At 56.5% G+C, this 282780-nt stretch overlaps 1 protein-coding gene and 1 pseudogene across 9 annotated transcripts; both read right to left on the reverse strand.

Moving 5' to 3' along the window:
- Nucleotides 1-5829: 5829 nt before the first annotated feature.
- On the reverse strand, nt 5830-242808 carry ZMIZ1 (zinc finger MIZ-type containing 1). 9 transcript variants are annotated; one of them, XM_087431981.1, is made up of 25 exons: nt 242645-242808; nt 195568-195687; nt 176681-176782; nt 154424-154501; nt 117991-118099; nt 111848-111961; nt 104333-104438; nt 42981-43125; nt 32391-32505; nt 31209-31426; nt 29963-30161; nt 28716-28988; nt 25667-25849; nt 24626-24703; nt 23765-23939; nt 23058-23199; nt 21240-21450; nt 19669-19774; nt 18527-18687; nt 17354-17421; nt 16975-17043; nt 16266-16510; nt 14780-14946; nt 11033-11290; nt 5830-9521 (listed from the first exon to the last, which is right to left on the reverse strand). In XM_087431981.1, exons 5-25 carry the CDS (start codon nt 118048-118050, stop codon nt 9414-9416), a joined length of 3201 nt encoding a protein of 1066 aa, XP_087288107.1. In that variant the 5' UTR covers nt 118051-118099; nt 154424-154501; nt 176681-176782; nt 195568-195687; nt 242645-242808; the 3' UTR covers nt 5830-9413. The 9 variants fall into 9 exon arrangements, with proteins under 9 accessions (XP_087288107.1, XP_087288104.1, XP_087288105.1 ...); XM_087431978.1 differs by having other exon boundaries at nt 28716-29006; XM_087431979.1 differs by lacking the exon at nt 195568-195687 and having other exon boundaries at nt 28716-29006.
- LOC147916805 (uncharacterized) lies at nt 227658-229282 on the reverse strand (annotated as a pseudogene).
- Nucleotides 242809-282780: the final 39972 nt, after the last annotated feature.

Genomic DNA, 282780 nt, shown 5'->3' on the forward strand with positions numbered 1-282780 from the left:
GGGGAGGTATAATACTCCCAAGTGCCTGGAAGATTAGGAGAATCAAATATGACTGGATGACAGAAGTCTCTATCACAATGGATCTGAAGAGAACAAGACGGAGGCAAAGAGACAAGTTAGGAAGCTGTGAAGTTGTCCAGCGGAGAACTGATGGTGCTCTTGAATTATGGTAACAGCATTAGAGATGGAGAGAAGACATCAGATTAAAGAGATATTTACAGAGTCAAGTCATTGAAACTTGGTTCTTAAGGTCATAGGAGGGATTGAGCTGCATAGGGAGAAACTGCAGACTGAGAAAAGGGTGCAAGACTAACATTTAGAGACCACAAGAACAAAGAGCTGCTGTCTTAGGTGGGGGTCTCCAGAAGCAGAGCCTGAGATGAGGATTCTTGTGAAGTTGACTTATTGAGGGATTGCTATTCAGAAACAACTTGGAAGATGGAGAGGGAAGCAGGGTGGGGCTACCCTTGGCTTTTTCACAGAGCAAGGGCTTTGGAGTGTAAACCACACCACAGAGTAGTCTTCCCTTGGGGAAGAGGGCCAGCATTTTATACTCTGTGCCAGTCATTGTTTATGGGCTAACTTCCCAGATGAGGAAGCTCTTGTCACCTCAGGCCATGCTCTAGAGAAAGGGGGCTGTGAACTGTTAAGAGCCAACACTAAAAACAGCTGGGGGATGGATGCTTCAGCCCAGCAGAATGGATTTTGGCAGAGTACCACATTGTCTGCTACAGTTCACCCCTTGCACTGCTCAGATCCACTTGTTTCTCACATTAAGTTTATTCCATTTGCCTGCTGATAGACATAGAGTGGTCATTGGTTTGGGATGTATAATGCAACCTGAAGGATAGCATCCCATCCTCAGAGGGTGTCATCTTCAAGCTGGTACCTCAGCTGTGTCTTTAAGAAGCCATTCCACCATGTATCAGGTCTGCAGCTTTTGCATGGTGCAACATGTAGTAGGACGGTGGAACCTATAATCGGGTACGCACTGCCACACTGCCTTTTCTGTAACTGGGATCTCTTGGTCTGCATTGATGTTGTATGAGATCCATGTCAGTGAATCAGACACTCTGTGAGCTCTCAGATAGTGGTGGCGGCCTAAGGCTCCATAGGAAGGAGAGGCAAACCCATACCTAGAGTATGCATCAATCCTGGTCAGGGTGAAATCACCATCCTTCTCATGATAGAAGAGTTCTTACATAATAAACTTGCCGTCAAGTGGCTGGTTGGTCTCCTCCTGGGATGTTATTGTGTCAGGGGCTCAGTTTTGGTCTCTGTTGATGACACTGGACGTTCAGCAGTGACAGTAGCTTGATCAGCCTTGGTGAGAGGGAGCCCCGGCTGTTGGGCTCATGCGTCAATTTATCACTGTCTCCATGATACTCTGTTCATGAGCGCATATTGTACAAACACTAGATGGAGGGCGAGGGGTGAGGACAGAGACTGGCTGACATCCACTGGCTGAGTCACCCTGCCGACTAGGTTGTTTAGGGCCTCTTCTGCAGTGGACGTTCTTTGGTGTACGTTACAATGTGCTGCATGGATCCCCACACTCTTTGCCCACTCCCATAGGTCTATCCACATGCCTCTCCTAGTCCTCCCTGATCGAATAGTCCAATCGTGCTCTTTTAGGCCTCTGACCAACTAACTAAGCCATTTGCCACTATCCACAAGTACGTGTATAACCTTTCCTCAGGTTACTTCTCTCTCCGTGAAAAGTAGATGACCAGGCACTACCCAAATCTCTGGCTATTGGGAGGTTTCCCTCTCACCACAGTCTTTCAGCCCCTTGAGGGGGGCTAGTGCAGGCTCAGTCTCCTTGTGGCTTGCACCCACCTACCAAGTTGCCTCATCTGTGAAGCAAGCTCTGGAATTTTCTTCTCTGTCAGCTGGTTATAAAAAACCCTCCATGTTGCAATAGATATTTGCCAAGGGGGAGGTGTTTGCGCCACCATCCCCATCTCAAGTCTTGGGATCTCACTCCTTCCCTGCTAGCAGCCTGCTTTTGGTATAGAAGATCTGCCTTTTCTGCAGTTCTGCCGTTCTTACAATGAAGTCTTCACCTGATCTTCACTCTGTCTGCCCTCCAGCTACAGAAGTTAAGTGTTTCAGTGCTTCCTGCCAAGAGGTTTCCTTGGACTCACATTTTGCTTTAAATCACCAATTAAGAGATCTGAGACTGTAATTTCCTTTTCTCAAAGAATCAGTGACACTTAGCAGTAGCCTCTCAATTCCATAGTCTTAATAGCTATTCTTTCCTCCTACCTCTCAAATGCCAGAGACATTGCACCAGCTGGCGCAGCCCCCTCACCTGTGTGCCATCCCAGTTCACCACAGGTGAAAGTCATCGCAGATAGCCCATCACTATCACTAGTGATGGGTCCTCATTCCCATCGGGTCCGTGATTGGCCTCCAGCATCCTATCCTCAAAGGCTGCCTCCCAGGCCCACTGCTGGCACCTGCTGTCTTAGGTCTGGTTCCCTAGGAGCAGAGCCTGAGACAGGCCTTCAGATTCCTGTGATTTATTGAGGGAGTGCTCTCAGGAGAAACTTATAAGGGAGGGAATGAGGCAGAAGAGAGAAGGGGAAAGAGTAGAGCAAGCGTGTGGCCTCAGATAAAGTCTAGACCTAACCTGATCCACAGGGAAGATTCTGGAACACTAGGCCACACTGCAGCAAAGAGCTTGTCCTTTGATTGCTTTTAGCACTCAGTCTTTGGCTGTGCGCCTCCTGGCAGGGGTGTGTGTGTGGAGTGGGGGTGGGTACCCTTCCACGCAAGGAGGTCCCTGTCTCCTGAGGGCAGTTCTCTGGTGAAGAGAAATTGTGAGCTGCTGGCAGCCAATACCCTTAGCAGTGGAATGATAGGTGTCAGCTGGTAAAGGAGAGCTTGACAGAGCTCCACAGTGCCTAGTTACTACAGGAACCTGTGAAGATGACAAAGGAGGCACGGTCAGTAGGACTCCAGGAGAACCGCAGACCCAAAAGGGGGGGGTGTCATGGAATCCAAGAGAAGAGTTTCAAGGAAGAAATGGCAACTGTCAAATGCAGCTGTGAGGTCCAGTCTCCAAAAGCAGCATGGACTTTAGCAACCAAGAAGTCATAGGTGAGCTTGCAAGAGAAGTTTCAGAGAACTTCGGAGACGTAGGCCACAGGGCGTTGAGGGTGATGGGTGATCAAGGAAAGTCAGTGAGCATGAGTAGTTTCCTCGACTGAGAAGTCTGCATGAGAAGGAGCAGAGAGAGGCTGGACAGCAAAGGGTAGGGATGCAGCCTGTTAGCCCTCACAACCAGAGCCCAAAGCTCAGACCTGGGGAGGTGGAGAAGGGGAGGGTACAAGAAAAGGGCTGAAGTCACTTCCAGAAGAGAAGGAGGTGATGGTGTCAGGGGCTGGCTGACTGGGGCAGGGACACCACATCCTCTGGGCCTGGGCGGAAGAAGATAAGGCTGGGGGGGATTGAGGTAGGGGGCAGTTAGTAGGGGGTCTATGTGATGACTGAGTAGCTTGCTTAGAGTGAGGTGGGCATGGTTAAGCAGAAGCCTGCAGCAGAAGACCAGGGAAATGGGTAGATGGGTGGGGAGACCATACCCTCAGGTCTCAGTGAGTCTGGAGACCCTGATCTGTTCTGGCATTGACCTGCAGGGCCGAATGACTTTCCCCAAGAGCACCCTATGGCGTTATGTGCGACAGTCATTGAATTCAGGATGGGGGCTTTGCGAAGTAGTTTGGGAAGAACAGAAACCCAAGATGATCCATAGGCTAGAGGATGTGATGTGTGGCTCTAGGTGTGTGGAGGGAGGGCAGTAGGAAGAGCAGAGGGGAATGGTGGGCAGGCTGAGCTCCAAGCTGCCCTGAACCAGGCCCTCCCCTGGGCTTTTCCGGCAGACTTTTTTCTCATTTTAGGGACTTTTCTCATTCTAGGCCCAAGAAGGAAGTAATCGGTCTCAGGAAGAGTTAGTGGGGTGGGGCGGGTGGGTCTTCACGCAGCCTTGCAAGGCAGCCCCAGTATTTAGCTGCATCACTGGTTTCAGGCTCTCAAGCAAGAGTGCCGGGGAGGTTTGCTATTTATCGTGAAGTTAGGGGAGCATGCTGCTCTGCCTCTCCCTCCCCACCCCTGCCCGCTTCCTGTCCTTAAGGCAATAGCCTTCAAACTCTTTGTTTTTAACCGCAACCCGCAAATAAGAATTAATTTTACATCATGATTCAGCAGACATGGGCGCGCACACACATACAAGCATACACACAACTGCAATGAAAGTTTCACAGTACAATCCTCACCCTACTTTGCAGGGTGCTCTTGGTGTTTGCTACTTTATTCTCATTGCTATTTTATTTCATTAAAAAGTGCTGGTCACACCCCACCAAACTGATTTTCCGGGTCATTCCATGTGTCGATGGGTCACGGAGAAGCGCTGCTCTAAGGCAGCGGGGGGCTGGGGTGGCCCCTTTTTGAAGCTCTCGCTGGTGCCATCTCCCCCTCCTCTCGGAGGAGTGTCTGTTCTCAGAGAAAACGCCCCTGCCCTGGGGACGCTGGCAGAAGGCAGTGCCCGCAGTTTAGCAGTGACCAGAATTCCATTTTTAACGTGAATTTTCCTTCTCCTCCTCACCTTCCACCTCCCACCAAAAAGAGAAACTGGCCTCCCTGGAGAAGCCCCAGAGGCGGGGGACTTCCAGGCACCCAGTTCCCCATAGGCATTTCTGTTGCAACCACGCTCCATCATCCTGACTCACTCCTGCATACACACCGGTGCTCACACTCAGAGACCGCATGCCTCCCGACACACACTCCCACGCACACACTCCAGGGGTATAGTTTGTGGTGCCTGCCAGTCCCCACTTCCTTCTTTGGACTTTGCTCTCACCCCCAGTCCCTGTGGAGGGAAGGCGGGGCAGCCTTCTTCCTGTTGCCCAGAAGCCAGAGCTATGTGGAGGAGGGGCAGCGATTGGCTGCTGGGCTCTGAGAATCAGATTGGCTTCCCCAAACTCCCGTAGGAGACACAGGAAGGGCAGTTTGTGCCAGTGCTGAGGCTGGAAGGACAGTTAGAACTGTGGCCTGGGTAGGGGTCGTAGCAACAGAACCCCATGTAAAGTGCAGTCATGGAGAAGAGAAAACCCAAGGTTCCCTTAGAGGGGGGCAGGGCAGGGGTGCTGAGCAGGGGGGTGGCCAGAGACAGTGAGAGAGACAGGCACCAGGGAGAGAGGCTGAGTCAATGCTCCAGGCTCTGTGAAGAACTAGCTATGTGTCCAGTTCTTCATTCCAGAATGCCTGGGACGGCACCTTCTGGGGCTTAACACGAATAGGTTCCTATTCCTTAAATGGAGAAAATCCATGAGGGGCTTGCTATTAGAGACCGGCCAGCATCGCCCATCCTCCCTGAGTCACACGTGGCCCGAGGCCCCAGCACCCCATACCTTGTTTAGGCCCCCTCTCCCCACCTGTCTGTCCCACCGCCAGGAGCAGGGCCTGCTGGAGACCAGGGTCCCTCCAGAAGGAGGCTGGGGCGCTGGGCTCTGAACACTCTCACCTGCCCCAGGTCCCAGGTCCCCTTCCAGGGGACTGGAACCACCTGACTGCTTGGTTGTTTCTTTTTTTTTGGCAGGGTGATTGGGCAGGGGTGGTGGTTTAAAAACAAAAACAAAGACACCCAAACCACTCCTTGACATTCACAAAATAGCTAATTCGCCAAACCTTCATTTTTGTCAATTTATTTAGAAAAAAATTGACATGGGCAAATGAGATACCTCAGTGTTACAACAGAGTATAGAAATGTCTAGCAATAGTCAAATAATTTGATCTTTAAATACAAAATAACCACATGAACACCTAATATACAGGTTTCATCTGAATACATATTTATTAGATAAATATTAGAGGTTGTCACATCATCTAACTACATACAGCTTTGCAAGACTAGAAATCACAATTAGTTTTTTGACCAAAGTATGAAATGGTTGCATTGTACATACATGTACAAAGACAATGAGTTTCTGTGGGAGTTACTTCAGGCTGCACTGTGGGTGTGTTTATGGGTACGTGTGAATCACCTGCGATCATGATATCAAAAATTATACAAAGTATGAATTTGGTTACAATTTTCCTCTGAAATCCCCGTTTCTTTTCATTATTTCCATAGCACCCTAAAAATGCACAGGTGGCAGGACTAGTACACTGAAGCTAAATAGTACATGTAGGTAAAATAAAAACAAAACAGAACAAAACCTCCTTTGCACACAGGGTCAGAGTATCTTACATGAGTGAGACAAATGTGGAGGAACCTCACAGACGCTAACAAACAGGATCTAGTTTTTCCACGTTAAGATGGAGTTCAAGCCTTTTTTTTGTTTGTTTTGTTCCTTAAAATAAAAACAATACACATTCCAAGGAAAATGAATGCATCTGTTAACATGTCTCTATTTCTCATTTACATATGTACACACGTCCCTTGAGTCGCTGCTGCTGATGTCGCCCTATCTGGATGGGTCAGGCGGAGGGAGCAGACGTGTAGCTCTCTGGGGGGGTTAGGGCTTCCGTTAGGAACAAAGGGTTAGAAGTTTCTTAAAAAATAAAACGGCTACAGGGAATATGATACCTGGGTAAAGCTTCAAACCAAGAAGATGGGGAGATTGCCTGTACTGGGGCCTTCCCGCCTGTCGGCGGCGCCCTATCCATCTGGTGGAGTGGCAGCAGACACACGCCTATGGCCTGGGTGGATGCTTGTCATGGAGAAGTGGCTTGCTGAGGCCTCGTTTTTGCTGAGGTTACTTATGGCTCCAAGTAGTCATCCGAAAGGATCAGGGAAGCATCTCCCCAGAGTTCAGAACCGCCCCTGCTCGGGGAGGCTGTCGTCACCTGAAACTGTCACCAGCTGGGGCTTGCCCCAGCCCTGGATGCCTTCATGCCTCCCTCACCCCCTGGCCTGGCTCCAGAATCACTCTGGAAGAGTACATCCCCAGAGCGCGGGCTTCAGGCACCACGGTTCAGGAAAGCTCTTTGCCGAACTTGCTGGTGGAGGCTCGCTTGGGAGGGGACCCAGGAAACCTGCCTCCGGTGCCGAGCCCACGGCTCCTGGAGCCCAGGCTGTGGGGAGCACATCGACCCTCTGCACCAGAAAGCTGGGGGTAGGTCAGCGAGCAGAGTGGGAACTCCCAGTAAGAACCAGACGGACCCCAGGCCTTTCTGGGACAAATAGCATGACAGGAAGCAGGAACTTCTAAGGAAGGCATCTGTCAGTCAGTCTGGGCGGAACATTCCCAGATGGCCCGACACAGTGTGGCCACCTGCTGGGGCTATCGGCCACTGGGCAAGGACGGCCACCTGCTACCTGGCTTTGTTGTGTCCCTACCAGCCGACTGGGGATGGCTCTAAACAGTGGGCGGCCTGGTCTTCTAAGTCATGGTACAGCCACCCATGCTCTTCGTCCCTTCATCTGTACAAATAGCCCTGGTTTTTTTGTTTTTGTTTGTTGTTTTTTAAAAAAAAGGACTCCGTTTTTGTCATTGAGTCAAGGTATTTTAAAAACACCAGCAAAGGCTATAACCAGGTCATGAAAATGTTGACTATTATCAAAGACAATACTAAAATATTCACAAAGATATTTACAAAAGCAATTCTTAAAATAATTGATTTGCATACTGAACACCACGCTGTTTGAAAAAACCTCAACAGGACAAAGGAAAAAAGCAGGGCGCGGGGGAGGCCATGGCAGCTGTCCTACGGAAAACCTTGTGCCGCCGTCTGGTACGGTGACTGGAGGTCAACAGCTGAGGTCACCAGCTGGGGCCACTGTTCTGGTCAAATCCAGAGGAGTGCTGGGGACCACCCGCCACAGAGAGGGAGACGGAGACTGAGAACACAGACAGTGGACGGGAGAGCGGGAGAGGCCCCAGGCAGCAGCAGGAAGGGCGCAACGAGTTTACAGACGTGACCCAAGTGACCCGACAGCCCAGCAGCATCACAGGCCATGCGGCTTAGGGGAGCACAGACGAGCCTGAAACAAAAGGGACACACAGCTACCCAGGAGACTCCGAGAACAGCAGGCCGGATGGAGCCAAGCAGTGGAGGGAAAACCAGAGGCTGCTTCTGCTCCACTGAGCAGGAGTGTGGGGTGCGCTTTCGAGGGCAGAGAAACACAGAGGGAAGGACAGGCTGCCAGCCAAGCGCAGCATCTGAGGCAGCCACAAAGACCACACGATGCTCTCCGGTACATCCCCGCACACGTGGTGCCCGACTGGGCTGGAGCAGGGGGTAGCCTTGAGCATAGAGACGGATGGACAGGGGGGCGGGAGATCCTGCTGGGGAGGAGATACCGATGCCCGGGGATCCTGCTGCTGAGCCCACGCACGCGCCTGAGCCCACATCTCCCCTGCCTTCCCACCATCCCACCTTGCCGTCTGGGTGGACAAAGGGGAGGTGGGACAGAGGGAAGTGGGTGTCCCTCGTAACAGTCTTGGGGAGGTGAGGGAGCAGGAGGAAGGAAACAGAACAAATGGAGAGAAATGGTTTGCTTGCTGTCCAAGTCCAACATTCCTTTTCTCCAGATGACTTCGTAGCTTTAAGTTGTGTTTAAAAACGGGGTGGCTTGGAGCAAAGTTCTAAGTTGCCGTTCCCATTTGACTCCGGCTGGCGGCAGCCCCTGTCCCCCAACTAAGGGCACAACAATTTCAGCTGGGCTCTCTCTCTGGCCCTCAATCCCGGGCCCTGGCCTCAGTCCAAAGGTCCCGGAGCCATCCGCTGCATTGTCCTGGCTCTGAGGAGGCCCTGACCCCCTTTCCCACCCGTGCCCAAGCAGGAATGGCACACCCTCTCTCAAACCCAGAATCCTGTCCTTTTTCTCTGCTCTCTGAGAGAGAGTGTTTACAGGGTATCTGGGCTTAGAGGTCAGGGGTCAAAGTGACAACCTTGGCCCCTGAGAGAGTTCTCTTTCCCAGAGGTTTGTGCTTTTCTGTGGTGGGTGGTGGTGGTGGGCGGGCCATTCTCACTGCTGCTAACCGTCACTGCTCCTCCAAGGCTCGGGGCCTGCCTGGGTCTCGGGGGGGCCTTCTCTCAGGCTCACAGTCACTTGAAGGAGGCTCTGGGCCAGGAAGCAGGGAGGCAGGGTTACAGTTTAGAAACTGGAAGAACCTGGGGGCACTGGAGGGTCTTTTGGAATCAGCACACACAGAGGGACCAGGGAGCCGTTGTCAGCGTGTGCCTCTCAGGGGGCTGGCTCCCATGGCGAGGGTCTTCTCTGGGGCCTGCTCTGGGAGTGGGCTCCAGACCCACACAGCCTTCACAGTGCACCCTCCCGCCCCCTCGCTCTGAGAAGGCCGCAGAAGGGGCGGTCTGAGGGCACGGGCTCCCAGCGGGAAAGTGTGTGTGGGACAGACTGGGAAGGAGGCAGAGTGGGAGGGATGGCCCCGACGGAGGGGTGGGCTTCAGTTGTTCTCAAAGAGAGAGAGGAGGTCATCGTTACTATTGCTCGGCAGGTCGGGGGGGTCCAGGTACGAGAGGAGCTCGTCGGGATTTGTGAGTTCTGGAAGGAGCTGGAAAAGAAGTACAGAAGCCCAGATGAGGTGTCAGCTGAGGGGCCAGGCTGGCCCAGGGTGAGGAATGCAGGGGCACCCCCAGGCTTGTTCATTTTCCCTCTACCTGCCTCCCAGGGTCCTGGCCCAAACAGAGGAAACTAACAGTGCTGGCTGTCCCAATGCACCCAGGCCACTGTGCCAGTCTGGGGCACACTCATGCTTATTTCAAGCCTGGGAGAGAGGCGTCAGCCCACCAGCTGGGAAAGCTCATAGCGGGTCAAGGGGCTTCCTCTTGGTCACAGTGTTCCTCTGGCTCCCTGAGACCCTGCCGTGAGAAGCTGTGGGTCACTTGGGCCTCCCAGCAGAAACCATGTGGCTTTGCACATAAGGCCCGGCGGTCCCCGTAGCTCCCACCACCCTGGACCTCTCCCCAGAGCTCACTGCTCCTTGGTGAGACTATGCCTGACTAGCAGCTCCGCCCTTCCCTGTGGCCCCTGAGCAGAGACTGCAGACTGTCCCTACCCTCTACTGTGAGGTCTTTGGAGTCTTTCTGTCACATGAGGGATCCTCATGAACCTAAAAGCACCCCCACTGGCCTTGTCTGGGGAGGAGAGCTGGGCAAGAATCCAAGATGGCCGCACAGCTAAGTAAACCCCATTCCCCAGAGACTCCAGCACTGCGGGGCTGAGGGTGACAGCAGGGCTGGGACGTGAAGGACAGCAGTGGCTGAAGACAGGGCAGCCTTCCTCTCTGGGAATCTAGAGCCCAGGGGTGTGGGATGGGAGAGGCAAGTGCTGTGCCCTTCCTGGCTAGCCCTGGCCAGCTGCCCAGCACCCATCGTTCAGAACGTCCCCCTCACTCCACCTTCCAGACCATTCAGGTCTCAAGGTGGGAGTCCCATGAATCTCAGCCGCCCACGTCCACCTCAGTGACCCTCTGGCGTGATCTCACTTCACCCACACAGGGGCCTTTCTCAAAGTGAGCGATGGAGCAAGCAGAAGCACAGGGAATGGGCGACACACGGACAAGAAACTGAAGACAGACGTACACCAGTGAGACAGACAGAGGGACCCTGTCACTCCAGCCCCTCCCCTGCCTCGGGCTAGAGAGTGTGGCAGACACGGAGATGGCAAGCTCAATGTGGGGGGAGAGGGCAGGGGTGGGGTGAGCGGGAGAGAAGGGTAAGGACCCTCCTGTGCTGCCTCCAGGACCTGGGCGCAGAAGGACTCTGAGCGCTTGGGGTGAAGGCGGGGCCGGGCTGGGCTGCAGGACTGTGGCCAAGGGGGTGAGGGGGCAGGGGCTGGCAGGGTGAGGGAAGGGACGCTCGTACCCTTGGTGAGGCTTCCCCATTGTGGGGTTCCTTGGTTCTGGAGCCAGGGGAGACTGGATGGGCCCACCCACCACCCACCCCCTCACAGCTGCACCTCCTCCACCCCCGGCCTCAAGCCCTCAACACCCACCCTTGCTCTTGGGCAGGCCCCAGCGCCAGGCCTAGCCCCAGGCCAAGGCGAGTGGCAACCCCAACTTACATCCAGCGAAGGCTCCGGCATGTCAGACGCTCCCTGCGCTCCGGCCTGACCCTCTAAGGCTGAGGAGGGGTTAAAGGTCAGGTCGCTGTGTGGATGGTTGCTGGGAGCGGCCTGTGGCGGTTGCCGGGGAGGCTGGGAAGGAGGAGGAGGAGCCCCACTGTGATGTAATGGAGGCCCTGCCTGGCTGCTGGGGTGTGGGACGTGCAAACCTTGTTGTATGGAGGGATGGGGCTGGTCAGAACTGCCAGCGTGTGGCATCTGTGGAGGAGGAGAGAGCAGGAGAAAAGAAAGGTGAGGTGACGAGGCACAGCGACGAGATGCCCGGAGAAATGAAAACCAAACAAAACCAGGAAAATAACGAACCCCCAAAACAAAGCCTCCCCTTTACAAAGCTGAATGCTTTTTTTTTTTTTTTTTGCAAAGAAACATAAAGTCCTCCTCAAAACCGCTGGTCAGGGAGGCTGTGGAGAGGAAGGCGGGGGAGCCGGCCTCTGAGGCCGCGTGGGCCGGGAGGGAGGCGGCTCTGGGCTCTGAGACAAGCACAGACACTGACTGCCCCTCTGCCTCTCCAGCCCGGACACCATCACAATGAACAACAGCGAGGGCAGGATGGAGAAGGAAAATGGGCATGTTTCCAGGGAGTGGGGAGGCGGGAGGGTGCCGCTGGCAGCGTGGTGCAGGCCCCCGAGGGCCGGGGCGGTGGAGAGCAGACACGGACAGACAGCATGGGGCAGGCGTGCAGCTCAGGAGGGGGTCTGAGCCCTCCAAGTGTGCCCTGGGTGGGGGGCGATGCTGGGCACGAAGGTTCCTGCCGAGAGCCCGAGGTGGTGGCAGCTGGGGCCTTGGTGCAAACCCTGCCTGCTGCCTGGGGTAGGGTGGAATTGACCAGAAGTTAAAGGAATAGAGCAGGGGCTTTTCAGTACTGCCAGACCCTTCCTCCTGGCCACCCATCTAGGCAGCTACAGGCCACACCCACAGGGTGCTGAGGAAGGCAGGCACCTCCGTGCCTCCCAGAGCCCAAGGGTTCATGAAGGGCGTGCCTCGCTGAGGTTGGGGCAGGTCATGCTTCTCTAACAGGTGAACCAGAGGACCCACACCCTCCATGTGCAGATGCACTGACACACGGGGGCTGTGGGCGGGTGAGATTGCAACTGCCCCTGCTCGTCTGTTGGCTGCTCCAAGCAGCCCCTTCTTCAGAGCTTAGATCTCAGAGAGAAAGGCCGAGCCCAAGCCCTCACCCCACTCCCAGCACCCCTGACAGACCCCCGGCCCCACTTGCACTCTGCTAATGAAGAGGAGCTCACTGACTGGCCAGGCCGCTCAGTCGGAATGCGCAGCCCAGTGACCAAATGTCTCCTTGGTCTTTCATTGCCCTCCTCCTCACCCCGTCTTCTGGGCCACACAGACATTTACACTTTCTTCCTTCGTGAGTTTGGAAATAGCAGCCACATCATCTCTGATCCTCTCTAGACTCTAGTTCCCCTTCCCGTTTCTCTTAAATGCTATTCCTCAGGCCTTGCTGTGGGCTGGCCTCTGCTCATGGTCCAGGTGGACCCACACAGCACAGTGCCCCTCCAGCCCGGGCCCTAAGAATGGGCGATGACCACATGACCATGGGGTTGGTGACCTGGGGGACCGTGTGTGGGATGCACATGAGGTGAGAAGGACCAGGAGAGGCTGGAGGAACAGCTACCACAGCTGTCAGTATGAGGCCAGCTTCTGACTCCCACCCATGTCTGTGGATGCCTCACAGTGTCTATTCCGGGGGGGGAGTGGGGGGAGCAGGAAGCAGGGAGGGGCTCTATACTCCTGGGGCAGCCCACCCAGGACAGACAGTCCCTGGATCTCTGACACTCTTGGCCCTGACATCTTGCTGGAATGTCCCAAGGCTTGGAGGGGCAGGTGCTCTCAGGGACCTGCTGATATACCAGTCAACTTGACACCTGGTTGGGAGGTGTCCTTGGGCGAATCAGTGTCTGGCTGGAGCCCTCCCCCAGTCCCCATGTACATGGGAATCCTTCCCGGCCGCATGCTCAGCTGGGGGCCAGGCTGCTCTGGCTGGGCAGCTGTGGGGGAAGTTTATCTGTGACTGCATGACCCCACCTTGCACAGCTGTACTTCTGGGTCCAGTTGCTGTCTAGAGAGAGCCCAGAAATGGGGAAGGACAGTGCATAACTGGGGAGCATCCTGGGGGACTGTCAAGTCAACTCCTGGGCTTAGGTCCCTCTGCAAAGAATCCCAGGGGCAGGGCTAACGAAGCAGGAGAAAGCCTTGTTGGACACAGGAAGCATACAGCATCCTGCTGCCATTTTCCAGCGGTGGGAACTGTGAGGGCTTAGCATGTGCAATGTGAATGTGTGTGGGGTGTGATCTGGGTGACTCCTGGGTGTGGAATGCTGAGATCCTGAGGAGCAGGGCTGGGAAAGGGGGGCCAGGAGTGAGGCCCTCAGAAGTTGGAAGCCCTACGGGGCAGAAAATAACTTGCAAAAATGTGGCTGAAGCCCCAGGAAAGCAGCTATTTCTGACTTGGCATCCTGGGGTCCCACGGCCAAGATGATACCGTGCCCCTCACCTAGAGTGAGTCCTTTTGGTTAAATAGTCACTCTTGCAGAGAACCGGGCGGCTCAGGCCCACAGGCAGCCCCTGATCCAGTGGCAGAGCCAACTCCAGTTGGAACACACTACAATCCAGAGGCCCCTTTCTTCCAGGCCACGTGATGGAGGATGAGAGGGCCTGGAGTGGTACCTTCTGGTGTAGGCCCACCCAACCCCACTGCCAGACACTGGCGAGAGCCCTGGAACCTTCTCTCTGGCTGGTGTGGCCAGGACCTTAGTGACTGCCCCTCCCCTCCTGGGCCTCCTCCTCCTAAGGTGAGAGACCAGGGACAGACAGAATAACGGAGGCCTCAGACTTCAGCCTCCAACTGTTCCTCCTCCACGCAGGCGTTGCCAGGACGTGTGCTCCACTTGCACATGGCCAGGGCCTGTCTGGCTCACACCAGGTACAAGGCCCGGCCCGGAGCGCAGGCTCAGGAAACGTCTGCTAAATGGAGTAGAACCCTCCACTGCTCACTAGACGAGGACTCGGAAGGCAGCCAGGCCTCCTACCGCTGCCGTCGGGGCCACAGGAAGGGGAAGCCTCTGGACGGCACCAGACACCTTACCCGTGAGGAGCTTTCTCAGCAACACAGGGTATGTGTTAATAAATGTGCAACAGGACGAGAAGGGAACACTCTCAGCATACGTAGCCTTCCCAACATTTCTTTTTGCAGGAGTGGTGATACCTTGAAGATTCAGACCCCTGGGGAGTAAGCGCCTAGTTTGGGACAAAATTCTAGATGGCTGGAGCTATCTAAATGGCTGTAAGTGTGTGTGAAAGTGGGGGAGAGGGTGGGCGGGGGTGTGGTGTGTGTGTGTGTGTGTATGGTGGGTGTGCAGGGATATATGGGCGCATATGTAGTGGGTGTGCACACGTGCATGTGTATGCACAGAGAGTGTGTGCAGGGAGGAGACTGAAGCTTCCCCCATCTCCTGAGAATTCCATGTCCTGGGTGAAACAGCCAAGTCCAAGGACCCTGCTGGGCCATGACCCAGCCTCGGTCAGGCCTCTCCCTGCCTTCTGAGCTCCCAGACCCAATCCTCAGTCCTCCCCTTTGCCTGGGAGGGAACTAGGCAAACATCAGAAAGGTCCCAGAGGGAGCCCTCTGCCCCTGTCAGCCCCACACAAAGGCGAGGAGGAGGTACTCACAGTCTCCTGCATGGGGTGACTGAGGGGCTTCTCAAGGGCGGCCATGTTGTTGGGCATGTCCGGGGGGTGGGAGAGCTGAGGGGGCCCGTGCATGAAGTCGTTCATGGACGTCCCGCCGGGATTCCCATGGGGGAAGTCAAAGTTGCCATGGCCCTGGTAGTTGTTGCCTGGGAGGGAACAAATGGCAGCGGGGTGGGGTGTCATCACCCAGAAGGAAGATGTCGCCTCCGGGGATCGGGCAGTGTGTAAATTAAGAACCAGGTCGTGTCCTCCTGGGAGGCTGAACTGGCTCCTGCAGACTCAGACCTCCAAGCTGTACAAGGGGGCAGCGATGCAGCCTTCTCCATGGGCCTCAGCACCCCAGATCATGTGCTGTTCTACAGCTGCGAGGAAGGGCAGAGTGGGAGAAAGGGACGGGCCAGGTTCCTGTGGTGGCAGAGGACGTGGAATGAGGCCCAAGTCTCAGCCTTCCACAGGATCTGCGGAGCTAGCCCCCTGGGTGGCTGCACTTCATCACTGGGATGACCAGGCCTCGAGGCGGAGGCCGGGATCTGCCAAGTCCATGAAGAAAGCTGTACAGACTCAACATGACACCATAGAAGCCAGCTGTCTGGCCTCATGGAGGCCTCCGTGGAGGCCACTGCTCCCTCCAGCACGTGGCCGTAGCGAAAGGTCGGAGGATCAGCACACTGCAAACTGGGGCCATCGGCATGTTGTGGACTCGGGCTAGATGGGCTAACCTCTCTGGGTCTCTATCCTCCAGGAGCCCTGGGGCACTAAAAGCAGGGATCCTGTGGGGGAGCTGCATCCTGAGTTTCAGGGTGGGTACTTTCCAGGAACCGAGGGCAGTAGGGGTGAAGCTTGGTCTTGGCAGCAAGGAGAGTAAGAAGGTAGTAACAGTGACCTTGGTGGCCAAAGGGTGGAGCTCCAGGCCCCTAAACTCTGTCCCTGGAACGGTGAGACAGCTGCAGGGACAAGGAAAATACAGATGTCAGAGAGAAACACGGGAGGGCCAGGGGAAGGGCCAAGACCTCCAGGTGGGAGTGTTCTCTGCTAGCGGCCCCAGGGAACACTTGGGCTGGGAAGAGGTGGCAGTTGTGTTCCTAGCAAAGCAGGCTCTGAAGCCACTGGGCTTGGCACCTGCCCAGAGTCCAGGAGCTTTCAGGAGAGGAGACTGGGCAGGGTGGGGTGGGAGAGGCAGGAGGTTGGCTGCTGGGGCAGCTCCTCACTCCTGCCTTCCCAGCTGGGTGCCAAACCTCAGGGCTGGATGAAACCAGGTGGGTGGACCAAGAGGGGAGGAAGGCACTGCTTGGGACACTGTACCCCCAAGTCCAGTGATGTGGGGTTGATTTTTGGGAGTGTGAGTTACCTCTGCCTCTTCACACCACACCCGCCCTGCACCTGCCACCATCAGCCCAGAAATCCTGTGCCCCTGCTGGGACTTGGGGCTGCCATCCTCCCTCCCTCCTGGTCCGGCATCACTCACCTTGGCTGCTGTAGTCGTTGGAGTTGGTGCCCCCGGGTGGAGGTGGGAGAGGGTAGGGGGACGGGCCAGGGCCCAGAGCTGCGATCATCTCCATGACATTGGGCATGATCATCTGGCTGGGACTCATGGTCTTGAACCGCTTGGAGGGGATACCATCAGGGTCATCCTTAATGTGTAGGTCTGACTTGATGGGCACTGGCCGCCAGCTGCACGTGGGGTCGATGGTGACCTCTTCAAACTCGGAGCTGGGGGGAGCAAGGGGGCAGAACTAGGCTCTGGGGTGTGGGGCTTTGGACACCAGAGCCTCCAGCTTGGACAGACACTGAGGCGTCCTTGCCCAGGCCCCCCGCCCCCATTCTCACCATGCTCTGCATATGATAGAAGTGTGGGGACTTTTCACATCTTTTGAGAGACGGGGAGACTGTGGCTAGGAAAAGCAAGTGGCTGGGCACGGGGCAACTGGCCCCAAGGCCTCCCACCCAGGGAGTGGCTGTTGGGGGCACTATCAGCTTCCTGCTTTGGCTGAGTTTGGTCTTTTCTGGAAAGTTCATTTGCTCCCAGGTACAGTCACCGAGAGGTGAGAGATGTGGGCAAGCGGTCTGCCAGCCTGGGGAGGGGAGAGGGTCTTGGGGATGCCCATGTGTCACCTTGTCCCATCTAGGCCAGCATACCCGCCCCACCCCACAGGCCCCTAGCTGGGCCCACTTACTGTTGGATGGCGTTCAGGATGCCCCACATGTACTGGTCCACCTCCAGGCCCTCGAGCAGAGCAGTTTTACTGCAAAAGGAGAGAGGAGGGCTTGACCTTTGCTCCTGGACCCTAGGGGGTGTGGGCACAGCCCACCCCTCCACACTGTGTCTATGAGACCTTGTCCCTGCCACTGGTTACTACTGGAGGCACTGACAGGAGAGGGCAACCTTGTGACAGCTTGATACAGAGGGACTGCGCACAGCCCCCACAGTCTGAGCCCTCTGCTGTGTCTGGGTTCTCTTTTGCTTTAGGGAAGGTGGAGTGGCTGGACCCTGAAGAGCAGGGCCAGAGGGGCCCAGCGGAGGTGAGGAAGCTTCTGCTGGGGGGCGTTACTCACTTGCACACAGGACACCTCCAGGTCCCTCTCTCGCAGTTCAGCTGCAGGTACGACTCTAGGTCAAAGCACTGTGGAGGCCGAGAGACAGACAGACAGACAGATGAGACCAGAACTCGCAGGAACTGCCTAGATGCAAGGCTACTGCCTCTGGGACCCTAATGAAGACCCCCCACCAGGGAGGGACACAGGTGGTGGGCTGGTTGTTGGGTGGGGTGATGATCATGCTGACTTTCTGCTGAGTCCCTGCATGCCTCTGCCTGGTCCTCCTCACACCACCCCCCGTGCCGCAGGTGACCCGTGCCTATGTCCTTCAGGAAGCCTTCCTGATGCCCCCGCAGCTGCCCTTCACTGATCCTGCCCCGTGAGAGCCCCTCCACTGAGGCTGGGGGCAGCGTGGACTCCGGCCTTCCCATCAGCCCAGCCCAGGCACCGAGAACACACCCAATCTGGTTCATCAATGTGTGTCAGACAAATAAAGCAACCAGATGTCCACCTTCCCTGCGACGTTCTCCCAGAAAGAGGGAGGGAGGAGGGAAAAGGGAGGAAGGAGGAAGTCTCCTGCCCCACTACAGGCCCTCGGGACCAGCTGTGTGTGCTGCTGGGGCCAAGGGTTTGCCCAGCCTGGCCCCGCAGCCTCCTCTGCCTCCCAGCCCACCCTGCACGCTCATACCCAGGCTCCCCAGGGATTGCTTCTCACACCCCTCTTCTGAGATTCCTTCTCAAGCAGCCCCTGCTCAATGAATCTCGCCCACCCTGGGTTGCCCGAATTTGCTCTGTTGTAGCCACCCAGACTGTGACACTCATTCTACCCATTTCCTGAGCACCTGCTTGGGCAAGGCCCTGGGACACAGCAGAGACCAGGCAGAGGCATTCCCACTCTCAGGTCCTGACCCAGCCATGGCCAGATGTGTGGGACTTCCAGCAGGCACCTGACATCTGCCAGGATAGGGACTGTCTAAATCTGGTTCTGTAGCCCCCTGAGAACCCAGCCCTGAGCATGCAAAGATGCTCAAAGGACAAATGATAGCTGGAGTGAGTGAAATCTGCTGCTGATGGCCACGATGTCCTTCAGGGGTCAGAAAGAGGCCCCGCTGCTCCCTCTGCCTAACCCCTCGCCACCCCAACCAGACTCCAGGCTGTTCCTCTGCAGCTGTGCCTGTCGGGACCAGTCACCTGGACGTGCTTGCAGTCGTGGCCTCGAGCAGGCAGCTGGATGCGCCGGAATGTGATGGGGCACTTCAGAGACACCTTGATGGCCGTCTGCTCCACGCCATCCTCCCCGTTGAGGGTCGTGTTGCCCGACGAGGCAGCCACGCTGCTGAAATTCCGCTTGACTGTGGGGTGGGGGGCACAGGTGGATGAGGAGGCAGGGCCATCCTGCACACACCCCCCCACGGCCTCATGCAGCTGAAACACCCTGGTCCTCCAGCCCCCTAAACCCTGGGCGGTCCCGTGAATAACTTCAGTGAACCCCGGCCCGATCAAAGGGGAGCTCGGGACATCCAGCACTCTGGAACAGCAGCTCCCAGGTGCAGCGTGTGTAGAGTACCGCGCCCCTGGAGGTGGCCCACCGCGCAGTTCCCCAATCTCTGCAGAACGGGCCCTGCCCTCACTAGGATGGGCACTTTCCACAAAACTTGCAGAAATCCAGTCTGGCCCTTCCTCACTGATTTTCTGGGTCAGTGGAGAGGCCCCTCAGGCACTTCTGCACTTAATTCTGCAAGTGTGGAAATGGGAATAGACAACTGCCTGGCGGGATTCTAGGGCTCAGGAGGTAATGTGAAGAAGCACAATCATAGGTGAAACAGAGGTACCCCTCCCTGCATGGCGCCCCCTCAGAGTGGTCACCTAGATGTTTTCTCCAAAGCAGTGGACTGAGCCAAGTCCCTCCCTCTAGAGTTTAGGTATGAGCTGTGGGGTGGGGGTGCCAGTCTGGAATCAACCCCGTGCCTCCCTCTCAGTGAACATACCACTTGTCAGTTCCTCCCATCCTTCCAGGTGATCACCTCCTCCAGGAAGCCTGCCTGGCCTGTCTATACCACAGCATTTTGTTTTAATCTGCCTCACGTCCTATGCTGTGAGCCAGGCAGGTCAGAATTCCCACCAGGTCTTACAGTACTGCGCTCATCTCATCATCCCCACAGCCCCGGAAGGAGGGGCAGGAGTCGGGGGTGGGGGCTGGTGCCAAGGAAGACTCAGGGCCCAGTGTGTCGTGCATGGAGCCAAAGGTTGGTCCCGGGTGGATGGCGACCACTTCCTGGCCCCAGATACAGCGGGGCTGGGGGCTGGCTCTCGCTCCCCGTGCCCCCACTCACTTTTGGTGATGCAGTGCTCTGCAGGCAGGAGGCGCTTCTTGAGGAGGCCTTGCAGCACGGAGCGCACGGAGGGCCGGTGGACCAGCTGCAGCACGAAGAGGTGGGACTGCCGAGAAAGAGTGGATGCTCGGTCCCTGCCCCATGGTCCTCATCACCCTGCCCCACCTGCAGCCACCTGCACCAGTGCCCGAGGGCCCCTGGAGGCCAAGCGCAGGAGAGGGCCCATGTTCACAGTGATGCCACTCTAGGAGCGGGTCTCCCTGGACCTGGGAGAGAGCCCTCAAGGCCCACGATGTGCCCAGAGACCTGTGAGCCTGGGGACCCAGGCTGGGGTCACTACCCAGGGATAGCTGCCTCTGCTCTAGGCTGACAAGACTGACTATGACACTGAAATACCCCTGGGACGATGTTATGGGACACCGAGCATCAGGACTGGAGCCTGCCTCACTTCCTAACCTCACCCACCACTGCTCCCCATCATGTGTCTTCCACCCTTCCTGCCAGAAGGCAGCATCCCTGTCTTCACTCCTCCAGGAAGCCTTCCAGGACTGCACACCCTCACAAGCCACCCCAGACTCCTCACTCTGACAGCATCCTCCCATCTTGTGACTCCTATCTCCTGATGGCCTCAGCGCACAAGGGCAGGATCTGTGTCTCTGAGAGGGGCCAGCAGAGTGGGATAGGCAATCTCCTTCTATGTAGGTCTCCTAGCAAGCCCTGTGTGCCAGGCCCTGATCTCTGGGGAAAGGAGTGTGGCTCAGTCTCATGGTCTCATATCACAGTCACAGTGGAAGGACACACATGCACACACACATGATTCTAGGGCAGTGGGTGGGTAAGGAAGGGAGAGAGCTAACACCAGACTCGGTGGAGTTGGGTCTAGGGGAAAAGGTGATGAGAACATAAAAATTTCTTGTAGGGCTGGCCCCGTGGCTTAGCGGTTAAGTGCACACGCTCCGCTACTGGCGGCCCGGGTTCGGAACCCAGGCGTGCACCGACGCACCACTTGTCCGGCCACGCTGAGGCCACGTCACACATACAGCAACTAGAAGGATGTGCAAGTATGACAGACAACTGGGGCTTTGGGGAAGGAGAAAAGGAGGAGGATTGGCAATAGATGTTAGCTCAGGGCCGGTCTTCCTCAGCAAAAACAGGAGGATTGGCATGGATGTTAGCTCAAGGACAATCTTCCTCACAAAAAAAAAAAAAATCTTTTGTAAACGACGCCAGAACAGAGCCGAGCTTTGAGGGACACACAGAACTTCACCGACGGAAGGTGGGAGCACGGTAGGGAGCGTCCAGGAGGGGCTATAGGAGTAAGCAGAGGCGAGCGTGCAGATGGCACAGAGGCCGTGGTGTAAGAGGGGACGAGGCCACATCTAAGGCCAGAGCATGATGGCTTTGGGGGCCCTCCCCAGTTTGTTTTATTCCAGAGCCCTGGGGGACTGCTGAGTGTTTCTGGAGAGTTTCTGAAAGACCACTTTGGCGGCCGTGGAGAGGGGGATGGAGACCCAAGGACAAGGCTGAGAACTAGAGGGGGAGAGGCCCTCAGCCCCGCCAGGCACACTCACGCAGCAGCAGGCCGTGACGGTGATCTGGATGGTGTTGCGGCCCGGCTGGCACACGTGCTTGAGGTGCAAGGGCTTGTGGGAGGTCTTGTTGTCGCCGCGCTCGATGGTGAGGGGTGTGGCGTTCACGCTGACCTGCACCGAGGCCGGCCAGTTGGTGTTCATCTGGCGGTCCTCGTGGTGGTAGCACTTGAACTGCAGCTCCAGGTCAGACCTGGGGGTGGGCGTGAGGCTCAGGTGGGCTCTGCCAGGGGGCTGCCTGTGGCCTTGATGACGCCTGGCCAGGCCACACACCCCTAACTCGCCACAGCCCCGCGAGTACCTCAGGACCCCATCCTCAGCTGCGACTGCTCTACCAGCCTCCCAGAACTCTCCTCTTACCCTGCCCACAGCTCTAATCAAAAGCCATCCCAACAACCCAATCCCCCCCACCTCCCACATATCGTTCACTCCAGCTGCCCACAGCTCCAATCAAAACCCATCCCAACAACCCAATCCCCCCCACCTCCCACATATCGTTCACTCCAGCCACACCCCACAGCTCTGGCTACAATCCCCCCACCATCCCCTCCCCGTAAGGCGACTCCTGTTCTCCCAGGACAGAGAAAGAGGGACAAAAAGGATAGACACTAATTTGACAAGACCAGTTGGGAGACAACTGTTAGAAGAAGCACCCCAGGCCAAAACCATGTCCAGTTCAGCTGCCCCCGAGGCAGGCCCTGAGGACACAGCACTGAAGGAGTCCCCATGAACCCAGCAGTGACCACGTACGTGTGAGAACCAAGCGGGGCCAGCAACCAGGGTCACGGGAGGCCTCCAGGCGAGGGCACTCGCGGATGAGCAGGACCCTGCACAGGGTCTCTCCACCCTCCTGCCTGAGCGTCTGACCTCTCGAGCCCACCCCAGCTCTATCTCCAGTCCTCTCTGCAGCTGGCTCAGTGAGGTCGAGGCAACAGGCCAGCTGTGTGTGCAAGCGTGCGCGCGCACGTGCCCAGCTCAGACCCATCTCATGCCCTCAAGGTGCTCACTGGGCAGCTGAGGGGCTCTACTCACAGGCATCGTGGTGTGAGTCCTGCCTGAGGAGGAGGGACTGAGGGTGGAGACACCAACGGGTTCTGGCATCCAGAGGCCTGGGCCAAGTCCCAGCTCTGGCCCTCGCCAGCTGTGAGGACTCCCCCAAGTGAATCAACTGCTCTGGCCTCAGTTTCCTCACTGTCAGTGGGGCAAGCATTGCCCACTCACAAGAGCAAAGGAGATCAGGTGTGGGAGGGGTGGAACACAGGGCCTCGCCCAGCAGGCGTCCTGCAGACCCTGCACCCAGCGCGTCCAGATGTTTGAGCAGCAGCCCTGCTGGGGGCCAGCCCCTTGCAATCTGTAGGGCTTGCCGGTCCCGTCTGACCCAGCCTGCTCCCACTCCAGCCTCATCTCTCAACACTCCCGCCTCTGGCCATGATGAGCCACGTTCAAGCTCCCCCTTGCCAATGTAGTAAGTTGAATTCGAACACCTCCTTCTCAGCCTTATGTCTGAGCTAGCCACCTTTTTCCCCGGGGAAGTTGTCCCTGACCACTCTTTCAGGACTAGGGTGAGTGACAGCTGCTCCCTGACCTTGGGCCACTACGCCGAGGCTGCTCGCCTGTCTCCCTTGCACCTGCAGGTTCCCCAGGGCCTGGCACAGGGCAGGGCCCAGTCAATGACACTGCACAGGTGAAGGTGGCAGGTAGAGAATGCTATCACCTGACGAGGGCAATGCCCGGGCCTGGGGATGTCCCCACCAGGGCCTCCTTCCCCTGGCGTGGGCCTGTGCCCTGCCTGACACTCACCTCCACATCAGCGTCTGGTGGACCGTGGGCCTCAGGTGAAAGACGTGGTTGCTGACGGCCAGGTTGTGCTCGAGGCGGAAGGGCTCCAGCACCACACCATCCCGCACAGGGAACGTGAGCCGCAGCTCGTCATTGTGGTTGGCTGGGTGGGGGAGGAGCCGGTGAGTCACATGCCCGTGGCCACCAGGGGCACACGGAAGCACGGGTGCCAGGGCCACGGATAGGGCTCGCTCACTCACACAGCACAACACGCTTGGCTGCACACTCAGAGGAACACACAGGCATGTGTGTTAACAGGGCGACAGAAGCTGGGCTGTGTGCCCAAGCGCACACCAGGGAGCCCATCACGACCACCCCTAAGTCCCATGTCCCACTCATCCCAGCTCTGCGTCCCCTCTTGCCCCCACCTGCTCCCTGCTCTGGAAGCCCCAGGCTCCTCCTCCTAGCCCCTTTCCACAGCTGGCAGCTGCTTTTCCTCCCGGCCTCCAGCTGCTCAGGCAGGTGGTGAGGAGGCCTGTTGGCAGCCAAGCCCCACCACGAAGTTCCCTTTTGGGTGGGGCTTACCTGCTTTCAAGCCCTCCTGCCCTTTCCATGTGCCCAGCCCCCACAGGCAGTCCGACTTCCAAGGCCCCTGGCTCCTGCTGTAGGGCCCTGGGTGGAGCTGCCCGGAGCTGGCCAGACAGAGAGGGAGGCAGTGGGGCCCTCACCTGGGGGTGGCGGCAGAGCGCTCATATTTGGCTTGATGTCCGGCGGGAAGGGTGGTTTAACATCTTGACTGGGGGACAGGTACGGGGGGATGCTGCTCCCAGGGGTCATGGGGGGCGTGGGATTTCCTGGAACAGGTGAGTGGGGGTAATTTGCCACCGGAACTGGCCTGGGAGGCTGGAGGGAAAGAGGAACCACACATGGGTCATGGGTGCACAGGCATACACCCCACCCATGCCAGGGTTTAGGGCTATGGCCCTCCCTCCCCTAAAGGAAGAGAGCCTCCCAGGGAGACCGTCCCCCCCCCGGCTGGCACTCAGGCCTCTGCCCCTATCTGAAGACAGCTGGGCCTGTAAAGGGTCTCCCTACCCACTTGGGTCATGGTGCCATGGGGGGCTGCAGGGTCCCCCACCCATTTGACAAATGGGGCCACAGACTCAGGGTGATGGTCTAATATAATCCTGGGAGGAGATGGGTAGAGAGCTGGGACTGAGCCTAGGGCTCCTGCTACTTACATCGTGACTCTAGGCCACACTCCACCCCACCCCAGTGGGGCCCCTAGATGGAGTCGGGCCTGCAGCATCAGGGGGCTGTGGGCTCCCAGGAGCCCCTGTCCCTTCCTCTCTTAGTCCCTGCTTTGCTTTTTTCCAGGACTGGCCAGGTCCACACTCGTCCCTGGCCCACGCACCTGGAGCTGTGGATTCTCTATCCAGGCATCTGTGCCCCAGAGCAGAGGACCTGGGAATGCACCCCCATCCACGGGCGCTACTAATGTTCAGGGAGGCTGGGGCGGGAACGGTGAGGCCCCTTAGACACACAACCGCACGTAGGTTGTAATTCCTAAGATGAAATTGGGAACATACCCTACTGACGTTCCCTTGGCTGTAGTTACTGTAGCTGCTTCCCGAGAAGGTGTTATTTTGTCCATTAAACTGCTCTGGCTGTTAAAACAAGATAAACGATGTGGTGAATGGAAGGCAGAAAAGCCACCAGAAGCCTGCACTCTCTCCTGAAATGAAAGTCTGCCAGGAGGACAGGGGATGCTGAAGAGGCCTGCCCAGCGCTGGGGTGGGAGCGGAGCAGGGGCACAGCAGGTCACCCCCTGGGGACAGCGTTTTGCCTCTCCCTCTCCACAGCCAGTAATTTAGCAAAAGAGCTTACAAAAATAGAAACAACTAGTGTGAAGTTGGAGCAAACATAGTAAACCCAGATGGCAGGTGGTCACGTAAGTTGGCATGATGCCTTGGCAAATAAATGTCAAATATTTCCAGAGTCTTCACTCCTGAGAATGTACTTTATCATAAGCCCAAAGAAGGAAAAAGCTATGTGCCTGAAGATTTCGTCAGAGTCTTATTTGAAAAGTGAAAAATCAGAAACAACCAAAATGTCCAACAGAAAGGGACAATAAAATAAGGAGCGGGCATATCAGTGGAATGTCTGGTGGCCGTTAAAAGTGAAAGTCATGGAGACTCCGTAGCAACAAGTAACCTGCTTATGATGTCATGTCAAGTGAAAGGAACAGATCCAGAGTCACAGCCGAATAACAGCTGTATAGTGTGTGGATGCCCTCACGCATGTAGAGAGACAAGGCTTAGAACGCAATGGTAACATGTTCAGGTGGGTGCTTTTTCTTTAAAGGATGTATTTCCTTTATTCTTATCTGCTTGTGTGTGCCATAAATAGTCAAAGGAGAAAGAAAACCATCATCTGAGCCCCGTGAGGACAGGAACCAAGAAAAGCCAGTCTGACATTCTGGCCACCACATGCATAGCTCTGAGCACAGAGGAACACATCCAGAAATCTCCCCCTGCTCTCTGGTGACTGCAGGGCCTGGATGACACAGGTTGGGGGTAGGGATGTGAGGTGGTAAGGAGGGAAGGGGCCTGTGGGGTGGTGGGACTCACCTTGTAATACTGCCCCATGTTGACCGTGGGGGGCGGGTACTGCCCAGTACTTGGCTGGCTGGGCATCCTTTGCCCAGGGTAGTTGGGAGAGGTGAGTGGCCGTGGGGGGGTAGGGGTGGGGTACTGGCCTGGCTGGGTGGGGAACTGGCTGTTTGGTCCATATTGCTGGTTTCCATAGTTGGGCTGAGGCGGCAGAGAAAGGAGAGGGGAAAGGTCATCAGTGTTGTGGAGTTAAGCTGCTCACCAGAACACCAGGATTGTCCCACCCATCTCCCCTCCTTTGCCCCTGCTGTTTTCCCCCCACCAAACGCCGTCCCCGCCTGGAAAGGGGAGAGGCTCAACCAGATAATGCCTGGGGCCCCTTCTTGTCCTGACATCCAGGGACACTGCATTCTGCCTGTCCCGCTCATGGGCCACCTTCCCATGAAGCTGTCTTTCTCGAAGCACCACATCCCCTGAACTCCGAGAGCACTTTCAGAACCTCTTGTTCACGTCGTTATGAGGTAGCTGTCTCTAAAGCCCCCTTTGTGTCTCTCCTAGTGCTTGGTACATGACAGAGGAACGCAGACAACAGGGTGCACTTCCAGAAAGGTGACCCCCTTCCTTCACCCCTGCATTCTGAGGCTGATTCGGAGGTGCAGTCCCTGTACCCCACACTGAGTGGAACACAATGATGTTCAGTTTGGGTCATCTGTGCAGAGGTTGGAAGAACCAGGCTGGTGAAGCGACAAGACAACCACTCTGGGGAGAGACAACTGAGAGAGAAGACGAGATGGCTCCAGGGAGGGGAGGGTCAGCATCTTTGGAGATCTACGAGGTCATACACGTTACTCCTGCTTACGCGCATCTGCACCCGCCAGCCGCCTCCCCATCTGTAAGATCAGGTGACCCTCAGGGCCACCTGCCGCCCAGACACTCCAGGCCACTACATCCTGCGGAGTCAGTGGTTTCTTCTTCCCTGTCTGTTGAAACTCCTTGTCTATTAACTGTCTCTCCTGCCCTCTAGGCTCAGAGGTCCAGGAGGTAGCTATGTCCCCAGCGTCTGGCAAAGAAAGGCTCTTAATAAATACTTGCTCAACAAATGAAAGACGGATCCGGGGGTAAATGGCAGAGGACAGGCGATGTCTGTGTCAGTGCTGAAGAACTCTGCCCACTTGCACTGTTGCGGTACAGTGGCTGCTCTGTGTGACAGTGAGGTTCCCATCTCATCACTGGAGGAGTGGAAGTGAAGGCTGCGGCCTGTCCACCAGGCTAGAGAACAGAGTCCTGTGCGGGACCACGTGACCTGACTCCACACCCTGCTCCAAGGTTCCAACCATTCAAAGATTCTATGAGCGTGCTGTTGCAAGGTGACGCCAGTCCTCCCAGACAGGGTCAGGTGGCAGAAGCTGTGACCACCCAGGGTCACAGTCCAGTGTCAGGCATTCTGTAGCTGGGTAGCGTCAGCGTTCTAATGAAGAGGATGATTTAGTAAAAATAACTGAGAGCCTTTGGTGTGCCCTGCCATGGCAGGCAAGAGCCGGGGAGCAGAACACCGGGGCAGGTGCAGGGCTGACATCCAGCTAACGCCTGGGAATTCCCCCGCTTTTTCTGTGATCGCCTCCTTGGGTGCCGGCAGCCCCGGGGCTGGGCCTGCAGATGCATCTGTAGCCCAGTCAGAGGGGATGCGGGAGTCTGAGCACAGAGGGGGCTGAGAGAGGACCCAGAACACGCGTGGGGGCTGTGTACAGGAGTGAGGCCAGCAGCTGGAGGCCTCCCCAAGAACAGCCAGGACCTTGGAAGCCACTGTCCTGCTCTGGCCCCTCCCTGAACTGGTGCTGACACACCAGAGGAGAGTCAGGGCTGGATCCAGGCTCCTGGGTGTTTGAGGAGGTCCCTGACCTCTCCCTGTGTGGACTCAGGGCACCTCCATCAATGGCCAAGCCACCTTCCAGCCCGAGCTAGGGTGGATGCTAAGGGGAGTCACACAGACCTTCAAGGAACTTAAGGTCTTTGGGCTCTAAACCCACTGTAAACCCAAGCTGAAGGCCACAGATCTGAGACAAGGGTGGGGAAGTCGATCTGAGAACAGGTGTGCAAGCAGAGCACTGGGGGAAAATGCCTAGGACTTTAGTCGAGGAATCAAGGCAGGCTTCCCAAGGAGCGTGTGCCAAGGCAGCATTTTGGGGTCCCTGTGTCTTCTGCAGGTGAACTAAATCCTTACCCAGTTACCCAGGTAGGCCACTTGCTGCCAACTCGTTTTCTAAGTGCTCACTGAAAGCCTTGTGACACTCCCTCCAGGAAGTCCTCCTTCTTTGACCTCATGTTGATTTCTGTACACCCCATCGTGCATCGTTCCCTTGTGGGTTCCTGCTTAGACCTTATCTTTCCTGCTGGTCTCGGTTCCTAGAGGACAGGAGCTGTGGGTTGTACTTCCCTAAATCTTCACCGATCCCTTGGCTGAGATGGCTGGGCAGCCCAATGGCAGCATTCCTCCCAGCAGAGCCGCTGACTGTTGATGGAGACCAGCCCTAAGAAATACTCGGTCTGCCTTCCAGTCACTTCTCCAACACGCACAGCCTTTAGATATTTACAGGGTTTTTTCTCATCTCTCACTCTTGGCAGTAAGAAGCCCTCAGGTGGGAGTGAGGTTTAGTTCCTTACTCTAAGTCCCCCAGCTAGTGTCTGCACCCAGACCAGAGAAAACTCACAGCTGCTGCCTGCTAAGTGCCCACCCCACTGGCCCAGGGCGAACTGCTACCTGTGTGTCCTCTCCTTCAAGTCTCCCAAGCAGACTTGGGAGGTGGGCTGGACTGTCACTGCCTTTCACAAATGAAAAAACTGAGACTCAAGGAGGTGACCTGACTTGTTCAAGGTCTTCCAGCTGGGAAATGGCAGAGCTGGTCTTGAACCCATGAGCACCTGACTCCTGAGGCTCTGCCTTTTGGTCCAGGGTTTCTGAAAGTCAATCCATGCTCTTTCCAAGGTATTGCCCACAGCCCCTCTGTCTTCAAGCCCGTGGTCCCTCCATCTCCCACCCTGCCCACCACCTGCCTGCTGTCACACTCACCTCTCCTGGGTATGGCCTCTTTATGCTTTGAATGGGAAGGGACTGGGGCCGGGGGCCCGGGTAGGTCTGCTGGGGCATCCGCTGCCCGTGTGTGCCAAAGGGGCTGATGCCGGGCGGCCGGGGCTGGTTCATGCCCATGGGAGGGCCGCTCATCCCCGAGGGTGTCATGCCAGCCGCCATGCTTGCAGGGTTCATGCTGCCCCCCATGGAGGCAGGCCCCCGCGGCCCGGGCTGGTTCATGAATTGGCTGTTATACGCCTGGGTGGGACCCATCTGGAAAGAGGAACAGACCTTCAACGGGAGAAGAAGAAAAAAAAAAAGAATAAAATGCCACATGCATTGAAAGTGCAGGGAGGGAAGTGTGGGGCAGGTGGGGGGCTCAGGGTTGGGGGCACTTTCCTATTTGGCTGCAGCTGGTGACCAGGCCCAGAGGGAAGGCCGGCCTCCTGGGCTCACTGTTGCCCTCTGCAGGCCAAATAGGAAAGATGCAGCCCAAGGGGTGTTAACAGGATGGGGCGTGGTCACTCCAAAGCACAGGCAGCATTTCCAGGGAGGCAGGCAGGGAAGCGGAAGTGAGTGCAGGGGTGGGAGGAGCATGGGAGGATGAAGGCGGATGAGGATGGAGGCAGGAGCCCCTTTCGTGGAAGACCTGGCCCTGCCCTTGGTCCTCTGCCAATGGAGACACACCCTCCACCCACAAAGTCTGATGCAGCCCCAGCGCCCACCTCTGCCCACTTGCCCTGCTGTCCCCATCCTGCAATCCCGACCTCCACACCTGTTCTGCATTCCTGTGGGGGTCCCCCTCTCCTCATCCCCACCCTGTCCTTCTGAAGGTCAGGGGAGCAGAATCCACCAACGGGCTGACTAGGAGAGCACTGGCCTTCAGAGGCCACCCTTGGGACAGACTGGTGACAAGGCTATTTTAGGCACCGAGCCAGTTCTTTGGTGAGTAGGGGCCCAGAGAGCAATATGGACCTTCCTTCCCCAAATGGAGATACACACAAGCCACCAACCCACTCAAAACAAACACAAGCACCCAAACACTGCCCCCCCAACACCCAACCACACTGACACACCCACGTCCCAACACACATCCCTCTGCGTGCTTCCAGAAAACCCAAACGCACCCTGACACCATCAGCCCCCCCGCCCCCAGCACACATAGCCCCACAGGCACCGACACCCCAACTCTGATTCCCTGGGGCTGTCCGCCTGGGTGAGGCTGGACCAGGATAACGGGCCCTTACCGGTCCATACTGGTTTATATCCTTGTTCTGCGTCTCCTGCAAGGCTGCCACAGTGGCCGTGGCTGTGGCCGTGGCCGTGGCTGCCGCTGCTGCCACTGCAGCTGCTGCGGCCGCAGCCGCTGGCTGAGTGAAGTCAGCAGGTGGCCTGGTATGCGGAGGGATGCCCATGCCTGCAGGGGCATTAGGACCCCCAGGGTAACTGTGAGGGAGAGAAGGCAGAGTTAGATATTGCCTGAATCTAAAGACAAACCCATTTCAAGCCCTGCGCTGGGAGGAAGAGGACAGGGCCGTTCCAGGCCCTCCTGCCCTTAGCTCATGGATGGGCAGGTCTCCAGACTCAGAGTCCAGAGGGGACAGGGGCCTCCTGTGGGTTGGTAGCCATTTGTGCCGCTCGGTGACCACTAAGCTGCTGTGTTTTTGGAGCCCTGGCTGGGTGCCGGCTGGCGCTCACTCTCACATGCACAAGATCACTGCCCCCCGGCTGCCCTCAGCTCATCTTCTGGAGGAGGACACTGAGCCTCAGAGAACTCGAGCAACTTGCCCACAGCCTTCCTGCGGTGGATGCCAGGCTGGGGATGCAGCTTCAGGTGTGTCTGGAACCTGTGTTTAACCATAAGGCCTTACTGTGCTTATACCGGGCAGGGCTGTGGTCAGCCCTGGGAGCTGGGGAGGGGTGAGGCCAAGGAGGCGGTCTTAGAGCAAGGTGGGGTGGCAAGAGGAGGAATGGGGCGCCTCTGCCCTGCCCCACATCCCTGGAGTGCCTTCTTGGGCTTCCCTGCCCATTCCTCCCTTCCTCTCAAACCAAGGGATTCCCTGCCTCTGCACAGCTCTGCCTCCGTAACTCAGGGCAGGGCTGATCCTCCTGCACCCCATGGAGAGCTGCTCTGTAACTCCCCCGATCCAGCTCTCTCAGTGTCTGCCAACTTACAGAGACATGAGGCAGAGGAGGCCCATTCTGAGAAATGCGAACGTAGTCCCTCCACCCCCATGGCCTGATGGCTGTCACCACACCACCCAGCCGCTGCAGCATCTGACCCGCAGACCGGCCCCGAGAATGGGGGATGACTGCGTCCCTTCAACCAATGGGACAACTGAGGATGAGAGAGGGGCCAGCAGGGCTCACCCATGTCCCAGGCCAAGAAGCACGGCGCTGGGACTTAAATTTTAGTCTTCTCCTGGCTGGAGGGGAAGGGCAGGGCTCAGGCACCACTTCTGAAGGCTGCTGCCCCTGGCCAGCCCCGCTCACCTGGCCCCGAAGCCCCCGCTGCCGGGGTAGTTGGGCCGGCCGTACATGCTCTGCTGGATGTAGGGCTGAGCAGGGCCAGCCTTGGCCGAGAACTGCTGCTGCTGCCCAGCAAACTGTGGGGAGTTGAGGCCGGGGTTGCTGGTGGTCATGCCCGACGCCATGGGGTTGCCGCCTGGATTCATGGGGTTGTTGGCATTGGCCATAGGGTTCCCAAGGACCTGTGGGCACAGAGAGTGGTTGTCACCCATGTGGAGAGGAAAAAGGAGAAATGGGGGGTGGGGAGAGTGAAACAGACGGAGGATAACAGAGGAAACGGAGAAAAATGGGGGAGCATTAAGGGTTCTCAGAGTGTACAAATGATTAGAAGGGGGTTACTCAACCTGGAAGCAGGCAGTGTAGATCAGACCTCAGCCTGTGATGGAATGAGGTGAGGCTGGTCCTGTACCAGGTGGCAGGTGGGAAAGGACTGGAATTCTCAGCCCTCCCGCCCCACAAAGGGGCCTGGATACCCAGAGCGTCGAGATACACAGAGGCCCTGCTCTGTGAGGGCAAAGAGAAGCCCAACTTGCCAGCTCTGGAGAGCAGCAGGATCCTGGCCAAGGGGCATCTGTGCCCGGTACCACAGGTAAGCCCAGTGGTTCTCTCCAGGGTGGCAACTAGCCCCGAGCCTTCCATGTGGCCATAGCAGAGGCCGGGCAGGGGGAGAGGAAGGAATGAGAACTGGAGGCAGGGTTGGCCAGGGGTGTAGAGAAGGGTTTGTCACAAGTTGAAGGCTCAACATTTTACTGAAATATAACCCAAGCCATCCAGGGTCAAAGACATCAGACGCTGGAGCTCTGAGGCCAATAATACCCAGGAAGTTCTCTTGTTTATCCAACCAAAGTAAACGTGGGCTGGGCAAGAACCCCCTGCTGTCTGTCAGATGAGAGCTGTTTCCCCTGGAAAGGCCTTAGCATGGGGGCAGTGCACAGGGGCCAGCCGCTGCCCTCCTGAGGCAGGTGTAGACCCGTCCTGGGTGGAGGTGTGTCCACAGCTGGGTGTGCCCTGAAAGCTGGTCTTTCCAGCTGGGCAGCACTGGGAGAGCAAGGAGGGCTGGCATGGCACGGGGACCCAAGGGCCCCAGAGCTCAAGGGATGGTAATGCCTGAGAGCGGCTGTGGCTAGGGGCAGGACAGGCTCTTACCTGGCTCTGGGACGTGTTGGTCACTCCCCAAACTGTAGTGACCACGGAGAGGGAGCCGGGAGGCTGGTTGGTGTTCTGCTGCCAAGGGACAGAGTCATAGGGGAATGACCCATCACTGCAGAGGGAGACAGAGGGGGGATCCTCAGGGGCCGCAGACAGGCTGAGATGGAGGCGAGCCCCATCACCCCACCATGCTCCACGGCTCCCAGCCAAGCCTAGGGGACCCCCGTCTCAGTCAGTTGTGAGTCCCCTGGGTCTGCCATGGTGTCCAATGCAGAACAGGTATGCTTCACGTGGTGACAGACTGTGCTTAAGTGACCACCTCTCCCCACAACACTGCGGGGGAGCCAACCCCATGGCTGTGTGTCTCCCCCTAGCCCAAAGTCCACAGGCCTCCCTGCAGAGGACAAGAGAGAGACCTGCAGGCTCAACCTAAGCTCCTTCTCCCACCATGCCGACTCCAGGCGGCTCTCCAGAAAGAGCTCTGGTTCCCCCGCCCTAGCTTCCCCTCACACCTCCCCAGGCCCTTCTCAGAAAAGGCCGGAAGGGCCCCAGGCTGAGTCCCGGCTCTTCCCCCTTCCTCCCGGCTCTTCCCCCTTCCTCCCGACCCTCATAGCAGACTGGCCGCCCAGCCCAGCTGATCCAGCCTTTGGAAGGAGGTTCCTTACGTCACTCTTCCTTCCCGACTCTGGATTGCAGGTACAGGCCTACCTGCCACGCTTCCTCCTCTGCTCCCACCCCAACCTCTCGTTCCACCAAGCCGCTCTCCCTCAAATACCTAAGACACTCCGCACAGTCAAGACCTTCAGTGGCGTCTAGCGTTTACAAGCCGAAGTCCGAACTCACTTCAGAATGATTTACCCTGTTGGCTAATCCCACCCGACCCTGCTTCCCCACCTTGGCTCCCACCTCTCCTAGAGCACCCCCAACCATCCCCACGTCCCCGGCCTCCTTGCCAGCCCCAGCAGTATCCACCTTGTTTGGGAACATCTCCTGAGGAGCGCCCCCCAAACATCAGAAGTAAAGACTCAGCCTTAGGCCCAATGCTCTGTCCTGCACACAGTAAGTGCTCAGTAATGGCTTCCCGTTAGAGGCTGTGGTGCAGGTGGAGAGTGAGGTCCGGCAGACCCCGGGGAGAGGAGCAGGGCCACAAGCTCGAGAAGGGGCCAGTGGGGTCACCACAGGAAGAACCTGCCAGGGGTCCCGGTCCCCCAGAGTGCCAGGCTGAGGCAGCCTCGCCCCTGGAGCCAGCCCTGCTTGACTCTCGGCTTGACCTCTTGACCTCTCACCCAGAGAAAATCCCAGACCCGGCCCCAGGAAGAGTAGAAAAGCAGAGTGCCCACACCTGTGGTACCACCTCTGCCCAGGGCATCCTGACAGGGGTGAGGCCTGCAAGGCAGCACAGTTGGGTACCAGGGCATGGGGAGGGGAGGTGGGGGGGCAGGGGGCTCTGGAGGAGGGTGGTGTGGTAAGAGAACACCTCATGCCTGTCTGGCTTGTGCCTTCATCACAGGAGTTAGCGGAAGGCAAAAGCGCCCACTCAGGCCTGGTGAACTCGTAGCCTGGCCGAGCAGCCAGTCCAGGCCCTGGAGGCTGGGGTGACTGGGAGCGGAGGTGCTGGGAGCCAGCCCAGAGGCCAGGACTCCCAGGAGGGCGGCAGACAGAGGGGAGCCGGGGGTCTGAGTCTGGTGCCTGCCCTGCTCCTTGCTGGGCGAAGCCCTCGGCAGTGCTGGTCAAGTCGGATGGGTGCCCCTGCAGAGGCAGGCAGACTGCAGGGCAGGAACGTGTCACTGCCTGCCCGTGCTTGCTCTCCCCCTGCCTGGACACCCTCTGGTTTCCTTCCTGTCTCTGCTCAGAAGTCACCTCACTAGAGGACCTGCCCTGACTCCCTTGGAGAACAGCCACTCCACCCCTACTCTCTCTCACCCTGGCGTTTTTTGGCACCTGGATACAAGTCCTGGACCCACCCCTCCCTGGCTCAGGGCCCTGGTGCAAGTCCCCAAGCCTGTCTGCACTCAGTCTCCTCATCTGTAAAATGGGCAGAAGAATGGCACCCTCTGCTCTACTCTCTCAACGTTTTCAATCTGCAGGTCATGAAACATGAGCGGGTCATGACATCAAACTAGCATGAGGGGAGAAAGAGGGAATAAAACAGAACGTGATCAAGTGTGAGCACACAGTAAGGAAGAATATCATTCCTTGAACTCATGTCTTGATTTTATATACAAGCATATGTGCGCCCTGGGTCTCGGTGTAAAATGCACATTTACTGTGGGTCTCTGTCAAATAAGTCTGAACAACACAGGCCTCGGCAGCGTAAGTCTGATGTGGCTCAAAGAAGAGAATGCAGACAAAAAGACTTTCTCAACTGGAACATGACCCAGACTTCAGCATTACTCATGGTTTCTGGGGGGAGACGAGCTGTCCTCAGGGAACCCAGCCCTCCACTGTAGGCCGGACGTGGCGGACATGATGCGGGTCAGCGGAAATGGGTGAGGCCCAGATGCACAGGTCAAAGGTGACAGACGGCTTACACTCTCTGCATCTGGGAGGCTGACTGGGGACCTGGGAGCTCAGAGAGCTTGGGCAGGGCAGAGAAGCACAGGAAAGTAAGCAATGAGTCTGCTCCTCAGTGCAGTTCAGCTCGAAGAACCTCTGCTCTCCTGTGGAGGTCACTGGAGACCTGGAGCACCGCCTGGTCCAGGGCTGGCACACCAGAGTCTCGCAGGGAGGCCTGCAGGCTACAGTTTTAAACAACAAAGAGGAGACCCCCGGACACACGCTCTCCTATGGGGCCCTCGTCCTAGGTGTGGCTGGATTGAACACAGGACCCCCCAGCAACTTAGCAGTACAAGCCTGAGTCTGTCTTTTCTCCCCAGAACTCCTGTTCCACAAGCTCCCATCACCCCTCCAGGCTGGCATCTGGTTCTGCCTGAGATTCACCTCCTTTCAGAACACACCTGGCAGGCTCAGGAAGTAAAGCCCCCCCGGGAGCCCAGGGGCCCGGCAGCTGCTGCCTCACCACCCCAGGGGGGGAGGCCCCGGTGAGCCGGGATACTGCACAGGCCCACAAACAAGCTCCCAACTGCCCTGCAGCTCCGTGGGTGGGCCTTGTGGGCGGAAACCGGCTCCTTCCTGTTTCGTCCCCTCCACCCCAAACTTGGTGAGAAGCAAACTTAATCAACGTTCCCAAACTGGGCATCCCGCCATCTGGGTGGAAGGTTGACCCTAGAGCCCAGGCGTACACCTGGTGTGCATGTACGTGTATGGGGACATGTATGTGTGCATGCACATGGGTCTTGTCGGCATGTTGCTGTGCACGCGTGGGGGAAGAGACAGGCACACGCGTGTAGGGGAGGTCTTGGGGACTTGCTCGCCCCCACTCACACCTGCTGCAGAAGCAGAAGTGGCAGCCGCACCGACGCGCCTGTGACTCATCTCCTGGGGAGACGGCTCCTGCTGTTGCAGTGAAGGCTCTCACCCCCACAGGCCCACAGGGGCAGTCAGCCCTGCCAACGCCTCCGAGCAGACTCAGACACGGCCACTGGGGAGCTGCCCAGCTCCCTGCGCCCGAGGATCAAGGACAAGCCAGGCTCCTGGGCCCTCCCAGAGTAGGGGGGTGCCTGGTGTGATGAAGAGAAGGCCTAGAGGGCCTGTGGGGGGCGTTCTGAGGTCCCTTCCCTCCTCTGCAAGTACTGTTTAACCAGCAGAAATGCTCAGCCCAGGTCAGAGGTCCCCTGCATCTCAGGGCTGCCCACTGGGAACCACTTCCCTGCTCATGTCCATACCTGGTCACAGTTCAGAGGGAGGCCGGAGCCCCTAAGATCTGACAACCCACTCAGTAATCTTGCCCAGCTCTCCACACCCCCAATCCAGCACGGCCTGGTCTCATGCCACAAGCTGCCCCCAGCCACAGTCCTGTCCAGCCAGAACGGCCGCAGGAATCCTGTGCCACCTCCAGAGGCACCAGTGCCAGAAGCCACCTGGAATCTCAGCAGGGTTCTGCCTGCCAAGTGCCTCCTAACATGGGGGCAGCTGCTTTCCCATCTCCGTGCCTCCTCTTAGCCTGAGATGCTTCGTCCCTACTCTGAAAATCGCCACTCATCCTTTCCAGGCTCCCCCTCCAAAGGCCACCTCCTCCAAGAAGGCCTTGCCATGTCCACTGGCCTGAGCTCCACTTGTTCCTCACGTTCCTGGGGCCCCATTGAGACCCCTCCCGCCTTTTGCCTTCTGCCCCAGGTGCTCTGAGTTCTCAGGCTACCTGTGCCTGGCAGGGTATCTTCACATACCTACAGGGCTCAGGAAGCCTTTCCTAACCAGAGTGCCGGGGAGAAACACCCCCTCTTGTGCTCACCCTCAGAGGGATGCCTCAGCCTCACTCCTAAGCACCTCCAGTGTGCCTGTGACCACACGGGCACTGGGACCCAGCAAGGGGGAGGTCCCGCCTCTAGGGAGGGGGCACAAGGAAGCTACTGAAGTGGCTACTCCCTCTCTCGATGCCTCAGTGTCCTCATCTGTAAAATGGGGGGATGAGAGGCCCTCTCTCAGAAGGCTGGCATGAAAACTAAGTGAGGTCACATGTGTAAGGCAAAATGACTCTGTCCAGCATGTCTCGGGTACCCTAAACCGCTGGCTGCTGCTGCTGTTGTTGTTACGATTTATTGAGTGGCTCCTAGATACAAGGAACTATGTGAAGTGACTTTCACCTAAGAACTCATTTAATCCCTTTAAATGGGCTCAACAGATGCATGTCTTAGGAGCTCAGGCTCCCAGGGTCCTGGAGCTCATCAAGGGCAAGGTCTCCAGGTGGGCCTGACCACATCCCACTGTCCCAGGGAGCTAAGGATCAGACAAGGTAGTGCTTCCCCACACAAAGATGGCAATAATATAAGGGAGCACGCACGATGAAGGCAATCTAGAAGTCCCCAAGGATTCCGAGAAGGGGCACAGCTTCCCAGGGGTTCTCGGCAAAGTCGCCTTTGGGAAGCCACGTGGCATGAAGGGACAGAGAATATGTAAGGTTTGCTCTCAAAGAGAAAATGCAAATAGTGTCCCAGAAAAAAACACTTTATACATCAAATCACTAGCTTTAGCCTGGACTGAGTCTATTGGCAAATATTTAGGGATTCCGACCACACATTTTTGAGGCTAACATTCAAATGGCAGAGGGAGGCCTTGAAGGATGGTGGTTAACTATCTGGGCTCTGAACTTAAACTCTCTGGGGTCAAACCTTGGCTCTGCCACTGGCGATTTCTATGACCTAGGACACATTACTTAAGTCAGCCTCAACTTTCTCATCTGTAAAGTGGGGCCAATGCTCTTCTAGGATGAAACAAACAAACACAGGTAAAGTTGAGCACAGTGCCTGGCAGAGTCCTTGCTCAACTGTACTTACACTTTCTCTCCATTTCTCTAGCCTGACTGTGGTGTAGGTACCCATATTTACTTGATGATACAATGATGGTGCTTAGAAGTTTTGCAAATATGCTATCAATGGGAGGGAGTGGGATTATCATTCCTGCCTGTTGAACATATTTTCCAAGCCTTGAGGCTTTCCTCAGTGTTCCTCTGCCTTCCCATCTCTATCTAGTGAACTCCTACCTATACTTCAAAGCCCAGCCAGGACACTCCCTTTCGTGACTCTCCTAAGCAGAACCAAGGGCATTTTCCTCTGTTCCCTGAGCACTTTTTTCACATCTTTTATAAAGAGCTCTTCCCACTGCAGTTAGAGCAGATGGTTTACATGTCTGTTTGCCAGTTCCATGGGCACTGACTGATGTTTGCTGAATGTGGGAAAATGAGTAAAGCCCAGAAGGAGAGAGTGAGGATTCCTGGTTCCTGGGCACCTCCTGGGGCAGTGTCTGCACAGACACTCACAGAGGGAAGAACAGCGGAGGGCTGAGTTATCTCTTCCCTTGCACTTCTAACAGCCACTTTATTTGGGAGAAATAACAAATTCCTATTCAGGGTATTGTCACACCCTGATTAATTTCCCTGATCTGGCTATATTGGTCCCGTCTCTGCGCAAGGCTGCAGTGTAACCGTTAGTGACACGCCAAGCCGGTGACGAGCCGAAGCTCCACCCTCTTCAGTTCAGGGGAGCCATGAACAGTGCTCTCCACCATCACAGTGCCCGGGGCCCGCGTCCTCCCCTGCCTGCGGTGAAACTCAGAGGAACTCATGCAGTTAACTGCATATTAGAGGGTTTTAAGTTTTTTCAATAGGAAGGAGGAAAGGAAAAGATCCTACATCTTGGCAATCTGGAACTGAAGGAGCAGGATTTAGGGGTCCTTCAATCCCCCTCTCATTGCTGCTTCTTTTTTTGTTTTTTTCAATTTCTGGGGGCAAGAAGAAGGATCTATTACAAACTGAGGTTTAGGTACAGCTATGCAAAATAAAGCTAAAAACGAAAGCGGCAAAGCTGGTGCGATGTGACCAAGGAAAGGAGCAGACTGGGGGCTGGTTTTCAGGGACCCCTGCTTTGCTAGCTGACCACGAATGAGCACATCAGTCTGACGGCACCAGGCTGAGCGTCAGGGGAATAACAACTGGTCTGTGGGGCTCCGTGTGTGCCAGGCCTGGTGACGAGCACGTTGCACGTCCTGCACTGCTGTTATTCCTCTTCTACAGATGAGGAGGTGAGGCGCAGAGAGGTTACGAAACTGCCCGAAGTTACCCAGAGAAGACGGCAGAGCCGAAGCTTGATGCCCATCAGCCTGGCTCCAGGGCCTGTGCCCCCACCTGCTGCACAGAGGAGAGCACCAGGGCCCCGCTCAGGATCCGGGGGAGCACCAGGGCCCCGCTCAGGATCCGGGGGAGCACCAGGGCCCCGCTCAGGATCCGGGGGAGCACCAGGGCCCTGCCAGGATCTGAGGGGAGCACCAGGGTCCCCCCAGGAACCTCTCTTCTGGGGGCCACAAATCCCTCACCTTGAGGAGGAAGGGTGGCACCCCTTAGTCTTGGAGTCTTCCCCAGCTCTAGTGGGCTTTGATTGTAATCAAATTAAGAGTGTAAACAAGATTTGTTAGGCTTTTAATTACCTTTGCAGGACTGATTTGCATACGGACAACGTGCTAATCACAAATGGCTTTTTTAACCACTCATTTAAAATCTGGGAAAGTGGGGGCCGGCCCCGTGGCTTAGCGGTTAAGTGCGTGCTCTCCGCTGCCGGCGGCCCGGGTTCGGATCCCGGGTGCGCACCGAGGCACCACTCCTCCAGCCATGCTGAGGCCACGTCCCACATACAGCAACTAGAAGGATGTGCAGCTATGACAGACAACTATGTACTGGGGCTTTGGGGGAAAAATAAAATAAATAAAATCTTTAAAAAAAAAAAAAAAATAAATAAAATAAAATAAAATCTGGGAAAGGAAGGCGGAAATAGTTGTTGGCATTAGTCCAGGTCACTACAGGGAGTGTGAAGGGGTCCTGCTGCCTGGCCACCGGCCCGAGGCCCCTTGCTGCCCTGGGCTGGCCTCCCCGGCCTCCCTTCTCCTGTGTAGTGCTCTGTGCACCTCTGTGAAGTGGAGAGCACGGTACCCACCTACATCAGTCGTCAGGACCGGACAGGGAGTGAGTCCATGGACAGCTCCACAAACCATAAGGTTCTATCCAAGCGTGAGAGTGCTCAAGATCCCTCCTAGCCACCGGCACCCTCAGCAACTGCCTCGGGCCGCAGCAGCCTGACCCTTTCCCGACTGGCCTTGCTTGAGGCGCAGGCCCCCACTCACAGCCTGGTGCCGTGGCCCCGACCTCCACAGTCTGCAGGAGCTACAGAAACACAACAGTCACGACGCCCCAGAGACAGCGGGGGCTTCACGCTTCAGGGGCTCCTCGCCCTCTCCTGTCTGCTTGTCCTCAGAGCCTTCAGACAAGGACCCGAGTCTTGAACAGTCACACACCTCCGAGCACCAAATCCTGAACACCCCAGGGTCCCCACGCTCAGCATGGCCCTAAGTCTCCTTAATGAAAAGGCAAGACATTCAGTGCCATTGTGGCGGATGACAGTCGGAATAGTTTCTTATCTGTGAAAGTATTTGACTCTCTCTTCCCCTTTCTTTCCTTCTCGTTTGGGAAATTACACAAGGGACTTAAAAGGTGATGCACCCCATTGGAGTTTCCCTGGAAATGAGGGATCTCCCCATTGGGAACAGCCAACCTGGAGTCACTGGCCACAATGCGCCCTTGGAACATGCCTGGGCCTGAAGGGATGTGGGTTGGTCCTTGTTCAACTGATGACACTTCTTTCTAGTCTCAACTGCCCCACTATCAAATGGGAAATAGGGCGAGGTCCGATCCTGAATGCCCAGCAGTAGGGGGAAGCGCAGAGCACCGTGTGTGATTCAATGCCCTGCCCTGCCCCTTACTGGCTGTGTGTTCTTGGGCAAGTCACTGTCCTGCTCTGGGCCCACTTTCCTTTCTAGTTCTGCCATTCAGGGTGGGAGATATTGTCCAGATGCTCGCCACCTCACTGTACTCCATGAGGAGGCTGTATTCTATGGAACCAACTGGTCATCCATCAATACTTAATGAGTCCCCAGAGCACACAGCTCTCCCTTCTCCGACGGCCGCCTGTTCTGCATTCTCTATCCTTCCATGGGTATGTGACAGGGAGCTGAATCAGTGGTGGTGGCAGGGCACTGGGTACCAGCCAGCGGCTCTTTAGCCCAGAGCATTTCTTGGGAAAGCCAGTTCGAACTCATAGAATGCACCTGCCCAGCTCCCAGCCTGAGTCCTTCAAGGTCAAGGCTGTCCTCTGGGCAGCCTCCTGAAAGTCAGCCGGCCATCTTCCTCCTTCTGCACCCGAGGCCAAGCCGCCTGTTACCCCACCCTAACCCTGCCTCCATCTGTTAGCTCCCAATCTTGCCTGCCTGAGTCTTATTTCCCCAACTAGGGTGATTCAACTTCTGGAACACAGCCAACCTTCATCTGTTAACCTCAGGACCCAGCAGTCTCATGCCTTTAATTCAACTCAGCAAAGACCTGGCAAAGGGCTAGCCGTGGTCCAGATCCGTGGCACTCTGTGGTCCCAACGGTCACGGCCAAGCAGGTGTGAGGCAGGTCTCTAGTGGGGGCTACAGGGGCCCCGCCCGCCATCAGCTTTACTGGAATGACTTGGAGGAGAGAAGGCTGGGAAGGACACGAGACATGTGATGTCGAGAGGCAGGATGATTCTGGCGGGAGGGAGAGTTAACGAGCTAAAAGGTAACAAGGGTCAACACAAAGCAGGTGGGTTAGGTTGCACCCAGCGGCAGCCTGTGCTCAGTGGCCGGGCAGCAGTTCAGAGGGAGAAGACCTGCAGCTTTTAGCTGAGCCAGGGGCAAGGGGTGGGAAGTGGACAGAGGCAGGTTTTGCCTCTCTAGAACAGTGGTTCTTAACCACAGGTGATACCCCCACCCCCTAAAATGTGCGAGGGTGCTTTTGCAATGCCTGGGGGGCACGAGAAGAATCGAGTGGGCAGGGACCAAGGCACAAATGCCCTGCAAAGTCCTGCACCATGAGAAACTACCCTGCCCAAACGCCAACGGACCCCCTGAGCAACACCCACAGTGGGGGCTGTTCTAAGAGTTGGAGCTGTCATGGGCCCGACTGAGGGTGCGGCAAGGCAATGACGCTGGGTGGTGGTGGTGGGCTTGCTGTTGTGCAAAGCGCTTCTGACAGAGCCAGGGAACCCCACGTCAGGGCTGTCCTGCTCAAGCAGGGCGTTGGGCTCTAGGAGCTCTGAGGTCCCTTCTGGCTGCAACACCCTCTAATTTGATTTATAAAGCATGGCCAACACCCGGCTTCCTGGCAGTGCCTTGATGGTGCTCTGGGCTGCGGGTGCCTCCGTCAGGCTGGGTAACGAGAGCTGAGCTCTGACGGCAAATGCCACCGCTGGTCATCAGCAGGGACCCGCACAGGGAGAGCAGACAGCATGACAGGCCCTGTCGTTCCAGGGTCAGCACACAGAGTGCTCAGAGAGAGCGTCCCCAGCTCAGCAAGGGACCTGTGAGATAATTAACCGGGGACCAGGGGAACTGCCGGTCCTGACCATGTGCTCCTTCTGAGGCCGGTGCAGGGAAGACTGGCCAACTCCTCAGTGCCTGGCAGCCTCTGGCAAGCCCGTTCCCGCCCGTGACCCTGGGTTTCTGGTGGCCCAGCCTCACCTGCTGCAGCCTGGTCAGCCTGGGCTGGCTCTGTCCCTGTCTGGGGTGGGACCACCAGCCCTGCAACCTTTCTGAGCCCCTTCCAGCCCCAGATTCCTCTGGGTTTGCCCAAGACCCTGCTCATGAAAGAGGGAAGGCCCTGGGTTCAGGAATGCTAACTTTCCACCCAAAGTCTAGAACCCGAAGAAACAGCCTCCACGAAGGTACAGAGCAGTCAGGCTGGGGCAGCCAGCACTTTCAACCTCTGCCTTGATGGGGAAACAGTGCTCACCCACAAGGATTTAAACAACTGTATTTTACAAAGGTCATCCTCACGGCTGTTCAGATGCCCCCACCCCAGTTCTTCCACCTCATGGGCATTTCCAAGGAGATCTAGGAGCCCTAGGGGTGCCTGCCCAGTGCCCACCCCAGCAGCCCTGGCCCTGATGGCACACGCCTGCTCACCTGTGCGACAGAGTGGGTTTCATGGAGCTCATGGAGTTGAGGGGGGGCTGCATGGGGAGTTTCCCGGGGGGGTCGCTCTGGCGGCTCTTCTGATGTCGCAGCAGCAGCAGGCGGCCGAGCTCCTCGCACCAGGAGGACAGCAGGGCTGCAAGGAAGGACAGGATGGTCAGTGGGCACCTCGGCCCCCACGCCCCACCACGCTGACTCCCACCTCACCCTCGCAGACTGGGTGTTATCAACACTGGCTTTGCTCCCACCTTTGTGTGACACCAGGAGAGTCACTAAGCCTGCTCAGGAGGCCTCAGTGTTCTCACCTGTGAAGTGGGACTAACACTCCCAAAGGAGGCCCGAAAAGCAAGAGTGGAAAAGAGAAGGGCAGATTTTAATGGCAAAGAGGAGAGAGTCAGAACGATGGAGGGGACGGCAGAGATGGTGCCAAGGGGAGACGGGATGGGGAGAGAGGGGCCCAAACACAGACCTTACATGGGGTGAGGTTTGAACCAGCCGCCCCCAGACTTCTCAGTGAAGCCCACCCCCTCAGACTCTGGACAATCAGTTCAACATGGCTTCTCCTCATGGCTGGGACCCCAAATCACAAGGTTTAAAGAAAATCCAGAGCCTTCCTGAGGCCTGTTGACATCCCAGGAGTGCCTGCAGGATTCTCCCTGCAGCTCCTCCCCACAAAGTGCCCACTCGATGAGAACTGAGCACGTGTGCACACGCCTTCCGGTCAGACCTACGACTGGTCCCTGCACTGCTGGGCACAAACAGTTGGAAGACAAAGGACTTCCAGGGCAGAGGGCAGCCTGGGGTAGAGGGGCTAAGCTAGAGTTGGCCAGGGGCACCAAAGGCACACGAGAACCCTCCGCATCCAGGCTTAGAGAGAGGGGCCTTAAAAACCAAGAGAAAAGCAGCTGGAATTAATCAAGGGCGGGGAGGTGGCAGGGGGTGTAGGGAGGGAGTGTGATTTTCTTTCATCCTTCACTGTCCCGATGTGGCCACCAGGGGCCAAAAGCACCCTCAGAGTCAGCATGTCTAGCCAGTCCTTCCAAAGTGCATGAGGGAGCTGAGTTTTAGGGAGGGAGTTGGGAAGGCTGGGCTGTCACCACCTCGCTGTGTGACCCTAAGGAGCTCACAGACCCTCTCTGGGCCTCACTTTGCTTGCTGGGGAAGACGAGTAATGACTCTTGCTCTGTCTTCCTCCCAGGGCCTTGGTGAGGGGCAGATGGGGGAACTGCTGAGACTGTAGGGAAGCAAAAAGGAGTGACCACACCCCAGCCAATGCCCTACTCCTCCCATGAGTGCTTCAGCCAGATAGTTCTGGAGTAGTCAACCTGGTCAGGTGGCCAGGAGCCTTTTGAGCCAGGACTGCTCAGCCACTTGGCCAGACGCAGAGCCCACCCCCTCACCTCCAGGGTCTTCCATCTGGACGCTGTATAACATGCTTCTGCGTACTTTTCTCAAATCCGCCCCACACCATCCAGGACGGCTGCTATTATCCCATTCTACAGGTGAGCAGACTGAGGATCAGGCAGACACAGTCACTTGCTTACAGTAACCACCACCAGAGAGGGGCAGAGACAGAGATGGTGCCGCTGCCCCAGGCACCAGTGTGGAGCCTGAGGTTGGACCAGAAGGTGGGTGAGGAGATGAAACCCTCCAGAAGGCAAAACCCCCAGTGGCCATGGTCTCCAGCCCCTCCATTCAATGAGGACCCCTCAGGCCTCGCCTGAGTCACACCCTTCAGCACATCCACCCAGCACTGGGGGAAGATGCCCAGATACACCTTCCAGGAGTGGCTGCGTAAGGCTGCCACTTCAAACTGCCCAGATCCCAGTTGGGGTCCCCCATCGGCCTGAGGCCCCAAGAGGCAGGGCTGGGACCCTTTGAGACCCTGCCAAGCTCTGCCCCTGCCCACGGTCCGGGCAAGCTCTATCAGGAGAGGGGAGTGGGTGGGGAGGGATCAGGAGATAGCTTTTAGGACAAAGAGGAGATCCCTGTCCATCCAGTCCTGCCACAAGCTGGCTGAGAGGGAGGTGCCCATGTTCCCAAGGGCTGAAGGCAAGGGAAGGGTAGTGGTTCTTGAAGGGAATGGGATGGGGTGGCGAGGGATCCCGCCAGGGCCGTTGGGTACGTTGCTTGGCTTGTGCAGTGCTCAAAGGCAAGCCTGTGCCCCCTCCCAAGAGGGCACCTGTTTCTCTCTCCAGGAGGTGTCAATGGGCAAGCTATGTCTTTAAAGATGCATCCTGCCCCTCTCTGTGGGGCTCGCCTTGCTACCACCTGGGAGGGCACCACAGGGAGGGGGTGCCATCAAGGAGAGACCCTAGCCCAGCATGGGTCTGCTCAGAAACTGTGGCACAAACGCCCCTAAAGTGGGAGCCCAGAACACATCTGCCACAGCTGGATGGGGCGGCAGCCTATTCAGAGAGGCTGGAACAAACAGAAATGAATTTCTAGATTGCTCCATTCTTCTGCCAGGCCCCTAGTTACTGCTTCTCGTGCAGGGGGCACTGGGCATCAGAAACTCATTTGCACTCTAAGCACGAGGCCTGCTGGATCGCAGCGACGGAGGGATTGCTCGGCTGCCAGCACAAAGGACAGCCACAGATGGTGCCGCCTGCTGCCCACCCAGTCCGCGGCTGCCCCGCCCAGCCCTTGATCCTCCCTGGGGACCAACACGCCACGCGGCTGGGGAAAAGGGGCACCAGGGGACATTCAGAGCTTTTCTCCAATGTTATAAACCCCTGCTTGGTCAAGGACAGCCCTCGTCTTCCTATCACTAGTGGAGTGGTGTTCTGTAAAGGGAATAAAGAGGCGGGTGGCATGGTAGAGCCTGGCTGTGGAGCGCCTGGGATGCTGTGAACAGATGTGATGTGTGTATTAGGCAGCCACGACACAACACAGATGCCAGGACAGCCACGTTCCTACACCCAGGAGGGAAAGGCCGGGAGCGAGAAAGGCACCACCCTCAGCCCCTAGCCTGAGTGGCCAGCTAGCACAGAGGCCATGCTGGCAGATGCACGGCAGGCAGACGCATGGCGGGCGGACAGAGTGCATGCTCTCATCACGGCGCAAACCAACACAAGCTGTCCTGAGGCAGACGCCAGCTATCGACAACACGCGGGATTTACAGCCAAAAAGGGAGTCTGGATACTGTCAGAGACCCAGGAGGACAGACAGAGGCAGGTAGGGGATTACACGAGGATGGAAAGACAGCCCAGCAGGGGTGTGTGTGTGTGTGTGTGTGTGTGTGTGTGTGTGTGTGTGTGTGTGTGTGTGTGTGTGTGTGTGTGTGTGTGTGTGTGTGTGTGTGTGTGTGTGTGTGTGTGTGTGTGTGTGTGTGTGTGTATGTGCGACTGGCTCTGGGCTGTTGTACGCAGCTGAGCTGAGTGCGCCTGCTCTGAAAAGGCAGGTCTCGCCTGCACGCCTCTTTGGTCCTGCATGTATTTGCTCTGTGCACTTGGTGGGGCATCAGGCATGGAGAGACAAGGGATGGGAAGGCCTGGTGTGCTATTCACAGAGCACACCCAGCAACGGGGGGCCAATTTCAGGAAGAGACACCAGCCATCCTAACCTGCTGCAGGCAGGGTCAGGAGAGCCTCTCCTATGCCTGGGCAGCCATCGCGGCCAGCCCTCCGCCTTGTCCTGTGAGTGCCACTCACCAGTAGTAACAGGGCTGGCCCCAAAGGCCCCCTTATTGTACAGAGGGCTCCAGACTGAAATAGCAGCTATGATCTCATGTCCCTCTCCCCCTTTAAAAGCACAGCTCTCTTGGCCTCATGACAACCTTGGGCAGTGTATGATGGCCTCCCCTCTTCGACAGAGGACCTTCAATTGGTCCGTCATGGCAGAGACCGGCCTCCTGCCTGGTGCTCCTGTGGCCCAAGCCCCGTGTACACCCCACCTGCACAGCTGTCAACAAACACCATCTGTGTTTCGGTGGTGAGAGGTTCCGAAGCTTATCGGAGAGGGGCGTGGAGAGGAACTTTGGCTCCCCCTTGCATTCTTTTTCGACCCCTTCTAATTTGGGGTGTTGATGCAGGGAGGGCCTTCTGCCCATCAGAAGCCAGGAAGCAGGGGCTGTTGGGAGCAGAGGCTCAGTGCACAGCCAGGGAGGCAGGGGCAGTGGGGGCTGGATGGGACCACCTCCTCTTGGGGCTGTCAGCAGGACTATGGTCGTACCAACCGCCCTCTCTGCTCCAGCAGGACCTCCAACAAGGGAGGAAGAATGGGGGCACATCTAGCTGCCCCCATTCATCTCTTTGTGGCTGCGCCTCTCAGGTGGCCCCCTCACCCGAGGCAGGGTCTCTGTGACAAGCAGGTGCTGAGCTGGGCAAGAGCACCCAGGAATCTGGGCTCTCGGCCTGGCAGGGAGCCGGGCTCCTCACTAACCCCATCTTCTTATCCTCACACCCCATCTAGGGGCTGTGCCAGCAGTAGGGGATCGCCTTTGACCCCAATTACCAACTCTGAGCCTCGGCCCAGATTTCCAAGCACTTTCCAGACTTCTCAGCATGAAATGTGCAAGCACGCGTAGCCCAACACATGTAAAAGGAATTCACCAGGCCCTCCGGCACCCCTCCTAACTGGCATCCTTGTTGCCAGGCCCCCCTACCCCAATCCATTTTCATCTTAGGTACCAAGGTGTTTGATCATCCACCCGATATTCGCTCAGCAAACAGGTGCTGAGCGCCTACTGTGTGCTGGAGTTCCTGTGGTGAAGTGCGCTAAGTCAGCGCCCCTGCTGAAACTCTTCACGGCTCCCACAGCAAGTCCAAACCCTTCAGGACAACAGGCAGAGCCAGGCAAGACTGGGAGGCAGCCCCGACTCTCACTTTCTCCTGACCTTAGGGGGCAGCTGCTGCCTTGGGGTTCACAGTGAGGGACCCCGACATTCTGGGTTCCACCACTTACAGCCAGCTATGTGACCTCGTGCAAATTACACAAGCTCTCTGGGCTTTAGTTTCTTTATCTATCAAATGGGCATAACACTAATGCTCGCTCCTTAGGATTACTGTGACATTTAAACGACACTAACACCTATACAGTGCTTAAAGCAGTATCTAGCACGCAGTAAGCATGGAGTCCCTGAAAGCATTGTGTGTGGTCTCTGGAGAGCAGCCGGGACATCTGCAAATGCCCTCTATTCTCCGCAGGCAGTAAAGCCCCTCACGAATGGGGGGAAGCCTGCCGAGGCCCCTCCTGAAGGTGTCAAAGCAGCCCTGATGGGCACCAGTGCCTACACCACATCAGGAGAGGGGCAGGGCGAGGCTGGCGGGCAGGCCATGGGGAGCAGGGGCTAAGTGCATTGGCTCTGGGGTCCACAGACGGGGCTTGAGTCGTGTCCTGCCACTCTCTAGCCATGGATCTCACACAGGCTGCTTCCCCACTTGGAGCTCCCATCTGTGAAATGGGCTTAACAGGAGCTGCTCGCCTCACAGGGTGGATGTGAACTATAAATTAGCATTGTCAATCAGCCACAGGAGTATCCAAGCAGAAGCCAGAAAGGGAGGGAGGAAGGGTGGGTGGAGGACCAAGGGACTCTGTAACTCATACCAGCCAGACAAGCAGCCCCTCAATCCTGTTGCAGGCTGGTTCTGGAGTCGGTGCTCCAGAACCAGCCTGCAAGACCTGATCCTGGCTCTGTCTCTACCATCCACGTGAAATCCTGAGCAAGTCACCTAACCATCCTATGCCAGTTTCCTCATCTCTAAAATGGGGTGGTAGCAGTTCTACTCCCCAACTCACTAGGGCAGTTGTAAGGACGAGCTGAGTCACCACCATGAAGCACAGGAACAGTGCCAGGCACACACGCGTGTTTGCAACAACAATTAGTGTTAGTGACCTTGGTTGGTAGATGAGAGGCCAACGGGGTGGTTACGAGGCCTTGGCATCTCTCTCTGCTTCTGATCAGAGGGCAAAGGGTAGGCATGCAGCTCTGGAGGCTCACAGGGTGGGTGCAGGGTGTCTACAGCCCCAGGCCACTGAGATGACTAGGCCCATCTGCCCACTCAGCCACAGGAAGCAAAAATCAATTCCCCCTCAGAGGCCCCTCCGCCTCCACTGTAGTCCATAGAAAGACGCCATGGTCCCGGAAGGGAGGTATTCTGGCTTCCCTAGGGTTCCCCGAGGGACTCTCCAGCAGGGTGGGCAGAATGTAGCTCCCCAGCCCGATGGCAGGCATCTTGAATGGGGGGTTCCTTGGGATCTAGAAGAGCTCAAGACCCAGGCCTGGGCATCTCACTTGGCGCCGTCTAGGGCCCTGGCCTTCAGCAGCCAAGCTCCAGATGGCCACGTCCACAGGGGGAGCAGCAGCCCTGAGGGGGCAGTGGAAGGGACGGGGAGAAGACACGACGGTTGACCTCTCACGCTCCCGTCGCCTGCACTTTTCCTTGCAGCTTATCCAGGAAGTCTCGAGGGGCACTGGGGTTTCCATTCGAGACTTGCCATGGACTTAACCAAGGTCATCTGCCAGCAGCACATATCTTACAGTCGATGCCATGTCATGGTGTGACTGGTGGCCTGATTTTCCTTCTTAGCAATACATAAAATAGTGGTGTGTGTGACAATGGGGGGCATCCTCTATTAATTGGATGCAGCAGACATGTCTAGGGGGCCCTGCACTGAAGGATGCTACGGCAGCATGAACTCCTCTGGAAGAGAACTGGAAATGAATCAGGAGGGGAGGAGGACGCAGGTCTGAGGGAGGGCACCGAGGGAGAGCCACGTTCCTGACATTTGCTCCTTGAGATCCTCCTGGCCACCCTCCTTGCAGCCAGCAGCCACTACAGTGTCCTCAAGGGACAAGAAAAAGGAAACCAGATGTAAGAGTGAGGGCAGGTCTGGAGTGGAGTCCTGGTGCATCTTAGTCCTGGCTTGTGCCCTCCCTGGGGACAGTGATGAGCCTTGCATTTACCTCTTGTACCTGCAGCTCCTGGCAGAGAGGACAGGCTGATCAGACTAGCATGGGGCCACTGGTCTTGGCAGTGGTAGGTACCTGAGAGGAAGGGGAAGGAAGAGGCTACACACCCTGGGCTCCAGGTAGGGAGGGTTGAGCTGCATTCTCCAGATCAGCTGAGTCACCAGCAGACAATGAGCTGGTGGGGGGTAGAGGGGAGGCAGAAGCTGGGGTCTGGGAGTCAAGCATCAAAGGGGCAGACAGGCTCCCTCTGGTACATGCGAAAGGCTGTCCCTCCCTAGACTGGACTCCGGCTTGAAAAGGAGCCAGAAACCAGAGGCAGCCACGTGGCCACAGGCAAAAAGGCTTTCGTTCCCTATAGAGGTGCACAGGGGGACGTTCAGTGAGAGGCCTGGGATGCTCATTCCCAGTAAGGTCTGGGAATTGGGAAGGGATGGGAGCAGCAGTGGGGGCATGGGGACGATGAAAGGCCTTCTGGGGAGGAGGGGAGGAGGGCACAGAGACCTGGATGTAAGGGCCAAGCAGGAGAATTATCAAATGTGCTGGAGCCTGGGGAAGCTACATGCAAAATGAAACAAAGGCGTATTAAGTATCAAAGAGCATCTTAGCGGCTAAAAGGCGGCTGTAGAAGAGGAGCAGTGTGTGTGTGTGTGTGTGTGTTACAGAGAGTGACAGAGTGAGAGAGGAGGGGCTTCTGAGACCCAGGGATGGGGAAGGACTCAGGGGGGCGCAGGAGGAGGCCCTCCAGGCAGCAGCCACTCCAACCATGCCCTGGGGGAGGGGGTGAGAAAGGTCAGGCAGAGCCAAGCAGAAAGAGCTCCCGGGACCATGCAAGTGGGGTTCACTGTTCAGTTAAAAACATTAACGATATGTCTTCAAATGCTTCCATACCATCAGCTTACTAAATCCATATAAGACCCTCTGAAGTGGCAGCAGAAATGTCGTGGCCCCACTTCCCGGCGGGAAGCCTGTCACAGGCATCTGGAGGGCCGTGCCTGGTGGGTCAGGAAGAAGAACCAGGCCTCATGCTGGGCTCCTCCCCTCCCCCCGAAGTCCCTGTTCCCATACCCTTAGGATGCCCGGGAGCACCTCAAGCCACCTCAGGAAGACGCCTCCGCCCCTGCCCTGCCCCACCACGGTCATCTCGGCCTGATTATCTCTGCAGTCTGTCCCCTTTGCTTCTTGCCTGTTCCAATCACCTTCCGCAGCCTTGTCTGTTCTTGCTGAATTATGACAAGCGCGTCCTATCATTTATCTCAGTCTCCAAACCGCCTCCCGCCAATCCACACTCCACAAGGCGGCGCGAGGAATTTTTCCACAAGTGTATTCTGATCATCTCTTTCCAATCTGTGTCCCCAGAGGCTGCATGGGGCCTGGTGGACGGGAGATGCTGAATGGACGCAGAAATGAGTGAGAGAGCCAGCCTACCCAGGAGAAAGATGTGGTGCTCTATAACGACAGCATGAGCTCCGAGGGCCCCGATGGGATTCGTGGGGTTCACCTCTGCAACCTCGGTACCCAGTACGGCATTGGGCACAGGCCATGCAGCCAACATATGACTAATGGACTGAAATGAATCACAGCTAGATAACCCAATATGCAACGAGGCGGGAGAGATGGACAGACACTGGGCACACTGCCCGAGACTTGGATGATGAGGGAAGTGCCTGTGACCCGCCACCCTGCGGCTTTTAAACCTGCCAGCAGCTCCCTACCCCTCGGGTCCCGGACTGGCCTCAGGAGCTTCAGCCCTGAATGGAATCCTATCATGGATGCATCTAGAGATTGGTGCTGCCATTGAGTAAAATCTACAACTGAGTCAAGTGACATTCATTTAGCGACATGCACAGCCACCGGTGGGCCACACCAAAATGGGGAACGAAAGGTAAGAGTTTACAGAAACATCAGCACGTAAACTTAGGAGGCACTGCAGCCCTGGTTTTCCTCTGCTCATGGGTTGGCATCAGTGTTCACGTTAACACTGTCTGTCCCACGGGGGAAGACCGAGGGCCTCCCCAGACCACCTCACCTAGGGTTCCCTGCTCCTCCTCCTCCTGCCTTCCAGACCCAGGCCACACCCTCCTACCCCTGACCTTCCTCTTTCATCTCCGGAACATGGGGTCCTGGGACCACTGCCCAGAGGGTCAGATAGTGGAGACTTCTGCCTGCACCTGGGGACCAGGGTTGCAGACTGCAGACCTGTACAGAGAAGAGAGGGAGTGGGGAGGATCTAGGAGGGGAGGGGAAGGGGAGGAGGACACGGGGGTTGGGGATGAACAGCCCACAGGCCTGGGCTATTCTTTCTGCCTCAGCTGTAAAGTGGGGAGACAGCAGAGGCACCTCTGCTCACAGGCCTGCCGTGAGATGTCCCAAGATGGAGGAAGGGCCTCAGCTTTAAATGACATGTGAGAGATGACAACTGTTGTGCCAAAGAGTCTCAACTGGAAACTCGGAAGCTGTAAAATGCTGACTCCCTCCTGCCTCCAGACGGCAGAGTGGCCAAGAGGACAGACTCTGGAGTCAGCCCGCCCAGGGTTCAAATCCCAGCTCGGCCACTTAGCAGCTGTGTGACCTTGGTGAGTTATTTAACCTCCACCTGCTTTGGTTTTCCCTTTTGTAAAATAGGAATGATAAATATTACCCTACCTCGTAAAGCCATGAGGATTAAACAAGCTAATATACCTAACATGCTGGTACAAGGCCTGGCATATAGGAAGGACTATATAAAAATAAACTCTTACTGCTTTTGTTGTTGTTATTGAGCACATGTCCCTTTATGATAAGAGGCCTCTCTCTCTCCCCATCTATGTGCTGTTCCTCAAATAAAATACCCTTTCTTTCACCCATCTCCAAGAGGATCACCAAAACGCTTATATGCCTCGGGCCCAGCCTTGCACCACCTTCTTCACACCGGGAGCTCTCCGGGTGGGCAGTGGTGCTCCCTAGCACCCAGTTATGCCTACACCCAATGTGTTCCCTGCCAGACACTCTGTACTGGGCAGACCCCAAGCCTCCACAGAACTGAGCCCCGACAACTGCTCGCTTCTGACTCAGCTCTCAGGCCACGCAGTGCAGGCGGCCAGTCAGGGCAGACTCCTTACTCAGAAGCGCCTCTGCGGGGGGCTGGGGCAGACTGTGCAGCCGTGCTCTCCATACTAGGCCAATGGAGTGGCTGACAAAGGGCTCCAAACAAGGAGGGGGTCGCTGGCAGGCCTGGGCAGGGGCCAGACCCTTGGCGTCTCCTCAGTGCCCAGCCCCCTGTGGATCCAGCAGGATGGGACAGGGGACAGGAGCCAAGGTCAGGATTCCTGCTCCAGTCCATGACCCCTGAAAACAGAGCTATCTGCAGAACTGTTACTCTGCCCTCCCCTGGAGGCCCACCACTGCTGGGTGCCCCCAGAAATAGAAAGACGGCCCCCTCCCTGCCGGTTCTCTCGGGTCATCTCCTCCCAGGAGGAAACAGCACAGGATGCACATGACCACGGAGGGGCGGGAGCCAGGGGCAGTCACTCGGAACCCTCGGGCCAGGGGCAGTGGCTGCTTGGCCTCCGGAGACCAGCGTCGGCTCTAATGTGGCCATTGACCCAGCAGGGCAGCCTGGTCACGTGTGTGTGTCTGTAAAACACGGTGACAATTATGGGCCTGCTCATCTCCTCCTCAGGACCTAAGGGGATCACGAGGGCGCATGGACAGCCCTTCATCTTTCCTGACTGCCTGCACCCTCTCCCTCATCTGAGCCACACAATCCCCCAGCGAGGGGCTGGCCAAGGATGAGGCTGTCCGTGTTTTACGAAGCAGAAATCGAGGCCCGAGGGGATGCTTCAACCACAGGGCAGGGGCCCTGCTGCTGATCCAGGATGGTTTCCCTTTTATCCCCCCAAGTTTGTGATGCCTCATATCTGAGAGCAGGCACATCCCCAGGAGACGGCTCTGCACCTCCCACCCACCTCCCACTCCTGTGATTCATAGCCATCCCAGCTTCCTGTCCCCGGTCTGCCACCAACTTTCTGTGTGACCTCGGGCAACTTCCTCCTGTCTCTGGGCCATATATGAAAGAGGGGATGGGCGCTGTCCTCTCTGAAGCCTACGGCCCCATGAATCAGCCCTGGTCTCACAGTGGGGTCATGCGTCTTGGGGCTGAGGCCAGCCTTGACCTCTTCTTAATCTGCAGGTGCTATGGGATGAGCTGCCCGTCCTGACACCTGGCCTGGACATCCCCCTCCTCAGGTATGGGCTATAGATGGAAAGGGCTCCAGAGGTCTCACTTTGCCCAGGTACCTGGTTTACTAAGGCCTCGAGCCCAGAGCGGAGAGTGGATCCGACAGCTGGTGTGTGTAGGACCCAGGGGTGATGGGGCCCAGAGGGTAAGTAGGAGGGGAGGACCCTGCAGCCTCCGCTGATGGGGCCACTGAGGGGTTAGGACGTCCCCCTGGTTACAGGAACTGCCATTCCTGAGGGGTTGTAGGGTGGACTTCGGTGGCCCTGACAGCTGATCCCTGGAACAGAGATGTTTCCTTGGGGGAAAATCTGCTCTCCTGCAAAACAGCTGCATCACTGCACTACCACTAGCAGCAGCAATATGCTGTCCTGAGTTTCAACTGCTTCTGGTTTTTCTAGATCATTCCCACCCTCTGCTCCCTGCTCTGTTATCTCCCATCACCGTGAGTAAGAAAGTCAAAACAAGGAGAAATCGTCGGCTGACCCTTCAGCAGCGAGTGACCCTGTCCCTCTCCATCTCTGCCTGCTCCCCCCGTCCACGCACACGCTCGGGCCCCATGTGCAGGAAGGACCAACCAGGGTGGGGGTTCGGTCAGCCTGGGACGTGCATGGAGGCTCACGGCCTGCCCTGTCCAGCCCTACCTGCTTCCTCGTGCTTGGAGGTCCTGTCATCTCAGGTCCTGTGTCCAGCCCAGCCGGAGAGGAACTCTAGGAGGTTCCCTTCCTCTGGAAGGCTCCTCACACGCTCCCACCCCCTCTCCCCAAGGGCTGCCCAGTTGGCAGGAGCTGGGAGTCTCAAGGCGTGTGAACTCACCCTGGGAACTGAACTCCAGGGACCTCGGGGCCAGCAGGGCTGATTCTCAAACCGGTTTGGCCACCCCTCACCCTGTGGAGGCCTTGGGGCAGGATGCTCGGACCCAAGAGGAGATGTCAGACGGGTTGAGCCTGTCCGTGGGCTTTAGGAAAATCCCAGCCTGGAAAATTCCCTGCCCACCTCACACCATCTGGGCCTTCCTGGATAACTCAGGTTCAACTGAAAAGACACCCAAAACAAGCTCAAGGGAGCGTTTTTGTTAGAAAGAGAATGTCCCCTTCTTCTTGGCGGTGCCCCTCAGCAGCCAGCCAAAGTGTTGCTGTCCAGGGACCAGCTGGCAGGGAGCCACAACCATGTACTTTGCCCCTCGAGGGGCTGGCTTACACACCCCTTGCCCCCTGGGCTCTCACAAGCCACCCAGTGGGGGAGTCACAGCCCCCACTTAGAGATGAGGGGCGAGCACACAGAAGCTAGGTAACTGGCTCAGGGCACCCCTGAGCTCGCAGCAGGCCAGCACTAAGGCAGCACTTTCTCATCTTACCCAGGATATCTGCTGGCAGCAGGGCACGGTGGGGATCTAGACCACCCCAGCCTAAAGTTATACAGCATTAATAGCAAAGCAAGTGTGCTAGACAGGGGAGGTGGCCTGAGCCACCCTCACAACAGACTGAGGCCAGGAGGCCTCTTGTGCACCTGCCCTCATAGTCCAGGAGACAGGACAGATCCCTTTGGCTACCCAAGGATTGACCAGAATATCCATGGCGGGGTGTGCCTAGAGCCAAGAGTCTCCCTACCTCCATCTAGCTTTAAGGCAGCACCAAGCAGGATGGAGGAGAGCTCAGAGCTCAAGGATGCTACCCCCACACTGCAGGCCCTGGGACACCACTCCCATTGCGTCTGCAAGACAAGACCTGAGCCGCACTCGCCCTGCCTCCACAGGCCCAGGAGCCATGCCCCTGGGACCCACAGAGCCTGCACGCCCCTCATTCCAGCAGACGCCACCTGTTTTCTATGCTGCACGAACACTTTCTCCTGGGGGCTAAACACCATAGCCCGATGCTCCCTCGCAGGAAGCCTGAGGGTTAAGGAGGGGTTACGGGAATCAATTTCTTCCCTGGGTAATTTACTTTTCAGAGGCTTCCCAGCTGGGTACTCAGTTTGGCTGTGTCCTCCCACTCCCAGCATAAGAAGGAGAGATCAGTGTGAGGCCAGCCCTTCCCAGGGTCAACCAGACCCCTGAGTCTGAACATCAAAGCTGCCCACCTTCACGGACCACAAGAAGGCCAAGAGTCTGAGCGCTGAGAGGCCTTGCCGTGCACTCCTTCCATTGGCTCTGGCCCACACATCCAACCCCAGGCCCTTGGTTCCTCCTGTGAGCCAGGAGCCAGCGACAAACCCAGGGGCCCCTCAAATGGCAGTTCCCTTACACCCAGCCTGGGCTCATGAAGCCAGGGTAGACTGTTCCAGGGTCCTGGTCCTGAGAATAAACTTTGGGGAGGTGCCAATCCCCGGACCCCTTTGTTTCCAAAAGGGAATCACCTGGAAAGTCTCCCAGCACTAAAGAACGACTGAGGAGGTGTGTGCTGCGGTGACAGGGGCAGGAGAGGGATCTGGAGCGGGCAGCACTTTTCCAGGTGATCCACACCCTTGACTACTGAGAGTTGGGTTCAGGACACTGGCTGCTCTTTGAGAAAGGGCAGATTCAGGAAAAACCTGTTAACCGCGCCCCCCACCCCCACCCCGGCGCCCCCAACCCACTCCCTCCTTCCCTGCTTCGCCTGGCTGGGTGACCTGGTTAACCTCCAAGAACCTCAGCTTCCTGGCGCAAGAAACGCAGACAGTGACTCCTTCCTTTCCACCCCAGGCTTGTGAGGGAGAGGCCTGAGCCACAGGGCAGGTGCCTCAGAGGTGGAGACAGCGCTCCTGCTCCAGCTGCAGTCACTCTGGAATCAGGCAGCTGTGTTGGCTCAGGGGCACATGACCTGGCCTCATGAGCGGCCTTCAGGGGCAGACGGAGATCCTTCCTGACCCCACACGGTAGGAGATGACAACCTTCCATTGGGTTCTCTACCCAAAACCGTGTTACAGGGTTTTCTCTCTTATCTATTTACCTAGCAAGAGCAGCCGATTGCCCGTACATTTCACATCTCCACGTCTTGGCTTCCTAATTGGTCACTCCACTCCTTTTCCGAGAAACCCTGAGCGTGGATGTTTGATGGAGCTCTGGAAACCACCCATGCCCGGCTGTTACAGCCTCTCCAGATGCCCAGCAGGGGTTGGCAGTGGATGACCCAGCTGCCTGAACCGTCAGACTGGCCTCCATTTGTCCCACTGGGCTCTCCTTCTAAACTGCAGGGGTCTCCGATGCATTTTGGAGACCGTTTGTCATTCTTGTAGCATACTATCTACTAGTTTTAGTTACGTACAGGTAGACACCATTCGAAGAAAACCTGACACAGTAACCGAATTTACAGAACACGGGTAGGGGGGGGAGGCAGGAAACAAGAGGGGAGTTTTCTCTTTGCAGAAGCTCCTTTACGTGATGAAATGATTCTCTGTGAGGTTTCTTTAAATATCCAGCTGCCTTGTTGCAATGAAAATAAGACTCGTTATGAGAATTCCATTTACATCTAGTGCTTCCTGGCTGCACCTGTTACTTAGAGTGTAACACACCTGGGTGACGTCTGGGTGAATCTGAGTCCTGGAGGGTGAGGTCCCAGGGCAAGACAGACCCACCTGGGTCTCCAGGCCAGAGGTTCCCAATTTTGCCTGTGCATCAGAATCATCTGCAAGGCTTGTTAAAATACAGAGTGCTGGGCCTCACCTCTAGTGGGGTGTCTGCTTCAGTGGGTCTGGGGTGGAGCCTGAGAATTTGCATTTCTAACAAGTTCCCAGGTGATGCTGATGTCAATGGTCTGGGGACCCCCCCTTTGAGAACACTGCTCTAGACTGAGGGGTGAGCTCAGTTGCCATTTGCTGCATGAACGGATGGGGAAGGAACCATCCCTCCCTTTCCCCTTCTGGGTTCAGAATGTTTGTGCAAGCTCTCAGGCCAGGAGAACCGTGTGCTTGGCTGTCGGTCTCCAACACTGCTGCTGACTTACCCTTTCTTTGTGTTCAAGGCCCTGGATTCTCTTCCTGGCCTTGGTACAGGAGAAAGAGCACTGGGCAAAGAGTCAGGAGTGGGTGAGCCTGGGTTTTATCTACTAGTATGAACTGTGTGGTCTTGGGCAAGACCCTGGCACGTGTGTGCACCTCAGTTTCTTCACTTGCATGTAAATGTCTCTCACTAGCTGCTCTAAGGAGTAATGGGGCAACCTTGACAGTGGCTACTGCAGATGCAGAACCTGATTCAAGCCAGGTGCTGTTCTGAGCACAATGCATGCATTGTCTCATTCAAGCCTCCACTCTGAGGTAACTACTACTGTCTCCCCATAACACAGTTTTCGGCTCCACCACTTGCTAGCGTGTTAGCTGTGTGGCCCTGAGCCCTCTCTGCCTCGGGGCCTTCTGCACAGAGTGGCTGTAAGGACTCAGTTAGGTCCTGCAAGGCTCAGCATCCCTGTGGCTCTCAGGAAGCAGCCCCAGGGCAGTTGTGCCAAGGCAGCTCCACGCAGGCAGGCGGGGGACAGACGGCAGCCTGGGCCATCTGCAGCTCAGGCCTGGCTCCCTGTGTCTCTTCCAGAGCAGCTGGGGGAGAGAGCCGTCATTTGTTTAGGCCTCTGCAGTGTTCAATCACCACGCGGCTCTCCCTCCCGCCTCCCCCCTCCAGCGCCTGCTCTCTCCCTGCAGGAAACAGCTCTCTGCCTTCTGCCTCTGATGGAGGCCATAAAAAATTCACACAGCACCCAGAGAGAAGGAAACACTGGGCAGGGAGGGGCGCTGCAGCCAGATGACCAGCTGGCCCCAGCCGAGCAGGCACCAGTTGGGCAAGCTGGGTCCTGAGGGGGCACTGAAGGCTTGCGCGCTCACAACTGACCACCCAGCAGGGCCACAGCATCTTGGATGGCTGTCAGCCTGGGGGTCCAGAGCAAATCCAACTGCCTCTGAGGGAGCTGGAACGCAGAGCCTGGGCCTTCCTGGGACCTCCAGCCCTTGGAGAATCTGAGGACGGGGATATATTCTCTGCTTCTGCCTTGAAGAGAGCCAGGCCATGCAGGGACATGCCCTCGGGAAGGTCAACTGCAGGCCAGGCAGAAACTCGACACATCCCTTTTCGTTGTTCATTTTCCTGACAAGCCTGTGATGCCAGGATCACAACCCCTATTTTCTACGAGGAAACTGGTACTCAGAGAGATTAAGGAACCTGCCCAAGGACAATCAGCCAAAACAACTGGCAGAGTGGGATCTATTTATTTTTAATTAATAAAATTACTTTTTATTTATAAGTAATACACAAATCCATTCTCTTTAGAGAGCTAACATTTCAGACAGAGACCAGAAGAGGGATTAGGGCCCACATTCGCTGGCCTCCAAACCCATCATTTTTCCATTCCATCTGATAGTTCCACCTCTGTTACATTTTACCACTCTCCCTTCTTAACTTTTAAATGTTATTTTAAAGAAGTAACATGGGCACATGATTAAAAATATAAAGAAGTAGAAAAAAGGTATGTACTGAAAAACAGTCTTCCCTGACCCCACGCTTGTTGCCCAGTTCCTCTCACCATGGGAATCACACTAGTGGCTTTGGTTTTCCTTCCAGAGTTAGTCTGTCATTTACATATATCACAGCCTTTGCAACATCTGCCCAGAAGGTTCTGGCTCTGGATATCCACACGGTTCACCCCCTGCCCCACTCGTCCTTACTCCTTACTGAACCAGGGCTTCCCTGACCTTTCCAATTTGTAGATTCCAACACCTCCCCGCCACCCAACTCCCTCTATTTCCCTCCCCTGCTTAACTGTTCTCCAGAGCGCTCTACTTTTTATCTTATTTATCATCTGACACCCCACTCCCTGCACTGGAGCACAAGCTCTTCCAAAGCAGGGGTTCCATGTGCTGCAGTAACTGCCACATCCTCAGAGCCTAGCACCATGCCTGACACATGGTGACAACCAACCTTAACAGAAGCACTGGGCACAGGCACGGTGTGTACAGGCAGATCCCACCCTGACCCAGAGGGTGGCACAGTGTACAAACTGTTCTCAACCTCTTTTTTCAGAACACAAGTTTCAGCTCAAAAAGTTTGTCACTCCTGGAGGACAGGACTGTGCCTCTTCTATCTCTTGTCTCTCCAAGGACCCAGCCTGGTCTGGGGCATATGGCAGATGCTCAGAGCTCAGAAGGACCAGACTGTAAACTTGACCCCTACCTCACACCACAGACCAAAAAAAAAGAGCAAAACAATACATTGTCTGGAAGATCACATAGAAGAATATCTCCATGACCATGGGATTGGGGAAGATTCTCAAATAGGACACAACGAGAAATAACCATAAGGGAAAGTTGATAAATTTTCCAACATTAAAGCCAAGAACTTCTGGCATACTAAAATACCCCATTAAAAGAATGACAAAGCTAGCCCAGGGTGGCGGGAGAGTCTGAAAGAGAAGGAAGACACAGTGCAGGGTGATGAGGCCCAGGTTCAAGGGCTCCGGGGAGTCGGGCTCCCCAAGACTGTCTGCAGTGACCCAGGAAGGCTTCTCAGAAGAGACGGAAGGTAGCTCCACCTCACTCCTCCCCCAACTCTGGCCTCTTCCTCCTCCTTCCTGAAAAACCAGAGACTTAAGACAGATAGAAGAGCCCCAGCCCCCCTTCCCTGCCCCACGCAGAGATAATCAAGCAAGAAACAACAAATTAGAGAGCCCAGGAGCCTGGCAGGGCCTTGGGAAGTTTGGCTTGACAGGGCAACAGCATTTAACAAAGCTCGCCTCATCCATCACCGGGGACCAGTCATTTAGATACTGGGCATTTGATTAAACTAATATGGGCGGCTGGGGCGAGGCATGGCTGGGCGCTTCCCACCCTCGCCTACAAATTAGACCGTCACACACACAATCCGATTACCTTGACTGCCATATTTATCTCGGGAAAGGGGCCATCCATCACCCCTCAGCAGCTGGCTCTGTGCCTCCTCCTACAGGAGCGGAGTTAAGTGCGCCCCTAAGTTTTAGCAGGCAGTGCTCACTCGGTCATTCATTCCATCATCCACTCAGCAAACAATGCCCCAAATGCCCACCTGGGGCAGGCCTTGGGCTGGGCACTGGGGTACAGAGCAAACACAGCCCTTGCCCTTGAGGAGCCCGTGGACGGTATATGAAGGGGGAGGCATCTGGGCTGGCAATGGAGGAAAGCTCACTGTGTTGTACAGCTGATGGGCCTGGGTCTGTGTCCAGCTCCCTCTCCTCCAGCTGGGACCCTGAGCGTGCTGTGTCACCCATCTAGTCCTCAACTTCACTCCTGCGAATGGGATGATAACGCAGTGCAGCCTGTCCAGCAGAACTTCTGCAATGATGAGAATGTTCTGTATCTGCACTGTCCAAAACGGGAGCCGTGGGCCATGTGTGGCTATTGAGCACGTGAAATGTGGCTACTGTGACCGAGGAGCTGAGTGTTAAGTTTTATTTAACTTTACTTCATTAAATACAAGTGTACATGGCCACACAGGGATCCGGCTCCGGGGCAGGACACGGCAGATCCAGGGGTTGCTGCCTTTTCAGGTTGTAGTGAAGGGTGAACCAGGCAGCCTCAGAGCTTTGCACGTGACACATGCTCAGCGAAGGCTAGGCCCCTTCCTTCTCGAAGGGACGGCAGGATTCTGAGGCCAAGGATAACAGCACATCCTGAACCGATAACACCGTCACCTTTGCCACCCTGTAGTCCAGCAGGGCTCCCGTTTTAAAGAAGTAGACTCTTGTCTTAAAGAAAAAGCTGTGAGGCTCAGAAGTGAAGATGGCACAAGCCATAAAGCGGCAGAGACAGAACTCGAGTCCAGGACTTTGTGGCTCCGGACACCTGGCTGCCCAGGAACGCACAGCAGGAGCAAAGGCTCAGGGTGGGGCACGTGAGGGCAGGTCTGTGGGGCAGGCAGGGGGCGGCAGCCTCTCCCTGACCACCACGGTCTGCGGATGCCACGTCAGCTGGCCTCTCCTCTGGATGGGTCTCCTCTCAACGCCAGCGCCGAGGAGGTCGATGCCAGGCATAGGGGCACCCCAGAGTCGCCCGGAAGCCAGGCCCTGCCCAGCTTGCCCCAGTCCCTCAGGCCAAGCCCATGGCGGCACAGAGGCCTCTCTCAGCGCAGGGCAGAGCTGGGTCAGCTGACTGAATTTTGAGTTCTAAATATACCAACTAGATGGGGCCCCATCTGCAGGCTTTTGCAGAGTGACCAGGGCAAGCAGACAAGGAACCTCGGTGACACTAGGACAGTGAGAGAGCTCAGGGACATCAGGCTTCCTCCTGTTTTACAGGACGTCACTTAGCACAGGCTTGGAAGGCTCGTAGCTGCAGGTTCAAACCAGCTTCTGGCACCAGGAAGCTGAGGGCTCAGAGTGAGGAGAGTCCCCTCAGTGAGGACCTGATGGTCCTCTTACAGGGCTGCAGTCGGGATGAAAGGCTGCGAGCAGAACTCAGCACCCACACGTGTTCCTTCGCTGGGAACTATTCACATCACTGGCATTGTCTGAGGTCTCAGGACAGGTCAGAGACCAAGTGAGACCCCCAGCCTGTGTCCTGCGAGTCTGGGAAGGCTGGAGAGATGGCATCTAGGAATGAGCACTCCTCCCTGATCGGCTGTGTGACCTGGTGCAAGCCGCATCACCCCTCTATCAAAAACAAGAATAAAATCACAAGCATGTGCAAATCCTTCTGTGAGGATCAGATGGAATCTGCAAAAGCACTTAAAACCTGGATCTGGACAAATCTGATAGAATCTAAGTGTGCCAGTGGGCAGGTTTTCCCGGTAAGTTTGGAGAAGCCTGACCCTGGAGGGAAATCGTCTCCCCAAGAGAAGAAGCCCCCAACAGAAACAGCCAGATCTTAGGAGTCCAGTCTTCAGACACTCAAGAGACGTCCTGCTGGTAGAAGACTTCTCATAAAACCAGAGCCCAGAAAGAGGCAGGCCCAGGTCAGGAGAGGCCTGCTTTGTGAGCCCCTCTTGGAACTTGCTGCAGGGGTGGCTGGCAGGCACCCAGGAGTGGGCTGACCTGGCTCGCTGGGCCAGGCACTGTGGCTTCTAGCTGGCCAGGGCAGCTGGGGAGGAGGCGGGGGACACACTGCAGCTGTGGGAAGGAGTAGGCTACCCTAGATGGAATGCAGGAGATTCCTGGCGAGAGACCACTACCAGGCTGGGAGATGAGGGAAGGCTGCAGTGGGAGCCAGGCCAGGAGAAGAGCCTAGAGGGATGGAGTGACCTGGAAGAGCCAGAGATGAGACGGAGTGGGGAGAGGGGTATACTAGGGGAGCTGAGGAGGCCTCCCTGGAACACCCCCTCCCCGCAGATTCACCCCTCTCTGCTGTCCCAGTCGAAGGCACACACAGTGTCAGCCACTCACACATTAGTATAAATGAGTTTATAACAAACTGTGCCAAGACAGACAAGGAGCGGTAATTGAAGGAAAATGAATGCAGTGGGGGAAGGTGGCAGGCAGCTCTCCCTGGCAAGCCACCTCCTCAAAGGCAAGTAAGACACCCCGAGAGCTCCACAATGGGAACCCTCTGCTGCCAGGACCACCAGCATTCCCCCCACCCCTCCCCAAAATGCCAACACTCTTTTGTTGCCACTTAAACCAATTTGGGGGTAATTCTGCAGGCAATTGTCTTCCGATTTACAATGTGGCTCAGTGATTGCATCGAGGCTGATGGTTCAGGCTGTAATTGTATGGTAATCACTTCTGTTTATGATCGATGCGGAAATCACTATTGTTTTCCAGCAGGCTTGTTAAATCAAAAAAGTGCAGGGGTGGGGAGGGAGGGTTTATTTCTGTAAGTTGGAGCCCCGGGAAAATGAAATTAAGCAAAGCAACCCAATGTGGGGGAAGGTGGCTCTGATGGCAAAGGCACCCTCATCAGCTCAGAACTGAGAGACAGAGACAGGCAGAGACGCAGAGACAGTGAGAGAAACATGGAAGGGGCAGGCGGAGAGGCACAGAGACAGAAGAGGGTAGAGAGACACAGGGAGGTAGGCAGGGATGCCTAGGGAATGGCCAGGCTTGGGACGGAGATGGTCAGATCTGCGGATACACACAGAGATGCCCACACAGACCCCACTGCTCATACATGGAGAGCCGCTGAGAGAGATACTAGAGGAATCCCCCTTACACACCCACACTTCACCAGACCTGCCCTCACCCATTCCTGGAGAGGTGGGGACAACCCAAGAGCCAGGTGGCAGGCCGGGCACTACCTGCCCCTCAGAGCTGGGGCCCCCTACCTGCCCCATCTGGGATGTGCCTGCCTTCTCCTCACGCCTGCCCCAAGGCCGCCTACCTGCCGCCTGGAAACAGGGTGGCAGATGGCACCTGGGGGGCTCAGGTGGCAGAAGCAGGGCAGTGTTGTGAGCTGAGCTGCTGCTGCAGGGAATGGGGGGAGCTGCCCACATGGCGGGCAGAAACTCGAACCTCCCAGAGGCTGCAGGGAACAGGTCTGGGCTGGGTGAGGGGCAACGCCTCCCAGGGCGGCTACGGGCACTCGATGGCACCACAGGACTGAGCCAGCCCAGGCTGGAGGCCAAGGCCCTGCAGGGAGCGAACTGGCACCAGCTGTTGTGTGCAGCTCAGACAAAACTCTAGGTTGCAGGCTGAGCGTGGCTACAAGGCTTATGTTTTTTCAACTACATGCCCTTCTTCCCCAGCAAAAGTGCATGGAGACCATTGGGCAAGGTACTGAAAATCACGACTATGGTGAAAAACATTCGGTGCTGGGTTTCTAAAGCCTCCAAGCCCGATGCCCTTCACCTCTGCCAGCTCTCCTTGCATTGCCTCCCTCTGTCTACCCGTCTAAACCGCCCTCCATGTCACGGGTCTGCTTCAGCTCTCCAGGGCAGCCTTTTCCCACCCAACTGGACCTTCCCCTCCTGGGCCCCAAGGTACCAAACATCACGCTGACTGCGATGCAGGACTTTGGTGGCCCGCAGTCCTGGCTCTAATTTGGCAGCTTGCTTCAGGTTTTTGAGCCTCAGTTTCTTCAACAGTGAATGGAGATGGGCAGGCTGTGCTGTCATGGGTGACATTCCAGTTCCTAGAGCAAGAACAGCCTTCAGCAGCTTTCCCACCAGGTTCAGCGTGGGCATGAAGGCCACCCTGACCTGATGATGTGGCTTCCTGCAAACTCAGAGCACCCAACTCAGCTGTCATGCCCTGCACATCGTCCTCCTCAAAGTCAAGGCCCTGGGATGGTGGGCAGTAAGCTTGGCCCTCCTTGAACGGAGGAGAGGACTGTCCCTTGTCCCCTGGGTTTGGGCCCTGAACTTGCCCTGCCCTGGCCCTCAAACAGGCCACCCCCCGCCGGCTGGGCTCTGAACTGGGACGCCCGGGCTGCCTAATTAGGGGCTCAGCAGGGCATGCCAGGCAGCCGCTGGAAAACCTTAGAAGTGGAACAATCACTCCTAATTGGACTTCCAGGATTCGGCTTAAGAAAACAGACTACTTCTCCCCTGGGGACTTTGCTTCTGAAGTATATACAAACAAGTGATAGTTGTTCAACATTAAAAACAAAGTTGGCTAAAATGAGAATTTAAGCTACAGTGAGGTTGTCTAAATGGAGAGGGATACCTCAAGGGTGAGGACGATATGTGTGCGTGTGTTTCTATGTGTGGCCGTGTGCATGTGTGTGCAGCCGTCCACACAGGGCATGCTGGGTGCTCAGCAGGTGGATATCTTTTGGGGTCACAGTCCCATCCTTCCTCCGCTCAGGGGCCCCTAACCAAGCCCCAAACCCAAGCGAGGATCCTTTGGTCTGGACCCCACGTCCCCTCAGGCACTGTCAGGGAAGTGGAGAGGGAGGGTCTCCGGGGAGGCCTTGAAGACTCACTCTGAAGGTGGAAGGCCAGAGTTCCAGCCTCAACTCTGCTCTGACGCCCCCACCCCCTGCCCTCAGTTCCTCGAGCTGCCCAATGTTGGTGATGACAGCATCTCCCCTCCCAGGGGAGAGAAGATCCCACTTAGGTGGAAGTAGCTTTCTGGACTCTAAAGAGCTCTAGAAAAGTCAGATATTTTCACACCCTGCTCCAACTTGTGACCTCAGGTTTGGAAGCAGCCAACTACCCCAACCTCTGTTTACTTTGCACCCTGAAGTCAGGTCCCTGGGTGGGGAGTTTACGGTAGGGCCACCTGGCCAGGTGTTCTCCCTGCCTACACTCCCCCCCCTCCCCAAGGGGAAGAGTGGCCCAGGTGAGCTCAGAGAGCAGGGGCAGGATGCCGAGCCTCAGCGGGAAGAAGCAGGGCCGGCTGGAGAGGGAGCCAGGCCACTGAGGGATCCCACTGGTCCCTGCCCAGGCGGCTGGGCCTGAGACAGGGCTGAGAGCTCAGAGACCCAGGCTGCCCTGGGGCCTTCAATCCCAGTGCTAAGTAGAACAGGAATCAACAAGCCCATTTTTCAGATGGGGAAAGCAGGGGCCCTGGGAGGCGAGTGACTTCTCGTGAGTAGAATGCAGGCGGCCTCCCGGCTCTACAGTGCTCTGATATGCCAACCATCTGAAAAGTCCCTCTCCGCAGGTAGCTCTGAGACTATCCACAGAATTCTTCTGCCACCCCTGAGACAGACAGAGGGGAAGCTCTGGAGAGCCAGGGCTGATTTCCCCAGGAAGCCATGGAACACCCTTTCCTGAAGCTCTGGGAGGGTCCAAAGTCATCTTCCCGAGGGTGGGACAGGCCTTCCGGGGTCAGATCCAGCAAGCCTTCCGGCCCCTCCCCGAGTCACTGGAGTGGTGCAGTGAGGCGGGCCACTGGGCCAGATGCCCTTGGCCATCTCTCGGGGTGAACAATGTCCCTAGAAATGTCCAGCCTCACGGTGAGCCCCCTCTCAGAACTCCAGGTCTGCTGTCTGGTTTGAGTGGGCTAAGGGCAAGGCCAGGCACAGAGACCGCCTTTGTCCTGGGACCCCTTTCTGGAGTCCTGGGCCTTCAGGCCAGTCAGGGGACCATCCCTCCTACCCTAGCACGATGACACTAACATTTATGAAGTGCATCCTTTGTGCCAGGCCCGCAGACTCAGTGGGGCCACACAGCAATTTCGAGGTCTCTGCTGTTATCATCCCTATTTACGGATGCGGAGGTTGAGGCCTTGCAGAGCTTCAGTAACCTTCCTAGGGTCACACAACTGGTAAGTGCAGGGGCTGCCCAGCACAGGCAGGGGGCAGGGCAGGGATGGTGTGGGTGCCTGCATGCCCCAAAGGGATCAGGACGTGTTAACACTTACACACATACACCACCTGGCTCCCAATGTGCCCCTCCCACATCACAGACACTCCCAACACCCCGCGTTCACAAATCTGCACACACCCACAAGAACACCACCATATACACTCATCCAACTATCATTCAACTTGTAAATGTCCCCTACACGTCCACATGGACACACGCATGCTCAGCTGCACGGACACGTGATGTACGTGCACAGATGCAAAGCCCACGTAACATTTTCAAAGGTTCCATCTTATACTTCTATCTCCAACACCCCCCCACACAACAGGCTCACCCCCACTTCACTCCCAGGCACAGGCATGGCCCTGCACATCCAGTGCCTTCCAGCTCTGACAGCTCCACTTGGGGACTCTAAGCTCCCAGAGGGCAGGGACCCTGTCTTTCTTCACATTCCCCACACTGTCCCACCCAGAGCCAGCTCTTTATTTGTTCATTCACTCATTCAAAATATATTAGTGTGTACTTTTTGCCCATTTGGACAAAAGAGACAAACTCAAATGAGCTGTAGCCATGAACTTGAAGAAATACAGTATTCCCGCACAGACGCAGCACTGGCCCGAGCACTGTAATTACAGTATGGCGAGCCGGCAGGGTCACAGGCGTGACCACCAGCAAGCACACAAGCATGGAGGGCGCACATCCATGCCTCGCTCACTCAGTAGCTCCTGCTGTTACATCAGGCCTGTGAGGTGAGGGTGCCCCCATTTTATAGAAGAGGCAACTCAGGTGGCAGAGGGAAACCTCGAGCTCCAGATCACCTGGGTGGGGGTGCCAGCAAAGCTGCAGGTAAGACTAGGGAGGTGCCCAGGGAAGCCGGCTCACACCAGGCCCGGCCAGAGGCTGGGTTCTGTCTGGGCAAGAGCCCACAGGGCACCATGGGGGCAGCCCGTGCCCCTAGGAGAGAAGAGGGGGCAATCAGGAAGCCACAACCCAGGAAGAAATCTCCATTGCAGAGGCTGTATCCTGAGGACAAAGATCTCATCCAGGTCATGGAACATATTTCTTAAAGAAGGTACACCACCACCCAAAGCTCTGAGAGGATTATCAGCCCCTGACAGGCCCAATGTTGGGGAGGCTTCATTCCGGGCAGGGTGGGCGGGCTGCGGGGCCTGGCTCACCATGGGGGTGGGAGGGGGTGCAGGAGGGGAGCCAAGTGGTGACACTCCCTCTTCCCCAGCAGGATCCTGCCCACCAGGAACGCCGCTGCTCACTGGTGCCTTTGGGCAGTGGCACCAAGAGGGTGGAGGACCCCTCCCTGTTTCAAGGGTCCAAGTGGCCTGCACAGATGGAGCCTGCGCTCACAAAGGGAAGCAATGCTTGGCCCTTGCCCCTTTCCCTGGCCTGATGTGGACCTCTGGGTGCCCCCTCCCTGGGCTGGGCTGCCACCCAGGGACAGGGAGGAGGCACTCAAGTCACTAGAGATCCAGTGGTTAAGGCTGTCCTGGGTCCAGTGAGGTGTAGGGAGCTTCTCTGCTCTGGGAGGCGCTGCCCTGAGCCCCCAGGACAGTGGTGTTTGTGCTCCCTCCAGGGCATCCCCAGGACTGCCCAGGAGCTTTCGGGGCCTGTCACTGGCAAATCAAGAACAGACATACCTGAGGGTTACACACGCTGTGCCAACGCCCTGCAGGGAAGCCACAGCTTCTCTCAGCAGACACTGAGGGAGCCCTGAGCTCCCCACCAAGGGTTCTTGGGGTCCTAGCAGGGAGGCGGGGGCTGTTGGCTCCAGGATTTCTCGGGCATTCTGCACGTTCTTCCAGCTCAGGGCTTGTGCTGGAGGAAAGGCACCTGCGCATGGGCAGGTGCAGGTGGGGAGCATTCAGATAGGCTTGGGCTGCCATGGAGGATGATGAGGCAGGGAAGCAGGAGGAGGTGTCCCCAGAGGAACAGGAACAGGCCTTGCATGAGGACAAGGAGACAATGACAGAGCAGCAAGGACACCTAATATTTATTCATGGCTGACTAGGTCCTTGCAATGTGTTCAAAGCTATAGCTGCAATATACTCTTTAATCCTCCCACAGCCCTAGGAGATGAGTACTATTCCCCCATTTTACAGGTGAAAAAACTGAGGCTTGGAGAGGTTAGAGTCCATCGTGTGGTGAGGACAGGAGAGGAGGGGGAGAGATGCTGATGAGCACTGGGGACCTCCAAGGGGTAAGGGCCTCCAGCCCCTAACAGGGGGGAGCCACGGGAGAGCCCTGCCCTCCCCACCTAGAACCCCCCCATACCCATGTGAGGGGAACCCTCCCTGGGAATGCCTAGCCCTCACCTCCAAAAATCTCTGGGATGCCCCTTGGCCCGGCCTCCCAGCCCCAGCTGCCCCTGCACTCTCCCTGCACGAAGTCTGTTTTCCGAGACTATTGCCCGCTCCTCAACACCAGGCCTGAGTGCTGCTCAGCCTCTTGGAGCCCAGCACCAAGCAAGTGGGTGTCAAGGCCTAGGGTGTGAGATGAAGCAGCGCGCTGGCTCCTGGGACCCCCCCGCCAACTCCTAGCATTTCCTTTTGCTGAATGCCTTTTCTTGGAGCCCTTGGACAGCTGGAAGCCAGGCCTGGACCCACAAACTTACCCCATGAGCCTACCTTCTTCAGCGCTGCTGGGGCCTCAAGAGCTGCTGCAACGTGGCATGGCTCACAGACCTCTGCCCAGAAATGCTCACGGACCCCAACGCACTATCGGTGGACCTCAGAGGGGAGAGATTCTTGTGCAAGTCACTCGAGGGCTTCAGGAGCCCAAGGTGTAGACTTACAGCTCCTTCCCCAAGAGGGAAATGAAAGTGGGTGCGTGTGCTGGCCCAGGCACACTTCCTCCAAAGCTAGGACACACACTGGGCCCTCCCAGACGGCTGCCAGTGGGGGACAGCCTACAGTTTCTCCTCAGGACAGAACAAGCGACAGGCACATTCCCCCACCCTGGCCTTCTCCAGTCTCCTGTCACAGCGGTCACTCAGGAGGCGGGATGAACTCTGGGATGGCCCCGCTCTCTACACTGCATGGCAAAGTCTCTCCAGTCACAACACACAGTACGAGGAGCATGTTACAGACAAGGAAACTGAGCCCCAAGGTGGCACTGGGACAAGAAAGGACCCAGTCTCTTGGGCTCGGGAACTCAAGAGAAACCAAAAGCCCTGCTGGTTTGGGAGCTAAACGTATGCTGTGAGGGAATTAAGTCAACTGGATAGTGATGAGAGCTGCCACTTACTGAGCAATTACTACGTGTCAGATCTGAGCTGAGCGCTTCCAGCCCATCTCCTTGACTCCCCCCTGCAGCCCTGCCAGCCAGAGGCAGGTACCAGCAGCTCTATTTGATTAATGAGGAAACAGAGGCTTAGAGAAGGTAGGTGACTCGCCCAAAGCCACCCAGTAAACGACAGATGTGGGTTTCATAATTACTCCCCGACACTGTCTTGGGAAGGACACTGGGTGGCCCCATTTTAAGAGCCTCGGGAGGGGTGGGGCACGGCGGTCCTTCGGGGGCCCTGTGTTTCACAGAAAGGACAGGGGGGAAGTCCAGGGGCCAGGGCACGGGGTGGGGGGCAGGAGCAGCCTCTGGAGCTGCTAACAGGAAGGCAGGCAGAATCCTGCATCTTTCAGGCCCAGGGACCCTGCCTCCCTACAGAACCACGACGACAGAGCTACAAGGGCCCTTAGAGAACTTTCTGCGATAATGGAAATGTTCAGTCACTGCCCTATACAGGAGCCACTAGCCCCATGGGGCTAGTGAGAACTTGAAATGTGGCTAGTGTGACTGAGGAAATGAAAATTTAATTTCATTTAATTTTCACTAATACACATTTAAATAGACACATGTGGCTAGCAGCCGTTTATAGGACAGCACAGTAAATCCAGTGCTTCTTCCTACAGGCGGGGTCCCCATGAAGGACGAGGGCGGCCACACGTCACACATTCACCTTGAAAAGCCAGAGCTGGGCCAAGACCTCGGGTGTCTCCATTTCTTCCGGGGTAACTGCCTTTGCTGTGACCCACCTGTGACCTGGGCTGGTCATTTAACAGATACTTATCAACACTGATACAAGGGATGGGTGTCCCATCCTGTACCTCACAACCTGGCGGTGCCAACGCCTGGGTAGGCCAGTGACCACGTAAAACAGACTGACCTAAGGTTGCGGGTCCTGGACGTACAAAGGACTGAAAAGGACTGCTAGGGGACAGGGTCCATGTCTGCATGAGTGCTGGGGGCAGGGGACCAGGGAAGGCCTCCTGGGTGCTGACAATTGAGCTGGGCCTGGAAGCAGCGACGGAGAGGAGATAGAAAGAAGGGCTCTTTTTTCCCTCCCCTCTGAAACATGCCCCTCCATTTTTCACAGCCCTCCCTCCCACACGTAGGAGCTGAAACAGACCCTGTTAAATCTTCTGTGCACACTGGGAATCCGCCAACCTTGGGATTACACTCTCGGGATGTGGAAAGGGTGCCTGTAAATCTCCAGCCACCTCAGGCTCTGACCAGGAGGCTCTGGGAGGGTGTGAGACCAAACTCCGCAAGCCCAGAGGCTGTGCCCTGTCACTTGGCCCCTCCAGTCCCAGCCCCAGGGAATTGCCCACATTGATTTAAAACCTCCCAGGCCTGCTCTAACCCCCCCGAGGGACTGGGGACAGACTCCACAAACACGGCTCTCTTTTTTCCAGGAGAGGGCAGAGGGAGCCGAGGGGAGGTCTGGACAAGTTCCACCAAGTTCCCGGAGCTCCTCAGAAGGAGAGCTGGCTGCCCTCGCCCCCCACCACGGGCAACCACAAACAGGAACCCTGCATCAAGACGAGGCTTTCCATTGCGTCAGCAGAGGCAGGGACATTCTCTCAGCAGAACTCCGACCTCGAACAGCTCCCCTACACCCCTGCCTGGATTCCTGCCTGCAACTCAGCAGCATCCCTGCTCCTGGAAGCCCTGGGAGTCCCAGTGGCCTCTGTGGCTCCAAAGCCTTCAATGGCTCCCTACTGTCCCACGGATAAAATCTGTGCTACCCACCACAGTTTCAGCAATGGCTCCACTTCCCCCGCTCACCTCCGCTGCTTCATCTGGAAGGACATACTCCCTTCTTCTAACATGCCTTTGTACTATTAGTTCTCCCACCTGACATTCATTCCCCTTCTCGCCCAAGACCCAAATCCTGCGCATGTCCAACATCAAGTTCGACCTGGGAAGAGTTTCAGGCTACTCTGGCTCCGAAGTCACCATCTCCACCTCTTCCTTCTACAGCTCTTAGGGTGTGAGCATAGGCCTCTATTCATTCAATTCTCGTCGCCCTGGGGCACCTTTGTATTTCTCACTGCATCCTCAGATGCCGGTGGTAGCCCCCAAGGGCAGCGCCAAGCCTCTTTCTGTCTTTTGTCTGCCTCCCACACACACACCCCCCTCGAGCATAAGACTAGTAGTAGAACTCCTGAAGTGGAGTCTACCTTTTAGAGATGAGACACAGAGGAACATTCTTAGTACAGAGATGAGAACAGAGGCCCCCAGAGGGGAAGCGACTTGCCAAAGGTCACACACTAATTTGGCACCAGATCATAGATAAGATCACTCGAGGGCTAGGCCCTGGGAGCCATGTTTCCATGAACAGTATCAGAATTATCTGAGGGAGTTTAACAAAACCAACGCTAAATCAGAGGCTGGGCCCTACCCCAGAACTACCGAATCTGCAAGGTGATTGGGGAGTGTCAGCCTCCGGGAATGTGGGTGTCCCAGATAAAGACCCTCTTCTTCATTCACCAAACATGCATGAAGCACCCACTACTGGCCCGGGGAAGGGGCACTAGTAAGGCCTGGCCTCAGCCCACAGGTAGGCAGGAGGGCTGGTAGGAGAACCCAGCAGGGTCGCGGAGGCCCGGAGAAGCCCCTGCAGCTGGCTCCAAGAGGAAGTCCGTGCCATGGCTGGGGCTACAGAGGGAGGAACGGGGCCCACTTCCTGAGCCTGCTTGGGCAGGAGGGCGGCAGACTGCCTGGCAGGCCAGCCTAATGGTCTGGGCAGCAAGGTCAGGGCCTGGCTCTGCCAGTCAGTTCTGAAGGACACACAGCACATCAGACCCTGGGGAACAAGAGTGCTGTGGGCAGCCCACCTGGCTGGAGGGAAAGTGAGCACGGCCCCTACCTCATTCCAGGGGACTGGGAACCTGGGAGTGTTGCCAAAGCTCCTCTCATCCTTTAGGCTCCCCTGGATGGGCCTTGAAGACCCCCTTCCAGGTATGCTGGGCTCCCTGGCAGAGAGCCACCCCTTTCCAGACCTCTTCCTTCAGTCAGCTCAGAGCCACAGGGAGCTGGAGGCTGCAGCAAGGCCTAATGCTGGGAGGAGGGGGGCACCTCAGGACAAAGGGACATGGCCAGAGACAAAGTGACCTCACCTCAGGGCTGGAGCAGGAAACTGAAGCAAGGCACAATTAAATCTTACATAAACCTCAAGTTCAAAATGGCAGACTGGGACTTGCAAGGGACTGTGAGAGGGCATTAGCTCCATCCCAGGCCCGCCCTGCTGTGTGACCTTGGGGCGGGAAGTCCCTTCACCCCTCTGGGCCATGGACTGACTAGCCTTTCCTGCCTGTGGTTAGTGGCCTGGGAGCTCCCTGAGAAGCTGGAAGTGCTTGGAGGGTAGGGGCCTTGTTTTTCCCTGAGCAGGCTCCCTCATGAGGCTGCTGCTTCTCTGCCAGGCCCTGGGAGAGTTTCCTCCTGCAGCTGAGGCTTCTGGGGGAAGCCGGGGCAAGTGTGGCATAGTGAATGCCCTGTGACATGAGGGGAAGCTGGTCCTGGCAGGGAGGGAGCAAGGGGCATCTTGTGCCAGCCAAACCTCTCAGAATTCTTCTCCACCTTGGGCTGGGGCCTGCACACCTCTCCCTGGGGTGGTGCTAACGAACCTGGCCACGGGCCCACTGCCGGGGTCCTTCCCTGTGGAGAAGAGGGGAGCCAGCAACTCCCTCGGGACCAAAGCTGCACTGATCAAGGTAAACACCTCCCTCGCTCAGAGAGCCTCTCTCCCTCTCCTTCTAGCTCTGCCAGCACAGAACTCTCTGTTCCTGGGGACCCAAGGCTGAGCTGGCTCCCCCGCCCAATCGATGGATGACTCCACAAAGACTGACGCCTACCGGGCATCAAGATGGTCCTCAGGGAGGTCTGAGGCTGCTCCTGGGACCGCTGCCCACCCTTGCCCCCTGGCTGACTTCTGCTGGAGGGCAGAGCACCGGCCGAGGAGTCAGAGACCTGGGGCTCATGCCACTCGCTGGGTGACCTTGAGCAAAACGGAACCTCAGCTTTTTCCTACGCTCAATGGGAGCGCCTGGCTTGTCTATACTCCCTCACTGGGAGGCTGTCACATCCCGCACCATCACACCAGTGGGCTCTGGACTAGCGTCCTCATCTCACTCCTGTCCTAAATCTCCAACCTTCTGGCCAGAGCTGTCCAATGGAACTTTCTGCCACAGTGGAAATGTTCTATAATCTGGGCTGCCTAATCTGGTAGCCACTAGCCACATGGGGCTGTTGAGCATTTGAAACGTGGATGAGAAACTGAACTTTTACTTTTAATTAATTTAAATTTATAAACAGCCGCACATGGCTAGTGGCCACCATACCGGATGGCGCAGTTCTAGACGCAGCTCTGCCATCCTTACTCCCTGAGGCGTGATCCAGAAAGAGCCATCAGGAAGCTCCCAGGGAGGACTCTGGTTGAACATCTGTGGGAGTGCCAATCTCAGTCTGACCGGCTGACACCAGACTAGGGACTCATCTTAGAGTTCCTAGAGGCTGAGCATGGCCTCACTGCTTTGTGCTCAGCCAACACTGACATAAATCCAGAAGCACTCTCTCAGTCCCTCCATCACCGCACTACTCCAACAGGGAAAGCAGCATCTGACCAGCTTGCTGCTCACGAAGTCACTCAGCAGTTGGAGCACCTACCACCTGCCGGGCACTCTGGTTGGCACCGGAGTATACGGTGATGAGAAACATATGGACCCTGCCTTTAAGCAGCTCAGTCAAGGCCTTGCTCCAGGCGGAGCTATGACTGGCTTCCTCCGTCACCTACTGGGTGGTCTCAGGCACATCAGTTTTCCCATCTGAAACTGGGGCTTCCAAGTCCCTGAGTGCACAGGCTGTGGTGAGAACTAAGAGGCGAGAGAGAGAGGTGATGGGCTCTGGTCAATGGCGAGGCTGTGCAGGGGAGCAGAGACAGCATTATGAAGCAAGTCTCAAACTCTATGCAGGCTGCTGCTTCCGGTAAAGTCCCAGATTCTCACCAAAGCATTGCTGTTTGGTGGTTTCTCACTAAGGAAGTTCAGGGTAAAAATAGCTCAGGGGACTTGAATACAGCTAGTTGGGGGGTAGTCATTGCCTGGCTAATACACAGAAAAGGGGAACAGGCTTTTCAGTAGCCACGTGGACTCCAAGACTCACCATTCCTCCCTGCCCCCCACCGTGGGACAGGATCTTTTGCTCTGTAGTGGATGGGAGATGAGCTTCATGCCTAGAGACCCAGAACTGCAGGGGCCTGAGTCTCTACCCACCCTCTGGGGTCACCCTGATTTCAGGGTGGCACCAGTTTGCCCACTCCAACTCACTCTCCAGCCAGATTTCTGGCCCACTCTCAAGGAGGGGCATTAAGAAGCACTCTGGCACCAACTCCTTGCCAGATGCCTCACAAACCTTCTTGCTGGAGAAGCCACCAGCCATGCCCAGTGCCCATCTGGTAGTCCAGCCTGATGGTCAAGAGCAGGGGACCCAGGCCCCCACCCTGAGAATGAAGGTCTCCTGAAGCCCATCTAAGGAGGTGCCACCTCCCTCCACTGGTGCAAAAGGTTACGGTTGGGAAAGTCACAGCGCTGACCTCTCCCAATCTCTCCCAAGCTGGCTTCCAGTTGGACCCAAGAATTGGGACCTATCTAGTGCCCTAGGCATCAAGGCTTGTAAGACTCCAACACCAAAACCACGTGCTCGGGACCACCAGAACCTCCCTTTAGCCCTGACAGTGCTCTGAGAAACCCACTCTCCAAGGTCTTAAACAAGATCGTCAGCCTGGTGTCAGGCACCCCCAGAAAGGCGCCTTACTGCCCTTCAGTGCAAAGCCATCTCTTTTCTCCTCCTTCAGCCAGTTTCCCTGCAAACATTTGTCTGAAGTCTATTCTACACCCACCACCTCTCCGAAGGGCACCCTGCCGCAATGGTGGCATCACCAGCGCCCATGGGGGTCTCTGGGCGCTTTCAGCATTAGGGCTGTATCCTGACAAAGAAGCAGCTTGAAGTTAAGGACCCTCGGCCGCTGCCTCCGCCCAAGGCTTCCTGGCCGATTCTTATTTTTGCAATAGCAGCCGATCGAGGACAGAGCCTTGTAAGATGTCTGCTGGAGAGCCAACACTTCACCTTCGGGGAGGGGCTGTGGGGGAGCACCCTGACCCCGGGCCCCGAGGAGAAATGAGGGCCCCCTCTATGGGCGCACAAAAAGGGCCCGGTGCACGCCGGTGCCACTCTCGCGGCCAAGCCTCGGGCTGACACCATGCAACACACGGCGCTACCCACAATGCACTGGCCCTCTTCTGTCACACACAGGCACGCACACTCACCCCCGCGCCCGGAGGGAGCCCGGGCCCGGCCCGCGGGCGCCCCGGGGCCGACCCCTCCAGCCCCGCACTTACCTAGAAGTTACACCGGCTGCGGTCCCGCCCTGGCACCCGCAGGGGGCTGGGGGCCGGCCAGGGGCAGCCGCGGAGAGCGCCTCCGGGCAGGGTTCAGCCGGCACCAAACAAAGGCTGCGCGCAGGCAGCGGGCGCCGCCTGCATCCCTGCTCCGCGCCCGGGCGGCGGCGGCGGCGGCGCGGGGGCCCGGGCGGCTCCGGTGCCCGCTCGCTCCGCGCTGCCCGCTCCGAGGGCGCTCCGGCTCCCGCTCTCCCGCTCGCTGCTGCCCGCCACCGCCGCCGCCGTCCGGCTACCGCACCGCACACATCAATTATTCATCGCCCGTCTCCAGCTTCCCGGGCGAAGCCAATCACAGGCGGAGGCTCCGCTAATGGGGCCGCCGCCGCCACCGCCGAGGAGGCAGCCAGCCGCGCGCCCGGGCGCAAGCGACAGTCCTCCGGGGACGGGGATGGGCCGGGGGCGCGCGGGGGGCGGGGGCTCACGGGGCGCGCCAGCGAAACTTACACGGCCCGTGCCCCGCACCGCGCGCCAGGACCCGGCCGCCGCGACCACCCACCCGGCGTGCGCCCGCGTGGGGCTGGGGGCTCGGGGGAGGCCTGGCGCGCCGCGGCGGGGGGAGGGGAAGGAAGAGGAGGAGCGCGAGAGGAAGATGAAAGGCTAGCAGACCTGCCTCGGCGTCTCCAGGGAGCCCCGGCTCGCGCGCGCCCTCCCCGCCCCGCGAGCCTAGCCGTCCGCACCCCCGCCCCCCAGCCAGCCGCCCGCACTCACTAGCGCGCGCAGACAGTCGGCCCAGCCACTTTGCTGCGAGGGAGCGCGAGCGAGTATGAATCGGAGGCAGCTCACATTTCAAACTTGCACGCAGGGGTGGTGCTGATGCACGCCGCCGCCGAGCGAACGCACGACCAGACCAGCGGCGCTCCAGCCTCCGGGCGGGGGCGGCGACCAGGCCCCCTTCCCTCCCCCGCCTAGGCAATTAATTGGAAGCAACACTTGTGCGAGTGGGTCTCCCGGAGCGCTGTCGCCCGAGGGGGCCGCCGGGAAGGCGAAGAGGGAGATGACTTCGGGTGTCTCCCGCCCCCCGCCCCAGCGAATCCTCCAAAGGGGTCATGCTAATGAGGGTCCACGGCAGGGTGGGGCGGAGGAGAGAGCTGGCCTGGAGGCGGCCTCGGCCGGGGGGAGGGGAGCGGGCGGGGCAGGACTGGGGCATCCGGATTGCGACCTAGGTTTAAAGGATTTTCGGAACAGGTTAGAGGGCAGAGAAGGCAGGCGGTCTGGCATCTTCCCTGGCACAGGGGCCCCTGCCACCCCTGGGATTCCCAGAGCGCGGGGCCCAGGGCAGGGTGAGCGGGCGCACGTAAGCTCGAGCTCCCCGACTTCTGGGAGTTCCTGTGCCTTGGAGCCAGCAGCGCTAGGGAAGCCGGGGGCGGCTGCTTCGCGCGGCCCTGCCCCGCCCCGGGAGCTGCTGCCTTCCTGACACTGCATCCTGTGGTGGCCGCGGCCTCTTCCTTCCAGCCTGTCTGTCGCAAGTGCTCCTGGTGCTGAACTGAGCTTGCCCCCTCTCCACCCCTCCGCCCCGCAGACACCTCTGGAAGCCCACCCGCTGCCCTACCCCAAAGAGCTCTGCGCTCCTCCCTCTTTCGTGGGCACTTCCCATCACCATCCCCCTCTGGGGAGAAACTATATCTTATAGCTCTCTCCCCCAGCCCCGCCCACCTGCCAGTGAAAGTTTCTTGAATGGTGACCTAACTGCCCCAAACAATTAGTAAGGTAAGTGGGGCCCCATCATTCATCCTAAAGAAAGGGAGCCAGAACTGTCATTAAATCTCTATATTGGACGGCTGTGCACTGCTCTCTTTACCCTCACAGGGAATTGACCAGGTCCACTAGCCTTTGACGTTGCTTCTCTGGACTTCGTTCCCGGATTACCTACCCCTGGCCTTTCAGTCTGAGCCTCTGGCTGGCGGCGAAACCTTCCTGTCTGTCCTACTGCCCGCCCTGGAAGTGGCGGAGACAAATCACTTATCTAGAAAATATGTTCTTGCTCCTTGTTTGACATAAATCATTAGCAGGCTCTAATCCCACCCATTGCCACTTGAAATCTCACTTTCAGGGATGGCATTTGGAAATGCAGTTGTCACAGGCCTTCCCTCGAGGAGCCAGTTAAATGGATTAATTCATACTTCATAACTTGCTGCCTTTTGGACAAGAACTAGCTTCCTGCAAGAGAGATTAACTGGCATCCCCTTCCTGTGGGCCCAACCCCGGGGCAGCCAGGGGAAGGACTTCTCTGATCTGCACAAATTCCAGGCTCTGCTCAGTCTCACCTCCTCCAAGGAGCCTTCCTTCATCTTAGGTTATAATGGCTTCTTTGGAGACAGTCATTTATTTACAGAGGCATTCATTGGGCGCCCTGCCTCCCAAGCAGCCCCATGGGGGTTTGGGATCCCACGAGGGAAGAGCCCTGGGAGCCAGTGAAGACTCTCCCATCTTCCATTCTTTGGTTGGCCCAGTCTCCATTGCAGATCCCCTAGACAACACACCCTAAAGCCCAGTGCTCAGCCAGTGACACCCAGAAACAGATGGGGCATGACAAGTTGGCCCACTTTTCAGAAGAAAACGCTGAGACGGATGTCACTGAGCCCCGGCTTCTAACATTAATCTGGTTTTAAGACAATGTCAGGGCTCAAACCTCGATTATACAGAATCCAAACAGCCAAGACCTCAAATAACCAGAATAGTGGTCTCCTGGATCCTCCCCTCCCAGAAGTTCTGTGCAATGATAGTTCACAGTATCAATCTGATCCTTAGTGCCTTCTGAGCTACCAAAAGACCCAAATGTTTGGAACTTCCAGGTCCATTCCTGAAATAACCTGTACATGTTGGTACTATGTGGCCAGCCCCAGGCACTGAGTTCAGAAAAACCATTCCTGTAGGTTGAACCAGAATTTGGACTGGAATTGAGCAGAGATTTACACCAGACCTGGCGGCACTGCCTTTGAAACTAATAAGACAGCCTCACCAGCCCCCTCCCCCACCTGGCAGCTCTCCCAGGGGCTCACTCCTGGAGAAGCCCCACGACTGGGTGGCAGAAGAGCATTAATATGCTTATTTAAGGGTTTTAGGCCCGGGACCAACAGTTTTTGACTTTCCCCAGGTAAGCCAAAATAAATAAATAAATAAATAAATAAATAAATACTCTCCACTAGCAGATTTACGTAATTAGGAAAACAAATTGTTTTCAAGCATCCATTCACCAGCCAACACAGAAGGCCCCCTGGCCAAAGCCAGGCATTTTCACATGCTAATTTCAAGGCCTGCTCAGCCCCATTCAAGCTGCTCTCTGGCCCGCTTGGCTCGCAAGCTCTTATTAATACTACACGCCCTGAGTCCACAGAAGTATGGGTACTCCAACAAGTTCCGGCTTCGGAAGGGCTTCTCCCCACCTACTCCACCCTCCAACTCCACTTCTCCAACTCCCAAAGATTAGCTCAAAAGCCTGGGGCCCAAAGTGGCCTGCTCCACCCCCTGGGCGCCTGCCTAGATAAGGATCTACAGGAAAGGGGCCTCACACAAAGCCGCTCTCCACCTCTGCACGCAGTCACTCTGCGAGCTCTCCCAGTGACCTCGGCCAGCGGGGCACAGCCCGGGAGAATGACTTGGGAGGCAGAAGAAAGGGAGAGCTGCGGCCCGGCGCCCCGACTCCTTGATGAATGCCCGCGAGCGCTCGGGAAGTCTGATGGGGGGATCAATAGCGGGTGGCTTTTCTTGCCGGTGTTTGAACTCCTCCTGCCGTGGGCCCTGGCGAGGAAGAGCCGCCGATAAATCACAGCACTGCAGCCGGGAAGGCAGCAGCAGCTCGCTCCGGAGGGCGCGCGGGAGGGAGGATGCTTCACCCAGCTCCGGAGCCTGTCATGCGGAACCCACCTCTGCAGGACCAGCCGGCCCATGGGGGAGGAGACAGCTACAGTCGAGTCTGGGGTGCAGGATCTAAAGGGTGCAGATCCCTCTTCCACAGCTCCTCAGCTCGCCTGCAGAGGGATGGGCCTCCTGTACCCAGTCCCAGCCCAGGCCAGCAAGGGGAGAAAGAGCAAAGCCACCTAGGATATAGGTCCCCCAGGGGTCGAAAGTGGCTCCACCTCTGGGCCTTCAGGCTCAGGGCTGGGTCATCTCCCATGCAAGCCTTGGTGTGGTGGGAGGCCTGGGGCATATAAAAGCCCAGCTCCCTCCATTGAGACTGAGGAGAGGCAGAACAATGAACCCAAGAGGTGGCACTCAGGTCTGAGTCACAGCTAGATCTTCCTCCAGCAGAGCTTGCTGATTCAGCAGGTCTCACAAAGATCCCAGTGACTCTGAGATGTCATCCATGCGGGCTCAGAGGGAGAGTGAAGTAGAGAGGGAGGCCCCTGGTGGGTGTCCACGCAAATGTGACAGACATGTGCTCAGGCCCGGGGAGCTGCCTGGGCCTCCGCCTTCTCAGGACTGGTCCTTCTCTGGACACATGGAAGGGAGTTCAGGGCACAGAGTGCATTCAATAAAGAAACGCATACATCCTGGGGTAACTGTCTCACTGCCGGCTCAGCCGCCCCAAGAAGGCTCAGGCAGCTACACCAGGCATGAGCCCTGTGCATGGGCTCTGCCTTCAGGGACCTTCTTCTGGAGCTTCTGCCCACCTCTGAGGGGTCAGGGCACAAAATCCCTTTTGATAACACTGTTCTCTCTGCTCCTTTCCCTTTCCTCTTTCACCCTGGTCAGCCTCCTCAATTCTCCGTGTACAGTCTTGAAGAAGGAAGGCACTATTGAGGTTCAGCTCCTAGCCAACGCAGGGGACAGCAGGAGGGCACACTCCCACTTGGGACACAGAGCTGGGAGCCCGAAGCTGGATCCAGGCATCTCCTCTCTCCTTAACAATGCAGTGCTCAGGGTGACAGGGTGCTTCCTGGTTGCCAGGCACGGTTCCAGGCACTTTCCAAGTAGCCACATGCCATCCTCACCCACAGCCCTCTCTGATAAAGTGTGATTATTATTCCCACTCTACAGAGGATAACACTGAGCCACAGAGAGGTTTAGACAACTTGCTGGAGGATTTAAACTACTTGGCAATCTGGCTCCAAAGTCTGCACCGGTAACTGTCACACTATATTCCCCAGATGGGACTCCAAGGTCCAGAGAAGAGTGACCATCAAAGTCACACAGCAACTTAGAGCTGTGATGAGAGCGGTGTCCCCCCCGCATTCTTGTTTTATACTCTTTCCAGCATACCACATTACATAGACTGAAATATTTTCTTTCTTTGTGTTTCTTCTTCATGTTTTGTATCTGTGCAATTGTAAGCATCCACCTGACATTTTGGGTTGGTCGGGGCTCCACCTGAGCGGGGATCGGGGACGTGGTGGAGAATGAGACCTCCCTGGCTCCTCCTCCTGCCACTGCACCCCACCTCCCTTCCTGGATTTACCCCCCAGAAGGGACCTCATCCCAGACTCAGATTGCATTCCCAGAAGTCTGTATTTGGTCTCTGCCCAAATCTTATAATCATTTCATTAGGAACACAAAACCAACCCCTGCCGCACACTTCCACTCGGCACCTCTGAGAAGGTTATTAATTGCAAGGTTAGCGAGAATCCAGGAAAGCCTCCTGCCAGGCTGAAGGAGGACAGAGGATGGGAGAGGGAACCCAGGAACCAGGCACAAAATGGTCACTCAGGTGGCTTCAGTCTTCAACAGCTGCCTGCCCCTCTACCTGCTCAGCTGGAAAGGGGGCCATACCCCCCAGCTGTCTGCGGGGTGTCCTGTGGGCAGAGAGGCTGGCAGGCAGGAACTGGCCACATCTCCACTAGCCGAGGAGCTGTGGAGGGAGGGGACATGCCTGGATTTGGAGACTGAGGCTCAGGAAACAATACTGACTGGCTGGTGGCCCTGGACAAGTCACTTGGGCTTCCCAGACTGCTGCCTCCTTCGGAAAATAGGAGTGAGGCCACCTCACACCAGGCAGGACCAAAGGAGGTAACAGTGATCCTTCTCGAGAGGCTGAGAGGCTGTGGTGGTGTGTGTTGAACTGCGTTCCCCCCAAAAGATGTGGAAGTCCTAACCCCAGTACCTGCGAACGTGACCTTATTTGGAAGTAGGGCTTTGCAGATGATGAAATTAAGATGAGGTCATTAGGGTGGGCCTCATCTAATGCCATATGAGAAAGCGGACACAGAGACAGACATGCACAGAGGGAGACACCGTGTGAAGACTGGAGTTATGCTGCCACAAGCCAGGGAACTACCAGAAGCCAGGAGAGAGGCCTGAGACAGGTCCTACCCTGGTGCCTTCAGAGGGAGCATGGGCCTGCTGACAGGACCTCTCCATCTCAGACTTCTGGCCTGCAGGACTGTGAGACAGTACGTTCCTATTGAAGCCGCCTTGTCTCTGGGCTCCTGTCACACGGAGATGCTGTGAAAACCCGAGTTGCAGCACCTCCTCCTCGCTTCCCTCCCGTCCTCCAGGGGCTCCGGCTCAGTCCGTGCATAAACCCACCCACAAGGCCCGCGTGACTCCCTGACCTCATCTCCTTCCAGCCTCCCCTTGGTTTACTCTGCTGCAGCCTCGCTGCCCTTCTGGCTGGAGATACCCCAGGTGCCCCCTCAGGGTTTACCAGGCACGTTCTTCTCCAGGGAGCCAGCTCGCTTCCCACCCCCTGCAGGCTTTCCCTCTGGTGACGTGGTGGCTGCCTTCTCCGGGAAGCCTTCCTCACCACACTGCCCTCACCTGCAGCCCCGGCTCACAGTTCCCACTACTCTTTCCAGACTTCGCTTTCTCCTCCGCATTTACGACTGGTGTATTTCAATTATTTCTCTTGTTACCCTGCCTCCCTTACTAGAAGGCAAGCTCCGTGTCAATGGCGGCTTTTGTCTGTCTTGTATGTGTTATATCGAGAGTATCTCGAATACGCTGGGCAGATGCGTGATATTTGCTGTATGAATGAAACAAGGACGAGCTGCCTGAACGAGTGAGTCTAGGTGAGAAGGGTGGATAGTAGTGCTCCGTTCCCCCTGCCTGCCCGCCCAGAGACGAGGTCCCCAACCTGCCATCTGGAAGAACCTGGGTTGTTTCTTGGTGGAGGCAGCCTGTTCAGACGGGAAGCTCAGGCCGGCTAACAAAGGGGCTGCCGGAGGTGGTGGGGGTTCCACACCCGGCCTCTAATGAATCTCTTCCCATTGATTTCTGGAGTCGCCTCTGAAGGGAAGGGATGGCCACGGCAGCTTGAATGTCCATGCCTCAGCAGTCCTAGGGTTTGATTGCTTCTCCCAGGACACAGCTTTGACAGGGGGCTTCCGGACAGCCCCCAGGCTGGACTGACATAAGCTCCCTGCAGTTGGAAAGGCAATTTCCCTTCCTGTTGCAGGTGTCTGCCTGTCTGCCTGCCTGGTTATGCACACACCTCTTGTCTGGGCTGGGACAGCCGAATTCTACTCCTGACGCTCCCCAGACAAAGGCTCAGGCTGGCCCCAGGAGGATGCTGTCCACTTAGCAGAGAAGGAAATGAGGCTCAGATGGGAAGGATTTAAGGCCACACACACTCTGGCCCAAGGCTGGGGGGCTGGGAGGGCTGACTGCAGGCTGCCAGCAACCAGTCAACCCCAGTGTGCCCCCAAACCTGCGCGGCCTGTTCCAGCCAGCCCTTGTCCCTCCAGAGCCACGATTGCCCATTTGGAACACCAACTCATTAGCATTGGAGAAAAGAGCCAGAAGTCTTATTTTTCACATGAGAAAACTGAGGCTCAGAGAGGGGCCAGGGATTCCTCCAGTCAGCAAATTAGTGGGAGAGCGAGGTCCAGACCCAGGACTCCTGGCTGGTTCCAGAGCCCCAAGCCGTCTCTCCCAGTGCTGTGTTCCCACCAAACTGTGGTGTCAAGGGCATGCTCTCCAAACTGTAAAGTGCTAGACAGATATGAGGGCTTACTATTCTAGAGGGCTCTTGTTCATCAACTGTCTCACTCCATGAGCTGGTGGGATCTGGATGGGGAGGGTCTGCCCCACTGTTCTTCCTCCTTCTCATAGGGAGGTTGGGGGCCAGACCCTGGACCTTTCAGCTCCTTTCTTCATCCACAGTGGGAGTCACGCATATCAGGAAGATGGGTGGAGGCATCTGATTTGGGCTCAAAAGTAGGAAGGAGCTTCTGACAGTCAGGGCTGCCTAGGGGTGGTAGCGAGCACCTTATCACCTGAGGTGTGTAAGCTGAGGACGGAGAGCTGCAGAGGGGATCCCACACTGGTAGGCTTATGGCTTCTGAAGGCCTGTCTGCCTTGGGAGGCTACGCCATGTAAGGGGAGAGGAAGGGTGGTTGAGAAGCCCAAGCATCTCCGTGCGTTCTGGGCAGCAGTAAAGCAGCTGTATGAACTTCCCAAGCCCATTCAAGGTCACTGGGAATCCTTCATCACCCAGTGCCCTTCCCTCCCTCCCCTCCTGACAGCCCCCTGTGAGAGCACCAGCTCCCTTCCAGCCCCTTGCTCCCAGCCCATGGCAGCCCAGGGGATCTGGTGGCTTCCTTCCCTCCACAGTGTGGTCCCAGGTGTCCCTCACTGCCGGGGGCTCTGGACATGAGCAGACAGGCCACGTAGGAATGTCTATCTGGGGAAAATCCAAAGTGGCCGCCAGGGCAGGGCAGGGAGTGGGAGGCCTGATGTTGAAATCAGGATCTGCAGAGCTGAGCTCAGGAGGTGGGAACAGCACACTCCTCCGCCCCGAGGCCAAGGCTCCAAGTGAGATAGAGGCTGCCTGGGAGTGAAGCTAGGGGGCTTGCTGTATGACCAAGAGCAGGTCACCGTCCGACTCTGGCCACAGCTTCCCCACCCGGTAGAGATATCTAGTGCAGATGCCGGACCTCTCTTTGCTGCTGGGGGCACTGGTCTCTCAAGTCTGCCTGGGAACCCTCCAAGAAGAAGTGTTACTATTGAGCTGACCCCTACTGATGTCCTGTAAAGGCCACAGCAGGCCAGGCAAGATACCTACAATACACATAATCCGGTTAAGACAAAGAAGCCAGATCCAAAGGAGCGGGCCCACTTCGATCCCATTCTTGTAAATTTATTGGCAGCGTATCTGTAAGCATATCATTTTTGGTAGCCTATGAGCTCCGGAAGGGCAGGGATTTTTGTTTTGGTCACTGCCGTGTGCCTGGTGGCTCTGTCCCTGGCACTAAGTAGGTTCTCAACAAATATTTATTGAATAATGGTTATTCACCAAGTTCTTATCCCATGGTAGTGGGATTTCAGCTATTCTTTAACTTCTTTATAATTTTCTGTATGCTTTAATTGTTCTACAAGGAGTATGTTTTATTTTTGTGATTAAAAATAAACATTCCATAAAACCACTTTCATTTTAGAATTAAATGAATCCAAAGTTAAGACTCTCCCCCGCCGAACGGTGCTATGCACCATCTTCAGAACCAATACCTCAAGAGTCAAGCATAAAACAACCCCACGTCACCAACTGAGCTTCCGAGGTCCAGCCTGTGGGCGGCCTGGGGCAGGGCGTGGGCAAGAGGCATCACTGGAGAGTCACCGTCTATCCCTTTCCCTGTACACATGGCACAATTCCACTCCAGCAGTCTCTTGTCTGGACACCTGGCACAGCCTCCAAACTGTTTTCCCTGCCTCTGGCCCCTAGGTCCCTCCATTGCCTGCTGAGTCTTTCTAAAAGGCAAATCTGACCATGTTACTCCCTTGTCTAAAACGTTCCCTGGCTCCCCAGTGCTGTCAGGATCAAGTTCAAGTTCGAGCTCCTTAGACTGACATTCAAGGCCCTGGAAGTCTCACACATGGTCTCCAGGAGGGCCCTTCTGCTCCCCTCGACTTGGGTTGCTCCTGTCTGGATGTCTCTAGCAAGTCCCTTAAACGCATTTCTAAACCCTGGTTTGCTCAGTTGTACTGCAGGTATGTTTTCCCCCCAAATCCACATGCCAATTAAAATGTGGAACAGTATCTGGGTATCAGCCGGCAGCTGGGAGGAGAAACTACCACAAATCCAAGGGTGGCAGGAAAGCTAAACCCCACCCTCCCACTAATCTGGGGGCCTTTCCAGGGGGATGAGGAGCCAGGACCCCCTGAAAGGCAGGGCAAGCCATGGACCAGCAGCCAGCCTGGGTTGGTGCTCTCAAGGAGGGAAAAAAAATCAGCCCTGGGGATCTCAGCCCTGAGGCTGCTATGATTTGGGGCCAAGTAGTGCTGCTTCTTCCATGCCTCAGTTTCCCCATCTGGGATGCATGGTGGGAAGGCACAGCCCTGGGAAGCAAGCCAGCACTCCTGCTGCTCCCCCTCAGCAAGGGGAGCCCACGCCCCCTCGGGCCCCAGACAGACCTGGGAGTGTGGTGTGTAATTGAATTTGGCCTAATTACCTAATTGCACTAAGGAACAACCAGTACTGACAGAGGTCTCGAGGGTCGGGGGTGGGTGGAAGCCAGGAGCCGAGAGGCAGCCTCCAGATTCCCTAGGCATTCAGGGAAGCTGTGCTGGGCACCAGCACCTTCATATCCCTTAACCTGTCAGTTGCTTGAACCCTGGGAGGCAGGTGCCACTGTTCCCATTCTACAGGTGAGGAAACTGAGGCTCAGAGAGAAGCATCCTGCACAGGGACAGCAAGTCAGAAGTAGAGAGGAAATTTGAACCCACATTCCTTCTGCATCTGGGGCCTTCACACATGCTGTTCCCTCTGCCTGGATTGCCTTCTTCCACCCTCCTCTCTGGGCAGATTTTCTCCTTGGAGCCTTCCTGCAAGGGTCATTTCCTTGAGAAAACCTTCTCTAGGCTCTCAGGCTCATGCCCTCCCTCACTTGCCCTTTGTAGAACCTATCACAATGATGACATCATCGTCGGAGGGTGTTTATTCCAAGTCTGACCTCTCCCTCAAGCCTCAAGCTCCTGGAGGGTAAGGACCACGTGTGCCTCACTCACGCTGTGTCCAGGCATCCAGCATAGGCTTAGGACACTGTGGTGCTCAATAAATGTTTGCTTAATGAATGGATGAATAACCTCTAAATTCTGGGTTTTTTCCAGACACAGTCTGTTGGTTTCCTGCCATCACTGGCCTGGGCCTTGGGGGGTCTCATCTGTAGGGAGCATTGTACCCAGGGCTATGTCCAGAGTCCCTCAGAGCTGCAGGGAGGCTACGGGGATGCTGCAGGGCAGACACATCCTCCAGACACACTGGCCTCCAGGACAGAAGGACAGGGGGTCCACTCTGTGAGGCCCTGAGCCAGTGGCTTCAGATACGAGGTCCCACCATTGGGAGGTGAAGGGGCAGGCCCAGGGTCACCCAGCTTGCAAATAACCAGAACTGGAAGCCATGACTGCTCGAGACTGGGAGCTGGCCCCACTGCTCCTCACTATGCTGTCATCAAACGACAGAGCAAATGAACCAGGCTAACTTACAGAGGGACAAGTACTTTCATCCAAAGAGAATCATGTGAGTAGTGGAATTTCAGGTCTCATGAAACAAGGCAGGAGAGAGATGATTAGATCCCTCCACAAGGGCAGCTGCCATTGGGCTAATCCACAAGGCAGCCCACTCCTGGGATGCATCCAGGCCTCCGTTCACCCAGGACTCAGGGCTTGTCGACCCTCCTTCCTCCTTCTGGGAAGCCGTCCTACTTGGTACCCACATGTGCAGATCTGGAGTGGGACTGCCTGGGTCTAATTCTAGCCCTGCCACTTGCTAGCTGTGTGGCTTTGAGAAAGTAATTAACCTCTCTGAGCCTCAGTTTCATCTCAGTATTTTTGTAAGGTTGAAAGGAGAGGAAACACACGCAGCATTTTGCCCAGCATGTGGAACATAGTAAGGTCTCAGTACAAGTTAACTCCTGAATTGATTAGTAGTAGAGTAGTGGTAGTATAAGAAGCAATAGGACAGTGGGAGCAATAGCCATAGCAGTAATGGTGGCTGTCATGGGAGTAACAGTACTAAGACTAGTAATGGGAAGAATACTAGTGGTGAGTATTGTACATGACAGTCTCACCCCTGGTACGCTGAGGGATGCTGGGAAGATTGCTCCCTCTCTCTGGGCCAGTTGCCCTCAGATAAAATAGGGGCATGGGCCAGGTGATCCCAAAAGGCCTCCACACTCTGGCATTCACAGCAGAGAGTAACAGTAGCAATAAAAACAATACTACTTACTCTTTATACTTGGTATTTATTATATACCTAGTGTTCTCCAAAAGGGCACTGTCCTCCTGCCTCCCTTTTCCTCTCCACACACACAGTATCCTCCTCCCTGGCCAGCTTTCTTCCCCTCGCAGATTTGGGGTGGGGGAGGGTACTATCTACCCACCTGTTTTGCCTCATTTACTGGGATGTGGCAATGGATACTGAGTTTACACGCAGGGCACAGATTCCCCCACATCATCTCATCTAATCCTCAACACCTCAACACAAACGACCCCAGGAGGCAGGTATGGCTAGCCCCATTTCCCAAAGCCACAGCTAAGGCTCAGAGAGGTTATGTCAGTTACCTAAAGTCACACAGCTTGAAAGCAGAGGAGCAGGATGCAAGCCTAGGGTGGCCCACCTCCACAGCTGGACACTCGCCATGCGATGTAGGTGATTTCTACAGCTCTAAGGGTCCTGTGTCCTCCCCCAACCCGGCCACCCCAGGCTCCTCAATACCAACCCTCCCCTGCTGACATGGCACAGGCCTCTTTCTGAATTCAGTGAAGACGACACGTGCTTTTACTGCACAGATGGACCCTTCCTCCTCCCATCAGTCATGGGTCCATCTGTCCCCATCTTGGTCCTCAATGATCTAAGTCCCATGCCTCTGCTGGCCACCTGCGAGCCAGCCCTCAGTCATGGCTGGACTGGCCAGCACTGGGTCTTAAATAAGAGGTGGTCGACAACATTAAGAAGCTCAGAGAATTCTCGCAGTACTGGAAGCTCTCTCATGGCCTCAGGTGGCCCCCACACGGTGGCTGCCGGTTGGGGGTGCTGGGCTCTCCGATCCCCGAGACACCCTCTGTATTTTCCACCCGAAGCCACTGCTCTTTGTATCACCTCCTGGCTGCGTGGATGTGTGGTGATACCAAGCTGAGGCAGCCCCTTCCACACATGGAGGGGGCCTGGGACCCAGACCGCAAAGCCTAGACTTGGCTGGACCAGGGCACCAGCGCCTCGCAGGAAACAGATCTGGCCCATGGGGCCATGGCCTCTCTCTCCAGGGGGCAGCGCCTTTCTTCTCCTCTCTTGTTTTTCCCCTCCCACAGTTCTCTCTCCATTTGGGGTGGGAGGAGAACCATATGCAAAAAGCCCTGTCCCCAGGGGGTGGGCGCGCCAATCTCTTCCTGGAGACCACCGAGGAGGAGCTGCTTCCATAGTGGCTCACAGCCAGCGAATGGGGCCTCTGCCGCGCTTCCCAGCCGCTCAGCCTCCCCACGGAGCTCAACAGCACACCAATTTCCCGCTGTCTATGCATGGGGAGGGCGAGTTCCCATTTTCTCTCTTCCAAGCCCCATTTGCACAGACGTGGGCCCTTCACACACGCGGGCCCCTTGCCTCCCGGCCTCCCAGCAGACGCTTAATTGGGAGGAAGTGATTCTAAACATCTGGGACACACATCTGAGAGTGGGCTCAAGACCACACGGGGCCTGGAGGAAATGGCAGTACATGCAATTATGTCACTGCCTCGGCTGAGGGTGCTCAGGAGGGCGCAGCGCTCAACAGCAGCAGGCATTTCTGGGTGTAGCCCAGGGCTGGACCTGGGCAGGACCAGGACAGGTGCACCGTGGACAGGGAGCCTGGGGCCGAGAGCAGGAGGCTGCAGGTGACTCCCAGACAGAGCTGAGCTGCAGCCAGCAGATCAGTGATGCACGGACCTGCTGTCCCGAGGGGAAAGGGGAGACAAAGGAAATGAAGGAAAGAGGAAAAGAGAGAGGAGAAGGAGAGCGAGGGAGAGAGGGAAGAGAAGGAGAAAAGGGAGAGGGGAGAGGGAGAGGGAGAAGAAAGGAGAGAGGAAGGGGGGAGGGAGAGAGGGGAAGAGAGAGGACTATTTGACTCAGCTTAGAGAGGCCTCAGGCTTCCAGGAGACAGACCTCTCTGGCAGCCCCCCAGGAGAGCAGCGTCCCCCAACAGGGTGCACTGTGGAAGCATATGACCCAGTTCTGGTCTCAGCCCAGCCACTCCCCAGCTGTGTGACCCTGGCCATGGACTTCACTTCTCTGAGCCTCAGTTTTTCCATCTGGGAAAGAGGAGCTCACCTACGTGAAGTGATGGCAGAGCATGGGCTATCCCTGACTGCCTGTCATTTTTCCAACCCCGTGTGGGTTGTGAGCTTCCTGCTGGGAGTGGCTGGCCCCAGGAGGTTCCACATCCCCTCCTCTCAGCTTCCCCCATTGCTGATGTGGGTCTGTTGACATTATGTTTTTCCTAAGCGTGTCCCAGTCTATGAGCTCCTTGAAGGTACAGACAATCTCTAGGGTTACCCAAGTGCCAATCACAATGTCTGCATATAATAGGTGTCCATGCACGTTTGTGGAAGGGGTGAATTTAGCTTATCCTTTGCACTGAGTTTCTGCTGTCATTATAATTATGTGCTTGTTTGAAAGGCAGACTCCTAATTTTTTCCCCCAGTAATTCCTGTTTCCTGCCCAAGACAATAGTGGCTCTTCATCCCAACCAGGTGGGACTGGGTCCTTTGGAATTCCCTACACGAGGCCAGCCTCAACAAGCCAGGAAATGTGCCTGGGAACATAATGAAGCATCTGTTAATAGCTCTTCAAGGAGAGTCATTGGCCAGAATTGCCAAGCTCTGGGGTCTATTTCTCTCCAGGCCCAGGAAGAGCAAGGGCAGGCATGGCCAAGGTGGCGATTCCTCCTTCCAGCCACCTGCCTGGCCGCCACCCTCCCCAGTGAGGGGAATTACCACCATGTAGAGCTTCTACTGCAAAACACAAACACCTGGTTGCCTGGGCAGCACCTTGCCAGGGTGACATGATCCAGATGGTCCCTTGAGAGGCAGCTGGGTTGCCACGGAAACGGGATTGCTGACGTTCTAGCCAAGAGACCTGGATTCTAGATCCACTGGACCCCAAGCTTAGAAAAGTGAAGTGATTTACATAAAGTCACACAGCAAGTAGGTTTCAGAGCCTGCGCTGCAATGCAGGACTTAATAATCAGAATGGTTATGTACAAAGCCCTTCTGAGATGCCAGCTTGTGCTAAGTACTTTGTACGCATCATTTCGTGAAAGGCTGGGAGATGTGGCTAGGGTCACAGGTGGCATGGAAGCGACAGAGCTGAGCCAAGGCCAGGTCAGCCGATCTGATCCTGAAGCCTGAGCTTGGCCCATGCTGTCCCCTCTGTCCCATGCTGCCCCCACTCTGGTTCCCAGATCTCGGCTCTGTATGTCCTGAGATCAGCTCTATCCCAGAAGCTAGCTGCATCTGACTCAAGGGCATCTCAAAGCATGCAGGTGAGGAGGGCTGGGAGCCTGTTGGCTGAGACCCACCGTTTCCAGGACCTGGCCCCTCCTCAGCCCTCGCTCTGCTGTGCATGCTGACCTGGGCAGCTTATGAGGGGCAAGACGGCAGGAGTCTGTTGGCCAGGAGCTTCCTCCCTGCCCCTGCTTGCCAGATGGGCCCTGGGGACTGGCGGGTGGCGGGGGGGACACTCCTAATGAACTTGATCCCAGAGAGAGAAGGCACAACCAGGGAGGGGTAGAAGGAGCATGCACCTGGAGTTGGGCAGGTGCTGGTCCACACCCTTCCTCCCCCATTCTCTTCCTTCCTCCTTTCTCCTCTTCAGTCTCAACCATCCAAATATCCATCCATTCAGAGCCATCCATCCCCTCATCCCTTGCTTTGTTACACAAAGGAGTTGAGTTACTTCGGGCAAGTGAATAAATCTCTTTGTGCATCAGTTTTACAATCTATAAAATGGGTTGGTGATTGTTCGGATCAGTGCTGATGTTTATACATTGCCTAACACAGTGCCTGGCATGAAGCAAGAACTAAATAAAATCATCCTTTAAATGTTGCTTTCTCTCTTGAAAGAATTTTGGGAGGGGGTGCTGAGAGACTTGGTGAGACAGAGGCCCTCAAACGTCCCCAGCCCAAGGCACAGACAGGGTGCTGCTGGCCCTGTCCAGCCTTTCTCAGCCAGCTCTCTACTCTCCACTCCTGCAGGCTGCCTGCCTGCCTCACTGGGGCCCAGCCTCCTCTTCCTGGGGGAAGGGAGATGCTCTCTTAACCCCAAGGGAACCTCTGCTGTCGTGGAGACAGCTGTGGGCTTCTGGCCCTGGGGCCTTAGGAAGGGGCTGTTCCCTGCCTGAGTTAACAGGCTCCCACTCATCCCCTACCTACTTGGAGGTGGGTGTGGTAGGCAATTACCTTGGCCCTACCTATGCATATAGGTTCCATATTTTCTAGACCCCCCAACACGACACAGAGTCAGGTACAGGGTTTGGGGCTACCTCCATGTATGAGAGGCATCCTAAAAAAGTCTGAATGCCAACATGCTGGAGTAAGATTGCTAACATGTATATAGCCCTTACTATATGCCAGGCCTCGTTCTAAGCACTGTATGTACGTTAACTCACTTAATGCCTATGACGTAGGCATTATTATTATCCCCTCTTATCAAATGAGGCAACCATGGTACAGAGAGGTTAAGTGACTTTTCTAAGGTCACACAGCTGGCTAGGTGGGATTCACACCCAGGCATGCTGCTCCAGAATCCATGCTTTTAACCACTACTCCTCTCTGTGAAATAGCTGAATGGTTTTTGGGAAAAATATTTGAAGTTCGGGCCGACCAGGAAATTGTGATGATCACAGCTGACATGTGCCGAATGCTGACCATGTGCCAGGCTCTCTGCTACTCACCATCCATGGACAGTGAGTACTGAATGAGCTCAAAGACGGGAGGGTGTTTAACCTACCAGCAAGGACAAATCATTGTCAAATACTTAATACCTGCACCGGCAAGCAATTCAGGTGATCTTGACAAGCTCTCTGGCATCATTAACATGTCTTTCCCAGGACTTCATTTCAACCTGCTCATAGAGAGTAGGGGGCAGCCTATGGCTTCCGGGTCAGATATTCTTGTTTGGATCACAATTCTGGCTCTTTTTAGCCAAGTGGCTTTGGTCAAATTACTCAATCTTCCTAAACCCCAGTTTCCTTATCTGTGAAACGGGGTAGACATGGGGCTGGGATCCTCGTGGGATAAGTGAGTTCATGGACGCTCCACGCAGTGCCTGGTACAGAGAAAACACTGACCCAAATATTTGCTGTCATCATGACTGAAAGGAGCCCTAAATCAAATGTTTTCCTAATCCAGACGCCCTGCCCTGCCCTGACCCTGTAAATCTAAATACGCAGACTGATGATACCTGTGCCATCGTTAATTCCTGCCTGTCTGTCTAACCCAGAAGGTATGTACAAGGCTGCGGCTTGCAAGGCTTGCTTACCAAGTTCCATAACCCTCTCGCCCACTTCCCACCAAGTGCCTGCTCTATCTCACTCTCACCCCCTTGAGTCCCCTGAAATCCCTCCTCTGGGGGTGAGAACGCTAAGCTTCATCTTAAAACCAAAGCTCTGGCTTCCTTAATCCTCTTACCTGGCTTTCCTCTCCAGAATTAATTGCTGCTGATGGCTTTATTAACTTCTTGGGCAGCCATGGCATCTTCAGGGCAGCATGGGGCGGTGGGGGCTGTTTTGGCAGGACCTTTACCCCGGGTGCTGGAAGGCAGCACTGTGACAACCCTGGTGCCCATCGGGCGATAACCCTGCAGCCCTGCATCTCCCCAGAGGCTGTGCAGCTCCCCGGGGGACACCTGCAAAGAAGCAGGGCTAGCCAGAGCTCTGTCTACTTCTGCACTACCGAGGCCACCTCCCCACCCCTCGGAGCCTGTCTCTCCTCTTTCGATGGGAATAAGCCCGCCTTGGGGATCTCACGGGGCTGGACAAGGATGGCTGTGCAGAGGGCTGTGTTTGTATGTAGAATTACTGTCATTTCTCACCACAGCATGGGGGCATTCATTTACTTCAAACCCCAAGAGCAGGGACCGTGCATGGTGCATTTATGGAGCCCCAGGCTAAGCACGGAGAGGGCTTGGCACAAGACGCTAATCTTCCCTTGCCCTGAAAATTCCTGTTTAGTATTTTTTATTTTGAGAGGCATTCCCATGCCCACGACCTCATCATTCTTCCTGTAGCCATGAAGGTAGAGAAATGGAGTAGATGCACTGGACTGTGGAAGACATTGATGCTGGACAGGACACAGCCTGCCCAGGGGAGACGGAGGTGAAGGGTGGCGCCCAGGCCCCCATGGCCTTCTCTGGGCAGTCCTCTTTGACTCAGGCACCCTCAAGTGTGGGCTAGGGGATGTGGTCCTGAGATGTCTTAGGTGCTCACAGACCCAGCGAGAAAACCACTGCCATGTCAGCTCTCTTCCCATGTTTGGGACGTTGCTATTTCAAGGGGGAGAGTCTCAGCTTCCTTAACCCCCTCTCCCCTTCAACTGGCTGAGAGCTGGCCCGGGCTCCAACCGGCGAGCAGGCACCTGAAGCTAAACCCAGACAAAGGGCTTGGTCACTATTGTTTTTATTTTGACAGTTAGTTTCTAAACGTGGCAAGGGAGCCTGGTCTGCCAGTTACAGTAGCGATATAAGATATAAAGTTTCCTTTTAAAATTCCCATCTTGAAGTCAAAATAGGTGAGGAACAATACAATCCTAATAGGAGCGGGACTGGCATATGGCAGGGACGAGGAGGACGGGATGCAAATGATGGTAACTGGGAAAGCGCCTTGTCGGCCCTGCGGGGGCCTCGTCACTCCCTCTGCTTCCCGCCTGCACCGCATCTCTGCCCAGCATCCTCTCTGAGGTGCGGGGGTGCTGGAGGGAGCACCCACGCCCCGACCGTAAGCAGCCCTCAGCCACTAATGGATGCCAGGTGCTAAATAAATGCCTCCTCGTCCCTGCCGCTCAGGCTGATGGAGGGGCGCCTTCTACTCTGTCTCCCGGAGCTCCCGGCAGGTCCCCACAGCAGGCACCTTGCTTGACAACACGCTTTTCATCGACCTCCTGCCCGCCGTCTCATTTTCCCACTTCTCTACCCGTGTTTTCAGGGATCCTCCTAAATAAATCGCTTGCACTGGAATCTCTGTTGCAGAGTCTGCATCTGGGAGACCCAAACTCAGACACACATCATTTGATGGAGGCGCCTCCAGCGGCCTCGCCTTTCCCAACCAGGAGCCTCATTAATCCCTCCCCTCCCCTCGCAGACCCCTGTCCCAACCATGCGGAGTTAATCATGGGGCTCCAGACTGGGGTTGTGAGGGGCCAGGCAAGAGAAGCAGCCCCATCTTGAGAGGGTTCTGCCTTGCCTGTCAGGGTCCCACCCTCAGAGCCCCCTGCCATGGGCTGATGCCCTCATCCTCTAGCTCCCTCTCATTTGGACAGGCCTGGAAAGCAGATATCCACCAGCTGGGCCTCAGGCAGCCGTGTCCTTGCACATCTCGGCTCTGTGGGGCAGCCAACGATGAGCTAATCCCACAGAAGAGAGGGAGAAGGAGAGCAGCCTCCTGAGGAGATGAGCAAGAGGCCTGTCCCCCGGGGCTCTCAGGGAACAGAGAGGGCTATGCTGGGGAAGCTCCAGGCTGAGCCAGCCTGGAGACAACAGCACTCTCGTCTCACCCCACCCCTGCCAACTCCAGCCAAACTCCAAAGGAACCCACAACGACCATCGCTGCTTCTGCTTAAAAACAGAGTCCGTGCTCCCCGCAGAAAAGGCGGGAAATAAAGAAAGGGTCACTCCCCCAGCCAGACAGGTCCATTAGTTATAAACTGACATTTTGGTATATTCCCTTCTGTTTTCTGTCTCCTGTGCCTAAAAAAATGTACGTTTTGTTTTTGCCACTGGTTGAGGCCATACCGAACATACCATTTTGTTACTCTTCTAAAAAAATTATTATGTCATAAGCATTTTCACATAGTAATAATTCTTGGGAGAACGCGCGTTTGATGGCTGGGGAGTGGCCACTGACATACTCAGCTCCCTTTTCCAGGGCCCTGAAGCTGTTTCCAAATCTGCCCCCCTCCTCACTGTTCACTCTGGACACCCCAGGGACCATCGCAGCCACGCCTCCCCCCAATTCCTTAGCCTGGGAACGCTGTGTCCACAAACCTTCTGTCACGTGGGCTCCTCCCTACTGTTCTTTTTCTCCAAGAGCAGAGTGAGGCCACTGGATCCCAGGCCTCAGCCCTCAGGGAGCTGGGGGAGGAGAGGGGAACCAGGAGCCACTGGCCCAAGACAACCTACCCCACCTGCTCACTCAGGGTCACTCAGAAGGGGGACGGCTCCCTGTGCTTCAGACCTGACTGCCTGGAGGTCCAAGTCCTGCTTCCAGCACTGGAAGCCATGTAACCTGGGTCTGTCTCCTCCCTGTTGGAGCCTCAGTTTCCTCCTCTATAAAATGGGTGTGTTGGTAAGAGCCCCAGTGGCCTCCTCCATAGCAGTGAATCAGCGGGAGGTGGGTGCGTGAACAGGTTTTGTCCATCAAACAGAGCTGACCGCCAGCCGGTTCCCAGGGGCCTGATGATGAAATCCAGAGCCCTCTTCTGAGCAGGAGCTGACCTGGAGTGCAGAGGCGGCGAGCAGGAGGAAGGAAGCCAAATCCCTCCCCCACAGCCCAGCTCTGCTGAGCTCAGATGTGGGGACGGGGGCTGGTGTCCAGGAGGAAGTCTGTCCCCGGCCTTGACAAGGTGCCCAGCCGTGTGGCCTGGCATTTCAAGGGCGAGGGCCCGCCTGCCCGCCCTCTCTGGGGGAGCCAGCCAGCGTTAACAAATCCCCTGCAATTTGCACCCCTCAATCCCGCCTGCTCGCTGGGCGGCCCGGAGCCGTTTTTCACGCAGAGCTGCACACAGCTTTGTCTTAAGAGAGATGGATCTGGCAGGGTGTCCCTGAATGAGGCCATTTGTCCTCCCGGTGACGGTGATGGGAAGGCAGCTGTGTGCTCTGGGGTGGGTAGAGGCAGAGGGGGATGGAGAGAGGCCACGGGGGGAGGCATGAGTGTGGAGGTAAGAGCCAGGCCTCCAAAAGAAACCAGGAATGTCCCCACCACCGTGGGGGTCTGAGAGCCCCCCATTCCACCAGGTGGCAGCAAGAAGGATTGTTTTCAAAGAGAGAGCAAAATGGTTAATGACTTGCCTTCTCCTGCTTAAGGAGTCTGGGTAGAAGTGGTGAAATGATCTGGCTAGGCTCTCATGCCTGTGTCCCATCCCAACCCTCTGACAGAAGTGGTTGACAGAAGTCAGGGTCTGTCTCTGAGCCCTGGGACTGCTGCATAAGTTGCTGCAGAAGCCCCCTGGGATTGAGGGCTCCAAAGAGGTATCCAGCCTCTCCTGAGCCCCTCCTGCGTGGACACAGGCCACAGACCAAGAGGGGTGAGGCAGGGGCCCCATCGCATTCCTGATTCTTCACTCCCAGGCTGGCCGGGGGCCCAGGGCACGTCTCAGTTCCCTTCCCGTGGTCTGCTGTCGGCTCCTCTGGGGGCTGTCAGCACATCAGAGAAACCAGACCAAGCAGATGTTTGTTGACACACAGCAAGCGATCCATTCTGCTTGGGTTTCCACTCCTGGTCTCAGGGCTTGGGCTGCTGTGTCAGGATGTGAGGGTGTGCTTAGAATGGAGGTCAGAAACACACGTGTCCACAGGGCCCTGCGGGTTTCCAAATGCGGGAAACACTTGAGGTGTAAGACAATGGGGGAAGCACAGCACTTGTCCGAGGGGTCAGCCACCACCCAGTAAGTCGAGGGTTGTGAGTCCGAGGTTCCCATTCGACGGAAGCCAGACATTTGACAGTGCAATCTCCCAAAGAGCAAATGTTGGCACCTAATGTACATTTTTGAAAACCACTGAATAGTCGGACCTCAGATGTCTGCGGGCCATATCCAGCCCACAGGCCGGCGATGGACAACCACCCTCCACTGCTCATCCCTAAGGAAGGCTGGCCTTCCCTCCTCGGAGGTTTCAAGGGCTGCCTCTTCCAGCCCTGACCTCTCTTCTGAGTCCACTGGTTCCTTCTGCAAATGCCTGCTGGCCGCCTCTCCCAGGAGGCCCCTGGGACGCCCCGGCACCTCCCACACCTGCTGCTCTCTCCACAGTCTCCACTCTGCCAACAGCCCCACGCCTCTCATCTCCCAGACGAGAGCCCACAGCCATCACTGACCTGCCTCAAGCAGACAGGAGGGGCGTGAGGAGGGCAGCGGGCACCAGGCTCTCGTCTGGGCTGTGCCCTGTCTCGCTGTGACCTGGGGCAGGTCCCCGCTTCCCCGGGCCCCAGGCTCCCCATCCCTTGGGTTCTGACATTCCCTATTCTACTATTTTAACACACCGCTGGGCTGCTCACAGGGGTCAGCTGAGGGGACAGAGAATTATCCGAGCGTGGATAGTAGCTGAGGCACGTAGAGGGCTCTTGGGGACTCTGGACATGGCGACTGCCTGGTGCTTGGCGCCCACGTAGCCAGCAGGCGTGGGCCTGCTCGGTGCCGAGGAGGCTGACATTTCAGCGCTGCCTGCCAAGTTGCTGAGGGCTGGCAGGCAGTGGCAGGTGGGGGTGGGGTGGGCATGCTGTGGCTCTGGGGACGAGGGGAGGCACAAGGCAGGTGACCTTCTGTACGGAGGCAGGGGAGGGCGAGCTGGCCCCCCAGGACCTTCCTGACAAGGAGGCTCCCGTAAGTGTGTGCGCGTGTGCACGTGCTCCCGTGTGCGAGCACACAGGCTAAAGGCTGCGCCAGAACAAAGAGCTGGGGGCTGGGTATCTGAGGGGCCCACGTGGAGACGCCTGACTGGGCGGTTTGCTGCAGTGTCTGCTCTGTGCTCATGCTCTGTCTCTGTCTCTCTCTCATACACACACACACACACACACACGCCGCACAACACTGCCCCCAGGCCTGAGCTCCTGCTCCAGAGCCCACCAGTGCTGGTGCACACAGCCCAGCCCAGCTCACCGCCATCTCTCTTGACAAAGCACCGCTCCTCCCTGCATGATCTCATCCCACCGGCCCTCGTCTGGCCCCAGCTTGGCCTCCTGACAAGAGAGACAGACAGGGAGATGGAGCCGGAGAAGGGGTGGGGGAGACAGAGGGGGAGAGAAGGGGAGAGGCACCCCCAGGCGCACATACATACACACAGACACATAGAGACATGCACACAGCCCCTCGACATACACACAAACATGCACACAGACACGTACCCCCCACAGGTACACAAACACACAGACATGGTCACCACCACACACACAGACACACAAAGACATGCACACAGCCCCTTGACACACACACACAGACACCCACACAGATACTGCACTCCCACAGATAGACACACACACAGACATGGTCACCCCCCACACAAACACACAGAGACATGCATATAGCCCCTTGACACACACACATGCACACACACAGACACAGACACTTACCCCCCAGATACACATACACACAGACATGCTCACTACCACACACAGACACAGAGACATGCACACAGCCCCTTGACACACACACACCACACACACACACACACACACACACAGGGAGAAAGTCTGAGAGGCAGCAGGGAAGAGAAAGACAGACAGACATACAACATCAGAGACCCTCAGAGAGAGAGGAGAGGGAGACACTGGGAGGGTAATCACAAGCAGTCAGACAGAGTGGGAGCCCAGAGAGACTGAAGGACAGGAGGGGAGAGAGGCAGCACGGGCTGGCTGCAGGAGCTCTGAGGACAGAGCATGTTCTAGAACTGCAGAGGCCTGGCTGGGCCCAGCTGTGGCCAGTGTGGCCACTATCCACACACATCTGAGGCCACGGGGACCCTCACTGCTGCCCCCAGAGGTGGGGTTACGGCAGGTCATGCACTCACTCACAGAGCCTCGGGGAGAGAGAGCAGTGGGAAACAGCCTTGCTGGGGCAGAAAGGGCCTTAGAGAGGTCAGGAACCCTGTGGGAAAAGACAGACAGAAGAAGAGAAGGCAGGCTGGAAAGTAATATTTACTCGGCACCCACTGTGCGTCAGGTGTGAGCCGGGCCCCTCACCTCCACAATTAGGGAATCACATCTAATCCTCACAGGCAGCCTGTGAGACAGGCACATAATCCTTCTTTACAGCTGAGGCCACGGCTCCAGGAGGCGGGCAAAGTGGTGAAGATGGGGGCCAGTGCTGGAGCTGCCTCTGGACCTTGGGGTCACCACTCTGCTCCTGTGGTCTCCACCCCTCTCACGGTCCAGCCTGCCCCCAGCAGGCACTTTATCTCACCAGTGAAACAGCAGCTGAAGTCTTCCCCCTCAGACTGGTGCCCTGCCTTCCCAGAAGACGGCCCAAGCAGGGGGATGGCTGGGATCCTGAGAGCCGTGGGGCCCACACTTCTTGACAGGGTGGGGGCGGCCTGTGAAAGGTGGTTAGTCATGGCTGTTGGTGCTGACGAGGGTTTGACTCCTAATAAGGGAATTCAAGTGATAGCTAAGCCACAGGCATTGCTGGGCCTCAGTGTTCTCAGCTGCAGAATGGGTACTGAGAACTCACCTCAGGGGCCTAGGGCATATCATGTGGTGTCATAGACACAACGCATGGGAAAGGGCTCTATAAACTGTAAAGAGCTGTGCACAACTTGGGGTGCAGATGGAAGAAAGAACAAATCCCTTGTTTCAGGAGAAGAAGTGATGCTGGAAATACCACTTAGAGGAGAGCAGGGCCGTGCTAGAGCGACTTGAGCAAAGTGAAGGGCTCTCTCAAATAGAGTAGCTTCCCAGATCCTGCTCCAGAAGAACAGAGGCCTCCTAAATCTAAGTCTCCAACCAGCCTCAGAGTCAGCTGTGATGGAGTGGACAGAGCCTTAGGCCTGGAGTCAGCGGGCCATGAATTCAAGTCCCAGCTCTGTCATGCATGAGCTGTGTGACAACAGGCAAGTCACAAGACCTCTCTGAGCTTCAACTTCCTCATTCATAAATGTAGATAATACCCTGTGTCTCACAAAGCTGGGCATTGCAGCAAATATGGGAAGGCATCCAGCACATACCAGCAGGGGCATAAGACCCCCAAGGGAGGGCTGCACAGGGACCTGAGCCTCTCCTCTCCCACTGCGGAGCAGCTGGGGTTTCTGGGACAGCCCATCCTCCTGTTTTCCTCCTCTCCGTCTCACCATGCCTTCCCTGTCTTGGTTTTGCTTCTTATATATCCCCTGGATTCATCCCTTTCTCTCCACTCCATTCCACAGGAAGTGGAACCTTCCTGGTCCAGCCACCATCATCCTGACATCCTCAGCAATCTGCCAACCGACTCTCTGCATCCACGCGCACCCCCACCCCCCTTCCCATGCAATCTGCTCTTCTTTTGTAGCTGGAGCAATCTTTGCAAAATGAGAATTTAGCCATGTTATGGTTATTCTTAGGACAAAGACCACAACCCTCAAGACAGACTCTGTGTATCTAACTGCTGCTGACTTCTGCCTCTGGGCTCTGGAACCATTGCCCTTCTTCTAGTTCTGCTAAAAAGCCATGCTTCTTTCTACCTCAGGGCCTTTGCACAGGCTGTTCCCTTTACCTGGGAAGAAGCTCTTTCTCCTTTTCTTCACCTACTCAACTCTTACTCAACCTTCGGGTTTTGGGGGGCCCTTCCCCCATCCCTGAGTGGTCTCAGGGCAGCCCTGACTTTTCCTTCACCGTGCTCATCACAGCTTGAATTTACATACATGCACATATCACAGCTTGAGTGCACACACTTACACTTGTGATTACTTGATCGAAGTTTTTCTCTCCCTCTAGACCAGGGGTAAGGAAACTACCGCCTATCATCTGCTTTCATAAAGAAGGTTTTGTTGGAACGAGCCTGCTCATTTGTTTACGTATTATCTACGTTTGCTTTCGCATGGCCTGCAAGGCCGAAACTATCTACTATCTGGCCCTTTACAGAAAAGGTTGCTGACCCTGCTCTAGGTTGTAATTTTCCCGAGGCGGGACCACGTCTGTTTTACTCCTTATCACAACCCCGCCCTGGCCGGTGCCTGCACAGAGTGGGCGCGCGGTAGAGATGTGGACGGATAGGTTTTTTGGATGAGGAGCCATTTTTACCCTGTCAAAACTGTATTGACATAAATTATTATTAAAACCGCAGATTCCATCAGGAATAGACGTCACTTATGAGATTCCAAGACCATTTTCTGGCAAGCAGTTCAATGCAATAGCGATATCCCAACACGGGCTGGCGCGTCAAAGATCTCAGAGGAGCTATTGGCTAATGAGACCGTCACACACCTTTTATGGGTGACCTGTAATCCGTGCACACAGACTGTGAACATACGCAGAAGGGAACGCAACCCCCCCCTTTAAGAGATTATGGGCTGAGCAGATTTAGGAAAACACGTCATCCTTTAAACATTTTCATTAAGGCTGTTTCTATATATACTCCAAAGAACTGATGGATGAATTCAGAGAAAACGTCCTTTTTATTGTTATACAGAGACAATAATTGATTTTTTTCTTTTTCAATGAATTGTTCTGACTTGATAAAGAATGTTAACAACATCTAGACACTGTGCTTGGAGCTGTATATTTCCAGAACTTACAACAACCCCTGCAAGGTTAGGTCTCACTGTCATTCCTGCCTTCCCGGGGAGATAAACTGAGGCTCAGAGACCACACTCAGCAAGTGACAGGGCTGGGTTGTCACAGGGCTGTGGGAGTTCAAGCTTACACTGCACCCCCCACTTCAGCAAGGTAATCAGGATGATGGGAAAAGTACAACTGTATCTTTGCTGTGCTTAAAGCTCTCACAGACAGAAAGCTGCCTGGCACCTTCCATGGCCTCTGTTTAATATGGGTCAGGAGGTCCCCAGTGGTGACCAAGTTGCCATCGAGAATACTACTCAGAGCAGGCTTTTAGAACTCTGAATGTACTTAGTCATTTTTGTTTTAATTTGTGTTTTATTTTAAATAAACATTTCTTTGAATGGAAACAGTGGAATGTCAGGGTTAAGGATGCTGACCCTGGAGGACAGGCCTGGGCTTAAATCCTAGCTCTGCCACTTTGCAGCTGTGTGACCTGGGGAAATCTCTTCAGTTTCTCTGAGCCTCAGTTTCCTCGTCTGTAAAATGGGGATGACCACAGTGCTTATGCCAACAGGTCACTGTGGTGAAGACATGAGACGATGCCCGCCTCCCCTTAGCCTGTTGTTGAGTGTGGTGTGCCTTGGGCCCCTCGCTGGCCCTGAGGTGCCCCTGCAGGTAAGAACACTTCCTGAGCCGAGGGATAAGCCCACCCGGGGGCTCCAGAGCCCAGAGCTCACGCCACACCTGGACGAACCGAGGCGCCGGCCGACAGGGTGGCGGACGGCCCTGGGTTCGAGTTCGGTCCCCTCCCGCCTCCCGGTGACATCCGTGAGCCCCGCGGCACCTACCGGCAGACTTTGGAGTGAACTTGTCTCGGTTCGCGGCGCACACGGCCAGTAGTCTGTAGCCGAGGTCCAGGTCGAACCCTTGCTGTGCTGCCACTCGACTGACCACCTGCCAGCGAGAGGGGAGGAAGGGCAGGGTGAGTCACTGCCCGAACCAGCCTCTGAGCCCAGAGCGATGGATGCGCCCATTTTACAGGTGAGAGGGGTGAGGCGGGCAGGCTAAGGCAGGTCCCCAAGATCAGGCAGAGCTGGACTCACACTGTACCTCGTTCAGTCACTCAGCAAACACTGATAAGCACCTCCTCCGTGCCAGGCCCTGGGATCCCGGCCACCGTCCTCAGGGTTTCCAGTCTGGTGGTGGGCCTGACCCCAAAGTCCAGGCCCTCCGCTTTCAAGGGCTCAAATCTGGCCACATTCTAGAAGTTGGCTGGGGATGCTGTACCATCATGTTTTGGACAGCCCCAGGCCAGGATCTCCGCTCCACTAGTGCAGCTCTTCAAGCTTCCTTCCCAGTCGCTGGACCCCGGAAAGCCTCCCACGCCCACTGAGCTCCTGCACCCACCACGGCGGGGTGCTCGCTACCCTTACTACTCCTGGCACGGTCCCCACCCAGCGCCATGGGCTCCTCCTGAGTCAGAATCTGCACTAAGGAGAGCGCTGATTGAGGACACGTTGCTCCTGCCACTTCACCTTGGAGCCGCCTCCCCAGGCCTCCCCAGACGGACACGCCTGACGCTCCTCAGCGCTCAGCTCCGTGCCAAGCGCCCTGCGGTCTCAGCCCCTCGCCCAGAAACGGCACAGCTCCATGCCCAGCCTGGGGCCCGTCTCCAGCACCAAGCACCGGCTCCACGCACAGGAGGCTTCCGCAAAAGCGTTGGTGGGAGTCTGCCAACAGCTGTGTATTTGGAGCCCGGAGGTCCACCCATCTCCTTGTGAACCTCAGACGTGTGGGCCTGAGGGTGAGAGGCAAGGGACCCGGAGGGCCGTCAGTCCCCGGGGGGCAGTGTGGGACGGGGTGCTCCCGGGCCCCACGGACGGTTCTGCAGGCTCAAGCCATCAGCCTTCATGTCTTCGCTGCCCGTTCCCAGGTGTCCCGCCACCGCCAGATCTGCTCCCTCCTGCCCGCCTTCCTCATTAACAGCAGCAAAATTAGGTTTCCTTATTAAGGAGGAAAGGCCTTGGAAATGGAGTCATTGTAGGAAGCAGCTGGGCGGCCACGGCTGGCTGGGAAAGGAGTGCTCCTAGATGAGGGGGCTCGTTCTTCTGAGAAGGGAAGACTGTGGTCAAGCCCCAGAGAAGGCCTGCTCCCGAGGCGCGCGGAGGCCTCGGAGGGCCCAGCCCTGCAGCTACTGGAATGTTCCCCATTATCTGCTTTCTACTGCAGGGGTTCATGATAAGGGCTTTAGGGCTAAACGAGGGAAACTCACTAATCTAGGCCAACCCTCTCATTTAAGAAATACAGACACTTGAGGCCTGAAGAGAGTGTCCATGATGAATCAGGGAGGAGCCAGTGGATCCTCCCTTCCTAGGACCACCAGAGCCTCTTGGAACAGGCCCCGCCTCCCCGTCCCCATCTCCTGGGAACCCCCTGTGCAGGGAGGGGAAGGACTGTCTCAGGTTAGAAGGTGTGCTCAGCTCCTCTGTAAACGGAGGCCCCTGGTTGTAGAAGTCTTCGCTTCCCCCAGGCCTCCTCCCGGCGGGCTCTATTCACCCCTGTACCGTGCTTCTCATGGCACCTTCCCCCCATACACACACCGCGGCCCAGAGTCTCTGGCCCACCCCAGGGCAGGGGCCTCCCCACTGTTAGTCTCACTGTCCAAGCAGGAGAAGCAAGGCCCCTAATTCTTTATGGCCTGTTGAATATTTCAGGTCTGGAGACAGACACTCTGCAGAGCAAGGAGAAGGATTCTGAAAGCGTCACTTCAGCTCAGATCTTGACTGTGGTGCCCTTCCTCTTTGGCAGCAGAGCCTTGGGGTGGATGTGAGTGAGCACAGAGTTTGTTTGGACTGGTGCATCAGTGAGGCTGCTGTTTGTGGGAAACTGCGACATGGGCAAGTAGTATAACAAGAACGCTGGCTCCCGGGTATGAGAGCTAAGTGAATGCTTTGTAAGCAGTGAAGCACCAAATTCTCACAAAAGCTCTGAGCTAGGCAGCATTGTTATCTCTGTTTTACAGATGAGGAAGGAGGATGAATAACAGCCCCAGGTTATGAAGCTTGTCTGTGAGAGAGCCAGGAGGTGATCCCAGGCCGGCAGGCTGCAAAGTCTGGGCTCTTTCCATGAGAGCAGTTCTTTTTCAGCCCACAAAGGGTTAAGGCCATAACTCCCAACCTGCAGGAACCCTCAGGCCCTGGGTTGAGGGCAGGAAGGCAAAGGTCCCTCTGTTTGGCCGATACTGGCTGATCCAGTTGCTCTGGTTTAAAAAAAAAACCTAGCTAAATTGAGCAACAGAGGCCTGGTGCGGGTACAAGGTCTGTCCTGCAGGCCTGGGAGTGGCTGCTTGTCACCAAGTCCCCTGAGCCCCAGTGTTCAGAAGGGTCATTGGCTCCAACAGCCTCCTTTCACCAAGGCCCAGAGGGGGTAGGGCCTTGCTGAAGGCCACACAGCACAGATGTGGCAAAGTGGGCTCAGCTGGACCCTGCGACCCTTGGTTGTCTCATATGCACCCCCTGGCTTCCTCCAGCCCAGCCTGAGGACCTCCAGGAAGTCCTGTGAGGTAGGTCTGACCTCACAGGTGGGGAGGACGGGCTCACTGAGGACTCTGTTGTGTTTCTGAGCGGGCCGCTCCCACTCCACTGGGCATGGCGCCCTCAAGTGAAGGTCCCGCGGGGCGGGCAGATCCCTCCTCCACAAGGATCTCCTCCACACAGGCTGGGGTGAGCAGCTGGGGGGCTGCTGCCCTCTGCTGGCTACCCAGGCCCAGCCAGCTTGGCCGAGCCTGCAAGGTGCTCCTGGCGCTGCCCTGCAGGGCCTGGCTGTCTGACACCTGGACTCCGGGTCCCAGGAGAACATACACTCAGGGAGTCCAGTCCCTCATGCCACAGAGAGGGAAACTGCAGCCCAGACACGAGAGAGGGTGCATGCTCAAGGTCCTGTGGCCAGTTACCTTAGTCTCATAAAGGGAGTGTGTTGCCTTGAAAAGTGGTGAGCCTCGTGGCCACGGAGCAGGACTGGTTGTGTGGGAGACATTAGAGAAGGGGTTTTTGCTCTCCACGGGGGGTTGGACCCTGATATCCTCTGAGGCAGTGAGGGGAACTGAAGGCACGCTGGGCCTGTGCTCCAATCCTGTTCCACCCTACACTGTGCAACCTAAGGCAAGTTACTTGACCTCTCTGAGCCTCAGGTTCCTCTTCAGTAAAGGTGCAAGGCCGTCCCCCATTTCCAGGGTTGTGTGTCATGGGCTCTGACAGTTCTGTGTACCCCAGTTCTGTCTCAAGACTGTACCCTAAGCCCCTCATGGCAGAGCCCACATTTCCCTCTTTGCTACATTCTCAGTGCAGGGGTGGGCAGGTATTTGGGGTGGTTGCTGCTGCTGCTGCTTTGGAGTCAGGCATGAGATGGGGTTCTGGTTCTGCCACTTACTAGTTGCTTTACCTCACCTAAGTGACCTAACCTCTCTGGGCCTCAGGTTCCCCATCTGTGAAATGGGTACCAAATGCCCTTCTTGCAAGAACGCCAGCCAGGAGCAGGCCCACAGCTCAGCGAATGCTGCTCGTGCACATGCACCCCCGGCTTCGGCAGTGACTGCCTCAGGCTGTGGGCGCCCTCGCTGGGCGACGGAGGGCACTGCTGATGCGCGAGCTCTTCTGTTGCCCTCTCCACCGCCTTGGGCCTGTCTCCCCTCTCCTGTACTCTGGCCACCTGAGCCTTCCTTCTGTTCCTTGAGCACATCAAGCATATCCCACCTCAGTGAGGAAGGAAGAGTCCAGAGAGGCCTGATTTTGAGGGGGACACCCAGAGAGCGGGCTCAGCCCTGCCGCTATGGGAGGGGCCGGGAGTGCGCTGCCAGCGCGGTCGGGAAGGATCTGGTTCAGAAGAGGAAGTGCTGCCCGGGCTGACACCCTTGGTTGAGGCTCTGGGGCTCCTGCACTGTGGCAGCCTGGGGTCAGAGTGTATGAAGGGGAGGGGAGGCAGGGGGCTGCCAGTGGCTTCAAGGGCTCTTCACCCAGGACCTGGCCCGGGGGCCAGAGCCTCTCACTTGAATAGTGCCTGAGCTGCTTAGAAGCCAGTATGGCAAAATGTGTCCATTCACTGCCGGACGCTAAGTGGTTTTTAATTTATATCCTCCCAGTAAGCCGGATCCAGAGGAATTTGTTCCCAGAGGTCACCACCCAGGGGACTGCGGCAAGCTGGAGTGCTCAGGCTGTCACCTGGATCGGGGGTACGTGTGTACGTGTGTGGGGGGCTTGGCAGCCTCGCCCTGCCTAGGGCCCGTGGGATCTCTGACCTCCCCCACCCCAGCCCTCCCCACGTGGCACGGCTGGGGTTGAGGGTGCCCAGGGGGACGGGAGGACCGGCGGCAGGGCCTTGGGGCTCCTGGGGGTCAGGGGTACCAGCCTGGGACCGCTGCAAGCTGCTCCCCCCTCAGTTGCCTTGTTTGTAAAACAGGGGTGCCGCTCCCTTCCCTGCTGACCTTGCAGGGTCCTCAAGGATGCCAGGAGGCAGTGCCCAGGAAAATGCCCTGGGCACCGAGGTGTCTTCTATGACTTGCCCACCCCACCCTTTCCTGCTGCTGGTTCTACGGAGCTCCAAGGGACAGTGAGACTCGGGTCTCTGCAACCGTGGCCAGTGGGCCAAGGGCCCCCTTCCGGACAAGCAGCAGGCTCAAAGCCAGCCGGGTCATTAGGCATGCCAGGCAGGGATGCAGTCAGGACCCCCCCAGGGCTCACAGCCAGCCATTCAACCAAGCGTATGCCTGAAGCTGGGGCGCAGTGAGGAGGGGCCCAGGAGAGCTGCTCTGGGCCTTCATCCACACAGCTTCCCTGCCTGGGAAGCCACGGCCTCTTTGCTGTCCAGTCAGATCCTACAAGGCCCTCCCTGGTTCCCTCCTCCAGGAAGACCTCTGCAATCCTCCATCCTACCCTCCAAGGCTGCTCCCCTTCAGACCTCTTGTCCTCACACAAACCATATCCCATCACTCACCCGCTAAGACCCTTCAACGGCTCCCCACGCCCTTCAGATAACATCCCAACTCTTCTCACTTAGACTGCAGGCCTGGGGTCAGCTGGTTTCTCCTTCCCTCTGCAGCCCCATCTTGCATCTCTCTCCCTCTTGTGCTCTGGCCGTCTGAGACTTCTTTCTGTTCCTTGAACAAAGCAAGCCTCAGGGCCTTTGCACTAGCAGTTCCCTCTGCCTGGAGCACCCTTCCCTCTCACCTTCCTAAGGCTGACTCCTTCTTGCCATTCAGGTCTCAGCTGGAGGTCACCTCCTCGGGACACTTTTCCCGACCACTGCCAGGCTGGTGTATGTCCTTATTTCCTCCTTTATGTGTTTGGCGTCAGCTTCCCCCACTGGGAGGTAAGCTGCTGGAGGGAGAGAGGTCCATTGTGTTCACTGAACTTCCTTTGGTCACGGCAGGGACTCCATGAATGTTTGTTGAATGAATAGATGAATGATGGGGCCAGGGCAGGGCCAGTTACGGGTCATCTCATGCCCTGCAAATCCAGCCCGTCCAGCCTGGCCAGGGCCATTGTCTGATTCAGCCTCAAGTCCCCATGTCCCAGGCAGGGCCAGGCTCGGGGCAGGGTGCTGGGGGATCGTGGCAGCCAGTCTGGCCACGTGTTGTGTGTGGTCCCCACCTCCTCCTTCACTATGGCTGCTGGCAGCTGTGAGGGGCGTGAGGGGGCCTCTGGTAACATCTGTCCCTGCCTGCAGGGCTTAGCCCGAACCAGGATCCCCACAAAGAGGATTAAGGGAGCTGGTGGAGGGTGGGGGAGCCCAGTGGGCTGGAGGATGAGGAGGTGGGCAGGGCAGGTGGCTGCCTGATTTGGCCTGGTAGCCCCAAGGGAACCAGATGGTGCTGGCTTTGGACAAACGGAGCAGCCCTGGGAGGGTCTTGGCTGCACCCCTGCCTGGCATCCCTAATGACCAGGAGCATCCTCCCTTGAGGCAGATGGGTCTGGGCTTGAGTCCCAGGTCTACTTCTAACTTGCTGTGCGCCCTGGCAAAGTCAGCCACGACAAGTCTCAGTTTCCTCCTCTGTACAACGGGGAAGCTGGCAGACCAGCCTCCGAGAGCGGGCGTGAGGAGTCAGGGAGAAGGCACACACAGCGGGGCACACTCTGCGTGAGGCACAGAGGGGTGCTCTGTAACGATGGCCCATGTTAACGTCACCATTCCCTTCGCTCCAGGCCAGGGCTGTGACGGGCCTTTCGCCTCCCTGCTGTCTCAGGCTTTTCAGGAAACATGGCACCCTTGCACTTTACCTACCATTCCTGCCTGGCCAGGCATCCATCTTGGCCCCTCCTCTCCGCGCCTTGGGGTAGCCGGGCTCCCCAGCAATCTGTTTACTCACATTCCCTTCAAAGCTGATTCAGGGCCCTCTGAGCAGCTGCCCTCACTGGCCGCCAAGGCGCCCTCACACTTAACGGATACAGGTTGTGTGGCTGGGGACACTCACAGCCTGTGAGCTCCTTCCATTTGGCCATCAGAAGGCAAGTTCCCAAGCTTGGCAAATCATGCCGCAAGCGCTGGGCCTCGCCTCTGCCCAGCCTGTGTCCTAGACTCCAACCACGCCGAGTTAACTTCAGCCCTCTGTGTTCTGTGGTACCTCTGGGCCTTTGCACGTGCTGTTCCATGTGCCTAGAATGTTCTCACTCTCCTCAGCTGCTTGGTAACCCCTGCCGATGTGGAAGTGGCTTTTCTTAGTTCTCTGCGACCCACTCCACCTCACAGGCTTCTATTCTCTGTGCTGCTTCATCTTGCACACAATGCTCTCAGCCATCTCCTTCCACATCTGTCTCCCCCACTAAAGAGGGAACCAGGCTTGGCAAAGTCTGACTCATCTTTGGTTTCCCAGGACTGACAGAGGGATTGTACATGATAAATGAGGGATCAATCAGTGTGTATTTGGATAGATGGATGGATGTAATAGGAGCTCAATAAATGCTCATATGAATGGATGGATGACTGTAAACAGAGCTCAACAGATGTTTACCTCAGTGAACAAATGAAGGGCTGGAGAAACAGATGGCTGAAAACCCTTCAAGAGTCTCTCTGCTTTGCTTTTGATGGAACATTTACCTCCATCAGACTTGGAACTCCCCAAAGTAGGCCCTGTCTTTCTCATCAAGTGTGGGGAACCCACATCATCCCTGGGGACCACGTCTCCCCAACAGACCATGTTCCCAGAGTGTGTGGGCATGTCAGGGGTGCACAAAGAAGGGCTACCCTTCCAGCACCGGTGTCACCCTATCTCTCATCCCCCCATATCTGTGGCCTCCCGGACCTGGACAGGCACGCTAGTCCCCAGCTGTCCTCCCTGGGCGTGAGCACAGGCAGGGACAATGCGGACTCACCGTTAAACAGCCCATGAGGCTCTGCTCGAAGGGCCTCTGGAAGGCTCGCGGGTCTCCACACCAGTCCAGCAGCTCTGTGGCAGCATTGTGGAAGTTGGCAGGGTTCTGTAAGTGCTGCGGGACAGGGAAAGAAGGCAGTATGAGGCTCCAGGAATGAGCCAGCACAGGTAGCATTGGGCATCTGGGGTGGCAAAGACCCCAGGCCTCATTGCGATGGGGGAGACTCGCAGAAAGGGACAGGCCAGGATTAACAAGCTTTCCCCAACTCCCTCTATCTCCCTTCCCTCTGCATCTCCACCCCACCCCACTCCCTGGCAGGATGGGGATTATCAGCCCCATTGCAGAGGAAAACCAAGGTCTAGAAAAGGGTAACGATATTAGATATTAGTGTTTTCTGGATGCTGGCAGTGGGGGGAGGTGGACCCTGCAGGGTTCAGGAGGCGGCATATGGCTCCCGCACTTGGGAGTTGGCTCTCCCTGAGCCAGGACAGGCTGGGCCTGGAGATTCCTTCTGGGTGAGGCCCCCTGCTAAGCCCACCACCACAGCCCAGGTCTGGACGCCCACCAGCTCTGGCTTCAGGGCTGGCTCTGCCATAGCCAAATAGGGTGGGGGGCCTGGGGGGACAGAAAGAGGCCACCAGGCCAAACCCAGCTGGGAAGGGGAACCAAGCACGCTGTGCCCAAGTTAGTGTCACACCGTGGCTTAGTGACTCCAGCTCCCCAAACCCAGATTTCCTGGGCCCAGGCTGGCTTGGTTCAGGGGCTGCTGGCATTGGTGGGAGGGGTCCCAGCCCAGAGCTCAGGCACCTCCCTGTCAGGGGATCTGAGTCAACAGAGACCGAAATCTGGCGCCAAGGCCTCTAGATCCTGCTTCAGACCTAGGCCACGGGGCTGAGGGGTGGGGGGTGGCTTCCACGGCCACTCCTCCTTCTTTAACTCGGATCCGTGTCTTCTCGGGCTGTGCCAGTCAGGCACTGAGCCTAGGGTCCCAGAGCAGGCTGGGGCGGAGCTGGGACTGCAGTGCTAGGCGTGAGCCTGTGGGTCCTCCAGTGGGACACATAAAGGGTGTCCCCACGAGTCAGAGTGTAAGCCAGCTGCAAAAGACATGGTGGCAACTTCTGAGGTCCCTGTGGCCTTGGTGCTGGGAGAGACAGGGAACAGCAGCTACTAGGGCAGTCGCTCCTGTCCCCACTTGCAGTGTGAGTCGGCCTCAGAGCCCAGGCAGGGAGGGGTGTTAGGAGCTGCCAGGTCCTAGACCTGGGAGGGAAGCAGAGTATGCTGTGGGGCCCTGGGGTCATACTGCCTTCACCTCCTACTAGCTGCTGACCTAGGGCGGTCCCTCATCTCTCCGAGCCTCAGTCGCCCCGTCTGTGAAATGGGGATGGCAGACCACGGCTTGGGGACGGGAAGTTTTGTTTCTTTTGCTTAGGGTTTCATGACTGTTATTACAGCGTGGTTCATGCAAGGCAAGATTTAAAAATGTACGGAAGAAAGTGAAATGAGTTAGAATACCCTCCCTCTGTGGGAGGAAAGGGAGAGGGAGACATGAAGGAAAGAGGGCCAGCGTGCAGCCACAGAGCCCTCCGCCACGGGCCGTGGTGAGGATTAAACAAGAGCAGGCTTATACGGCTCCTGGCAATGCGCCTGGTGCGTGGGGTGCTCCCACGTGGGGCTGCCCTTGGCCCCGACGCTGTCTCCCAAAGCCTCCCCTGGAAGCACAGCTGCGCGCAGCAGCGCTCAGCCCCGGCTCCACATCAAGCTCTTCCCGCAGAGGCAGAGACCCTGTGCTTGATTTGCGGAAGACAGGAGGAACCGCCACATCTAGAAACGCGCCCTTTGAGAGGGCAGCAGTGGGTCCTCACCTCTGCCTCCTGTGCCCTCTCTCTAAAACGTGCCCCCTCCATGGCCACGGGCGGCATCTGGGTTCCACGTGGAAAGCCACGCAAATCGGCAAATTGCCTGCCTGGCAGCCTCCCTCTGCTAACCGAGTTATTCCGTTTATTTACATGATGTCACACCCAATTAGCAGGGTCGGCAGCCACCGCACGCTGCTCTTGGAGATACCCACCCACAGTACTCCCACCCTTGGTGCCCCCAACCTTGGGGCTCTGGGCTCCCAAGTGGCCTCTGAGGCCAGCCCCAGGGGCCCCCGAGCACCCAGCCTTCCATATCTTGTCAGCCCACCTCTGAGCTTCTCCACTTGCTCACGCCAGCTCACGTGGCCTTCAGCTTGGGCTCTGGGTGACCATTGGTGGGGGCAGCTCATTAGCAGAAGGAATGCCAGGCATCCCATTCGGTGGCTGTTGCTCAGTGGATCTGTGGCCTTGGCAAAGCCCCCTCCTCTCTATGCTTTTGTCACCTGTTTGGAGTGTGAGGTGGCTGGAGTGTGCAGAGAGACTGGGTGATACAGTGAAATGTGCAGGACAGACCTGGACAAACCCCATCTCAGCCACTGAGCCATGTGACCCTGGGGACATTCCTGAGCTTTGGATCTGTCGTCTGTAAAATGGGGTGGTGACAGCTTGCAGGGCTGCTGCAAAGTGTAGAAACAATATACGTAACACCATCCCCACGACAGAGCAGGTGCCAGGTAAAGACTGCTATTGCTCTGCATGCCAGGACCTCTCTGTGGTTTCTTGTTTCTCCTATGAGCTGCTTGAGGGTAGAAACAGCTCCCTGTTCACCTCTGGAACCCTAAAGACAGGCATAAGGCCAGGCTCACGCAGAAATGGTTGGTGAGCAGTTAACTGTCCATCTGCTTTGCAGGCCAGCAACCTGACTACTTCAGAACAGCTTCCCAGCAGCACGTGGAGGGGCCAGGGCTGGGCAGGGTGAGCTAGGCCAACCTTTGATGGTCTGGGGATGGGAGCATAGATTTGAATCATAGGCAGAGGCTTCTTTGGCTGTGGTTGTTACTGGATACTAATACCCTGTCCCCCACCAGAAAGCCTGCCTGTCTCCATAATTCCTTAGAAGATCTGGGCTATATGCACTGGCCACTGAGTCTGTTGGGGCAGGAGTAGGGGATACCAATGCTCAGACCAGGGATTGGTTACCCAGACCAAGTGATGAATGCATCTTCTTATCAATCCATCTGTGACTCAAACGATCCATCCATCCATCCATCCATCCATCCATCCATCCATCAGTCCATCCATTCACCCAAAAATGAATCAATCCATCCATCCATCCATCCACTTGCCCAACCACGCATTCATCCATTCACTACTTTATCCATCACTCTTCCATCCATTCATCTACCTACCTATCCACCCAGAATTTATCCAGCCACCCACTCATCCATTCATTCATCCATTTATCTATCTATCATTTATATCCACCCACCCATCCACCCATCTATATGTCCATCCATCCACCCATCCATCCATTCCCTTAGCTATCCATTTATCAGTCCACCCCTCCTCTGCTCCCCCCAAACATACTTGGGCCCCACTCTGGGCTGGGCACCATGCTAGACTCTGCTGACTTAGAGATGAATATGGCACATCCTCTGTCCCCAAGGAACTTAGCCTGGTGGGAGACCTGATATATGCCCCCCAGGGCCTATAGCTCAGGAGAAAAAGAGCAGGATAGGTGGGGTAGTTGGGTGCCCAGGAGGCACTGGGGCTCAGAGATGAGCGGGTTGCAGATGCTCAGAAGGGCACCTGGGGCTTGGGGAGGCTTCTGGGCTGGAATTAGCTGATTTGCACAGCTTTGCACATGGAGCCCAGATGTGCCTGTGACCTCTGAGTGGGGCGTGTTATAGAGAGAGCACTAGTTATCCCAGGATCTCGAGGCTGAGAAGGGGGAAAGGCAGCAGAGCCAGAGCCTAGAGGGAAGATGGGTGGCAAGGTGCTTGGGGGATGGCAAATGCCAGCAATGGCTAGCACCAGGGTGGGTGGGGGAGGGAAGGCTGCACCATAGAGGTGAGGCAGGGCCGAGAGTCCGAGGCTGGGAGGCCCCTGATGGGAGCCACAGCCCCACCAGCCAGAGGCAGGCACAGCCAGCACATCGGTCACCCTCAGAGCATGCAGACCTGCTCGCCTTTCTCTTCTGATTAGGACACAGGATACCTGAGAATCAACAGTCTCCAGCCAGCCCGGCCGCCCTCTGGGGCAGCTGTGGAGCAGACAGACATCAGTGCTGAGCTGTGTCTGACGGGAGGTGTGGGAGGGGGGTGTGAGGATGCAGGGAGCTCTGGAAGACCCGGGGACATCTGGACAGCCTGCTCACGCTCACAAATGTGCCACTATCTGGCCAAGTGCAGGGCTGTGCGCGTGTGTGTGCGCGTGCACGCGGGGCAGCCTGGGATCAGGCATTGAGCCCATCCAGGGCCTTCAGCTGCTCCGGCACTCACTGGCTGGACATGCACTACGATGCCCATTCTACAGACAAAGTCAGGTGAAGTGGCCATTTAATCAAGGTCAGGCAGCTAGTAAGCGGTAGAATGGGGACTCAGGTTCGCCGACAGGTAAATCTGAGCCCCATCAGGGCATCCTGATTCCTGGTGATGCAGAGACAGGAGTGGGGAGAAGATCAAGTTGTGAGCAGGTCTCAGGAAGAGCAGTGTACCTGGCACACAGAGGGGCACAGGCACGGTGGGGCATGACTGTACTGTTGGGGGTGGAGGCCACTGACAGCTGATCCCTTATGGGCAGGAGAAACTGGGTCAAAGGCAGAGCTGGGAGAGAGCCCTGTAGAGCCCCGAAGAGGAGGAGGGAAGGGCAGGGGAGGAGGGAGTGCGTGGTCTGGTTTCTATTCTGTGACCATGAGCAGAGGCGTAATTGGCGTTCGGGAGAGCTGTTCGGGCTGAGTTCAATCTGTAACAAGTCTTCTTCAATTTCCTCTCCTCAGACCCTGCATGGGCTTCTGAGACTGCTCTGCTTGATGCTCATGAGAGGACACACATCCCTTATTCCCACGGACTAGCCTCAGCTCCACTGGGCCCTGGCGCTCAGGGAGGGCAGGCTGGGTGGGGCTGGGGCTATGAGCTCTGCTCCGCAGGGTCCTGAGACCAGCAGCCTATGCTGGTGACCTGAGCTTCTTGCTGAACCCACCTAAGCCAGGGGCCTCACCCCAGCACTCCCGTCCCTGTCGCTGAGGCACAGAGGACAACAGCCGCTGCTGCTATTAGCTGATCATCCGCCACATGCCAGGGCTGAGCTGTGTGCTTCACCCACAACATCCTCGCAGCATCCTACGAGGTCGGTCTTATTGGCCCCATTTGACAGAAGGGGAAACATGCTCAGAGAAATGAAGCAACAGGCCCAAGATGGCACTGTGGGGACATGGCGGAGTGAGGATTCATGTTCAGGTCTGTCTGGTGCCAAGGCGCAGGCCCCTTCCAGCATATCTGCTCCTTCCTGGAGTACAATAACAGTCTGGAGTCTGAACAGGTGCTGCCACGCTGGGCAGCAGGGAGGCTGAGCCCAGAGGGGGCACATCACTCCTGGCCGCCACTGGGGGCCACCCGCCTGCCCACCAGGCCTCAACCCGTCTTCCCAAAGCGGGGGCCGCGGAGCCCACTGCGAAGGGCTCCCCAGCGCCCAGCAATCCAGGGTACTGGTGGTCGAATCACCTCTTGAGTTTGGTGTGAGCATCGGCAGGAGGGGGACCTCGTTGCCCTCAGGGACGAAGTCCCCCAGCACCAGTGGGGTTGGGCTGTGTAACTTCAGGCGCCTCCCCTCCCCTCTCTGTTCCTCTTCTGTAAGAGGGTCTAATTTCCAAGGACCTTTCCTTTTCTGTCTTCTTATAGAGAACCACCGGAGCAGAGGGTGGGGAGCTTAGGTCTGGGGCGGAGGTTAGGCACTTCAGGCATCCTCACAACAGCCCAGAGCACACAGCAGAGCCCAGAGAGGGCATGAGGCTGGCCCAAAGTCACACAGAAGGGAGGGGGAGGGACAGGGCAGAGCCAGCATTTGAACCCAGGTGTGTGTGATTCCAGTGTCACGCTGGTCCATACTAGCATCGTTCTCACAGGCTGGGTGGTCATGGAGTCGAGGCAGTCACCTCCTGCCTAGTGTCACCTCCACACCGTGCCCAGGATTCCCAGCACAGTGCACGCTGGCACCCCTGCTGCTCCGCCTGCCTGGCTGCCCTGCCTTCACAGCTGCCAGGCAGGGGAGCCCAGGCCACACACTCACCTGCTTGATGCACTGCAGTCGGTCATTGGTCTGCTGGATGTGCCTGTCCATAGAATTCATTCTGGCCGTTTCACTGGGTTCTACCCGAGAGCCATGAACGTTGTCCAGCCTGTGAAGACAGAGGAGAGAGGGTGTCACTGGGGTCTCATCAGGCCTGCCAGTCTCATAGCCACCCTCTGGCCCCAACACCGACATGCTGGCCCCAGTGGCTCCTGGCAGGTTCCAGGGCCCTTTCCACACCGTGGTGGCCTCTGCCTCAGGCAGCCCTGCACCGGAGGGAGGGACCATGGCCCCAGCTGCCCAGGCAGCCCTTCCCCACCTGTGGCCCTGAGGAAGCGCCATCTGGGCTGAGGGCAGGATGTGCTCCTGGGTGTTCTCCGTGGGGGCTAAAGAACATGCTCGTAGGAGTGGAGTTGCTGGCCCGTTTGGGCATTGGTACTTTTGAGAAGTGCTTTCTGGGTTTGCTATATCTTGGAGCTCTCCAGCAGAAAGGTAAAAATAGGGGTAGTGCCCATATTTATTTCCTCCACCCTTACCCTGCCAACCATCCCTCCTTTCACCCCACCTATCACACATTTATATACCCAGATATCCAACTTCTACATTCATCATTTATCCATCTAAATGCCTGTCCGTCCATCCGTCCACGTATCCACCCATCCATCCAAACATCTTTAGTCCCCATGTCCATCCATGCATGCCTCCTACTCACCCAATACATACTTTTCAATATCTATACTGGGCCGGGTCCTATACTAGATCTCTGGGGCATGCAGAGATTAAAATGAAATAATTCTCTTGTCTTCAAGGAACTCTTGGTCCAAGCCCGTATTCACTCCAGGTCACCCAGCAGGTGACTATGTCACACAGCCCCTATAAGTCAGGTGCTGGTCCAGGCACTGGGCACATATAGACAGTTACTATATCCCCACTTTACAGATGAGCAAACTAGGCCCAGAGGTTATAGTAGCAGCTGGCTCCAGAATCCTGGATTCCCCATTACAGCCTAAACTTTTATACAGATACTGCGGAGGGCCGGGGTGCCCGCTGGAGGCTGCTGTGCTGCTGTAGGCATGTGTGTCAGGGGAGAAGGAAGTGGTGAGGGTGTCGCTCCCCTTGCTACACTTGTAGGTCCCCCAACCAAGGGCTGAATGTCTCCCTCTGAGTTTACCTGCACCCAGCCTCTGCCAGCGCTCACATGATGAGGGCTCCTGGGGGCAGAGACAATCATGGTGTGGGAAGCAGGGACACGAGAGGGCCGAGAGGGGGAGCGAGCCAGTGCCACCTTCAGTGAGGTCACCTGGGTTCCCGGTGGCAGACCCCTTCTGAGTTGAAGGGTCCCTGGTGGTCTCCTAGGCACCACATGGGACACGGGGCTGGGGAGGCCCAGCCTCACCCTGGGCATGGGTGAACACTGGCCGCCAGGGTCCCAATTAGAGAGCAGTTTTCACAGCTAGCTGAAGGGACCATTGAAAGAAGGCCTGGTCAGCTCAGGAGGAGGCTGACGGGAAGCACAAAGAGAACCAGACCTATGCAGGCCTCCATCCCCCTGTCCTCAGGCCGCAGCCAACCAGGACAAAGGGCCTGCGGTGGCCCAAGAGGCCAGCAGGGGGCGATGTTGGCAAACCTAAGTGCCCAGAAGGCTAGAAAGCTGCACTGTGGAGGTCTGGGGCTCTCTGCTCCTGCTCAGGGCCCTCATTCACTGCAGAGAGCCCAAGTAAGCGGCTCTGAGCAGGCTTCCCTGGCTTTCTAGGCCTTGGTTTCCCCATTTGTAGAGCAGGATGGTGAGGATGGGGGATTAGGTGGTCTCACAGGCTCTACGTAGGAACTTCTCTCAGATGGGCATGACATTTTGTCTAGGGTCAGAGACCTAGATAGCGGGGCCTTGATAAAATGCTTGTTGAATGACTGACAGAGCGTTTCGGGAGCCTTGGGGCCCTCAGCCCACTCAGGCAGCCACCTTGGGGCCTAGAGGCTGTTCTTCCCTGTCGATCCACGGCAGGGGGGCCCAAGTCTTACTTTAGGAAGCACACAGTAAAGCAGGAAGCAGAAGTGTCCAGGTTTGTGTCAGTCCCCAGGCGGCTCACGGGCCAGCCTGTCTGGAGGCCAGTGGCTGGACTGATTCAGCTTCTAGATGCAAAGATTCTCAGAACAACAGCAAAAGGTGCTTTGAGGTCTCCCACCACCCTAACGGTTCTGCTGGTCTTATTTTGGGGAGCCTGAGGCCCACAGGTGGTTTGTTCAAGGCCACATGGCACCTCGGGACTGGGTCCCAACCCCAGAGGGCTTTTCTCCCAGGCCAGGGCTCCACGTTGCAGGAACCAAGAAATGGATGGCTGGGCTTGGGACACCTGTGAGATCCAGAGCGGGGGTGGCAGCTAGCAGGATCACAGAGACAAGTGTGCATCGTGTGTGACAATCTACAGAAGAACAAAATGTCTGGCTGATTAAGGAGGCACTCACAGGTGAGGTGACATTTTTAAACTGCTGGGATCAATGGAGAATCAGGGTTATTAACATCAGGAATGGATGGGGCTGGCGGCTCCCGTCCCCGCAGGAGAAGGTCAGGGCCTGGAAGGCATGGAGAGGGGAGGGGTGGGCTGAAGGAGGCACGGGAGGGGGAGCTCACTGAGGGCGGGCTGGGATCTTCCATTTGTGCACCTGCTACGTGCAGGCATTGGGCCAGGCCCTGTGCACTGCTCATTTACTTAGCCCTAACAGGCCCAGAGAGGTGATGCGACCTGCCCAGGGTCACACAGCCGGGAAGGTGTTGGCCTGAGATTCAAACTCTCTGCCTTTCTAACTGTTAATGTGTTGCTCTTTCCACTCCTCAAAGACTGGAGGTCAGAGCCTCCTGCAAGTCCCCACTTCAGGCTGTGACTGGCCCAAAGAGATGTCCCCCTGGTTCCACCCAACCTGTCCAACCCACTTGCTTCCAAGGCCATCGCAGCACCACTGGGCACCCTGCATGCCGGCCGGCGCGGGGAAGCAGTGAGCGCTCGGCGGCCAGCAGAGGTCGCCCTCCACCGCGGGAGCCTCCCTCCTCCGAGCCAGGACTCCTTTAAGCCTGTACCAGTAGCTACAAATCCTCCGTGGCTGCAGCTCCAGTGCCCACAGTGGCCAGGCTCCCTCCCTGGAGATCGCTGTGGGCCTGGCCCTGGGTGCCCATGGCCACAGCCCTGCCTATGCCCTGTCTGCCTCCGAATGGGGAGCAGGCTCAAGCAGTCAAGCCACCACCCCCTCTGGCCCCTGGCCTTCTCTCTTGGTCTGAGCAGCTGCAAGCCTGTAGGAGACGCAAAGCTAATCAGCTTGGGGGACCTGGAGGGGACCCTGCTCTGCCACCTTCTTCTAGGCCTCAGTTTCCCCATATGGAAAACAAAGGCTGTTCAGCCTTTGACAGCCCTTCAAACCCCAACATCTTAGGATTTCTGTGTCAGAGCTCCAGCTGTTTGAAAAACTCCATCTCGACAAGTGCAGAATGCTTGGCATTAAAAGTGCAAAGCCTGTCCCAAGGCAGGCCTGCGGGGATCCTGCAGGCCCAGGAAGCTCCCGGAGAGCTGCTGTTCCAGGGCAGCCCAAGTCCACAGGTGCTGCCCCTTTCTCAGTGACACGCCTTTCCTGCACCTTGTGCTCAGCTCGGCTTAACTGAACATCTGTACGTTTTCTGATTGATAGGGACATCTGGGTTGGCTGGGACTCTTCGACTCCCAGGTGAGCTCTTGAAGGGCCAAGTTTCCATTTTACTCATCTCACCACCTAGGATAATGCCGGCCGAGTTTACCCTGAGTGGTGTCTAGCATAGAAGACATGCTCAAGGAAAGTTAGCTGCTGTTATGCACATATGGCTGCTCAAAGAGAAGACTGCTGAGAGCTGAAAGGGCATCTGGGGACTGCCTGGTCCTATGTCCTCATGCCGCAGGATGGGAGGCAGGGACTGAGAGGGGGACAGACACAGAGGGAGGCCAGGGCCGGTGAGGCTGGAACCCATCTGGCTGTTCTGAGTAGGGCCCTGGGTTGTCTCCGGGCGCCCTGGAAGCATGTCTCCTGGTCTGAAAGGTTGGGGGAGGCACACGGCCCTTGGCGGGCTCCTCCCTGGAAATGCAGAACGGGGTGCTCTTAGCTGCCCTGTGTGGAGTCCTGGAGCCCTGGAGACCGCTCCCTAGGGTGGCGGGCCAACACTGGCTGTACTAACACCAGTGTGTTTTATTGTTCATTTTTGAGATGAAACAAGTTAACCAGTACACTTAACACACATGGATCCAGGGGAGAGGTATTGCATACATGTGTGCACACTTACATACATGTGTCCCCTTTGCACACTTAGGAGTAGGTACATGCACACACTTGAGTGCTGGCACTGACGCACTTGAGCACACACATCTTCTGACAGCTTGCACAGGCAAGTGGCGGGTCCCCAGGGGAGCTGTGCCAGCAGTGGTGTGCAGAAATGATTCAATCACCACGCACATCTGCAGCTCAGGTCCCCCAGGGCGAGCAGTGTCGGTGGTGGTGGTGAGGGGGGGCTGTACCTACAGCCTGCAGAGCAGAGGCTGCATTCTAAGACATCGCCAGAGCCAGTGAGCTTGGCACATGCCCACTGCTCAGCCTGGTGGGAGAGCCTGGGGTCCAGGGGCCCCATCCCCACCAGCCCCTTTACTAGCTCTCAGACTCCGAAAGGGGCAGATGTCATGGGCCCTGGGTTCAGCAGTGACCTGCCAACCCTGCATGTGCCAGCACCAGTTCAGGTCTTCTAGGACTGGCCTCCACCTCCCACTGCTGCCAGCCACATCCCATGTCCCTCACATGGGGCTGCTCCCCGCCTCCTGGACTATGCTCTGAAGATCACACCTCTGTGTCTTTGCCTCTTTCCCTCAGTCTAGAATGCCTGGCCCCCTCTCATCCACCGAGGTCTGGTTCAACTGTCACCCTCTTTGTTGGTTTCCCCCAGCAGAGCCGCTTACTGCTACTCCTATGCCTGCAGTGTCTCTGTCACGCACCCTCATCTCGGTAGTGCTGGACCAGTGGTGTGTCTTTGCATTATCTCCCCAGTCAGCTGGGATGTCTTCTGGTTACGGTTTCCCAGAGCCTAGCCCAGGGCCTGGCATACAGCAGGCGCTCGGCAATGCTCATCAGATGGATGGACAGCCATCACTGGGTGTACACATGACCCAGAATGATAACAGCTGAAAACCCAGCGACCCAGCCCTAATCAGAGGATCTTGGGGCTGGAGCGACTCCAATAACCCAGCTGGGCATTCCCAAAGAGTGATGCATGGACCACCAGTGGAACAAGGATGATTTTAGATGGTTCATGGGCAAACATTTTACACTTTCCTAGTGAAGTACTTGGACTAGAACAATTATCGCTGGTGAGGTCATGGATATTATTATTTAGGATCAGGTTAAATTAGGGAGTGATGACAGACCCAAGTATACTGATTAAAGGAACATGTTGAACACAGTATAAATGGGAGGCAAGTGACTGAGGTTAGGGAAGCACTGATACCGTGCGATGCCCTCTTCATCTGAAAGGTGAGGAGCGGAAGCTCAGAGAGCTGCCTGTGGCCAGGAGGCAGTTGACTCCTCCACTCCCAGTCCTCAGTAGCCGCACCAGGCGCGCTGCCTAGAGGCAGGGGAAGAGCGTGGTGGTGAAGCAAAGACAGCCGGAGAGTGAGTTTGTGCCCTCCCCCAGGGAAGTCAGGGGAGAAGGGCAGAGGGACAGGAGACGAGAAGGGGAGAGGGAGGGCAGGGGCTGCTCCAGGCATCTGCCCGGGACCAGCTGCTTCCCACTCTTGGCTGGGCAGCTGGAGCAGGCCCTTGGGCCAGCTTGAGGCCTTGGACAGGGTGAGGCCCCTGGGTAGGGGATGGGCCCTGAGAGCCAGACCTTCCTGGCGGTGAGGTTGTGGGAGGCCACTTTATTTCCCGGAGCCTGTGTCCTCGTCTGTCAAACGGGAAGGTGCATCCTCTCCCTGCCCCACTGGGCTGAGGAGCTGAGTACGTGAAGTCACTTCGGGAACAGTGTTCTGAAAAGGGAAATTCTGATCTGGACAACAGCTCTTCCAAATTCACTTCCTCTCTCCTCAACCTGGGCAGTGTCCCTGTGCCAGGGCTTGATAAGGAATCCACATCTCCTGGCCACAGAGTTCAGATGCTTTTGCTTGGCACTCGAGGCCCCTGGAAGGGTGGACCCACTTCTCTCCATGACCCAATCTACCAGCACTCAGCCTAGTCTACAGGAACACCCATTGTCAATGGTGGTTAATGGGACAATACAATGTGTTTCAGAGGGGGGTTCCTGAGGGCCTATGTCTGACAGCCTGTTCTGGGACACAAAAGTTAATCCAGAGGGAGGGATGACTTACTTGGGAGAATATGTGTTGATGTTGCCCTGACAAAGGTACCAGCCCACGCTCCCGACCCACACTGGGCTGGGAATCCCAGCTGCATTTGGGTGTGCCTCATCCCTCTGGGACATGTGATGCATTGGCAGGCCCAGGCCATGCCCTTGAGGCCAAACCCTTCTGCCACTCTTGGCTGCACTCCAAATCCCTGGCCTCACAGTGAACTTCCTCCAACAGCTTCTCTCCCCAAAAGGCGAAGGAGGGCCAGATTCAGCCCTGGACAAGGTCATTGGGTTTTCTCTCACCCCCAAGGCTATGCCCCTGCTTTTTATTTTCTCAGAGTGGAAAGAGAAACTAAACAACTATTGAAGCTATATGTGCCAGACACTAGGTTCTCTACTTATAGCACCTCACTTAAGCCTCGAAATTCTACTGTGATGTTCCAACTATTATCACCTTACTACAGATGAAGAAACTGAGGCTCAGAGAGGCCCACAACTTGCTCAAGGTCACACTGCTGAGAAGTGGCAGTGCCAGGACTTCCTGGTCTGACCATAAAGCCCGTGATGTTTTACTACATCATGCTCTCCACGGGGATGTGGCAGGCCTTCTTCAACTAGACACTTCCTTCCCTGGCCCCAACTGCCCTGCATCTGAAGATGGTGACGGTCATTGCTGTGGAGTGCTGAGGATGGTGCAGAGACGGGAAGTCACAATCCTGCCTGAAGCTGTTGGGTGCTGGGCCCTGGCCACAAGCCTCCCCCAGGACAGCAGTGCTCATGCAGTGGTCCTGACCTGGCTGTGTCTCTAGGCACTTGCCTGTGATTCTAAAGACTCAGATGTCACAAAGTGGGGAAGAGGGAGGGTGGGAACAGTTCCCCAAGGGTCCTCAGAGGACACGGGGTGGAACGAGGCTGGAGATGGAGCCGAGGCCTGCTGACCACCAGCTGGTATCCTCTTGAAGGCTGTAAATGCCCTGCAGATGTTCTCCAACTCTGGCTCTAGAAGTAAAGAGGTGTTCTCCACTGCCCTCTCCCTACCCCAGCTCCTCGAGGCTCCTAATCCAACCCCCCCGGCATTATGCAGGAGGCTCAGACAGGGGCAGGGCCAATGGCATGCCCCAAAGAGAGCCAGACAGAGCTAGATGAGCCCGTAAGGACCACCTGGGAGGCAGGGCTGTGGTGTGTGGGATGCCACCCCACCTCTTGCACCCATGGCAGGCATGGCTCATCAGTCACCACGCTCCTCTCACTGCATCCAGACATGCTCAGCCAATCTTAGACACGCTCTTCTGTCCAGCCACTCTTAACTACCTTGTACCAACACACGAGAAGAAGACTTCTGGGCAGCACCATCTTTGAAAGAAGAGTGAACAGAGGCCCAGAGAGAGGAGGGCTTAGCTTGAGGTCACCAGCCAGTCAAGGCATGAGCAGACATCTGCAGGCAGATTTCTCGACTCCTGACTTGGTGCTCTTTCTGCTCAACTGAGAGTCAGAGCCAGGCTCTTCTCGAGCTGAGAGCCAGGTATGGACCACACAGGCGAGCCAGCCACGCTTCAAGCAACCTTAGACCACAGCCTCACAGCAGCTCGTGGGCAAGTATTATCCCATTTTGCAGACAAGAAAATCGAGGCTCAGAGTTGGTGAGTGATTTCTACCCAGTCACAGAGGGAAGTGTGGCTGACCCAGGACAGCGGCTGTCCCTCCCGAGCCTGGGCTGTTATTTTTACTAACTGAGTATGCCTTCTCCTTTAGTTAATTGCTATGAACTGTCAGAATTTTCTTAATTTCTCAAAAGAAAAAAATTAGGAAAGCAAAGGAATCAGAAAGTAGATATTCATTTGAGCTAAAAGTGGCAGACGAAAAAAAAGACACAAAGAATAGGCCTCATGGCTTAGATCAGGAAGGGATCTGGGGATCTGCTCAGGCCTATCCTACCATTTACAGATGAGGAAACTGAGGCCCGGGGCAGCAATGGGGGCAGAGGTAGAGCAGAGCCTTGAAGGCCCCATTGTGGGTAAGACGTGGAGCCGAGCTTACACCCAGGCCTCGGGGAGCTGCCCTGAACTTCTCTGCTCTCTGTGCCCCTAACCACGTCCAGGCTCTCCCTGCAGATGCCTGTCTGGGCCAGGCCTGCAGCCACAGACAGCTCAGAGAGAGGCCTGCTCCGGGGAGCTCCCTGCAGCCTGGGGGTGGGGGTGGGGTAGAACAGGGTGACTGTGGCAGGCCGGGCAACCCTGACAGGAGCAGGCGCTCAGCTCCCACTGGGAAGCATCTGGGGTTTCCCCTGCAGAAGCCCTGTGAGGTCCCCATGGTTCCACATGGAGATTGTCAACATCCCAGCTGAGCTGAGCCTGGCACACTGACCCCAAAAACCCCTCCCCCACCTAGAGAAGGCCTGTGGCGCAGGGGGTGAGTCAGCTGGGTCTGGTGCCCATCACCCCGCCTGTCATCTCGTCTGCACTCAGGAAGTCTCTGGGTTTGAGGCTACGCCGGGAGTGGGGGCCTCAAACCCTCCAGGGGCAAGCTGGGTACCCCACAAGCAACCTGAAAACATGCTTCCTGAATGTCTGTTGAGAGACAAAAATTCACGCCAGGAGCTCCAAAGCCGTATGCTGACTTGATGCCCTTGATGTGCAAGGCGCTCTACAGTTTACAAAGCACTGGTGTCATAACCTCATTTGGCAGTATGTTAGTGGTTAAGGATACCAGGCTGCCTGGGTTCAAATCCTAGCTTTGCCACTTGCTAGCTTCTGTGACCAGGGGCAAAATGCCACCTCTGCATGCCTCAGGCTCCCCATCTGCAAAGCGGAAGCAATAATAATTGTACCTACTTTACGGGCTGCTGTGCTCATTAAGTGAGTCAGTGAATAGGACGCACTCAGCACAGCCTGCATGTGAGCACTGGTTCTACACGGGGCCCAGGTGGGCCTTATCATCTCCATCACAGGCAGGAGGAAACGGGGGCTGAGAGGAGCTGGCGGCTGCTGGGGTGGGGGGTGAGGGGTGGTGGAGCTAAATGCCACCGCCCTGGACTAGACACTCAAGATTTTCAACTTCTTTTTTTAAAACCATTTTTAAAGTTTATTTTTAACCTTGCAACATCTTAGGCAGAAGCTGAATTTATGCACCAACGAAAGGGGCCGTGCTCTGGATGGACGGGTGGGGGTGAGGCTGCCAGCTCCACTCACCCTCACACGGGCGCCTCTGGGAACCACCCCGTGGGCCCGAGGCCGGGCCTCGGAGGACATGGGTGGCTGGGGCAGGGGCCCCATGCCCACCAGCCAGAATGCCGGGCTGAGGAGCTGGAGGGATTTATCCTACTGGCAAAGGCCAGTTGTGAAAAGTTCCAGAAGGAAGAAGGGATAGGGTCGAAGCTTCGGGACATGTGAGCTGAGCACTGCTCCTCCAGGGCAGCCGCCTGGACGCCCATGTGAAGTCTGTCCAGGTGGGCAGTGTCCCTGATGGAGGCAGGGAGACCAGCGAGGAACCACTGCCTACTCTGGGCAAAAGGAGGGTGGTGGCCAGGACACTCCAGACCCCAGGTCTGTTCCTTGGACACCGGGTCCCCTGAGATCCTCCCCGAACAAAGGATTGCCCGGTCAGATGGGTTGGGAGAAAGCTGCATATTCTACCCTCCTCCAGGGGATTACTAGAGCATATTCACATGTGAAGGGCTTTAAAAAATCTGGCTTTTCATAAAGTTATCGGATCGCAAAACACTTTTTTCACTAAACACATTTTACAACTCCATAGAACTAGTCTTCCCCAGAACTGGCTTTAGGAAATGCCCACCTAAGGGGAAGGGCTGTAGGGTGGAGAGGCTGGACCTCTCCACCTCAGCAGGGAGAGACAATGTGGAGAAAGGAGAGGCAGGCTGGCCGGCTGGGGGAGGGGGACCTAGAGGGGAGGGGGGCCAGAAACTGTAGTGTGTGCGGGAGGAGAAGCCACCGGGCGCCCGTGCCAAGATCTGAAACCCGCCACCTCAGATGACTGGGAGCCTGGATTCTGAATCCAATATCACGGCCAGCTTCCTGAAGCCACTGCCACCTAACCAGCTAGGAGCCTGGCTGAGGGTCCCCTGGCTCCCTGCCCCCAGCAAGGCTGGCTCAGGCCAGGTGAGCGGCCCAAGCTACTTCCCTGAAAAGCAAAGGCCAGAGTTGGAAGGTCGCATGAGCTGCCTGAGGCAGGGACTCGTAAGGGAAGGCTGCCGTGGCCACAGGACCCACGGGCACAGGCTGAGGTGGCCCAGACAGCCGGAGTTCTCTCCCTGAGGCCGTGGGGGTGGCTGGCCCTCAGCAGACACTCGGAAACCTCCGCTCCTAGTTATGAATACTAATGAGAACAACACGGGTATCGTTAAGTGCCTACTGCGTGTCAGGCAGCACATTTGGCATTTTAGGTGAATTATCTTTTTGTAACAATATAGCCAAAGGTACCATGATCAGCACCATCTACAGATGGGAAAACTCGGACTGAAAATGACTAAGGAACTTGCCCAAGATCAGAAAATGACAAAGCTGGGCCTGGAACCCACATCTGTCAGATGTCAACGCCCAGCCTCCATCCCCTAAACCTACTATCTCCACACCATCCTAGGGCTGGGGCTGCAGGAAACCGGGCCACGGATGGCCGGGCTCCAGGCTGTCCTGGAGGAGGCCCTCAGTGCAGTCCTCTGCTGGCATGCTCGTGCCAGCTCTGCACCAGCTCTTCCCAGCCGAGCTGGACATGCGGACAAGAGGCAGGCGTCCTCAGGGGGCTTCCAGGCTGGGGAGTCCCAAGCATGCCAGCACACGTGCAGTGCTGTGGACAGAGTTGACCTCTCTGGGCCTGTTTCCTCAGCCCCTGAAGGATGGGGCTGATTGAAATGTCACCCACTTCTCCCCACATTCCCCAAACCTCTGAGGATGCAGAGGACACTCAGCGTTTAGTGAGTACTCGCTCTGCACCAGGCCTTCTCACACACACGTTATCTCACCTAATTCTCACACGGACCCAGCAAGGTGGGTACCATTGCTCAGACTTGACAGATGAGGAAACTGAGGCCCAGAGAGGTTATGTAACTTGTCCAAGGTCACACCGCGGGGCACTGGGGTTGCTGGGATCGGAACTCAGGTTTGACTCACTGTGAAGGCCCTGGCCTCATCACGCAGCTCCTCTGGCAGTGTCCACCCGGCCTGAGGCAGGGCTAGAACAGGGTTCAGAGGAGGGATGCCTGCCAGGCCTGGGCCCACATCAATGTGTGACCGTGGCACTCAGTCCCTCGACTCTCTGGCCTTGATGAAACTGGGGCTGGGTGAGATGATTCCTAAGGCATCTTCTAGCATCAACGCTCTGGCAGGAGGATGGGGGAAGAGAGGATTAAACAAAAAAAAAGTAAGATGGCATCTCTGACTTCCAGAAGCCTGAGATCCAGATGAAGGCAGACAAGCTGTACCAACTCACCTGCCAGCAGTGCCCACCACAGAGCTATATTAGAGAAGGCCCAGGACCGGGCTGGGGGCATGCCACAAGCTTCCTGGAGGAGGAGGGGTAGAGGTTTGGCCCCCAGCAGGGACAATGTGGCTGGGCAGAGGGTCAAGATGTGGGGTAGGCTGGATGGGGCAGGGAAGGCCAGTCTTAGTTTGCAAATAAAACCACATGTCCAGTGCTCTTTTGAGCAGGCCTGGCAGGGTGGCATCGGGGTCTTTCTTAAGGGAGAAGGTACTGAAATGAAGCAGGATGCTCACAATCCATCTGCTTTTTAATTAACTGGCCCTGCTGCCTTAAGTGATTCCCTGCTTACGCTCATTCTTTTGAAAATTCCAAAGTGCTATTTCTGACCTGTGATTTACTATCGCCGTACGTCTCTATAAGCAGTGTTTTAGCTTAAGTGGCGGTTGCATATTAATTACAAAGTTAATTATGTGCTGTGTAATCATGCTGTAATTCATTAGTTTACTCTACACTCTGAGAGCCTCATGCTAATGGCAAGATCTGACAGAGGCTTTCAGGAATCACCAAGGAAGGTTTGTGGAAAAACAGAATGAGGCTGAAAAGGACTTGAGGCCCCATCAAGATGGCTCCTCGGGACCCATTTGCTTGACCTGAGGCCGGGTCTTGGTGCCCCTTGTGGCTGTCGGCGTGGACAGAGCGCTGGACCCGCGCTGCCTGGGGCTCTCACGGCCTGGAGCGCACAAGGCCTGCAAAGCCCGGTCTGCTGAGGACAGTGGAAAACCCAGCAAGGTCTTGTTTTTTCCCCAACGGAAGTGCAGGGACGGGAACAGAATTTGTTTAAAATTACTTACGGAACAGAGAGTCACTTCTAGGTGAAGAATTAACTGCTCGGATCACCAGAACAAAGTGGCCCTGGGAACACTGACCACGGGGCAGACCTGGGAGGGGCCTCGAGACGATTCAGGGCCGAGGCAGTTTAGAGGGGGAGACCCAGGCCCCGGAGCAGGGATGGGCGTGGCTAGGATTTGGATCAAGGTCTCTGCCTCTTTTGCCTGCTCCTCTGTATCCCCCGAAGTGTCCAGGGATCTGGAGGTGAACACTGGCCACGTTTCTCTCGCCCATCTTTCCTGTTTTGTTCTGTCTGCTAACGAAAGGGCCCTTGGGGTCATTGCGACCTAGCTGTGGATCCTGACTCCACTCCTTAGACAATCCCAAAGTAAGCTCCCTGCCTCCCTGCACAGGGCTCAGAGAGGGATGGGAAGGAAATGTGGGAGCTCCAGGCCCCGCCCACACCTGACTGCTCTAGGGTCAGGCCAGGGGATTCTTTTCTAGAACCACCTCTTCCAGGCCCAGTGTTGTCAGCCACTGAAGAATCACCCATGATCCTCCAATGGCATGTAAGTCAATGTGAGTAAACACAGGTCTGCTGCAAAACCCCCTTTCTCTCTCCGTAAATCTGTGGATCAGACTTCAAGCCGTTGTCGCGTGAGGAGACGCAAAGGCTGTGACCGGACCGGACACAGTGATCTGGTAGCTGAGACCCTCTGCTTTCCAAATATAAACCTGCTTGTTTTATTTTTGCTGACAGCTGAGCGAGAAAAAAAAAAATGTGGAAGTCCTTCCCCTTCTGGCTCCAGTCAACAAGAGGAGAGAAAGACTCGGAGCCCCAGCTGGCAAGGGAGGAAGATAAATAAGAAAACACAAAACATGTCCTTGTGCTACAGTGGAATGTTTAAAAAAGAGGTGAAAAGCCCAAGCTCAGGGCAGATTTCGTTTTCTATAATTTCAGCAGGCTCGGGGAGGAGGCGGGATGCTGCCGACTCGACACTTTCAGGGGACTCAGTTTTGGAGGGAACTCATTTTCGACGGGGGAGGGAGGGGGTGTCTTAACAGCCAAAGCACTGTGCTTTCCTTTCCGGGAACACATTGGTTTCCCTGGCAACAGGGAAGTCCAGCCTCCAAAGTTCTGCCGGGAGACCACGGCTTGGCCTGGGATGCTCCCAACAATTATCCACGGCCAAGGCCTCACCATCCTGCTCGCCTGGGCAGTGAGCTGGCTGGGAGAGATGCAAAAGTGTCAGCTCTGCAAAAATGTGGGCACCGGTCCCCATCTCTCCCCCCTGCACTTGTGCAAGCAGCTACTCATCCCCACCGCTTTGCAGGGCTTTATGGCTGAGCAGGTAAAAACGCCAGAAACAGCTTGGAAACAAGCCTGTGTTTGACAGCACCCAGGACCCCGAGGGAGCAGTAAAGGCTCTGGGGTGGGCGGCCGATGGACCAGCAAGGCCGGGCCTCATGTCCAGCACGCTTCAGCCTTGTGTGGCTGGCACAGGGGAACTGTCTCAGAAGAAAGCAGGTCTGAATTTCTGAAGTCACCTCCCTCCGTCCAGGCTCGCTCAGGCAGCTGCAGAGGCGCCTTGTGGATTTTAGAGCCCATCTTCACAGAGAGAAATATTTAAACGTCTGGCCTTGGGAGAGGCCATCCATGCATCAGGTGCGGGAGGGAGAAGGAGGTGAAGAGGAGACAGAGAGGAGAGGAGGCAGAGGGGGCCGGCGAGCCCATTTACAGAGCACTTATCCCGCCAGGCACGGTGCTAAGTGCGCCACGTACATTATCTCATTTAACTGGTTCTCCAGCTGCCCGGTGAAGTGGGCGCAATTATTCCTTGCTGGAGGGAACTGAGGGGTCAACTGACCTGCCCAAGGCAGAGCCGTGAGTCACACCTGCCAGTCTCTGAGCCACTTCTCAGAAGAGAGGTGGAAGGAGGGACGGGGCAGGAGAGGATAGCTGGTCTGGCTAGTAGTTTACTCCTTGGTAGTGAAAGGGAGACAGAGGCTCCCAGAATTCTCCCCTCCACTTTGCTCCCCTCTCCAGAGCCTCTCCCCCACATCTAAACATTCCCCAGGAAGACAGGCCTCAGAGCAGAGCCACCTGGAGGCTCCGAACCAGAGGCCCCAGTCCCCACATGTGACCTCGAGGCAGATGTAGCAGTGGCTGATGTTCCCCGAGGCCCTGACAGTTCCTCCTTTATAAGCTCTATCTCCTTTAGGCCCAGAGCAGCCTGGGAAGTAGGGAGTAAGAGCCCATTTTATAGACGAGGGACTAGGGGCTCAGTAGAATGTCCAAGTTCACATGGCTAGCAAAAGGCAGAGCTGGATTCAAGCCCTGGACTGATGCCAAAATCCAAGTATACTAATGAGGTGGCCAAAACTTCCTGAGCACTTGACACACAGTAACTTATTTTATTCTTTCAACCATCCTCTGAAGTATATGCTATAATGAGCTCCGTTTCACAGATGGGAAAACCGAGGCACAGAGCTCTGTGAGCAACAAGGCCAATGGCACACAGCTTGTAAGCTGCAGGGCCAAGGTTTGAACCCAGCCAGGCAGGCACCCTGAGCTCACACTCTTAACCTGTATGACACACTGTTTCTCCAACCACTAGGACATCATGCCTCCCAGTCTTGTGTCCTGATTCTGGACAGTTCTGGGATCCTGTAAGGCCAGGCAGCAGCTGGGGGCCCAGGTTTTTACCTTACTAGAGCTCAGCTCCCTGGAAAGCACCCTTTCCTGCCCTAGGGAATGTCAGGCAGGACCAGGAGTGCATTTCCGTGTTTGTGCACGTGTGCGTGCGCCTCGGGCCCTTGCTGCACCCAGGGTGTGCACGCAATGATTTATAACCCTCAGAGAAAACAGAATTGCAAATCTCACCCACAAATCTTCCCTTTTGAGGTATTTGTGACAGGCAGACATGCTGTGAATTCCCGAGAACAGGCAGGCCTCCCCCGGCTCCCTGCTCCCGAAACGGGCCCAGGTAATCCAGCCAGCCACGGGTTGGCTCTGCTGAGGTCCCTCCGGTGGCCAGCCATCTGGCCAGCTCAGCCCTAGGAGTGGTCACCAACCTAGGGGGGCCTGGTCCTGCTTATCAGAATGCTGGGTCCTGAGCGACCTGGCCCTGGGGAAGCCACATGAGGCACAGGTGACCTGTCTCTCCCCTGTAGGTCCCACCACACTCCAACCCTCACTCTGTCCTCACTGCTCTGAGGGTGGGGAGCAGCATCCGTCAGCACAAACAGAGCTAAGAAGGAGAACACTAGTGAACATCTATTGGACATGTATTGTGCACCTCGTACTATCCTAATGTTCTAGGTTTGTCTTGTTTGATCCGCACGTCGACACTTAGAGGGAAGGCTCAGAGAGGTTATGTGACTTGGGACTCGGATCCGAACACTGCAGGTAGCCTGATTCCGGAACCTGTGCTGGGAGCCACTCCACTGTGTTCCCTCAAATTCTCGAACCCCTAGCGGTCCTCAGGCCCTGTCCCTGGCACACAGACACTCACTTCTTCCCACCAAAGGGGATAATAGGAGGACCCAGGCTTGGGTCTGGTTGGGGTCCCCCCATCAGTGTTTAACCCCATCCCAAGTCCCATAGCTGTGAATCTGGGAGATGTTTCTGGCTTCTGCACACCCAGAACCAGCACTGCCACACTCTGGCTCACACCGTCTCCTCCAAACCCAGCCCCGGCAGAGCAGGAAAGGAACGCACGCTCTCTCCCCTGACCCTCACCCTGCAGCCCTCCCCAGCAGCTGCAGCACACACCTTGGCCTGTGGCACCCAGCACCCAGGCCCTCTCTGAGGTCTGTGACAGCCCAGCCAATTCCCCTGCTGCCCCGCCCACGGGCAGGGGTAGGCCCCAGTCTCTGCTCTGCTCTAACCTGCTGTGTGATCCAGGCCAGCCTGCTGCCCTTTCTGAGTTTTGTCTTTTCTATCTGGGAAATGGGTTGGGCTTGCCTGCAGGATTGTCGGGAGGATGACATTAAATAAGCAGGAGCGAGCCCCTGACCCTCTTGAGAGGCATGCATGTGCATGCAGGCAGACACACATGCACACACGGACACATGCACACACGTAACACGTGCACACACACATACACATGCACGCATGCTCGTGCGAGCACAGAGCTGGGGTGACGTCGGGTTACAGGACTCCCCATCCCGGTGCAAAGAGCCCTCTGCAGCAGGCAGCCCTTCCCGTGAGGTGTCTCTCAGGCCTGGCACCAGGGTGAGAGTTCCGGCTCCTCCTCCTCCGGTTCAGACTCCCGCAGCCCCAAACCTATAATCCCCGGCAGGGAAAATGACAGCCTCGCCCAGCAGCCGCCCTCAGCGGACGGGCGGGGAGCTGGGCGGTGGCCATCGTGGTGGCTGGGAGGCGGGCCTGGGACAGACAGCCGCCAAGTCAGGGGAAGTCAACGGTGGGAGACAAATGCCACGGGGGCCGTGGGCTTTGGGGCAGGCAGACAATGGATGAGGGGAAGAGGGGGAAGCGGCAGGACAAGGCCCAGAGAGGGTCAGCAAGGGGTCGTGACCCTGGAACCAGGAGCACAGGGAGGGGAACTCTGCCAGGGAGCCTGAAGGCACGCAGCTTGAGACCCTGAGGCAGGCTGGCCGGGCCCCTGGAGGCAGCAAGGGAGGTTCTGCCCATGGTTTGGGGTTTGGGAAGCTGCAAACACACTGATTCCTGGGCTTTGCCTCAGCGTCCTCAGAAGGGCCAGGGAATCTGCATTTTAGAATGAGCTCCTGGGATCTGGTGGCAGCTGGGTGGCAGGTAGCTGCTTGGGAACCCTGGAATTTCCTGTCCCAGGGAGGTGCTGGAGTTTCTCCTGCCTGCGCTGCCTTCCCCTCGGTACCTCCATTTGGCAGACGGACAAGCCACAAGAGCACCACTGACACCCCAAACACGGCTGCCGAGCCCGGCTGCTCACCACCTGTCTCCTCAGAGGCACATGACCATTGGTGGGTGGGGCCGCAGGACTGCCCCCGTGTACTAAGGCCGGGTCAGCAAGGCTGGAGTCAGCCCCTGAGCACTCCTCCCTGGCCCCCTCCCCTCCAAGCTTGCTCTGGCAGGGAGCCTGTCACCAGACCCTGGAGTTGCTCGGCTCTCAGTCCCATAGAGCCCAGATGGATTCTAAGCCCATCTCGGTGGGGAACCGAGGGCTCGGCCTCCTGGGAAAGGGACGTCCCCCCAAGCCATGCTGCCCTGACTCTGGCCTTGGACAGGTCACATGCCCTCTCCTGGCCTGGGTTTCCTCATCTCAAACAGGAAGCGGGAGGAGCTGGAGCTGGCGATGTGCAGGCAGTGAGGGAAGGGCATTTAGGGTGGACACAGCAGCTTGAACAGAAGCTGGGGTGAGAGCAGCTGGAAACATGCCCAGGTGGGCTGGGCCAGGAGGTTGGGGCTGAGACAGGGTTGGGGTGAGGGTTAGGGTCAAGATTGAAATCCGGGTTGGGGTCAGCCTGGGTTTCTCTGACCGGCACTGTCTGAAAGGAAAGTGCCTCTGTGGGCACTCAATGCCCCAAGCAGGGGCCCTTGGCAGCTGTCCCAATGCCTCTGGATCACATGAGGAACCGGCCTAGGATGCCTCTCAGAGGGAGGTGGCAGTGTTTGCTTGGGGTCACTCCAGGGGGCAAGCTTGGGCTCCCACACCACCAGGGATCCAGAGGAGAGAGGAGGTACAGCCTGCCTCCCTTGGACCAGCCCGAGCATAGGGGTGGCAGGGCCTGGGCCTACGCAGTGGTGCCACCCTCAGACTCTAGCCCCGGGGTGACAGGCTGTGGGACAGGACGTACCCAAGCCCTGGGGAGAGAAGGACTCATCTGGGCTCTGGCCAGGGTCAGGGCCATAGGGACGGCCCAGCTCAGGCCTGGAGCCAAGGACACCGCCTAGGACCTCAACGGGCATAGGCTGTGCTGGGCCAGGACTCCCTGCTGGCACCCCACAGCCACCATCACGCCTATTGTCGTATTGGAATTTGGGGACCCAACCTCTTTTAAGAGGGTCGTGCTTGAGGACAGGGTCACCAGGATGACCCTGGTCACACAGGAGCCCTGGGGATTGCACAGCCTGGTACCTTCAGGCAGTTTCCCAGTCCATGCCACTCGAGAGGCCAGTGGAGCCCCAGGGCTGGTCTCTGCTGGGGAGCAGGCCCACTGCCCTCTCCTGGCCCCCCACCTCCTTTCCCCATCACTCTTAACCTCCAGGATGGTGTGAGGCAAGGGCTCACACTCACCCTCGGCACCCCTCCAGGAAGGGGACAGACACACAGGCGGTAGGACAAGCGGAGGAGGGACCAGTCAGTGGAGGATGGGGCCTGCCTGCTTCTCTCTGCCCGAGGATGGTGACCTGAAGCCAGGGGCCCAGTGAGAGGGTGAGAGGCACAAGTGGCAATTGTTCCTGCGGCCTGCCCGCCCCGTGCGCCTGCTCACTCGCTGCCTGGTCCCCACTTGCCATGGCCTCATCAGCCCCTTCCCTGCCCCCTCACGGGCCTGAGATGGCTGTCGTCATGGCAACCTTGCTCATTCAGTCCGGGATAATGAAGCCAATGTGTTTTTCATTTCCATGAGCTGGAGTGCAGCTCCCTCTCTGGCCCTCCTCTGGGGGAAGAGGCAGGCTGGAAGGAGACCGTGTGGGGCCTGACCAGTGGAGGCACGGACACCAGCGGGTAGGCGGTGAGACCTAGAGCCACAAGTGCCTGGACAACACCAGCTAGAATGGGAGGCCTCCCTGCCCACACCCGGGCCAGGAGAGGTGGCTTGGAGCCTGGCAAAGCAGGGCTCCATTTCTAGCTCTGTGACCTTGGGCTAGTGACACTTCACCTGTCTGGTCTCATTTCAGTAGAACTAAGTTCACCAAGCATTTACTGCTGTCCCCGGAGATCCAGGGAGGCCCCAGACAGAGCCTCTGTCCTCCAGTGGCCCACAGGTTAGCGGGAGAAGGAGCTCGTACAGGGCCCATTACTAAGCTCTGAAAATGAGGCCAGTAATTTTCCTTGTTGCTGCCTATCTTTGAGTTACTGTCGGGGGGTTTACAGAAAGTTATGCATGGGAACGTGCCTGGCGCACACAGTAGGTGTTTTATAAGCACTAACCTGCCTTCTTTTCTTCATCCTGGGTCCCTGGCCTGCAGCACAGAGATAGCAAATGTTTAAGAAATTCTCCTGTGTGAGTCAGCAGCCACAGCTGCCCTAACGCCTCTCCTTCTTCCCTGTGTCTGGACAGACCTGCCCACTTGGCTGGAGGTGGGAGGGGAAACCGAGGCCTGAGCAGGGTTGGGCTGGGTGGAGGGCAGGTTGGTGGCGTGGTGGCCCTCGACCAGCCCACACTGTTGGTGGCAGGGCTCATCTGTGGCCCAGATGGGGAGAACAGGGCTGTCTGGGAAATCCGAGGCCCACAGTCACGGCTATCACACCCCCTCCCCCAGCCCCTCTCCAAGGGCAGGAAGCCAAAAGTACTCACGCAGAAAACCCTGGCCTGTCTCCCCACCCCAATAATTCAATCACCTTGGAGGCCAGTGGCCCTCGTTCCTGGCTGGGCTGACAGATTAGAGGGGGAGGGAAGGGAAGCATGGGGAGGGAGGGGGCGGGGGAGACCAGGGAAGCCGACATGGAAAAATCAGAGCAGGGCTTGAAAAATGAAGAAATAAACCTGCCAGGAAGGAGACAGCCTCGATCTGTCCTCCATAAAGCTGTCTTAGGGCCACCAAGGATGTTGGCGGGTAGAGGGGGCCGGAGATGGCTCCTCCTGGGACCCCTGCCACTCCCACCCCTCTGGGCTCCAGCCTCTGCCTGGTGAGGAGTGGGGGAGGAGGAGAGCTGGCGGGGGGCTCTTGGGTTAAAAGGGACAGAAGTGTGGGAGGCACCAATGTGGGGAGAAAGGGCCAGGCACAGGGACTCTTGTCGAGTTGACTCACTGATACTTGCACACAGTAGACGCTCAGTGTCGGACTGACCAACTGAAGGAACGCATTGCTGTGTCTGCAGGCAGCTGGCAAGCAGGGCCTCTGGAGCAGGCTGACTGGCCACGAGGACTCCCATGGAGCCCATTCGCCCATTTCACAGCCGGGGAGACCGGCCAGACAGGCTCGAGGTCACATGGCAAATCAGAGCTGCTTGGGTTCTCCAGCCTGGGGTCCAGGCCAGGCCGCCTTCACCGTGACCTACAGGGTTGGGGGCCCCTCCCCACCATGTCCCTGACAATGCCACATCACACCCAGCCCAGGCCAGGGCCAAGCAGACCTGTGAAGGAGGATCCGGCCCTGGCCCTCCTCTGGGCCCCTCCACGGGGCCATTAAGAATCCCGTTGTCTAGGAACATGGAATGACCCCGAAACCTGCTCACGATGTAAGTCCAAAAGAGAAGGAAAGAAAACTACAAAGTGACCAGAAAGAAATACACCAGAATGTTGACCAGAAGGTGCACTGGAGGTTGGGGGGACTGTGGGCAGTTTTTATTTTTCTTCTTTCAACTTTTCTGTGACTTCCAGACTTTCTACAACAAGCATGCATTACTTTTACAATCAGAAAAAGGGCCATTATCAGACTTTAAAATAAATAAGTCACTTCCACTAAAGGCTACTTGTGCCAGATTCTCCATTTACAGGACTGAGTCACAGGAACTCTTGTGGGTTAGGCAGCAGCTTCGCTTAGGCACAGGTGCTCACCCATGAGAGCCACCGTCCAGGGCCTGCGAAGTCACTCCAGGCAGGCAGGAGGGAACCAGGGCTGCCCTCACTTTGCTGTGTGGCTTTGGGCAAGTCCTGTACCTCTCTGTGCACTGGTGCTCTCCCTTTGCCCTTCTCACCTCGCAGGATGAGTGCTGAGGACTAATGAGCCTGGGCGTGCTTGAACTAAACTCGGAAGGCTTCATGAATTAGGAGCACAGGGATTCTCTGATTGGAGGGGCACTGTCTGGGGCAGGGGGGCAGCGGAGGTGCTTCCAGAGACCAGGCAGGCCAGCCCAGGGTGGAGGAGCCAGGTCGAGAAGTGCCGGGAGGCGAGGGGCTGGCTTTCATCCCCTGTTTACAGTGGAAACACAGACTTGAAAAGGTTTCGCTTTTCCACTGATTTTGCGGCGGTGCTGTGGGGATCAGGGCTTCCTGAGAGCGAGGCCAGCTTTCCAAGGCCACACCGAGTCCTGCCTCGCACTGGCCTCCGACAGGAAACATCATGTTTTCAATTTACGGGTCCCCGCCAGGCGCTGAGAGCAGGCTCATGCTCCAGCAGCCCGACTGTGCGGGGAGAGCAACTCCAGGCCTCACCTCAGCAAGTGTGGCGGAGCTCCAGGACCCCAGAGAGACCCCACGGGTTCCCTGACGGGCCTTGCTCTGGGGCAGCTCCGGCAGCGGGTGCCTGGCAGTTTATGTGGTCTTGTTAGCAGCTGATGCACCGGTGACTCCACTCCACAAGCTCCAATCCCTGGCCTCCTGGCTCCCACATTAGCAAGTCCTCCTCTCTTGCTGGACAGATGGCGAAACTGAGGCCACCAAGAAAAGAGGCTTCCCAGTGCCACCAGATCAGTGAAGAAAGAATGACCTCAACCCAGACTGGCAGGTTCCCAGCTGAGTCCTCTGGCAAAGCAGGACTGTCCTGCCTCCCCCTTGTCCCCCCATGATGGTGATGCCAGCTGACCTCTACCACACACCCAGGAGCCAGGCACTGTGATCACATTTAAGTCACAGAACAAGCTCGGGAGCTGTCTGATCTTCAGATCTTACAGATGAGGAAACTGAGGCCCAGAGGGTTTAGAAACCTCTCTAGGCTCATGGGGCTGGTGACCACGGAGCTGGGAGGCACAGACCACACGGCAACACTCCCTTCTCCACCACTTCCCAATGCTGCCCCGGGTCTGTTGCTTGGTGCTTGGAGCTGCCCTCGCCCAGGCTGGCTGAAAGCCTCACTACCACGCAGGTCCTGCCAGCCCCTCCCATTTCCAGGTGCTTCTGGAAATTCTTGGTAAACTGAGCAATGCCTGCAGCAGAGGGTCATTCAGCCAGTGTACACCGAACGCCTCGGGCTGCACTGGCGGGCAGAAGACTGTGCCCTGGCACACAGGAGGACCTTGGGGCTGACACCCCACCTCCCTGTTGCACAATGGGGAGAGGGCTGTCAGGAAGGCCTTGGAGCTCTAATGGCCTACGCTTCTTTCTTCCCCTGCTAGAACGTCAGCTCCGAGGACAGGGACCTGGGCTCTTGTTCACTGAGGTTTCCCAAACACACAGGAGAGTGCTGGTACCAAGTAGGAGCTAAGTAAACATTTGGTGAGTGCCTGACTGAGGGAAGCTCTGCTCACACAGTGGCTCAGGAGAGACCTGGAAGCTCTTCCCATTAGCCATGTATCTAGGGGAAGAGGAGACACGTCCCTGCCCCCAAGGCCAGTACAGCACCCGTCCCATCGCTCCATGGCAGCTGCCAGTCCTTGCCCACTCTGCACAGCGCCTGCCCCGTGCCCTGGCTCTCACTTTCTGGGACTCACTGAGCTCCAGCACTAGACAAAGGACACATTTTCAGGGATTATAATCCCTTGCTTGTTTGTTTTTTTCACTAACTGTCCCCTCCCGGCTTCTCCCCATCCAGGGCATTCCTGTTCCCAAATGGGAGCCACTTTCCAGGCGAGTGATGGCCAGGCTCGCACCGGCTCTCAGGAGTCCTGTAAGCTGGGCCAGGTAGGCCCATCATAGACACAGACACAGAGCGTACTGAGCACAGAGAACACCAGGGCTGCCAAGGAGGCGGGCACCCGGGGCTCCAGCTGCAGGCTCCCCTCCTGCTGGCCGGCCCACGGGGAGCCAAGCTGTGCCCTCAGGAGTGGGGAAGAACCTGCGCCCAGTCCACAGAGGGGCAGAGACTGTGTGTGCGTGTGCGCGTACAGGGAGGGGGAGGGACATACACATGCAGGCACACACACATGCTTGCACACACCCAGAGATGGAGAATGAGAGACGAAGAAAAAAACCAGCAAGGGCCCCCAGGAAGAAAGAGGGTACAAGTGAGGGAGGCACTAAGAGACAGACCAGCACTGAGATGGAGTCAGGAAATGGCCCAGAGACAGAGCATCTGTGAAAAGGGTGCCCCCTGGAGTTGTGCAGGGCAGCTGCCCTGGGCAGGACACACACAAGCTGTAGGAGGAAACAGACAAAAGACAATGTGTGAAAGAGGCACAGGGAGAGAAAGGATGAGCACGAGAGGGAGGGCCACACGGACAGGGAGATGGAGCAACCAAGAGGGGCGAAGGTGGTGGCAAGGCAGGCAGACAGACAGATAGCATACTGCAGACAGGCAGCTCCATGCCCTGGCAGACTTTCCTGGGAAGACTTGCAGCCACCGGCAGTCACCTTCCCTGCTACGAGGTTGGAGTCTAGGAACTGAGACAGATGGCTGCTGAGCCCCAAGAGCCCCAGCGTGTCCTGCGAGGACCCTCTTGCTCTGTGCCTCCAAGGCCTAGTGAGACCCCAGGTAAAACACAGTGACCATTCTCCTTCCCATCTGGCTCTTTCCCTCACCTCCAGCTCAGGCTCAGGGAAAGGCCTGTGGAGGAAGGTCAGGCAGAGCGGGAGGGGGGACACCCCCCAGGGAGGGCAGGCCGGTGCGGAAGCTGCTGCACCCACCTCTGCGCTGACCCACGCCCCTTTGGACAAGCCCCTTCCGGTCTCTGGGCCTCAGTTTCCCCCAATCCTGAGAAGGGGGGCATCTGTCAGCTCCCCAGCTCCCCTAGCCCCTAACATTCTGTGTCTCAGATTTTCACATCCAGCCGTGTCTTGGGGTGCCCCATGTTTTCTGTGTACTCCTCCCCACTCCGCCATCATTTCTGAATGAACTCTGAACTCTTTCCAACCCCTATGCCCCCTCAGCTTACATTTTAAAGCTTGGAGGTGCAGAAGAATATCTCAGCCACAAAGGGGCTCCCCAAGACGAGCATCCCTTCCCTGCCGGCACCCAGGGGAGCAGAGCCACCATCTGACCACGTTCGGTCTCTGGTCTGACATGCTGGACTTTAGCGAAAGCTCAGTGAGAAATGATGCAGCCATGCCCCTCTGCAGGTAGACCCCTCACTGGCTCCCCACCTGCCCACAGAGGCCGATCACAGGCCACTCCTCTACTCGCCTCCCTGGAGCCAATCCTGGGTGGCCGGGGCTTGGCTGTGCTCCTTGTCTTCGCTCAGGCTGTTCCATCCACTTTGTCTCCACCTTTCCCTGCCCCTCCCAGTGGGAGCCGCCTGTCTCAGGTGGTCCTGCAGCTGAGCCTACCCTGGTGGCAAGAACCATCAGAGTCGATGCTGGAAAGGGCTCTGGGCCCTGACATGGGCAGGCCTGAGCCACGGTTGCACTGGCCGTTAGCAATCTCAGCGGAATCTGGGGATGCACCTACTACAGGCCTAAGCCTCCCGGGCCCCACCAAGAAGGCCCTACTCTCTGGGAGCCTCTGGGATGTCAGGTGACCTGGCCTTACACTGACCTGAAGATTAAAGATACCCAGGCTGTCAGAGACAAAACCGATACCTCCAGGAAGCTCCCTCTGGCATACCTGGCAGGGGGCTGTCCCTTGGCAGCACCCAGAGCCGGTGCTCTGTGTCTTGGGTCTGGCCGAGGGCTCAGGCTTGAAAGTCTGATGGAGCCGGGTTCAAACTCCGACCCCACCTCCCACCAGCTGTGTGAGCATGGGTGTACTACTTAACTTTTCTGTTCCAGAGTTCACTCGTTTGCAAAACCGGCTCTAGGAAGATTAAATTAGATAATGCATATAAAGTACATGAGGCGAGTGCTAACTAACACAACTATCCCAACACACACACACACACACACACACACACACACACACACACACACACACACGGCAGCATACCATCGTGATTACCAGCAAGGACTGGGTCTTAAATACTGGCTGGGCGACCCTGGGTAAGTTCTTTGTTCTCTCTGTTTGCTGATCGAGGTCTATTCTTACGGTTCTTCCTCATTACTCTCCAGGAGACCCCTCCTCAACCCCTAAAAAAGCAGCAGGTTGTTCTTGGGGCCTGAGGGATTTGCTGGCCACTGGGAGCCGCAGGCGGCCCTCTGACCCTCTGCGTCCTCTTCTGCACTCAAAGTCACTAAGCTCTACACCTCCCAGAAGTTCCGCAGCCCAAGCCCTCTCTGGTGGAGCCCCAGGAGGAGGGGCCTGGTGTCTCTGGTAGCTCGGTCTTGGTGCAGAGGTGGCAGATTTAGAAAAATCATATTGCATTGAGATTAAGTGCCTTTAATTCCTGTTGAATCTCCCATCTGACTCACCGCCGCCTCTCGGGCTGGCCCCACAGTCATTACCATTTAAACACCTGAATTATCAAACTGCCGTGCACCAAAGGCTGGCAGATAATTTACGTCCGTTACAAAAGACCTATTCAGGGGAAGGGCCCATCCTCTAACCGCTGGCTGTTCATCTTCCCATGGACCTGGGAAGGTACCGGGAAGACCTGTGTAAAGATTGATAATGGAAGACTTCAAATGATTTTTCAGAGTTTGTGTCTTCCTCTTTCTTGTGTCAAAAAAGATGCTGCAGGGGCCTCGAGTTCCCTGTGTTGGCAGTGAGGGCTGGGGGCACCGAGCACTCGGGGAGGCAGGACAGCCCGGAGTTCAGGGTCAGATGACGTGAGTTCCTATCCTGGCTCTGCCACCTGGAGACTCCGCTGTTTTCCTAACCTGCCCCTGCCTCAGTTTCCTCCTCCATAACACGGAGATGGTACTGGCCCCAGCTCATGGGGCGTGGTCAGGATGGAGGGAGATGACGCACTGCCCATAGACATCGTCATTATTATTGTTCTCATTATTATGTGTGCACTGAAGGCTGTGTACAAACGTGCCCGGGGAGGCTCCCACCACTCTGCAGCTGGGCCCCGAGCATCTGTGCCCACCGTGTCCCTGCCCGGTCAGGTGCCACACAGAGCTCTGCTGGACACCAGCTACCCCGGGTTCCGAGGAATTATGCTGGGCTGCTCTTGGCTCTGCTCCCCGTCCCCAGGCCTTGCCCCATCTCCTTATCCCTGCTGCTTCCGGACCTGGGTTCTCAGTCACTCGGCAGGTACCTGAGTGTATGTCATGTACCCTTCATTCAATCAGCATTTATTGAGTGCCCGTTACGTGCTGTTCATTCCCACACAGCTACTCTGTGCTGTTCACCCACTTAATAGGTGCATGGCTTACCACGCGCCAGGCCTGAGCCAGTGGCTGCCTCAAGGGCACGGCCCCAGCCTCACTCCATCCCATGGGCCTCTTTGCTGCTCCCTGCCACAGGAGAGGGCCAGGTGTGCGCCTGCTCATGCTCTGGTACAAAGGCCGTCACCCCAGTCCTCCCCCCGCCCATGCATGCATAGGAGACACATGCACAGGCTTCTACCCAGGGTCCTGGTTTGGGCCACATCCTGCTATAAGGCTGTGGCTTTTCCTGTCTCACCCCTAGCCCAACCCCAAATCCTTGAAATCCTTTAAGTTGTCAATCTGCTCCAATCAGCTTCCTCTAGGATGCCTTCCAGAACCCCCACTCCCTAAGGACTCCTCCTCCTTGATCTCAACTCCTCCTTGGGTATCACTAATTCTGTTCCCTGAATGTGATTCTTGGCCTAGACTTGTGTACTACCTGAGGGCTGCCAGAGGGTCTTCTGCTTCTTTGTCTCTCCAAGACCCATGCAAACAGTAGGTGCTTACTAAATACTGCTGCCTTACTGACTGCAGATGGAGAATGTGGGGAGGAGGGACTGACTTGTGCAAAGGCCTGGAGGTGGGTCCTATACCAGGTGCTGGGTGTAAACTGAGGACCTGGCTGGGCTCCCGGCCCTGGAAGGAGATAGAGCGGCCCACCCTGGCTCCACCCAAACCTGGCTATGCAAGCAGGATGCTAGTGGTCAGAGGAGCTCTGGACCCTCGTCTGAGTGACAGTGCAGGCCAGCCCGCGAGCCCCAGGCCCGGACATCATCCCAGGTGAGGGCGGTGGTGAGGCCCTGGCTACCTCAAACGAGGTCTCATTAGGACAGGGCTGGTTTTTCACCTCTGCTTATTAACTCCCCTGCATGTCAGTAAGTGGAAAATGGGAGGGAGCTAGGGAGTGAGAGCTTTTTCATTTCTGGAGCACATTGCCCTCTGCGTGGACAGTCCTGGAAACCTTCCACGGGGGCTGCTCTGGCCGGGGCAGGAGGACCTGGGAGCCGAGCAGGGGCTGTTGATTTAGGCTGACAGTGAGGGTCAAAGAAGGGCCCAGTGTTCAGGAGCAGGCGGCCCCTTGGGCCCTGTCCTGAGACGGCCCTGTCTCTTCCCAGGGGCTGCAGAGGCTGGTTGAGGGCTCAGGCCTGGTGGGGCTGCCCGTCCCAGATGGACTGCCCAAGAAGAGATGTGGTGGACGGCACAGCCCAGAGACCAAACTGTAAGCCAAGAGGCCTGGGTTCCAGGCCTGCTCCTCACCGTCTCCCTGGATGACCTGGCAAGGCGTGTTCCCCCCTGGGCCTCAGTTTCCTCATCTTAGAAAAAGAAGGGGCTCCCCAGGGCCATCCTCCAGTCTGGATGCTCCAGGCTTCCAAGCGTGTTAACAAATAAGGCTCCAAGGCCCCCAGAGGAGCCAGATGACCCCCCTTCCCCCTGCCTTCCTCGGCCAGCTCCGGGTTAGTGGTCCAGGTCAGCTTCCAGAAGAGGTCTCAGTTCTGAGAGGACTTGGCAGATGTGTGCTGATCTAAGGCTGCCTGGAAGGCACAAGGGAACCACCACTAAATGGTACGTCATGCCCAAGGAATAGCTTTTCTGTCCCTGGGGCTCTGGGGCTGGCAGGCAGCTGCTGACCTGAACACTCTGTGGCCAGGGGTGATGGGACTGAAACCCACAGATCGGCCTCAGGGATCCTGGCAGAGGGGACACCAGGGAATGTCCTTCTGATTATCCCGGGATTCTACGAGCAGGACGAGCCCTTACAGATCACCTAAACCTCTGGTTTATTCATGAGAAAACTGAGCCACAGCCAGGGACAGGCTTTGCCCAAGGTCATCCAGCGAGGCTGTGACACTGTCCAGGCCCTACCTCTAGGCCCATGCCACACTGCAGGCATCAGTGTGTCCCATGCTGGCCTGGGTCACAGGTATTATATGGGGCATTGGTTAAAAATTCAGAGCCCCGGGCCCAGCTGGGGCCTGAGAATCTGCCTTTAAATAGGTGCCTAGTGGCCTGTAGGTGTGGGTATTTTGGGGAAGTGCTGTGTCTCCATCTTGAAGTATCATCCTGAAAGTTCCCACTCAAGAGCTCTAGAGAAGACCTGGGAGGCCAGCATCCCTGGGGAGGGAAGTGTCTGGGTACCAGAGCTAACGGATTCCAACCTCAAGCAGATGCTCCAGTGCTGAGGGGTGGGCGGCGGCTCCCTGAGGGCACTGGCCGATGTGAGAGAGAAGGCAGGCGCCCCACAGCTACTGCTGCATCCCATCCCCACAGCACCCCTTGCAGGTGTGCGGGCTTCTGCTCACTTTACAGATGAGGAAACAGAGGGTATCAGAGACGAGGTAACTTGTCCAGACTCACCGACTGGTCCAGTTGATAGGGTGGCAGGGCAGGGATTTGAACCCAGAACCGTCTGTCCCTAAAACCCACACTTTAACCACATGTCACACGGCATCCTTTACCACACTGAAAGCTACACGAGTGAGCCCGTGGGTGGTGACCTCTCCAGCACTGGAGGTATGCAAGCAGCAGCTAGATGAGCCCTGGCAGGCATGGGGTGACCTTGACCAGCCCTTCTAGAGCTGTGAGTGGGGACAGGCTGAGCTGGCTAAAGGACGCAAGGGTGTTCTTTGTGTTTCTTCCACACACAGAGAACAGTGTTCCAGATTATTTACACTTCTAGTTAATCAAAGTCTTCCTGGCTCAATCCTCGGCCACCCTGGAGCTGCGGGGCAGAGGATGCTGGGAGCCTTGGCTGAGAGGGCATTCATTCCGGGCGGAGACAGCGGGGGCGGAGGGGGCTGGCTTCCCAGGTGGTGACAGGGCTGGGGGGTGGCTGTGGTGGGGAGTCTGGGTGGGGGTGGGGCTGAGAGAGCCCGTCAGGGGCCACTCAGTGACAACTGTCACCCGTTAGACTGTCCCATCGACCAGAGTGTGGGCCAGACGGCAGCACTCCATGGAGGTCATGAAGCAGAGATGCTCCCACAGGCTCCAAAAGTGGCCCCCAAAGATGCCTCAGGGAAGCAGTGGAGGGTCCCAGACAGCTGTGAGGCAAGATGTGCTGCTTCCTGAACTGGAACTGAAGAAGGGCGAGAAGCACTCACCAGGAAAGACAGACGTGGGGGAAAAGCTCCACAGATTCCCGTTAACCACAGTAGGGGGCATGGGGCTGGTGCTCCCTGATCAGCTCTGGGGGGGCATACGTAGTCCCCATAACCCGGGGGCTCTGGAAGGTTCTCTGGGGCACAGTTCGCCCAGTAGCCAGGGTGGACTGACCCCTGTGGGACCACACTGAGCTTACGGCCTCCTCCCTACGCCTGCACCGGCCACAGCCCAGAACTGAGACACCTGACGAGAACCGGAGCTGGGCTGAGAGGGCAAAGGAGTGCCACGCAGTGCACGACACTGTTCTCACAGAGCCAGTGAACAGCCTCAGAACCCTTCTTCACACAGCCCGCCCAGCACATTAAGAACTGGCATACTGGAGAAAGCTCCTTGCCATCCCCAGAGGAAGCTGAGGGCACACAGGCTGGGGGCCTGCTGGCTTCCTGCTGCCATTCAGCATTGGAGCACCAGGAACTGTGCCGGGGACATGGTGTGGAGCCTGCCCTGAGCCTTCAAGGGGCTTTCAGTCCAGCAGGGGAGACTGAAGGAGGGGATGGGGGCGTCTCACGGGGCCATCTCAGCGCACACAAGCTCCGCAGCCCCCTGCTGATGGGAGGAGGCAGCCCCTCACAGAGGGCTTCCCGTCGGGCAGTGGGCCCAGCCCTGCTGTGGCATGCACCCATGGAGGGAGGAGGAGCCCAGGGTCTACACCTTCTGCGACTGCCTGTCACGTGGCCTGAGCTGAGGCAAACGAGTCTGACTGTCGACAGAGCAGGCAGCACGGTGCGGCCAAAGGGGTTGCAGGTAACAAGGGCAAAATTGACTCCAGAGGGCAGAGGGCTCTGGAGGGGCTTCTCCGCTGCCAGCCTGGCTCCTGAGAACCCCTAGTCTTTGAAGACCCCTAGAGGCGGGCAGTGGCAGGGCCAGGCTCCAGGGAGACAATTTCCTTTCCCCCTCCTGCTCCTGGAACTATCCCTACCCCAGGCACCCCCCACCCCATGGAAACCTCTGGGTTTCCAGGGACACACTCTTTGGGCACCTCTGCACTTCAGAGTGTGTCCTGGATGATGTGCGAGGGGGTGGAGGACAGGGGTGCTCCCTTCCTGGGAGGGGCCGGCGCTCTAACCGCCTGACCCTGTGTTCTAGGCTCTGTGCTCGCTGTCAGGAAGCTGGGAACGACCGGGGGGGAGCTGACCCCCATGTGGCACGGCCTGTGACAGCTGCCTTGGATGGGGCTGTTGGGAGTAGGTGGGGAAGCCCCGGAGCCCTGGGATCCATGACGGGGAATGGAATGTTTCATATCGCCTTCCCTCTATCCCTGTCGAGGTGCAGTCACGTGGGTACCAGCTACAGTCCTGCCTGCCTCGATTTGTCTTTATGACGGGTGTGGTATGTCCCAGTTCCTTATTCTGAAAAGCAGGATGGCGGCAGCTTTCCCTACAGAGAATGCACTTGCTCTGCAAACTCTCATCTGCAAGATTTCCTTCCCCAGCCTCAGTTTCCCCACCTGCACGCGAGGAGACTGGGCCTGCCATCACACTGTCCAACATGGCAGCCAGGAACCACACATGGTGACTGAATACCAGAGTCCACAGTGTGGTGAACACGTTAAACACACCAGCTTTTGAAGACTTAGCAGGAAAAAAGAACGTAAAATACCCCAAATATTATCATTCCAATACGTAATCAATACAAAATAAAAGATGATGCGGCAGGCAGTCAGATGAGCATTTTGAGGGGCATAAGAGCATAAAGGGTAGGGACTCGAGCTGAGGAAAGTTCAGGGAGGAAACGATCAGAGGGGCCCAGGGGGGACGAGGCCATGTCCAACCTTGTGGAGGAAGCATGGCTCGAGGAAGTCTCCACAGGTTCAAGCCATATGGCAACAAGGCGGAGGGCTTTCAAGGCAGGAAGAAGCGCAGGAGGAAAGGGGCAGCAGCGGGGACGTGTAATAAAGACGGGAGGGAGGGTGCAGGGGAGCTGTGGCCTGCGCCCTGGCAGAAGGCTAGTGTGTGATGTGGCCACGAAAGGAGGCTGGGGCCAGATGGTGGCGGCTTCGAATGCCAGACTGAGTCGGCTGGGCACAGAGCAGGCACTTCCAGGAACACGGGCTGGCCCGAGATGGGGACCGAGGGAGCTCCCCCAAGGGTATCCAGGTGAGTGGAGGGGCATCTGGCCACCTGGGCCCACCAGCCCACCTCACAGACCGCTGAGCTTCCAGGCACGCAGTTGTCTGCAAGCCCACCCTCTGGTTCCTTCTCCCCTCGAGAGAGGACAATTTATTCATGAGCATATACCGGCTCCCGCCAGGCAGCCAGGTCCTGGACACCCCACTTCTAATTATAGCTGGAATTTCATTAGTGCTGGAGGGAAAGGCAGGGTTTCCAACCACCTCTGTTAGTGGATGCAGGTCCCTCTTGCTCCCCTGCTCTAGTCCGTGGCCAGCGGCCCACATGCCCCGGCCAGTGCAGGGCGGCCAGAGGGGCAGATCTCTCTGAGCCAGGAGACCAGGCTCCATCCCGAGCGGTTGGCATGGCAGGTCCACGGGGAAGGGACGGTGCCTACCCCCAGCCTTGGCCACACACAGTTCACAGTCTCCAAGCAGCGGGGAGTGTGGGGCACTGCCTCGGACACTCCAAACAGCAGGGCGGGAGGGAGCTGTGTGCTGGCCAGAGCCGGGTAAACAAGGTGAAGGGTGGCAGACTGGGAGCCCGGGAGGTCTCAGGTCTGCTGAGTCTTGGCGACGATAGAGGCAATGACACAGAGCAGACGTGCTGCTGGGACGCCTGGCTGGGAGTGTCACCAAAAGAAAGGAGAGCGGAGGCGAGAAGGTCCTGGGCTCAGGGAGAAACTCCAGACAGGGGCTTGAAGAGGAGCAGTGGACACGACAGCACAGAGAGAATGGAAGCTGAGAAGGCGGCAGAGGGCGGCTGGCTGGTGTGAGCACGGAGGGGAGCTGGGCAGGAGAGAGGCACTCACAGAGAGAACCACACAGAAAGAGACAAAGACAGTCAGGAGGGGCAAACAGACGGACACACACACACACTCACACGCGGAGACAGAACCATCTCCCTGCTCCTGCCAAGAGGGAGCCCAGACACACACATACGCACACACTAACTCCTGAGCTGGGGTTTGGAGGCCAAGGAGAAAAGAACTAAAGAAACATCTAGGGCCATGTGGGCCGGGCTACTCATAGGACAGCCCCCACCCTGAGCAGACTTGGCCCTCCTGCCAGGGGGACTGGCTGGACCCACTCAGACACTCAGGTTGTGAGTCTGGAGCGGGTAGCTGCCGGGATGGCCAGCTGGAGGATGGGAGTTCAGTGCTCTCCGCCCGGGCATGCTTCCCCTCCAGGGCCCCTCAGGAGCCCACCCTGACCCCTACACTGCTCCTTAGTCAGCTCTGCTGTGGTCAGTGGGGCGGCAGGGCCCATCTGGCCAGTGGGAATGTGAGGCCAGAGCCAAATCTTGTGTGTGGAGACGGCCTGAGGTGCCAGGGTCTTGACAGGAGCTGCACACCGGGGCACTCACATGGGTGGGTCCTCTCCTTCTCTCACATGCTCACACACATTCACACCCCTCACAGCCTCATACACTGGCCTAGACAATCACACACATCCTCACGCCTGTTCACCAGTACACACCAACACACACACACACGCCTGCACACCCTCCTTCCCTCCAAGGGGAACAAGCACCAAAGCATTGGCGTCTTGCACGGGCAACCTCCCTTCTCAGCAGCCTCCTCCAGCTCCCCCGGGAATGGGCTCTGGAGTGTCTTTGCCAGCCCAGCCTCCCCAGCGTCCACGCTGGAGAGCCTCATGCTCCCCCTCAGACTCGGGAATATGCTGAGCCCCACCATACCCCCATCTGCTGCCTGAGTGCCCCGTGCAGCCCCAACCCCAGCTTGCATAATTTTTACTGAGGAGGAACTCACTATCTTTCCAGAAGGCATCTTTTAAAAAAATCTCCTGACAGCTTAGACTCTTGGAAAGTTGAACTTGAGGATGCCAGGGAGACAGCGTGGTTGCCACTGAGGGGCCCAAGCTCTGTTAGCCAGAGTCCGCTGGGCAAGACTGTCCTTTCGTCTTAGTCTGGAAAGTGATAGATCTGGCCCATCACTCTGGTTGCCACTCCAAATTATAACAGAACTAGAGAAACAGTGTGCTGTAGCCAGTACCACCTCCTTGATTGAGGATAGCTAACTAGGACCAAGATGATCATTCATTCATTCATTCACTCACTCATTCACTCAATTAATAAAATACCAGCTGGGCAACTACCATGTGCCAGGCACTGGGATGTGGTAGGGAACAAGGAAAATCACTTAATATTCTTTCCTAGTCTGACAGCTGCCCTTCACCCACTTCACAGGTGGCAAAGCTGAGTCCAAGGAGAGGCAGCAAGGTGCTCAAAGTCACATAGGGAGCTGATGGGTAGGGCGGAGCCTCACAGGGGCTGCTGCTGGCGCTGAGCGCCTGCCAGCTGGGAGGACAGGGAAAGGCCGGGTCCGCCACCCACCCCAGCCGTTTCCAGGACACTGAGGTATTGATTACCACCCTCGCTTTGCAGTGGTTTTCTTTTTCCGCCAAGGCTTTCTGTTCCTTTTTTTTTTTTTTAAAGAATAAACTCCAAGCTGCTCCTATGATTAATTACCAGCTGCCTAATGCTCTGCCACTGGCAGTTTCTGGAAAGGGAGTGAATTACCTTGAAAAACATCTGAAAAGAGAACCCACCGTGAAGGAGAATTTCAAAGGTTACCTCACAATTAGCAGTGGGTTCCCCCAACCTTATTGAGGCGCTGGCAGGCCCTCTGGGGAGGGGCAGACCGCTGACCTTGGGGGGCCACCCTCAGGCTCCTGAGGGCAGTCGGGCTTGGAGGGCTGGGCGAAGGCTGCGAGGCAGGAAGGGAGGCTGCTTCCTGAGCACCTACTGTGTGCTGCCCTGTGGCTCCACCCCGTCCCTAAGGCATCCTATGCTGCCTAATTCCAAGGGCCTTGGTTCAAATCCCCACTCCATCTCTTATAGCTCCATGTGTTTCTCAACCATGTTGGGCCTCTGGAGAACGAGGCATTAAACACACCTCCTCATGGGATTACTGTCGGGAGAAATGCGCATTTAAGGAGCATAGTGCTGGGTACACGGTAGACTCTCACCAAGCCGTGACATTTAAAAATATTCCAGGCTTCCAAGCATCCTCATAACAGCCCTCTCAGCAATGTTGGTATAATTATCCTCATTTTCAGATGAGAACACTGACTCGCACAGAAGCAAAAGGACTAGCCCGAGGTCACGCAGCTGATAGCAGGGAGCCAGGATGTCCTGCCGCAGGAAGGAAGATCAAGCAATCCTCCTCCCTGGTTCCAGAGCCTGACTGAAGCTTGGAGCATCCCCGGGACTCACCCGGCCTTGTGTCTGGGCACTTGGGAGCACTGGGGCCTGAGGAGAGAAGCTGAGGGCAGCAGGGAGACCGCCAGGTGAGGCCGCACGCCAGGGAGAAGACTCTGGCTCCCCCACTGGGCCCCAGAGCCGTGGGACAAAGCGCCCTGGCCCAGGTCAGCATTTTCATGAAGGCCTCTCATCTCTGGGTTGGGAGCCACAGAGGGGGACTACACAGGTCACCCTCTGGCACAGGCCAAGTGTGACCGACCCTGAAATGCCACTCCGTGATGAGACACGCTGGTGTCCAGGCCAGAGGCAGGCCCGAGAGGCTCGGCCTCAGGACCTTCTTGTTCCAGGTGCTCTCAGGAGCTCCCTGAGGGCCCCACGTCCCCTCATCAGGCTGGAAGACCAGTTCGTGTCCGTCCTGGCATTGGTGGTCCTCAGGGAGGAGGTGACGGTGGGAATGGAGGCGTGTGGGAAGAAGGAAGGGTCCCAGCATCCTTGAGGAAAATGCTGACATGTCCTGAGTGCGTACTGTATGCCAGGTGGACTCAGTGCACCTGTGGGGGCAGGTACTATGATCCCAACCCCTCTCTTACAGACAGGTAAACCGAGGCACAGAGAAACTGCACGAAGTCATGACGGACAAGTGGCGGAGCCAGGATGTGAACACACGCACTCTGACCCGAGCCCAGAGACACATGAGTGCTCATGCGCGCACCTTAATGTGTTCATGGGAGAGAAGCAGGTGGGGCAGCCCCAGCACCCATTTCAGGGAACAGGCCTCTCTGCTCACCCAGGCCTCTTCCTGTGTGGCTGCCATGTTGCTCAGCTCACGAGGCCTGCACCCCAGGATGGGGCTGCTGTGCCAAGGCTGGGGACCCCAAACCTGCCCCTCTTCCTGGCGCATCCCCCTATCCCCTGCCTTGGCAGCCACTCCAGAGAAAGGTCAGGCCTAAGAGGCCCCAGGGGGTGGGGTACAGGGATGACCCATTTGGGGGCTGATGAAGTCTCAGTAGGGGTGGCTGCACCCAATCCCGCCCACGAGGGCTGAGGGGCCCGTCAAAGGCGCGGTGTGCTGGGGCCGGCACCCTGTCCCCCACTCAGGGCACTCCTGCCTCTTCCCCAGCAACCGGGGCAAGCCGCCCCCCCACCAGCCCAACTGCACACCTACCTCAGAGACCCACAAATCACCAGCGTCCCACGTGCTGGTCAGCAGCTCACGGCCCCTCCGCCTCACTCCATCTCCATCCTGTGGCAACGAGAAGGAGGGTCAGTGGGGTTACTCCAGCAGGGGCCTGGAACTGACCATGCTGCCACAGCCCACCCGCCCACCTGCTGGAAAGTTCACGGCCAGCAAAACCAAATCATCCCCATTTGACAGATGGAGACTCTGAAGTACCGAGAGGAAAAGGGGTATAATGATGGGATGCCCCGAGCAGACACCAGCCTCGGCCAGTGACCGGCTGTGTGACTGTGGGGATGCTCCTGGCTTTTCAGGGTTTCAGTTTTCTCATCTGTCAGATGGGATCACAATGCCTCTCTCAGAGTTTCTGGGAGGGTCTAAGGACATATGGGGACAGAGGCACTTGGCATTCATTCATTCAAGAAACATTTAATGAACACCTCGAGCCGTGAACAGGATAGTGGTCCTGCCTTCACGAGGACTTAGATAATGAGCAAAGAATCAAACAATACATAATTAAAAGTGGTGTCTGCCAGAAAGAACAAGTACAGGGGCTACGCAGTGTGGACTCAAGGTTCAGGGAGGCCCCTTTGGGGAAGTGAAGTTGAAGGATGAGCCAGAGAGAGGCAGGCCAAGATGCATGGAACAGCACGCCAGGCAGAGGGAACAGTGTATGTGAAGACTCCAAGACAGGGGAAAAAGCCTGGCCCAGTGGAGGACTTGAGAATGGGTGGTGTTGAGGGTACAGTGAGGGAGGGAGGTAGTGGGGTGAGTGGGGGCCAGGAGGCAGGGCCAGTCATTGAGAGGGTAGACAGGAGCCACAGGAGGGTCTGAGCAGCTGAGGGTCATGACCCTAGTTCTAGTTTGAGAAGATCTCCATGGCTACTGGGGGAGAGGGCTTGGAAGGACAGGAGGAGGCAGGGAGACCAGTGGGGAGGTTGATCCAGGGGTCCAGGCCAGAGACAGTCGTGCTCGGAGCAGAGGGAGCAGAGGGTGGGAGTGGCAGGACCTGCTAGTGTCCTGGGTATGGTGGGTATGAGAAGGGGAGGGAGGAGGCATGGATACCGCCCTCGCCCCCCATGGCTTGGGCTTTGGGGAAGCGGTGGGGCAGGAGGGGCACGATCATCCTTGTTGGGTGGGGTCCAGCTGGCCCATCCATCTCCTCAATGGGCCACCAGTGCTCCCCCGGCCCCCCCACTGCCCACGGGGCCCCCTGGAAATCCAGGAGGACCAGACCCAGAGGCCCAGCAGAGGGGCTTCTCCGGGGTCTGGGCTGCACAGTGGGAGCCACTGAGCCCCAAGTTTGAGTCCCGGCTATGACGGTGCCCTGTGGGGTGGCTCGGGCAAACGCCACATCCCTGCGCCTGTGCGCCCTCCTCTAAGAAACGGGAAACCTGCCTGCGGGGCAGAGCGCCGTGGAACGAGGCCCATGGCTAACAGTGGGAGACGGAGCGCGTGGGCCACGTTAAACAAGAGCTCCGGCACAGGCCAGGGGACGGGTGGAGCCTCAGACCTGCCCCCACCCCACTGTGCAGCAGGCAGGGGCTCCCAGGGCGAGAAGAGGCAGCAAGGTCTGGTGTTTATTTCTGAGATGTGGGCTCAGTAATCAAAACAACCTGGTTCAAGTCCTGCTACCAAGTGTATGGCTTTGGGCAAGTTTCTTAAACCTCTCTGTGCCTCAGTTTCCTCATCTGTGGGAGGAGAGATAGGGACAAGGAGGGGACCTCCCTCAGAGCTGTACAGACTGGATAAGGTAACACACGGGTGCTGGACACGCAGGGAACTTTCTAGGCATGTCAGCTGAGACATAAATTCCCTTGCAGGGGTTGGTGCTGGGCCCTGGGGAGCGCTGGGCCCCGGAGCTCCAAGCTCCCAAAGCCCGCCCAGCGTCCCCACTCCCGCACAGGGAGAGAGAATGTCCCCGCATCCTGACCCTTTGGCTCTGGCAGCCCCAGACTCTGCTCGCCATAAGAACACAAACAGCCTTGGGCTCACTGACTCCCACTCTCCCTTTTCACAGAGGAGGGAACTGAGGCCTGGAGAGGGGCAGCGCCTGCCCCCAGCCCGGGGTCACGCAGCAAGTCAGTGGCTGGGGCAGAACTGGAATTGGCCTCCTGCTTCTCCACTGCCCACAGCTCAGGCCTTTCCTAAAGGCAAGCTGGCCCGCAGACGCGCTGACAAAGAGAAAACCATTATTTTGGCAGCTGAGACAGAAGCCAGAGCCGGAAAGTCCTTGCTCATTCGTGAGCACAGTCCAGGCCCCAAGGCACGACGTCCGCCCATCCCGCCTCTCAGGGACGCTCCGGCTCCCTGTGCACACGTGCGTGCCTCACCGCCCCCAGCCACTCCAGTTCCTCGGTGCTGGGCTTGTGCAAAGGGGCAAACAGACCAGAAAGAGGAAGAGACCTGTCCAAGGTCACATGGCAATAAGCAGAGGCACCAGGATGTGACCTCGGGCCCTGGTCAGGGGCTTACCCCCTTCCCTACGAGACTGCATTGGCCCCCACCCGGGAAAGACAGAGGAGGAGGAGGCTGGCCGTTAGGGAGTCCTATAGTGTGGTTGTGCCTGGGATGCTTCTTTTAACTCTCAGTGCAGTGCTGTGAGGTAGAGACTAAACTAGCATCCCCAATTTACACATGAGGCCCAGAGAGGTTCTGTAACTTCCTAAGGTCACACAGGTAATCAGGAGCTAATAAGTAATGAGAACAGAGCTGGGACGTGATCAGACAGCCTGCCCCCGCTCACACTCTGTCTACTACCAGGCAGCCAGCCAGGGAGCCCACACCCTGCCCAGCCACGGAGCCCCTCAGCAGCCCCGCTCAGAGCCAGGCAGCACTGGGCACCCAGGCAGGCTCGGGGGTGCTCAAGAAGCAGGATCCCGGGCAGGGCTGCGGACACAGAAGTGATATCGTGCACCCCTGCCCTGGGCCCCCTGGGTGCCCTTAGGTGAAGCTCACAGCCTGCGTAGGCTTGGCCACCTGGTGAGACCAGGCAGAGGAAAAGGTGGGAGACGGGCGAGGTGTCACGGTGGCTGTGCCCAGCCTGACCAGACCCCAACCATAAACAACACAGATCCACGGCAGGGAACTGTTCTCTGCCTAAAAAGGACTCAGCACCACGGGATGGGGAGCAGCCTGAGCCTCAGGGCCGAGTGGGGTGGTGGGGCCCGCCCAGTCTCCCCACGGGATGGTACCCCACTGCCCAGAGGGCTCTCGTGAGTGTCCTCAGCTCAGGACTCTCACTCTGGGGCTGGGGGGGGGAGGGGTGAGGCCCTGACTGCAGGGCAGCTTCTGACTGGGAGGGCAGGAAGGGGCGGTGTGCGGACCGCAGGCTGAACTGTGTTTTTATTCCGGCTGCGTGTCTGCAGCTCCCGGGGGCAGGGCAGGGACAGGCGCCCACTTTGCAGAGCAGGACCCTGAGCTCCAAGGGAGGATGGGATTGCCAGAGGTGTCGCAGCTGGAGAGCGGCAAGGCTGGGCCTGGGACATGGCAGAGGTCACTCAGGGGTGGGGACTGTCCCACCTTCCCCTCTCCGCCTCCTCCAGGGTTCCCTGGGAGGAGCCGGGTGTGGGCTTGAGTGGAGGCACCCGGCCGAGCTGATGGGGGCTGCGTCCGGCCTGGAGATGCACGGCTGATCCGGGACTCCGGGAGGATAGAGGTGCCTGTGCCAGAGGGCATCCAGGATGTGGGGCACCCAGGAAGGCTCTAGGCCTGTGGCTGAGTGACTGGTAGTTCTCTACAGCTGCCAAGGGCTGGGAGCCCACATTCTGGGCTGGAGCCATGGCCCTGTCCTCAGTGGTGAGGTCAAGGGCAAGAGTGGGTGAAGCTAGCTTTGAACCCTGCTTTGCCCTTCAATGCTGGTTGACCCTGAGCAAGTCACTCGGCATCTCTGAGCCCCTATCTCCTCTCTAATCAGGGACTAAGTGCTCCTCCAGCTACCCACCCACCAGGAGAGGCTCCAGGCTGACCCTGTAGAGCCTGATGTTGGCCAGAGCATTGACCTACCCACAGGCCACAGGAGGGAGTGGAACTGCCCCCGTGTGGTCTGTACAGCAGGGGGCTACATCGATGGCATCCCTGAGCTGAAGTTTAGGGCTCCTGTCACCCGCTGCGAATCACACACAGCTGCCCCTTGTGCCCCTGTGGCTGTGGGGGCTTAACAAGACACGGGGTGTGTAGATACAGCTGCCACCGAGGCAGGAAGAGGTCAGCGAATGGTGACTGTTAAAGTCTGGGGGAGGGGGCAATTGCTCAAGGTCACAAGGGGCCAAGTGGGGCCAGAACCATGGTCACGCAGGTGCCCACCCAAACTGGGTCTAGCCCACCGCTGGCTAAACTGACCTGAACCGGCTCCCACCACGCTGACCCCTCACTTGAGCTGCATGGGCGCCGTTCCTACCCCCATCTTACAGAGGGGCCGGACAGCTGCTGGTCCTGCGGGCCAGAGCCCGAGGGCCCCGTCCCCGGCCCTGCACAGGGATGATGGCCTCAGACCTTGCTCTCAGGCTCTCTGGGGTGACACGGGTTGCCCCACCTCGGAGAAGGGAAGCCTTCCCTTACATGACCCTGGGAACAGGCCCCTCGTCCTCCTCTGGCGACCAGTACTGGCTCCAGGAGCAAGGCAAATATTTACCCCGATGGTTATCCAAACCGGGCTGGCCACCCCGCCTCCCACATTCCTGGAATACATGTTTCCTGACCTCACTGAGCTGGGGGGTTGGGGGAGGAATCCAGACACGGGCAAGAGCCAGACCAAGGGTCCTGGGCCAAGGTGGAAGCCCAGGCCCACTGGCCAGAAGGAGAAAGGGCAGCTTCGACTGTCCCTCTAGCTACCCACCCACTAGGGGAGGCTCCAGGCTGATCTTACAGACCAGGACGAGCCCTGACTCACCCTCAGGCCGCTGGGGGAGGGGGTGGACCGCCCAGCCTGCTGTGCTGGGGCAGGGGCTACGTGGAGCTCCCCGGCACCAGGCCTCAGCTCCTCTGCTAATCTCACACACACACACACACACACACACACGCACGCGTGCACCAGCGTGTGCCCCTTGTGCCGTGGAGTGAGACTCAGCCTGCCACACCCATGGCAGATTCTCCCGCCTGCTAGGGTCCTTCCTCAACAGCCCCAGCATTGAGCCTCACTGCCTCACTCCATCCTCAGCAAAGTCTTGTCGCCAGGTCCACTTTACAGATGAAGAAACTGTCCAGCAGACACCAGAGGTCACATAGCTGAAAGTGGTAGAACGTGCGAAAGTGGTAGAAACCGCACTTTCCACAGCTCTGCAGTACCGACTCGGCCCATCAGAACCCTGACCGTCCTTCGATGCCCAAAGGACCACCTCCTCCATGCTGTCTTCCCTGATAGCACCTCCCACCCCAAGTGATCTTGCCCTTCCCTGAATGTCCATTTTGATGGTGTTCCCTTCTCCTTGTATAACTGAAACTGGGGGCCTGTTCGTATCTTCGGCTATGAGACCCTGTTGCACTCACTCCAGGCACAGCGGAGTTGAGCCTCAGGGCTCAGGCGGCCCTGAGTGCTCAGGGGAGGACTGAAATCCTGAGTCCTTTCACCGGAAAGCAGTGACTGCATTTGGCCATAAGAAACAGATAAGAAGGCAGACCTAGCAAGTTGGTTGTCTGGGGTCCTAGGAAACTCCTAGGCAGAGTTGCCTGAGAATGACGAGGAACCCTTGGTTCAATAATCCTTTCTGTCTTCACTTCCTCTGAGAATATTTCAAGCTATTCTGACAGCCTGTCCACGCCCAGGCCCAGGGAAGCCCCGCGTGTCCCGGCCCAGCCCCGCAGCTCCGCACTGCACGGCCCTCGGCTTCCCGCCTCCCTCTCTCCTGCCTGGAATCTTCACCATCGGCTGGGGAAGAGCAGACTGGCAGGGTTCAGCTGACCTGCTGGGGACGCAGGAATGCCAGGCCAGGGAAATGTAGTCCTGGCAAGTTCGCTGCCAGGCCCTCAGGGGTGTCTCCAGGTGGGGAAAGCTCCAGCGGTCAGGAGATGCCCAGCGGAAACTCAGGGCCACACCCTGGCACCGTGGGGGACCCAGAGGGCAGGTGCTGGGGAAGGGGAGGGGCTCCCAGCACTGCCCTCTCCACCCACCTAACATCTCTAAGACTTGGTTTCTTCATTTTGAACATGGGGGCTATAAACTGACTTACAGGGGGTTGGTCCTTCATTTGTTTATTCATTCCATCCACCCATCCATCCATCCATCCGCCCACCCACCCGTCCATCCATCCATCCATCCATCTATTCATTCATCCATCCATTTCCTTCTTTCAACAACTAATGACAGCGCCTACAATCTGCCAGAGGAGGAAGAGAAGGAGAAGAAGAAAAGAGTTGGGGGTGAGCGAATGAGGAGAGAGAAGGCAGGGCCGAAGGCCAACAGTGCCCAGCTTCCCACAGGGTTTGCACACTGTCTAATGCAAGGTGAGCGAGACACAGAAGGAGATGGATAATTCTAGGACAGAGTGCTGGAGGGCATGCTCAGCTCAGCCTGGCAGCAAAATGCGGGTCAGGGGCATCATCCTCTTGGGCAGTCTCCCAGGCAGAGGGCACCCCTCCTGGGCAAAGGCCCAGAGGCTTGGCAGGAGAAAAGCTCTGGGCTAAAGAGAGAATACAGGTGGCACCAGTGAGCAGGAGACAGCTGCCTTCACAGGGCGGGGGCACAGGCATGACACAGCTTGCAGCCCCTCCAAGGCTTCACCCCATGCCCAGTCCTGAGCTGCTGTATCTTAAGGACACACTGGAGTGGCATCTCCTCCAGAGAGCCTCTCAGAGCTGGAAGTCCTCACTCACTCAATCGCCCAGGCCCCAAGGGATGACACCAGCCCATCCTGCCTCTCAGAGGTGCTCCGGCTCATGGTGCTCATCCTTGCCCCTTGGTGTTGGGCTTGTGCATAGGGGCAAATGAGACCAGAGGGAGAAATGGCCCTACCCAAGCTCACACAGCAATAAAGAGTGGCATCAGGATTCAAACTCAGGCCCTGGTCTGGGACTGGCTCCCCTTTCCTGTGAGTCTGCATGGGATTCCCACCCGAGAAAGGAGGAGGGAGCAGGAGGCTCACCTCCTCCTGGAAGCCTCCCCTGACTGCCCCAGTGAATACCTCCTAACAACCAGAGCCTTTGTTCTGGCTTATGGTCCACTCACACTGGAGGAAGAGGGATGGGTCTCCCCTCTCCCCAAGTCATCAAATGAACAACTTCTCTTCTAATCAAGGGGCGAGGGAACAACATGGATTGATGGCGCACAGTGTGGCTCCAGGTTCTGACATACCAGATCTGGGGCCTTGGCTCTGCCACTTACTGAGCTGTGTGACGTTGGGCAAGAAACTTAGCCTCTCTGGGCCTCAGTTTCCTCATCTGCAAAATGGGGATACTAAGAGTCCCTACTCTTACAGAGCTGAAAGGACTTAACAAGATTATGCTCATACCGCACTTGCACGGGAAATGCTCAGTAAATAGGGATTGTCATTATTATCACTGGCTCAGGATTGTGCCAAGTGCAAACTTGGGGTCTGCCCAGAGGTGAAGGCACTGGACCCCTTATCACCGAGATGGAGAAAGACCCAGGACTCTGGGAAGATGAATCCTGGTGTCAGGCCCCTTCTGGAGCCAACTCAGGAGCATGCCCAGTGGATCTGCTCCCCAGAGATGGGCTTCACAGGGCCCGCCTGCTCCCGGGAGAGGAGCCCCAATCCCTGTCCACTGAATGGCCAAGGTGCTGAGCACCCTCCAGGTGCAAGCTCTGTGCCAGGTGCTCCCTTTTGTACCCACAGTTTCATCAGGCCCCATGGGGTGGGCCTCACCTCCCGCTCACCAGGGCCAGGGTCTTGCCCAGAGGGGCACCTGGCTGGAGTTGACCAAACCAGGGCCCGTGGCACCCACCTGGGCACTTGCCACTCCCAATGCCGAGGATCTAAACTGAAGTTTCTGCCGATGGTCCCCTCTTTGGGGCTTTGTCTCTCGCCTCTGCCCACTCTGCTTGTGGTGGCCTGACATCTGTCACCTGGTCCTGCACTGCCCGTCTGAGGGCTTCCCTGGAGGAACACCCCTTATCCCCACCCCTGAGACACCCCCGATCCCAAATTCCCTGCAGCATCAACGGGGCCTGGCAGATGCTCTCAGAAGGGTCCTTGGATGTCCTGAGTCCAAGCCTGCCACTGACCAGAGGAGGGAACATAAGTCCAGAGAGGGACAAGCCAGGTGGGCCCAAGGCTGGGACAAACACCCAGGTGAGCTCTGGTGCTGGAGGTTGGACTGAGGAGCTAAGGACTCCTGAGCAAGTCACCTGTCCCTCTAGGTCTCAGTTTCCCCATCTGGGGCTACACTGGCTGGAGGATTAGCTGAGCAGATGTCACACCCGTGACTGGTGCAGGGCTGGACAGCACCATCAGCTGTCAGCTCCAGGGGGCAGCCTGGACTCTAGGCCCTGCGCTCCCTCCACTGGAGGAGGCAGGGGGAAGGTGGAGAGCTGAAGGGCACGGGTACTCCCAGTGGCAGGCAAACCGCCCGGCACCAAGTGTTCCTGATGACCCCCTTCCTGGGCCAGGGGCCAGCCCCCTGGCAGTCACACTCCCCAAACAGGCATCGCTATGGGATTCTGGCCACAGGTGGGCCAGGCCAGTCTGAAGCGATGGCCGAGGCCCAGATTTACAGTGCCAGACAGAGGAAAGTGCTGTTCTTGCTAGTGGGGGAGGCGGGGGTCCAGCAGGGGCACTAACGTCACCCAGGCCTGGATGCAATCCTGGTTCTGCTGCTCACAAGCCACGTGGCCTTAGCCAAATCCCTGCACTGCCCCCTGCCTTAGTTTACTCAGTGGTGCAATGCGGAGGGAGAAGGGTGAACTGGGCTAAGTGTATGGCCCAACTCCCGGCCCTGGGAGAAGCCAGGCCACGGGAGCTCTTGCTGTTTGTAGGAAGCCAGCTCCTCCTCAAGGGCAGCCCCAGGGTGGTCTGCAGGGTTGCTGCTGGGAAGAAGGGGACTGAGGCTGTGTTAATCATCACACTGCACTCTGCAGCCTGTCCCAAGATGCTCCACTAATGGAGCCACCCAGGGAAGCGTGACCGTCCCCATGGGACCTTGCTAACACAGCGTCGGGTTCCAGTCCTGCCTTCACCACTTGCCCTCCCTGACCCGGACAAGTGCCTCCCTCTGCCCCAAAGTCTCCATCCTCCATCTGTAAAGTAGGAGGAGTGATGCTTGCCTGGTGCCTGGGGTTGCTGGAAGGACTCTAGGAGATGCAGGGTGTGGCCAGGCCTGGTAATGGGCTGTGAGGAGGTTCCCTGTTCTGTTCCATATGATGCCAGCCTAGGCTGATCCTGCCCTCCCAGGCAGCCCCAGGGCCCAGGCTTGTCTGAGCCATCACACACCCAGAGCGCATGCTGGGCACCCCCAGGAGGCATGGAGGATCTCCCCAGGTGCGTCCCAGCTGAGGCCATCAGGACCTGCCTGGGATGCCCCTCCTTCTCCCTTTACTCTGGGGTCACCCTGTCTTCCTTCAGAAAGAGGGGCTCCCTCAGCCCAGCAACTCGGTGGGATTCTTGGGGGAGCCACCCCCCACCCGCCCATCAATCTTTGGGACTGACAGGACCTGCCCTCTGGGACTGGACCCCTGGGCAGGCTAAAAGGAGGGGCCAAGGACAGCCCCCATGATGGGTGCCTTCTTCCTTTGCCCACAGCATCCAGCACAGAGCTTGCAGGTATAAGGAGTGCTCCCGGAATGTTTGCTGGATGAATGAATGAGCCACGATGGGAGGGTGGTGCGAAAACAGATTTAGATCAGAGAACACAGCAGCTGACACTCGCACAGTGCTTACCACATCCACGCCAGGCCCGGCTCTCACAGACACTGCCTACAGAGGTTAACCCACTTAGGCCCCACAGCGAGTCTATAAAGTGGTAATGTTATCCCCACTTCACAGATGAGGAAACCGAGGCTCAGAGACATGCAGTCACTTGCCCACAATGTTAGAAAGTGGCAGAGCTGCATTCAGTGCAGGGCCTGAGCTCCAGAATCCTCGCGCTGGGCCACAGTGCTGCCTCCCGGGGAGGGTGGAGAGAGCAGCCCATCAGAGGCCATCCAGACCAGAGGTTCCCACCAGGGCTACAGGCCCTGCCCAGGGGTCTGCTTTAACTGGCCTGGGGTGGACTACCTTTCAAAGCTGCCCTGGAGACCACGTGCAGCAGGGGCCGAGAACCCCTGGCCAGGCCAACCCTCACTCTTCAATTGGGGAAACTGTGGCTTGGGGTGGGGAAGGGGACATGCCCAAGGTCTCCCTGTGAGTTGGGGGAGCCTGGGACTTGGAGTCGAGGTCCCCTGACTTCGCCGCCATGGGCGTTAAGCTCTTGGATACAGAGCACTGCCACACCCGCAGAGCAGCCCATAGGCACAGACACAGGCGGGAGACAGGCAGACAGGCACGGGGAGGCCACAACAGCACGCAGCCAGATGACACACAGGCCCAGCAATTCCTGATTCATGGCCACCCATCCTGTGACTCCACCCACCGCCAATGTCCCCACCCTGGCTCACACCCCACAACCCACTGCAGCCTCCAGAGTCCCCTCCCTTCAGGACCAGAGAGCCACAGAGGGAGGAAGGAGCAGTGGGGCCCCACCCAGGGCTGGGTGGGAAACCGAGACCACCCTGATCCAGGGGACTCCAGGACACGCAGAGGAAGAGGCATTAAGTGCTGACCCCTGCCCCTCCCAGCAGTGCCCCACACCCTCCCAGCCTGTGCTAACCATGTACCCAGTCTACAGGAGGAAAACTGAGGCCTGCCCAGCCCAGCTGGTGCTGACACTCACTTGGGCCAACTTCCTTAGCCGTGTGACCCCTCTTCAATCAGAGCCCCACAGCTGGTTGACCCTGCCAGGCTTCCCTGCTGCCAGTTCCTCTCCCTGAGAATGCATCACTCCTCTGTCCAGGGACATTCAATGGCTCCCCATTGTCTACAAGGTCTAGTTCTAACTCTTCAGCCTCATATTCAAGGCTGACTTTGACCTGTAACCTTTCCCTCCACATGTCCGGGCCTCCCTGCCTCTGCACTCCTGTCCACATTAATCCTGCTGCCAGGAATGCCTCTAGGAAGGAAATTAACACCCACTGAGGGGCTACAGGGGGTCAGACACTGTTCCCAGAATCTCAAGGACTGTTCACAGCTCCCTGTGACACTGGCTCTGAGAGGCCCCTATGATAGACACAGATGCTTGAGGCTCAGAGGGGCTATGTGCCCAAGGCCACTGGAGGCTGAGATGTCACCAGTCCCAAGGGGCTCGGGCTGGACCTATGGTCTTCACGTCGCTGACAAGCTTTCAGCTGGTCCATGAGCTCAGGGTAGCCCTGAGCCTGTCTTAACCCACCTGCTGTTAGGACGACTTGGGTCTGCTCGCCTTGGCGTCCTGACCCTCCCTGTGGCCCCTTTGGGAAACTGCTGCTACTCCAGGCTGCGACCCCTGCTGATTCTGAGCTGGGCTTGGGCTGACCCGGCTTGGGGAGGCGGGTCAGGGATCAGAACCAGCACAGTTGCCAAGAGCACTGACTCTGGGGCCCGCTGCCGGGTTCAAAGCCCATTGTAGCCACTGTGGACAGGTCGATTCCCCTCTCTGTGCCTCAGTTTCCTCCTCGGGAAACAGGGACAGTAGGAGCAGTGACCTCACGGAGTTGCTGTGACGGCGAACATGACTTTCTGGAGCTGAAGTATCAGAGCAGCACCTCCACAGAGCACTACTGCAGCATCTGCGGCTCTTAGGCCCATCACCCTGTTCCTCCCTGCACCTGAGGCTCAACATCACAGCCAAGGAGACCCAGAGGCCCCACAGCACCTCCCAGGAGGGAGGAGGATGATGCGGCGGTGGTGGGAGAACCTGCTCCTCAGCACTGCCCCTCCCCAGCTTCCGGCCCATAGCTGCCAACCTGGCCCACCTGCCTGAGCAGTGCACAGACCTGCCTGCTCCGTCTCCCAGCTCCGAGGAGAGAGGAGGGAGGGCTCCTTCCCGGCAGAGATACCCAGCTTTGCCCCTGTGTTGTCAGAGATGGGATGACCCAGAGAGGGGCCATGCCAGTGTCACTACCCCTATCCCCCACGGAGACACTGCAGCCACCCATGTCTCTCTCCCTGCTTGGGGCTCATCGTAGGCAAAGTGCCTGGGTTCGGCTGGAGACAAAGATGTCTGGGATGCATGAGGAGGGGTCTGGGGCAGTGAATCCCAAACCTGGCTGTCCTTATAGAATATAAATTCATCCTACCCCCAAACCCTTTATCCCATGGGATGCTCAGAGCGGGGCAGAGCTTCTTCCTCTCCCCTTTCTTCCTACAGATAAGGCCCAGAGTGGTTGAGTGACTCGCCCAAGTGTACCAGCAAGCTGGTGTAGATCCTAGACCAAAAAATCCAGTCTCTGGGCTCCCACTATGTCTCCTAGCCCTGCTATGAGGCTTCTCTTGCCAGGCCCCTAAAGGTGACTGACTGTCTGGGAGAAGATAAGTCATCAGCATGTGTGGGGTGAGGGATGGGCGTGGGTCCAGAGCTTCCACCGACGGGAGGCTCTGGGAGGGGTCAGAACAGGTCAGAGGCAGGGCAGCCCAAGAGCCTGAGGTCCAGCTTCCTTTCTCAAGAGGGTACGATTCCTGGCAGCAGCTCCCACGGGAAATAGTAGAAGCACCACCCGCGGGAAACACAGGGTTGGGGGGCGAAGGGGTGATGGGCAGGGTTTCCTGTTGGGTGGGTGACCTGTGTGGCTGTGGCCCTGGGGCCAGGCCAGGGCTGAGTTTCACCTCATCCCTGGCTCAGGCCCAGGCCACCCTGAGTCCCATCCTCCAGGCCTGCCCTGGCTTCCTGTCCCACTGGCCCCACCCAGCCCAGGAGAAAGGCTGGGCCCCGTGCAGGCCTCCTCAAAAGCGCCAAAGTTTTCTGGGGCAGGAGTGGCTGGCTGCCCTGGCCTGCTCAGTGACCTTTGGCCTCTGATCTCTAGACCCTCAGCTATTTGTTTTCCAGCAAGAGGCCTTGACAAAAGCACCACTGGGTTTTCTTCCTAGGAGCTCACAACTTCAAGCACAGCTGAGCAGGGGCTGTAAGAATCAGCCCCTCCCTGGGGACGGGATCACTGTCTTCCCCGACTCTGGCCAGGAGGGCAGAGTCACTTCCAAGAAGCCATGTCGAAGAGACCAGGACAAAGGGAGAAGCTGAAGAGGGACGGATTTCAGGCCTCAAGGGCAGAACTTCCTAGTGGTCAAGGATGAGGGGCAGTATGGCACCTTCCACATAAGGCGTGGCTTCCCAGCTGGGCAGTGCAGCCCCCACACTGGGGACAACGTGATGTCAAAACATAGGCACAGCACCCAGAGTAAGACCCTTCACCCCACTCCCAGCTTGACCTGCCTGGGTCCTTAGAAGTGTCAGAAGTCTGGGTGGGATAGGAGCTCAGCCTAGAGGCTGCAGGGCCACATGGCCTCCAGGTGAACCCAACTCATTCCCTGTGCCTCCGGGGCAGGAGACTCACCGGTCCACAGGAAGGGAGGTGGCAGGAGTGGAGAGGTTGGTGGCCTGGCCCAGTGAGGGGGAAGAGGTTTGAACAAAGGCCCTCAGACCCCGTCCCCCACCCTCCTGGTTTCCCAGGGCACAGGCTGTGGAAGGCCGCAGCGTCGCAGGTCTCTCTCAAGGCTGCTCGGCAAATGGGCCACTCAGATAGCAAAGAGGCCAGAGAGGCGAGGGCTCCGCCCAGCCAGCCAGGGGCCTGCCTCGGACAGAGTGTTGGGGGCGGTCATGGATGGGAGGTGGCTTGGGCCAGACTGGGGCCCTGGGATTGCCCCTGGGACGGACAGAGCTGGGATCCAAGTCTCCCGCCTTCACCGTGGGCAGCCCCAGGAGCTCACCAGGTCTGTGCGGGGCAGGTCGGTCTGCTCGCTGGGGCAGGAGTTGACTTTGGCCACACTCCAGCTGCCCAGCACAGGACACTGACGACTTGTCCACACTACTCCAATCAAACAGGCCCTGATAGGGCTGCCTGCGGGTCCAGCTTGATGCTCTGCCTGGAGGGAGCGAAGCTCGGGCGGGACTCGGTCAGGGAGGTGAAAGGCCTAAGGTCTGTCGGCCTGGGGTGAGCAGGGTGGAAGAAAGAAGCCAGACTTCAGCCTGGTGGGCAGCCAGGGCACAAGTTACCAGGAAGAGTTACTGAGACGGCCATGGGGCAGTAATGAGTCTCCTGACCCTGGGGGCATGCAAGCCGAGGCCGGGGACATACAGGCCTAGGCGGCATTCTGGGACTCTAGCCTAGTAGTTTTATAACCACCCCTGCCCAGAATCCACATTCAGTCCTGGGTGGCAGGATGGCTGGCCTGTGTCACCAGCTCGGCCACTGGCCACCCCACTTCCACTTCTTTTTTGGATAGGAGCTTTCCAGCTGTAACAGAATGGCCTTGAGCTCATGATCCCGTGGGACCCTGCTAGGTTACACACCCCCAAATTCTACCACAACAGAGACGAGGTCTGACAATGCTGTGTGTAGCCCTGATGTCAGCTCTCTGGGCCCCTCATCCCCGGCATCAGCTGGGCTTGGCTAACAGCCTATCCAGGGAAAGTATGCCTAAGCTTCCCCAGAACCCAGGGCACCCTGGGGGGCCAGCTGCACCCTGATCCCCACCCAGTGGCTGCCTCTCTCCTGGACCCTCAGCCCACCCTGAGACGCTGCCTGACGCTGGCTTGGCAGTGAGCATTTCCAGAACTGGGAATGTGTCTTTTACTGAGCACAGGCCGGACACAGACTTGGCTGCCAGGAAATGTTTGTCAAGGAAAGGAGAGAGGAAAGGAGAGAGGGAAGGAAGGGGGACAAACAGACACATGGACGCAGTTGGGTTCTTAAAAGCACAGCGCCCAGAGGCCACCACCTCCAAAGGGCCCAAAGGCCCTCCTTCTCCTCCAGGGCCCAGGGGACTGTGCCCTCTATTGCTAAGGCACACTGCGCAGGCCAGGTAATCCTGGAGGAAGGCCGAGGGGGGCCCTGCACCCTCTATCGCTAAGGCACACCGTGTAAGCCAGGTAAACCTGGAGGAAGGCCAAGGGGGGCCCTGCACCCTCTATCGCTAAGGCACACTGTGTAAGCCAGGTAAACCTGGAGGAAGGCCGATGGGGGCCCCGCTCAGGCACATTCCGTGGCTGCCATTTCCTCCGGGGCTCTGCTGCCCAGTGGGCTCAGAGAAGGCCCCCAGATGTCCAGGGCTCAGGGCCTTTGCACTCTTCCCACATCTGCTCTGGAAGCCCTGCTCCAGCTCCCACCTCTCTGGAGGAAGGGGACCCTCGCCCCAGCTGCTTACTCCATGAAGGACTCAGCAACATCTCTCACCTTGCCCATTGTCCCCTGCCCAGCACTGGGGTTTCATCCTCCTGGAATGGCAGTGGGGGTGACATGGCTGCCTTGTGACAAGAGCACAGTCTTTGTAACGAAAAGTGATTCTGCCCATCCAACAGGAGGAGAATATGTTACAGCTGTTGGGGTTCCACAGAGGTGCCAGAAGACCTGTGTTCTGACAACCCTACTCCCCGCCCACCCCAGGTCCTGGCACACAGTAGGTGCTTAACACCTATTTATTGAATTAATCAGTGGCCTGCTGGATGCATGTGGGAAGGCTTGACTTGGGCTCTCTTGTCGAGGGGCCAGGACTTAGTGGCACGTTTCAGGGGGCACCACAGACAATGGCTGCGTCCACATGTGCCCTCTCTCTGGCTGGGGCTCTGCCTTTCGAGCTCCTCCTGGGACACAGGAGGCCTGCCCTCTCCGTTTCAGGGCTAGGGAGTGGTGTCTGTAGTCAGCAAGCCCAATACCTTTTCTTGACAGATGGAGGTGGGGGAGGTCCAGGGAGGACAAGGGAGCAGAAGCAGGGCCATTCCTGAGGCCAGGCCTCCCCACGCCAAATCCAGAGGCCCAACAACCCAAGAACTCCAGGACTTGGCTCAGGGCTGCCCTCTGCCCCCAGTGATTCTTCTATGCACCGCTCATGCCAGTGTGCCCCCCTCCCCCATCCATGTCTCGGCCTCCTGGCTGTAGCCGGCCTGAACTGCTTACTTAGACCAACAGGGAAAGCGGCCACGTGACTGGCTAAGGTTTCCTGGATGAGGGACACACACACACACACACACACACACACACACACACACACACGGCCCCTCACGGTGGCTCAGGTGGTCATGTGGCCCAGCAGGGCAGGGACAGGGCCGGCTCAGGTTTCCGTGTCTCTGAAGGACGAGTGACCTGGCCTGCCTTTCTTCACCCAGAAGAATGCCTTCTCCAAACACTTGTTTTCTGCTTCCTGGACGCGCCAGGAACACGTTGGATGGGAAGAGCAGAGTCGGGGGAGGAAGCGGGGAGGAGGAGAGGGAGGAGCATGCGCCCGGCCAGGCCTCTGTCTGGTGTTTTCCTTCCTCCCTTCCCACTCAGAGGGCAGATGCCTGCTGGGAAACCATGGCCGGAGAATCCCCAAGCCCAGCGCTCCGCTGTGGGGCAGGAGGGGAGCCCAGGCTCCGAGAGGAGTCTTGGAGTGACAGACCTGTCAAGGCCTCGTATCCGGCAGTGGCATCCAGAGGATGAGAAAGGGAGGGAGAAAGGGGTGTCTAGTCTGACTCGGCAGGAGCGGCCCTGCCTTTGGTCTGTTGTTTGGGAAAGGTCTGTGGACCTGGGTCTTGAGGGCTCTTGCAGCTTTGGGGGGGGGTCGCTGCCTCAGAGGGTCCCCGAGAATGGCAGCCTGTCCTCACAGGCCTGTCCTCACAGCCCTGAGACCAGCCCACTAAGGGAGAAAGAGGCCACATCTGTTGACAGGCAGGGCTGAGACCTGGCTCTGGGCGAGGGGGACCACCACTAGCTCTATGGGGGTCTGCGGCTGGCTTCCACCCTGCCCTGGCCTCAAGCCTGACCTCCACGACCCTAGCAGCACAGAAACCCACTGCAGAGGCACCTCAGAGAAATGAGCGGTGTGGCCGAGAGTTCTCAAATAAAAGCCAGTTCCAGCCAGGCCCCCTTGCTAAGCCCTTCTCCATATGTTATCTCACTGAATCCTCACAACCACACCATGAGGTAGGTAATGTTGTCACCCCACTTCACAGATGCGGGATTAGCAGCCTGAAGGTCACACAGTTAGTAGGGGGTGAATTGGGGTCTGCACCCAGAGAGTCCACCTCCAGCGTCCATGTTCTTAACCAGTAGCCACCGTTCCGGGGGCTGAGTCCCCAGTGCTGGGCTAGGCCCGTCCTCTACAAAGCTCATGACAAGGTTTATGAGAGCCAGGCCCTGGGCGCTCCAGGGATGCATACCCGCCACCCCACCTCATCCTCCGTCTGTCCCAGGTGCCCGCGGAAGCAGCCCCTCCACACAGCTTCTGTGAAGGTCTCTAGGGTAGAAGGGAGAGGGAGATGAATGGGGGGGCGCATGGGGAAGGGGAGAACGTGGGGTACAAACAGGGACAGAAGGAGACAGAGAGCCCAGAGAGACCCAGAGTGCAGGTAGAGAGGGCACAGAACGACCCAGAAGGAACAGAAATAGAGTGAGAGCAAGAGAGAGAGGGAGTGATGGGGAAACAGAGAGCAGAAAGATGGGAGAGACGGCAACCAAGGTGGGGGGAGAGAGAGAGGAGAAGAAGAAGCAAGCCGGGGGTGGGGGTGGGACACACAAAGCCAGATAGAGCAGAGGAAAATAGAAGGGAAAGGGGGAGCAGGTGAGAAGAGGAGGCCGGCTCTGCCGCCACTGCCGCGCTGCCTGCCGAAGGAAGAAGAAAGGAGGGGAGCGGGGGACGACAACACGGACACGTGGGCCATGACCACAGGGAGGGGGCAGGGGTGGAGGGAGCAGGAGGAGGAGAAAGACAGAAAGGCAGACAGGGGGCCTGGGAGGGAGAGGGCCCCAGAAAACCGAGCGATGAGGGAAAGCAAACCCGCTCACCGAACATTAAATACCTAACAGGAGATGACAAACCAAATGGGAATTACTGCGGTAAAAACATAATTAGAAACTTGATTGAAGTTAAACAGAATTTACATAACACTGCAAATTAACTTTACACGGAAACTATTCACTGGGAAGGCAATGAAAAGGCATTTCATTAGTAATCTATATTTCAACAATAGGCACAATGGAGCCTTCTGATGGGGAACTGGGTGCCTTCAACGGGAGCCAGTGCCAAAGGCTGCTGGAGGACAGGAGGCGCGGGCGCTCCAAGAGGAAGTGGGCAGGGTCCAGGACGGGATCTGTGCACCTGCCAATTGGGGGTGAGGGTGGTGGACACAGTGGGCCAGATCCAATTCTGCTGCAGGTTTTGCCCTTGACTTGCTGTGTGGCCCTGGGCAAGTGTCTTACCTTCTCTGGGCCTGTTTCCTCCTCATCTGCAAAATGAGGAAGTTGGAGAGGTGGTTTACATGAAGGTGCCTGCGAGTCTGGATATTCTAGGAGTGCCCAGGAGGTGGTAGAGGGCAGCGGTAAGAGCGTGGGTTTGCAGTTCAGACGGACTGGGTTCCAAGCTCTGCTCTACCACTTATTAGCTGTGGCATCACGCAAGCTTCTTCCTCTCCCACCCTGGTTTATCCATCTGTTCATGGAGGTCAGTCCACTCCCACCCGACGTCACCCAGGCAGTGGAAGGATTTAAGGAGAGATTGGGTAGGGACAGGCTTAGAGAAAAGTGAGTCTAAAGGCACAGGATTACTCATCCCATAGGCCTGGCACACTCGTTCGATTACCCGCAGCCTCCTGCCACCGACCTGCCACAGGGCTGTGCATCATCAGAGTGGCTTCCCATGGCTCCCCCAGTCCCCGAAGCAGAGTCAGAGGGCATCTCCCCGAGAAACATGGGGATCACCAAGTCCCTACCCAACTCCATCTTATTCTCAGCTGGGGGCAGTCTCCCGAGCCTTGGCCACATCCCAGTCACATCAGGCTGCACGTCCTTGGGCAGATGGGCTGCACGGTGCCCCGACAGCCCCCTGGCCGGCCACACGCTCTCCCCCTACCTCCCATCCAGTACCACGCTGAGAACCTGCCCAGCCTCAGTGCTCCTTCGGGGCCGTGGCTCCTCTCTGCAGCCGCCCCTGACCATTCTCTCTGCTGAGTGCTCAGTGTGAAACATCACAGACGCACGTGGGTGGAGGTCCAACCCCCAACAGCACACACGCACCCACCAGAGGCAGAGTGCTCCTCTGCTCTAACTGCTAAGCCTGAGTGGCAGCTGTGACACGCACTCGTAGTCCAGAAGTTCCTAGGTTTCTTTTAAGATAGGGGATCCAGGCAGTGCTTAGGGATTCAGTAGGAAGCTGTTGGGTGCCCTTCCCCCTGTGGGCAGTGCCTCGAGCCCTGTTTTCAGACAAGTACCCCAGGCAAGGGGGAGGTCTCATGGGCCCAGGAGCCCCAAAGGGGAGGTGGGAGGGCAGGAGTAGGCGAGGCTTCTCAAATGAAAGTACAAAGTGAGTAGGCATCGGGGCAGGAGGCTCGGCTGAGGCCAGGGAGTGCCGGCCAGGGTGACAGGGAGGGCCCCCAGACATGGCCCCTCCACTGCCCAGACAGACACCCGTGGGCCCTGGCCTCTGTGTGGCCAGGAGTGGAGGGGAAGCTGCTCTGGTCCCTCTTCCCTCTCCAGCACCCCATCCACATAAGGCTTATTGACTGAGGCCTCTGAGCCTTTGTTATGCTGTTCCCTCTGCCCGGAGTGCCCTTTCCCTGCTGTGCCCAGAAAAATCTTCCTCGTCCATTGAGAGCCTGCCCTCAGTCCTCCTCCTCCCCCTTGGCTACACCTTCCCCTTTACTGACCTCACCCTGTCTTCCCTCCCTCTCGGGGTGGATGCCCCGTCACTCAGACTCAGGCTCCGATCTGCTCTATCTCCACTGGCTTCCGAGGTGACCTCGTCAGCCTCATGGCTTACAACACCATCAATACACGACAGCCCCCACATTTGCACCTCCAGTCGGGACCTCTCGCTGTCTCCCAGACTCACGGATCCAGCTGTCTGCTCAACCTTTCCACCTGGATGTCTCAAGGCATCTCAAACTTACGTCCAATACCTCGGCTTCCTCCAGCCCTCCCCCGGCGTCATCCCTGGCTGAGTAAATGACCACCTCTGTACTACCAGTGCCTCCTGTCCCAAACCCAAGCCTTCCTGGACTGTCCTCCCCTTCTCGCACTCTCCACCTCTAAGCCACCGACAAGCCGGTCTGCAAGGTCTTTGAAATACGTGCAGACTTTGATGGCTTCCCCTGCAGCCTCTCGTCCAGGCCACCACCACCCCCAGCTAGAGGTGAGCACCAGCTTCCCAGCCACCTCCCTGCTCCACTCTTCCCACCTACACACGTGAGCCCTCCCAGATTGCTCTGATTTCCCTCCTGCCCCTCACTTCACTCCAGCTGCACGGCTTCCCTGCCACTTCCTTAACACGCCAAGTGCACCCCAGCTCACCCCTCCTTGCATTCAGGTCTCTGTTCAAATGCTTTCTTGTCAGAGGCCTTCCTTGGCCATCCTTTGTCAGACAACACTTTACTCTACCCTGCAGACTCTGTTCCTTTACCCAGATTAATTTCCCTTCCTAAACTTAGCATCACTTGACATATTATATATTCACATTTTAGAAATTTATTGTCCACGTCTCCTCATGAGAATGTAAGCACCACGAGGAAAGGGAGTTTTGTCTGTTTAATTTTCTGCTGTATCTCCAAACATCAAGCAGTTCCTGGCACGGAGACTTTCTCAATAAACATTTAGGGCATGAAGAAATGAATAATGCTGCTTCCTCTGGGAAGCCTTCCCTGAATGCCTACCTGCAGAACTAGCATGTGGTCCTTTCTCCCCTCCCCATGCAGTGACAGACACTACACAAGTCTTGAGCACTGAACTTATAGAACTGGGCCTAATTCTGGGATGATGTGTCTGCCTCCATCGCAGATCGCACCATCTCAGGGCAGGGCTGGATCTGCTCCATTTTCCCAGCCCTTCATGCAGGCCTGGCCTGGTGCAAGAGTCAGTGAGTGTTTGATATGTGAAATAATGGGTAAATGGATGGTTGGATGAATGGGTGGATGGAGAGACGAGTAGACAGATGGATGGATGAGTGATTAGAAGGATGGTTGGGGGCCAGCCCCATGGCTTAGTGGTTAAGTGCGCATGCTCCGCTACTGGTGGCCCGGGTTCGGATCCCGGGTGCGCACCAACGCACCGCTTCTCCAGACATGCTGAGGCCGTGTCCCACGTACAGCAACTAGAAGGATGTGCAACTATGACATACAACTATCTACTGGGGCTTTGGGGAGAAAAAGGGAAAAAAAAAAAAAGGAGGAGGATTGGCAATAGATGTTAGCTCAGAGCCGGTCTTCCTCAGCAAAAAAGAGGAGGATTAGCATGGATGTTAGCTCAGGGCTGATCTTCCTCACAAAAAAAAAAAAAAAAGAAGGATGGTTGGGTGGGAGGATGGACAGATGGACAGATGGATAGGTGAGTGGATGGATGATGGGTGGATGGATGGATGGAGAGGTCCCACCACGGGCACACAATAAACACAGGTGTCTGCTTGGGCTCAACAGCGGGACTTCCCTGGGGAGGATGGGCCGGACCAGTGCAGTGTAGTAAAAGTGTAGAAACTGATGTGGCAAATAGGATAAAGCCGAGCTGCTCTCGTTGGCTGGAGCTTGCTGTGGGACCCCTGGCAGGCCCATTACCTTCCGTGTGCTTTGGTATCATGGTCTAAAAATGAAGATAATAATTCTTGCCCAGAGCTGCCAGGGAGATCACTGCGGAGTTTCAAATACTGCCACCAAGGAGACCACTGCCACATCTCCAGTGAGACACATCTCAGGCCAGGTCCGCCTCAGAAAACCCTCTCCTCTCAAGCCCTGTCTGGCTCTGCTGACCTTGTGACCCTAACGCTACATCCATAGGGGCTAGGACCCCTGGCTGTGCCCCCAGAGTTCAAACTGAGCTGGGCTGCTAACATGGCTTAACTGCAAATACAATCAGGCCCCACTGAGTCCCTGAATCCTTGAGGACTGGAGTTAAGTGGGGCACCCATTTCAGAGATGGACAAACTGAAGCCCAGAAGCATTTTGTGCTGGACACACACATGGAGTTAGAGGGACACCCAGTCAAGAAAAGGCTGACAATCCTTGGCTCTAGCCCCCCTGTCACCACCCGGCTGCCTGACCTCGCCCCAGCCAGGTTTCAGGTGAAGGCAGCAGTGTGGCCTGGGCATCAGGGAGTCGGGGGTCTGGGGTTACCTTTCTAGGTCTGGCAGCAGAGTGATGGACAGCGGCTCTTCTCCTCACAGCCCTCGAAGCATTGGTTTGACCCCAACAGGCCTCCTCCTCCTCCTCCTCGTCCTGGGTACACAGGGAGAGAGACAGGACACGTGTGTGAGCGGCCAGGGACTCAGACAGCAGTCCACTCCCTCCCATCTCTGTCCCCCATGCCGGGCTAATCTTGGCACCCTCTTGGGCCACTTAAGCACGCCCGGGATGCCTGATTTATCAGAGCCGGCTGTCTTCCGTACCCTGCAACACTCCAGCAAGCCAGCCAACTCCTCCTAGTGGGATTTTTAAAAAATTTAAAACTCTATGTAAGTTCTGTTTCTTCTGGGGCTTGGGGGCTTTGTGTTGTCATCTTTTTCCTCCTGGTGAGAAAAGCAGAAAGCCATGGCCTTCCTGTGCAGCCCCCAGGCAGGGCGACAGAGAGAAGCTGTCGGGGGTATTTTTAGCTGGGCCTACTGGCCCTCGCAGCGTCCTCCTCTCCGAGCCGTGCCTGGCTGCGGGGAATTATCTCACACGGCCGGCCGGCAGCCACTTCCAAAGACACTCTTTGACCCCTGCCTGAATTCTTTCCTCATTATGAATTGCTCACCAGATCTGTGAGCAACCCTTGGAGCCATTTTATGAGCGAGCACCTCCTCACTCCCCTACCCCCGTGTCCCCTTCTGCGTGTAAGGCTGGATGTTTTGCGTAAAACTGACACAGGTGGCCCAGAAACAGAATTTAAAGCAGAGAAGAGCCCTAGTGATTATTTATTTTGTGTTCCCCAAACTTCAGGCCTTCTCCTATGCCCTTCACGATTCTTGGTCCTAGCTGAGTCCTATCTGTATGATGCTTAATTAATATTTACACTTACTTCATCTCACTGTTTTCAGCTCCAATAAATCTGGCCTTGTCCAAAGTGATCATATCTGTGAAATAACTGATTTGATATGCTAGTTATATACTCCTAATACACCTTAATAAGTCTATAACTAATGAAACCAAAATATATGTTCTTTGGAGTACGATCTAATTCTAGAATCTTGTCACAGGTTACCGGAGTTACGTGGGCCAAGCTTTCGCAAACTCCACTATTGTTTTTCAACCCTTTCCTTGTACGGCAGGAGAAACAGAGCCACAGGGAGAGGTGGCTGGCTGACAGGGCCCAAGAATCCGGTAGCAAATAAGGCCGAGGGAGGTAAGGAGTCAAAGTCATGGTGTGCTGCAAGCTCTCAGTACCGTCCTTTCCTCCAAGCACTGGGTGAGACCATGTCTTTCCCCAAATGTGAACTTTACTGTGAGAATCTAGGTGGATGGGCACAAGGCCTTGTGAGGAATTTGGTTGCAGGATGGGGTGTCCCAGTGGAGGGCTGCAGGCCATGCGGAGGCCCAGGGTCCAAGATGGCATCTTTTCCCAGGATTCTCTGAGGCCACTGGTCCACCTCTGCCCCTTTCCACCGGGCTCCCCCAGGCTGGAGCTGGTCAGCAGGGGCGAGAAGTGTAATCCCCGCTCTGGTTAGATTTGGAAGCACAGAATGCACCCCTGAGCCCCACAACCTGAGCTCTTGGTCCTCGGCTCCTGTGGGCTCTTAGGGTGGCCTTGGGCGCTCTCGGGGCCTCGGTCTCCCTGGGTGGGCCTCGAGAGGTAGACCTTGATGATCTGGAAGGCCCCACCTCACAGCTCTTGGGCCTCCCTGAGCCTCTCTGTCCTCTCCCGCTCTGCCCACAGGTTGGAGACCCCGGCTGGGCCCCTGGCCCTGTGCCCTGGCTGCCCCCCCCTCCCACTGAGAACAGGATGTGGGTGTCAGGAGGTGAAGGAGAGTGTGGGGTCGGGGTGGGGAGTGGCCCCGGGACGCGACTTCCTGAAGCCAGATCGGTTTACCACTGTCAGTTGGGCCCAGGACCGCACAGCTGTGAGTTATAAATGTCCCTGTCAGGGACCGGGCTGAGAGGCCCTGCTGCCGGTGGAGGCGCCAGGGCCCACGGCGCCCACTCCCTGGGGGCCTCCCCAGGCAAGGGCTCATCCTCCAGGAGGCCCTCCCGAGGGTCCAGCCCTCAGGACCTCTAGGCTCTCTCACCTCCTCTCTCTGAGATGCCTGCTGAGAAAGGGTCTAATACTGCCTCCCTCTGCCTACTCCTCGCACTTCCAGGTGCAAATTTTGTGGTTCCACCTACCTCGAGAACTCTCAGAGGGCAGGGGCCATCCTGAGCCTCCACTTGGCAGTAAACTGGTGCTTGGCACACAGCCAGCCACCCTGGTGACAGCCTCAGGGGCAACTGTTCCAACTCAGCAACCTGCTTCCCACAGCCCCAACCGCCCCTTGTGCCTGCCCACCAGGGCACACACATGAGGTGGGGGCTCCAGCCTGTAGTGCAGGGGCACTCGGCCCAGGGGCACCGGCCTCTGCACTGCACATCCGGGCTTTCCTTCAGGAGACCTTCCCTGAGGCTCCCATTCTCCCCGACTGCCCTCCTCAGGGCTCCTCAGCCTGGGCTGTGAGGTATGGACCACAGTCTGGGGTGCTCAGAGGGAGCCTGCACATACATGGCTTTCTACAGGATGAGAAGTTGGGTCCCCCCAGTCCCGAGGCCCGGGCCATCCTCCTGCTGGGCCCACGAGGTGGGGAGCATGGAGCGGGCCCCAGAAACAATATGCTAACAGAAATAAGCAGGGGGTGGTCCAGGTGTGCAGGGCCCCAGGTTTATACTATTTTGGAGATCCTCTTTAGATATATGTATAAAATTATAAATACGTATTTAGAATAAGAAAAGAAATGACAACAAATTCCTAGAGCCTTAGGAATCCAGGCCCCTTTGAAAATTTACCAGAAATGCTTACACAGAAATGCTCCTGACGGCAACCTGCTGCCCTTCCCTACCTGGAACACAGCTGCCAGGAAAACTCCCCCCTTCACCTGGCGGTGCAGGGGAGGGGCCTGGAGGCCGCAGCTTCATGAGTTTCCCAGTAAGTCCACCTCTAATCAATAACAGTGATGAAACTGATGATAATAATACTACCTAACATTACCAGACCTTTATCTGGTACCGTTCTAAGTACTTTATGTGAATTAACTCATTTAACCTCACCACAACCTATGAGGTAGGTACTATACCCATTTTAACAGGTGAGGACACAGAAAAGTTAAGAAGCCAGCCCAAGGTCACACAGCTGGGATGTGAACTCAGATAGCCTGGCATTGGTGCTGTGATGAGCCCTCAACTACTGCCCTTTGGAGGGACCAGGCGAGTTTTCCTTCCCTCAGAGGCTCCAATAGCAGCAGCGACCAAGGGCCGACACTGAGTTAAGCCCCTCTGATTAAACCATTCATTCATTCCACACAGATGCCCACGCGCCCAGCCCCAAGATCTCGGCAGTCAACAGGGGCCTCCTGCTTCCCTCACTCTGCCCGGGGCATGCTGGAGTCCTCTCTGTGGGCAGAAGTGGACACCATCTCGACTTTCTGGGGCTAGGGGGTGTCCTAGAGATAGGTTGGGCCCGCCCCAAAGAGACCCTGGCGGGGCGGGGTCAGGGTTTCTGAAAGTCACAGGGCGTGCTGTCCAACGCCCTCATCTTACAGATAAGAAAAAGGTGGCTTGGAGAGAAGTGGCTTCCCAAGAGTCACCCAGCGAGTGGTGACCCCAGGCGAGGTCTGAGGCTGGTCTCTGTGGGGTGGGGCGGGGCGCCTGCAGCCTGAGGGTGGCCAAGGCCTGGCGCTGGGGGGACAGGCTGGCCAGGCGGTGGAGGGAGGAGGCCCCTGCCTTTTGGCCTCCTAGGAGCAGGGCCTTTGTTCTCTGTCTTTGTTTTCCATCTGCCCGCCCCCCTGCGGCCTTCCAGGCTTCCCCTGATTGTGTGCAGAGCGATAAAAGGGCAGATGAGCAGGAGATCTCTGGCGGCGGTGGGGTCACCTCGCACAGACACTGTGGCGGCGGGTGGGTGGCGGAGGGGGGCCCTGAGCCGGGATCGGGCTCACCACCAGCTGCACCGAGTGCTTCCCTGAGGGGTGCTTCGCACACGGCTCTCAGCATCCTTTCAGCAAGCCTGGGAGGAAAGCACAACCATCTCTCACCTTACAGAGGGGGATACTGAGGCTCTAGAAAGCAGCAGGACTAGAACCCTGTCACTGACCTCTCTGGCTGCCCAGATGACCCCTGGCCTAGTCAAAGCCATTCTCCTTTTATGTCCAGAACCGGCTGTTTTCAGACTGTCCATGAAGAAGGAGAGCAGAGGCCTAGCTAGGGTCTTGCCCACCATTGCCTACCGAGCCAGTCAGCCAGGGACTCTCCAGGAAGTCTCAGATCTGGTCACTTGGTGGGAAATGGAGCAGAGTTGGACCTCCTGGCCTCTCTGACACAAAGTCCCATTTAAACTGCCTCAGGGCCAGTGATCCCTCTGTGGTGGGCTAATGCCCACTGACTGCAGGGTTGGGGAGAAGGGCACCATCCAGGGGCAATGTTGGCCAGCGTGGGCTGGGGCAGTGGTGGCCTGCAGGCCAGGATGGGCCAACCCTGTCCTCAGGTCCCTGCTGCTGACCCTGGCCTCAGCTGCCTAGCCTCCTGACCTGGTGTTCTCAGACCCTCCCTGAGTGTGTCCTTAACTTCAGTTACTAGATACTTTAAGCCATATCTACACTCCATCTAAATTATTTACGTATTGTTATTCAAATCACCTGGAACCAATCACTTTTTACTTAGCCTCACCTAAAGCAATATCGTCTGTGAAATCATGTGTGATATATTAATCATATTTTTTTCGAATAATGTTAAAGATTTGAAATTCAGACCCTCACACATGTCCCGGTAGTCCACATGTGCAAGGCCTGGGGCTGGGGGCAGGCCAGTCCTGGGGAAGCCGGCCTCAGCTGCCAGAGCGAGAGCCTCGGTAAGTGTGGGCTGGGGGCCATGGGAGCCGTGAGTGCCGTGCAGGATGGGGAAGTGGGAGGAGGTGGAGGTTTCCAGAAGGGCACACAGAAGCTTTGGTTTGGCCGTGGGCTCAGACCAGGCTGCCTCGTTCCTCCACTCGGGCTGGAGTTTGGTCCAGATATTTCTCCAGCTGCAGATAAAGCCATCTTCCTGCAAATTCCTCCTGACAATAACATGATACAGCAGGATGAGCACTGGAGGGGGACCTCAACATCTGGGTCAGGGGTCCGTCTCTACCACTGTCTTACTGCAGGGTGCTGGACCTCTCTGGACCCCAGTCTCTCCATCTGTACAGAAACAGTGCATGAGCTGAAGGTTCTTCCCAGCTCTATGGGTCACCTGCAGTCTCCCTGGACCACAGTCGTGTGTGGTACTGCTAGTGACCCCTGGGGCTCAGACAGACCCTCTAACCACCCATGTGGGCCTCCGTTGACCCACTCCTCCCACACCTGATTGGGGGCCTCGGGTGGCATCTGGGATGTGAAGGGGAGACACGGCCATCCTGTGTGACAGCTATAAAATTAGATAATCAGCTAATCACCAGCAAATTAGCATCCCATCTTTACATAGAACAAATATAGTATTTACGTAAAAGTTGTTAGGAGTTTCTCTCTTTTTAATTAGCAGAAATAAATGCAAAATAAATGGTAATTAGGCAGCTGATGGATTCGGTAGTACAATTATGCCTGCAGCAGTGCCCCAGTCCTTAAACGCTGCGAGCTCCGAGGAATCAGAGGAGCCTATTTATATAGTTTATTTATAAAACAAAGTTAGCAGAAACAGAGGGGCGAGGCCTGGGCACTCCTGGGGGAAGGGTCTTGGCTGCTGGGGCAGGGCCCTGGGAGGAGAGGGAGCTCAGGGCCCAGGGAATGGGGGGTGCTTAGCATTGGGCTGTGAAAGTGCACCACCAAGGCCCCCACGTGTCTATTTCAGGCCCTGCATGTGTTGCTGGGAATGGCCTCCCTGGCAGGAAGTAGGCTGGAGTGGTGTGGAGGGGCTGGGAGCAGCTGTTCTGTGCACTCCTGTCTGTCTCTTTCCCTCCCCTGGTCCCTTCTTTGCTGGCCCTATTCCTTCACTGAGCGCTTCTCTGTGCTACACCCTAAGGCATATTTTTCTAGAATATGCTTCCTTTCCTCCACGAACTCAAGGGGAACCAGATCCAGGAACAATGTACCCAAACACAGGGATTAAGTTCCAGACCAGTGGAGCACCAGTGGGCATACAGAGGCAGGAGTCCTGAGAGGAGGCAACCCAGAGGAATAGACAAGAGTTGGGTTTTGAAGGATGCATAGGAGTTTTCTGAGAAGGTGGGAAGTAACAAAATGACCTGCATGTGAAAGGCAGGGAGGTGGGAATAGCATCCTGTGATTGCAGAAAAGAGTGCATCAGGGGTGTGGAGGCTGGAGAAATGAGTAGGGCTTCATTGCGATGGGTCTTGGATGCCAGGTTAAGGCTTTGGACTTAATCCTAGAAGCTGTGGAAAGGTCTGAATCGAGGGAGTCCGGCAGCCCCTTCCCACTCACAGTTCTTTCCTTAGCTTCCCTCCCCCATCCCCAGAGCCTGGGAGAGGGCCAGGTTGACAGGCCATTAGAGGCAGCTGGTCCAGCTCAGCGGAGGGAGCATGGAGCAGGAGGCTAACCTGATTACCAGGGACAGGAGGGTTGTCTGTGGGGGAGGAAGGGAGGGTGACTGCTCTGAGGGCGGAGGGAAGGGGGGCATGCTGGGCGGCTCTTGGGTCTCCAGAGTGAGGGCCTGTCTTCCCTAGAACAGAGTCCCCTGCCCTGTCCTCAAACCTGACTGCTGGGGGAGGGGAAACAGCACTGCCGGGCTAGGCTAACAGCCCAGCTCCACCCCATTACCTTGGGCTGTGACCTTGAAGAGCCACTTCCAACTCCAGGCTACACATCCTTGTCCCCAAAACAAAGGCCTGAACTAGAATGGGGGGAGGCAGTGACGATCTGGCCCACAGTCCCCTCCTGTACAGCGTATGGGCATGGGGTTATTATACCTCCAGGACTTTTAGGGATTTACGTGGGGTGGGCAGTCTCCAGTTTGCTGCAGTCCCTCCTGCTCCCTCCTGCCTTACCACAGCCCAGTTCACAGGCTTGAGTGGCATGCTGCAGGCAGCTGAGTTGAGACCCCTGTATGATGACCGCCTCGGCCCTTCCAGCTGACCACCTGGGCTCTGCAGACAGAAGGCTCAGGACTGGGTAAAGGGGTGGCAAAAAGGCTGACAGTAAGAGGAGAGAGATGGGACTGGAGCACCTTTGGTCACGGAGGACCAGCAGCCCCTCCCTCGCTCCGGTGCCTGCCCTTGACTCAGTCTGCCCGCCTCTAAATTGGGAGCAATAATACCTGCCCGCCCAAGCCCTGGGGTCATTAAAAATTTCAAACAAGATCATGCTCCTGGCAGTGCTCTGAAAGGCAAAGTCCTGCACAGTGGTTTAACGGTGACTTTGAACCCCAGAGTTCCAAAGGATTTCACAAAGGGAAGCTTCACCCTACCCAGCGTGAACAACTCTCTAACCTTCCCTCAAAAAGGCAGCAACCAGGCAGCCCCATGGAGGTCTGGAAACCGTGCCTGAGCTGTTACTTGCTGTCACTCTCAGGACAGGCTCTGAACTTGTAAGGGAAGACGAAGATCACACCGCACCATTTCTCGGCTCTATAAGTTGCGCTCCTGCCTTTGGCCAAAATCAATAAAAATCTCCACTATGATTGTTTCACCAGCACAAGGGGCCGGGCCCCTTGCGATGACATTCCATCTCTGGCGGGCACTGGGGATCTGCCTTCATCACACAACCTCAGCCCACTACAGGCAGCAGCGACATGTGGGGTGGGGTGGGGATGGGGTCGTGATGGGGGGCAGGGCCGGGGGGGCCAGAGAGGGCCACGCAGAGCTGCTAAATGCCTCTCCGAAGACAAGCTGGTGCAGTTCATCAGCTGGTTTTCAGGGCTGTGAGAAATCAATGGCATTTGTGCTGCAAACTCATTAGGACAGGAAAACTCTGCAATGGAATTGATTTGTTTAAATATAATAACACAATTTCACAGAGAACCGTGGGGGGTGGGGAAAGGACCTAGGCAAACAGTGAGACCGCTCAGAGAACTGGGAGAGGCACCAGCCTTGGAAAACCTTCCAAGGGGGCAGCCCAGCCCCAGTGCCACCCGCCCCCAAACCCTGGCATCGAGGAGGCCAGAGTGGCACATGGTGTCACCCAGTGAGAGGTGGCTCATGCCTGGTCTCAGAAATGCCCCTCAGCAGCCTGCGGATGGGCCCAGAGGCCCGGCTAGTCATTGCTGTGTTGTTTCCGCAGGTGACTTTGGCTCAGTGAGCATCGGTTCAACCCGACAAGCTCTTATTAGGCACCTACTGTGCTCTAGGCACCTGTGAGGGGCTGTGGGGGAAACACAATAAATCCTGGCCCCAGCTCTGAAGGCATGCCGGGAGGACCAGGCAGATAAGACAACGCGAGGGTCGTGGGAGACATGGGAGGGGAGTGCTGGGGCAGAACGAAGGACAAAGAGGGGACAGTGAGGGGGCAGAAGTGGAAGGTCCATTCAAATCACCAGGAGAAGCCCATCTGGAGAGCTGGACCCACATCTCATGGATGTGGTACCTGCCTGCCCTATGATGACGATGACAGGGGCTCACCTTATTGACCCTTAAAACGTTCCAGGACCCTGCAAACCCTCAACATGTATCACTTCATTGAATCCCACCATCCTGTGAGGAGGGGCTGTTATTACTCACATTCCACATGATACCACTGAGGCTCAGAGAGGTTGAGTGACTGCCTGACGTCACACAGCCAGTAAGTGATGGAGCTGGGATCAGACCCCAGAACCTGTGTACTAACCACTGCCTCTCTTGCCCTCACTGTGGCTTGGCCTCCATGTGAGCTGCGGAGACACACGGCTCCTGCCCTCCTCCCCTCCAGGAGCTGGGGCATGAGACACACAGGGCAGTTCAGGGGGGAGTCTGAGGAATGGCATGGAGTGGACAATGCATTGGGCTGGCGTCCTGGTCACAGGCCCTGCTGCCTGGGTAAGGCTGGAGCACTGGGGGCAGAGGGTGCCCTGATCCCCCACACAAGACCTCTTCCACCTCCCCCAGAGGGCGGGGGTCCTGGGGGGAAAGGGCGGGCCAAGTCCTGGAAAGGCGTGTCTGAGGGCAGAAACCCCCAGGCAGGGAGAGAAGGCCGGAAAGCCTTGGCCCTTGTCTGAGGGTGGGGACGGCAGACTGAAGCCCTCGTGGAAACACCGGCAGCTCTGGGCAGCCTCCCTGAGCTCAAGAAGAACCTTAATGTCAGCTTCGGAATTTGGACTTTATTCCTGGTGACAGTGGGAAGCAAGGGAGGGCAGCGAGGGCTGGGAAGGGTTCAGTCCTCTAGAGGCAAGTGAGACCTGAACAGCAGCAGAGGGTGGGGGTGCTGAGGGGGACACAGACCCGGAGAGGGTAAGGGGGTCGAATCAACTGTTGGATGTGGAGTGAGTGAGAGGGAGGTGCCAAGGATGAGCCAGTCATCTCCCCCAGACCGCTGAAGCAGTGGTTGCCTGAGTCAATACTAACTGACCCGGACCCCAAGGAGCACTGGGCCCCTCCCCCCAGGAAGCCCTGACTTGGGGGAGGGCACTGTTGGCCGGCAGGCCGCCACCAACTCCGCTCTGTCCTCCTGATGACCTTTCTCCTTTGTCAGTAGTGCTCTCCATCAATGCCCCGGAAGGGCCAGTGCACTCTCTCCCGGCTCTGGGGGCAGGGGCTCGCTCTGCCTTCCCTCCTTTAAGGAAGAGGTTTCCAGAGCGTCTCTAGAAAACCAGGAGCAAAGGGGCCAAAGCCCTCGCTGCAAACCGGGAGACTGAGGCCTGGCGAGGGGCAGCCCACCAGGCATGACCCATACCCCTCCTGCTGGCAGAGGGGAGGGAGAAGAGAAGAAGCTGGGTGGGGAGACTGGAACCAGGCCAGGGGGTTAGGCAAGGATGATCTGGCTAGAAGAGGGATCTATGAGGTGCGGGAGGGGGGCCCAGCAGGGGCAGGACAGGCAAGAGCCCAGACTGCACCAACCCCAGAGCCAAGGAGGGGGTCCAGGGGGTCCAGGGGGCTTAGGAGTGGCGTGGAGGATTTAGAGGGGGCCAGCACGACCGACTGTCCTGGTGGGCCTGGAACTGAGAGGCTTCTGGGATGTGGAAATTTCAGTGCTAAAACCGGGACAGTGTTAGGCAAACCCAAACAGTTGGTCACCCTAGCAAGGCTGAATCTTAATTCTGGTTTTCAGTTCCACCTCTTTCAGACTGTGTGACCTCTCCGTGCTTTAGTTTCCTCATCTGGAACATAGAACTTACAAGAGCACCTGTGTATGGTTGTCATGAAGATTATGTGAAGACAATGTATGTGAATTGCTTAGCGTCTGACACAGCATCTGACACGAATCAGTCCACAAGCGGCAGGCGGCTACTGGTATTCCCACCCACTGCTAGTCTTACTACTACGAGGACCAGCTAACATACCGAGCACTCGCCTCGTGCCCAACTCTGTTCTAAGCACTGTACATATGGTGCTAATTTCATCTCACAATGCTTATTGGGTAGGGACCATTATTATCCCCATTTTCAGCCGAGGAAACTGAGACATGGAGGGGCTAAGCCACTGGCCCGGGTTCTCACAGTGGGCCAAGTACAGAGCCCAGAAAACCAGTTCCATTTCCACGGGGCTGACCCCACAGCCAGGGGCGTGGAGGCCAATGTCAACACAATTCTGGTCATACTGACCCAGGGCAAGAACCGGACAAACACACAGGCAGGCAGGTGTGGCAGGCCACGGTGGAGGTGCACAGGAATGGGCAAGGGACCCCTGTTTTGGGAAGACTGAGTCCCCAGTTCTCAGCCTGGGTCTTCAAGACCTTCCCCTTCCAGTCCGAACACACGAACCAAATGTATGAGGTGTCAGGCTCTATTTCCACAGCAAGAGAAAGGAAGCACAGAGGGCCCAGGCCTCCTCCCGGCCTGGGGCCCGGCTCTCCTGACGGGGCACTTTCTGCACAGGTACCTCATTTCATTCTCACACCAACACTACAAGGTCAGTTATGATGCCCATTTCAGAGATGAGAATATAGAGGCTCCGAAATGTGCTGAGGTGGCACAGCTGGATTTAAACGTGTCCAGCTCCCAAGTCTGGGCTCCTCTTGGCTGCTTGTGTGACGGGATGAACATGCAGCATGAAGGCAGGAGGCCCCCGCTTGTATGTCTGTGTTGGGCGCCGGACAGGACTCGAGGTGCTCCCTAAATAACCCTGAGGAGGAGGGCACAGTCTCCCTCCCCTTAGAGTACAGGTGGCCCAGGAGAAACTCTGGCAGGTCAGGGAAGGGGCTCAACACCCAAGGGTGGTGTGGCCAGCCTGGTAGGGAATTGCACACAGGGATAAAAGAGGGAAGGTACTGGGGTTCAGGCAGAGGCCCATCACCCCAATACCTGAGGGACAGGCAGGCCTGGCAGAGACCCCTCTTCGGTCTCAGGAGCTGAGCATGTAACACCATCCTGGCTACGACCCCTAGGAAGTCCTTAGCACAAGGGGCTGCATGCTCACAAAGCAATTAGCTTCCAGCACCCAGGAAAAAGGTCGTGGAGGTGGACAGGCAGGCGCTGGCTGGGCAAGGGCCCCGGGGAGCTGGGCCCGGTTATTTTTAGCATCTTGATTCAAGAGGGAGGAGGCCCTCCTCCCCACCAGGTAAATGTCAGCGCCACCGGCAGACCTGGCCAATTAAAGCAGCTGGAGCCAAGGAGGAGAGACAGCGACTCAGGCCTCTGCCCTCCGGCTCCTCGCTCCCCGGGAGCTCTCTTCCTCCACCTATGCTTCCCAAGCCCTGGCCCATCTGCCCCGCGGCCTTGAACAGGAAACACTGGCTCGGTCTGCAAAGGAGCTTGACCAGGGGCCTGGAATCCTGGGGGAGTCCTGCCTCGGACGCGTGACCCAGGCCAAGTTTCATGCCTTCTTTTCTCTGACTCCAGTCTCTCCCTCCAGAAAATGGGCCCCTGCTAAGCTCATCTGATATTTTGAGGGTGACAGGAGTCAGGGGGCATGGAGAGGCTTTGAATGAGGGCGGCTTGCCCTTCCTGCTGTGGGGTGGTTGCTGTCTTATTCCAGAAAAGAATTCTGGGCTTCCTGAGCAGGAACTTGGGCCAGCCTGGAGCTGAAGGGCCCTGAGCTGGCTGCTGTGCAAACTGCTGGGGGGACTTGCGCAATCCCGGGTCCTGGGAGTCCAAGAGCCTGTGGCGGCCACTCTGCTGATAGGAGAGGGGGAGAGAGGCCGCTGCGGGTCAGTGGGGGTGCAGCAAACACAACCAGGGCTGAGCCCAGGGCTCTGGGGAGGGACTGCACTGCAGGAGGGCACTGGGAACCCACAGTGCCTGCAGCAGATCACAGGCCTGGCACTGGCACACATGGCTCAGAGTCACCTCCTCTCCGTCAGGCTCTGAACTGGCCTAAAGCCTTGGGGAGGGCCACCTCCTCCCCCCAAAGAAGGAAGGAGGCAGTTGGTCACAGGAAGGAGAAAGGAAGTCCATCTCTCAGTCTACCCCTCAACCTCTCAGCCCTGGAGTCCACTCTGGGAGACAGACCCTTAGCCCACACAGGTGGGTCTGCCCCAGGCGGCCTAATCCCCCATCCCCTCAGGCTAGGGAAGACTCCTAGCAAACCCCAGGAGGCTGCCGTCAACTGTCCCCAGCCAGAGAGTAGCCCTGGGCTCAGCAGCAGCATCCTTGACCAACTGCCCACCAACTCCCAGGGGAGCCTAGGATCCTGGCACCCCTCACACCCTCCCCAAAGGCAGACTCTTCCACTGAGGCACTGCCCTGCTGTGGCTCCCAGGTGCCTGAAGCTCCAGGGAGATCTGAGAGAAACTGAGGCACAGAAGTGGGGCAGTGATCTGCTCAGGGACATTTAGCAAGTTAGAAGCAAAGTACAAACTTCCTCTTCCTTCTGCCATCGGGCCTCTAGGGGGCATCTCCAACTTCATTTCTTTCACTGCCCAGTCACAGCCCTCCTCTCAGCCCCACTCATCTGCCCTGTGTGCCTGCCTCGGGGTCTCGGCCTAGCCGGTCTCCTTGCTTGGAATGCTTTCAGTTCACAGTCATGTTCATTCTTCAGGGCCCAGCTGGAGCTCCACCTCCTCCAGGAAGCCCTCCCTGACCCTCCAGTCCCTCGGAGCCCCCAGACACTTGTCCTAGGTCCCAGAGACGCTGCCTCGCATCCAGCAGGCCACTGGGCACCCTGCTATGGCTTGGCAAAGGGGGCTGATGAGAGACATGGGTGGCTCCTGGTTTCCTGAGTCCACTTTGCTTCCTCACCCCCTTGCATCTTGTCAGCTTTCAAATCAGGCCCTAATTCCAGAGCATTCTCTCTGCCATGGCCTCTGGGCCTGCAATCTCCAGGCTTTCTGGGTAAACAGAAGGGAGGAAAAGCCCCGGTGGTAGCAGGCCTCCGCAGGAGTGGCGATTACAGAAGGTGGGATACAAACAAGGCTTCCCAGAGCCGGGTTGGAGGGCACCCTATGCAGTTTTCAGGCCCAGTTCTGGGTGGATCACCACAGACCCCCAGAACTTCCCCAGCCCTACTCTCTGCGCCCCTAGTCCCTCAGGGATTGGCCCTGCCTTTCTGCAAACACCATGCCCCTGGCTGGGTCACCAGCACTGCTGCAGATCTGGGGCCCTGCCAGTGTCTACACTGGCCATGTGTCCAAAAAAGTTTAGGGTGGCAGTGAGCACAGCTGAAAGCCTGGAGCGCCATGCTGGGCTACTATGGGGTGTATTCTATCTCTGAGCCTCAGTTTCCCCATCTGAACCATGAGGGATTGGACCAAATGATTTCTAAAGACCATTCCTCCCCCAGGTGGCTGCGATGCTATGATTCAAATAATGATGCCACCCTTACACGCCCACGCAGTGTCTGCTCCCTCCCTGCAAGGTCACCAAGGGTTTGGACCTGGGACACAGGACATGGGTGTGGCTGTCCTCACTGTAAGTGTGTGGATCATGGGCCAGAGGGAGACAAACTGCAGAGCCCGGTGAGAGGCGGGTGAGCAAACACCGGCAGGAGGGAGAAGACCCACGGTGAGTGACACCCAGGGAGTCCCTCACGGCACAGTTTACCCAATCCCGGCCTGTCCTTGGACAGCCCTGTTGGTGGCTGAGGTCGGGTCCGTGGGGTGCAAGTGCAGCTCCACACACCTACACAGGCGATCACACACAACCAGCCAGGCTCCCACCGGACTCTGGGAGAGCCAGAGAGGGACCCAGACCTCTTCCCTCAAGAAGGATGCCTCCTGCCTGGCCTACTGGCCTCCTGTACCTGCCATGATGATGCGGTGTGACCCTGGGCTGGTCTCTGGGCCTCTCTGTCCCCACCACGTCCCTGAACAGGTTCGTCCAGGTCTCCCCTCCAGCCTCACCCCTGGGCTGAGGTCAGACCCACGTCAGGAAGGGGTACAGATGGTGGCTCCAGGCTGGGCAGCTTCACGTTGCAGCATTTTGGAAGACTGGCTTTTCCCCCTAGTGAAGAGCTCCAGCCCCTGGCCCAGGAGCGGCCCCAGAGTGCCTGGGTGCTGCAGAGGGCCGGGTGAAGCCCAGAGGTCCGGCCAGCTGGAGCACACACGTCTCCAGCCCGGCTGCTCCCTGCTGCCACAGTCTCTGGGTGAGGAGTGAGTCTCAGGCTGGACCACACCTCACGCTCGCCCTAGCTCGTGGGCTGAGGCCAGCCCTCCCCTCCTGGCCTTCACAGAGGAGCTGCAGCTGCTCCACAGCTCTTTTGGCTCCCCACTCTCTGCAGGATCAAGGTCCAACTCTGCGGCCCAGCCTTCAAGGCCCTCAGGAGCTGCCTCAGCACCTGCTTCCAGCTGTAGCTGAAAGAATCTTCCTCTCCAGCTGGACTCCCTACCCACCCCACCACATTGTGCAGAGACCCCAGGAAGACCCCACTCCTCTACTCCTCTGTGTAGGGATCCAGCCCCCTCCGCCAGGCAGCCTCCCCTGGCTGCCTCCTCCAGCAACAGGGAAGAACTGCTCCTCCCAGTTCCTACTGCCTTCACCCGCCGAAGGTACCCATCTAGCACACTCTGCGCTGTGGACCGCCGCCTGAGCCCGGGGCTGTGCTCACTCAGCTTATCAAAGGCAGATTCATTTTTGGATGCCAGGGCCTAGCTTGGTGCTGGAGCCCATAAGTGTTCAACCCACTCTGGCCGATGAAGTGAGTGGATCACCCAGCAAACATACACAAACCTACCAGGGACACCTTGATGTAGTGGGGAAAACACATATTATAGTGTCAGATAAAATTGGGCTGAATCCCAGCTCCACCAATAGCTCTGTGACCCTGGGTATATTTCTTAACCTCTCTGTGCTTTAAGTTTCCTCATCCGTACAGTGGGATAATTCCAGCTTCATTGGGTTGTGTAGGCCCTTAAGAACATTGCAGTTTGTGACCCCTGACCTGTCCCAGACCTCAGGTTTTATAGACCAATGAACAACTGCTCAGAGAGGGACAGTGACTTGTCCAAGGTCACACAACAGTTCTGCAGCGGGACTGAGGCTTGAATGTAAGTCCCGCTCTGAGGGCCTCCAGGACAGCAGCCTCGCCCTGCTGACCCAGGGGGCGTCCCACCTCGGGCAGGAATGACCAGCGGGCTGTAGACTATTTCCAGCTCCAGGCTAGGGGAGGGGTTGCAGGGTCAGGGCAGGCTGCGGAGGGTGGGGGCAGAGGGGCCTGGGCCGCAGGCAACAAACTCCAGGCAGGGAGAGGGGCTGTGCGTTCTCAGCTGGCTGCTGAAGACTGACAGGCACGCCAGATGGGGACCCTGGAATCCCAGCTCTGCATGGCCACGGCCGGGCCTGTTGTGAGCTGGGCTTGGCATTCAAGGTCTTAGCAGCCTTGCACTGTGCAACCCTCGAAGTCTGCGGACTGACAGCTGATGGTGTACACATACTGGCAGCATGAAGCCACAAATCAGGGGCTGGCCAGGGAGCGTGGCTGTCACCCCAGGCCCCTGCCCACAGACCTCTGACCAACAGCTGTTTAGGATCGCCTCATAAGAAATCCAAATTCAGCCCAAACCCAATCCCAGCCGTCCCCCTACATCCTTTCTTAAATGACAATGCAGCCGTGTCCCTCCCGTGTGCCCACAGGCCTCGGGGTCAGCTCCATCACTCACCTCCGTCGGCTCGCCCACCATCAACCCACACGCGATAGAGCGCTGACCTCGCCCCAGACATCAAGGCAAGGATTTCTATGGCTAACTTCATCACATTCCTCACGACTTAATGAGGCAGGTTCTATTATTATCCCTATTTTACAGATGAGGAAATGAGGAACAGAGAGGTTAAGCCACTAATCTGAAGTCTCAAAGAGAGAAGTGGCAGAGCTGGGAAACGCCAAAGCCTGGCCGAGTCTATACCCTTCATCACGTCAGCGCCGTCTGCACCATCCCCAAAGGTGTACTGAGTGCCTTTGATAAAGTGCCAGCCACAGGGGACAGCTGTCGTGGCACCGACGAGATGCCCTCTCACTGCGCCCCGGCTTTGCTGGCTATTACAGGCCCAGAGCAGCTTTCTCACCTTTGCCTGATGCGGGACTCACCGAGCCCGGGCTCCAGTCTGCCTGGCTGGGGGACCTGGGCCAAGTCACCCACAGGGTGGAGCCGGGCTGGGGCCTTGTCTACTCCAGCTGGCAGGACCACTCATTCCACCTGGCCCTCTTCAGCAACCCAGGCACCTCTGGGGCCTCTCCTGGGCCAGGGGCTGGAGCTCTTTATCAGGAGGGAAAAGCCAGTCTTCCAAAATGCTAAAACACAAAGCTGCCCCAGAACAAAGCCCGGGTGCCACTCTCTGCTGCTGCCGTCTGCACCCAAGCCTGACGTAGGCCTGACCTCGGCCCAAGAGCTGGGGTGGGCGTCGCACTTCTGAGCCTCTGTTTTCCCATCTGGCAAATGAGACTAGGACCTTTCAAGGGCTTGCTCAGTAGTCTGATGGTGTGTGAAAGAGTTTTGCACACTCTGGAGAACTCCACAGTGTGAGAGGTCATTGTAGCTACTGGAGGGGTCACAAGGCAAAGGTCGGGAGGGAGGGGCTGGGGTCAGAGAAAGCTCCATGGCATCCAACCTGCAGGAGCGAGTTTGCCAAGCAGAGATGGGTAGGCAAGGGGCAATCAGGAAGGAGACTCTGCAAATAAAACACAGATCAGACTGCACCCCCTCCCCTGCCCCGCTGGATTTGGAAAAACACACCAAAAAACAGGCCACCAAAGGCCAAGGAATCCTCGGACACCACCGCCTGACAGAAGGTGCCGTAATCACACCCTAACTGAAGCCACTGTCCCGGGCCACTGGGGACAAGCTGGATGCTGGCACCGCTGAGCCGCCTGCTGCTGGGGGGAGGGCAAATCTCTCCCCTTCACAGACCAAACTCACAGAGGTGATGGGGGACTTGCCCAAGGTCACTGGACTGGTGGTAACTGGTGAAGCCTGCACCAGAACTCAGTTCTTTGCACTTAATCCCACAAACACTTCACTTATTCTAGGCAGGGCTGGCTTCATGGACAGCTGCACAGGACCCCAAGCTTAGAAGGACCCCACTCTTGCTTTAATGCTCCGCTGCCACCATCTTGAAATCCTTAATAATTTGTGAACAACGGGCCCTGCATTTCTGTTTTACACCAGGCCCTGCAAATTATGACTGAGGGTTGGGAAAATCCCCTGGGACTTGTATGCATATCTGTACTTCTAGATGAGAACATCACGCCCATGTGTTAACTATAGTGCCACCCAATCTTCCCAGCCCTTTGCCGATCTCATCCCCCATCCTGCCAGGTTCTTCCACCCATTCACTGCTCCTGTCTCCCCACAGTGCTACTCACTTTTGGGTCACCTCCCCCAGAATGCTCCCCTAACCTCTGAACCCTGTCCACCCCACTGTTATGGGGCATGCTGCATCTGTTATGATCTCTGCTTCTTCCCCGGAACACGGAATGGGGCAAGCCCCTTTCCCCTGCATCCCAGGGCCTGGTGTTGGGCCTGGCATACAGTAAGTGCTTAATACAAGCTTGGGAAACTGAACTTGGAAGGCAGAAGGGGAGAGAGCTTTTATCTAGCTAACACATCCTTCCTCTAGAAGGGGCCCTATGTGGTCCTAGGCACCTGACCCAAAAGGCCAGGCCTAGTTCATGTCACATCACATCCACACATAAGTCATGACTCCAGGCTACTGGCCACCACTGTCACCTTGTAAAAGCCTCTTCCCTCTGCCTTGAGTTGGGACAGGACCCAGCACTTCTGAGGACGCCACAGATCACCTTGATCCCCACCCCCAAGAAGAGGCCAGCAGAAGGGGGCGAGGCCAGGGGCAGAACAGTCCAGGGGTTAGGGGCTGGCACACTGGAGCCATACAGACCCAGAATTGAGCCCCACGGGGGCTCAGCCAGGCGTGTGGCCTTGGGCAAGTTACTTCCTGACACAAGGCTCAGTCTCCTCACCTGTACAATGGAAATGATAGTGCCTACCTCACAGGGTTGTTGTGAAGATGAAGAGAGTTAATAACTACATAGCACCTGGACCCTGCCTGGCATATGATTAAGTGCTCAGAATATGCGAGGATATTATATTCTTATTTTCACGTCCTGGATGAGAGAACTGAGGCCCTCAGCAGCGGAGGAACAGAGCTGCCCAAGGCTACGCTGGGAGTTGGCAATAGAATAATACCAAATGCTGAGTCCCAGACCAGGGCACCCCCTGTCCCTTTGTCTGGTTCCCTGAGAGGAGAAGGCCAAGGAAGAAGTGGAAACTGAGAAATAAGCCCCTTCCCCTCATTCCTCAGTGATGACAGCCCAGCTCCCAGCGCTCCAGACTGGAAACAGCACCAGCCCTCAGGGTGGGCCCCACACCAGCAGACACACAGCACCAGAGGCCCCTCCTGCTTACCTGCTGAGGCCTCTGCTGACACCAGGACTTGAGGCTGGAGTGTCAGGAAAAGGAGGCCGTGGTGGGAAGGAGGCAGTGGCCCCAGTGGTCCGACTTGGCCGAGCACAGCCACTGCCAGTCCTGGAGGAGAGAGGAGAGGGCTCGGTGAGCTCCAAGCCTGACCCTGTGGGCACCCCCCCGCCACCTGCTGGCTGACCTCTAGGTCCCACCTGCCCAGGTCCCTCTGGCCATCTTCTGGAAGGCCAAGCTGGCCCACCAAAGTGAAGCCATCCTAGAACTGGATGCTGCCCCCCAACCCCCAATAAAAGCCCATCTCCTGAACTTCATGTTCGAGGCCCCAGAAGCAGCCCCAACAGTGAGGGCAGCCCCTCTGCACCCCATACCACAGCAGCACCCCGGCCTTGGGACATGTCAAGCGCTCTACTGAGAGCCCTTTCCTTTTCCCCCACTTCTCTGTCTTTCAAAGCCCCACTGGCCTTCAAGGCTCTGCTCAGATGCCTCCATGAAGCCCTCTCTGGCCTGCCCCTCCTTTCTTTGTTCACTCCCCAGCGGCTTTGGGCCCAGCTGACCGTGTCTCCTTCAGCTTTCTATAAGCTGGTCTCCTCCCTGGGCAGAGCTCCTGGACATCAGGAATGAGGTCTAGTTTATCTCTCTATCCTCCAAGGCTAGAAGGCCACAGAGACTGCTGGATAGATAAGTGAACGAATGAATGACTGATGAATGGTGCAGTGAAGGTGTTCAGTGAACAAGCTGTGCAAAATTGGCCAACTAACATGTGCCCCAAAACCAGGAAGTCTGCTGAGATCTCCCAGGGCCTCCTCGTGCCCTTCCCCCATTGGATTCTAGAACACAGAGTTCAGGTAGGTGAGAGGAAAGAGACGTGGTAAGGTTGACACTTTTCTCTGTCACTTGACAAATGAGGACACTGAGGCCCTGACAGGAGAAGGGTTTCCCCTCACGGTCCCACAGCATGAGAGCAGCCAGGCCGGACATAGGACCAAGTCTCCTGGCCTTGGCCACTGTCCAGAGGTGTCTCAGATGGAGGCCACCACGGCAGGTCCCCTAGCTCCTGCATCCTCTTGTGTCAGCTCATGCAGGCACCCAGCTCCCCTGACTGTTAGGGATCAGGTCACCAGCCCTACTGCCCCCAGCTTGGAGGCCTGAGGCTTGGGGTGGGCAGAGAGGGGACATTCCAGGGAGCCCCAGGGTCAGAGATACCCCTCCAGCCCATCTTTGGCTGGTGGGCCTTTCTAAAACCCCACTGACCACCTCACTCCCCTCCCCAAAGCCCTCTGGGCCTTCCAATCACTGCTAGAGGGCCATGTACTGGTCACTACCTTGGAGAACAGTTTAGAAGTTTCTCCTACCCTGTGGTCTATCACCAACCCAGCGACTCCACTTCCACAGAAATGTGTGCATGTGATCACCCAAAGATGTGTACGAGAATGTTCACAGCACTGCTATTCATAATGGCCAAAAACATGAAAGCTTCCCAAATGGCCATCAACTATAGAATGCATAAATTGTGCAGCCACACAATGGAATATCACACAGCAATGAGAAAAATGATTTGCCAACAATATAGATAAATCTTACAAATATAATGTTGCCCAAAAAAGCCAGACACAACAGAGAACATTCTTAAGGGGTCCATTTATATAAAGGTCAAGAACTGGCAAAACTACTCAATGCTTGTGGTTGTCTAAAAATGACCACAGATTCTCTGCAGCAACTCCTACCAAGAGGTGGAGTCTGCTCTCCACCCCCGGAACCCGGGCTGGCCTGGAGACTTGTTTTGACCAATAGGATTGGGTGAAAGTGGCATTTTGCGGCTTACAGAGGCTAGGTCTTAAGAGTCCCACCGTGTCTGGCCCCGGCCCTCCTGGAACACTGCCTGGCAGTGGAAAGAATGTCCCTCAGGAGGATGGAGGAGAACTGAGGCCACCCAGGCAACAGTCAGCAACAACTGCCAAATGTGACTGAGGCTACCTTCGACCTTCCGGTCCAGCCGGCCTGTCAGGGGACTGGAGTCACGTGAGCCCAGGGCAAACCAGCAGAAGGACTGCCCAGGCAAACCACAGAGTGATGAGACATGATAAATGGTGGCTGTCTGAAGCCACTAAGTTTTGGGGTGTTTCTTGGGCAGCGACAGATAACTGATAGCATGCTGCTAGAAATCAGGATGGTCATTTTCCTCAAGGGAACGCTGACTGGAAGGGGGCACGTGGTGTGTTCTAGGGGCTCTGGAATGTTCTGTTTCTTGAGCTGCGTGGTGGTTACATGAGTATGTTCATTTTGTGACAATTTGTCAAGATACACACTTAGGATATGCACACTTTTCTGCATGGATGTAACACTTCAATTGAAGTTAAAAACAAACCAACCCCCTGTGGTTCTCTGCCCAGGTGTGCCAGATCCAGCCCCGCCCTGGCCTGCCCTCCTGTCTAGCTCTGGCCCGCCCCTGCAGGTTCCACCTCACTCTCCTCTGTACACTCACAGTGCCGCCTCACACCTCTGCACCTGGGATGCCTATCTCCTTCCTACTGTGCTTCAAGCCTGAGGGTAGGTGGCACCTCTTCCTGGAAGCCTTCCCTGACTGCCCCAGGTCTTGCCCAGGCGTTCATAATCATGTAGCTCTCTCTCTGGGGCTGGGTCTTCTTGAGCGTGGGGTTAAGTCTTTCCCTTCTGTCTCCCCAGCTCTCAGAGCTCTCCAAGCAGAGGCCCCTGGCAGGGTTAGGTGGTACCACTCTTCCTCTTGCCCAAGGGTCAAGACCCCCACTGTGATGCTACGATGATCAGGGTAGGCTTTGGGGCATGAAGGGACATGGAGGGACTGGCGATCACAAGATGGGTCATATGCCAGTGCCTCCTGGAACCCAGGCTTCTCCCACATAGACCAAGGGCAGGGCTGAATTTGGGGGTACCAAGGGTCTATAGAACGGGGGAGGACTTAGGTGTCCCCTGTTTTGCAGTAGACGATGACACCTTGAAATATGTACCACTCCTTCTCTCTTAATTATCTATTAAAATAAAATAGCAACCCACACTGGCAGTCAGCACTGCATCTCTGCTGAGACAATGCAAATTGCCAGGCAAAGCAAAGGAAGAGTCATCATGCCAGACAGACAGGGCATCGGCTCTGCTAAAAACCCTTCAATGTGTTGACTTGTCTCCTTCAGTGCCAAGTGAGGAGGAGGAAGCCCTCCCCACCAGCCCTCAGGTGACTGGGGTGGGGTCTCAGCTGACCCCTAGTGCAAGAGCCTCAGTTCTGGATGCCCCTTTCTGGGTCCCCGGCCCTATCTTTGCAGTCCAACTCTGTCCTCAATGGATGTGTGACCTTGGGGGACTCTGTCTGGCCTCAGTTCCCCCACTGTCACCCCAGAGATCTGGCTCACAATCTGTCACAATCTCTGATGAGTCACATTTTTCTCTCCTCGGGGAGGACTGGGCCCTGACAGGCCGAGGTGGCTCTGAGGCCCAGGGCTCTTTCTGCCTTCCTCAGGGGCCCCACTGTGCTGGTGCTGGTGATGCACCACCGCAGGCCACCACAGGCAGGCCACAGCACCATGTCACCTGCCTGCCCCTAGGAAGGGGCGCCCAGGCCTGGAGGGGAGAGTCCCTCCCCACGCCTGGGCTATCCCAGGGACATTTTCTCTGGTATCCAAAGCCTTTTGCTAAGAAAGGAGGCTCCTTGCCCAACAGAGAGGCCCAACAGATAAGCTGGAGGATGGCCAGGATGGGAGAGGGCAGGACACTAGGTCCCAGGAGAGACCGTCTGTCCTGTAGCAGAGGTAACTCCACATGAGGAGCACACGGGGGCAGCCAGGTGGATCTAGCAGAACGTCAGAAGGAGTTCTGGACTGGAGCACACCTTCCACAGGTGGGTGTGCTCTCGCACAGTGCTGAGCGCCCCATCCCCAGAGGCATGCAAGCAGAGGGAGTGGCATGTGGTGCTGTGGGTGCTGTCAGTATCAGAACTGGAGCTGGACTCCATATTTCTCAAACTCCTCTGATGATAAGAATCACCTGGGCTGATTGTTAAACCCACGGCTTCCCAGGCCTCTCCCCTGAGAATGGAAGTCTGTGGGTTTGGAATGCAGCCCAGAAATTTAAATTTTTAACAAGTCCTCCCAGGTGATCCTTTGCATCTGGAAAGTTTGGGGGAGTACTGGCAGATGACCTTCCAGGTCCCTTTGGGCCCTGAGATTAGTAATTCTGAGCCCCCCACTCCACACCACTCCCACCCCATCTGGAAGACACGGCCGGCAGCAGACTAACTGCATCATTAAAATAAAAATGATTTAAAAGATTTAGAAAGGGGCAAAGATGTCAGGGGGAGGGAGGTTCTCAGCCCATGGTGGTACCAGCAGCAGCTCCTTCCTCGCCCTCCCCGGGGCCCCCCAGAGTCATCCAGAAAAGCTCAGCATTGTGGGGTGGGGGTGAGCTGACAGCTGTTCAGCTGCTGCTCAGCGAGACCCGGAAAAGCAATTATCTTGCTCTTAGCAGAGAGGCGCTGGCTTTTACCCGCCCCCTCCCTCCTCCCTCCTTCCCACCTTCACACACACACACACACACACACACACACACACACACACAGGCCAAGATGCTGCTGGCTCTGAACCCACCTCCCCCGCTCCCAGCCTCCAGATTCCTTTGACTTGCTCAACCTCCATCCTCAGAGCACATTTCCAACACTTAAATCATTTAGCCCGCTAAACCGGAGACGGCAAAATGGGTGCTATTTCTTAAAAACATACAGAGAGCGTATTAAATTATTGATAGCCATTAAACAGGGGGAAAAAATTAAACAGCTCTCAGCTCTTATCAATCATTCATGCAGTTTCCACTGGGGTGTTTTCTGGAGAGTGATCACACGAGCAGCCCGGGAGCCGGTTCCTGCCTGCAGGGAAGGCATTGGCCGGATGCGGACGGGGAGGGCCCGCTGCAGCCCTGGCCAACTACCCGGCCTGCCTGCCAGCCTGCGAAGTGGGTCTGGTGCAGGGAGGTCGGCCTCTCTAATGGCAAACTCCCGCCTCCCCTCTTCACCACATCATTAACAAAGGGACACTCCAAGACCACCTTCAGGAACCCCCTTAATTAAATCCAGCGTGCTTTTATTGAGCATCTACTGTAGATGGGGCATGCAGGATGCACAGATAAATAGGCCTCAAAGCACTCAGGCAGGCAAACGTGGGAGCCCTTTGCAGGAGAACGTGATTACACACGTTGTGACACAGTGAAAGGGAGGTCGATAGAGGGTGGTCAGGCGACAAGAGGACACCTTCAGCTGGAGGAGGGGCTGCTGGGGAAGGCTTCCCCAAAGAAGTGATTCTTGGGTAAATTCTCGCCCAGAGACCAGTGCAGGAAGGGCATTCCAGGAAAGCAGTACAGCCCTGGTAAAGGCACAGCAGCCTAGCTATGCCTGTGTCTGGGTGCTCTGTCTGGTCAACAGCCCTGCACGTCTTCAATGGCTGTTACAGGCCATGTGGAGTTGGGGGCTTGGGCACAGTAAGTGGAGCAGGGAGCGGGCTGTCACCTCAGTCCCTCCTCCAGGTACAGGTCAAATTCAGGCCATGCCAGGCGAGGGATGCATGAGTCCAGCCGCCCCGCCATCCCCCGCTGCCACCAGTGTGGATGGGTAGGAGGTTGGGATTCACCCAGGCTGCCCAGGGCAGCAGCACCTCCACCCCCGCACGGCAGATCCATTTCCTGGCTCTGACGCAGGACGCCTAAGGCAGCGTGACACAGACCACGGGGGCTGCAGAGCTGGGACACGGCTAGTCTCCGGGCCACAGACAGAACTGGCAGAGCTGCCCTCGGGAGATGGGCTCCCTCCTGCCGCTGAGCCGTGCCAGGACCTGGGCACTAGGGCTGTGGGAGCCAGCGGATACCTGATACCGCCTCGCTTCTGCGCTTGGGGACCATCCACAACCAGGGCCATTTGAGGCTCCGAGGCCAGGCCGGGCCACTGGCTGCTGCAGGGAACAAAGAGGCTAGGCTCACGCCCCCACGGCACACCGGGAGAGCGCCACATTCTTGAACGGCTTTCAGAAGCTCTCGCTTCTCAGGAGCCCAAGCTGGGAGCCGGGAGCTGGGAGGAGGCCCTGCCAAGTGTTGATAGCACCCTCGCCAGAGAAAGCTGCTGTCACAGGGAAACATTCTGGGGAGAGCGGTTGTTTACCACCAACGCCTGGGACTGGCAAGAAATAATCAGAAATGAAATTCACAAAGTTGAAAAGGTATAAAGGAAGCCCCTTCCCCAAGCCCAGGACATTTTGACCTGTAGGATCAGGCTGCTCTGTTTTGCCTGGTTTGGGGACATATTCTTAAATCTGTAGCGGGGAAGGGGAGGGGATATGTGTGCAACCAGCCAGGACGTGGAGATGGGGCCCTGAGCTGTGCCCAAGCTCTGTCATTGACCCTGCCCTCTCAGTCTACTCATCTGCAGAGCGACAGAGACGCATTCGGAAGTGCTAAGACCACGTGACCCTATAGGACAGGGGTAACCAGGCTGTGTGTCCACAGTCCACCAGGAACACGCATTTCCTCAAGGCTACCTCAACACCCCCACCATGCTCACCCAAAGATTGGGGTGACAGGTCCGGGTGAGTCTGAAGAAGTCATCAGCACAGACCTGTACTCACGCTAATGGCATGCGGCTCTGCTGGGTCCCTGTCGCCCCTCACCTGGATTGCTGCACAGGAACCCTTCCCTCTAGTCCACGCCCACAGAGGTGCAGGGACCCATGCGGGGCTTGGGCCTGAGCTGGCACAGAGCAGGCTGTCAGGGAAGGTTTGCCGACCAGCAGAATCAAGACACAAATGGGCCAACGACCCAAAAACCCAAATCAAACACACCTGTCCCTGCTCAGGTACCAGCCCTGACTCCCCACTGCCAGCACCTCCCACTGCCACATTCCCACGTCCTCTAAGCCCTTCACCTGTGAGTTGTGTCCATACTTCCAGAGGCCTCTCACACCCTCCACCCTCCAGCCGTACCACAACTACTCAACCTCCCTGAACAACCTCCCCTGGACTTGCTTGCCCCAGGGCCTTTGCATATGTTACTGCTTTTTCTACTCAGCCGAGTTCTGCTCTGGGTCAAACTCTATTTCCCCCTTTGTAACTGTTGCAACACTTTTCACACGGCACTACTGGATTCTGTTCACAATTGCTCTGAATTAAATGGGGGAGGGGGAACCACGAACACAAACAGGGTTCCTTCCACCAGTACTTGGTACACAGGGTCAGAGAGGGGCCTCTTACTCTACCAGACTCTAACCAACCACTCCAGCCCCTGGCCTGCAGCCCAGAATCAGTTCTTCCTAATGGCTAACCTGCATTGCTCCTGCTGTCATTTTAAAAGCCATTCCCTGGATAGTGGGTGAGATGTTCTCAGCCAAGTGTAAACGAGACTGTACTCTTGGAGCTCCCGGAGCGCAGGGAAGGGGCAGGCTTGGGAATTTCCAGGCAAAGGCCAGCAGAAGTTGGCCACAAATGAATCATTAACTCTCGAGTTAAGAGCTCCCAGTGGCTGGTGCCAAGGTCTCAGGCTCTGGCCCGTGTGGGCCACTTGGCCTCGCTTGGCTCAGGCCTGAGGGTGGCCCCACCCACCACTGGCCATCTGCTTCACCCCACAGCCACTGGTCACCGAGAGCCGAGGCCGTCTGGGCCAGAGCAGCCCAGATGTCTAATGGGAGAGGGCACGCCTTTCCCCAGGAACGACTCCAAACCTTTGCCCACACACTTCTGTCCTCTGGAATGCTGTCCCTTCCAGCGAGCTAAATCCCCTTGTCCTTCAAGGTCTGGCTCCAGCCTGGCTTGCCTCCTCTCTTCCCTGCCCATCTGGCCCCACCTTGGTCCCCACAATCTCTGAGCCCCTGCAGCCCTGGCTGTGTCTGCTAGTCCTGGCCTGGGCACCAGGCCAGGGACTGGAGTGGGGACTTTGTACCTCTTCTGGACCCCAGCAGCTGGCCTGGAGCACACAGACCAGGGAGCCAGCCATGATGGGCATCGTTCACAGGCTCAGTCTACAGCCAGCAGGAGAAAGCCCCTGGGCTGGCAGCGGGTCTGCAGTCTTCACCTGGCTCAGGTGAGGCATCATGTTCACCTCTGGGCCTCCTCTCAGGGCCTCAGGCCAGCAGGGGTGAAGTTGAGGTGGGGATAGAGGTGACCACCAGCCTCCCACTGGGGAGCCAGGTGGCTGTGGGGGCCCAGCACCCTGGTTCCCAGGAGCCAGCAGAGGTCAGCACCTCCATCCCTAGGGGCCCATCCTGCAGGCTGGGGTGCGAGTCCACCCCAGGCCCTAACTGCCCTGAAGAAGGGCCTGGACTCTTCTTGGATGGGGACTGATGGCCACAAAGTCTGGAAACATAGATAATACCATAGTTTGCTGTCAATACATCATCCACTGTGCATTCACCTGTGTTTCCAAACTTAGTGTCCACTGTATGGCAATAGGCTGGCAAAAATAATAACAAATATTGCTGCCCTGAGCGGCTGCTTTGTGTCAAGCTCTGAGCTACGCTCAACACACGTTTCTCATTAATCCTTCCCCACACCACGGGGTCCATACTACTCACACGCCCTCTTTTTTTTTTTTTTTTTTAAAGATTTTATTTATTCAGTTTTTTCCCCCCAAAGCCCCAGTAGATAGTTGTATGTCATAGGTTCACATCCTTCTAGTTGCTGTACGTGGGACTCGGCCTCACGTTGGACGGAGAAGTGGTGCCTCGGGGCGCTCCCGGGATCCCAACCCGGGCTGCCAGCATCAGAGCGCGCGCACTTAATCGCCAAGCCACGGAGCCGGCCCTCACACGCCCTCTTGAAAGAGGAGGAATCCACGGTTCCTAGAGATTCAGAGAAAGATGAAGAGGAGTCACCTGCCCAAACCTCAAGGCTGGAGTGCAGCAGCCGGGGAGTCAGATGAACGCGTCCGACCCAGACCCACATGTCACCCCCTACCCACCCCGGTGCCCAGAGCCCCTCGACTCGTGTGCTCAGAGCTGGGACAAGCACTGTGGGCATCACCCATACTCTTCGTAGAGCCCTTTTCTCATCTGATCCTCAAAACAGCCCCGTGAGATGGCCAGTGAGGGTCATATTACCATTTTATAGATGGGGAAACTGAGGCTTGAGCCTTGACTTATCCAGCAGCTTTTACACCCCGTTAATGCTCACAATGTGAGGTGGCTCCACGAGAGCCTCGTGATCAGACCCGGACAGCCCCGCCAGCGTGCTGGTCAGCGTGTACACGTGTGGGGGTGTGTGAATGTGGGTGGTGTCCGTCCGAGGAAGGCAGGATGAGGTGGTGGCTGCATGCCCACAGGCATGTAGCCCATTGCACCCCAACACAGACGCGCGTGCATCACAAAGACGCGTGCCCTCCCCTCACCAGGGCACGCAGGCACACCCACGTGAGCACTCTGACACACTTGTGCTTATCTGCACACACGCTCACACCCAGAATGGCACACAGCTGCACTGGGGCTAACGCAGCTTGGGGGCCGCCGAGCAGGGGTGTGGACCGCTCTGATGCACACGCATGTACGGGGGCCCGGGAGCACGGGCTAGGGGAGCAGGTGGGCCGGCGGCCATCTGCAGAGCTGTGCGAGAAGCCCCTTGTTGCTGCTGTGCTGGTGGAGTCAGGCCCGTCCACAACAGGCCCATAAATCAGGAGCCGCCTGCCGCAAGCAGTAAATCACCGTCCCTGGGACGTGGCGCTTAGAGCGGAGAAGCAGCCGCCATCAGGCCCAGGCCTACCGTCTGGTGGGCGGTGGGGGTAGCTGGTATTTGGCACCCCCTCCACCCAAGGCCGCCTGGCCACCCTCAGCCTCTCCCGCTCGCCCACTAGGCCCTGCCTCCCTCTGGCCTTTCCTCCCTCCCATTCGACCTTTCTTCCTCTGCTCTCACCTGAGAGCCCTGAGTTCACCCCAGGCCAAGTGTTGCCCTCCCGCCCCCAGCACTGAAGGCTTCTCCCAGCCACCAGCACCCTAGAACCTAGGTGTGTGGGGCGGGGCGCGGGCAGTGGACAGTCTACTTCTGGGCAGGAACACTAGCGTGCTATCACTAGACTTGGGATTTGGGCCTGGGACCTGCTCCCGGGTGCACCTCCCGTGAGTCACCTCCCTTCTCCAGGGCTCGGTTCCCCATCGGTCAGGTGAAGACTGGAACGGGCCCTCCTGGGGCTGCCCATTCTGAATATCTGATGCCCAGGGAAGAGATCCTCACGGATGCTGATTAATTATGACTATTAATAATACAACCATCTGTATCTCGTGGTGGAGCAAGGATGATTAAAACCGGGCCCCGTGCCCCAGCGGCAGAATAGATGGGTCTCCGGGTGGGCTGGGGTGTCAACACCAGGACTGCAAGCGAATCCGTGGTGGCTGCGTGTTGGGAGGGGCTGTTTATACTGCACTGCATGGACAGATGCAGAGGGGAGAGACAGGCGGGCAGACAGACGGCGGGGCGCTGGCTCACCAGCCCATGAACAATAGACATTACCCTCTGCCAAGTCTCTCGCGCAGGATTCTCTCTGCCGCCACTGGGACAGACCAACTCGGCCTTTCTACTTCTCCTCAAGCCTCACCCCAGCCCGCAGTGGAGCCCAGGGGCCTCAGCTGCAAGGTGTGACAAGGGGTTGGGGGTGGGGGCTATCCTCTGACTAGAGAAGTCCTGGATGCTGTCATCTGCAAGGGCCAGGCCAGCCCCCTGGTGCCAGAGCTCTACGCCTGGACCCCGGGGCCACCCCATTTCATGCTTCTGGGCCCTTGTCCACCCAGGGCCCTCTGCAGCCCTGATCCAGGAGCCTCCCTCAGAGGGATAAGCCTTTCTCAATGCCCCCTCAAGCAGTATGACTGAGCAAACTGTCCCTCCTCCCACTACCCCCTGGGGCCCAGCACACCGCTGACCTTACCTGACCACCCAAGATGCTCTCTCCTAGCGGACATGTCCACTTCTTGCCTCACCTTCACCAGACCGTGACTGCTTTTGCCGGCCCACCTCTACGATTCCTCAGTGCCCAGCAGAGGGGGAGCCCCTACACCGCCCGGTGAAGGAGTGAACACCACCCTCAAGAACTCTTACCCGAGCCAGGCACTGTCTAACCTGCTAATCGTCACAACAGCTCCATGCAGTAATTATGCCCATTTTATAGATGAGGAAGTTGAGGCAGAGAGAGAGAGAGAGAGAGAAAAACTTGCCCAAGGTCACGTGGTCGGGAAGCGGTTGAAACGCAAAGCAGGCCATCTGGCTCCAGAGCTCTTACCCACTAGGCTACGAGGATTTCAGACAAACGAACGAATGAATGAGTGAAGTTTAAACACCAGGGTACAAAAAGTCCTTTGAGCTATCGTTGTGTCTGGAAGGCAAAATGGCCAGGAGGTGAGTGTCACGGGTTCAGGCCAGGTCGCTGCATTAACTGGCTGTGTGACCTCAAGCAAGTCACTTGCCAACTCTGGGCCTCAATTGCCTCACCTGTAAAATGGGGGCAAACGAGGCTGCTTCGTCTGCTGGCCAGATATGAAGGCAATGGTAGAGTGAACACTGTGAGGATGATGGCAGATCACGATCGTGATGTCTCTACACGTGGCAGCCAGGATTTCCAAATCAGAAGCCTGCATGCCTGCTCTGACGAGGACCCCAGGGACAATGGACGAGGGATCTGACCCTTGGCGGGACATCCGTCATTCTCTGGTCTGGTCAATGCACTTCCTGGGCACCTACTCTGTGTGCAGCCCTGGGCTAGCCATGGTGGGGAGGGGGCACACGGACTTCAGGAGCACAGGGCTGGGCACTGACCCTCCGGGGCCTGTGACTTGGTTGGGGGACGGCCCCTCATAATGGGCAAGGGCCGCCCAGGAATACCTGCTTCCTTCCACCAGGAGCGTCTGGCTCCATCCACTGGCTGACCACCACACCTGGCGCGGTGCAGCACGGACAGGATGCAGCCCCCCGCCTGGGGGAGCTCCCGGGTGACAGCCAGGCAGGTGCATCACAAGCTTCCTCCACACCCAGGGCAGCCGTGGCCAACCTCCCCCTACGCTATCTTAGAGCTCAAAGGTGACCTCAGAGTCACTTCTCCAAACAGCACTCCAGGCCGTCGCTCCCGGACGAAGCAAAACCAAACCTATCGTATTTGACGTCCCTGTTAGTGGAACAGCTACTACAGTCCGCAGGGTCGGCCACAGGGGCTTCCTGCGGCCCCTCCGTGTTATGGGCTGTAGTGGTCCCCTCTAAGTATCCTGCAGCTGGAACACAGGCACCAAAATGTCCTTCCAGTAGCTCCTCCGTGTCCACCTCTCTCCGAGGAGATGAAAAGGTAAAGGAGACAGCAAGTTCACAGAGGTGAACAGTACAGAAAGGGCAACCCGCACAGTGCACAGAGCCCCTTGTGTCGCCCAACCAGCTTCCTGGTGTTTGTCGTTTCCTCCTGCCGTCTCTTTAATATTTTTCTTGAAGTCAATTCACAGTTTTTGCTAAAATACATTTATTAAAAAACACTTTATAGTATTACCTTAAATACAAAATTAGCCTCACTCACCAGGAACAGAAGTAAAACATAACAACAAATGCAAGGAGAAGAAACAATGGCATCACTTTGCTGCCTGCCTGCTGGAGGCTGCAAGCGCTCCACTGGCTCTCCCTGTTGAAAAGGGACCAGCAGTGTCGCGGGCATCAGAGGCTGTCCTCGACACAGCCTCAGGGCTGGAGGGGACGGAGGCAGAGGGGCTTCCTCAGTCCCAATTAATGCAGCGCGTGAACCCCACAGTCACCTCTGTTACCTCTGAGGAGCACGAGTACAGCTCAGTGACACTTGCCAGCTCCGAGGGGTGGCAGGTAACATGTCTCTGTTACACAGATGAGGAAACAAGAGGCTCAGAGAGGTGAACCCACTGGCTTGAGGTCACACAGCAATGAGTGGCTGAGCAAGGCTTCTGACTGGGGCCTCCGGATAGAGCACCAGGTTCTTTCCTCTCTGCCGCCACCGTCTCAACGCCACCCGGAGTCCCGCAGGCGAGCAGAGGCGGTCTGACCCGCGGCTGGCGCAGTAACGGTTTTTACACCTGAGGTTAACAACTCTGATTTAAGAGGTTATTTGTCTTAATTTGGGGGAATCGGTTTCTCAGGGAGGAGATAACAAACACATCGGGTTTGGGAAGCTAGTCTTTTTAGAAAATATTTATAGCATTTCAAGACAGTTTGGTGGCAAATGGATGCAGCATCTGCTATTTTCCTCACTTTCCCCCACAGCTCTAAAACCCAGAGCAGTTAAAACACACACACACACACACACAACACACACAACAACACAACAACAGCAAGCACATCAATGCTGATAGGGAATCAAAGCCCCTCTCTTCTTTGAGAAATAAAGCACAAAACTGGCGTGATTTCAGAGCTCGTTACCGCCGCTGGTTCAAGACCTAACCAGCAATACCTAAGGCTGACGCTCAGAAAGCCACGCCAGGGGGCTAGGCCCCAAGGCCATGGCGGGGTTCGCTGCCTCCAGGGTGAGGTTGGCAGGATTCCCAGGCTTGGGATTGTGGCTCTCACAGGAAGCCCCAACAGCAAGAAAGCCCTCCCTCGAAATTTGGATTCTGGCTGCAAACTGGAGAGGGATAGGGAGAAGGCAACCTCCAGAAATGGAAGAGATGCTACGAGCAGAGCTGAGCTGGAGGCTCTCCTCACATCACCTCAGCAGTTATTCACCCCTCTGAGATCAGTGACACTTACTATCCCATTTTGCAGATGGCAAATCTGAGGCTTTAGAAAGCCTAGAGATTTTCCCAAGGGCACAGTTGGTTGTATAGTAGGCTGGTCCCTCTGACCCTCCGCAGGCAGCCTGGCATTCCCGCCTCATTTCCCCCGACCATCCTTCCAGTGGCCTCTGCGCCATACTCATCTGCCCCCCAGGGGCCCTGCCGGCATCTCCACGCCCCAGGCTCGAGGCCTTGACTCACACCGGAGCCGCATTACCCAACCCTGCAGTCAGAACGCAGCGTCTCACTATGGAGGTGGAATTGCTGTAGAAAGGCCTGGAGGACCTTCTGCTCCACCCTGGTGTCTCAGGTGGGAATTCTGAGGCCTGGGGGGAAAGGGGGTGGTGCATGTTCGGGGTCACACAGCTGGCTGATGACAAAATGAAGGGGAACTAGGTTTGCTGTTAAAAATCCCAAATGTGTTCCCACTCCCTCTGCCCTCGGCGTTCCGGTCCAGACACATGGTCAGTCCAGCTGAGAACGGGGCTTGGTAGCGACACCCAGGGCTCGGGTCCAGCCAAAGGCAAATGGTGCTCCAACGTCCCCCAGGAGGAGCCTTTAGGTCCGTCCAGCCCAGCCTTTTGGGCAGAGCCTTCAACGCGCTCTGCATTGAGGCTGCAGGCACTGCCCACCCTCACCCACGCCCCGCTCCAAGGGGAGCGGAAGGCCCTCATCCATGATGCACTGGGACAAAACCTCAGGCCAGGCCCGGAGGGAGCACCTGCCCACGCAGCCTGGCAGAGAGCCCCCGGGAGGAGAGCCGTGCCAGCCTGGGGCCTGGCGCTCCCCATGCGGCTGCTCCCCTGAGCAACCCTCTCCACTTGAATGTCGGTAGATATCGCAAATGTGTGTTTCCAGAAAAGCTTCCATCCCCCAGATCCTGTTCTCCCTCCAGCCTGGTCTGGCCCCTTCTGGCTCAACTGCCCTGTCCCCACCACAACCCAGGCATCGAATTCAAAAGTCAAGGAGCCATCCTTGATTCTGATGCTCCCTCTCAGCCAAGCCATCTGCCACTTCCACGGTTTACCCGCCCTATGTTCCAACCTGCCCGCCACTCATCAGCTCCTTTGTCTCGGTGAGGGTAACAGCCCTCTCTGGCCTCCCTCTCTCACTTCCCTCCTGCTCTTCCTTGTAGCCGTAAAGTAAATCTTTTCCTGTTTATAGCCCTCCCCATGGCATCCCCGTGGCCCACACACCCTGTGCATATGGCCCCTGCCCACTCGCGAAGTACAGTGCTTGCTCCCCCACCGTCGCCGCCTTCCAGCCCTGCTGGTTTCCCTGCCCCAGGGTCTTTGCACCTGCTGTTCCCTCTCACCACCTCCTCTCCTCACTGTGGCTGGCTCTGTTTCATTTCAGTTTCTCAGCGGGTCCTTCCTGATTGCCCTTACCTAAAATACATGCCCCCTCTGCCACTCTGGTCACTCCATAACACATCACTCCACATTATTCCTGTATTGCACATGCTATAAGCTGATTATTGTTTATGCATGTACTATGTATTATCTGTCTCTCACCCCTACCCCGATCATATTATCTTCAGGAGGGTCAGCACCTTGTCAGGCTGGCTCCCTGCTTTATATCCAGTGGCTAGAATAGTGTCTGGCACAAAATTGATGCTTAGTAAGTGTTTGCTAAATGAACAAGTGGGTGAACATCCATCCTCTCGTTAGCTCAGCCCCTACCCCCGCCAGCTAGGTGGGAATTATCCCACTTTACAGATGAGGGCATGGATGAGATGCTAACAGTGCCCTACGTGCCCGGGGGGCACACAATGGTAAACATGGCAGCATATTTGTTTGGGACCAGGCCTCCTGACGCCCAGACCAGGAAGGTACAAGGATTAGGGAAGAAGAGCCACGGAAAAAGCATGAAATTGTGTGACTCCAATATCTCTCTCGCAACTTGAAATGTCGCCTCTCTGAAAACCACATCCTGCCCCTCGTGAGCTTGGTCTTGGCCTCAGCTCCCGGCCGTGGGCAGTCTTGATGAGCGTCCCTGCCCGGCTCCTTCTCTTGGGGGGTCCTGGAATTCACCGGCCTCGCCTGGAGGCTGATAAAGGGGAGGGCAGGGGGCCAAAGGAGGCCTCCTGTCCTGGAGGGGGCAAAAGGAGGGGCTGAGGCAAATGCGGGTCACGCTGCTTCGCCCACAGCCCTCCAAGGGCTAAAAATAGCTGTGTGTACACACGTCTAGAGCCGGGCCTTCTGCCTCCCTGTCAGGAGGGGTCAGGACTTCACTCTGTCCATGTTCCCCGCCGCACATCTTCCACCCGGGCTGGGTAGTGCCGGGTCCAACACAGGCGAGGCCCACGGCTTGCTGGGTTTGCTTCCTTGGGTTGTTTTAGGTGGAAGGAGGGGGCAGAAAGCTGTGATTCCAGTAGGAGAGAGTTGACCGCTGGCAGACCGCTCCTCTTCCCTGGGTCAGACACAGCTAAGGCAGGAGTTACAGAGAAGGCGGCCAGATCCTGGGACACGTAGGGGCCCAGCCAGGTCATCCCACAGATTTGGGAGCCGCAGTGCCATGGGGGAGCCTGAGAGCCGGTCAGTGGTCCAACCTGCTGTGTGACCTGGAGCAGGCCACTTCCCCTCTCTGGTCCTCAGTTACCTCTCTTCGTTGTAACCGGCAGTCAGTAATTGACACCTTGTGTTTCGCATGTCCCCAGAACGTGGAGGGCTGACAGTGCCTCAGTGTGTGAGTGTGTCTGGGGGGGGTGACAGTGTGAGCAACAGCCCTGACCCCTGGGGCCCCATGGCCTGTCTTCATGTGGGCTGACAGGGCACACCTGCCAGGATGTCCGTCACCTGGCCACCCCCCTCCCTTCCTCCTTGCCTCCCTGCCCTGGTTTACCCAGATGGACTTTAACACCGGAGAGGCAGGTGCCAGTCGCCTGCCGGGACGCGGCTCCTCCCTCTGGACAAACAGGCATTTCTCTGATCCCACAGCTCCCGGGAACGCGGCCATGCCAAGAAGAAACATGCAGGCTGTCAGAGGGCCGGTACTTTGCTCGGTCACTCTCCTCGGCAGCACCTGGTAAGCAATGACCTCCCCATTAATCCCAAACGTCCATGGAGATGAAGATCTCAGGCCTCACAGGATCCAGCAGCCTCTCGTCTTTCTTCTCTGACTGGGGAGGCCTGGCTGACCTGCGGCCCCTAGACAGGAACAAAGTCCATGCCTGCTGGCCTCACTTGAAGGGCTGTGCCCCTCTGACAATATCCCTCTGGTACTCTGAGCCTTTGCAGGTGCTCTTCCCACTGCCTCAGATGCCCTTCCCGCACCTCTTGGCCTGGGAATTTCCCACTCATCCCAGAGGACTGACTCAGTTGCCTCCTTCTTCAGCAGAGTGAGCTCAGCACTTTGCCAGGGCTCTGTGCCCTCCTCCATTAGACAGTCAGTAGCTCCCCAGGGCCAGGACCTTGCCCTGGTTCCCTGCCGGGCTGGCACAGGAAGGGTGCTCTGCAACCACTTGCTGAATTAACTCTCAAGGTAAGAATTTGGTCCTCTTCTCTCTTCTCTCTGGCCACGTCCACCCCCGCAGCACCTCCACGTCTCCCTTCAAGATTCTGCAGTCTGCAGTCAGCCCCACCCTTTTCCTCCAGCGGCTCCTGTCCTCTCGGGACCCCTCGGAGTCCCAGCCTCTGTGCTCCTCATCAGACCTGTGGTTCTCAACCAGCTTTCTAGATGCACCTGCCCAGATATGCTGAGGTGAGGCCTGGATCGCACGGTTAAACAAGCGCCTGGGTTCTGTGTGCAGAAGCCCCGAGAGCTGAGAGCACGACCCCCAGTACTCGGAACTCACTTCCCTTGGGTCCCACAGCACCCAATGCCCCCACCAGCCACCAGCCACCGCCTATGCAGCACTGCCACGCCCCCTGCTCCCATGCCCAGCCCCCGGCCAGCGCTGGGCTTCGTGCCCTCCCCCTGGACAGTGGCAGGACTCCTCAGGGCCCCTGTGAAAGCACCCTCCAAGCAGCCAGCACAAGGATCGTGCTATACATCATATCTGGCTATGCCACTCCTCACCCAAAATCTCTTCCCGTTGACCTTGCGTCAAGGATAAACTCTAAGGCATGGATGGCATTTAAGGCCCTCTGGGATGGGATCAGGCCCCGCTGAGCTCCTTGGCCATGCCTCCCACCCACCCAGGCCTGAAGCCCTCCACTGCCCCTTTTCTGCTGAGCCTTCCCTGACTCATCCTTTGGAGTGCAGCTCGAAGGTCACCTCCTGTGGGAGGCCCTCCCTGAATGCCCTTCCCCAGCAGGCTGACCAGAGCTGCTCCACATGGCAGGGCTCTCATCAGGGGCCCCTAGACACTTCCGCTGTAGGAATGCTGGCCTGTCTTGTTCCCTAGCGTGGATCTGAGCTCCTGGGGTCAGGCCAGGACCAGTCACCCAGAGCCTGGTACAGAGTTGGCCCTCAACAGCAGATGTATTCTGAGCATCACGGAGCATGGCTCACCACACCTCCAACCAGGTAGGCACGAGGACCCCCATTTTGGTGATAAGGAAAGTGATGTTCAGAGGGGCTGAGAATTTGTTCAGGTCATATAAGCAATGGTGGTGGGACCCACACAGGGTAGGACCAGCCAGCACCCATGCTCCTGCCTGCCTCAGGGACCAGGCCGTCCAGGGAGTGAAAAGAGGGCCACATGCTCCTCCCTCTAAGGCACCTGCAGCTACTCACCTAGCAGCTTCTCTCAGCACCTCACTCACCCCCACTCCCCAGGGCCTGAGCTTTCTCCAGGTGGGATGGGACCCTTCCTCCAAGCCCAAGCCACATGGCGGGAGTGGGGGGAGGAGGGTACGGAGAGAGACTCTTCCCAGGCAAGTCACCTGCAAAATGCAGGACCAGCCATCCTCCCCAACATAGAACAAGTGCCAGCGTCCCAGGCTCAGCACCAGGAGGGCCCACAGGGGTCATGGAGGCTCCAAGAAGCGAAGAGGGAGCCTGGGGCAGACCTGGGCCCCGACGCCATGGCTCCTTGATGGACGTGCACGCAGGTCCCGCTGTCTTTTCCACACCCAGGCTAACAAGATTGATTCCTCTTTCCTGAGGCCCCAGGGACCTCACAGCCAGGTCTTCCTTTCAAAGCAAACACAGATGCAGACCCAGTGAGTAAATCCTGGGGTTCCTGTGAAGCCATGGGAAGGAGGAACACATTAAAGGCAGACTGGGGGGGACCCCTGTGCCCAGGGGAACCGCAGGAGCACTGGCCTCCCAGCACTGGCACACCCAACTCCCAGGGCCTCAGGGCGGGTCCCCAGCAGCGGGGCTGTGGCTCTGGTGTGGTGTCAAGGAGGCTATAGGCCTTCCTGGCTCTCAGGGCCTGCTCCCCGGCAGGGGGCAGCCAGGAGCATTTGAACCCCAACCTGCTGCTGGGATTTGCTAACAAATGGTTCCCATTGGGCTCCTCTGCCAGGCGGAGCCGACCTCCTCCAGCCAAACCCCAGAGCCAACTCCAACGCCCCACACTCAACTCCCGAGGCTCAGAGTTTCTCCACCCCAGAGGCTGCCAACGAATGAAGCCTGAGCCACCCACTGCCCACTCTGCTAACCGACCTCTCGCTAACGCCAGTGACCTCACAGGCCCAGGCCTCTGACAGGCGCTGGCCCTGTCTCCACGCCACCTCCTCCCTCCAGGCACCGGAGGCCCACTGTACCCGGCCCCAGCTTCAGCAGCAGCGGGGCTCAAATCCCTGCTCTGCTTCCTACTGGCTGTGTAATGTGGATGCCCGACTTCACCTCTCTGAATCTCATTTGCATAGCTCTCAGGTTACTGGAGGGTTAACTGAGATAATTGTGCAAAAGTAATGCCGGTGTTGGTCAGGTGCTTGCAATGCATTAATTCATTATGCACAAAAGATACCTCCAAGGAAGGGGGTTCTACTACTATACCCCCATTTCATGGATGAAGAAAATGAGGCACAGAGTAGTTGAGTGAATTCTCCGAGGTGGCCCAGCTGGTAAGCACGGGAGCTCCAACAGCGTGACTCAGAGCGCACGCACTAACCACCACACTACGCTGCCTCCAGGGAGCTTCCACCTTCTCTCCAATGCTGCTGGAGTCCTAGCCTTGTCAAACTCCTCGCTCCCCCATAAACTCCGGGTGCATCACGCTCCTGGGCCTGTGAGTGCCCCTGTCTAATAGGCTTCCTCCCTTGTCCACCTGGTAGACGCTGCCAATCAGCTCAGGCACTGCTTCCACTTTCCTTCTGACCCTTGACCCCCAGGGAGAAATGACCACTTGACCACTGCCTGTCCCTAAGCCCTAGGCTTCCATCAAAGCCCCTGGAGCCCCCAAGGGCAGGGCCCAGTGGTGTCCTGGACGCAGCAAGGACGCAGTAAATGCCGTGGAGTGGCTGAGTGACCGTGGGGTCAGGTCCAAAGGGCTGTGGCTTTGCCCATCCCCCCGGCCCGTGTCGCCTGCAAGCTCTTGGTAATGAGGCCCCCTGGAGGGCTCCAGGCCACATGTTGAGGCCCCTCAGTTCCTCTGCCTTCTCACACTACTGGGGGGCAGTTAGCATCCAGGCAGCCCGCAGAGAGGTACCATGAAGACCACATATGTAGTGAGCACAAAAGCCCAAAGTGACAGGAATTGATAAAAACTTCCCCACACCGCTGACACCCCATATATCAAAGGCCCCAAATCTCATTCTCTGCTTGCCTCCAGTTTCTATCAGAGCTTGCCAGCTGCACATTTATTGAGAAGTTTGTGATCTGACAGGCACTGTATTACCAACATTAATGATGCATCAGTCTCTAGAATTACTGGGGAAACAGTCCAATTGATTTTATTATTATCTCGAGTTCTTCACATTTCATTCCAGGCAGCTTGCTCCCAGAGTTTTTGAGCAAGGACCAAAGTAAAGAGAGAAAGGTTTTGGGGCCAGGGCTGACCTCAGGTGGGAGAACCTGGGCTTGTCTTGACCCTTGGTGACAGCCCTTCCACCCCTCTGTCTTCTCCTCCCTTCAGGACAGCAGGAGGGTGGCTGAAATAGCAGGGGGAGAAGAGTGGCAATCGTGGCTTCATGGAGAGATGAGCCAGGGGACAGAGCAAGCACTCAGGCCAGGCCGCCCATTCATGCTGCAAAGATGGAGGCGTCGGAGGGAGGCAGAAAAAGCCATTGATGTCATCTGTCATCTCCCCTCGGCTAGGGCAGGGAGCTGACCCCTTCTGGAACCCACAAGCAGATTTGGGCCCGTGCCCACACCGGGCCTGGCAGCTCTGCTGGCTCTTTGGGGGCAAGTGGAAGACTCAAGATGAGAAGGAAGATGTGGATGGTGCCCAACTCATCTCAGGCCACTTGGCCCCAGCCACACGAGACTCCTTTCAGTTTCTAGAACACGCCAAGCTCTTTCCAGTCTCAGGGCCTCTTTTGCACAGGCTGTTCCCTCTGCCCTCAGGTTCTCTCCTCCCCCACCTCCCCCATCATCTCATGGCCCTCTGCAGAAAGGCCTGCTTGCCTCAAGGCCCCCCATACTCCCTTTGGTATTCTCCATCCGGCAACTGACTTCTTTCTTTCTTAGCACTTATCATAGTTCATAAAGGGGACCCTGATGGGCTGGTTGACCTGTTTTCCCCTCTGGCTCCCTGCAGACAGGGATCTTATCTGTTCTGGTCACATCATAGCCCAGAGCCCAGCAGAGTGCTGCTCCCCTGCAGGCATCCACACCAGGTGTGGAACGACTGCATGAGTCTGAGAGCAGGGACTGACCGAGCCCGTTTCCATCAATCCCTGAAGGCAGTGTTTCGAGTCAAGAAGTTCTCAAGAAGGTTCTCAAGGAAAGAGGGCTGATTCTCCTCTTCCCACCCCTGACCACCACACTAGAGGTTCTGTGAAGCCCTCTCCCTTCTAGCTCCTTGGGCAAACATTTGTCCATCAGGACTCTTCTCCTGCCCCTCTTCTCCCAACCCATCCTCCACCTTCAGCTTTCTCCAGGAACCCTCAGAGGCAGCAGGGCCAGCAGGAAGTTGAGGGCTTGAGGTCAGGCCAGGAGCCGGGTTCAAACCCCAGTCTTGCCACTTAAGCAGAGCATGTAACTAACTGCACCAAGTTCTGCCCAATTACCTCCCTACAAAATTGGGGTGAAAAGCCTGTGGCCCCACCTGTCTCACAGGGACCTCAGAGGACGACAGTTTCAGCAACCAAAGTAGACGTCTCGCTAAGTGACCACGCACAGTACAAACCCAAGGCACCTTTAGAGCTGCTATCTGCTGGGGTTCAAACTGACCACAAGGATCGAGGTGCAGGGACCCCAGGTGGCCATGAGAGGTGGATCCTCAAAAGGCTTGGAACAACGGAGACTGGACTCTGAGGAAAACAGACCCACCAGACCCTGTAGAATAACTGGGCACCTCGCGGGGGGCAGGGGTCCGGGTGGTCTCTCTGGGTGGACATGCAGCAGGATGTGTGAGGTGCATTCCAGGCCCGAGGCAACAGACATGATGAGGGGACAGGGGAAGCAGCACGTCTGCCCTCAGAGCAGTCAGATAAGAAAGACCGATGATCCTTATCTGAGCAGAGAGGTGAGCTGGATGCTGGAAAGGCTGAAGGGCCAGGCGAGAACTGGTTAAGTGCAGCTAAGCGGGGTGGCCATGAACAAGGTTTACTGCAGAACTTCTGGAAGCTCGGGGGGCAACAGATGGGCCTTGTAAGGGTGGTCTTCTTACCATTGGTATTATAGTTATTATTGTTGTTTAGTATTATCTGGAATTAAATCAGAATATTTGACTTCATAGATAGTGTTCTGATTTGAAAATAGATTTTTTCTGAAATAAATATTTCAGATATCATTTATTTACAAGCATTTACCATGTGCCCCGCTCTATGCTAACCACTAACCATACTATGTCACATTTCCTCCTAACAACCCCCATTATCCCCATGAAAACTGAGGTGCTGAGAGGGGAAGTCAGAATGCCTGGGGTCCTACAGGTGGAAAGTGTGGATATGAATCCTGGCTGATCCGAGAATCGGGGCTCCTGGACTCTGTGGGGCAGGAGCAGCCCCCTCTGGCCCGAGGGTCCCAGGCCCCTGACCAGCATCCAGTGCCATCACTTTCTGATAGAGGAAAGCGAGGTCCAGAAAGGCCTTGGACTTGCTCCAAATCACCCAGTTATCCCACGGCAGGGCAGGGATGACTGACAAATCTACTGTGGACTGCACCTCACTTAAGTCTCAACATAACCTGGAAGGAAATACCGCCCATTTCATGGGCAAAGGATTTCCGTCTCCAGACAGCCAGAGGACTGACGGCTAGTGGCCGAGCAGGGGTTTGGACCCAGCTCTGGAGGTGGTCAGGTAACCACTGTACAACCAGCCCACATGCCTGGAACCTGGTTCTAGCACCTCCCTCCCGGCTGCTGGGAGAGCAGAGGCTACCTGGCCCCGGCACTCACAGCCGTCTGAGTCGCCCACGTGTCATTGCCGGCGGGCCGTGCACCTGGCACGCAATGCCAGCAGCCACAGTAAACAGGCCCGGCTGCAGCCGGACTCACCCAGCTCGCCTGCGCCCGGGAAGCCAGGTCGGAGGACGGGCTCCTCGGCGCTTCTAGCAGCATGCTCTTACTCAATTAGGGCCTTTCTGTCCAAAGGGCAGTTGTGACGTGCGGAACGGGTCCGTGGTGTCAGTATGAGCCCAGCATTGTACAGCTGGGGACACACAATGCCCTCGGTCGACTGTTTATTTATAAATCCACCCAGTGCTCACTGCGGCCTTGACACTCAGCTCTTTCCCAAAATGCAAATTGGCTTCTTCCTGTAAGTCAAACCAGCTTGCTCAAGCTGATAAAAATCATCCCAAACGGGCTCTTTTATCTCCCCAAACAGAAAGTCCTCTGCACCCACACCTCCTAGAAAGAGGAAGATGTCTTCACACCGCTTCATGGGGGCTGGCCCAGGGAGAGGCCCTGAAGAAGTGTCCAGGGGCATGTGAGGGGGTCGACGAGGGCAGCAGGAGAGAAGGTTGTAGACTTCGAGAGTCTTGTTAAAATCATGCCGCCGACACGTTCTGGCTTTGTGGCCTTCATGTCTCTGGGCACCACTCCATTCGTGCATGTGTGTTCAACAAGGATAAAAACAGTCCCTTCCTCCTAGGGTTCTTTGGAGAATTAAAGGAGACAACGCACATAAACTACCTGGCACACCACTGAGACCCTAACACGGCTCCTGATGATGGTGTGGGTGGTGGTAAAGAATAATAAAATAATCGTCACTATTATTATTACCTGAAGCTTGGACCCGCCACCCAGTCACTCTTGCTGGGTGGCTTCAGGATGATCCCTTTTGCCCTCTGAGCCTCAGTTTCCCCCATCGTAAAGTGAGCCCCCAGGAGCCTTTCTCCTATTGGCTGGTCGCACAGCCCTTCAACTGCCTGCATCATAGTCAAACGGCTTTGGGGGTGCTGTTTCCGGTACCCGGTCTCTTCACTCTCTCAAGGGCTCTCTTATCAGAAACAAAATCTGTTCTAAAAAAAACACATCTTACAGAAAAGCCAGCTACCTGACCACCCCTCTGCCAGCTGGTATTGGGATTTCTAAACAGCCACGAGCATCAATCACTTAAAGGCACAGGCCCGGTGCAAGGCTTGTGGGGGGATAACCGGGGTCTAATAAAGGCTTCTTACCCACTGGTCTAACAAGGGGTCTCCAGGGAGTGGTCAGGAAGTGCAAATAAATGCAAAATGGACCTAGAAAGCAACAGAGACCAAGAGGCACGCACCAGAACATCTTGGTGGAGGTTGCAAGGCTTACAAGGAGGCATCACGATGCTGCCGTGACAACCGAGCTAGCCAGGCAATGTGGAGTCCTGCCCACAGAGGGACGCTCAAGCCTCGGTCTCCTAGCAGGGAACACAGCGACGGTGGCTGTGGCACACATTTGCTGCAACACTGAGCACCCAAAGAGGCAGCGATTACCATGATGGACCTCTTTACGGAGGAGAAAGCTGAGGCCTGCCGGGAGGAAGTGACTGGTCCAAGGTCACATGGCTTGTTGGTAATGAAACCTAGATGCCAGGCTGCCTCCAAGCTGGAGAACCAAGGGAGGCCAGCAGTCATGAAATGGCCACTCCCCTCAGCCACTGATTTTCTGGAATGGGATGAAACCTGACAGACAATGTCAGCTCACAAAGTCCTTCCCCTCCCTGAGCCTCATTTACTCCTCACGGCAGCCTGGCAGACAGACTGGGTGGGGTTGTTAGATCTCCCCATCTTGCAGGTTGAGGACAGAGGCTCAGGGCCACCTCACCCGGTAAGGGAGTAGCCGGGCCAAGCCTGCACCCAGACCTTCAGAACCCCAGGCTGCTTCCACCTCCCTCAGCATGCAGCCCGGGTTGGAGGAGGGGCCGGCCCCAGGCCCCGCCCCACAGCTCCTCCCACTGAGCACACGCCAGTTAGTCCTGACGTGCACCTGAGGGACGCCCCTCACCTGTGTAACCAGCAGGGCTCCACGCTCTCCCTCCAATCCAAGCAGCTCCCTGCCGCCTGATAATCTCCTAAAACACTGCTCTGTCCCTGCCCTTCCTCCCTCGCCTCTAGGATACGTGTCCCCTCCTAACCCTGCCTGCTTTCTGGGGTCCCAGGCCTCCGTGGAGACTTAGCCACGTTGGTGACTCCCCTGAAGACGTGGGCCCTGGCTCAGCTCCCCGCTCCCCGGGCATGCACACTCCCTTCCTTTATCCGCCCTTCCTCCCCCTCCTGCTTGCCTGCTTCTAGCTAAAGCCCCTCCAGCTTCAACAGCGCCCTTAAATGCCCCCTCCTCCGGGAGGCTCTCCCTGACCACTCTAGCACATTCTCCTCTCTCACTTGTTTCGAGTTCCCCTGGGAACCTCTCAGCCGATGTCTCGGGCACTTTCAGTATGTATCCTTCCTATTCTGCCAAGTAGCCGAGGCTTAGTTTCCAATTTAGACTGTGACCTGTGTTGAAGTCAGGCACTCAGGATTTTTGTTTGGCCATCCTTCTACTCAAGAAATACTGCCTTAGCTTGTGTCCCTATACCCCACCTTGCCCACTCCCCTGCCCAGGGCCAGGGGATACAGGAGACAAGGATCTGGCCTTCTAGAAGGAGCTTAAGTTTAGAAATGGGAAATAGGCAGTTGCCACCCAGCATGGTGGGGGCTTCGAAGGAGGAAGCAGGAGGCTGCAGGTGCTAGTTCTCCATAGGGAGCCCTCGCCGTGCCAAGCACAGGGTCCTGGCTCCAGCTGGACTGAAATTGCAGCAGTGTTTAATCTGTCAGGTTTCAAGACAAAGGAGGTGTGGGTGGGGCAGTGGTGGAAGCGGGTTGGGTGAATGTTGGCCTCCGAGGCTGGAGCCTCTACCAGCAGACAGGCAGGAGAAAGTACTGGAACCTGAGCGACAAGAAGGGATCCCCTGGCCTGGGGGGAAGGCCAATCTACCCTGGGAAAAAGGCAGTGAGAAACAGGGCTGAGCCCCACCTGGCAGGGCTTGGTAGGGCAGTGTGGCCCCAGGCACATACAACCCTGGTCCTCTCAAATCAGGCGCCCCACAAGCCTCAGCTCCCGAAATGTGTGTCAGCCTCGTGGGTGGGCGCCTTTTTGTTTCCTATTTTTCTGAGCAGGCCTCTCCAGATGGGCTGGCGATGGGAAATGCACCACTGCACACTGCTGGCTCTTGGCCTAGCAGACCCTGGCCACTGCCTGGAACTCGGAACATCTCAGCGAATGGTTTCATTGTTCCTGCATCCTGAAGCCTTCTCTGGAGAAGGGCATGGGTTTCTAGAGAAATAAATAAACGGGATCCCACATCCCAGTGTGGGGGCCTCTGACCACACCCCCACCTCTAGCTCCCTGTCACGCCAGCTTGTGTCCCTGGCCCTGCACCCCGGGGAGGGGGCAGAAGGTCCTTCTCTGGCTCCAAGCACATGTGAGCAGCCCACCCTGACCCCGCCTCCCTTCAAAACCTCTTCCAAGCTGGAGCCCTCTGTGGGTCTAGAGCAATCTGGCCACAGCCATTGTTGCAGGGTTAGGGGACACTCCAGGCCCCCAAGAGGGATGAGGAAAAACCCTCCAACTCCAGTGCCCCATAGTACTGTCAGCAGCTTCCCTCCCCACTGCTTCAGGGGCGTCAGAAAAAAATGAACATCCCGGGCACTGGGCCTGGGCGTCCCTGCCCCTCCTAAGCTTGTTTTCCCCTTGGTAAAATGGGTGGGCTAAACTCAATGATGGGCAAGCAGTCTCCCAGGTCCCCACTTTCATTCTAACCGCCCACACCCGAGGAAAGAGTGGTAGGGCCAGTGCCCAGAGCAGCGAGGGACGTTCAGAAGGCAGGATGGGGAAGAGGTGGGGTTGTCGATGGCTGCAGAAGCCTTAAAAGCTGGTAAAAGGCTTAATCCTGCATAATGATTTACAAAGTGACAAGTAAAATAGATTTACCGTGACAGCTTGAAAGGAGAGCCACAGAAATAAAATTACACTCGGGCTCATCGCATCTCTCTGCAACCTGTCCCCTCCCTTCCAAAAGCCAGGAACTCATGCACACACACATAGACGGACACATGCGCATGGGAGCAGGTGGCAGGGTGGGGGCGGGGTACAAAGGAGCAGGTAGGTCTGGCCCCTGTCCTGGGAAGGGCCAGTTGGTACCCCATTCCAGGTGCAGCCTATGGGCATGACACACAGCAGCCCTCCAAAGCCAGGGGGCTATCCTCATTTACAGATGGAGACACATCCGGCCAACATGCCCTGCATGGGACTCCACCTTTGGGGATCACACAGCAGGCACTCCAAGTGCCCACGGGCCCAGCACCCTCTATTTCTACCTGACCCTGATCCAACATCGCAAGTCCTAGGTTTCCTAAGCCCTAGGTTTTCAGGGCCCAGGGAGAGGGGTCCGCTGTCTCCTCGGCAATAAGGCAGGGACTCCAATAGCACTGGGCCAAAAACAGCTGAAAGGAAATCAGAGAAGACAAGAAACACCCTCAGCCAAGTTCATCTCAGACAAAGCAAGTGAGTGGACGCTCCCACCTGCGGTGCTGGGTTCACGGGTGACATCTCAATTTCTCTGTCAATGCTGTGGCCCTCAATCTGTGCTTACACAAGTGCCATGGTGGACATTTTCCTCCACTGAAGTGGGCCCATTCGGCTCCAGTTGTGTGAGGGGAGAATGACCCAACATGCCGACGTTCCAGCCACAGACCACAGAGATGCCCTCCTCCGTGGCAATGAACTCCGCCAGCTGCTCTGGGCTCCGCGGCCTCTCGTCCCCCTCCCCCAGTGAGGCACCTGCCCAGGCACTGCCCGGGCTCTCCAGTCAGAGGCAGAGGCTGGCAACCATGCCCATACGGTTACTCACTTGCACCAACAGGCATGGATTTAAAAAGAAAAATCGAGAAAGGGCCGTATGTAGGGGGAAAGACACCAGATTCCCCTTAGTAGCTGTGGGACCTGAGGCAATTCACCCCTCTGAGCTCCAGCTTTGTCCTGGGTACAACGGGCACAGCACATCCACTTCTGAGGGCTGTTGTGGCGATCTCGAGACTCCAAAGAACCAGGCCTGGTGCACAGTGGGCGTTCCTAAGGATATGAGCTTTGCCCCGGGTGAGTGAGGACTGAAAGGCATTTGCAGTGGGGACAGCTAAACAGAAGCTCTGATCTCAGTCCTGGCTTAGCAAATTCACCTGCTCATGGCCAGCCCACCCTTCTCAGGTCGCGGGGAGCTACCCACATTGAGGTAGAGAAAAGGTTGTCAGGGATGGGAGGGCTAGCAGTCAGGCTGGCCTGGGCACTCCCCCCCCCTCAACTCCTGCAGCCTCTGCTCTGCTTCTGGCAAAGACTGGAGGGGCCGAGTTCCAAGCAAGGTCTGTGGAGACTCTCAAGTGTCCTGCCCTGTCACCCTCTGGCTGACACCTGGCAACTCCCTGCTCGGTGAAATGCCGTCCCGCGCCTCTAACCGATATAGCGCAGGGATGTGCCTAGGCAGGCCTGAATGCCGTGTTTACCCAACAGAAGGGCGGCCCTCCCCCGCCTTCCCCAGCACTGTGGCAAGCTGCAGCCCATTTGCCCGCAGACTTGCCTGGTGCATAGGCCGTGCACCAGCCTCCAGCCCCTTGCCTGCCCTGGGAGTCTTGCCCAACAGGCCCTGTGGCCTGGCCAGGCTGCTACTGAGCCAATTCTCCCAGGAAGCCAAGCGAGGAGGGCGGCAACGCAGGCACAGCTGACTCCCAGGTGGCCTCAGACCCTGGCAGCTTTGGCAAGCAACCCGGGCCGGGAGGTGCTCCTGGGAGCCCAGCCTGGCCCAGCCACTTCCCTGGCTCTAACTGGAGAGGGGGAGGGCAAAAGAAGGGGCCAAGGGGCAGCTGTGACTCTAACCAAGACCAAAGTTATTCAAGCTTTCTCAAGCAAAGTGTGCAAGTCACTTCCAAGGTACCCACCTAGAATGAAAATATATATATGTATTTCCAAACCACAACGCCAACCAGCTCTGTGTAAAGTGCAGCCATCATTTATTCATTCACATATTCAGCAAGCATTTTGGAATGTTTGCTAGAAGCCAAGCATGGTGCTGGGTGTCAGGGAGTCAGAGTGTGCCTGCGGCTGGGTACCCTGAAGGTAGCTGGGACCCTGCCAGATGAGGGCTGCAATGTTGTCAGAAAACAGCACTGGGGAACTGGGGCAAAGGTGGGGGATCAACCTACTTGATCTGGCTGGTGCACAAGGACAAGCCAAGGCTTGAACAGGGCTTTGCAGGATGCCCAGGAGTTCACCAGGCAGACAGAGTGGAGAAGAGAATGTGCAAAGCATACACAAGTGAAAGTTCAGATGGGGCCAGAGAACGAAGGGCCCTGAGTGCCAGGCTGTAGGTGGTAGGGAGCCAAGAGTATGGAGTGGAGGAGGTAAGAGGGCAGAGGTGCCTTATATTAAGGTCATGCTGGTGGTCCAATGGAGGGAGAATAGGAGCAGGGAAGCTAGAGGTAGCCACCTGAGGGAGAAGCTGCTGCATGGGGGAGGAGAGAGGGATGGCTTCGGAAACATTCAGAAGGTGGAGTCTGGAGGCGCCAGTGCCCTGACTAGTAATCCCACAGGCTACGCTCTGGGGAGGGCAGTGGGGACACGGAAACCCAATGTCACAGGCTGCAGTCCTGGGGAGGAGTCAAGGTGGACTCCCAAGTTTCAGCAGGGGCAGTGGGCCAGTGGCAGTCCCACTCCTAGTCCTTATGGTGGCTTCACAAGAATTAGAACAAGGCTCCCCTTCCTCAAAACACTTCACCACCATCCACCAGAAGCTTATTTAATAAATGTATAGTCTATGGGGACTACAGCGTGAGTACCCCCAAGTTGTGCAGTGTGCAATGTGCACTATCACACACGGTGGTCCTAGTGGACACAATGCCACTGAGTGAGCACTGGGAAGACGGGGGGTCGGAGGCCGGGGTTCAGGCAGGCAGAAAAGGCAGATAAAATCTAACACACAAAGGTAAAAACACAACAAAGCAAAGAACAACCAAAGCAGAGTGTTCACCAACCACCCTGCCTTTTTGGCTTGAGAAATCTGAATAAAATGAGAGGTGGAATTATTTTCTATATGGAATCCGAAAGAGAAAAAGTAGCTCGTCAAACAAGGTAAATAAAGAAACGGCAAAAACTCAAGTCAGAAAGCACCAGTTTTGAAAGATGAGGATTGGCCCAAAGCATAGAAAACCAGTTCTGGTCCTAGAGCTTACTAAAAAGTTGATTTTTTTTTTTAAATCCTATGAACTGAGCAAAACTCCAACAAGCGAACGTAGCGAAACCCACGTGCTGAGAAAATGGGGCTTTCTGGCCAACGGAAGTCTCTGGATGGCTGAGGGTTTCCATTTCATCTTTCAGCTGTCCGACTTTACTGAACCTTTCTGCTCCAGGCAGTCTGGGCATACAGGAACATGACCCAGCCGGGACCCTCACGGAGGGGCCAGTCCAGGGGGGAGATCGCAGAGGGGGACACCTGCAGAGGTGGTAGGGGCCCGGTGGGAAGAGGTAATGACAAAACTGAGGCCTCAGGTAAGGAGGACTGGGAGACTCATGACGTCACTGTCCACACGATGAAGTCCAAAGCCTTGTCGACGGAGAGCAAGGCCCTGGTTAACAGAAGGGAGGACTCTGTGAGGAGAGGCAAGGAGAGGCGATGGACAACAGTCCATCTCGGGGGCTGGGGTAAGGAGCCTCGCCCAGCCCGGCTGTAAAAGTGCTCAGATAGCCTTGCGCAGGAGAGTCCCAGCTAGAAGAGGCCCCAGTGCACACGTGGGGAAACCCAGGGCAGAGAGCCAGGGCCTCAACTGAGGTCAGAAAGCTGATCCATGGTCGAGTTGGGACATGGGTCCCCTGGTCCTGGCCGGGGCCCCTTCCAGTGCCCAGTGCTGCCCTGGGAGTGTTACTCAGCCCAACACTAGACCCTCCAGGAGCAGGGACAGCAGGAGAAGGCACATCAGATGGCCACATGGGTCCCTGGCCGCTGGGAACTGCTTAGAAACAGAGGAGGGTACTTCTCACACACAGCACCAGACTCCCATTCTTAAAAGGCTCTTTCAAGCTTTGTTTCCCAAAAAAGATGTTGACAAGGGCATCCCTCTGGCTGAGGGTCACGCTTGCCTTCAGCTGGCAACCCTAACAAGAGTTTTTATTGGATACAAACCGCCTTCCTCAGCCTCCCCTCCTGGCAGCCCAGGGAGCACTCCCACCCGTTTCACAGATGAGCAAGCAGCCCAGAGAGCCCCAGAGCGCTGTCACCCCAGGGCTCTCTCTTGCTGGGCCTGATGGGGAAGGCCAACCCGCTCCTGAGTGCCAGGCAGGAGTCGGGCTGGGGTGTGACCAGGCTGAGGCCTCTGCCCACTGAGCCCAACAGCAGGTGGGGACTCGGCTCTGGGTCCGGCCCCCGCTGGGCATCTCGGACCCTTGGCCTCACCGGTCTGAGTCCTGCGTGGCTGGTGCGGAGCCCCCGGAATGGCCCTGCCCACGCGCTGCAGGACTGCTGAGGGTGCCGGCAGCCAGGCTGCGGTTTTCTGCTCCGCTAACGGCCAGCTTCTGAGCACAGAAGGGGAGAGAGAAGAGACACAGCGAGAAGGCACTGCCCACGCACTCAGCCCCGCCGCCGTGGGCAGCCTCGGGCCGCCCTGGACTGCCGCCCCACTCCTCTGCTCAGCACCAGCATGCGGAGCGGGTAGCACCCAGCGGAGGCAAGGCCTACCCGACAAACACTGGCTCAGCTCCCCTCAAGGTGAGGCAAGGAGACCCAGGGGCTGGTGCAGGTTCAGGCCAGAGTGAGCTGGCCTGGCTTCTTCCCCCAGCCCACCTTCCCACTCCTCTTGCCTCCACCCTGGGAAGCAAGACTTCCCTCTCCACACCTCTGCAAGTCACGAGAATCCCCGTTTAGTTATCAAGGGCCGCCCAGCTGCTGAATCTCCGGGATTCCGGAGTTGCCTGACTCAGGTAGGCATCTTCCTGGAGGAAAGACGTGAACAAAATGGAGAAGCTGAGGCCCAAAGAGGGCAAAAGGCCTGCCTGTGGTTCCACGGCAGGACTGGAGGCCCAGGGATATGAAATGTTAGAGCTGGAAATCACCTTAGCCGGCCAAGCAATCCCAATGCCCCCATATCACTGACAGGTAAACTGAGGCCCAGGGATGGGAAAGGATCTGCCTAAGGTGACTGAATCAATAAGAACCCTAGGATGGTCATGCTGGGTTGATCCCCTGGGGCCCAGACAGAGCTGCCCTCTGTGACCCCAACCTCAAAAGTTAGGGAAGTTGCAACACTTCCTTGTTTCCATAGTAACTAGCTACTGCTCCAGGAATACACTGAAATGTTTTTGTTCCCTCCTCTCTGCCGGCCCTGGGCCAGGCTGTGAGGACACAGAGCGGAAAGAGTGGGTGTGCAGGGAGGCACAGACCAAGACTCAGTTCCGGTTGATTCCAGGCAGTGGAGTGCAGGAGGGAGAGGAACGGGAAAATTTTCAGTGGAGGAAGAAATCCCCAGTGGCTGAGAGTGTCAGGGAAGGGAGTTCAGAGGTGGTAGCTTTTGGGCTGGGCTCTGAGGAATGCATAGGAGTTCAGATAGAATTGTGGGGGTGGAGGAGCCAACATAGGCAAAGGCCCTGGGGCTTGAGGGTGATAGCATGTTGGAAAATGATAGTGCAGAGGATATGAAAGTGTATGAGATGAGTGGGAGACAATCCCAATGCAGAACAAATGCAGAATGGCAATTACAAATGGAGACTAGGGTACGAGGAACACCTCAGCATGCCTCTATTTGTCCAACTGTTAGATGGGTACCTTACGACAGAATAGCTTATGGCTACACAGGGGGTGGCAGGCTAAAAGGAAAAGTGCTTGGACCCCCAGGCCTCGGAGACCTGAACCAGCTCTCCAGCCCCAATCCCTCAGCCTGCTTTGTGGAGGTGGGCTGGCACTCCCAATGGGCTTCTGGGCATAACCTTTGTCAACCTTCAGAATATAACCAGGATCTGACCTTGTCTCCCCACCTCCACTGCCCACTCTGGTCTATGCCACCAGCATCCTCACCTGGGTTGCTGTAAAAGCCACCCAGCAGGTTCCTTGTTCCCATGCTTATCCCCTCTAGTCTATTCTCAGCTCACTAGCCAGAGGGATCTTCTTAAAGGGCACATCAGGTAGTCTTGGCCTTATAATTAAAATCCTCCAGAGGCTTCCAAATCGCTGAGCATGAAGTCAGAAGCCTTTCCTGTGCTCCACAAGGCCCTCTGTGACCTGGTCCCTGACCCTCTTGCTAACCTCCTCGCCTACATCCCTCCCTCTCCCACTCCATCCAGCCACACTGGCCTTCCTGCCTTTCTTAGAACATGCCAAGCACACTTCAGCCACAAGGCCTTTGCACATGCTGTGCCCTCTGCCTAAAGTGCTCTTCTCCCCAAATGCTCACGGGGTTCACTCTTCGACCTCCCTGAGGTATCTGCTCAAATGCAGCCTCTTCAGAGAAGCTTTCCTTGATCATCCCATCTAAAGAAGCCCAGTCCCCCACCCATCTCCCTATATCACCTTATCCTGATTGAATTTTCTTCAAAACACTTATCATAACTCAGCAAGACATCATCCATGAAGTTGTTGACTTGTTGACCGCCTCACCTATGAGAATGGCAGCAGGGCCTCTGTCAAGTTCATCACTGTATCCCCGGGGCCTGGAACAGTGCCTGGAGCAGAGTAGTTGCTCAACAAACTTGATGAATGACCAAGTCATCCATCTTTACTGCGGAGCTGGGCAAGAGAGGCACAGAAGAATCTCAGGCCCTGCTCTCCCAGGGGCAGAACCCTGGGGGCTCCAGACCAGCCAGGAGACCTGGTTCTCAGATTGGCACGAGGACCCTTCAGCAGGAAGCGTGCTGCCCTCCCAGTGTATCTCCCTTCCCCAGACCTGGAAGGGTAGCAGGGCCTGGCCTGACAGCCTGGAAGGGCCCTAAAGGAAAGGCGGCGGGTGCTATTCATTACCAATGTCACTATTCCATACCCACTAAGCCTGGGGAGCCCAAGGAACCAGCCACGGGAGCAGGGGATGGAAGGAGGCCAGGCTGGCTAGGGCAGGAGGAGTTAGCATGTTGCTGGTTCTGCACCCAACCAGCTCCTTTCCCTCTCTGGGCCTCAGTTCCCTAATCCAGGAAATGGGAATGAGAAGGGGATGAGATGCCAGCCCTGGGGCCTAGCGGTTAAGATTTGGCACTCTCGCCGCCACTGCTCGGGTTCATCTCCGGGTCAGGGAACCACACCGCCTTGCTGTTGACTGTCACGCTGTGGCAACTGCGTGCTGCTGTGACGCTGAAAGCTATGCCACCTGTATTTCAAATACCAGCAGGGTCACCCATGGTGGACAGGTTTCAGCGGAGCTTCTAGACTAAGACAGACTAGGAAGAAGGGCCTGGCCACCCACTTCCAAAAAAACTGGCCACAAAAACCCTATGAATAGCAGCAAAGTGTTGTCTGAAGTAGCGCCGGAAGGTGAAAGGATGCCGCAAAAAGCCTGGGCAGGGTTCCTCTCTGCTGTACACAGGGTCGCTAGGAGTCGGAATCAACTCGAAATGACAAAACAAGGGGATAAGATACGCTGGCTGCCCAGGTCCCTCCTGCACCAGAAGCCTGGGCATCTTCGGGTCTTCAGAGCTCTGGGAGGTGTCAAACCAGGTTGAAACGAGGGCCACAAATTCACCCCATGGTCCCGGGCCAGGTTAACATCCTGCAATCAGCTAGGCCAGACACCGGGGCAAGGGGTCCCCGGCGGGGTCCTGGAGACCCTGTTTCCACCCAAGGCGACAGCTGGCAGGGTGCAGGGCAGCCCTGTCAGAGCAGGAAGTGAAGGGGAGGGCCCTGCTGGAGGGCAGCAGCCCCAGACGGGGGCCCAGGCTGGGGGAGCCAGCTGTCTCATGGAGACCCCGGGGAACACCTGCCGGCCCCCCAGGCCCCAGGGTTCTGGTGAGCACAGCTGGAGGCATAAGGCCCAGGAGCTCTGTGAGATGAAGAGGATAAGTCCCAGGAGAGCCAGGCGCCATTTCGCCACAGTCAAAGCGGGACCTCTCCCTGTGTCTCACTCCAGCAAAGGGACGAGGCTGGGCACTGGCCGATAGTCCAGACACCTAGATTTTAGCTCCAGCTTCCATGGACTTGCCCTATGACCTTGGGGAGGCCTCTGTCCCCTCTGGGGTCAGACTCAGCAACTAAGTGAGGGGGTTGGCCTGGATGATCTCCAAGGCCTTTCTGTGCTGATATTATCATCACTGCACATGGTAATAAAGCATTACACTCCCTGATGCCGTGACAGTGTACAGCATGCAAAGTGCTGGCCTTCCCCTCTGACTCCTACAACAGCCCCGGGGATGCTGTCCACAGGAGGCAGTTCCGGAAGTTCCGAATCCAAATCCAGTGCTCTTCGCAGACACCTCAGGCCTCTGGGGCCTCAGGACACTTAGGCAGGATGTTCCCAGACAGAGCAGCAGGGAGCAGAGCCAGGCAGGGAGCGGCTCAGCAAGGAGGCCCGTGGAGGCAGACAGGGAGGGAGTGCTACTAACAGCCCCCTGGCTAGCCTCTAGCAAGGGGCCCCAGTTCCAGTGGAAGGTGAGCATGCTGGGAGAGGCTAGGAAGATAGACAGCCTTCTCGAACCATCTGGCATGTCTGACCCTCCCTTAAAAGCAGATGCCAGGCCACTTTCTTCCCCTCAGACCCCTGCTGGGGCCTCCTCAGCCTACTTCCATGGCTTGCGACCTAGGTTAGACTGTTTCCAGGTCAGGCCTGAGGTCTCCAAGCTGCCCAAGCTCTTACCAGAGGCAGAGATAATGAGGGGATAGAAGAAGGCCACCTCCTCCAGGAAGCCCACTCTGCCCACTACAGCCTTAGACTCAGCCTAGAGAGAAGTCTCTGAGGATATAGCCCTCATGTCAAGTATGGAATGGAGCTCCTGGGAACTAAATTCACCATATTCTGTATGGTCCTGAGATGAGAACTAGGGGGAGGTATACTTCCAGGCTCCATATAAGGTGGAACTTCCTAGGTGGAGGGAGCTGCTGGGAGGCGGGGAGCAGCCTGTCCCTGGGGGCATGTAAGCCCCCACGGAAGGTGCTCTGTGGGGATGCTACAGAAAAGGCAGAAGTCATCTGTGTAATAGGCATCAGATGAGGTGGCCGCTAGGCTCTCTTGAGAATCAAAGGTCCCGTGAACACCAGGAAGAGTAGCATCCGGAGCCCTTGGGAGGGCAATCACGCTGGCCCAGGCACCTCTAGGGAGCTGGCTAGGAAGGAGGCCATTCACAAGGCAGAAGGCTCTGGGAATTCTGGGGCCCACAAGGATTCCAACCCCTAAACCAACTCCCCTCCTTCTGCTAAAGGGATCAGCCCTGCAGATGAAGCACAAACGAGAATGAAGGTGTCAACCCGGGCTGGGGCGGAGGAATCAGAAAGCCGTCCTTTTGCAGGAAATTAATCAATACTGAACCCACAGCTTCACGGAAGCTCCTTTCACGGCCACAGCCCCGTCACCATACACCAGGCAAGAAATCACGCCTGAGATTTCCTCTCTTTTCCCAGGATCGGAAGCACACGGGGGTCCTGGAGCCCAGGGGGGCCAAGCAAACCAGGCAGGGAGGCTGACAGCCCAGGAGTCCCCTGACCCACTCCCTGCCAGCCTCTGAATCCCAGAAGGTGAGGGACATGAGGACTGTGAGCCAGGGAGGCAAAGTGACTCCTCCAGTCACAGAGTGGGCCTGCCAGAGCTCTCCCCAGGGCCCTGGGCTGCCTGATGGCAGTGTGACCCCCTCAGCTAAGGGCTCACAACTAATTCACACCAGCAAGGCCTTCTGAAGATACCAGTGCTCCTCTGTATGTAAACGACAGTGAACAGGAAACACTAACCCGAGCCAGTGAGGGAGGGAGCGGGCGGGATAAACAGGCAGTGCAGCCAGCAGGGTTGAAACTGGCCTCCTGACCTAGAGGAGGAAAGCCCTAAACCAGTCCTGCCCAGCCTTCCTAGAAGAGGGAATGGGTGGAAACTTCCTCCCTTCCCCCTAATCCCTAGTTCTTTCTGGGGACATTGAATCCGGCACTCTGGTACACCTCATAGAGAATGAGACTGAATGGTTTCAGAAGTGAGGCCAGTGGCACAGAGGCCATCCCCTGGGGCACCCAGTCCTGCGCCAGGTCTTATGTCCCAGAGGCCTACCACTGTTAGTGACCTCGGTCAGAACCCTTCCCCTCCCTTGGCCTCGGCTTCCTCATCAGCACAACCTCAAGCTGGATTGGAAGCAGCAGTTGTAAACACAGATGCCCCCAGGGCTAGGGAGGTGACACAAATGAGTAGGAATGGAACTGTTTGTGGGCAGGAGGTGGGGAAAGACAGCATAACAGTTCTGTTCCACTCAAGGGCCAGGGAAATTTCAGACCCTTGGGTGAAGGCCATGGCTCCTACACTGCTTTCAGGCATCCAAATTGATTTACGGCTCTGAATAAAGCCGTGGACCATCTCTCCAGAAACACACATGCCTGCAAAAGTGTGAATGCAGGTTCGGGGGCTCACAGCCCCAGCCGGCAGGTCCAAGGCCCTTCCTGCTCTGACAGCCGGCAAGCCTTTGAGGCCCATCTCCAGGGACATGGCAGAGGTCCCACCCCTCTGCCAAGCTGACCTTGCTCTGGGGACTGTCCAACCACAAACAGATTTGTGGTCTGGTAACAAAAACAGAAAAGGAGGCGAGGGAAAGTGACAGAGACCTACAGGCTTGAGAGGGGTAGAAGTCAGGTAGAACTGCCAAGAACACAAGGTGGGAGGGATTTCTGTCCACAGGGAAGTTGTCCCCGTCCTCCCCACCTTGAGCAGTCTCCCTGGGAGATGGTTCTTAGCAGGAGACCATCCCCTGGACCGAGCCGTAGATGCCAGAGCTGGAAGGGACCCTCTAGCCTGGCATTTCCCCAGAAATTCCACTGCTATCTTCAATAGTTATTCTGCATAAAAAAGGGAGGTGGGAGGAGTGTCCTGTAGTTTGGGAATCTGGGTGAGGCAAAGGGTTGGCAGTCTCCCCGGAGAGGGAAAGTATGCTCTGTTGTCTTTCCTTTTGTGGACTGGTGTTCTCGAGAACCCACTTTGGGAAACCTTGATGTGGTCTCAGCTCATGATTTTCAGATGATGAAACTGAGGCTCAGAGGGGTCTGTGACTGGCCTGAAGGCCCACAGTCAGTGGCTGTTCACAGCGACTCTGCACAATAGTTGATGGTTGACAAGGCCCAGTCCCTCTGCGCTCTGCTTCTCTCCACACGGAAAGAGCCTGAGAAGGAGGAATTCTTATCACTAGCCTCAGTTTACAGGGGAGAAGAAGGAGGCTCTCAGGTGGGAACCCAGACGCAAATCTCAGCCTTGAACACCTCTCCAAGTGGAATAGGCTTGGCTGGTGGGCTGAATCAAAATGTGCTTTTAATTTATCATGGGGGGTCTCTCAGAGATGACCCGCCGCCCTTCCTGCTACAAAGGGGAGGCTGTGGACACCCACAGGGGGCGGAGGGTCAGGAAGCCTGCATCCCAGGCCCAGCTTTGGTTGGTCCAGAGGTACCCCGTGACCTTGGGCAACCCACTGATCTGAATCTCCTCATCTGTAAGTCACGCAATGCTGACAGCTGCCCCAGGCGTCGTGGGAGCATTGCTCACGACAATGACTGAGGCTACCATTTCCAGACCGCCTACGGTCTGCCAGGCACTGTATCTACTCCACCTTCTTAACCTATAGGGACGGCCATAGGTTATTTTTATACTCTTAATAAGCCTGTTTTGCAGATGTGGACAGCAAAGTTGGAGAAGTTAAACATAACTCGTCCCAAGTCATGGAGACCCTCAAGGATGGAGCTGGGAGTCAACCCTAGGCAATCTAAGAAGAGCCTAAAACAAATTCACTGCCCAAGAAATGCTGGCTATTGTGATATTTATAGTAGACTTTGGTGAGTTGCCTTAAAGATGTAAGCAACAGCGGGAGCAACAAAGTATGACATGGATAGAAAATTCCACCCCTCCCCACCCAGACCATTCAGGGCCCCTCGATGACACCTCTGGTGCAGAAGAGCCTTCTCTCTGCGACCTGTGGCCAGGCCCTTCACCACTCTGGGCTCTGGGTTTCTCCATTTGCAAAACAAGAAGGTTGGGGGGAGACCCTTGAAGGGCCCTTCCCACTCGCAAATGCCAAGTAACAGTTTCAGGACCCTTCCCCAGAGGTCTCCATGCCTCATTTGTCCCTCAGCCAGAGTGAGGGCTGGTTGGAGCTGTGCGCTAGGTTTCCCGGTTTTGGCCAAGGTCTACCAGGGGGCAGGGTGGGAGTCGACTGGGCAAGGTCCCGGCACCTGGCATCTTCTCTCTCGGCCCGTCCTGAGCCTGCATGCTCTTCCTCATGTGCTCTCACCTGGGCCTGACACAGGTGACTCCCAGGGTGGAGCCAGAGCTCCCTCCCAGCTTTTCCATCCACAGAGGAAGTGAGAGCAGGAACAAGACAGCAGGCCCTCAGCCCTGCAAAAAATAAAAGTCAGCTCAAGGAGGCCTGGGCGGGGGTGGCGGACTGGCAGAGGAAGCCACCCATCTTCTTGGGCTAAACAGGTCTGGGCAGATGGGAAACCCTGCACCCTCCCTGGATGGTTTCTGTTTTACTTCCCTCAAATTTGCAGTGCAACTGACCTACTATGTACCTTTCAAGAAATATGCTGCTAGGTTGGGGCTCTAATGCCGATCCTCCCCCAGCTGCGCAGGATCTGGGATACTGCTGAAAACACCCCATCCTTATTCGTTATCCTGAGAGCTCAGAAATGAACCTTGGCCTCCCCAGGTTCAGCTGGCCCTTCAAAGTCAAAGATGGAACAGTATTTATTTATGACCTCTGAAAGGTGGCTAACGGGGCTGCGCCTCGCCAACAGTACGTGCTCAATAAATGTTTAATGAACTAATGGGCTAGAGAGACGGGGTTCCAGGCCTGGCTCTGTCACTAATTCGCTGCTGCCCTTGGATACGGCCAATCATTTCTTTCTGCAGTTGGGTTTCCTGGGCTAGAAAAGGAACGGTCAGACCAGGTAACGCCTATGGGACCCCAATTCTATACTACATGCTTATCAGTAGAAGGAGGTTTCCAACATCTCTCCTGCTGCTCCAGAACAGAGAAGGACAGCATGTGACTGCTGGGTGGGAACCTCCTGGGCAGGGGTTCTGAAGGCGTCACATCCCCACCCCCCACAAGCGCCAACCTCTGTGGGTGGATGACTGGCATGTTGGGAAAGGAGAAGAGGGGTAGGGCAGGAGAAAGGATAGGGAGTAGGTGTCGTTTCCGTTTAAGCCAGACATCAAAAAATAATTTTGGAAGAGCCATTGAAAGTACGAAAAGGTTGTATTTTAACACACCCCACCCCCCCATCAGAATAGCTTTGCCATTTTCTGGCAAAGCAATAACCTGCATTGAATTGGACCCTCCAATAGATCAAGAATCTGGGAAAGACTGGTGGGGTAGGAGGGAGAAAGCCCCCATGTCTGGGAGCCCTAGGAGAGGTAGGCCGGAGTCCTCAGCAGAAACCCTGGCCAGCAGACGTAACAGCATATCTGTGAGGAACACAGGCACGTGTGTGTGCGCGTGCACGCGTGTGTGTGTGTGTGTGTGTGCGCGTGTGTGAGAGAGAGGATAGGGAATGCCAACTGGGGAGGGGCTTCAGGACAAATGAATCCCCTCCAGCCCCTATCTCGAGAGGAAGACCTCTCTGGAGGATTCACTAGCCCCCGGGCAATTCCAGACCTTCCCTGAAGTCTCCAGGGACAAAGATCACCAAGTCAGACCCAAATCCCTGCCTCTCTGCAGGCCTCGGTTTCCCCATCTGTACATTGAAGGGTTTGAGCCAGATGATCTCTAAGGGTTCTGCCTGCTCTGACAGTCCGCAATGCTAAGACTTATCACTCAGGTTCCCACCCCAGAGAACTGGGAAGGGAGTCCCCAGTCCCCAGCCGGCTGTCTAAGCTGGGGCTGGGGCAGAGTGGAGTCCCCACACCGTCTGTCCTCAACAGCCTGCCACGGCTGAAACCTTCAAGTAGTTACAATTACAGCTGGGCTAACAGGATTAGGGGAGCATTGAAATCTAAGAAATCTAATTAGCTCAGACACCCCGGCCTCCCCCAGCACGATCCTGCAGTAACCCCGGCAGCTGGGCCTGACAGGAGGGGCCCAGGGCCCTCCTGGGCTACAGTCATTACCTGCGCAGGTGTGCCAGGCTGGGCCAGGCTTCCTGGGAAGGTGCCAGTTCAGCCTGCCTGCTCTGGACCCCACCAGCTGCAACGTTGTCCTGGGGTGGCACTCAGATGGGCTCCAGAAAGCCAGGCACAGGGGTGTGGACAGCAGGCAGGCTGTGTCAGGGAGCAGAAGGAACCCAAGGGCCCTCACAGGGCGGCCACCCCACAGGGCCTGGGGACTGACTCAGCTAGAGGAGGGGCAGGCTGAGTCAACGTCTGTATCTATAGAAACCATCACAGCCCAGGGAAGAGCCTTGGGCCGCACAGGGACCTGGGGGCTGGAAACATCCCTGCTTCCTGCTCCAGGGCCAGAGATGGGGCTGCAGCCCCATGCACAGACACATGTGCCCCAGGCAGTCGCAGCAGGATTGGGGGCTCAGAGCATGCTCCGGCTGTAAGACACTATGCCAAAAGAAAGGGGCACAGCTGCTGGGGGTGTGGGCGTGTACTGCCAGACAGGGGGTGGGGGAACAGGTGAGGCGCATCTGTGACCCTTCCTGGGCACAGCTCTTTGTCCTTAATCTCAGTCCCCACCCCCCATTCTCCGGGTCCACTCCAACTTCTGCACCCGTGTCCCTGCCTGGTTGGTGGACTGGGAAGGCGGCAGCACAGAGTGTTGGCATCTGTAAGGCCTGGAGTTGAGTCCTGGCTTAGCCACACGTTATTCTACCTCTCTGAACCTCGGTTTTCCTCTCTGTTAAATGGGGGTAATTCCAAACAGTAGCTAGGTTCCACTGTTGTTAAGGGGGTTAAACAAAGTCGGAAGAGTGCTTCTAAATCCACCAAGTGCCATACAAAGGCGAGGGTCTGTGGCTATCACTGTCGTCATGCGCCCGTGGCAGGCAGCCAGCTGGTGGTGGTTAATTATTTATTTGGACTGATCCTCCTGACCTTACTGGTCTGGAAGCTCCTACAGAACAGGACCTGTCTTACACACTTCGGCGTCTCTCACAGGCCACGGTCCTCACTCTGCGGACTCTCATGAAATCTCTGTGGCACCAATGCTGGGCCCCTGACCTGACCCCACCCCCTATCGTGAATCTCCTTTCTTCTCCTCATACCCGATCTACGAGAGAAGGTGCCAAGAGGCAAAACTGGCACAGAAAGACAGACAACACTGAGCCCCTCAGGCAGACCCTCCCACTCCCCACAGGTCACTCCCAATAAGGGCTAGAAGCAGCCACTTGAAGGGTGCCCCCCCACCCCACGTCAGTTGGCCTGCCTGGTCAGTGGTCTTGAATCTGTGATCATTCAGGAAAGAACAAGTCTGTGGTCTAGAGGAACCCCAGCACCTCAAGCCCAGAGTGAGGGTCAGGAGGGGTTAATTTCCAGAAGGTATGCCATGCAGCAGAGCATGCTAACAGCCAGTGCTACCCATTGAAGGCAGAGGCTTCCCATAGGTGGTGAGCGCCCCGTCATGGGGCCATGCAAGCCAAGGCTAGACAATAAGCTGCCAGGGAGGTAGGCCTGGATGGGAGAGCAGCTTCTGGAAAATGCTTCTAGCACCTCCAATTCAACTCTTTTGTGCTCCAATCCATTCTGCACCCAGAGTCTACCAAGCCTTCAGGGGACACATGCCCAGGGCTCCTGTGACAACATCTGCCTCATCCTCACAGCAACCAAGTGGGATAGGAAGGGTTCTGCCCTTGGACCCATTTTACAGATGAGGAGACTGAGGCCCAGCAGAATGAAGCTACTGGCCCAAAGCAGCCAGCCAGCTGCAGCCTCCTGCCACTTCTCCCCCACCTCCTCAGGTAATGGGAAGACCCGCATAATCACACTGGGTTTCTGGATTCTTTCCCCGGAGCCTGTGCCTGGGACTGGTTTTTCTCAGCCTCCCTTTGTCTTCCCCGAGGGCAGGGTCCAACCTCACAATCACCCCTGGAGCTTACAGCCCAGGCAGGCTCTGCCTTCCCCCGTCCTCAGAGGCTCTAGGGAAAAAAGGCTCCCCCTCGGAGGGCGTGGACAGAGGCCACTGTGTCCTGCTGAGAGGTCAGAGCAGTCACCAGGCAAGGCTGTAGCGGGGTTCAGGGTAATTACAGCAGCCCGGCCTTTGTTGTCCACACAAAACCTAAGGAACCTCATAAAGATGAGGCGGTGATAGGAGCCGGCAAGGGCCCTCGGGAACAAAGTTATGAATGAAAACGCAGGGGACCCAGTCAAGACCTGGCAGGCCCTGCTTCCCGGTTCCGTGACAGAGTGCCCAGAGAAGCTTCCGGAAATTAACCTGTTGGTGCCCAAATTTCTAACAGCAACATCTCACCCTGAAGCTGGGGTCACAGCCGCTGTTGGACCCTGGCCAAGGCCAGAGAACTCAGTATCTGAGGCTTTACACATGGGTCCTCCTGTGACAAAACTTTCAGAACACAGCAGGCCTCCAAGTGTCTTCCTTCCTTATCCGCCCCCTATCTCTGTCAGTCAGGTAAAAAGTGGAGTCTGCAGCTCTTCTCAGCTGGGTCCTTTCCTCTGCAATTTTCCAGGATGAGTGGAACACGGACAACTCTCCTATGTCAGCACACATCTCTTGCGGCCAGGGATGGAGATAATGTTGTGTTACTGTCGCTGGGGAGGGTGTGTGTGAGAGAAACCACGGTTCTGTGGCCAAACCGCACACTCTCTGGACCTTGCTTCACTTTACTCCTGGCTGTATAAGGAACGAGGATCCTCCTCCCCTTTTTCCTTAGGAGGAAAAAAGGACATTTTGTCCCCACAAAGCAGCATACACAGGGCTAGTTATCAAAGTTTCCCATAAGTCCAGCACTTTCTTTTCCCCGACTCTTCTTCTCTGTGAGCCATACCCTGAATGCCTCCAAACCCCAATCCTAAACCATTTAAAACTCTTGAAAACTCCCTACTGCCTCTGCCTGGCCCCCCTCCCAGCCAAGTCACTGCCACCAACTCTCAGAAGTCTTAAGTTTTCAGATTTACATGTGAAAACAGCATTTCATAACCTCGTGACTTGGGACAAGGAGATGCTTCTGTCCTTTGGGGAAAAACAAAACCCAACTGAAACCATAAAACTCAGAAGAAAACACCATCTCCCTCCAAATGGATTCCCTTGGTCCCAAAGTCACACGTGCTCTGTGGCAGATACGGCTTTCAATGTGTCTTTTGTTTGATGCTGGTGTTTCAACATCCTCAACTTGAAGAGAGAAAGGTCAGCACAGGGCCCAGGGCATTCACAAACCATACCACCAGGACCAGTCAGCAGGCAAGCCAGGGGCCAGGAATTCCCCCCCACTCTGGACCCCTCAAAAGGCAGCCAGGCCAGAGAAAGTTAGGGGCTTGCTCCCTCATCTAAACTTCCCTGATAGCTTACGACCAACGTTTAAACTCCCGGGACCATACAAACTCCAGTGTAGGCAAGTTGGAATTCATCACCAGCCAAGCTGCCCATTCCCAGCCACAGCGCCTGCCTCTTTATCTTTACCTTCAAAAGACAATAATAAGCAAACCCAGGCACCTCTGGGAACAGCCTCTGGCCTCCTGCCCTGCCCTGTGCAACCAGCCGGTCCTCACACCCACGAGAGAGGAGGAGACAGCACTGGTTAACCCTCTGGTCTACCAGGCCCTGTTCCCAGGTTGCAGCAAAGAGACAAACTGTTGCTCAAGAAAATCCTCCAGAAAACCCTTGGCACCAGGAGGCAGCTCCCGGTGGCTCCTGTCCAGCAGCAAGCCAGAGGCTTCCATAGGCGGCTTCCCACTGCCCTTTTCAGTCTGTGGGGTTGGGCCCTACTCTCTCGCATGCCCTGGGCTGTCCACCCAGGAGGCTCCGAATGGCCAAGGCAAGGCAGGGAGGAGGAAAAGGCTGGCCAAGCAGTGCCCTCATCCTGCCAGCCCAGCCGCTAGCTTCTTGGAGGACCTCTGAGAGAACATTTGTTTGGGCTGCCAAGTTAAATCTTCCTCCCTCATGTCAGGGCATTGGAAAAGCAGTCAGGGGAGAGGAGAGGGGGGAGAGCGGGGGAAGGAGCCGCCGCGGGAGGGAGGGATAGGGGAAGGAGGGAGGCGGGCAGGCTCTCAGAGCCCCAGTTACTCGGGCGCTGCCTGCTCAGGAAGCTTGCGGCTCCCAGGCAGGAGCAGACGGGACTCCTGACACCCAAGCAGGGGCTGAGCCGCCAGGCCTCCAGGGTCAGGCACCGGGTGCCAGGCGCCCTTGCCCGCGCCCTGAGAAAGGCCCTCGCTCTGTGCCCCGCTGGAGGGGCGAGGTGGGAAGGGAAGGCAGAGGAGGAAAAAGTTTGCGGCAGGTAGAGGGCTAGGGCAGGGCGGCTCTGCCGTCGGGCTGTCCCCTGGGATGGGTGGGGGGCCAGGGCCGGCTGCCTTGGCGCGCTCCTGCTTGCCCGCCCTCCCGCCCGGGTTGTTTACATTCCTGGAGTGTCTTTTAAACCCGGGGCTGAGGCCGGCTCCCGGCCTTCTCCGGCGGCTCTGGGGCAGTCTCCCGTGAAAATCTGCTGGCGCACAATGGCCGGGAAGGCGGCCGCCCCTCGCCCGCGCCCCCGCTGCTCCGGGGCGGGGAGCCTGCCCTCCGCACCGCGCCCTCTCCCCACCCGGCTGGCTTCCTGGACAGATGTCCCCGGCGAGGGGGCGACGCGCGCGCGCTGCCCGCGCCCCAGACGCCGAGGCCGCGCTCCCCACTGTTTTCTCCCCAGCCAGACGCCAGGAATGTGAAACAAGCTTCCAGAGCCCGCCCCCCACCCCAGTTCCATCCCTGGCCCGACCCCCCAACCTCGGCCCCGGCCGGCCTCCCACTCCCCCGGGGCCGCCGCCGCGGGAGACGGAGGAAGAAAGAACACGGGGAAATTACTTTCGTATTTGCAACGCGCGCGCACACACACGCACATCTTCCCTCTGGGCTCCCCTCCTGGCCAGGGCAGCCCGGTCCAGTCGTTGGCCTTAACGCCCCTCTGGCTTTTAAAGACCCACAAGAAGCCCCTACACACACCCCTTGGTGTTCCCCGCTAGTACTGTGCGCCGCGTCTCCCCGGGCAATTCACACACAAACAACTTAACCGCGCCCCCACCTCCCATTTACAAAAGTGTGTGTTTTCCCTAGAAATTCAGATGCACAACTTAACACCACCACTCCTTGCCACCCCGAAATCCGGCGCCTTCCCTGGCGGTTCTCGTACACACAGGCGCACAACTTCTCGTCTCCCCAAAGGAGGCGAGGGAGACCGAGGTGGTCCTACCCGCGTCCTTCCCTCCTTCCTCCCCGAATCTCGGTCCTGCCCGGCCCCCGGGTGTACTGAACAGCGCTGGAGGCGCGCCGGCAGGAGGCGGGCACCAGGTCCGCGCGCGCACAACCGCACTCACGCCCCGCACACCCGGCGAGCCCCGGTCCCCGCGCGCAGCCCACGCCAGCTCCCCGCAGCCTGGCGTTCGCCGGTCGCCTGGGCCTCGGTGCCCCGCCGCCAAGAGGAGCGCAGCGGAGCCCGGCCGCCGGCCGCTCGCCCGGCTCGCCTGGCCCCGGCGGACCCTTAAAGGGAAAAGCCCCAGCACCCAGCGCCCCACACTCGCACCCCAAGAGTCCGCGGGGAGCGGGAGGAAGGCCCGGGGCCAGTGGGCGCCTGGGTCTGGCCCCAAACTTACCGAGCGCTGCGAGCGCCGCTGCCGCCGCTGGAGGACGCGCCGCTGCCGCCGCCGCCGCCGCCGCCGCCGCCGCCGGGCAGGGCCGGCTCGGGCCGGGAGGAGCGCTGCGAGGTCGCCGAGATCGGCTCCGCTCCGGCTGCTGCTCCGCGCCGACCGGGGCTGGGGTCACTGCGCTGCGCCGGCGCTGCTCGCTCGCTCGGCCGCCCGATCGCCGCTCGCCCTCCCGCCGCCCGGCCGCTCGCTCTCCCGGGCGCCCGCCGTCGCTCGCTTTTTTAATGTCCACAGACAGTGAAAAGGAACTCGGCGTTAGGGGGTGAGTAAGTGAATCAACTCGCCCGGAGCCGAGCAAGTTGAAGTGTCAGATTACATTGGCTATTCTATTTCCAAAGGGCCCCGCGCCGCCGGCCGCCCGCAAAAGCCGGCGCGGAGCCGAGGACGGAGCGGAGCGCCGCGCCGCCGCCGCCGCCAGCGCTCGGCTCCGCTCGGCTCGCGCTCTCTCTGCGCTCTCGCCGCTCTCTCCTTCTTTCCTTTTCGCCTCTTTCCCTCCCTCACCTTTCTTTTCTCTTCTTTTGCTCTCCTTCTCCGCTCCTCGGTCTTGGCCCTCTCCAACGCTCTGATGTGCTTCGCGCGTCAAACTCACCTCCCCCCCCGCACCGCCGCCACTCATCTCTCTCTTTTCTCTCCCCCTCCCGCCACTTACTCCCTGACCCCTCGCCCCCCTCCCCCCCCAGCAAGTTTGGAGTAGGAGAGAAATGCTGAGCCTAGGAAGGGACTACATTGAGAAGGGGACTAAAATTACCCGGCTCGCCGCTGTTCCCCCTTCACTCGCACGCGCCGACTGGAGTGCACTCGGGGCCACGAACGCTGTCAGGTACCCAAATTGGGGGTGAGCGAGTTGCTAACAAGATCGCCAAAGCCTTCCTCTGGAGGCGGCTTTGGAGTTGCTCCCAAAGCCCAGGAACTGGCCAGTGGGGCAAAAAGAGGACCACCCCCCCGCCCCCAATCAAGGGCTATACTGAGGAAGGCTGGAGCGCGGTCCCCCGATGGCTGGAGAGGAGCGGTGCGCACCTTCTGGCCCCGGCACCCTGCGCGGTCCGGAGGCGCGTGGATTTCTCGAGGCCCAGCAGAGAGCGCCCCGGGCCCAATGCTCGCGGCTGGGGTGGGGGTGGCGAGACCCGGGCCCAGCCCCTAGTCCGGAGTTGAGCACTTTCCCAGGGGCCGCGGCGAGCGAGGTCATTCACAAGGCGCAGTTGGATGCGCCCACTCCCGGGGTTCCCCTCGCGGACCCACCCCCGAGAGCATCTAAAGTGCTCGCCCACCTTGGCTCACGTCCACTGCCACTTACATGGAAACTCCTACACAAACGGCACACACATTCGCGCCACAGTTACAAACACGCTTCCACACGCACCCACACACGTGCACTTTCCCTCACAAATATGCCCATGTGCACGGCCATAGCAAGCACACTCAGACACGCAATTGCACACACACACACTCATCGGTGTACAACCCCACATATACTCAAAAAACAAAACACGAAACATTCCCCTGTGCACTAAATCCTCACGTTCACGTACACAAACACGTCTCCCCCTTCTTCCACACTCCTTCCTCAAGCACCCCGACTCATGATTTGAGGCACCCTCAGTCTCAAATCACAATCAGCGCCCGCGCAGCCCCGGTTGGACACACACAAGCCGGCACGCACGCACTCTCCTCCCCGCGCAGGCGGGGGAGGCTTCGGCCCGGCGCCCGCTTCGCATTCCAGGTGTGGCGGCGGCTCCGCGCTCCGTGTTTTGCAGTCCGCCGCGGTGTCGGAGGCGAGGCGAGGAAGGGAGCTGGAATAACAAAGGCAAGTTGGGGAGAGCACAAGGGGGCGCAGCCCCAGCCGGGCCGCGGGGGGAGCCCTGCTCGGCCGAGGCTTTGGAGGCGGTAGGGTCTCGGGCGCCGGGAGCCGGAGGTGGGGAGGGAGGGAGTGGGGGGGTCGAGGGGCGGGGCCGCGGCGTGACGTCAGAGAACAATGACACCGCCGGGGGGGCGGGCACCAGGAGGCAGCCGGGGCGGGGGTCTCCCCCGGGGCCTGAGACTAGCGGAAGACGTCCTGGCCCGGCCAGGGCCGCTGCCTGATTGACGAGGCCCGTTTGGGAGCGCAGACGTGCCACGCGGACTCGCGGATCGCCCCCGGCCGCCTGGGCTGTGATCAGCGCGGACCCTGGGCCAAGACGGGAAGCAGGCCAGAGTACCCCCCCACACCTGCATTTTAGAACATCCTTCGGAGGGCTTCTCTGACCTCGACTTGAACTCCTTCAGGGCTGGCGAGATCACTCCTTCCACCACGGAGGGAGAGGAGGCAAAATGAATTTGCCAGCCCTGAATTCATTCTCAAGGCTGCGCTGGTCTGACAGGCAGCGAACTCAGCCTGGATTCCTGAAGGCTCAGAGGGCTGCAGCTCAGGTCCACAGGGCATGAGGGGGATGCCGGCAGCCTCCTTGATTTTCCCAGGGGAAATTCTGCCTCCCTGTGCCATTAAGTGGCACTGCTTTCTGGGCCTCAGTCTTTTGACCTGTCACTTGGACTGTTATCATGCTGCTGCTCCCTCCCGCACAGGTGGCAGCCCAGCATCCCTGGGGAGCGTGGATGGCATGAAAGCACTTCCAGACCTTTAGGGACACCAGGGAGATGTGTTCCCAGCACATTCCTGTGGGAGGAAGCCCCTCAGCCTCTGGGTGGCTGAGGTTCATAAGTAGGGACATGGGGGTTGCCTGAGAAACCCTTGAAGTCCTGACCCAGGGCTGGAAGGGAGAATTCAGCTTGCTGAATGGTAGCTAGAACCACAGCTGCCCCCTCCCTCAGCAATCCATAGCATTGCAGCAGCCAGAAAGCCACCCCCACCCCAGGTCCAAAACCTCAGGACAGAGTTTCTGGGTGTTTAAGGACCTGGAGGGCAAGAATCCAGCCTCAGCCAAGAACTAGACCAGTTCCCGTTGCCTTGATGACCACCTAAGTCAGGATGCTCAGTCCTGTCAACATTTCTGTCTGAATCCCTCAGTGAGTGACAAGGGCTCGCCACCTCCAGGAAGTAGGGGATGCTGGTGACCTTGGGGGTGACCACTCATGTTCAAAAGCTCCTGTCCAGAAGCCTCCCCCACGCCCCCCCACCCAGTTCCCTTTACAGTTCCCTGAAATCTAGGAAGCTACTGCAGAGGTCAGAGGAGCCAAGCCCAGCACACAAAGCAGACCCAACTCTCTGTAGCATGGAGCCAGGGGTAATGTCAGCTCTTTCCAGCTGGGCAAGCATGGCACTTGATGGCAGCAAGTCCAAGAAAGCTCACCTGGACCTCCTGGGGACCCTGGGCTCCAGTCCTTGGGATTCAGGCCCTTGCTGTCTCTGTTCATCTTTCAGGGAAATAACAAGACAGGTTGGATCCCTGTGGGGTCTTGGAAGAGGGTATGATTTATTTAGTACCTACTGTGTGCTGGGTACTGCGGTGAGGGCCTCTTAGCATTAGCTTATTGAATTCTCACATGGCCTGGTGTTCAGCGCTGTTAACATCCCCCCTTCACAGAAAGCTGCCCTGGGAGTGACTTGCCCAAGGTCAATCAGCATTTGAACGCAGGCTCTCATTAACAGTTTCCTGCTGGCCTCTCAGCCCCAGCTCCCGCATCCTCATCCATAGACTCTCTGTGTGGTCCTAGGTGAGTTGCTAGCCCTCTCTGGGCTTCTGTAAACCGAGGGCAAGGTCTCCTGGCAGTGGTCAGGCTTCTTTGGGGATTGTGTGTCCTGAGCCCTCTTACCTTGGCCTCTGTGGGCCTGGAGGTCTGGGGGTAAAGCAGAAAGGGAAGCGCTTTCACTTCCCAGCTGCTAAGAGCTGGAAGATGGATCCCACTCAGCCAGTGCAGGCCCATAAATCACCTGGCTCTAGAGGCCTCAGCGTCCATCAGGAGGCTGCGCGGGCTGCTTGGGCCCGGCCCACACCCACCTTCAGAGCAGACTCAAGTGCTATTAATTTCCTTTCCCTCTGGGAGCCATCAACGGGAAAGAAGACCTGGGCTTGGGAGCCGGGAGCCAGGAGCCAGGAGAAAGGCGGTGGTGGGAGGCCTGAGGTCCTGGGGTGAAGTAGAGGACCTGTGCAGGGTGAGGTGAGTATGGCCTCCTCGGCCAGGGGGCCCTCGGTGGGGGGAGCAGGGGCTGGCACCTGTGGGGGTGATTCATACCTCTCCAGGACTGCCTTCTCTGTCTCCACTCTCCACCCCTCACTCCCCAAAGGGAGCCAGGGGACTAAAGTGGCAGGAGGAAAGTCACGTTTATTGAGTGCTTACTGTACGCCAAGCACTTTGGAAATATTCTCTCATTCCATCCTCTCTATAAGCCACAACTCCCCTCTGAGGAAAGAGGCTCAGAGAGGTGAAGTGACCTGCTGGGGCTCTCACAGATCTTCGGTGGGCAGGGCCGGGACTGGGCTCCAGCCTGGGCTGGGCCTCAGGGTTGAGAATGGGGACCTGCCTTCTTGTCATCACCAGCCTATGGTGCAGACAGGGTGGCCTTCTGCATACTTTGGGGTGGAATAAAGACTCACTCACCTGCTGAGGAATGATCGCGGCCCCCCAGGGCAGTGGGGTAATGGAGCACATTTAGTCTTCACACCTCAGTGGATCTGGGGGGCATTTGGTCCCTGCCCAGCTCTGAGGCCTGCGGCTCTAGGAGTGTGTGGTCAGGTCCAGCAGAGACTAGATGTGTCCTTCAGCTCATCAGGCTCCCCGGTCTGCCTCCTCCCCATGTTCCAGTCAGCTTGCCCCTCCATTCTCTGAGGCCACACCTTCCCAGCCTCCCGGCCTTGGCTCTCCCAGGCCTTTCCACCAGGCACGCTGTCTTCCCAGTTTCCATCATGGAGCTCTGCCCCCTTCTTCTGGTGGAAGGCCCCAGAGAGTAGACTGAGAGCCTGCCTCGGCAGCTGGGCCTCCTTCACACCCGGCCCACCACTGCCCACTTGCTGTGTGGCTCGAGCACATCACTGACTCTCCCTGTGCCTCTGTTTTCCCATCTGCCAAGTGAGAGAGTATGGGACACACACGGGCTGTCCAAGGGCACTTTTACCTCTGATTGTTTTGTGATTTTATAGGTCTGAGTCTTCGACCCTCGGACTGAGCTATGTTGCTGTTTAGGGTTTGAGGGGGGCTCTGCTTTGGGGAGTGTTCTCAGAGGGCCCCCTTTGGCCTGGTAGGGACAGGAAAACCTATGTACACAGAGGGAGCTGTCCAGGACCATGACTGTCCAGGACTGTGAATAGGTAACGACCTTAACAGCTGACTTCATGGGGTACCTCTCACGCTCTGAGTCTCACTACGGCCTTTTTACAGGTGACTAACCTGAGCCCCAAAGGGAGTTGGTGGCTTTCTCATGGCCACACAGCTGGGAAATGTCAGAGCTGGAACAAGAACCAGGTCTCCTAATCCAGCCCTCTCCCCTGCACTGGTGTTGCCAGAAGAGCCATCTGGGAGCTAGTGTGTCCAGCACTCCTGGGGGAAGTCTGGGACAGGCAACCAGAGGTGGGTCAGGCCTCCTACCTCTATCCTGACAGCTCCTGAGGTTATTTTGGTGTGCACCCATCTCCCCCACTCCCCAACCGCCTGCTGAGACTGTAGGCCATAGGGTGGCTCTCTGCTCTATTCCATTACCCAGCGTAGCCCTGAGGCGGTCAAGTGCAGTGAGAGATGCAGGGGGCACACAAGGATGGACCCGACCCAGCTCTCCAGGAGCTCACAGGCTATCAGGAAGGACTGCCCACACCAAATCCACTCTAAGAGTTTGGGGGAAGGAGAGGAGTTGGCATCGAGTGGCGTCTGGAAGGCAAGCTCTGGTGGGGGCTATGGGGAAACAGACCAAAGTGAAGCATGGACCTGCCCGGTCACACAGCAAGTGTGATGCAGCAGCAGGGGTGGGACCCCGGGCTCCCAGTGTGATGTGCCTTCTTGCACCTTGCAGCCAGCTGTGGGGCCCCTGCGTCCATGCTCTTTTTCAAGGACACATCGTTCCAGACGCCTCCACGATGCTGAGCTGTTCAATGAGTGGCTCCCGTCCTTCTTTCCCCTCTATTAAAATTTTAAAAAAAGGAAGAAAGAAAGAAATCCAGGCATTGTTCCTGACTGCAGCTGGTGCCAACTAGAATCCCGCCGAACAGAATGGAGCCGAGAGCCCAGCCGCCCAGGGGCCTGGCTGCTGACACAAGGCCTTTCTATTTTGCTTTCTACTGGGGATGGTGCGGCCCCTCTGTGGGCACCCTCTCCACCTGCCTCCCTGGCCCCAGCTCTGAGCCTCCCGCTGCCTTTGCCCTCTTTGCAAAAATCAGATGCCACCTGGGAGAGCTGCAGGAGCACCGCCACCCTGCTTTCCTCTGCCGTCCCCCCACAGCCTGGGGCGAGCTGGGCCTCCCTCCCTGCTGGCCTGTCCCTCTACCCTCCCAGGAGGGGCCTTCAGGTGCCTGTCTGGGAGAATGGCAGAAGTCCTTCCTCTCCGGAATCACTTGGAACACCAGTTTGATTTCAGAACACACCAGGACCTTTCGTCCCACCCCGCCCTGACTTGGCAGGTGCCAGTCTAGGCTCAAACTGCCATTAAGGCAAATTTGCAGTAGTGAAGGCCTGGGGGTTGGGAGGGGCTCTGTGGGGTGGGGTGGCAGCAAACAGCTCTGCAGAGACACAAAAATGTTTCTTTAAGTCACTGGTTCACCTGTCCCCTTTGCTCCAAGAGACTTGGTCTTAGGAGGAAAAGGGTTCCCCAGACTCTCCCTTGCCATCTTCATTCCATCCTCCCCTCCTGCCCTTTTAGAATCTTGAGCTCTGTTTTGCAACAGCCCCCTCACCCCATGAGCTGGTCTGGCTCCGATGACCCCAAGCATCAGCCCTAAGGGAGCAGTAGCCTGGCCACCATCCAGTGTCCACTGGGACCCCTTGGGGTTGGCCTGGCCATCAAAGCCAGCTTTCTGAGCTCCCCCCTTCCTCCCATGGGGACAGCACTTTAGAGTTTGTAAAGAGCACTTTGTCTCACCTGAGTGCCACAGCAGCCTCAAGAGGCAGGCAGAGATTGCACATCCCACTTTGCAGAGGAATAAACTGAGGGTTCAAGATGCCCAGTGGCTTAGCCAAGGCCATACAGGAAGGGGCAGAGTTGGTATTTGGACCCTGGTCTCTTGATTCCATGTCACTAAGCAGGAGTGGGAACCGAGAGGTAATGCTCTCAGAGGATGGCATTCCCAGCTCTCCAAATGCTGCCAGGAGACAGGATCCCAGACATATTGATTCATCCAACAAATATTTATTGAATACTTGCAATGTGCCAGGCACGAAACTAGGCACTGGGACTCCAACAGGGAGCAAAACGACGATCCATGCTGTCACTGATCTTATATTCTGGTGGAGGAGATAGACAACAAATGAATTGTGCAGGAAGACCTCCCGGTCCCCACCAGCCCCTATGCCCTGGAAGGAGCCCTGGCTGGGGGGCTGGAGGCATGAGTTCTAGTCCCAGTGTCACCCCCCCCTAACTCCCTGTGTGACGGATGGGCGAGGTTTTCCACCTGTGAAATCTTCAAGCATGTGGCTCCTCCCACGTTTCCTCAGGTCCCTGCCCTACTCCCAGCCTCTGAGTTGAGTGGTTAATGATTTCCTGGCATGAATAATTACCCTGATTAGTTTTTTTCTTAAATCCGACTTTTGCTAGGCTCTCAGGGCCAGAAAGGGACTTCTGAGGTCATCTAATTTGAGCCCCTCACTAAGCAAGAACCCCTTGGACTCATTCTTCCCAGGAGGTTACTGTCTGCTTGCGTCCTTTCAGGAATGGGGAGCTTGCTCCCTCACATAGCAGACACTGCTGCGTGGTGTGCTGGTAAGTGTTTAACATCTGGCTCTCCAAAGTGGGGAAAACCTGATTTGTAGCATTTGCTGATTTCCGTGGTGTAAATACCCACCATGGCCAATTTCAAGCTGCCGACTTAACATCAACCAGCTCACACAGTTCCTGCAAATTTAACAATAGGTTCTTGTGAGCCAGTCCCAGCCGGCTCCAACACACCACTGCCCCACCCCACAGGGAAGCCCTCTCCAGCTTTACTTGTTGGGAAGTTCTTCCTGGTATTGAGCAAAACATCCAAGTGTCGGGAACTCTGGCCTGGAAGTCCTGAGCTGCTTCTCTGGGCTGATAGGACAGGGGACCCTTGGCCCCCTGAAGCCCTTCAGAGGACTGGAGGAATGACCCCATCTCCTGTGAGAGGGCAGGTTCCTGGGCCTAGTGGGGTCAGGGTACATCCCCCATCCCTCCCTGGCTGTCCTCCCTCCCTCTCTTCCACCAATATTTATTGGGCCTCTGTGACACGTCAGGCACTCGGCTAGGTGCCCTGGACACACAGACCTGTGTCTTTGCTCACACTGGCCCCTCCAACTGGAAAGCCTCCCTGCTCGACCTGACCACCCTGAGGCTGCACTCAGATGTCACCCACTCTCAGAAGCCTGCCCTGACCTCCACCCCTTCCCCTCCAGAGGCGGGCATCACCGCCCGCCGCCCCGCCCCCGCCGCCGGCCAGAGCCTTTATCGCTCCCTGTTTGGCACTTATCACTTTCTACCTCGGATTACAGCTATTTGTGTACACGGCTTATCTCGCTGCCAGACTGAGAGGCAGCGAGGGCTTGTTGAAAGAGCGTGGACTTTGGAGCCCCACGACCTGGCCCTGAATCCCGGCCCTGCCACTCAGGGCTATGAGCCCTCGGGGAGCTCACACCCCTCTTTGGAGCCTCAGTTTCCTTATCTGTAAAGTGGGGCTGGTGATAATTACTTCCAAGGTGGTTTGACCATTAAATGAGATTAGAACTGTAAACCCCCTTTCCTGTTGCTGTCTGGACTTCCATCCTCTTGGGGACAGAGATTGTGTCCAGTGTCTCTTTGTATTCTCCTTGTTATAACAATAACAGTATAAATATTAACGACAATGGCAAACACTCATGTAGCAATTACTATGTACAGGGTATTGTTCTAAGAACTTAACTCATTTCATTCTCACACAACCTGTAGCATTGGAACTATTATTAGTCCCACTAATAGATGAATAATCTGAGGCACAGAGAGGTCAGATAACAAGCCCAAGGTCGCACAGCTAGTGATTGGGAAAGCTGAGATTTGAATCCAGGAAAATCTACTCCAGAGCCTTTACTGTTAGACACTATGTTATGTGGCCATGGTACAAGGGCTTGGAGGGGCTTATGGAGCTGTGTGGGGGTGTGTGTGTGCTCAAGGCACACCCCAGCCTGTGGACATTCTTGCCCTGACCTGTGGGGTGGCGGTGGAGGTGTACAAATAAGCTCGTGGTCAGCCCTCTAGGAACTTGGTCACATTCCTCCATTTCTCTAAGCCTCAGTTTCCCCATCTGCAGAATGGGCATGAAGCATGGACGTTTCGAGCCAGTTGAAGCGTGAAACAGGGCTCGTGGTGGGGATGTGCCAGACACTGCTGGGGCAGAAAGTGGGTGGGAGGTACTTGGGGGGATGGGAAGTGGAAGGGGAGGGGCGGGAGGAGCTCCACGTGCCTGGCCAGTGAGCACCAAGCCTGCTAGGCTGGCTCAGGTTGTGCCTTGTGATTCTCCTGACGCCACACACTCCGTTTTCTGGCACTGCCAAAGGCTGCCCGGCTCTGCTGACTTAAAAGCAACCTTCCCCCGCAGGCTTCTGGAAGGACAGCTCCTGGCAGGCTCTGTGCTGCCCCCGTTCCTCCGGCCAGCCCTGCCATGTCCCCTCCAGGTAGCATCAATTGTACTAACAGTCCTTGGAGAGCATTCATTGTGTACCAAGGGCTGTTTTAAATGCTTCCCTTATATTAGCTAATTCAATCCTCACAACCACACTGTGATTACCCTTGTCTCAAGTGAGGAAACTGAGGCACAGAAAGTTCCACGGCAGGGAAGGTGAAGCCTGAGGGATGGAGACGGCCAGTGGAGGTTGTCTGGACCCCTTCTGGCTGTTTTCCTGTGAGAAAGACTACAATTCTGAGCCCGCTTTTCCCTTCTGCTCATTTCCAGGTTCTCAGGCAGCTCCTCTGTCCACACATGTGGCAGTACGTCTGCACACTTGACACTGCTCACCCAGTCTCACACAGACACACACGTGAGGTTCACCATCATAGATTCACAGACACGTGTGCAGACACTGTGCCACCCTGCCACAGATACACACACAGCATGAGTGTGGGCCTTGCAGATACACACACTCACACCCACATGGCCACACGGACTGACAGATACACGTGTGAGCGTCCCTGTCCCACACACACTCGTAGATCTCCCTGCGCGCACACACACACACACACACAAACACACGCTCCTGTGTCCCCGAAATGACACAGTGGGATCTGTGAACTCTCATAGCATCCCCCGAGCCCCCTGTCCAGGCTCCAGCCTCTGAGGATGTGCCTCTGGCCCAGGCATCTTCATTCTCGTTCGTTCAAGCTGATGGCATCCACTCTTTACTTCAGGTCCCGCCCGAATCATTGCCCCTGCTCTGCCTCCTGCAGTAGAACCAGGCCTCAGGGGTGTGGAAGGGGCTTGAGGGGGGACGGTTACCCTTCCCCCAACCCCGCGGGCCGTGCTGCGGAAGGAACAGCGGGAAGAGGAGAGTGAATTAATCCTGGCCTCCCCTCCCCCGGGTGCTCTGTGATGCTAATTCTCTCCGCCTTTGATCCAGCCCAGGCCCCTAACTCTGAGCGGGAGCAGGCGCTGGGCCTGGCCTGAGATTAGGGCTGCCCTGGGTGAGGCCCAGGTACACCCCTCTGTGGCAGATTGGGGTTTCTACCCCCGGGGAGGGGTCTTGGGGATTAGAGCTCTGTTATTGGCCCCGGCATTTACAATGCACTCTCCTTTGCCAGAACTTTCTCATTTTCTCCCCTCTCCGAGAGGGCCCTGGGCTTGTCCTTGTACACAGCGGCAGAGTGACGCCAGGGGTGAAGCGACTCCAGAGCTCCAGGGCCAGTGAGTGGTGGCTCCAGGCCTGGAGCACGGATCTTCCAACCTCCGGTCTTACCCTGTTTCCACTAAGGGTCTTTGTTTGTTCTGGTGATTTTTTAAAAAACCAGTATTTATGGAGTATTCACTACATGCCAGGAATCACCTCGTCCAGTCCTCGCAGCAGCTCTGTTATGGTCCTACTTTACGCGTAGGTACACTGCTCCGTGTTGCTGTGTTGTGGTGGTGAAGTCTGGATTCAAACCCAGGGCACAGGCTGGCCAGAGTCCCTCACTGTACAGAGGGGACATTGAGGTCCAGAGATGGGAAGGGACGTGCACAAGCCCATACAGGAAGTTAGCCAGGCATTCATCCCCTACCTTTGTAGCTACACCTGGCCTTGTTCCGGAAATGACTGGAATGTTCTATGGCCCCAGTGGAGCTGGGACCAGAATGCAGGCCCCTACACTGCCCCAGAGCAGGGGATGAGGCACCTATGAGGATGCCAAGCTCCAGTCATCACATAGAGGCATCTCAGCCAACCGGCCTCAAAACAGCCCCGTAAACTTGGGCATAAACACAGTTAAAACTTTTATTATATTTCCTGCGTATAAGAGACTGTAAGCTATGAAACACATTAAAATGAACGCTCATGACCATTGTACTTCAGAACTAGAGCATCGTGGACATGGGTGAATCTCTCCCCCTCCCTGGCCCTTGCTTCCCAGAGGGAATTACGCCCTCCTCTTTTAACAAATGGCTTTAGCACCCGGGTGGGAGCCCTGGGCTAACTGCACTTCTGAGACACTGAATTACACGGTGCACGTTCCCAGGGGAAGGGCCTTGTTTCAAGGGACAGACGGGGAGCTTTGAGGAGCCACTCGCACCCCCACGAGCCCCTCCCCTTCAGGGCTGCCTGCTGCACCGCTTGCCACACTCGGGGGTTATTGACAGTGTGGTGCCTTGTTTTGTCCTTTCAGCCCAGAGAGGGCTCTGAAAAGGACACTTCTTCCTGGTGCAGCCAGCAGAGGCAGGGCGGGTGCCCTGGCAGCTGGGCATTCCCTGAAGAAGGCATACCGCCATGCCTTTGCATGAGCTAGTCCCTCCACCTGGAATGCCCTTCCCCTCTGCTCGGGGAACCCACTCCTTCTTCTAGGTCCAGCTCCAAGGTGTCATTTGTTAGGAGGCCTTCCCTGCAACCCCCGTTGCCTCACCCTCAGCAGAGGTGGATGTGTGTCCTCGGACATCCCTCTGTCAGCCCATATCCCAGGGCAGGTGTTCTAGTAGCTACCAAGAGCAGTCTTTTTTTTTTTTTTTTTAAAGATCTTATTTATTTATTTTCCTCCCAAAGCCTCAGTAGATAGTTGTATGTCATAGCTGCACATCCTTCTAGTTGCTGTATGTGGGACACGGCCTCAGCATGGCCAGAGAAGCAGTGCGTCAGTGTGCACCTGGGATCCGAACCCGGGCCGCCAGCAGCTGAGCGCGCGCACTTAACCGCTAAGTCACGGTGCTGGCCCTACCAAGAGCAGTCTTTATGCCTGGATCCCAGGCACAGCCAGGTGCCGGAGCTGGGCAGATGCTCCCAGGGTGACCAAGATAGAATCTGGATGAAGGTTACAGCAGATGGATGTCCTGTGGAACCCTGTGGGCTGGAACCTCTGAGGTCCTAGCCAGTTTGCTCCATGACCTGTCTAGACGGGGAATTTGGAGGCAAGGCTGGGAGGAGACTGTCCGGGGCTTGGGGCTACTGTTTACTCATCTGCTGCGTAGATGTGTGTGTGCAGGCCAGTGGGTGTGCCAGTGGATGGGTGTTGTCACAGGAGTGCACACCTTCACACAGTGCTTACACACACATGTGCAAACACATGGTCCCAAGTTCACAGACCCTGCAGAGCATGCAAGGGCACTTCCTTTTCCTTTCAACTCCCCCTCGTGGACAAGCCTGTCTTCTCTCTGAGCATCACACAGTACGCATTTATGGAGTGCTTGCTGTGTGCAAGACCTGATGGGTTGGGCAGAGCGGTGTGGGGGACAGCTGGTCCCTGAGGGGACAGGAATGACAGCGGGTTCACACACTGTCTTCCTGTCCTGCTCTCCCCTGTGCACTAGCCCTAAAAGCCAGGTGCCACTGCCTCCACTTCCCTTGTGAGGCCCTTCAGATCCAGAGGCCAGAGGGGGCACCATTGGAGATGGGATGATGAGACCAGAGGCCCTGTCCCCAGGGCTCAATTCTTAGTCCTGGGTGCCAGATGGTATAGGGCCTGCCATAAACCCAAGGAAACCTGGCATTGGGAGGGGCCACCTAGAATCCTCCACCTCACTCTCCTTTCCCCCTAATGGAAACCACACTGTTGGGATGACATTTCCCTGAGCATCCTGTAGGAGGGCGCCATAGCTGTGAGCAGCAGCAGGGATTAGGGGTAGCTCGGAGCTGAGTCAGACTGGACAGTGTGGGACAGCACCAAATGTCTGAATTGGGGACTGGGAACCCCTCCCCCTACATTCACACAAACACGTGCACAGATGCATGCATATGCACACACACACGCATGCAAGCCCAGAGAGTGACGGAGTTGCCTAGGGTCACACACAGCCAATGCTGGCCCTCTGCCTCCCGGCCAGCTTTGCTCCTTTAACTCAGGCTGTCCTAAAAGGGGACCTATGGCTGCCAGTTTTCCTGCTTGCCTCCATCCAAGGACCAGAAACCCTGGTGGCTAAGGGAGATGATCTTGGTGGTGATGAGGTGCTCCTTCTGGAGCACCATCAGCCTACCCTTCAGGTGGGAGGGTGACGGGGGTTATCCAGCATGAATATGGGGGCCAGGGGAAGGGAAGATCACTGTCTTTCCTTCCCCAGCACCCAAACGCAACCCACAAGGCTCTGAGCGAAGGCCTCTTTCCTGTGATAAGGATGGCACTGTGGCTTGGCAATCAGAATCTTTGGCTCTGTACTCCGATGGCACTGGGCAAATCCAGGATTTCTCGCATCTAGCTGTGGGGATGTGGGCAGGTCACTTCGCCTCGCTGAAGCTCAGTCCTGAATCTGTACCAAGAGGATGAACACACTCTTTTCCGGGTGTCTGGAGATGGTGACCCAGGCCAGTGCTGGGAAATGGCAGTTCAGGTGGCCAGTGCTTCTTCTTGTAAGCACCCGTGCACGGCCAGGCTGCGTTCTGTGCTGACCACCCGAACCACAGCACTTGGGCCTGCCTTGAGGCACAGGAGAACTGAGCTCCAGTCCTGACACTGCCCCACCAGCTGGGTGACCTCGTGTGTGTCACTGGCCCCCTCTGGCCTCAGCACACTCAGCCCTAAATAAGCACACTAATCGGAGGGTCACGTGGGGCTGGAATGACCAATCAGATGGGAAGGGCCTTGCAAATCACATCCCTCTTTGGGGATGCTGGAGGGGAGGAGCAGGTACCCATGGACCTTTGGTGGGACCCCTTCCTTCTGCACTCAGACCCAGTGTTCTGGCCTCCAGCTGGGCTGAGAGGTGCACATCTCCCACGAGCCACGCTTGTTTGGGGACCCTCTCTGAGCCCTGCACCTGCCCTCCCTGCGTGCCCCCCAGCTGCCAGGTTGGAGACCTCTTCCTCTGGGCGTCTGAGGCCCCTTTGAAGCTGAGAAGATCATACTGGAGGGGCAAAGGCAGCCTGGATTCAAAGCATCTCTCCTGGCCCTTAATTACCCTTCTTCACCCATAGGTGGAATTTCCACTCAAAGAGCTAAAGAAAGGCGCTCGGGCTGCCGCCGGGGACTGGGTTTCCCTGCTGCCTTTGTGTGGCAACCGCCAGCGCGGCAGTGGCACACAGCTCAGGTTTCTGATTTTAATGATTTCCTGAATTCATTCCGTTTCCTACCTCGGGGAAAGAAGGAGAGGTGATCCTCTTGAAAATGCACATAATTGCTTTTATTTGATTTTTATTAAAATGCATTCAGGAATAATGTGATTGCCCCCTTTATTACATTGTTCATCAATCTGGCATGGGGAATCAGTCTGGAAAAAGCAGTGGGTGCAGGAGCCTGTCGTGTGACAGAAACGGGCACAGCCCCGCACTGCACTGGTGGAGTTGCGCCGGGAGAGCCGCAGCCCCGCTGTTCCCGTCTGGGGAGCTGGGGGAATGATTCCACGAGGCCCACTGCGTGGCACGCCGGAGCAAGGGAAGACAGCACAGAGTGTGGAGTGTGGAGTGCTCCCCACCCCAACCTGCTCCTCCTCTGTGCCTCCTCTTCCCACCTGTGAGTCCCAGAGGCCCGGCGCCATGGTGGTCTGCCCTCCAGGATCTGCCTCCAGGCACCACACTGCCCTCTGCTCCCAGCTGCCTGCACCTTCACCGTAGCCTCCTTGCTGGTCCCGCTGTCTCCACGCTCAGGGCCCTCAGTGTAGCTTCCGTGACCCACCCAATCCTGCCGTCCCCTGCTCAGAAAACTTGGTGGCTCCCAAAGACCTCTTTCCTGTCAGGCCTTTTGCTTTGGGAACTTTGCATGCAGTGGAAGAACACAGACCTCTTGTTAGACCCGGTGCCAATCCTTGCTCCCTCTGGTGCAGAGGGACACCGGGCAAGGCACTGCCTCTCTGAGCCTCAGCTTACTGATGAAGGACATGGGAGCACCAAGACCTTCCAGATCGGGTCATTGAGAACATAGAGTGAACAGGCAAGTGGAGGGGTATGTAACTCACACGGGGTGTGTGTGCGTGTGCGTGTGTGTGTGTGTGTGTGTGTGCGAATCATGAGACTTTGCCTAGTGAGAGGCTGGAGGTGCTTAGCAAATGCCTGGGGAGAGAGGAAAGGCAGATCCAGCCCTGGCCCCCACTGAGGCCACCAACCAGCTGAGGTGGCCACAGTGACAGTGACAACATTTACTTCTAGTACTCCTGCCCACATGCCCTGCGGCCCCTCTCCTCCTCCCAGTGGAGGGTTCTGGATGGCTTTGGGCTCCAGAGCTTTCAGCCCAGCAGGTGAGAGTGGGGCCTACAATTTCACCGGTCTTTCGCTGCTTTTGGGGGATTCGTGGTTTCCAGAGGAGGGTCAGAAACGTTTTTTTGCTAGACTTCCTGGAAGCCTTCGTCCCACTGGGCTTGGCACATGCTCCAGACCCTCCAAGGCATGTCTTATTGCACTCCATTAGCAGATGAAGTAACTGAGGCTCAGAGAGGGTGAGTGACTTGTTCAGGGCAGCCCAGCTAGGAAGTGAGGCCTCTTGGGCACAAGAAACTAGGATGGACTAGTAACCCCTCTGTCACCCCTGAAGCTGTTGGTGAGTTGCTTTGGGGGGGGATGTTGGCAGGTGGGCAGTGCCAGGTGGAGCTGCCCTGTGCCCTGGGGGGTGGGTGAGGCCATGGATGTTGGAGGCAGGCCCTCTCCACTCAGCCTCCAGTGGGTCTCTCTAGGAGGGTCTGCCTCTACCGTGGTGGGCTGCACAGGGAGTCAGGGAAGCACGGGGGGTCGTGGGCATCCACTTTGAAAGCCCCTTTGGGGGCTTTTAATTTCTGTGAAAAGCCCATCTTCACCTTAAAAAAACAGACAAACCTTTGTTGTCTGTTGCATTTTTCTTTTTTACGTGTTTGTTTTCATGCAAATCATTGGGCAGTGGCTGAAGCTGGGGAATTCAGCAAGTGGAGGCAGGAGATGTAGAAATTCCACTGTGGGGCCCTTGAGGGCCGGCTGAGGCCCCACCATCCAGCCCAGTGCTCAGGACAGTATTCCACTGCCTGCCCTCTCAGCCTTTGCCTGAGCTGTTCCCCCTCTGGGATGCCCTTCTCTGCTCTTCTCTGCTTATAAGACCACCCCTCCCGGGCTCCCTCTCTGGTTCCTGATCCCTGCTCACTCTGCCTGCCTGTCTCAGGGGCCACCTGGGCTCCCTGGGACAGCTTCATGTCCAGTCTCTCCAGTCATGCTGAGTCTGTCCGAGAGGGCAGGCCGGGTCCTCCGTGATGGAAAGGGCCCTGCACGGAGCTGGGAAAGACCTCCAGAATCTCAGAAGAGGAAATCCCAGCCCAGAGGGGTAAAGGGTGACCAACAGTTTCCTCAGGACCCAGGGCTTTCCTGGGATGCAGACTTTCAGCGCTTAACTGGGAGTCTCGGTCACCTTAGCTAGAGCCGCTTGCTCAGGGCCCCACAGCAAGCCCGTGACCCTGAACCTCCCGATTCCCAGGCCAGCACTGTGCCCTGATGCTGTCACTATAGACAGTCAGCACCTTCTTTGGGGGGAGGGGGACACTGAGGCCCATTGGGGCGGAGAGTGGCCCAAGGCCATGGATGAGTCGGCTGCAGAGCTGCACAGAGGGACCACCAACGTTTGACCCTCTGGTTGATTCCCATGTCCAGGGAAACAGCCTGCCCCAAGGGAGGGGGAGCCTCGCTGAGCATTGGAATCCTGTGGCCTGAGTGCTCCAGCAGGGCTGGGTGCCACCCCAGGGCCACCTCAGACCCCCGCCCCCCAGCTCAGCGGTTGCAGGGGGCCGAGGAGGGGCTGAGCTCCCTCGCACCCTGTGCCCAGGCCTCGCAGGCTCCCCAGGCCCAGAGGAGCAGAGCTCCCTTACCAGATCTCCGTTTCTCTTCTCCTCTCGCTGCCTCTGCCTGGCCTCCTCCCCCACCCCCAGTAGCCCTTTCCTTTCTGAAGCCATGAGGCGGAGATGTTGGTTTCTGTTGCTTTAAAAAAGTCTCCTTTTCGTGAGGTGGGGTGAGGGGTTGTTTACTGGGCCCGCGAAGCCCCACTGTGGGCTGCAGCTGGGGGGCCGGGGTGGATTTGGGGCCGGCGAAGTCTGCACCCACAGCCCTGAGCCCCTGGATCCCGTGCAAAGGCGAGGGATGGGGGGTAAACAGCTGCTGTGCGCCTGGCTCCAGCGGCTGGGCGGCACCCACTGCCTATGCACACCCCCCGGGGAACCTGTGCGGTCGGGGGTTCAGTGTGTATTTCCCACAGGAGGCCACTGGGGTTCAGTGAAGGTCGCTGGGGCCGAAGCCTCTGGATTCGTGGTCTGGGCTCTGCCCGTGGCACAGTGCTGCCTCCAGACCTCGCCATTCAACCTCCTCCTTCCTTACCTGCCATTTTCCCCACCCACACAGGGGCCAGGCTCTCTCCAGCTGAAGGACACAGCTTCTTGAAGCTTCTGTCCTGGGCTCGTGGCCCTTCTGTGAATAGGGCATGAGCTGTATCCACGGCACCAAAGCTGGATTAGAATTTCAAGTCCTGCTGTGTGACCTCTGGTAAGTCACTTAGCCTCTCTGAGCATTAGATGGCTTAGCTATCAAATGAGAAACTTGGAGAAGTCCCTGAGAGAGCCTGGTGGATCTGAAGTCTGTCAGGCAGGGGGCAGGAGCCTCTGTCTGCTCAACAAGGGCCTCAGGAGGTTTCAGTTGTCAGCCAGTTGGGGAAATTGGTTGAGGTGATGGGGAACTACTGCAGGTGAGTGAGGAAGGGAGCACCATGGTCAAGACCATGTTCCAGAAGGATCATGTAGGCAGCAGAGGGGAGGAGGACTAGAGGGGCGAGGTGGAGGCCCAAAGGCTGTTGAAGGGGGCTTTGAGTCCCTTTTCAGAAAAATAAGGTGACCCCACCCCACAGGAGCAAGAATCATGGAGGCCAGACCATCATGGAGCACCAGGTTCCCGCCCAGGACAGCTTCCCTTCCCTTGGCCTCCTCCCGGCGTCGGCTGTCATGCTCTGTGGAAGGAGGAACTGGGGGTCTTCAGGGGTCCTGAACCCAGCCCACGCCAGCAGACAGGTGTGAGATGGGGGTGTCCTCCTCTCAGCAGCCCAGGTTCCCCTGAGAAGTGTCGGTAACCCAGGCTCGTCTGAGAACCGTGGTTTCCGTTTCCCACTGACCTCCGTCCATAGAGCCTCTAACGCTCCTGCTTCACGCCCCCCACGCGCCCGAGCCCTGAGACCACTCCCCGCACACGCGCGGCTTTCGGGGAGGAGCTCCCTCAGAGCGGGGCCGCGGCTGGAGCGGCTGCCCTCACTCCCCACTGCACCGCAGCCTCTCCCAGGTCCGCAACGCCATGGGGAGGCTCACGATGCCGGGGAGCTCGGAGGGGCGCCTCTTTTTGTGAAGGAAGCACCTTTTTTTGTAAAGTGAATAGCTCCCCTGACACGTGTCTCCCCGTGCGTGTCCAGGCCTTCTTAAAGGTGAACATCCTCCCCACCTGTGCTGCTTTCCCTGGGGAGAAGCCGCAACCAGGAGTTGCTGAGGAGGCCAGGACACTTGAGCAAACTTCCCTGTTCCCCCTTCTGCCGAGGTTAGTCAGACGGAGAGCATGGAGAGGGGGACTGCCTTGTCTCAGTCCGTTGGGGCTGCTAGAGCAGAATACACAGACTGGGCAGCTTACACACAACAGACGATTATTTCTCAGTTCTGGAGGCTGGAAGTCCGAGATCAAGGCGCTGGCAGACCAGTGTCTGGTGAGACCCGCGTCCTGGTTCATAGACGGCGGTCTTCTCTCTGTGTCCTCATGTGGTGGAAGGGCGAGGGAGCTCTCTTAATAAGGGCATGAGTCCCATTCATGAGAGCTCCACCCTCAGGACCTCCCCAAAGTCCCACCTCCTAATACCATCACCTTGGGGGTTAGGATTTCAACATGAGTTTCCCGGGTAAACAAACATTCAGACCATAGCAACCCTGTATTGGCAAGGTTCTTTAATGGCAGGAGAAAAGAGTGTTTCAGTCTCAGAGCCCCTCTGAGGCCACTGTACCCATTTCCCAGACAAGCAAACTAAGGCCCGGTGTGAGCGCACAGGCATCCTTGCTCATCATATTCACTGCCTGACTCTCTGGGCTTTTGGTCAAGTGGGAAATTCTCTCTCTGCTGGTGGCCCTGCCCTGCCGCTCCCACTGCCCTCAATTTCTGGCCAGCACAGAGTCTCTTGCACAAGAGGAGGGACACTGCTCCTTGCCAGCTATGCGCCTGCTCCTGTGATGCTGGACTCTTCTGCTGCCCACATGCTTATCCCTGTAATAAAAATACTTCTCCAATTAGTTCTAATTTTAACTCTCATTAGGATCCACGTCACCTACAAGGCTGGCAACCAGACACCTTGGGAACAGGCCCGCCTCATCCTCTCTCCTGGTGGTGGAGGCCTCGGGGCAGGGAAGGGCTCAATGGGTGCCTTGGGCACCCTGCTTTGCTGTGTGACTTTCCCCAAGGCTCTTACCCTCTCTGGGCCTCTCCTACATCAACTGCAGTGCCTGCTTCATGGGATTGTAGCGATCAAGGGCTATGGGCGCATGGGATTGGAAGCCCTTTCTGTGGGCCAGTACCAGGCAGGCACCTTCTGTTTGGTTTCAAGCCCATACCTGGGCGTGTGACTGGGCCTCGGCAGGCCTGGGAGGCCTCTCCTGCACCTGGCCCAGCCTCATGCCTGGCAGAGCAGGGCCCCACAGAACGTCAGGGGCCCCAGGTTCTCGGAGCACGAGGGCCTCCGCAGTGGCCAAGACAGAGTGGAGATCTAAGGCCCTGCCCCACTTCCTGGGCGCAGTGGAGCCTCCTGCTTCCAGAGGCTGAGAGTGAAACCTGATGAGGGTGGAGGTGAGATGGTCAGCATTTAGTTTCTTGAAAGAAAAATCCAGAATGTGATATTTCTTGCGGCTGTAAATTTTGGTCTAGCATCATGCCCTAATAATAGTACTATTGGCCCCATTGGACAGATGAGGAAACTGAGGCTGAGAGAGTCTGTGGTAGCCCAAAGACATTTTTCTTGAAACCGGTAGATCAGGGACCAGAACCTTGGTTTGTTGAGGTCAAAGCCTCTGCAGCTTTTTGTCTTTTTTCTGCCTCCTTGACCAGCAAGACCACCCCACCGGGGGCCAGATGGAACAATAAGACCCACTTGGGCAAGTGGCACAGCCAGGAAGTGAGGGAGGACTCCCAGTCTGTGCTTAGACACCAAGCTGCCCTCCTCTTGGTCCAGGCTGCCCAGAGCCCACCCAGCGTCCCTCCCTCTTCAGCCTAGGGCCGCCCCCGGGCCCCCTGCTCAGCGTGGAGATGTTCTGGCCGCCTCACCAGCTTCCCCCAGCGCCTGCTCAGCCCCAGAGCCGGCCCTGGCCTCACTGAGGCTGTGTTGCAGGCCCTGCCCAGTGCTGCCATGGGCTCCTCCTCCCTGTGGGGTCTGGGCCTGGGGAGTGAGGCCCGCCGGCTCGGTCTGAGACTTGATGGGTGGGGTCAAGTTTGGCATCAGGAGATCCAGGGTCAAGTGTGGGTTCTGCCCGTCTTGTGGACGGTCACTCGCCCTCTCTGGACCTCAGTTTTCCCGTCCTGCAGTCATGGTCCTAGGTGGTGGGCAGGTATGGAGACACGAGAACCTCTTCCGCTTCTGAGCCGTATGTCCTCGGGCCTGAGCCCCTCAGTTTCCCTCTGAGTAAAAGGGAAGAAGGAAGCCTGTTCCTTCCAAGTCTTAAGGAAAGGAACATTTACTGAATACCCCCGGGGCTCGACCCTGTGCTAGATGCTTCTGAAGCGTTTTCTCCCCTGGACTCCTCAGCACTGTGCTATGAGACTTGAATCTGAGCTGGGAATGAATTGAAAGGTTTTCTTTTTAGTCTTTCGTACGATGTCTCTTTGCAACCCCTCCTGGCCTATGAGTCTAGGGGTGCATTCACAGATGGCTTCACGGAGGAGGTGGCACCTGGGCTGAGCTGGAAAGATAGGGTAAAATCCCTTGTCTGTAGGCAGGAGGGGTCAGCGTCCTGGCCTCTGGGAGCATCTGCTCCATCTTGGTTTTCCTGGGGCCCCCCCAGGCGTGGGAATTTGAGCTTTGCTTAGGCAGGCCACAGCGGTCAGCCCCAACACTCCTGGTGCCGGGAGCCTCCCTCAGGCTCCTTGGTGTTTGGGGAGGGAGGCCGAGGAGGCCTCATATGGTGTGGTGGGAAGAAATAGGGACATCAGTCAGCCTCCTGGCCAGACGTGCTCGCACGTGGGCCAGGAGACAGGATTCTTGTCCTGGCTGACTTGCTGTGTGACCTTGGCCAACTGTCCTGGCATTTCTGGGCTTAAGCTTTCTTTACTAAACTGCAATAGTCACACAAAGAGTAAGAATAATCAACATTCCCTAAGTACTCACAACATGCCAGGCACTGAGGCGAGTGCTTTACTTCTCTGAGCTCATTCAACCCTCAACTGCCTTGTGAGGGAGGCTTGATGTGATGCCCACCTTGTGGGAAGCAGAGGTACAGAGGGGCTGAGTAACCACCTCCAGGCCCCACAGCCAGTGAGAGGTGAAGACAGGGTTTGCAGCCTGGCGGTCTGACTGGGGCTTCTGAGGCTGCAAACACAGGCGCTACAACAATTGCTAGCCTTTGTAGTTTGCTCAGCCCAGGCACTTCACAAGAAAACCTCATTTCATCCCTACAGCACAGCAGCCAGAGAAACGATTATGATCTCTACTTTGCAAAGAAGGAAACTGAGGCAAGTTGAAGAACTGGGGAAAGAGTCTCCAGCTATTTAGTCATGAGCCTGGGTTGGAATCCGGTGTCTGACTTCAAAGTCTGTAAGAGATCAGTGTGAATAAATCTCCCATCACATAGGAGATAGTATGCAGTAGGTGCTAGTATGCAGTAGCTGCTCAATAAATATTTGCTGAATTGAACTGGAGGGAAAAACCACAAAGGGATCAGGTTTTGGGTGCTGTTGTCCCAGCTTTGCTGATTCCATGGGTTGCCTCTGCCAAGGAAGGAGGACAAGGCAGCCCCAGGAACCCACAAGGGCAGCTTGGAATGGTGCTCAAGCCTTCAGAGGGTCTCCTGAATCTTCCAGGCTCCACTCTTTCCTCCTCCTACCTCTACATTCCTTTTCTCCTTCCAATCATTCCTTTTCTTAAAGAGTCAATTTTACTGCGGAAGAATTTACAAACTGCACACATTTTAACTGTACAGTTCAACGAGTTTTGACAGATGGAGACAGTGGTATCAACATTGCCACCCTCAAGATAAAACACATTTCCATCATCCTGCAAAATTTCTTCATGCCCTTTGCCGGTCCATCCCTCTTCCTGCTCCCATGAAACAAAACACTGATTTGATTTCTATCACGATAGATGAGTTTTGCATCTTCTAGAGCTTTCTGTAAATGGAATTAAACAGTTATGTGCTCTTTTGTGTAGCTCCATCCATGTTGCACCATGTTTCGGTAGTTTGGCCCTTTTTCTTGCTGAGTAGTATTCCAGTGAATGGACATATACGGTTTATCTGTTCATCAGTTGATATACATCTGAGTTCTTTCCAATTTTAAGATTTTATGAATGAAGCTGCTATGAACCCTCGCATGCAAATCTGGGTGAATGTTTTTTCATTCCTCTTGGATCGATGCTGAGAAGTGGAATTGTTGGGTTGTATGGTAAGTATATGTGTTACTTTATAAGAAGCTACCAAACTCTTTTCCAAAGTGTCTGCACCATTTTTATCTCCCAGCAGTGCTGCCATTTGTTCTACCTGTCCATAAGTTATAACAGTGGTTGCTACTATTTTGAACAAACTGTTATCTGTTAAATCAATTAGGAATAAAAAAATGAAAATTTCTATTTTACCTTCACTTCTTCTCTAATGCTCTGCCTTTCTTTATGTAGATCTGAATTTGTGATCTATATCATTTGCCTTCTCTCTGAAGAACTTCTTTTAACATTTCTTGCAAGGCAACTCTACTGGCAACAAATTTCCTCAATTATTTTTTGTCTGAGAAAGTCTTTCTCTTTGGCTTTTGAAGGATAATTTGGCAGGATGTAGAATTCTAGGTTGGTGACTTGTTTTTTCTCTCAACACTTTACATATTTCACTCCCCTCCCTTCTCACTTGAACAGTTTCTGAGAAGTCTGATGTAATTCTTACCCTTGCTCCTCTATACATAAGGGTTGTTCCCCACCCCCCGACTGTTTCTTTCAAGATGTTTTACCTCTGATATTTTGCAGTGTGAATATGATATGCCTGGGTGTAGCTTTTTGGCATTTTCCTACTTGGTGTTCTCTGAGCTTCCTGGAATATGTGGTTTGGTGTCTGACATTAATTTTTGGAAATTTTCAGTCATTATTGCTTCAAATCTTTCTTCTGTTCCTTTCTTTCTTCTCCTTCTGGTGTTCCCATTACACACTTTTTGTAGTTGTCCTATGGTTCTTGGATATTCTGTTTTTTACAGTCTTTTTCTCTTTACTTTTCAGTTTGGGAGGTGCCTATTGAGATCACCTCAAGATTGGCGATTCTTTCCTCAGCTGTGTCCAGTCTACTGATGAGCCCATCAGAGACGTTCTTTGTTTCTGTTACAGTGCTTTTGGTGTCTAGCATTTCTTTTTGAATCTGTTCTAGAATTTCCATCTCTCTACTTATATGACCCATCTGTTCTTGCATGTTGCCTACTGTTTCCTTTAGAGCCCTTAGCATATAAATCATAGTTGTTTTAAACTCCTGGTCTGATAATTCCAATATTACTGCCATATCTGAGACTAATTCTAATGCTTGCTCTGTTTCTTTAAACTGTTTTTTCCCCCCTTTTATTATAGCTTGTAATTTTCTTCATGGTAAGCCAGACTTGATGTAGTAGGTTAAAGGAATGTGGTTCTGGTTCCCATAGAGGTTTCTGCTCATGAGTTTCTGCTCCGGTAAGTTCTGATTCTCTGTAACTGGCTTATCTGCCTGTCTATCTCTTCAATTTTTGAGGCAGTGGTTTGCCCTATGACCTCAATTCTCTGACGGATCTAAGAAGAGTTGTTGATTTTCAGTTTGTTTAGTTTTTTCCTGTTATGAAGATGGGAGTGATGACTTCCAAGCTCCTTACATACCAGGCTGGAAGCTGGAGATCTGATATCCATTTGTTTTAACACCTTTTTTTACAGATATAATCCTCTGTCCACTGAATAACCTTGTCACTGTTGTAAAAAAAAAAAAGTGAATTGATCATAGGTGTGCAGGCCTATTTTGAGATTTTATTCTGTTCCATTGATCCGTATGTGTTTTCTTATACCAATACCACACTCTATCGATTACTGTAACTGTGTAGTAAGTCTTGAAATCAAGCAGTGTAAGTCCTCCAAATTTGCTCTTCTTTTTCAAATTTGTTTTGGGTGTTGTAAGTCCTTTTCATTTCTATATAAATTTTAGAATCAGCTTTTCAATTTCTATTTTTAAAAAGTCTGCTCTAATTTTTCATTGGTTTGTAGTTTTCTTGTAATATTTTTCTGTGGTGTTGATATCAGAGTAATGCTGACCTTATGAAAAAGTTGGGAAGTGTTCCATCCTGCTCTAGATTTTGAAAGAGTTTGCATTTAATTGGTACTATTTCTTATTTAAATGTTTGATTAAATTCTCTATGAAGCTCTATGGGCCTGGAATTTCCTTTGTGGGAAGGTTTTATGAATTAAATTTCTGTAATAAATATGGAGCTATTTATGTTTTCTGTTTCTTTTTGTGTCAATTTTGGTAATTTTTGTTTTTCAAGGAATTTCATCTTTTTATTTAATTTGCCAAAGTTATTATCTTAGAGTTGTTCACAATCTTTTATTATCTTTTTAACAGCTGTAAGATCTGTAGTGATGAACCCATGTTGATTCTTGATATTGATAACTTATGTTTTATATCTTTTTTCTTGATCCATCTAGCTAGAGGTTAATTGATTTTTATTGATCTTTTCAAAAGCATAGCTATTGTTTTCATTGAGTTTCTTTAGTATATGTCCATTTTTTAGTTCATTGATTTTTGCTCTTTATTATTTTCTTCCTTCTACTTATTTGGTTTTAATTTAGTCTTCTTTTGTCAAACTTCCTTAGGTGAATCCACGGTGTGTTGGGAGTCCCCAAGACCACCACCAGGTTCAGTGATCTAGGGGGACTTACAGGACTCAGCATACAGTCATACTCATTGCTAAGATTTATTACAACAAAAGATATAAAGCAAAATTGCAAAGGGAAAAGGCACATGATATGAAGATCAAAGGAAACCAGGCACAAGCTTCCTGGAGTCTGCTCATAGTGGAGTTACACAGGATGTACTTGATTCTCCAGCAAGGAGTTGTGACAGCACATGTGAGATGTTGTCTACCAAAGAAGTTCATTAGAGACTCAGCACTCAGGGTTTTTACTGGGGGCTCATCACATAGGCATCTTCTGCCTGGCACATATGAACATTCTGGACTACCAGAAAGAAAGCAGTGTTCAGTATAAACCATATTGTTTACATAAACAGTTTAGGTACAGTAAGCCACTTTTATCAAGGAATGATGGGAGCCCTCCTGAAATGTAAGTCCCCAGATGCCAGTCAAGGATCAAACTTGTAAGCAGGCCTTTCAAAGGATAGAAGTCTCAGGCTTGCTCTGTTAAATCTTTTCTGCACAAATGTTTAAAAACTTTTATTTTGTCTAATGTAAACATTTTAAAGCTATACATTTCCCTCTAGACACTCCTTTAGCTGCACACTGCAAATGTTGATATATTGTGCTTTTATTTTTTCATTCAGTTCAACATATTTTCTAATTTCCCTTGTGATTTCTGTGGCCCTCTCTTCAACTTTGTGGATCTTTTTGTCTACAGTGTCGTATCTGTTTTTAATTCCTTCCTGTGAAATTTTCATTTCATATATTGTATTTTTCAGCTATAGATGTTCTATTTTGTTTCTTTTTTTATGGTTTCCATTTATCTCATCATTATATTTTCTTTTAAATTCTTGAATATTTTTATAATAATTATTTTAATATCTTTGCTAATCCCCTGATTTCTGTTATCTAGATATGCTTCTATTGAATTATGTTTCTTCTAGTTGTGGGTTGCACTTTCCTGCTTTGGCATGTCTAGGAGTTTTTGTTTAGATGCTGGATGTTGTGATGTTGCATTGCTGAGTGTTTTGGTTTTGTTGTCTTCTTTAAAGAGTATGAAAGATATTGCTTTGGCAGGTAGTTAGTTTGCTTTGGATCAAGTTGCTCCTTTTGAGGCTTATTTTTATCCCTTGTTAAGTTGATCAGTGAGGCCTCTCTGGTCTGATGGGTTGGAACGCAGTCTGCCATCTCTGTGTGAGCTTTGGTAGTTGTTAAACTCATGGCTCCCTGGTAGTAGTGTTTTCTCTGATAGTTGGTCTTTGCCTGGTTCAATTGAGTCTCACCCTAGACATGTGCAGCTTATGATTCATTCTAAACTCAAGAGGACCCTGATGCAGAATTCTGGAGCTTTCTCTGCCTTGCTCCCTCCTTCCTGGTACTCTGCCCACAACCTCTAGTGGACTGAGCCCCCCTGTGCTACAATCTCCATCTCATCAGCTCAGTGAGACTGCTGTGCTCCACTTGGATTCTCTCTCTTTGTTCAGTGGCCTGGAACATGTCTCCAATTAGAAAACCGAGACAATCACAGAGCTTACCTCGTCTGTTTCCCTTCTCTCAGGAAGCATGGACCTGTGCTTCTATGTGAAAATGGATGTTTCTATGTTGGCTCAGTTTCCTTTTTTTTTTTCCTGATAAAGATTCACCCTGAGCTAACTTCTGTTGCCAGTCTTCCTCTCTCTCTCTTTTTTTTTCCCTCCCCAAAGCCCTAGTATATAGTTGTATATTCTAGTTGTAAGTCCTTCTAGTTGTTCTATGTGAGCTGCTGCCACAGCATGGCCACTGACAGTCGAGTGGTGTGGCTCTGTGCCCGGGAACCAAACCCAGGCCGCCGAAGAGTAGCACGCTGAACCCTAACCATTAGGCCATCAGGGCTGGCTCCAGTTTTCCGTTTTTTATTGTGAGAGGGCTGGTCTGATTGCCAGTGACTCTGTCAAGCCTGGAAGTGGACCTCATTGACTCCCTGTGCAATGTTCACGATGAGTAGAAGTTCACCAGCAAGAAGTGTGGAGGAGGGCATCTTAGGAGAAGGGGCTGCATAGGGGAAAGTCATGGGTTTGAGGCACGTTCAGGGATGGTGTGTGTGGTGTGTGTGTGGGGAGGGTTAGAGGTGAGCCAGAGGGAGAGGCAGAAATGTATTTGCACAGGACCTTGAATGGCAACCTAGGAGTCTGCACATTATCCTAGAGGTCTTGAGGAGGCTATAGCTAGTAATTGTTATTATAACTATAATAACAATAACGTGTAACTGATTTGTTTTCATGTGCCAGGCAGGTACGGCTCAAAGCTCTTTCTACGGATCATCTCATTTACTCCTCCAGCCAGCTGATGAAAGACTACAATGTTATTAGGAACTCCCATGTGCCATGTGTTTTTCTAAACACGTTGCACGATGATCTCATTTAATCCACTATGGATGGTGACTATAACTACGCCTATTTTACAGATCAGGAAACGGAGGCACAGAGAGGATAAATGACTAATGGTCACACAGAGAATAAGTAGCAATGAGGGGTGATTTTCTTTTCTCCCAAAATACTCTTTTAACATTATTATAATAATGTTCTTGCAACGAGAAAGAGCTGCCTTTGGGCCAACAGGTGTCCGTTGTACTCCATTGCCTGCAGATGCTGCCTATCAGCATGTGGCTGCCGGGCCCCGTGGATATGGCGTTGCCCAGCAGCCAAGTGGTATCTATGATGGTTTAAAAATGTCCTCAAGGGGCCGGCCGGGTGGTACAGTGGTTAAGTGCCTGTGCTCCGCTTCGGTGGCCCGGAGTTCACAGGTTTGGATCCCGGGCGTGCACTGATGCACCGCTTGTCAAGCCGTGCTGTGGCGGCGTCCCATATAAAGTAGAGGAAGATGGGCACAGATGTTAGCCCAGGACCAGTCTTCCTCAGCAAAAAAAAATGAGGAGGATTGGCATTGGATGTTAGCTCAGGGCTGATCTTCCTCACCAAAAACAATAAAAAAGTCCTCAAATTCACTGACACTCTTCCCATCAAAAGGTGGACTATAATCCCCCTCTTTCATTATGGGCCAGATTTAGTGACTTGCTTCCAATGAATAGAATGTGGCAGAAATGATGCTGAGTGACTTTTGAAGCTGATTTTAAAAAGACAATTCTGCTTCCACCTGATTCGTTCCCTTGTGACACGTCTTGGGAGTCTTCCGTCCCTATAGTTTTGCCTTTTCTAGAATGTTATATAAATGAGATCATCCAGTATATAGCCTGTTGTCTGACTTTTTTTACTCAGCGTATTGCTTTTGAGATTCAACCATGTTGCTGTGTGTATCTGCAGTTTGGCCATTTTTATTTCCGAGGCATTTTGTTAATCCACACATTTGATATTCATTTGTCCATTCCAGGGCTGGGCACACGACGCATGCTCGATAAGTGGGTGTTGAGTGGCCATACGGGTGAATGGAGGGTGAAGGTGGGACTCCTCTGCAAATGTGCTAAAGCCAGGCTTTGATGGGAGCTGGAGGAGGCAAGGTGATGACGTTTTCCCAAGACCCATTTATCATTCATTAATTCACAAATATTTATTGAGTATCTACTCCATGCCAATGGTTGTGCTAGGTCATAATAAATGGTTCCTGCCCCCTCCAGAGCTGATGGCTGAGCTGAGAAGACAAATAACTCACCAAGCAGTTAACATCATGGGAGATCGGTGTGGGGAGAAAGGAAAAGCAGGGCAAGGGGAGAGAGAGGCAGGGCAGGGTGAGGGTGGGAGATGGGGAGGGCAGGGCAAGGGTGCAGTGGAGTACACAGCAGGATGGGGTGCGGTGAGACAGACAAGGCTTCCCTGAGGAAGTCAAGGCCTGAAAGAGGTGTTTGCTGGACTGCGGAGGAGGGAAGGGTGTGCCTGGCAGAAGGAACAGCAGTGTGAAGGCCCCTGTGTGAGCAGGTTGGAGCAGTGAGGCCAGTGTAAATGTGGAGAGTCGTCAGATTTGAGGCTGGAGAGGTGGTCCTAGGGCCAGTGGGAAGGGCCCACAAGTCTCACTGAGTTTGGCTTTTATTCTAAAGAGAATGGGGATCCATTGAAGGACTGTAAATTGCAAAGTGATGTAATTAGGGTCTGTCTACTTCAGAGTGGAGAAAGGATTGAGTGTCTCAGTGCAGGTAGGAAGACCAGTGGGGGATGTTGTAAGGACCCCAGGCAAGGGGTGGTGGTGACCTGGGCAAGGGCAGTGGGGAGAACGGATTTTAGACCAACTTTGAGGTAGCCTTCCCAGGATCTTATGTGAGGAGGGGGCAGAGCGAAATAAGACTAGGTCCAGATTTGGGACTTGGACAACCGAATAGATGGTAGTGCCAATCCCTGGAAGAGGAGCAAGTAAGGGGGGAGCAGGAGGTAAGAGACGATGAGTAAACATGGGAATTATTGAGGTTCAAGTGTCTGCAAGACGTCCACATGGAAAGTCCCGGGGGCAGTTGGAGATTTTGGCCTGAAGAGGGAATCCTGGCCGCACATACAGATTGGGAGGTGTTGGCATGGAGGAGGGAGTGGGTGAGCTTGCCTGGAAGTGAGCAAAGAGTGTGGAGGGCCAAGGGCTCCACACGGAGGCCTGAGCAACACCAAGAGTCAAGAGGGGAGAAGAGGTGTACGAGCGAGAGGGAAGGAAACGGCGTGGAGAACAGAGGTGTAGACCAAGGAGGGTGTGGAGGAGCCGAGGGGGAGGGTGCTGAAAGGAGAGACAGTGGGGACCAAGAGTCAAGTCAGATAACCTGCAGGACCCCAGGACGGCCAGTCCCTGGTGACCTGAGATGACCCCCACGGAGTGAGGGGAGGAGTGAATCCAGAGCGCTGACTGTGAGGAGTGGGGGCGGGGGGATGGTTTGGATGCGCTTCTCTTGTGCGTCCAAGTTTGGTTTGTGAACAGCGGGAGGGGTGGGGGGCTAAGGCTGCAGCTGGCCGGGGACATGGACTCAAGGGAGGATTCTAGATGAGAGAGGATTGGGCATGTTTAAGTGCGGATGCGAAACAGCCAGGAGAGGGGTGCTCTGGTGATCTATTGCTGTGTAACAAACCACCCAAAACTCAATGCCTTAGAACAACAACCACTTATTCTCTCTCACAATTCTTGGGTTGACTGGTCTCAGCTGGCTCACAGGGGGCTGCCGTCACATGAAGGTCTGACTGGAACATCAAGATGGCCCATCACATGACCGGCAGCTGGTGCTGGCCGACGGCGGGGAGCTCGACTTGGGCTGTCGACCAGGATGTCTTGGTTCTCCTCCATGTGGCCTTTCCACCTTGACTGGGCTTCTCACAGCATAATAGCTGGATTCCAGGAACGAGGGTTACAAGCCCTCCGAAGGAGAAGCTGCAGATACCTTAAGACCCAGTCTTGGAAGTTACACAGTGTCACTTCCACCACCTTCTATAGGTCAAAGCAAGTCACAGGTTAGCCTGATTCAAGGGGTAGGGCAATAGACTCCATCTCTTGATGGGAGGAGCAGTGAAGAATTTGGGCCATCTTTAATGTAACATAGGAGAAGGTGAACCTACAAGAGAATAATTGATGGATACATCGAGAAAATGGCAGGGTTTGGGGCCCAGGGCACATGTAACAGGACTGGCTTTAGAGAGAAGGGCTTGGAATGGGGGTCCAGGAGGGTAGGGTCATCTTATATTTTATCAAGATCTCAGCAGATCAACCAACCACAAAGTTCCGTGTTGTGTAAACCACTTTGAACTTTCCCCTCCCTGGGTAGGATGGGTGATACAGAGCCTCTCAAGAACAATGTGCATTACTGAGTATCAGTGTGTGCCCTGAATCAGTTCTCCCAATGGCCCTCTGTGGTCAATTGAGGTCAATTTTGTGATGCCCATTTTACAGGTGAAGCAACTGAGGCTCAGCAAGTCTCTCTCTCTGAGTTTGTGTGAATGTCTGTGTTGATTGCACATAAAAGATGTTTGCTATCTCCTACCTGGGGAGCATCTAGGTGTCATAATATCTTCTTAGAGAAGGGGACCTATAATGGACATTAAGTGAAATTCTCACCCCAGGAGAGGGGCGTCAGGGAGTGGGGCATCAGCTCAGGCCCTGGCAGCCTGAGGGGGTCCTGGGCTGGAAGGGTCCAAGTCCCTCAGGATGAGAGGACGGGGAGGAAGGAAGAGATGCTTGGCTGCAGAAACCATGGACTGGTGACCACCATTCCCGCCACCCTAATCATGCACTCATGATATTAATAAAAATAATTTATGTCATGTGACTGCTTTTTAACTAGCTGCTTTCAAGACTTAAGACTGGGATTATCAAAGGCATGCATTTATAAATTATTAGCCCAGAGCTCATAAGCACATATACTTTGGGGAACACTTTGGTAGCACTTTAAATTAATTTATTGTCATTCATTCCAGCTGTCTGTGATGTAAACCTTCAGCTATAAATTTGTACCATCATCTGACACACCATTAACTAAGGTGCTGCCTGAGCCAGAGCACATAATAAAACATTTGAATACAATTTCTATAGGGACATACGTCTCCCCTCTCCTTCTTCTCTCCTTTTCTCTCTTCTCTCCTTCCCCTCCCCTCCTCTCCTCTTTCCTCCCCTCTGCTATTAATGACAAGCAACGTCGAGTGAAGAAAGGTTCTTAAGAGTCATGTTGGCAAAGGAATGAGGGCAGGTAAGACCCAATGTGCCCCGCAGCCCTCCATGGAGCTCTTGGGGTATCATTCCATTGTATAAATGGGACATCAGAGGTCCAGAGAGGGCATGGGTTTCTAAGGCCACACAGCCAGTAGAAACCGTGACCTCCATCCCACCCCAATGCCTCCTTGGTAGGCAGGCTGAGTCCATGCTCCTGAGAACTTTGGCCTGGTCGTGAGTGACCCCCAGAACTCAGAAGAAAGCTAAGAACGGAATAAGATTTCTTTGAAAGGAGTTTCTAGTGGGGCAATCAGAAAAGAATTCTGGGGATGCTGGACAAAGAGAAGGAAAGAATGGTGGAGGATTAATCCCATGTTCCCTGTCTTTAAACATCAGAAGGGCAGAGAGGGGCTTGTTTTGGGGGCCCGGGGGGACAGAGCTGGCACCTTGGGAAACAGTCCCAGGCGGACAATTTGGAGCCCATGAAGAGGGATTTGGTAACGGTGAGAGCTGGCTGAGGTTAGAGGGAGTTCCCTGTCACTGGAGGAACTCAACCGCAGGGCTTGGGGGGACGAGGAACCATGGAACGGTGTATTAGTTTCCCATTGCTACTGTAACAAATGGCCACAAAAGTCGTGGCTTCGAACAACACAAATGTATCATCTTACAGTTAAGGAGGTCAGAACTCTAGAAGGGGTCTTACTGGGCTAAAATCAAGGCATTGGAAGGTCTGCGTTCTTTGGAGACTCCAGGGGACAAGCCAGTTCTTTGCCTTTTCCAGCCTCTAGAGGCTGCCTGCTTTCCTTGACTCATAGCCTGTTCCTCCATCTTCAAAGTCAGCACTGTCAGGCTGTGTTCCTCTCATGTTGCCATCTCTCTTTTGCCTCCCTCTTCCACTTTATGTACCCTTTTGATTATACCAGGCCCACTTGGATAGTCCAGGAACATCTCCTCATCTTAAGGTCAGCTTATCAGCAACCTTAATTCCATCCGCAACCTTAATTCCCCTTTCTTTGTAACCTAACATGTTCTTAGGTCCCGGGGACTAGGATCACGAGCTAGGATCGTGTGGACATCTCTGAGGGGGGCTATTGTTCTGCCTACCACGAATGGGGCGGAAGGCCTCTCTGCCTGCCTCACACAGAGAGATTTTCTGATCTGGAACCGGAGGACATTTTATTGCTTCATCTAAGCAGGATGAGGCATGAGGAAGAGGAAAAAGGAGAAAGAGAAGAGGAGGCATGGCTTGGGGGCAGGACAGAAGGAGAGAAAAATGGGTCAGAAGGAGAAGTAGCAGAAGAAAAAGGAGGAGGATGGAAAATTGTATCACCTCCCATGTCAGATGGCCTCAGCCCCTACACTCAGTACGAGGTCGGGCCGACCATTAGGAGACGAACTTAGATCCCAGTCCTGCTATGTGACCAGAAGCCAGTCTGCTGCCTGCTCTCGCTGGCTTTGGTTTCTCCATTGGTAAAATGATGTCCCTCTGGTCCCGGCCTTTGATAGTTCTCCAAATGACCTCTCTGGAGTGGGCCGCGTTGAGAGAGGCCACGGGGGACTCCAGGTTGGCACCAGGCCATGATGGTGGGGTTGTTCCAGAAGGGCTGCCTGGTAGGGTGGAGGCAGCACCCTCCCCCAGCTGGCAAATGGCCATTGTTGCTCTGAGAAGGGAGGACCATGGAGCCCAGTGGTCCCTGGTCTCTGGAGGCTCCAGACACATGCCTAGGCTTCACCGGCAAGAGCCTGTGAGTGTGCCCTCCTCCACCCGAGTTAAGGGCAGGCGTCCCGTCCTCCCCACCAGCTTGGCCTTCTTGCCTTCATCCCCAGGAGCCGTGACCATCCTGGGGATCTGGTCCTGGGAGAGTTTTGTGGAGGGTCCTAGAAGGAACTCTGCAAGAGGCTGGTGTTCCTGGCTGACAATCACGGCTTCTTTCTCTTGCTGAAGGCTGGGCCTTCTGTCCGTCTCCCTCATTTCTCTCCAAGCCTGCGGATAAGGTCCTCAGCTCAGATAACAACAGGACTTACCTCACAGGGCTTTGGACAAGTAGAGTGACGATGACGCTAACATAAGTGGTGGGTGGTGGCATTCCTGTCAGTGCTGTCCCCGGGCAGGCCGTGTTCATTCATTCTCAAATACCCCTTCCCTTGTGACATCTGCCAGGAACCCCTGGCCTGAAATAACAGCAGCTCTCAGCTCTGTGGCTTCTCCTTATGTGATGGGGCCTTTGGGGTTTATGTGACTGTCTCCCTGTCTGTCTTTCTGGCCTGGAGTAGGCCCTCAGAGGCCACACAGACTGTGACGTTCCCGAGGCAGGGCCTGTGTCTGATTGGCCTCCCCGGCTCTAGGAGCGACCCCAGCTGGGTACTTAGGAGGTGCTAGGTCAGGTGTTGGGATGAATGGATGTGTGAAGGAATGGATGCATGAGTGGGTGCTCAGCTGGGAAGTAATTCACTCAGCAACCACCGCTCAGCACCATTCCTGTGTCAGACCCTGTGGGAGGCGGGCTCCTGCCTCCGCCCCTGCCCTCCACATGCTCACTGGGTGGCTTTGACTTTCATGTGCCACTGTGGTGGGTGTGCGGATCACAGACAGCAGAGGGAGGAGGGCAAAGGCTCAGAATGGGGACGTCTGTAGTCCTTGAATCCTCAGCACCCACTCTGTGCTGGTACTTGCATCTCCTCTTAGCTCTGGCCAGACCTGGAAGAGCCAAGAACCAGTTCTATTAATCAATTATCTGCTGCCTGTGCTGGGAGCAGGGCTGCCTGGCCAGATAAAGCCCAAGGGAGGGGCAGGGGACCAGGAAACAGACGGGGTGCATGAGCGGAGCCCGCCCCCTCGCCTCGTAGGCACTCACTGTGATGGGCGTGCACGCCCACACTCACACCCCAATGTGTACATCTTTGGGCATACCCATTGCCTCTCTCATGCATAGACATGGCCCTACACCCTCGCACAGCCCCTCCTACACACATCTCCCTGCGGCATGTCCCCTACACACACAGCTTCCCACACCCACATGGTGGCATGCGCCCTGTGTAGACACACCCTCTCCCAACCTCTGCCCTCAGAGCCTGCCCCCACACGCCCTGGCCACCTCCACACACTTGTCCCACACCTTGACAATCACAAACAACTCTGCATATCGCCAACACGTACACCTGCCCGTACACACATCCTCCACACACACGCCTGTCCAGCGCCTATCCTGAGGACTTCCTCTGTGTTCCCGAAGGTGGAGAGAGGTGCCAACATGGACTGGCTTGATTAAAGGACTAGATGGATCCTTATCTGGAGCCGGTTGGTTTCGTCTGAATTTTTGGCCGTGGAATAGGAGACCTGGATTCAAGTCAGAGCTCCTAAATTCACTACACTTGTGGGCCCCTGGATGAGTCTGTTTTCCAATCCAGACCTCAGTTTCCTCATCTGTGAGATGGGAATAATGCCAAGCCCAGTGGGGTTTTCCAGGATCCAATCAAATGCTATCGTGGAAGTGAAAATGTTTGGTGAGCACAGAGAGGGTCAGTTGGTATTATTATTGTTCTGTTTGCTGCCATCATTGTTGATGAGCCAGGGTCGTTTGGAATCCTGGGAAGCCCTGCTGGTGTGCTTGTGACCAGGAAGATCCATCCCGATCCTTGTAACCTTGAGGGTTCAACACCCTCCAACCCCGATCCCCTACCCCAAATCACTGGCAGCCTGCCAGGATCTGGCTCCTCACCGCGGCTGCTCTGTATTAGCCTGTCCAGGCCAAAGAGCCCGGTTGTGCCCTCAGCCGCCCTCAGCCAGCTCCTCACCACCTCCTCAGTCCAGGCCCAAGACTTTGGGTGCAAGTCTCCATTCAGGACGTGTTCCCCACCAGACTCTCCTGCTGAGCACAGTGTCAGCAGCAGGAGGGCACCCTCATTGCACAGGGGGCCTGGGGAGCTCTGAGGAGCTGTGGTTCACAGCAGCTCAGTGGGCCAAAGTGGGAGACGGTGGTGTGGTTGCGTATGTGGTGTGGGAGCATGTAGATATGTGTGCCCGTGGGTGTCAGAGAACGTGACTGTGGGGGGTCCATGTGGGCGTGAGAGCGTTGGCGGGTGTCAGGGAGTGTGAGTGTGTAAGGGGTGTGTGGGTCTGTGTGGGTAGGAATGTAGCCTGTGTGTAGTGTGAATACATGGTGTGGGGCATGTCTGTGCTGTCTGGGAGAGTGGGACTGTGTGGGTGAGTGTGCTGTGTGTGTGGATGTTCATTTTGGTGTCTGTGAGTGGCGATGTTGTATGTATGCATGTGTGATGGTTGAGTGTGACCTTGTGAGTATGTGGTGTGTGTGGGTTGTGGTAGTGTGTCTGTGGTGTCGGGAATGTGAGTGTGGAGGCATGTGTGTGCTGTGTCTGGGTGGGAGTGTGTGTGTGTGTACATGTTGTGTGGGGTGTCTCAGTCTGGTTGTCTGAGTGTGTGTGTGTGTATGTGTTGTGTGGGGTGTCTCAGTCTGGTTGTCTGAGTGTGTGTGTGTGTGTGTGTGTGTGGTGTCTGTCAGTCTAGGTGTGGGCGTGTCTGTCTGGGTGGAGTGTGGGGTCTGGGAGGGTGGCTGTGGTGCAGGTGTGGGTTTCTTTGTTGGGCGTGTGAGTGTGAGTGTGCGCGGTGGTAGGAGGTGGGGGGAGAGTGGCGCGGCAGGCAGGCGGCCAGGGCGCAGCCTCCGCCTCCCCGTGCACAGTGGCTGGGCTGACAGCCGGGCGGAGAAGAAAACTAGACGTCAGGGAAATCAGTCAGAGACAAATCGATTCCCTTTAGAGGTGAGAAAAAGCAGATGCTGCGGCTGCTGGTGGCCTGTTAGGCTTCGAGCCACATGCCTCCCCAGCCAGAGCAGCCCTCCCCCACTCCTCTTTGCTGCCAACCTTCCCCCTCCCACCGCCTTTGTTAGGGGCCCTGCTGCGGGCCTGCTGCCTGGGCCGCCTCACATCCCTTCCCCTGCAGGCTGGGGGGCTTCACGAGCCCATGCTGGGCACGTGTGTGTCTGTGTGTGTGCGTGCACATGCGTGTGTGTGATTGGGGGTACAGACCTAGTTGTGGGCCTCACCTGATGGCAGAGCCCCCTTAGGGACTTCAGAGGCTGTGAGTCACCAACATGGCGAAGGACACCCAGGGAGCTGAGGCGGGGCTGGACCAGGACTCAGGCCTCCCTGGTGCTGACCAAGGCGGACATTTCCCATGCCCACTCCCTCCTGCCCCCACCCTGACCCCAGAGGCTCTTTGAGCAAAGCCACCCTTTCCTCCCTGCATAATCTGTTCAGGGATACGTACAAGAGGAGCTGTTGCTGGGCAGCGCTGGTCCCGCGTCCTGCCTCCCTGTGTGCACGTTAGGCCTGGCCACAGCGTCGCTCCTTCCTATAGCCTGGTGAGGAGGGTCTGCCCCACACCCTGCTCTCTGCCAAGCTGGCCCAGATCAGCTTCAGACTCAAGTGGGGGCTAAAGATCAGCCTCTTGGCCTCGGCCCCATAGTGGGTTGTCCGGGGTCCTGGGCCTGGGAGCCCTGCCTCAGAGCTGCTGCTGTAGGGCCTGACCTCTGCCAGGGTCTTGATGACCCCTTGGCTGTGGGGTCATCCCCCACTCCAGGTCCTCCTCTCTCTGCCACCACCTTTTCCGTTGGGTGACAACACCCCAAACAAATCAGGAAACAAGGGTAAAGCTTGTCGTTGCACAGAAATGGTGGCTCTTCTGGACGCCCGGCTCTGTTTCCCGAGTGTTCCTGGCCCTGGTGGTCAACCTTGCAAGCACCCGCTCAGCAGAGCTACTGAGCACTTGTTCTGGGCCAGGCCCTGGACACGGCAGTGAGCAAGACGACCCGGGCCCGCCTTCAGGAGCTTCGCGTCCAGCGGAAGACATGCTGCGACTCCAGCTGGGACTGAGAGGTGCAGGGTGGGAAGAGAAGGTGTACTGGGCGCCACACCAAACCCAGCCTCCCCCTGGCCCCGCCCTGACCCTGACCTCCCGGGCTGCACGCTCTGCAGCTCCATCTTCCTTCCTCGTCGGGACAGTCGGCTTTGTCCAGCAGGGATGCCCCGCCATTTGGGCGTGAAGTAGTTGAGGCTGGAGCTGCTCTGTTGAGCAGAGGGTAGGAGAAGTGGCTGTTCCAGGGGGTTGGTTTTTTGATGCCTGTACTAACAGATGCCCCCTCCTGGACCCTCCCTTCTGCCCATGAAGACCCTCGAGGCACTGCTCTCTGCACTCCACTCTCAGGCACGTCCTGACCCGTGTCCACTTGCCTGAGCTCTCCATGGCCATCCCTGGCCACAGTGGAATCTGGAACCTGCATTGAGAGACCTGTGTTCCCAGCCCTGGCTGTGTGTCCTGAGATAGGCACTAAATCTCTCTGGGCCTTCTTTCCTCCCCTGCTAAGGGGATGAGGATCCAGGCCTTGCTCACCCAGGAGGGACCAAGATCGGGTGGCAGGTGTGATTGCTGCTTGGAGTAACAGCTGTGTTTTTGTTGTTGGTGGTCAGGAGGATGGCTCATAGAACCCTTTCCAAACCCCACCCCTGGCCTAGATTCCCAGGGGCCAGACAGAGGGGAGAGGCCAAGGATTGATCTACAAACGTTGATTGAATCAGTTTTGGGCCAAGCCCTGCTGTGAGCAGACAGCACTGGGCCTAGTGCCTTGCCCATGAGATGCGTCCAGAACAACACCTGCTGAGAGAAGGAACGGGGGTGTTGTGAGTGTGGACGTTGCTGGCATGTCCGCGGCCCCAGGGAGCTTACAGTCTCACTGGGACATGTTGGGTGGGATAGAAGAGCGGGTTCTGACTCCAGCTCTGCTTCTGACCGCTCCTGGCCTTCCTGTTTGTCCCTCAGTAACATCGGGAGCTCTGTGACCTTGAAGATCATTTCCTGCTGGGATATTAATACCACCACTAATAATAACAGCAGCCGTCGAGGCAGGAGCAAGCATGCTAATATTAGCTGCACCTGTTGAGGGCCCGGGACGTGCCAGACCCTCTACATATGTTGTGACCTCAGTCCCTGTGAGTCCTCCCCTGCTCAGTGAGCTGGACTCATCGTCTCCGTGTTGACAACGTGCCGACGGATGCTCTGTACTTACCCAGGGTCCCAGAGCTAGGACAGAGCTCTGGGCTATTTTGGTTGGGCTCTGAGGATGGCAAGGAACAGAGGTACTCAGCTGACCTCAAGTAAGGGAGGGCTGAGTGAGAAGAGAAACATCGTGGGGACCTGGGGTGAGCCAACACCCTGGGCTACAGACGGGGCTGGACTGCAGTGTGGAAGGGAGGGAGGATCCAGGCTGGACCCCGGGGCAGCAGCAGAAAGGCCCTCGGGCTTCAGTGCCGGTGTCATCCCCAGGGGCCTCCTCGTCCCGGCCGCTCTGCTTTTTTCTGTCCTGTGTCAACTCACGTGATCCCTTCTTCCTCTCTGGATGTGTGTTCTGGACCCCAGCCCCTGCTCGTCATAGATGTGGCTCCCTGCCCACCCCAACTCTCCCCTCGGCCTTTGTCCAGGTCTCCTTTCAGGTCCTCTCCCCTGGCTGCCTGCCCAGCTCACTTCTTATTTCCTAGTTCAAGGTCCACAGCCAGGTCATCTTTCCAGGCCCTGCCAGGTCCCCTGCCCCATCTGCCTCTGGATTGGCTGCCCTTGGTCAGGCCCCACCCCTCGGGCAGTCAGCTGCAGTGGACCGGGCACTTTTTCTTCACCCAGCAGTTCTTAAACTTGCTCTCAGGACCCTGATACACTCTTAAAAATTGTTGAGGACCCGAAAAACTTTTGTTTA

This window comes from Ceratotherium simum, chromosome 6 (assembly GCF_057802395.1).
Source record: "Ceratotherium simum simum isolate JZ-2026a chromosome 6, ASM5780239v1, whole genome shotgun sequence".
Taxonomy (NCBI): Eukaryota; Metazoa; Chordata; class Mammalia; order Perissodactyla; family Rhinocerotidae; genus Ceratotherium; species Ceratotherium simum.

Bases quoted from the DNA above. Each gene is read 5' to 3' on its own strand.
- ZMIZ1 (XM_087431979.1), bottom strand. From the start codon at position 118,050: ATGAATTCTATGGACAGGCACATCCAGCAGACCAATGACCGACTGCAG. The intron at 23,940-24,625 runs GTATGTTCCCAA...CTTTCCCTCCAG, and splicing joins GCCAAGGGAACGTCAGTAGG to CCTCCCAGGCCAGTTCCGGT. The intron at 17,422-18,526 runs GTGACTGGTCCC...CGGCCTCCACAG, and splicing joins ACGACTGCAAGCACGTCCAG to TGCTTTGACCTAGAGTCGTA.